At 42.9% G+C, this 288358-nt stretch overlaps 1 protein-coding gene and 1 pseudogene across 1 annotated transcript; both read right to left on the bottom strand.

The window, feature by feature from the left end:
* Window positions 1–17016: 17016 nt before the first annotated feature.
* Window positions 17017–232755, bottom strand: LDA (limit dextrinase). The gene is made up of 30 exons (XM_087370761.1): window positions 232455–232755; window positions 221308–221482; window positions 221051–221155; window positions 209321–209459; window positions 209071–209123; window positions 208815–208923; window positions 208046–208182; window positions 192101–192300; window positions 191843–191992; window positions 190751–190811; window positions 190362–190482; window positions 188062–188152; window positions 187867–187960; window positions 187689–187784; window positions 187366–187506; window positions 187022–187072; window positions 183553–183623; window positions 183216–183308; window positions 175236–175326; window positions 157564–157635; window positions 128312–128368; window positions 116174–116242; window positions 104342–104398; window positions 74824–74898; window positions 64326–64414; window positions 64108–64185; window positions 51813–51951; window positions 45281–45390; window positions 17619–17718; window positions 17017–17414 (listed from the first exon to the last, which is right to left on the bottom strand). Exons 1-30 carry the CDS (start codon window positions 232724–232726, stop codon window positions 17304–17306), a joined length of 3207 nt encoding a protein of 1068 aa, XP_087226887.1. The 5' UTR covers window positions 232727–232755; the 3' UTR covers window positions 17017–17303.
* Window positions 232756–260537: 27782 nt separating this feature from the next.
* On the bottom strand, window positions 260538–262716 carry LOC147880724 (3-ketoacyl-CoA synthase 13 pseudogene; annotated as a pseudogene).
* Window positions 262717–288358: the final 25642 nt, after the last annotated feature.

Below are 288358 nucleotides of genomic sequence, written 5' to 3' on the forward strand. Positions count from 1 at the left end.
CTCTGCAGAGATTATGGCATTGGCCATGCCTGTATGGATTTTCCCATGAAAAATAAGGTTCCACAACAAATGAGGCTAAGCCTGATGTCCCAATCATCATTATTGGGGTGGACCATCAAATTCTAGGGCCGACAAGTATAATATCACAACCTGTGACTATAATTACACACCAACAAAAAGAGGCCACCAAGGGCCCTAATATTCCAATTTAATCAAGAAGACCTCTTCAAAAGAAATCACAAGTGCCTATACCTCCGCCAAGCAATGAGCAACCAAGCTCATCCACATCAGCTTCTGATCCTCAAATAAAAGAAGCTCCATACCCTAATGTTGAAGTGGAGAGGGCTTGATTTGAGGGACTTCAAAAATGGGTGCAAAAGGAACAAGCTCAATTTGAGGCTGAGAATCAAGCACAAGATCCAATCCTTGACTTATCCCCATAGAGTATTGACATTGTACTTGAGCCTCTATTCCAGCAACAAAATCCACAACATAATGTACCGCCATGCCAACTTGAAGTTGCCGCACTCTCTAGCATTCTAAGTTGCCTTGTGTCGATTCCCATTGGAATCCTCTTACAGAATTGTCCCAATCTCTAGGAGAGTTTCAAATGATGGATTGAAATTGCAAATGATGAATGGGGTCTCCCACCAATGCAAAAGACTAATTTTAACATATGCCTTGCAGATGATTCATGCATAAAGACCTTGAGAATAGCGAATGGTGTGTCAACAAAAGTCGCAGGAGTCCGATTTTTTCTTCAATTCACAATCTTGGATCTCCCTAAGAAATCATATGAAATCTTGCCTGGACATCCTTGGTTGTGTGAAGCATTAGTCCTCCATGATTAGGGAGCTGATAGACTAACAATCCAAAATCGTGGCACTGTGGTAAGAGTTAATGTGGGGACTAGAGCAATCAAACCAATTGTGCCTAGAGAGTTGGATGAAACCTATTCAACAACGATCTCAAGCAAATCGGACCCCCTACAATAGCATGCCAATCGGTGACCATTGACAACTGCCATTCACTAGATCCCATCTTCTCTCAAATTGATGCTAAGGTCATACAGGTAAATCCTCCACTCACACATGAAGATCTGAGGTGCCATTCTTTATGGTTGACCTTGACTGGAATGGTGAACCTGAACAAGTTATCGATGATAATAAGGACTCAGATTTTCCTTGGGACCTTGAAATAGAAGCTGAAAATGCTCAATTTCAAGATCATGTCTTTGACAATGACTTAGTCATTCTGCATGCCCTAATGGCAGTCAAGCTTCCCAAATTTGAAACTCCAAAGTTGAATAATAGCAGAAGATCCCATAAGAAAGCTAGAGGATATGGATGTCGCAAATCCAAGGCTGAACACTTCAACGAGTTTGAATGAGTCCAAACTAGGATCGTTGAATTGTATCTTACCAACCCAACTCCCCCAAAATCTGAGCCACCTCCTCTTGAATGGTCCCCTAATGGACTTGAAGGAGTATGCACAGCAAATGAACCCTTACTTGGGAATACTTTGACAGTGGAAAAGCTACGCCACAGTTCCCAATGTAGGAATTTTCAAAAGTATAAACCACATGTGGTGCGGATTAAGAGCTTGATAATGAGAGTTCAAAAAAAGAAAGTCACAAGAGCCTTAATGATACTATGCCACCCAATAGCCATAGCACATGTCAGGGTAGTTCTACATCAAAGGCTGATCTTCGAGAAGTGCCAGAGTACTTTAAGAACTACACAAGTGGTAGTGTCCCCATAGCAATGCAAAAACCACTAAGAGAATCTAAAGTTCAAGAAACTGATAGCATTGGAGAGACTCCAATCTATGAGGGACCCACCAAAAGTCGCACAATAAACCTTGCCCTTGAAGGGGAGGAAGAAAAATTGGTATTCATTGGGAAAAAGCATACACGAGAAGATGAAACAAAGCTCAAAGCTTTCCTAATGGAATACCGAGATTGCCTAGCATGGTATACAAGGAAATGAAAGGAATTTTAGCAGAAGTGGCAGTACACACGATATCTATAAGGGAAGTTGCCCACCCTAAGGTATGTGGACCTTATCGAACAAATAAAAAATATGGCACCATGTTTTATGACGAACTGGAAAAACTCTTAGATCTCGGATTCATCTATGAGATCGAGGACATTGATTGGGTTTCAAGGGAAATATTCTATAAGAATACCTAAGGCATAGTCTTGCCTCAAGTTTCTCGCCTCTAAGGAGAATCTCACTACAATCATTAATTCCCCAATTCAAATTCTGTGTAAGCATGGTCAATCACAATTCTTCAAGAACTTTTGGATGGTTGCCAGGGTGGTCCAATCCATATCTTGTCTCATGACCATGGGTAAAAGGACTTCCATTACTCATTAGTCCATAGATATATTTTTATGCTAATTGCATAATTTCCAAGGTCATGTTGACCTCCCACAACCCCACAGTCCCATCTTGGAGATCCCATAAAAGGGATCCACCAATGGAAACCTCCAAAAACTAAATACTCCACAATCCAATGACTAATAACATGTGGCACACATGCACATGGCCCTTCTCGACTCTTCCACACATGCGACTGCCTTAGTGTACAAAACCGTAATTTAATTAAACACACATCCCTTAGGCTAACCTCCACCCACAATCACCATAAACAAATACCAATACAAGATTTTTTCTCATATCGAGGGGACCTACTAGTGGGTGGGTTAACATTCCATAGTGATAATATTTTTCTCGATGCATAATTCTCATGGTTCGATGAATCACCATGGCTCTACTTTTTAAGCAATATATTTCCCAATAGTAGATTTGAAAATGATAGCTTTGCATGAGCCATCGCTTACTATCTCTGGTGGTTATGAGGGCCATTCCTTCAGCTTCCATCTCTTCATTTAGATAAGGAAACCAAAGAGTACCAATCGTTGGGAAGTTTTAGCTATGAGCAAAGATATGGGCCAAAAGAAGAACACACTCTCCCTCCAAAATGAACTAGGGACATTCAAAAATGGCTTATTGACATGCTTCAACCTTGCAACAAAGTCATTCTTTATGTCTTCACTAAAGGACCCTCAACTAGAGAAGGTATCCTTAGGTATATGAGGAATATAACTTAACCCTCACATTCCTCCTTGAGAGGCCATGCGAGAACCCATAGTGGAGAAGAGAATGTACATAGAGAAGCATGCTCCAAACAAGGGTGAAGGGAATGTCTATATCAATGTTGATTTCATGAAGGAAGGCTTTGTTTTAACACAACTCCAAGACACCTCTAATGCTCCCCTCAATGATCAAGTGTACATAGAGAAGCATGATCCAAACAAGGGTGAAGGGAATGTCTACATCAACATTGCTTGCATTGAGGAAGGCTATGCTTTTAAAGCATATGTCTATACCACCTCCAATGTTCAAGTGAATCCCACTTGATTCGTATGCATGAGATCCTTTTCAATTCAATGTGCATCATGGGGGCATGACCATCATGATAGGGTTCTAGTAGTCTCCATCAGATTGAACAATGCTTATGGTATTCTAAAATAGATGTAACTTTGCTACTTAATGTTATACTTCAATCCCATTCTTTGAGACTTATGCTTCTAGTCTACCTTGAGGATGTAAGGATGTTTTATCGGCCACCTTCTAACTGTCAAAACAATTTACTATGTTGTATGGGGATTGTGACCCAAGGTGCATGTGGACACACCATTCTCCAATCTATTTTAGTTTAACTACACCGTTGCATAGCAAGAGGTGTTGTTATATGGTACCTGGACCCCCACATGGACAAAAAAAATGAAGACCAAGCACTGTTAATGATGCTCCCTTTAGCAATTTCTAGTATCTATAGCCAAAACATAGAGAAAAATGTGGACTTGCTTATTTTGAATTATCTTCAATAGGACATCTAGCTCTCCATGCTCTTCAAAGATCCTTGGGCCACATGGACTATCCTATGGCTAAGATCAAATTCTTGGAAGAGAATAGAGCTCACACTCTACACAGATAGTGAAGCAAAAGAGACACAACCACCTTGGCTATACAAAATGTACAATATTGGTTACATTACAATACAACATGCTAAATATCTGTAAACTCCTAGAAGGGTTGTCCTAGGATCATAAGGACTATTCCATAACTTAGGTCCCATAAAGGCCCCATAACCCACCTATGACCCATGTACAACATGGGTGATGTAAATGTCCTAATTTTAATTATATGTACATAATCTCTAACCATACCAATGCTCAGGCATGAATTATCGAGCATGAATGATGCAAGCTAAAAGTTCTCTATAGCATGTGGTTTAATTCGATACAATGTGCAAAACCTTACCAACTTGTAGCCTTTGTGGTCACTTCATCAATGTTGAGTAGCTGATAGCATTCAATATGTAAAACCCCCTATATGATGTACATTCAATAGAAGGGTTTGAAGTATCCCTTTACCCCTTATGCGTGTATATTTTATGTAACTCTCTAAGAAAATAAAACCCCTTCTATTGAACTAACGTGCTATCTTGCATATTGTTAATAAGTAAACTACCTAGGTACCAATGACTATACCTCCATCAATGTTGAGTAGCCGATAGCATTCAATATCTAAAACCCCCTATATGATGTACATTCAATAGAAGGGTTTGAAGTATCCCTTTACCCCTTCTGCATGTATAGTTTATGTAACTCTCTAAGAAAATAAAACCCCTTCTATTGAACAGACATGCTATCGTGCATATTGTTAATAAGTAAACTCCCTAGGTACCAATGACTATACCTCAACAATCCCTTGTCATTTGTGAATGGTCTTTCGATCATAGAAAGGAAGATGATAGTCAAATTTTTGAAACTTGTCATAAGATAGTGCTTTGATGAGCCTGTCTATCACCTAATCCTTATTAGAGAATTGTTGAGATATCTAGGGAAACCCTTCCTTCATTTGAGCTTCTTTTGATGTCCTATGAGGTGATAGAAAATGTTGATGTGCTTGAACAAGATCTTATTGGGATTTTTGGCCAATACAATGGCACTCTATTTTCCACAAAATAAATTATGTAGTTGTCCTTGTGAGCCTTTTATGGGGAGATTGTGTGTTCATCATTGGAATGGTGTGAAGAACTTCTTCAAATATCTCAATGGGACAACAAACCATAAGCTATCATATCTTGAGGATACCTAGTACATTAAACCACAATTAGTAGTGTTCTATGATGCAGACTAGAGGGGTGTCCCAAAGAATATATCTATCATAGGATACAAATTTCCCAATGTGTATCTATCTTATGATAAACAAGCCTACATGAAGTAGTCTAGATGATGGCTTTTCAATGAGAATTAGGGTGGCACTGTCCATGTTAAAGTTATCAAGCACTAATCATTTGTCAACAACAGTGTGGGATTCGCAAATGGAGCAGTATATTTTTTGCCTATTATATCTAGCCTCAATAAGTGTACTTGTAGATACCTAGTCATGTTTAGCTATTCTTGCTTATCTCCATCAAGAGAGTGGACTTGTTGATGCAAGTGTAATACCATACTACATTGCAAGAGTGTAAATTAGGGTGATGGTGTTCATCCTTATTATTGGTGCAAATGGCTCATCAAATTCAATGTCCTGTACTACACTACAAGAGAGAGTATTAGATGAATGGTCTTCATCCTTGTGGCCTTTGCAAATGTCTTCTCAAAGCATATGCTTGTGGCCTTTTCAAATGTCTCCTCAAATTCAATTCCCTCTTGTTAATAAGCATACCTTCTACAACCAATATTGCCTCTCGGAGAATAATAAACATGCAAACCTTTAGGTTTGCTACCATATTGATAGTCTATTCCCCTATATTCATGCTGTCTGCTCTTTGTTTGATTAACTTACCAATTAACTGATCACAAAAACACCGGAACTAAATTCATAATTTGATCTAAAGTCATATGCAATTGTGGTTTGAGCAAGGCTTCAAGGCTTGAAACAAGTCATCGAGCTGACTAACACATGCTATCTTTTGATTTTTTATTGCAAACACATCCTTTCTAATTTTTAAAAATAATGTATAATTCATGAATTCCCCATACCTAAATAAAGGATTATAGAACTTCCCTTTTCTTGATTGTTGTGAATTTCATGAATGACTCTTGTTCAGGTAAGTTTCTAATGCACCCTCTGAATTGGATGACCCTTACATGCTCCTATGGAGTTATAGCTTTATCCTTTTATTTTGGTAACCACCATTAGTTGAGAAATTTGATCGTACATCTTCTATTTGCATACATGGAGTTGTATATTTACCCTTTTTTTTAAATAACCATAAGTTGATAAATTTGCTCCTACATCTTTGATTTGCATACATGTAAAGACATTCTATATGTATGATAGAAATATTTTGTCAAGTGTTCCAATCATTGAGATTACCTACATATTGCTACAATACTATAGTAATACCTAGTACCTAATTTGGAAATACCTTATTTCTATCGGATTTTTGAGTTGGAGGAGATCTGTTGTTGTATCTTATGATGGGTATACCCCTTTCTATTCTTTGTTTGCACCACAATTCACAATTAGATACTTGATTGTGTCCTTCTACACTTTAATGATTGTGTTTGCACCACAATACACAATCAAATACTTGTTTGTGTCCTTCTACACCACAATAATCAAAATTCAACTTTTTTTTTAAATTCCCACTATTGTTGTTCTAACTGGAAATTTTCCTCGTTGAACCATTGAATTGTTGGTTCTATTGTCCCTGAACTACGACCTGATTGGCTCTTGTTGGTGAAGCTTGTGCATTTTTATTTTCCAAATGAGGAGGTAATCTTCTCATGGTTGTGATTATGCCCGAAATTTTCAATTGTATGATCACCAAGTTTGTTGTAGATCTCACAATTTATTATTTGCTTCAATTGCCAGCAATGCCAAGAGTCTTTAACTATTTGGCAATGGTTTTGGCCAAACATAATGTTTTGGTAGAATCTCTTTCTTTTTTGTCTTCTTCTTTGACTTCTATGGTTTCTTTTTTTCCTTTTTCTGTCGTTCCCACCATTTGAATCCTCATTTTTTATCTCTTCATTAATAGAAACAATTGTCGAAATCAAAATCCTGATCATTGAATCTTAAATCTTCCATAACAATAATCAGGCAATCCGCTAAATTACCACTAACTCTCCACTAAATTAATTATTTGCAACCATAAAACTAATCCAAAACAAAACTAACACAAGAAATTACACACAACTCATGTGCAAAAACTATCAAGAATAGATTTTATATTTCCATTAGATCAAGATTTACAAACACCAGCTAAACTGATGCACCAGCCACCACCAATAAAAATACATTATACTAGCCATCCACCAAAATGCTGACCATCCACAAAAATCCAAGCAATAGAAAAAATTGCTAGCAAACCAAACTAATCTTTCTCAACAAATCGCTCAACACTGTTATTAAATATTACCCTGTGATGAATAGTAGCAAGAGCCTTACAACCACCACTTATGTTGAATCCAAAAGTCAGAGTAGCCAAGTTCAATACAAAATCCAAAGAGGACACAAATAGCCATATAGGTCAATTTAAGACCAGATGGCAAAGCCTAGCAACTTTGATGTTTTGTATAATGATGATGTGAAAAAATATCAATTTACTACCATACTTGTGGGCAAGGAAATGAGTTGGTTTACTCAATATGATATTTCTCATTTTTCTAGTTGTAATGCTTTGAGATTAGCATTCTTGGGGTGATTTTCGAAAGAAAAAACACATGAGGTAGTATTATAGAAAGAAAAAACAAATAGGAAGTATTGAAAGAAATTAAGAATCATGAAACAAGGAAATCTTTGGTAGAGGATTATGCCCAAAAATTAAAAAATCTAAATCAAAGGCTGACTTGTGCACAAAGATGAACTTAAGAATAGTTAGGAGACTATTTGTGTAAAGTATAAAACAAGTCTTGTTACCTACACAATATATGTTGGTTGGTGTCAATTGACTTCAATGATATTGTGGAAGCAACAACCAAACCAAAAAGACTCCTTAACAACCAAAAAATACAAGAAATCAAAGAAAGAACATACCTTGGACATGGAGTTTGATTCAAATGAAGATAGTGATGTAAACATGGAGTCAAATGCAAATGAAGATAATGGTGTAGATTTTGACTCTAAATATGAGCAAGAATATTCAAATGATACAGATTTTAACTCTAAAGATGAGCAAGAATATTCAAATCATGACAACAAGTAAAAGGAAAATCACAAGGCAAAGAAAGTTTTTTAAAAAAAAGGCAAGAATAAGTCTTCTGAAAAGTATTGAGAATTATGGTGCCATGGAGCACTAGAATGATAGTGAATAATAAAAGAGTGGTATGAAGAAGAGAGCATGTGAACAAAAGTCTAGAGAGGTGAGAAAAATAAGAAGATAAAGATGAGATGAGATAAGAAAGACACATTGTATGATGATATGTAAAGGTGACCTTAAGGCTATATGAAGCCTCCCATTGTATGATTGACACACATTGGAATATAATTGATTCAGTGTTCCCATATTGTCTCTCTCTCTCTCTTTTGGAGTTTCTTACGTAATTTGGGCCCAAAAGTTTCTTACGTAATTTGGGCCCCCTTAGATTCTACTCTTTGTGTGTACTAGGCTTAGCACAATCCCACATTCTTGACATGTTATCAAAGCAAGTTTAGCTAAGCCTAGATTAGTTTAGGTTGTTTAGAGATTTTTGTCCTTACATTTTTTTTCATTCCCTTGCAAGATTTGTGAAATAGTTTCTTTAAAGATCTATTGACATGGAGAGAGATATTTGTCATAATTCTCCAAATTTTTGAAAAGAGAGAAACATACTCTCTACAAAAGACTTCTTAGAGGTCTAGTACCTAATAAGCCTATAGCAAGCAATAGAAAGCATGAAAGACAATGACCTAATAACCAGAAAGGAAATCCATGAAAACATTTACAATACAAGCCTTCAGCAAGTAGCACAAAGAAGTAAAACATAGTCAGGGACAGGAGATGGCAAAACAACAATGCGGGCAACTCTAAATGACTGCAACAAATCAAGCTGCTGCAAACAACCCTCGACTCAGCAGAAGGATATGAAGGCAGGTGGTAGATGGCACAAGCAAACAAATCAAGAATCAAGGGCCCACAAAGGCAGCAGATAGAGAAACATCAAAGCAACAAGCTCTGGCTGAACTCCACTTTGAGCGACCCTGTGTCACAAAGAACCAACTCTATAGTCCAGCATCGATGTTGGACTTCTACATCTAGCACACAAGCCTATCTCCAACGTAGGCAACATGACCTCAATGGTAGCACCGACAAACTACCTATGGGTGCGATGACTAATAGCGCACTAAACCAAGTGAAGCACGTGCAAGTGGTTAGCCAATAGCAATACATAGCAAGCATACACAATGGAGACCTCCATCAAAATAGTCTCTAACACGAATCTTCAGCATAGCAAACTTCAACAATGCAAATCAGCACACATCTACACAAGAATAGATGCAACAAGCAAGCAAAAGGAGATGTCACCAACAGATACTCAAGCAAAGCTGCTAGCATTAGTGTTCAATGCAACCACCACATAGACAACATGCGCCTAGCGGGCTACAATGAAGGATGACCACATAGCAAGAATGGAAGCAGACGGCTACAGAAACATTCATAGGTGATAAAATGTCTAAGTTCCAAGAAGAACATATGAAAGGAAGAAAGATGCTATTATATATGTCACCCCTTTCATCTCTACAAAAAGTGTAATTACCACCCTCTAAGACCATATGATGCACTCAAGGTAAAGAGACAAAGTAGATGTAAGGCCAAAGTTGCCTAGGAGAGAAAGGAAGAGTGACGATGAAATTTTTAATCTCACATTTGACCACCTTGCAGTAGCCTGTTGGAACCAAGGCGAGGTGTTGAGAATTGTGGTCCCGTGGAGCACTAGCATGATAGTGAGTGATAACAGAGTGGTATGAAGAAGAGAACATGTGAACAAAAGTTAGAGAGGTGAAAAAGATCTAGAAGATAAGGATAAGTTGAGATAAGGAAGACACATGGCATGATGAAGTGTAAAGGTGATCTTGACGTTATCTATATATGAAGCCTCCCATTGTATGATTGACACACATTGGAATAGAGTCGATAGAGTGTGCCCATCTTGTCTCTCTCTCCCTTATGGAGTTTCTTGGGTGGTTTGATTCCCCTTAGATTCATACACTCATTGTGTGTACTAGGCTTAACACGATCCAACGTTCTTGACAAAAAGGACTCTTCAAAAAGATGAGATCTAACCAAAAGAATGTTGGAGCATTCAAAGGTACTTCTAGGAACTCAAGTAAAGAACAAAATAATTTATCAAATTTCTAACAAGCATGGACACAGTGGACAAATGTTAGTATAATTCCAATTATCAAGGAAGACTACCAACTCATTCAACAATTGCAATGCACAAGCTTCACTGTCAGGTGTGAATCAGGTGGTAGTTCAAGAAAAATACAATAGAAGATTTAACAACTCATGGAGAATCTTTCCCAATCAGGAAAATTGGAGGAACCAAAAAAGAAATTTGATTTGTGATTACCATGGTGTAGGAGGACATAGGCAAGGACCTAATTGTGAGCTATGCTGCAAACACAAAAAAGAAAGAGGTATATCGATCATTAGATACAACACTAGAGCTCCTACAAGTCAGCAACTACAGTAGCACAAGTTTTCCAAATAATGCATTAATATTCAAGAAATTGAAAAATCTTAGTTTTGAGCCGATGAAGATTTGAGCCCAAAAAACGGGCAAAGCATGGAGCATACCCGACACAAGCTAGGTGATATTGCAACATTTCAATAGTTACAAAGTAGTTTGAATTATTAGAATACTAAAAAAAGTTCTTCTATCACACACACACAACGAGAAGGAAAATTCTGATATTCCCTCTATTCAATATGGGGAATCCTTGAATTTTTTTTCATTTCACAAAATAAAAAAGTATGTACATCAAGTAAAAAGCTAGAAAGAAGCATGTAGAGGTTCTTAGATGAAATATTTTAGGTCTTGCTCAAATCTCAAGTGCATATGATTTTAGATCAAATTTTGAATTTAGTTTTGGCTTTTTGAGAGTAGTTAATTGCTAAATTAATGGCACAAAGGCCAAGCCAAATAAAAAAGGAGGAAAAAACACTGAATGTAGTACCCAACATCTAAAGATTTGCGTACCCACTATTGATGTTTAGTTCAAAGATTAGCATATCAAAGGAGTCCTCCTTGATGGAGGACCAAGAACCTATACCATATCATGGAGGATGAACTTCACAAACTAAATTGAGGATCTAATCAAACACCCCAAATGGTGATGATTAGTATGCATAGTGAAGGAAATTTTAAGGAGAATTGTAGGAAACTGAACATTTTAGAACAATAAGGAGAAGAAAAGATTTTGATAATCCTTGTATCGATATGGGGAAACCTTGAATTCTTAGCCGCTTCCTAGAATCAGAAAGGATGCACATCAACCAATAAATCAGAAAGAAGCATGCATAGGTCTATCATATGAATTATTTTAGGCCTTGCTCAAAGCTTAATTGCATATGACTTTAGATAAAAGTTTGACTTTGGATAAAAGTTTGACTTTAGATAAAAGTTTGACTTTGGTTCCAACTTTTAGAGATTAGCTGAATTCCTAAATTGATGGCACACAAAGTAGTCTACATAGAAAAGTAGAAACAAACAATAATTGTGGTACCAACATCTGAAGATCTGCATGCATATTAGTCTCAAGTTAAAGTTATGGATTACACTACTATTGATGTTCACCCCAAATATTAGTATATCAGAGCAGTCCTTAATGGAGGATCATTGCTAAAGATCCTACTTGAGTCTTTGCAAAATTACATAATTCGTCTAGTGTGGAACCTACACCATTACTCATAAACATAGCGGATTAGAGGAGAGCTTAACCCTTCAGAGTTGTAAGAGGTTTACATGTTACTATTTTTTGTCTTACTTTTCCAATCCATTGGGATTCTCCAACTTGAAGGGTGAAGTCCCTATATAATGCTATTTAGATATACCATCATTTCATACTACCAAACTCAAGCAAGCTTGGGTGTGAAAAGTTCACTATTAAAAAACGCGTCAGAACATCAGAGAGAGATGCACCATTTTCGACTCGTTTTTCCTTTATTTATCCTTCTTTTGTGGACCAAATGCGCTCAAACTTGAACAAAAACAATCACAATCATCTCCTTGATTATCTCAATCAATCACCTCCTATGATCACTCACTCATCACACCAACCTGACACACCTAACTAAAGAAGGTGAAGTTAGATATGATTTTTAGGAAATTACCCAAATTTATCGTATTCTTGAGTGTAGAAGGGATAGATATGGTAGCTGAGGTAGGAAAGGATGAAGAAGATACGGTGTCTCGATGGCGATCCATCCATATTATTTTCTTTGAAATATATGTAGAATAGATTATGCAAAATTATCAAAAGGATGACAGCAAAGGTGCAAAATTCAATTACAAAAAAAGTCAAACATCACATACAATATTTAGACAAGGAGAAAGAATTCTTTGATAGAAAATACTAATTTCAGGCAATCATTCGGACTTAAAAATATTTTGAAGGACATATCAAATAGAGTTGCAGTCAAGGAGGAAGAACTCCAAAACTTGAATTTGGGATCATATCAAGCACCTCAAATAGTGAATATTATTGTGCATATTGAAGACAATTTCAAGGAGTAATGCAGGACATTGGAAATTCAAAACAACAAGGAGAAGGAAAGCTCAGATATTTACTCTCTAAGTTATGGGGAATCCTTGAATTTTAAGCCATTTTCCTAAATCAAAAGGAAGTACATCAATCAAAAAATTAGAAAGAAGCATATGTATATGTCTCTCAAATGAACTATTTCAAGCCTTGCTCAAGCTCACTTGCATATAACTTAATATCAAATTTTGAATTTTGTTCCATCTTTTAGAGATCAACTAACTGCTAAATTGATGGCACAAAAGGCATGCTACTTAAAAAAGGAGGAACAAACAATAAAAACTAAAAATCTACATGACATCAAATCTTGAGTCAACTCATATCTAACACAAGAATGACTATCAATGTCTGCATACATTACCAAAATGACTATCAATCTTTACATACACTACCAAAATGTACTTGAAAGTTGTAAAGGTTCAGAAAGAAACACTATGTATTAATGCATCTTGGCTTTTGAACCTACTAATGGTCTCTGAGTTCATGATGCACATTCAACCCAAGAGTTATTTTTCTCGAGAAAGTTAAGGGATTATAGCTCCTCCACCCCCCTCCATAGTACATTTGTTCTTGCTTCTCAATACAGGTCATTCACTTCTATTTTGTGATAACTTGCTTTAATAATGTTGGAATCTCCACCTTAGTAGAAGCTCAACGTTTATTTTCTATGACCATGACCGTGTTTTACTATAAGGTATACAATTTTGAAATGTTTTTCTAATATACCCTTCTTGCCTTCACCAATATTTGTACGATTTAAGGCAGTGTCTACGTAGTTAGTCTCTTTCCAATCAATTGCTTCAAGTTGTTTGAGATGTCAAGCATTGGATCTTACTTATGATTGCTATGCTTAAAAGAGGGAAATTATAAAAACTATTGTAAGAACTTGGTACTTCATCTTGTAGAAAGTAAGTCAAGCTCCATACCTAGTAGGCATGAGCGACATGCACACAAGCTTTTGGTCAATGAGAATAGGTTACAAAGAATTTTTTCACTTACTCTGTTTTCTAATACATCCTTCTACTCTTTCTACCTTCTCAATATTTGTACAATTTAAGGTAGTGTCTATGCTTTTCTGTAACTAGTCTCCATCCAATCAATTGCTTCAAGTTGTTTGAGATGTCAAGCATTGGATCTTACTTATGATTTTCCATGTTTAAAAGAAGGACATTATGTAAGAATCTAGTACTTCATCTTGTAAAAAGTAAGTAAAGCTCCAAACATAGTGGGCATGAGAGACGTGCACACAAGTTTTTGGTCGATGAGAATAGGTTGGCAAAGATTCCTTCACTTAAGTTCTATGTATGGTATTTAGAGTTTATAAAGTTTCGTGTGCATATTGACAAGGTTGACTCAAGTACATTGTTTTAGAGTGTGCTTTTATTTTTTAATTGTCATTTGATTTGTGACAAGAATTGATGTTTAAAGGCTTTTATGCATACGTAGTTCAAAAGTTTTATGGCTAGTTGTGCATTTGTATTCTAAATTAAGATTGACATTTGTGAGTTCTAAGGATGTTAAAATAGTTTGGTTTTTCACACATGAAAAAATGACGAACACAATATCATTTGCATTCTCTTTTTGGGTTTGTTCATTCTCTTTGGGTTGGTTCTTAACTACTTCATTCTTTTGTTTGGTAAACTTCTTTTATGTGCAATATTAAAGGTTCAATGCCCATGTGGAGCATTATTTATGCATTTTCAAATTTCCTTTGGTATATGGTTTAAGTTTTAACATTCTTATGCATGTACCAGGCAACCTTAAACTGTATGGCTTTGGATAAGTCTTGTCGCGAGTGGGGCCTAGTTTCAAAGTGCAATAGTAAGTTTGCTCATTTGGTTATATGAGGTGTACCATTGTCTCTCCCTCTCTCTTAGTGGGGTTTTGGATGAAAAAGCAAGGCTTAACCAAATGATATTCATGCCAAGATAAGATTTGGGGGTCTGTAGGAAATTTTAATCATTGGTGACATGTGTATGTTATATCCTTACATTCCAGAGTCTAGTTATTGAAGCCCCATATCAACAAATTTATTTTTGAAAATCTGAGAGCAACTTCAGGAATTTGCAAACCCAATCTTGTCCTTTGACCACGAACCTTCCACTTTGCAGCAATTCCACGATGACATGAAAAAGAAATGCGGGTGGGGGGACTCAAGGGAGCAGGGGGGAGGCAGTGCAGGGACCTTCTCGCACACGTCAAGGTCTCTTATGGATGTTTCAGAATGGGGTACAAGTAACTGTTGAGTCATAGGTACTCTGAAGTCGGGCAATTACAACAAGAGGCACCGCCTTAGAGATCCTAAACAAACAAGTCGGGCACGCCCCAAGTTCCGTTCTTCCATAGAGATGCCGAGAACAAACGGATCTGATAATTAGCGAACTTACGATGGCTATGCCTTAAAATTCGTTCTTTATAGCATGAAACATTCACATTTCAGCGTGTGCACTAGGACATAATCCGCAAGCTCCATTCGGAACCCAGAAAATTGGGAATGCTAAGCGGACCAAAGCAGTTGCACGTAGCTGGAAGATCAACCAAACCAAAACTTAATGTCACGCTAAAAGAACCGAAACATGTCACATTGACAATGTCATACTCAAGCAGGCAATGATAGTACTAATCGGACCTAACGGGAGCCCTATATTCTGATCCCTAGTAAATCTTCTACAACGGAAAATCCATATCAAGAGGCTTCAATTAAATTTGAAGCCGATCTACTTGGTTCATATGAGGATCGTAACCCTTCCGTCTCTTCAAATTAAGCCAGAAGCTCAAACGTTGTCCCGCAAAGTAACGGCTGGATTCCTTTCAAACGGAATTGTTGGCTTGGCGGTACATCGTCATACACGACGGTTGGTAAGGGAAATTGCTGGACTAGTTAATGTAAGACACTAAACGAACAAGAATGCCAATTTGTGTTTGCTTCGCGCAAACAAGGCAGTTAGTATTTGAATCGCTCAATTTAACTTACTAGTATTTGGGATAAAGATCAGCTGTCCAACAACGTGCAAAATCTCTTAAGATCCTAGATCATTTAAATGTAGTAGCTCTGAGAAAATCAATAAGAGTGACAACAGATAGTCATGCTTATTGCTCATCAACAGCATCAGGGCTTGCAGAGCCGCGGACTCAAAGGCATGCATAAGAATATGTAAGCACATACTTTGAATAGGTCAATACTGATAAAAGAAAAGAGGAATGGAATCCCTCGAGCTCCTCGGTTCTCCGGCCGTCAGCTACAGCGAAATGGTGCGAGCTTTTGTGCAAGTATGCTAGCTAACTGAAAAATGGTGAGAGAGCGAGTGAGCAGAGAACTTATCTTCTTTTTTTGGAAACTCTCCTTTCCAATGTAAAAAATCCACCTTAGTTAGTCCGCTTTAGATCGGCCCTCAAAGGGCAACTTTCTGGTTGCTATAGCCTGCCCCTAGCGGGGCAGTGCTAACAAAGGTTCGGGGGATGCCGAAAAACTGGTCTATATGGGTGTAAAGACATTCTCTCTCTAGAGATCAAGGCAAAAGTTCAAAAGTGCTGACTGGAACACATAAATGCACTATGGACATGTGTAGAAGGAATAGACCCATAGAAGTGTAACTGAGCGAGAAAGACAGGCCAGTGGCAGTGCTGGTGCTGCAGTCACTAGTTTGGCCACGTCCTCTGTCCACGCAGAGTAGTTTTTTCCTGCAAAAACTGTCTTCCATTTCTTCTTGCTCCCTTCTTTGGGAGGAAACAGAATGCACTATGGACATGTGTAGAAGGAAGACCCATAGAAGTGTAACTGAGCGAGAAAGACAGGCCAGTGGCAGTGCTGGTGCTGCAGTCACTAGTTTGGCCACGTCCTCTGTCCACGCAGAGAGTAGTTTTTTCCTGCAAAAACTGTCTTCCATTTCTTCTTGCTCCCTTCTTTGGAAGGAAACAGAATGCACTATGGACATGTGTAGAGGGAATAGACCCATAGAAGTGTAACTGAGCGAGAAAGACAGGCCAGTGGCAGTGCTGGTGCTGCAGTCACTAGTTTGGCCACGTCCTCTGTCTACGCAGAGAGTAGTTTTTTCCTGCAAAAACTGTCTTCCATTTCTTCTTGCTCCCTTCTTTGGGAGGAAACAGAATGCACTATGGACATGTGTAGAAGGAAGACCCATAGAAGTGTAACTGAGCGAGAAAGGCAGGCCAGTGGCAGTGCTGGTGCTGCAGTCACTAGTTTGGCCACGTCCTCTGTCCACGCAGAGAGTACTTTTTTCCTGCAAAAACTGTTTTCCATTTCTTCTTGCTCCCTTCTTTGGGAGGGAACAGTGCCCGGGGATGTTGATCAACGTTGATTTTAACACCATGACACAATCGCACCTTTTAATCATTTATATATGAAGATATTCAAAATATATACAAAATTGACGCATGACAACTGTTGTAGCTCTGATCAGGGTGGTAACAACAAAGCAACACAAATAAGCTATGGAATCATAGCTTCAGTTTTGACAGAAAAGATGTTGCTACTGATCCTGCGACTGTCGTAAAATTTTGCGGTCCCGAGTTTCAAGGAACCCGAGGCTCTACAAAGACTGCAGTTGTCCTAGCTGGGATGTCAAAGGCTCCATACATCCTTTTGAACGAAGCTTGTCTTACCACCTTGTCCGATGACGTAATCTGTATTTGCATGATTTACATAAAAATACTCAAAGAGGTTGCGACAATACATAGACACTCAAAATTTTCAAAACCCAACAACAGATGCAGAAAATGTATTGAAATCAGCAATTCACAAAAAGATTGTATAGATATTCTACCGATTCACGATAGTGGGCTTGTGGTGTCTTGTTAGTCAGCAAAATGGGAAAGTTTAGGGTGTACCTGGAAAGGATGCAGACATAGTTTCCTTGATTTCATTGAAGGGACATCGATGGTAATTTCAGTCGGGCAAGCATTGAAAATTACTACCACTGACTGATATCTGCAGTATAGACAGCACGAGCATGTCAGAGATTTCTTCTTAAACTCATAAAAATGAACAAAGGCATGGAGGCAAACACCTGTAGTATTTCACCTGCCAGCATCCACAGGCCCACCTGCCATTTCAAACACATGCATGGGCACCCATATGCACGTGCCCACATGAACACGTGTATGCGTGCATGCACACACATTTTGGTAAAATCCATCTGTCAATATATTACAAAAAATAGTCCCAAAGAAAGGGACTAAGAACTACAAACATAATACAAGACACACTTTTTTTGTTTCTTTTTGGGGTGAAATCCATGTATCCTTATGTTACAAAGAGTCGTCCCCAATGAGAGGACCTACTATTACAATATCAAAAAATATCATTGTAAGACAAGTAAACAAAGTAATCTATCTGAGAGGCATCATAAAGGGTTTGCCTGAGCGACATCCAAAAATATTCAACATGGAATAAGAAGAATCTCCAAATAGTCACGGGCAGCCGGGAAGTCCAGAGCAGATGCTCCTTGGGATGTGAAGGTTTGTCTCTGCTGTATTTGGAACAGCAAGGTTCCTCTTAGATAGAGGCTTTTCTTATGGTGTTGTTTGGTGGGCGCACTTGAGGTGTTGGCTGCTAAGTGTATAGCTTCCTGGGCTTGCTCATCTTGCGCGAGTGCGGACGCACACACATTGGTTTTCAAAAAAAGCTCTCTCTCTCTCTCTCTCTCTCACACACACACACACACACACACACACACACTATTTTTTTCTAGTGAAAACTTTTGATTGATTATATTACAAGAGTAGCAACCTCAAAACGAGGCAACCAAAAGTACATCAACTGAAAATCTCACTGTATGCTAAATATACATCATGATCTATGCAGTGCGTCTACAAGCAATCAAAGAAGGATTGATGCAGAGAACGCTTTAAAAAACCAAACAAAGAAAATATGGGATCACCAAAGACTTTACAGCTCCTGTCTGTCCATAAAGTCTAGAGTGCCCAATAGCGAACCCAAACAAAGAAAAGATGAAACTCTGGTCTGGGTGGATGAAAACCAAAGAGCTAGAAAGACTTCCCAAAAAGACTAGTCGGAATCTCGCTCGTAGGCACTGGCAAAGAAGATCGATGAACTCACGAGAACATGGACAAAACCAGAATAAATGAGGCATAGTCTCCTGAGGACTCAAGCATCTGTGGCAACGAGCAGGAGCAATGTCTCCAGATGGAAAAATGGCCAGAAGCACTCGCCAGAAGAAAACCTGTTGTCGAAGAGGAGTTTTGTCAGCCCAAAGCTTCTTTAATCTCTTTCTCCACCACAGATGCATTCGCCAAATAGAATTGTCTTTCTCTGAAACCCAAGGTTAAGGCAAAAGGATTTTATACAATGCAGGCACCGTAATCTCAGATAGCCTCAAAGGGCGAGAAGAGGACCCTAGTGAAGTCAAAGTCCAATCCAGAGTTCCAGAGGAGGAATCGGAACAAACGGCGAAAGTATATAAGAGATTTGTTGCCACAAAGCACAATAATGAGAGCCCAAGCCATACAGTGTAGCTGCCAGAGAGAAAGGCATCATCCTGAATAACATCACCAACAAACTTGTCCTGAAGTTCCAAAGGAGGAATTGGAACAAACGGCGAAAGTATATAAGCAATTTGTTGCCACAAAGCACGATAATGACCCAAGCCATACCGTGTAGCTGCTAGAGAGAAAGGTAGCACATAGCCATCATCCTGAATAACATCAGCAACAAAAGTGATGCCCTTAAAAGAAACAAAATAGGAACGATGAGGTTCCTGTAAAGCCAGTGAAGACTGAAAAACTGTCAAACAATGACTGCTTTCAGCTCGCAAAGAATTACCCAGCAAAGACTGTCGACCATTCCATTTCAGATGAGAAAGGACGTGCTTCCAATCAAGAAGCAAACTGGAGACCAAAGGGCAGCCATGCAAAGTGCCATCAATGTGACCAAATAAGAAATCCCAGTGATGGATTTGCCCATGACCAAAGGCAGAAATACTGATATGTGTAATTAGAGTCTAATCATAAGAGCCCAAGGCTGATCACCTTGTAGGAAATGCAGCAACATTTTTTCCCTGTGAGCAAGGATGTGCACCTGGAATATTCGTGATGTTCAAACCACCATGCATCTTAGGAGAACAAAGTTGATGCACTGAAAGCAATCTAATACTTTTTCTGCCATGTTTGGAACGCCAAAATATTTCCATAATGGCAGACATAAAGAAGCAAGATCTGCCTTAGTGAACATGATCAAAGGCAAATGCAATTGAATATATGCCACAAGGATGGACTGTACTATCCGAAGCTGAACATGCGAAGGCCACGTTGCCAGTTTCCAATATTCTGGCTTTTTTTGAAGCTTGACCATCACTCAATTAGTTTGTTGACGACAAGCAAGACCCCACCCCAAAGGATAACCAAGATGACGAACAATCTGAGTGGGTGGAATGATTTCCCTGGGCCACAAAAGACTATGCCAACCTTTAGAATGCAATGGGAGCAGCTTGGACTTTTGAAAATTTACATGAAGACGCTGCCAAACCATAAACAGATAGAGCCTGCATGTTAAGCTCTCTCTACTAGTCTAGCCCCTACTGCAGATCACGGGAGCAGCACCATGATTCACCTCCCAGCCAATTCTTGCTAAGGCTTACGAGCCAGACAGAGATCTACGTTGAAATTCACTTGAATCCCATTTTCCTCTTCTCTCTCTAGCCTTAGCAAGCCCCAAATCCCTAGATAGATCTAGATGCCACATGTCATCTATATAGGGCCTTCCTAATGCAACATTTCACCCCTCTCTTGGGATGCATTTAATTCCTTGCCCCTAGGCAATATCTCAGCACTAGGCCCTTGGTCTTAGATCTATCTAGTCTGGTGCTATCAGCCCTCACCTAGGACCTTGACATTAAATCCCTCCCGATCATTTACATGAAGCGCAAACACATATATTACAGAGATAGATCCTTTAAGGGAAATGTCGACTGATTCTTCCAAGATCATGCTACCTCGGCTAGAGCGTAACATTCCTTCCCTCTTCAGACATCAGCGTCCTCGATGATAAAGTCTGGGAACACTCTCCGCAACTGATATACGGATTCCCAGGTAGCTTCGGATAGAGGCTGACCATGCCATGCAACCAACACCGTGGGTATCTTTCGATTTCGTATTTACATTGTTCCTCGGTCCAAGATTCTTGTTGGTTTGCGCCTTGCAATATCCTCTATCTCCTGAAACAAAACCACACCTTCGATTAGTGAGTCACCTGTATGTAAAAATTTCTTTAAGCGCGAAACATGAAAAACCGGGTGCACCTTACACCCCTGTGGCAATTCTAATTTATAGGCTACACTGCCTATTCTCTTTAGAATTAACCACAGCCCACAGTATCGAGGTGATAACTTAGCACACTCTCCTGAAGTCAACGACTTCGAGTGCGAAGGAATTCTGAGAAAAACTTTTTCTCCTTCTTCAAATACTCTTATAGACCGATTTTCATCCGCATACACCTTGGCTCTATCCATAGCCTGGCGGATATTAGCTCTCGCAAGTGCTAGCATCTCCCGCATCTGAACTACAAAGTTCGCAGCACTAGGCACTTTCTGAGGTACTCCAACTATAGTTGGATTGGCTGGTCTATAACCATAGTTCAGTTCAAACGGACTGAACCCAGTAGATGAATGTTTCCTATCATTGTAGGCAAACTCCAACAATGGCAACCACTTGTCCCATGTATGTTGCCTCAATGACACATATGCTCTCAGCATATCCTCTAAAGTCTGGTTGACTCTCTCCGTCTGACCATCCGTCTCAGGATGATCCCCACTACTCATTCCCAACTCAGTCCTTAGTGTCTCAAATACCGCTGTCCAAAAATGACCGGTAAATCTGACATCTCGGTCTGACACTATGGATCTAGGCAATCCATGCAGACGAAATATATGTCTAATGAACAAATCCGCCACTTGTGGGGCACTAACAGACTCTCTAGTTGGAATGAAGTGAGCCATCTTGGTTAGACGATCAACCACCATAAGGATAGAATTATACCCTCCTTGTGTTGCAGGTAGCCCTACAATAAAATCCATGGAAATGCTCTCCCACTTACTTAGTGGTATCTCCAAGGGCTGTAACAGTCCGGGGGGCTTCACCCGCTCGGCCTTACTTACCTGACACGAAAAACATCGTGTCACATATTCATGAATATGCTTTTTCATCTTTGGCCAAAAGAAATCTCGCTTCACGAGATCACATGTCTTTTCGACTCCTGGATGTCCCGCACACGGGCTATCATGGCATTGTCGAATGACTCTCTGCCTGAGATCATTCTGACCAGGTACTACAACCTTGCCATTTCTAACTAGCATACCATTCCTTATGGTATATCTTGCATAAGTTTGGCCTTTTCTGGATGCCAGGTCATCCTTTTCACTTTCCTCGGGTTTTAACACATGAGCCTTAGGCCATAAGCTCTGGACAAACTCGTCCACTTTTTGAGTTTCTCTTATCTCGGTCATTAGAGCACTCTCTAATACCGTGAAACTCAGGTTGTGCATAATGCGAGACAACGCATCAGCTACCTTATTGTCTTTTCCTCTTCGGTACCGAATCGTTAGATTAAACTCTTGCATGAGCTCTGCCCACCTAGCTTGGCGGCCCCTCAAGTCAGGCTGTTTACAAAAATGTTTCAGAGTATCATGATCTACATCCACATAAAACTCTGAACCATACAGATAATGCCTCCATGTTTTCAAAGCATGGATAACTGCATACAACTCCAATTCATGAGTTAGCCAATTCCTTTGAGAGGGAGAAAGCTTCTTGCTTTCAAAGGCTACTGGCCTTCCCTCTTGAAGGAGGACTGCTCCTACCGCAATGCCACTTGCATCGGTTTCTAGGAACAACGGTTTCTGGGGATCAACTATTTTTAACACCGGTCCTCAGACCACAGCTTGTTTTATGGTGTTAAAACTTTCCTGTTGATTCTGTCCCCAAACAAAAGGTACTTTATCTGAGGTCAGATCAGTCAATGGCGATACTATTCCGGAATATCCTTTGATATGCCTTCTATAAAACTGGACAAATCCCAAGAATGATCGCAACGCGGTCAGACTCTGAGAGATTGGCCAAGTTAGTATCGCAGCCACTTTCTTCGGATCCATTTCTACCCCCTGTGGAATAATTATGAACCCTAAATACTCAAGCCTAACCATACACAGTATAGTTTTCTTTTTATTCACATAAAGACTGGCTTTCCTCAAAGTACTGAACACTACCCTTAAGTGTTCATGATGCTCAGTAACACTTTTACTGAATATTAGGATATCGTCAATAAAATGTACTACGAACTTTCCGATATACGGACGTAGTAAATCATTCATAAGCATGACGAAGGTCGCTGGAGCATTGGTTAGTCCGAAGGGCATTACCAAAAACTCATAATGACCAAACCTGCTTCTAAAAGCGGTTTTATGCACATCCTCGGCTCTAATCCGGATCTGATGGTAGCCACACTTAAGATCTATCTTACTGAAAATCACGGCTCCATGTAATGCATCTAGCAAATCATCAATCCGAGCCATCGGATACCTGTGCTTAACAGTGATATTATTTAATGCTCTGTAATCTATACAGAGGCGAAACGTATCATCCTTTTTCTTCTTTAATATCACTGGCGAAGCAAAAGGTGAGAAACTTGGTTGAATCTGCCCCAACTTGAGGTATTCTTCCAGTTGTCTACGCACCTCCGCCTCTTCAGTAAAACTCATTCTATAGGGAGGTCTATTTACAGGTTCTGCCCCTGGGATCAGTTCAATCTTATGCTGAACTTTCCGCTCTGGAGGTAACCCATAAGGTAGTTCATCCCTAAAACATTCAGAGAACTCCTCTGTTATAAGATTAGCCAGCTTGGCCATCTCACCACTTTGCGTAACATCAGTGCTAGTCGAAGAATCATCCACCGACTCTACCGATGCTATGCAAAGGTACAAAAACTCAACTTGAGCCTTTCTGATTTCCATCACGGAAACCAACGGTCCCTGAGGTATATCTCTTTCACCTCGCAAGACATAAAGCACATCATTCATCTTGAATTGATATACGTGCTTTTTCCAATCAATGGCCGGATTCTTCCTAGAATGCCACGCCATTCCCAGGGCTATATCTGCATGAGCAAGCTTGGTCATTTCAAAATCAAGCTTCTCAGCATAGTCCTGAATCCGAAGCTCCAACTGGGTAACCCTTTGGTCCCATACTTCAGTTGAACTTCCATCTGCCATCCTGACTGTGTACGCATAGTCAGATGGACTTGTCTTTAATTTCAGCCTCTTCACGAGCTTGGAGTTAATCACATTGTGAGTTGACGCCGAGTCAAACAACACAATGACATCATGACTGGCCACTTGCCCTTTCATTTTGATTAACTCCGTATCATTGAAGGCTGTATACCCGTTGCTGCGGGCTTAGATAGGATGTTATCAGTTGCACTCGTCACTAACTTAGCAACAGACACACAGAACAAACAAGGTACTAACCTCTGAGAAGATCCCGCTAGCTGAATCTGCATCTCTTCCGCTCTGGGACTTCCCTGCATCTCCACGTCGCACTCTGAGATCACCATCTCAGCCATCCGACGATCTTTATTACGTGGACAATCTCTCCACTGATGAGGTTGAAGGCAACCAAAGCATAAGCCTTCTCTCCTCGCTTTTTCCCACTGTTCTGGGTTCAAGGGAGATTTAGACCAAGCCCGGGCTGCCATTGGAGTTACTTTCCTCTTCACTCCAATGGTGGTACTTGGTTTAGGAGTTTCAGCCGGTCTCGCCTGCTTGGCTTGACCACTCGGCTGCGAACCACTCCCTCTACTAGCCCACTTCTTCTTAAACCCAGACTTCTTCGGATACCCATACTGGGTTCCGACCTGTGCAAACCCACTTGGCTTGCTGCCCTTGGCATCCTCGTAGTTCAGGGCTATAGCTATTGCATCATCTAGTGTGTTCGCGTACTTAGCCCGAACTTCCATTTTTATTCGATCATTCAATCCAAATATGAAATCTTTCACTTGGATTGATTGAGGCAGGGGTTCATCAACCTTCATTACACTCTCTCGAAACTTATCAGTGTATTCTGCCACTGATAAATTTCTCTGACGAAGGTTCCTATATTGATCCCAAGCTCGGGATGCTTCGTCAGGAGGTAAGAAGTGTTTCCTGAACTCTCTTTTAAACCCCTCCCAGGTAGTGGATGCTATGCCATCTTTTTGTTGTTTAATCCACCACCGATCCGCTGCCTCACTAAACATATGGGTGGCCTCGCGGATCTTTTTGATGTCATTTCTGATCTCACAAATGGCGAACGCCTCGTCCCATTTGTGTAGCCAGGTCTCAATGACATCGGAGCTACGGTCGTTCATCCGACCAGAATACTTTTCCGCTCTGTAATTGGCAATATTTGGCACTTTAGCCTTCCTAGGCTCGACCGTATGGACACTAGACTCCAGTTCCATTGGAGCCTTACCCTTCTCTTCTCGAGAAGCTCTGGCAGACATACTCTGTAACGCTCTCCTAAGTTCAGATAGCCCTGCGTTGGCTTGTAATTGCTGCGCTAACAACTGTTGCAAGGCATCCTCCAGCAATGCAATCCTGCCAGATAAAGTGTGAGCTACTGGGCGCGATCCCTGCTGGGTCGGCCGGACTCCTAATTCACCAGGGTCCCTCCTGGAAGCCCCTTCTTCTGCTTCCATTCAAGTCAATGGGTGTTTTGCTCTTTTTTTTTTTTTTTTTTTAAAATAACACCGCTAGAACACTGTATTTACAAACTGACACAATTCAGTGTGCTAACACTCTGACACAATTCCCTATACTAGGGAATTCCTGCAATCCCACATTCACACTAATTAAGCATTTAATGCAGGCATATATCACAGATGGCACTTTTCCCTATACTAGGGAAATTCCTGCAAATTCACTCAAACTGAAGTATACAGGCATAGTCTCAAGCATAATCTGTCCCTGCTACAGCATCAAACCTTCATGCAGACTTATCACTTACGAGATCCTATTCATGTAAGCGGAGCATCAACGAAACTAATCAGGAAAAAAAAACACAGAGTTGGCGGAAGCTCCCTGGTTGATCGCTCCTGCCTAGTGAACCAGACTTTCTCTATTTTCGAGCAGCGCTCCACCATGCGTCACGCCAGGCTGCACCTTGGAGATACCAGTAATCACATGTCACGTTGCAAGCCTTCCCGTTCACGAGCCACTTGCGTACGTCAGTCTACCAAATGAATCGGTCCTTTCTCTGTGGTTCGTCAGGTCAGCCCGTCGCGTGGAGGTCACGAGCCCACGAGCTGTCTGCGTAGAAAGACCACATAGTCATCCGTAATCTCCGATTGCATATGCGCCAGGGAAGCAGTCGACAACCGTATTTATGGCGTAGACCGACGTCGAACGAACAGTCCACGTATCACGTCACGTTCGAATTCGCCGTTTGCTCTTCAGGTCTTCCGTTTGATCGTAGACCACGAATCCCTTCTCTTCTCCACGCCAATCGTTCGTCGTCAGCACAGCTCCACGTGAGCGCCAATCATCACGCACACCGTCAGCAGCGTTGGATCTCCCTCGACGCTGGTCTATAATCGTGCGGCCTTTTCGCTTGCCTAGCCTGTTCGTCTTCACCGTCGGGTGATTCACCACCAACGCTCCACCTTTCCCCTTTCGTAACTTGCTCTGATACCAATTGTTAAGCTCTCTCTACTAGTCTAGCCCCTACTGCAGATCACGGGAGCAGCACCATGATTCACCTCCCAGCCAATTCTTGCTAAGGCTTATGAGCCAGACAGAGATCTACGTTGAAATTCACTTGAATCCCATTCTTCTCTTCTCTCTCTAGCCTTAGCAAGCCCCAAATCCCTAGATAGATCTAGATGCCACATGTCATCTATATAGGGCCTTCCTAATGCAACATTTCACCCCTCTCTTGGGATGCATTTAATTCCTTGCCCCTAGGCAATATCTCAGCACTAGGCCCTTGGTCTTAGATCTATCTAGTCTGGTGCTATCAGCCCTCACCTAGGACCTTGACATTAAATCCCTCCCGATCATTTACATGAAGCGCAAACACATATATTACAGAGATAGATCCTTTAAGGGAAATGTCGACTGATTCTTCCGAGATCATGCTACCTCGGCTAGAGCGTAACACTGCATCAAAGTAGAAAGATCATTTTGCGTATTCTTCGGGGTAAAGAAAGAATCATCAGCATAGGCTTGAGCAACCACGCTACGATTTGCATCCAATTCCAAACCATGAAGGGAGCCTGTAGCCATGAGATGATCGATATATTGCAGCATGGGATGGGTAGCAATGGCATATAATAAAGCACTAAGGGGACATCCCTGGACTGAACAACGAAAAGTCCACTCATCAGAGAGATCTCCAGAAAGAATGCAGGCTGCATTGCTGTCCTTGTAACCTATAAATAATCTGCTGCATTTTTGTTCCAAACCCCAAAGCTTGCATTGTTTGCGAGATGAATTCCCATTGAGCTGTATCAAATGCTTTTGCAATATCCACTTGTAAGAGCACAACATCTTGATGTGTGTATTTGGCATATTCAATCCCAATATAAGCGTTAGCAATATTATCTGTGATATGCCTATGGGGAACGAAGCCATATTGCGAAGGATGCAGCCCATCATGCAAATAACCTTTAATATGATCAACAACCATTTTGGCTATGATCTTGTAAATAATTGGCATGAGCGTTATTGGTCTCCAATCAGTGAGAAAATCACATAACTGCTGTTTTGGAAGGAGCTTGACAAGTCCTTTTTTCCATGACATAGGCATTTGCTGATTTTCCCAGGCTGAATTGACCATTTGCAGCAAAGTTTGCTTGAGGATATCCCAGAAAGCAAAAAAAAATTCCACAGTGAGACCATCCCATCCGGGAGATTTCCATTTGCCACAGGATTTAACAGCATCTGACAATTCTCTTTCAGTGAAAGGAATTTCCAATTCCAAAGCCTGAGCATCAGAGAGGATGGGATGGAAATGCTCCAAAAGAAGTTGGCGGGTAGACACAACTTGAGAAGAAAGAATGTCCACATGCCCGAAATGAGATGAAAAGTGCTGCACACAAAAAGCAGCAAGCTCTGAGCGAGATGAGGACCAAGAACCGGATCCAACAAATATTAGCAGCTTGCCTTTTGTTATGCAAACTTTTAAAGAATTGCTTGGAACAGCAACCTTTGTCCAAAAAAGCCCTTTGCCTAGATCGGGTCTCCCATTTAGCAAGATTTCTTCGATCATTCGATTCGAGACAAAATTTAGCCTGGCATAATAGCATGCTTTCTTTCGAAGACAAAGGGCAATGATGACTGAGGTCTGTCAAACTCTGGCAAGTGTATTTGGCATGCTTCACAGTCTCTCGTGTGGCTTGCATGTAAGATTTACCATAATCCTGAGTAACAGCTTGCATTCTTGCAACAAAAGCCTGCCATGCATAATCCAGATCAATGTGCATCTGATAAGAAAGAGGTTGAATGGCATCAGAAACCATGGCTTTAAAATCAGCATGGTCGAGGTAACCATTATTTATCAGCAAAAGGCGTCTGCAAGCCAATCTGTCATCTGGAAAGTCATGCAAAGAGAGCCTCAGCCAAAGAGGAGCATGATCAGAGTATATGAAAGCATGGTCTATCCAAAGCTGACAAGTGAAGGCATTAGAATGCTACGGATCAACCCGATACCATTTGTCCAACTGTGCGTGAAATGAAGATTGAGAATTATGCTGAAAGGTATAGCCTGGAAGCATGGGCTGCAATTCCTTCCAAAGTTCAACGAGAGACAACTGAAGCAAAAAATCAGATTATTCATGCTTTTCAGAAGCAAACATGTAAGTGTGGCCTGAGGTATTATCTCCCGGTTGTGGGGCATTATTGAAATCACCACAGATAAAAGCATAATGCCGCCAGGGATATTTATGCATGGCATCCCAAACCAAAGCTCGATTCCCGGAAGATTGAGGAGCATATACTGATGCAAATTCAAAGATGTCGCCTTGAATGAGGCATTGTATGATCATCCATTGACCATGGTGATCATTGAAGGCCACAATAGGGTGAAGATCATGCTTAACCAAAAAAGCTACCCCAGAGAAAGAGTGCTCTCCAGCATAAAAAATGTCATAACCAGCAAAATGTCCAGATTTTCCAGCAATTCATATGCTGATTATGCTCTTGCAAAACCACTATATCAGGCTGCAATTGGCGTATATACAACCAGACCAGTTTCCATTTTCGAGCATCACACAAACCCTGTACATTCAAAGTGACACATTTGAGATGATCAAGCATATTTACAGATATAGGACAGGTATGTACAACAGCAAAAATGCCTTCTATGTCTGCATTTCCACCTCAGTATCTAGGCCTCGGCCCTGAGAAGAAAACTCAGCCTGAGGAGAAGGTAATAATGTAGCAACTTCCTCTTATAGAAAGAGGGTACGATTGGATGTCACCTCAGCCCAAGTCAAACCAATACCAGAATTCTCAGCCGATGTTTTGCCCTGAGATGAAGCACCATTCCAAGTCCAGGAGGGTGAAACCGGCCTTCGATAAACAAAAGGGCAGTGATCTTCTTCTACTTAGTCATAAACTTCATAAGTGGCCATCAGTCACTTCAATCACTTAGCACAACTTAGAAACAAGCTTCAACAACAACAAAGGTGAGGCTAGAATGCCCCTGCTCAATGAAAATAGTACACAGTGCACCTACTGGCCCCAAATGCCTTGGTGACCCTTACGGTATTTATTTAATGCTTCTGAATGGAAATGTTTTACAACAAGGGTTCAACCCTGCACTGTTCCTCTCTGCAAATCCTCTACTTGTCTTCAATGCATCTAATCCAAGTGCACCACTAGAATTCCCACTGGCAAGGCATACTCAGGCATTCAATTCTGATCTGACACAACTTAGAAGCCTTCAGGCATCCAAACCATTGGCAAACTGAGCTCAAGGCAGCCTCAAGGCTATCACATGCATCCACACTATCCTTAGGCCTTTCACAAGATCACCCTTGCCTTTGGGTGCTTGCTAGAACCTGTAGGAGTCCTGAAAGGATTGCAAACAACACGTATGCACTGCAAAAAGCTGCAAAGCAAGAAAGAACAAGGAAAAACAAAACCTGGAACCACCTCCCGCTGTCTGTGGCAGAGGGGCGAGCTCCTTCCTCGCACCTATCCTCTGTCCAGGCTCCCCGCAGGGTGCAGGTGTCTTCTAGCAATCAGGAGAAGAGAGAAATGAAGGTAGAGAGTGGAGGGTGAACAAGAAAGAGCTATAGAGGAAAGATGGTTCACAGATCTGCCCTAAAATGATTGCCTCGGGATATGTGCCTGAGTCCTCCTAAGAGAAGGTGCCAAAAGCAGCAGGGAAAGTTCCTCTTGCAGCTTGCACTAGTCCAAAACAGCTCCAGAAGCCACCACACAGCCAGAAACATGTGCACATAGGTCCCGCACAGCAAAAGACCCCGTGCACCTACTGGAGGCAGCTGAACACGTCTGTACGGATTCCGTACAGTCGTCCGGACGTCCATACAGTCTGTACGAAAATTTTCAGAAAGTTCAAAAATGACTTCTGGCACTTCCTAGAAGTGTGTACTAGCCTTGGAACAGTCAAAACAGGCTGAAAACGGCTGAAAACAGGCTTGAAACAGGTTAAACAGCTCAAACAGCTCAAAAACTGCACCAGAACAACTGAAAACGTCCAACACCTCTGGGAGAGTTTGGGGAGAGAGATGGAAGGTGGGGGAAGGGCATGCATACACATGCATGACAAATGGCACCTCCTCCTTGCCATTTGCCCCTTCATTAAAGTCCTAACCCCCATACCAAGGACAACGTTGGTTGTTCTTGGGCCCAATCTTTAGACCCCTCTTTTAAAGCCTTTGCCTTACCCCTAGGACCTAGTGGTGCACCTAGACTTTGCCCTTAGGAACTTCTAGGAAGTGTGCACTTCCTCTAGCCAGTCCCTCACGGCCAAACCATTACAACACTTAACCATGGTTAACCTTGGATTAAGCGTAGGTTGAGTTACGAAGATACTTTACATCACTTTTCACGTCCTCGTGATAGAGGGCGATGGTCTCCTAGGTGAAAAGACTTTTCTTGGGGTTTGCCAAGCATCATTCAAAGTTTTTTCCTTTACCTGAGGATGAGAGGCCGAAGGCCATTTGAAGCAACTGGTGCTTTCCCTTTGTCCTGGACAACAAAAAACTGTTTCACCCCCTTAGTCTTCATCAAAGAGGGGGCAGTAGAAGTCTTGCTCGGAGGTGGAGATAAATAAGCCTGCATTGGCATTTTTGGAGTATGTTAAGGACATTGCGAAGCCATATGCCCAAACTTCTTGCATTCAAAGCAAGCACCTGCAAAGAGACCTCAGTTTATAGAAGGCACTGCACATCGAAACATTATTCACTGTAGCCGAATAAGAGTCTGGGGTTGGATTATCTGTGTCCCACAAAATACAAAATACAAAATCTGTTTGAATTGCCATTAGGCTGTGGTGGACAAACCACTTTGCCAAGAGATGCTGCAATTTTTGGCAAAAGAGAAGCCAGACATTGAGGGAAGTCCACAACTTCCACCCAGACAGGGCATCTGTGTCGGATCAACGCATGATAGTCTCTGGTGGGAGACCAGGGCAACACATGAACCATCTGCTGCCCATTGAAAAGAGGAGAGTGCTCCAATAAAATCTGCCTATGCTCTTCATCTGCCATGATCACTTAAAAAAAACCCCTTGCTGCATAATGAACTTTTTTGACATAGCAACTACCCAAGGTTTTAGTCAACCAGTTACCAACATCTGTAGCACCAGGCATACGTCCTGGAAAAAAGATAATGATGGCATGCTTGGCATATTCTTTGACTGGATCAAAAATATCATCCACTTCCACCATAATGCCTGTGGTGGGAACTGAATCCTTCCAACTTTTTCGGGTATCTTCAAAACCCTCATGCATCACCTCGTATATGAGTTGAGCCTCTGCAAAGGCATGAAAGGGGTCATCCTGACCCATGACCTGCTTTTGCTTTTTGCTTTGGACTAAACTTTCTTTTTGAAAAGTCTTTGCATATGGACAGTCTGCCATTTTCTGAAGAAGAGGAAAGGTAAAGAAAGTGAAATATATATAGAGCACCAAAGGAGAAAGTATAAAGGACTGGACAGGAAAAATAAATCTCTGCAAGAGGTCACAGAAAGGGCAAAGACAGCTAGGGAAAAAAGGAGGGAGGAAGGAGTAAACTCAGGGATAGACAGCTAGGAAACCGAGAGGGCTGATAGCAGCAGCAGGAAGAAGCAGCGTACGGAAGTAGGACTGTATGGAAACAGCAAATGAGCACGGAGCTCTAGATGGGGCCTGGCCGGAACCTGTACAGAGGCCGTACAGAACTGCAAATGGAACTGTACGGAGGCAGCGTGGCCAAATCTGTACGAAACTGCAAACCGGGTCTTGTAAGGACGTACGGACGCTGTACGGGGGCCGTACAGATGTACGGACGGAAGGGAGGACTGTACAGAGGCCTTGACGGGGCCGTACGGGCAGAGGTCGCTCCTCTGTGGCTCCCTTGAATAAGTATAATGTTCTTCATCCCCACTTCTTAAGCATATTCTTCCTAAGTATGAAGGCATGATACAATTAATATTAACATAGGATTTATAGCCCACATGCATTGCTCCACAACAATAAATATAAGCAGTTATAAGCTCCACATAATAATAGCATAATCAGTCTCATAAGATCCACAATAATCAGTCATAAGCTCCACAACGATAAATATAAGTGCTCATAAGCTCTATAATAATAAATGCAATGAGTCATAACCTCCACATACATTGCACCACAATAAATGTCAGCAGTCAAAAGCTCTATTGACTACAAGAGTTCCAAAAAACAAAGCTCCCTTCATAGTCTCAATCCCTCTTTTTGGCATTTTTGCCTGTGCCTGCAAATGTGTCACATCCCCCTCTCTCGTGAAGGTGTGCAACATAAAAATGTAATGAAGAAAGCTTCTTAACCAACCATTAATGGCTTTGGTTGCAAGAAAGACGAGGCACCAAAACCGGTTACAATCACCTGCTCAAGTCAATAGTTGCTACACCACCCCATAGAATCTTGCGCCCATCCCTTGTGACTTTGAAGTTGTCAAATGGACACTCCCTTAGCTAGTTTCACTCACCCATGCAAATCACATCCCCAAGTTTGATCTCTACTAATCTTTGATTGTAGTACTTAGGCACTTTGCTTCCTTGGTGCTTGAGCATGGCTAAAACAAGCCACTTGATCTGTCCCCATCAATACATGACATGGTAAGTATTATTGTCAATTCTTTCAAATAACATTTGTGCTTAAATGATTTTCTCTACCTTCTCCTTAGGGTCGTCCTGCACATATCTTTACTCTATGGACACCATCATGGTGCAATATAGTGTGAATCCATTGTCCACTCTCCCAGCTACACAAAATACATATGGTCCGGTAAGCATGTCGTATTCAGTCACTCTCACACCTCACACCACAGACTCACCACACAACCTGTGCGCACACCACATAGAGACACTTTTTTTTAAGTGAAATCTTTTATTTCTGTGTGGGAAACCCCTAAAAAGAGGTAAAAACCCACGAATAAGTACAAAGAAAATATTTACAGGTAAAGCCTCAGAGCAAAAGTCATGAGGCAGCCAAGTAAAAAGTTACAAGATCAAACTGGAGGAGGATCAAACACAACATCCTCCAGTTTCAGATTGTTGCTTTGTAAAAATTGATGCAATGAAGAAACTACAAATCTTCAGTTTCATATGTTGACAAGAAAGAGCACTATGATTGCTGATTTTTTTCAGCAAAAACAGCCATGGGCTATTATGTTAGCAGCTATGTGTGGAAACATGACGTCCCACGCATATGGGCATTGGATTACAGATCACTCGGAAGCAGTCATGACCACATTTCAGGGGAAAATTCCTGGTTGTCCTGTTTCTACTGCTTTTATTCATAATTGGAAGAGAATTCTCTCTTATGCTAAATGGTCAGGTGCTTCTTCCCATCATGGTAATTCTCTTCGCTTGGAAAGCATCCATTGAAGCAAGGTGTTTGAATCGCCTCTTGCTTTACAGGCACCTATTAAAGCATATAATCTTATGAAATTGGGCATAAGATTTGTCGGAGATGTTGTGGATCAACACGGTTATGTGCTTTCATTTCCACAAGCTTGCAGGACATTCCCCTTGGGTCTGCATCATAGGCCCATTTGGAGAATACTTACAACTATGTTGCAGCCATTTGTTCCTGTTCCTCCACTGTTCGTACAGGACAGATTACTAGACTAGAATCTGACTTCCTTATCTCCCGCTACCTGTTCACTTTCAATGCATAATCTGGCCTCCTCGATGGTCTACAGATTTCTTCTTCCACCGCCATGGATTGATAAGCATGCCAACACTCTTTGGAATTTGTATAGGCCTTTATCTTGGTGGCAATCACAACTCAAGAAAATTTGGAAAGCTAAATTGCCATTGAAACAGAGGCTTTTCTTTTGGAGATGTATAGTGGGAGATTTTTCCATTGGGGTGAAATTGGCAGCACGTCGTATTGCTTCCTCTTCCTGCCCCCGTTGCTCTCATCACCGTGAGAGAGTTCCCCATTTGTTATGGTCTTGCCCGCACTCTCGGATATTGATCACTCATGTCTCTCATTTGCTGCGGCTTCGGTTTCCCTCTATCAGATTCAGGAAACTCTTCTGGATGTTTGGATGCTTCTCATCTCAGATGTCTCCATTCCTCCTTTTCTTTCACTGGGCTCGTTTTTGGGTACTATGGACTATTTGGACACAGAGATTGCATTTTAGGATGGGACAACAGTTCACACATATCTACACACACACACACACACACACACACTTTTTTGTGGAATCTTTGAGTCATTATATTACAAAAAAAGCTATCCCAGAAAGGGAGAGCTATAATACATATAGAGAAAATCTCACTATAGGACAAATATGCATCATGATCAAAGACACGAGATTGAAAGCAATCAAAAAGCGATTGCTGCAAAGAGTGTCTGAAGAAAGAGAAAGTGGAAAAAACAGGATCACCAAAGACCCTATAATTACGCTCCTACACACACACACCTTTTTTTTTTTTGAAAGTGAAATCTTATATTTTTATGTGGGAAATCTCAAAAAGAGGTAAAAACCCACCAAATAAGTACAAGAAAAAAATTTACAAGTAAAGCCTCAGAGCAAAAGTCATAAGGCAGCCAAGTAAAAAGTCATGAGGCAGCCAAGTAAAAAGTTACATATCAAGCTGGAGGAGGATCAAACACAGCATCCTCTAGCTTCAAATTATTGCTCTATAAAAACTGATGCAGTGATGAAACCACGCCATCAATAAAAACCAGCTGTTTTTTGCCCTTGTGATTCTTCTTGATATAGGCTGGTACCCGAAATTTCTGAATCACAGGGTCAAAAACCTGTTGTAACATGGGATGAAAAGATTCCAGTAAAAGAGGCACTTCTGCATCCCGAACAAAAGAAGACTCTGGCACAGGCATCAGAGGCAAAGAAGCTAGATCGACATATGTATCCTCTGGCGAAAGAGCTGCATCTGATAAAGCAGGACTCGGCATTTCAGCTTCACTTCGAGGATCAACCTGAGAAAGAGCATGTGCAGCATCCTCTATGATCCCCTCTGCAAGGGGCACATCCATATCTAGAGGAGAAGGAGGCTGATGATGCTCAACGGGAGTCGGATCCTGAACTTCTTTAGCAAGAGAAAGATTAACCTGTGATTTTTCTACCTTCCTCCAGTATTGCTTCGGAGCAGTAAAAGAAGACTTATCCAGTAAAGCCTTAGCAAAAACCGGACGAGAAGGAAGAGTAAACTTTACTATTGAAGAAGGAGCATGAGGAGTGGTCATGAAAGCCAAAGGGCAAGCACGTGCAAAATGACTAACCTGCCGGCACCGATAACATGCTATAGGAAAAGAGGCAAAATGCAGCCTGATGCACATCAAATAAGCAAATCCCAAATCAAGATCCAGAGTAGAGGGCACGGGCTGTATCATATCCCATAAAATACAAAGATGAACATCCCGAGTAGCCTACAAAAACTCCCATCTCGGAACATGTAGAGGCCTCCCCAAAAAAGCTGCAAGAGTAGGAAGATGCTGAAGAAGAGGTAGAGGCAACGCTTTGAGGGTAATCTAGACCGGACAGTGAGTCAGAAGAGAGGCAGATGGATCAAATAGTGGATCCCAAGGCATCACATAAGCAAAGAAACCAGCCCCATGAATACCAGCACGACTGACAAGTCGCTCCACCACATCAGTCGAAGAGCAGTGGGCATAATAAAAACCTTTGCCTAGAAAGACAAAGGAGGAAAGACAATCCTGACCCACTGCAACTTCAGCCCAACGACGAAGTTGAGCTGCAGATAAAACCCTGCCCATAAAGTAGAGACAAACTCCAAACTGCTGAGCATGTCGAAGATAGGGCAGAGTCCAAAGAACAAACAAGCTGTGAACCCGATGAAGGAATGTTACGCTCTAGCCGAGGTAGCATGACCTCGGAAGAATCAGTTGACATTTCCCTTAAAGGATCTATGTTTGTAATTATTTGTTTGCGCTTCATGTAAATGATCGGGAGGGAATTAATGTCAAGGTCCTAGGTGAGGGTTGATAGCACTAGACTAGGTGGATCTAAGGCTAAGGGCCTAATACAAGGAATGTGCCTAGGGGCAAAGGATTTTAATGCATCCCAAGAGAGGGGTGAAATGTTGCATTAGGAAGGCCCTATGATGATGACATGTGGCATCTAGATCCATCTAGGGAGATGGGGCTTGTTGAAGCTAGAGAGAGAAGAGAATGTGTGATTTTCACGTATGGTTTTGATTCGTAATTCTCTGTTAGCTCGGTATGCTTCAGCAAGGTTGGCTGGGAGGAAACTAATGGTGCTGCTCCCGTGATCTGCAGTAGGAATAGTTGTATTGTGTAACATTTGGTATTAGAGCCCAAGGCTAGGAGTTAGAGAGGGGACAGATTTCGAGCGGTGGTCATCCCGCACTGCCACCACGAAGCTGGACAAACGGGGAGAAGTGCAGCGTGATAATCAAGTTGCAGGCCTGGACCGCCTGGTGGCTAATGACGTACGGCTAATTCCCTGACGGGATCGACGCTGATCTACGACGAAATTGGAGGGGGCTGTACGTGACGACGGACAGCAGGTGTGGAGCGGAAGGTAGGCACTGCCGTGATCTACGACGGAAGGTTGGCGCTGCCCGTAGTCTACGATGGAAGCAAAGGATATGAGGGAGGCCTTCGTAGATTCGGCGAAGGTGACGCAGATAGCCCGTGACTGACGCCAGATCAACGGAGAGCCCAAGGGAAGGTACTAGGAGCGTAGAGCGATTCGGCTACTGCTGACGCTGCGACGTGACGACCAAATCGCTGGCGCTGCCCGTGATCTGGAGCAGACGACAGGCTAGGAGCGCAGAGGTGATGCAGGACAGCGTGGTGGCTCGTGTGCATCTTCGAGAAGATTTGTGGATGGGCAACCCCTAGCCGGAGAACATCTCGATCAGGCAGCTACACCTTGGCAGACAACGGAAGAGGCCACGAAATCCAAGAAGGCTGTGACGAAATCGTTGATGACCAGGGAGCTCTTTTTGACCTCCATCAGTTTCGTGTTTTTTTTTTTTCTTCTTGATTTAGTCGGTTGATGCTCTACTTTCATAGACAGGATCTCGTAAGTGATCAGTCTGCATGAGGCGTTGATGCTGTAGCAGGGACAGATTATGCTTGAGGTTATGCCTATGTGCTACAGTTAGAGTTAGTTTGCAGGAGCTTCTCTAGAATAGGGAAAAGCGCTGTTTGAGATATATGCCTGTATCAAATGCTTAATTAGTGTGAATCTGGGATTGCAGGAATTCCCTAGTATAGGGAATTGTGTCAGAGTGTCAGTACACTGAATTGCGTCAGTTTGTAAATACAATTTTCTAGCGGTGTTTTAAAAAAAACAAAAACAAAAACAAAACAAAACAAAACGAAACAAAACACCCATTGGACTGAATGGAAGCAGAAGAAGGGGCTTCCAGGAGGGACCCTGCTAAAGGCTTTCTCTCTCTAGCCTACAGGCTGTTTTTCTGAGCTGTTCTCATTCCAGCCCCATTTCCGCACTCTCCTCACCCAAGGGAGCTTCAGAGGCATCAAGGACTTCATCTACAAAAGGGTCAAGTCACGAAGGGAGTCTATATTTTCAAGTTTATCTCATTTACAGCACTATTTCATGTTGTTTCTGCTATCTTTCTAGAAACCAGTGCCTGTCTCTAATGTTGGATGCAAGTGGTGATTGTTGCAGGCTTCTTCCTTGTGAATTGGGCAAGCCAAGAGTTGAAACCTGAGCTTGGAGTCCTCCTTTCTCTTGTCTAACTTGTACATATGCTCTTGAGTCTTGTATCTAGGTCCTAGGCTTTCACTAAGTTCATCAGTTTGGAAGGTGCATTGCACCTTGGTCTTGTATCTCCATTTTCAAGAATAAAGTGAGCTTGGATAAGGGGGGGGCGTCTTGGCCCCTCAATCATATTGTAATTTCCAATGATGTCACTTTGTGTTTAAGGTGTATAAGTCTTAATTCCAGCTTAATTGCAATCTCTTAAGTTCAAGTATATGTGTTTGGCAACTCGCAGTCATTTCATTCAAACCCTCTACAAAATCCATTGTTTGAATTGATAGAAAGCACCGAGTAGTTTACATTGGTATCAGAGCTTAGGCAGTGGTCCTGTACTCAGAGCTTTTTCTTGTTGAGTCTCTCCTTCATTGAGTCATCAAGTCATCATGGCGGCCAATGGACCTGACCCTCCTAACCTGCATGAGTTGAGTACTCTCTTGTCAAACATTGCTCAACAGGTTCAAGTGCTAGAAAGCAACCAAGCAGAAACTCATGACACAAGGCCCCAATCCCAAGGAAGAGGCTGTGCAAACAACACCAACTCCAACAAGGAGGGAAGATCATCCTCTTCTTCCCCTCCTCGAGGTAGACGGCATCATCAGAGTCCATCTCCTTCGAGACGTCCACAGAGATGAAGATATGCAAAGCATAAGGTACCTCTTGGAGACAAGCTCTTCAAGTTTACTAAGTACAAGGGAGAGGACAAGCCCAAGGTCTTGCTGGCCTGGATCCGAGACCGAGTATTTCTTTGAGGGGGAGGAGTACGAAGACAAGGCGAAGATCTGGTTTGCCGTCCTGCACATGCAAGACAGTGCTTCACTCTGGTGGGCAGCTATGTTCAACACTGGACAACAAGCCCACACCTGGAAGCGCTTCAAGAAGAACTTGATGAGGCACTTCCTGCCTAAGGAGTTTAAGAGAGATGCAATGGTGCAGTGGGATATCCTCCGCCAACGCCAAGAAGAGAAAGTCAATGAGTATGTTTATCGTTTTTGGGATACTTTGCTAAAAGTTCAAGCATTCAGTAGGAAGGATAAAAAAGAGCAGCAAAGGAAGTTCTTTGCTGGCCTACGGTATGTCGTTCAACATGAGGTGGACATTGCCACTCCTACTTCTCTCGAAGACACCATCAACATCGCCTTGAAGGTGGAGAAGAAACAATCTTTCTCCAACAAGCGGAACGGCAGCAGCAACAAGCGTTAAGTCCCAAGGAACCTCTTCCAAGAAACAAAAGGGTAAGGAGACAGCAAAGGATGCACCAAAGGAGCAAAAGTCAGCCAGTCAGCCTCCTCCGAAGAAAGCAGCCCGCACTTTCAGCTCATTGTCTCCACAACAAAAGCAAAAGTATTACTCCAAAGGGCGATGTTTCAAGTGTGGCGAGCGAGGCCACAACTTCTACGAATGCCCTCAAGCTGCCAAGAACAGCAGCAACAAAGAAGCAGCCCCCAAAAAGCCAGCTTTGGTGGTTAACAAGGTGGAAGCACCTCCAGAAAAGGGAGCTGCAAACGACACCTATGGTTTGTTGAAAACATGGGGTCAGGTAAAGGATCAATCCGCTTTGTTTTTGTTAGATAGTAGAGCTACTCACAACTTTATTTCTCATGAGATGGCACAGAACTTGGGGATAGCCCCAAAGGATAAAGGAGAAGCCTTGGAGGCAACTGCAGCCTTCAAGAACCAAGAAGAGAAGGTGTATCCCATCATCGGCAAGCTTCGGGTACACATCCAGGGGTACTTGGATCATCTACCCTTCATGGTGGCACCACTTCAAGGATCGGATGTAATTCTCGGCATGCCCTGGCATAAGCAAGTCAACCCCCGAATTGATTATGTAAAGAATATTCTAACCCTCCAACATAAGGGTAGAGATGTGAGCATTACAGCGGGAGTTTCAGGTTCCTATGGTAAGTCATGCACGATCTCCCAATTTGCTTAAGAAAGGAGTATGTTATTTTCTAGTGTTTGTACGCGATAAGAAACCAAGTGAAGAAAAGTCAAATCCTCTTACAAAAGAAAGATTAGATTTCCTTCAGGAATTCTCTAGTTGCTTCTCTCAAGAACTTCCTAGTCACTCCCTCCTGAGAGACCAGAAGATTACAAAATTGATATAGTTCCAGGGTCTTCACCTCCAAATAGACCCCCATAGAGAGTTAGTCAATCCCAGCAGAATGAAATCTTCAAGCAAGTCCAAGAACTCTTGGACAAGGGCCTGATCCAACCCAATAGTTCTCCCTTCTGATCTCTTGTCTTACTAGTCCAAAAGAAGAATAAAACCTTCAGGATGTGCACAGACTATAGAGCCTTAAACAAACAGACGGTCAAGAACTGTTTCCCGATTCCTCGTATAAACGATATCTTTGATCGTTTAGGAGGATTTCAAATTTTCAGCCGCATAGATCTTAAGAGTGGCCACCATCAGGTATGAGTTGTAGCTGAGGACATTCATAAAACAGCCTTCCGAACCACATTTGGGCTGTATGAATATATGGTGATGCCATTTGGCCTTACCAATGCCCCAGCCACATTCAATCAGCTGATGGAACGGTTGTTCAGGTACTATAGACAGTTCATTGCCGTCTTCTTTGATGGCATCCTCATTTTCAGCAAGAATGAGGAAGAGCATAAGGAGCATCTAAAGATTGTATTTCAAATCTTAGCTGAAAATGCTCTTCACATCAATGAGAAGAAAAGTGAGTTCTTTCTTCCTGAGATTCACTATCTTGGTCACATTATCTCATGAGAAGGTGTCTGTATGGACCCAGCCAAGATACAGATAATTGTAGAGTGGCCTGACCTGAAGAATGCCCATGAGGTAAGGTCTTTTCTAGGCCTATGCTCATATTACCGAAGGTTTATTTGGCATTTTGCTGAACTTGCAGCCCCTCTACATGATCTCACTAAGAAAAATCTGAAGTTCAGATGGACCCAAAAAGAAAAGGACTCTTTTAATGCTCTAAAGTATGCTCTTACTACAGCTCCTGTACTTATCATTCCTAACTTAAGGAAACTATTCCTAGTAGGAGTTGATGCCAGTGGCAATTGCCTTGGGGCTTCTCTTACCCAAGATGGTCATGCTGTGGCCTTTGAAAGCCGACGGCTAAGAGATGCTGAACTTCAATATGATATCTATGAAAAAGAACTCTTAGCTGTAATTCATGCTCTCAAACTTTGGAAACATTATCTTTTAAGGATAGATATTCTTGTTAAAACTGATCATGAAAGTCTTAAATATTTTCTAACTCAACCTCTGATCAGAGAGAGACATATGAAATGGTCTACCTTTCTGCAATCATTTCATTTTCAGATACAATATACTCCTGGAAAAGAGAATGTAGTGGTTGATGCCCTTTCTCCAAGACCACGGCTTAACCATATTTCAATTCCCTATCATAATGAGCTAACAGCCCTCAAAGAATTCTATTAGCCATGGACACATATGAAAGATGGAGGCACCCATCATGCCTACCACATCAGGGATGGCTATTTATTCATGGAGAACAAACTATGTTTCCCAAAGCAGCTTAGATCTAAAGTGATGGAGGAAAGCCATAACCCACCCTATGCTGGTCATAGGGGTATTGTGGCCACTTTTTCAGCCATGGATAAATTTTTCTACTAGCCTGACATGAAAAAGGACACTGCTGCCTACATTTCAGCTTGTCTCGCAGGTCAAAAAGCTAAGTATGAGAGAGGAAAACCCAAGGGTTTACTTCAACCCCTACCCATTCCTGAGAGACCATGGGAACACATCACCATGGACTTCATTACAGGAATTCCTAGGACCAATCAAAATCATGACATGATTTGGGTGATAGTAGATTGATTCAGCAAGCAAGCCCACTTCATTCCTTGCAGAAAGAATCTCAAGGCACCTGAAGCTACCCATTTATTTATTAGACACATCTTTAGGCACCATGGCGTTCACTAGTAACTTCTGGCAAGCTTTGTTTGAGAACATTGGAACTCTTCTGAGTTTCTCCTCAGCTTTTCATCCTCAAACGGATGGCCAAACTGAAGTTACGAATAGTACACTCTTGGATTTGCAGAAATTTAATGTGCATATGAATGACCAACAAACCTTTTGGGAGAAATTCCTTCCTCTTGTGGAGTTTGCTTATAATAACACAATTCATTCCTCCACTGGAAAAGCTCCTTTCGAAATTGTATATGGTAGATCTTTACTAACTCCACTAACAAAAGAGAAAATCTTTGCCGCTAATCAATTCGTGGAGGATTATGACTCTGCTTATGCCACGGTTCGAGCAGCTATTCAAAAGGCACATGAGAAACAAAGAGCAGCTGCAAATAAAAGACGGAGGGTGTTTGCAGTGAAAGAAGGCCAATGGGTATTATTGACATTTGAGAAAGCTCGGTTAAAAACCAAAGTGGGCAAAAAGCGCATCTACTACAAGCTATCCTTTCGATATTATGGTCCTTTTCAGGTGTTGCACAGAGAATTGGAAGATCCACGATGTCTTCCACGTAAGCTTGGTAAAACCCTTCATTGGGGAACCACCTCAAGAGCCCACACTAGACGATGCACCTGAAGTAGAGGACACTCAGATCTTGTTGATCCCAGAGCAGATTATTCTGCATAACTTCACTACGGGACGTCGAGGCACGACTCGCAAGATGTACCTTTTGAAGTTCAAAGGGCTCCCATCCATTGATGTCCAATGGGTGGACAGAGTACATTTCAAGAGTGTCCTGAAATCCTGGATGCTTATGAGGAAGCATTTCAGTTGAGGACAACCAAATGAAAGACGGAGGGAATGTCATCCTGCTTCCACAACATGTATCCACTTGCTTGGTAATATTTCTTTTTGTTTTTCAATAGTATGCTTATTAAGAAATGAAATGTTTTCCTATTGTTCAGTTACGGTCAATGGGGACTAGGTCTAGCATTTGAGGGTGGACCCACTTGCTTGGGGTATGGGCATTAGTGACCCACAAGAGTGATGGCCTCTCTTTGAGAGGGACATCTGGAAACCACACCCCACCTGAGTACCCAAACATGGGACCAATCAAATGCACAGATTGCATACTGACCTAGGAACCATTCAAGAGAATGTTCCCTAAGCTTTGGGTGTGGGCTTGGCAGCACGCCAAGAGTAATGGAGATACAAGATAAGACGATAAACAAATGAGCTCAGTATGGCTCAATTATGACCTTAGAGTACGTCAATAGATAGTCCAAGCTGTTAGGAACCCGTGGGTACAATCAGAATTGAATTCTGACAACTTTCAAATTTTAGGGTTTTTGGGAGTGACACGTGGCAGCTGACACGTGGCAGACTGCCACATTAATCTGAGCTGGCAGGTTAGTCCACCTGTCCCACACATGTGGGAGCATGCATGGCAGGTGGCAGGGCATGCAGGCCAAGTGTTTGGCCCCAAATCTGCTAGATTTGGGGCAGGTTGTGGGCTGTCCTCTTTGGGACTGCAGCCCACCAAACCTTCCACTCTGGGCCGCCGGGGGGGGGGGGGGGGGGGGAGGGGAGGGGCTGAGCCTATTAAAGAAGGCCTCTCCCCTTCATTCCCTACATGAAAATTCATCACTTTTCTTCTCCCTCGTTTTGGTTGATGCAGCAGAACCTCTCCAGCTCCTTGGGTGCAGCCAGCTTCTTCCCAGGCCATTCTCTCACCTCAGCAGCACTTTCTCTCTCTACAACAGCACACTCTCTCTCTATAGTTCCAGGCCCTCCTCTCCAAAAATCTGCCCCCCCTAAGCTCTTCTGGAAGAGCAGCAACATTCTCTCTCCTTCTCCTAGCCTAGAGCAGCCACAGCCCCTTTCTCTCTCTACTGTTCCAGCCCCTTGCCCTTGCAGAAATCTTCCTTTCTCTGCACCGCTGGAACAGCAGCAGCTCCTCTCTTACATCCCCTCCCTTGGGATCAGCACTTTTCTTCTCCCTCCTTTTGGTTGATGCAGCAAAACCTCTCCAGCTCCTTGGGTGCAACCAGCTTCTTCCCAGGCCATTCTCTCACCTCAGCAGCACTTTCTCTCTCTACAGCAGCACACTCTCTCTCTACAGTTCCAGCCCCTCCTCTCCAAAAATCTGCCCCCTCTAAGCTCTTCTGGAAGAGCAGCAACATTCTCTCTCCTTCTCCTAGCCTGGAGCAGCCACAGCCCCTTTCTCTCTCTACTGCAGAATTTTCTCTCTCTACTGTTCCAGCCCCTAAGCTCTTCCAGAAGAGCAGCAGCATTCTCTCTCCTTCTCCTAGCTTGGAGCAGCCACAGTCCCTTTCTCTCTCTACTGCAGAATTTTCTCTCTCTACTGTTCCAACCCCTTCCCCTTGCAGAAAATCTTCCTTTCTCTTCACCACTAGAACAGCAGCAGCTTCTCTCTTACATCCCCTCCCTTGGGATCAGCATTGGCACTCTCTCTCTATAGCTATCACTCCATAAAGGCTTTCTCTCTCTAGCCTATAAGCTGTTTTTCTGAGCTGTTCTCATTCCAGCCCCATTTCCACACTCTCCTCACCCAAGGGAGCTTCTGAGGCATCAAGGACTTCATCTACAAAAGGGTCAAGTCACGAAGGGAGTTTGTATTTTCAAGTTTATCTCATTTACAGCACTATTTCATGTTGTTTCTACTATCTTTCTAGAAACCAGTGCGTGCCTCTAATGTTGGATGTAAGTGGTGATTGTTGCAGGCTTCTTCCTTATGGATTGGGCAAGCCAAGAGTTGAAACCTGAGCTTGAAAACAAGCAGCCCTTTTGTTGCCTAAATTGCTGCTTTCACTGTATTTCCCACACTCTCTCTATAATTCTTCTTGTTTGGTTTTGATATATTTCCGTGACCTTAGTGGTCGAGAGTTGCACAACTATGAGTTTTTACACGGTTTCATCTATCATTATGTTCATTGATGCCCAAATTGTGCAGCCTATGGGAAGTCTCATGTTTTTTTTCACTCCATACAAAAATATCTTTTTCGCACAAAAAAGAAGAGCTTTAGGGTATTCAAGGAATACAAGTGGATATTGCTGTAGGCACCTGCATAATTATGTAAAAGCAAGGTGCTCAACTTTATGACAAATAACTTACAATGGGTCTAGTTGATCAAGCCCACCATGTCCCTCGTTTCCATCTGCAATACTCATTACAATGACTCCAAGAACAGCCGCTGGTCCTGTATTGTGAAAGCGGACTCTTGCCTGCATTTCGTGATATCATCCAGCATGTAACAATAAATTAAGAAATCTTCACTTTGTATTCATAAATCAAGCCACACTTTAGACAAAAAAACATGATTTCCTGATTGAAAGTTTTGCAAAATAACTTAGGGCACTATCAGCATCAACCTTGGTTATTTTCCAGCTCTGTACAAGAGCTTGATTTTGCCCCTATTTCGGTTTCTTTTTGCATACCTACCATGACAGATGTCTACCTTGAGCCTTGCTCTCGAGTGTCGGTGTGCCATACGTACTAGACTCTTTTTTTTTTTTTGACATGAATATATGCCTTCAAGTACATACACAATATGTGGACAAGAAAGTTCAGCAATGCAAGAAGCTAGGACCGTCTCTCTTTGGCTGCTCCGTACTCTCCAGGAGAGTAACCTATCTGCACCATTTCCTGGCCACACATGTTGTGACACTATAGACATTGAGGATGCCAACTGTTTTGATTCAGCTTGGGCCAGTAATATGCTTGAAAGGGATGAACCTGATTGTTTTGAGGATGCACGTGATAATGTCCATTGGATGCAAGTTATTCAAACAGAGATAACTCCATTTTAAAAGACCACACTTGGGACTTGGTGAACTCGCATGTGAGCCAAAAAGCAATGCACAAAGTGCCTATATAAGCTGAAATGCAGATCAGATGGATCAATTGATAGGTAGCCCACCTTGCTGCAAAGGGCTATGCCCAGAAGGGCATGGTTTAGGATAAGACCTTTGCTCCCGCTTCTCGTATGACTATCATTAAGTGTGTGGTTGCCATGGCTGCATTTTATGGATGGAGTATCCATCAAGTTGGATATCAAGATTGCATTTTTGAATGGGGACTCTTGGAAGAGGTTTATTTGTGTCATAACGACATTGGTTTTGTTGTACCTCGCAAGGAAGACAAAGTTTTAAGGTTAAAGAAAGCTTTGTATGGCTTGCAGAAGACTCCTAGAGCCTGGTATGCAAAGATTGATGCTTTTTTACCAGCCAAGGTATGCAGAACAGTCCAAATGAAAGCAACCCTCATGTCAAGAAAGAAGGGGGTGATTCACTCATCATCTGAAGGACATATGCTAATGCCTTTATTCTGCTCTCCTAACAAGTGAGCCTTCACTCTCACTGAACTGCCAGTCTTTGGCTGGCCACAATAGCGGCATGTCCATTTTCGTGAACCTCCTGCAAGCACCTCCTCGGGATTTAGAAGGTCCACTTCCTTCCACCAAGGCGATTGGACGTGGAGGAGCCATGAGAATTCAAACTTCAAAGTTGATTGTTGTAACTTGTTTGCTGCTCTCACAGTTCACTGTTAAAGCACCAAATTGAAGTCCCATCAATATCAACTTGGTACATTGCACAATAGGCAAATATATGATGCATTGACACATTATACATGCAATTCATTATGACCAAACCGTGCAACTTGCACACAGCATTGGCACTGTGCATATGTATATAATTTTTGTAGTAATGTACCTGCAGGCTGCTTCACTGAGGCTTGAGCACCTCTTCAGTCTTAACTCCTCATTCCTCTGCTCAGCTTCTGGAATCTGAATGTATAGTCAACGTAGAGTCCACAGTCAATGCTTCAGCCTTCTCTAGCTCAAGCCTCAATGCCAAGAAGCCTCAACGCCAAGTTCTAATTGGTCGTTGAGCACAACAGTCTATTGCCAACTGTTCGTAGAAGCTAGTGTAGCTGCCAAGGCCCAGCCTCTAGCGACAAGCTAGAACTCTTCTTTTGTGTAGCCTTCACCTATGTATGCAGTCGGAAGATGGGCGTTAGCATAGCTGTATGTCTTGTGCCGTCGCTTGTGTGTGTTGGAACGCTTGCATGCAGTAGGCTAGCATAGGCTAGCTATGCGTAGGCTAGCTGTAGCATAGGCTGTAGCGTAGGCTAGCGTAGCTTGATAGGCTATAGCGTTAGCAAGCTGCTAGGCATAGGCTAGGCGTTGCATGCAGCCTTGCAGGTCGAAGCAAGCTTGCAAGCTGCGAACACGCAAAGCATGGAGGTCGACTGCAAGCGGGGAACACACAGAGCAGTGAATTGCGCCGATTAGATTAGGATTAGATAATTTGCCCCAAATCTTTACATGCATGAAGGGAACGGCTTAGGGAACGTTCCCTAGACGTTCCACAAGGGATATGGAGCGTTCCATAGCCGTTCCAGAGGCCAGACGTTCCATAGACGTTCTCTTCAAGCTGAGTGAAGAGAACGTCGTTCCAACATTCCATAGCTATGGAACGGCGTTCCTTGGCAAGTCGTCGCCAACGCCAACCCTCGCCAACCCTAACCAGCTGCTGCCACCAGCCCTAGCCAACCCTAGCCGCCGGGGTTACACAGTCCCTAGGGGGAGGAAAACTCCAGGCTGGGATGAACCCCTGGCCCACAGCCTGGGGGTTAATATCAGCAAAGGGGCTTCTCAACTTACATAGGCCAGCAACATGGAGTTCCCCAAGACGACCCCAAGTAAGCCCTCCTATTCTCATATTGCAACTTCATCTCCCCTCCCGTACATCTTCTCAAAGATGCCCCCTCCATATGGAAAGACATATCTGTAGCACAGAAAGCTTGTAAGCATGACAGACCCAGTTGTGGAAGAGTATGTGGAAGGCTTGGGAAGCAGCAAGACCTTTCGTCACTTGGAAGGGCTTTTATGGAAAGACTGACACTTTATGTGGCCAAGAATCAATTTGGTTCTCAATCATATGGCCAGAATCTCAGATATGATATGAGTCCTTGAAAGGGGCACTCCACCTAAACAAGAAAGGAATCAGAGTGTGAGGGACTTGTGGAACCACGCCCAGGGCAGGTGGATAAATAGTGAGACTTTGATAACTAGATTTCAACTTAACAGATTTGATATTCTGCTCATCCAAGAAAGACAAAGCCTGTGGTCAAGCGACTCTCTACCTTGGATGCCAGGTCGCTTGCTTCCTTCTCTCAAAGTATTTTGGTGGGTAGGGCAGCCCTAGATTTTTCCTATCCCTATCCTCACGGAAGGGTACGAAGAGCTCATCATGCACATTAACCAGAAATGGCACAGAAGAGATATGGACAAAATATGGATGAAGAGATTTGAAAGGGTTCGGGATAAAGATGTGCCGGAAAAACAGTCTTGCCTTCTTTGCCTAATTCTCCACACGGGTGTCTGGACAGCCAGCCGGGCGAGAAAGATAGGCCTAGGGGATAGCTCATGCAAGCATTGCCACAAGGCTCGGGAAGATATTCCTCATCTTTTCCTTAATTGCAGCTTTTCTAAATCTCTTTGGGACACAGTGAGCAGACACATAGCCTTGGTTCCTTTTAGCTACGCTTATATCTTGTTGAGGGATGCACCCAAGAGATCGCCTTCAAATTGGAATGTTATCCACAGCTCCGCGATATGGACCATTTGGTATCATAGGTGCTCTAAGGTGTTCAATGATGTTGAGATTGATACTAATAATTATTTTTTAAACTTAACAAGAACACGGAGATAACTTCCAAAAGCTTAGCCAAAACTCCACGCTCAGTTTCAAGAATGCTGCAAAGAAGAAGACAAAGAAGAAATTTCTCCGTTGGTCCAAATTCAAACACTGGTGGAGAGCCTGGGGAAAGAGAAACATGAAAGCCCGGGGCATACACATGAACCTGTCGGATCTTCTTTGACCATTCATGTTGATGCCCCCCCTTTAGTGTCAGTTCCTACTCAGATGGCTGACCGGACCCTCCTCCATCCCCCTCTCACTGCTTCAATGTTTCTCGTGTTCAACAATTGCCTCCCTCCCACATATACCTCTATTTAAAAGACCCATGTGCCGCTCTAATCATGCAAGTGCTTCCTTCCGAATTCGAAATGAAAATTTATCAAAAGAAAACTTTTTGGGACCTCTACAAAGGGCGGTGGGGACTGCTACACAGCCAGCCCAGAGTACCATTAAGCGCAGAGGAAGAAAAAACTATTGCCCCTACCCTGTCGTGCCGCGCATGGTTATTATTAAAGTTATCACCCACGTGGTCCTGAAAGAAGAGACATAGGATACCGAGCATTGAGCTCTACCGTTGTACAACTACTACTTTTCTTGAAAGCCACTTCTCCCCTATTTCGTAGCTCTCCAGGAGAGAGAACTTATCATGACATAAAAATTTTATCTTAACTTTTAACTATAAACCCTCATTTTTTGGGGGGGGAAAAAGAAAAAGAAAAGAAAAGAAAAGAAAAGTGAGCGAAGATACGGTGTGTCTTTACTAATGATGCCTTGGCAATAATTTAGGTCCAACTCTCTCATGGACTTTTGAAGAACTCTCGCTTTGTTTCGTTCACTCACTTTTCCTCACTCGCTTTTTGGTAATCCTTGGTGAAAACCTTGCCCTAGTACACTAAGGTCTACTAATGAGGTCTACATTGTTATATTTTGCAAGCTAGAACACTTTTCAAAACTTGTGACATTAATTTATAGTTGTCTCTTTTTCCAAAAGATAGAACTTCTATTAAGTATTACCAAAATACATAAATCCTTGATCAACGACTGTGAAAAGCTCATACAAAATCATGTGAAAAAGAAATGACGTTTTCTCTACCATCTAGAGAGTGGAAATTCCAGGAAGATGCTCTTGTGGTATATGTGAAAAACAAATCATGGTCCCACTCCCTCATAAAATACCCTCCCAGTGGCCATGATGATGTGAATGATGTCTTGACAGATAATTACAAAGTGACTAAAAGGCAAATGCTTGAGTCCCATCTATTGCCTCTATACATCTTGAGCACCATATCTGCCATGCCATAAGGTAAGCTACAATCTCCTAGGCTGAACCTACACAGGGAGAATGATGGTTGAACATGGTAATTGGTACTGCAAACAATATAGGAAGACATAAATCCCTGTCTGAATCTGCTCCCTCATAAACACCTGAAGTCTCAACTGTGTGAGCCAAAGTGATGGATCTCTATGTGATGTAGTAAGTACATCTCCTTATATTGCCAATCAGGTTTTCCATGCATTGCATGATTCCACAAGTTTTGGTTTAAATATAATGTAAAGTAGTTGGCTCAATAAGAAAGCAAGCTATTCCTTGCATTGAGACATTAGCCACTCTTGATGCTGCTTGAAAATCCATTAAGAACACACCAATTCATAGTGCACATAAAAACTAGCCGAACTAAGAGTCGACTTGACTTGGTGGTTGGAATCTCTTTTACGCTCTCTTTGCGGATTCATAGGATCAATTCATATACAATTAGCTAATCCATTTACTATAGTGCTTCAAAAACCTATAAGACTCCTTTATAGAATTCAATTTGAAAAGTTTAATGAGATCCTTCAATTTAAACCCCTTTTTTGATGAATGCATGTACTATCTTACATATTCCTTACTAAAAGATCTTTGAGCATTGCTTTTCATTCGATTTGAGAAAGGTATTTTATGATCCCGTGTGATCCTACTATCTACAATTTGATATAAGGGACATTGTGTCATTAGCAAGTTTGCAATCGGCAGGCCATCATACCTAGCCATTTTCTAGGACCTACAACTCCACTTGGTTGTAGAGCTCCACACCGCAAGCAACCCTATCGTTTCCAAGGTCCTACAAAGAACTTATGCTCTCACCTGAGGCTGGCCCAACAAATGTTTACTAAGAGAGCATTAAGAAGAAAAATGGGTTATGGGTCATGAAGAACTGGTAACAAGCTATAGGACAAGACTGCTCACCCATCATGAATATGCTAGAATATGCTGGGAAATGTTTTCAAATATGATAAGCACACCTTTGATAAGCGATGAGAGGCATCACGGTCAATAATTCTTTCAAGATAGACAATAAAGGTCTCCTTCCCCTTCATCTCCAAGTCTACGAAATTGGACCTCAAGCTTTGTGACATGGTTCTTACAACCCTTCACAGCGGGTGAGAGAAGAGCTTGACACATGTCCTTATACATACCAAAACACAAGATGCCATCCCACTATTTACTTAATGCCCTCGGACCACAATATTTCAATCACATTGGGAACCTCATAGTTTTTTAAAACAATGAGGCACATGCACTTCCATCCACATTGCATTATAGATCCATATATGGAAAGTACAAACAAAATGTTTTCCCAGTATTTGAAAAACAAAACTGTTTTATACTTAGTGTTTTATTCTTAAGTTGAAAGTGGTTGAGCATGCAAAGTTTCATTTGGCCTAAGATTGTGATAAATTGTTTATTGCTTCTAGGACACCTATCATGTTCAAGAAAATTATTGCATTGCAAAAAGATATTCCTCATCTACCACTGTTCTATGAGTGCTCTACCTCATCCTTCATCATGAATGAGCAAACAATATTCAAATTTATCAATAAGTACCTTAGCATACATTGCACCATATTTACACATGAAAGGTCGCATGACAAAAACAATTGGGAAGAATCAAAGACATTACTTGCACTTCTTGTGATGTAGTCAAGCGGAAGAGAGGGGAAGAAAACCGGATCCTGAGAAAAGATTTGAAGTTTTCCCTCGCCAAAAGGATGTCTGCCCTACACGGTTTCAGGGAGATGTTTGACAAAAGTCTGCGCATGCTGTAGATTTGCATACAATGGTCAAAATGAAGGATTAGTTACTGGACATTTTCTTTTTATTTTAAAGAAAAAATCTTGATCAAACTCACAAAAAGTCACTAGATCTGACATTTATGAACACAAAAAGAACATGAATAAGATTTTGTCTCAGTTTACACCCCATCACAAATCAGCGAGTGACTAGCTTCTATGCTTAATTTCGATTTTCATGTCCTCCTCAATATAGCATTTAAAACTACTTTCAAAGAATAGGTTCTACCTCAAAAGATTTTCTCTGGCTAGTTTGTAGTGCATAACACATTTCCCTTAAGGTTTTCTTTCAATAGCATGCAAGGTATGTCTAAATATATGCCGCACGCAAAAGAGTATGTGTGTGCACACGTGCACGCGGGAACTTGACTATCCTGCCTTCTTGTTATATAATGAGATCTTTTAATGTTTGTACTTGGATGTCCCTTTCTTTGGGACAGCTTTTTGTAATATAATGACAAATAGCTTTCACACAAAGAAAGTGTGTGTGCACGCACGCATACCGGGTTATTCTACTTTCTCCTTTGCAGATCTCACTGCAAAGCAAGCTTATCATCTTCTTCTACCACATCCATGAACTCATGAGCGGGGCCTTTCTATATGACATCTTGACAAACCACTTGCTTGATGGAAGACATCTTGACAAACCACTTGCTTGATGGAAGGTCTGTCTTAGCCATATTTGGAGCAATAAGCTCCCGCTTAGACAATGGCTTTTCTTTTGGTGGTATAGCATCCACTACCTGGGAGGGGTTTAAGAGAGTTCAGGAAACACTTCTTACCTCCTGACAAAGCATCCCGAGCTTGGGATCAATATAGGAACCTTCGTCAGAGAAATTTATCAGTGGCAGAATACACTGATAAGTTTCGAGAGAGTGTAATGAAGGTTGACGAACCCCTGCCTCAATCAATCCAAGTGAAAGATTTCATATTTGGATTGAATGATCGAATAAAAATGGAAATTCGGGCTAAGTACGCGAACACGTTAGATGATGCAATAGCCATAGCCCTGAACTATGAAGATGCCAAGGGCAGCAGGCCAAGTGGGTTTGCACAGGTTGGAACCCAGTATGGGTATCCGAAGAAATCTGGGTTTAAGAAGAAATGGACTAGTAGAGGGAGTGGTTCTCAGCCGAGTGGTCAAGCCAAGTAGGCGAAACCAGCTGAAACTCCTAAACCAAGTACCACCATTGGAGTGAAAAGGAAAGTAACCCCAATGGCAGCCCGGGCTTGGTCTAAGTCTCCCTTAAACCCAGAACAAAGGGAAAAAGCGAGGAGAGAAGGCTTATGTTTTGGTTGCCTTCAGCCTCATCAGTGGAAGGATTGTCCACGTAACAAAGATCGTCGGATGGCTGAGATGGTGATCTCAGAGTGCGACGTGGAGATGGAGGGAAGTCCCAGAGCGGAAGAGATGCAGATTCAGCTAGGGGGATCTTCTCAGAGGTTAGTACCTTGTTTGTTATGTGTGTCTGTTGCTAAGCTAGTGACGAGTGCAACTGATAACATCCTATCTAAGCCCGCAGCAACGGGGTATACAGCCTTTAATGAAAGGGCAAGTGGCCAATCATGATGTCATTGTGTTGTTTGACTCGGCGTCAACTCACAATGTGATTAACTCCAAGCTCGTGAAGAGGCTGAAATTAAAAACAAGTCCATCTGACTATGCGTGTACAGTCAGGATGGCAGATGGAAGTTCAATGGGACCAAAGGGTTACCCAGTTGGAGCTTCGGATTCAGGACTATGCTGAGAAGCTTGATTTTGAAATGACCAAGCTTGCTCATGCAGATATAGCCCTGGGTATGGCGTGGCATTCTAGGAAGAATCCAGCCATTGATTGGAAAAAGCACGTACATCAATTCAAGATGAATGATGTGCTTTATGTCTTGCGAGGTGAGAAAGATATACCTCAGGGACCGTTGGTTTCCGTGATGGAAATCCGAAAAGCTCAAGAAGAGTTTTTATTCCTTTGCACAGCATCGGTAGAGCCGGTTGATGATTCTTCGGCTAGCACTGATGTTACGCAAAGTGGTGAGATGGCCAAGCTGGCTAATCTTATAACAGAGGAGTTCTCTGAATGTTTTAGGGATGAACTACCTTATGGGTTACCTCCAGAGCGGAAAGTTCAGCATAAGATTGAACTGATCCCGGGGGCAGAACCTGTAAATAGACCTCCCTATAGAATGAGTTTTACTGAGGAGGCGGAGGTGCGTAGACAACTGGAAGAATACCTCAAGTTGGGGCAGATTCAGCCAAGTTTCTCACCTCTGTATAGATTGCAGAGCATTGAATAATATCACTGTTAAGCACAGGTATCCGATGGCTCGGATTGATGATTTGCTAGATGCATTACATGGAGCCGTGATTTTTAGTAAAATAGATCTTAAGTGTGGCTACCATCAGATCCAGATTAGAGCCGAGGATGTGCATAAAACCGCTTTCAGAAGCAGGTTTGGTCATTATGAGTTTTTGGTAATGTCCTTCGGACTTACCAATGCTCCAGCGACATTCATCATGCTTATGAACGATTTACTACGTCCGTATATCGGAAAGTTCGTAGTATATTTTATTGACGATATCCTGATATTCAGTAAAAGTATTACTGAGCATCATGAACACTTAAGAGTAGTGTTCAGTACTTTGAGGAAAGCCAGTCTTTATGTAAATAAAAAGAAAACTATACTGTGTATGGTTAGGCTTGAATATTTAGGATTCATAATTACTCCAGAGGGGGTAGAAATGGATCCAAAGAAAGTGGCTGCGATACTAACTTGGCCAATCCCTCAGAGTCTGACCGCGTTGCGATCATTCTTGGGATTTGTCCAGTTTTATAGAAGGCATATCAAAGGATATTCCGAAATAGTATCGCCATTGACTGATCTGACCTCAGATAAAGTACCTTTTATATGGGGACAGAATCAACAAGAAAGTTTTAACACCATAAAACAAGCTGTGGTCACGGGACCGGTGTTAAAAATAGTTGATCCCCGAAAACCGTTGTTCCTGGAAACCGATGCAAGTGGCATTGCGGTAGGAGCAGTTCTCCTTCAAGAGGGAAGGCCAGTAGCCTTTGAAAGCAAGAAGCTTTCTCCTTCTCAAAGGAATTGGCCAACTCATGAATTAGAGTTGTATGCAGTTATCCATGCTTTGAAAACATGGAGGCGTTATTTGTATGGTTCAGAGTTTTATGTGGATGTGGATCATGATACTCTGAAACATTTTAGTAAACAGCCTGACTTGAGGGGCCGCCAAGCTAGGTGGGCAGAGCTCATGCAGGAGTTTAATTTAACGATTCGGTACCGAAGAGGAAAAGACAATAAGGTTGCTGATGCGTTGTCTCGCATTATGCACCACCTGAGTTTCACGGTATTAGAGAGTGCTCTAATGACCGAGATTAGAGAAACTCAAAAAGTGGACGAGTTTGTCCAGAGCTTATGGCCTAAGGCTCATGTGTTAAAACCCGGGGAAAATGAAAAGGATGACCTGGCATCCAGAAAAGGCCAAACTTATGCAAGATATACCATAAGGGATGGTATGCTAGAAAGAAATGGCAAGGTTGTAGTACCTAGTCAGAATGATCTCAGGCAGAGAGTCATCCGACAGTGCCATGATAGCCCGTGTGCGGGACATCCAGGGATCGAGAAGACGTATGATCTCGTGAAGCGAGATTTCTTTTGGCCAAAGATGAAAAAGCATATTCATGAATATGTGACACGGTGTTTCTCGTGTCAGGTAAGCAAGGCCGAGCGGGTGAAGCCACCCGGACTTTTACAGCCCTTGGAAATACCACTGAGTAAGTGGGAGAGCATTTCCATGGACTTTATTGTAGGGCTGCCTACGACCCAAGGAGGGTATGATTCTATCCTTGTGGTGGTTGATCGTCTAACCAAGATGGCTCACTTCATTCCGACTAGAGAGTCTGTTAGTGCCCCGCAAGTGGCGGATTTGTTCATTAGACATATATTTCGTCTGCATGGATTGCCTAGATCCATAGTGTCAGACAGAGATGTCAGATTTACCGGTCATTTTTGGATAGCGGTATTTGAGACACTAAGGACTGAGTTGGGAATGAGTAGTGGGGATCATCCTGAGACGGATGGTCAGACGGAGAGAGTCAACCAGACTTTAGAGAATATGCTGAGAGCATATGTGTCATTGAGGCAACATACATGGGACAAGTGGTTGCCATTGTTGGAGTTTGCCTACAATGATAGGAAACATTCATCTACCGGGTTCAGTCCGTTTGAGCTGAACTATGGTTATAGACAAGCGAATCCAACTATAGTTGCAGTACCTCAGAAAGTGCCTAGTGCCACGAATTTTGTAGTTCAGATGCGGGAGATGCTAGCACTTGCGAGAGCTAATATCCGCCAGGCTATGAATAGAGCCAAGGTGTATGCGGATGAAAACCGGTCTATAAGAGTATTTAAGGAAGGAGAAAAAGTTTTTCTCAGAGTTCCTTCGCACTCGAAGTCGTTGACTTCAGGAGAGTGTGCTAAGTTATCACCTCGATACTGTGGGCCGTGGTTAATTCAAAAGAGAATAGGCAAGGTAGCCTATAAATTAGAATTGCCACAGGGGTGTAAGGTGCACCCGGTTTTTCATGTTTCGCGCTTAAAGAAATTTTTACATACAGCTGACTCACTAATCGAAGGTGTGGTTTTGTTTCAGGAGATAGAGGATATTGCGAGGCGCAAACCAACAAGAATCCTGGACCGAGGAACAATGCAAATACGAAATCAGAAGATACCCATGGTGTTGGTTGCATGGCATGGTCAGCCTCTATCCGAAGCTACCTGGGAATCCGTATACCAGTTGCGGAGAGTGTTCCCAGATTTTATCATCGAGGACGCTGATGTCTAAAGAGGGAAGGAATGTTACGCTCTAGCCGAGGTAGCATGACCTCGTAAGAATCAGTCGACATTTCCCTTAAAGGATCTAGCTTTGTAATATATTTGTTTGCGCTTCATGTAGATGATCAGGAGGGAATTAATGTCAAGGTCCTAGGTAAGGGTTGATAGCACCAGACTAGGTAGATCTAAGGCTAAGGGCCTAATGCAAAGATTGTGCCTAGGGGCAAAGGATTTAATGCATCCCAAGAGAGGGGTGAAATGTTGCATTAGGAAGGCCCTATATGGATGACATGTGGCATCTAGATCTATCTAGGGAGATGGGGCTTGTTGAGGCTAGAGGGAGAAGAGAAGGATTGGCACGTATGGTTTTGTGATCGAAAATTCTCTGTCTGCTCGTTAGCTTCAGCAGGATTTGGCTGGGAGTATATTCATGGTGATGCTCCCGTGATCTGCAGTAGGAATAGATAGTTGTAGATCTGTAACACTCTTTTTGCCAAAAAAAAAAATCTTAGAACATGCATCTGCAGTGGAAGGTCTAGAGGCAAACTAAAGGCACAAAACAGTACTTTGAAGCTACAACTCAAATTTTCGAGGCGGACTACATGAGAAAGCTTGCTGGGGTTTCCACTTCATACCACTTTCTTGTTGTGCTGGTTATCTCAGAGCCTCACTTGACAGGCCTGTCTGCCAGCATCAGGATTCCGGATGCCTTGTATATGAGGAGGACCTTACAAAGGCAGCCTTGCAGATATGGGTTTCTCATGTCCAGGGTGGGTAGCCTCCCATCTCCATCACATGTAGCTGCTGCCCTTTCTGGTATTAGCAACTTTTACCACTCGGTTGCTAGTACGAGGAAACGTAAGATTGGTATTCGCTAGCAGTTGGCAGCTTTGCAGAACGAAGAACAAAAACGGCCTTCAAATGCTTGGATTCAGGAGCGCCTTGCTGCAGCAAGGGCTCATCAGCAAACATTGCTTGATCAGAGAGCAGAGTATGCCTTTCATACACGGGAGTCCTTCTAGATACAGATGGGTGGCTGAGTCAATAAACACTTTTTCTCTACTCTTGGCCCTAGGCATAGTAGAGAGAATGTATCCCAGCTTATTGACTCACACTGGGTTTTACAGACAGATCCAAATGATGTCATGCGTATAGCTTCAGATTTCTATGCCGCCCTTCTTACTGCAGATCCTGACACACAGGATAGAAAGGATGCTAGACAGGTTATTTGGCAGAGCATCCCTAAGTTGGTTAAACCCGATATGCATGTTTTGCTTGATGCACCTTTCACAACTACAGAGTTCAAGATTGCACTTTCAGCCCTTGGCAAGTGCCCAGGTTCGGATGGCCTCACCCCTTCTTTCTTCATTGCATTTTGGGATATGATTGGAGACTATTTTATATCAGCCCTGCAGAGCATTTGGAACTCTAGCGAGATGCCCAGGTCGCTCACAGAGGGTCTCATCCACCTTATCCTGAAAGGGGGTTGTAAAATTTTAGTGTCCCAGTGGAGGCCTATCACACTTTTGGAGACATGTTACAAGATTCTAGCCAAGGCAATCAGCCTTCAATTGCAGTCCCTTCTCCTAGATCTTATTCATGACACTCAAACGGGATTTGTGCATGGCAGAAGCATTTTTTATAACATCTTCTCCTTTTGGGAAGCTTCAGAGTGAGCCATGCAGAGCGGCCAGAATTTAGCCATTCTACTCTTGGATTTTGAGAAAGCTTATGACAGAGTAGATTGGGGTTTTTTGGAGGGCACCCTTCTACGTTTTAGCTTTACAGATGCTTGGATCAGAGGTGTTTCCTCTTTGTATAGATCAGCCCACAGTCAAGTGCTTATTGGTGGGCTAAGGGGTGAAAGATTTCAGGTTTCCAGATCAATCCGTCAGGGATGCCCCCTTGCTCCTTTTCTTTTTTTGTTTCTTTTGGCTTTCTATCCATGGTAGGATTGCAGTGAACCTTTGGAGATCCAGATTCGGAGCCGACCCTACTTGCCCTCGTTGCCTCTCTGCTTTAGAGACGATTCAGCATTGCTTATGGGATTGCCGACAGGCAAGGATGATTTGGATGGGGGTAGCCAGGATTTTCAGTCACTTTGTCCACTCCCCATTCTTTATGACTTGCTGCTCAGTGGCTTGGCTTTCTCTTACTGGGCCTCACGTCTTTTATGAGAGACGTGACTCTTTTTGGGCTATTTCGATTCGACGTCATCAAGTTGAGTCATGTTCTTTGGATGTGGTACCACACCTTCCTTTTGCAGCAGTATATGCCTCTATGGATACCTCTTGGGAGATACTGGCGAGCATAGCAGCCTGGCATATCTGGAGAGCCAGATGCATAGAGGCATTGGAGGGAATTCAGGTTCATCCCTCGCACACATTGGCTAGTATCTGGACAGACATCATACATACTTTGATGGCTGTATGGACGAGCATCCAGGGACACTCCCGTGTAGCCTCAGCTAGAAGGGCTTCTTTCTTCAGGGAATGGAAGGATTCTCCTTTCTTCTATGAGACTCTTACACGGTTGAGGTGGCACTTTCAGCCTCAGCCTTGGTTGTTTTCCACCTCATTTTGAGGCGGTTTATTTATCCTCATGGATACATGATGTATTCCACTTTGAGCTTGCTCTCACGGGTTTTTTCTCTTACTTAACAGAAGTCTCTTTCTTGAAAAAAAAAATCCTTCAGAGGGAAACCAGTCATGATTCCCCTGATAGGGCCATGAAAATTCACAGCAGGAAGCCTGGATGAAGACTGAAAAGCAGGGGGGGGAAAGCTTGACAAGCTTTAAGATTATCCAAAATCAAAGTGATTTTGGAGCTTTTGGAAGCCTGCTTTCCAAAAAAACAAAGAGCCTAGACCACCATAGATACCATGTTGAAATTTTGGTACAGCCATAAGGTACTGATCCGTGAATTAAGTGCTGCCCCTCTCTATCATCAAGAAGCGATTGCAAATATGAGAACCAGGCCCTCAAGGCCAGCAAACCTTTGGCAAGTGAATCGAAGCAGATCGGGTAGCTATTTGGACTTTTGTTGGACAGCAAATTGTTCCTGCAACCTTCGTCAAAGCTACAGTAGAGATTCAGACCTGTTTGCTCTCTCACTCTCTCTCTCTCTCTCTCTCTCTCTCTCTCTCTCCTCCAACTCCCCCTCAACTCCTCAACATCCATCAAGGCTCGATACTCTACAGTTGCAGCCATGACACCCTCTCCATATGCACGGAATTACCAAGAAGAAGGCTCAAAACGACCCATCCTCACGCAACAGGATCAGAATTTTTATCTGCAGCAGGCACTGAGAGAGCTACGATTGGAGCTGGCAAAAGTAAAGGCCCAACTTCACATTCTGGAAGGGCCTGGTAAGCAGGCAATGATTGATGAGGCTGTAAAATCTTGTAAGGATTTCCCCCCTACCCCACAGCTAGTCTCTACAGTCAAAGATCTTGTTCACACTGAAGTACAAACTGCTAAGAAGGAAGTGATTGTGGAAGTGGACAACAAAGCAAGTAAGTCTGATATTCAAGCAAAGATTAAAGAACACAAAGCTAGATGTGATAATGCGCTGAAGATTAGAATAAGGGGACTCCAAGAAGATTGGTACGAAGAGGAGGACACATATAGCGAAATATTGACAAAGATCAAAGCAAGCTTGCCCAACATCGAATGGGTGATGATATAGAGGTCATGCAATCCTTACTCTGAAGTCAAAAGATATGTGGCTCAAGCTTCTTCGACAATCTTACAAGTTGAAGGGCACCAAAGTATGGATAGCAGAGGAGCTTACACAAGCTCAACTCAAGATTAAGGCAACTGAATTAGCTAAAGTAAGGGCCGCCAGAAAGGATTGAAAATGGTCAGTCTACCGTGAAGGCGTAGCACTAATCACAGAGTTTAAATCAAAACCAAAAGACTCTCAGTCTTAAACTGATGTATGGCTGTTTACTCTTCCAAATTATCATGTAGGTACTCTAAATAATATGGGTTGCTTTTTGCACTCCATGGGAGCTGCCATGTGCCCTCCCTAAAGCAGATGTACTAGAAGGTTTCTTGTTGTCCCATAGACCTTTTGGTCTCTAGTGGATGTTAATAGACTTTCTTTCTTTCTTTCTCTCCCCCGCGCCATGCTGCTCCCTCCCCTCACCTGGCCATGCTGCCCCCCCACGCCGCGTTGCTCCGGCTTCCTGTCATGCTCCCGCTCCCTTCCATGCTAGCTTTGCCTAGCTCCACCCTGCCCGCTCACGTCTGCTCTGCCGCTACTCCCTCCCCGCGTTGCTACTTGCTCACCCCCCCGTGCTGTCATCTGCTCATCTCCCGCTCCCCACGTTTGCTGCACCACATCTGCTACTTGATGCCCCCCCCCCCCCCCTCTGATGCTTGTTGGTTGCTTGCCGGCTCTTGGCACGGGAGCTACAAGTTGTGCCTTGCCCACCCAAAGCACCACAGGAGTGTCACCGGAGCACTCCACCAGTACAGGAGCCCTCCAAACTATCGCAGGACCCCTCTCCTCTGACACGCAATAGAGACGCCTGCTGCCGGTGCCAAGGGCACGTGTGTGATCCCTGAGGCTTCATAGCAGCCCCACGGGCTGTTCAGCTGTGCCACAAGGGGTCCCAAGGCCCATAGCAGTTGTTCGCTGCTTGTGAAGCAGCCTTGGGCTCCAAAGCACCAAGGCTGAGCTTGGTGGCCAGCCTCCTCAAGACCTCAAGGCCCACTTACCGGCTCCTCAGCCCTCGCAATCTACACCGAACCTGTACCTGCTAGAAGACTATCAGATCAAGAAAGGCTGCCATTATGGGGACAAAAGAGAGCTCACCCGACCAGAAAACAAGGGGTGATAAGGACCGGAAGTATAGCCTCATCTGGACGAAGGCAGGGAAAATAGAAGACCCGAGCGCCAAGGCTTGCATATCAACACTCAAGGAAATATGTAAGATGCAAGACACATAAATTGAATGCCTACGCAAGAAGCTGAGAGAGACTAGAAAAGATGAGCTCTCAAACCTCCGAGCCCAAATGCAAAATGAAATGAAGAAATGGCAAGAGGGGGTGCAAACCAAATGGACATGTGAAAAAGGTAAAATGCTGCAGGACATGACTCATGTTCTAGATTTAAAAACCAGTAATTTGACCTCAAAAATTGAGACATTGGGAGCCCATGTTGCTGCCCTTCAAGATGAGAATGACACACTGAAGGCAAGTGCACATTGGGAAGAAGGGCAGTTTCAGCCACCTTTTAACAAGGAGCTGAGCACCATTACAGAACAAATGCAACAGCTTAAAAATGCAAAGGGGACATCACAAGAAGGGTGCAAAATGATTGATTTGCTGAAATCAGAGAATGAACAACTCAAAAAGGAAATGGCAGCTTTGCAAACAACAGTAGAAGGGAAACATGCTCAGTTCACACAACAAATCACGAAGGGTAAAGCAGATATGCTGGCATGGAAAGATGTACTAAAGAAAGGCACAACACCAAAGAAAAGGGAGCTCATTTCTGAAACAACTGAGGAAGAAAAACGATGGGGCAACAAGATTTACAATGTGCTGGTCAGAGGCCTAATAGTAGGTGATAGTCCCATGTCAGATGCCAAAATCCTCTTTGACAAGATGGGAGTAAACCTCAATTGTGAATCAGCCTGGAGAGTGGGTAAAACAGATGCACCGACGAGGCCTTTGGTTGTAAAGTTACGAACAGCCACAGATAGATCCACGCTTATGAGTACACGGGCAGCACTGAAGGGGACCAATATCTTTCTAGATGAAGATCTCACACTCCTACAGCAGGAGCATAGAAGGGAAGGAATGGTACAGGTGATAGCTGCAAGACAAGAGGGGAAATGGGCAGTTTACAGAGATGGTAGGGTGATCATTCAAGAGAGGGCACAAAAAGAAGCATGAGATGCAGGAGAAGGGGACAGCACATGACGTTGTCTGAACGATGGGACAAGTATGCAAAACAAATTGAGGATGGCAGTGTGGAATTGTAATGGCACCCTATGGTCCGACCCAAGGGTGTTCTTGGAGACATACCATAATAGAGATGTGATCTTTTACACCGAGACACATGAGAGCCCAGAGAGAGGGCTACCCACAGTGATACGATACACATGCGAGTCTGCCCACAGGAGGGAGCTGAGGAGGGATAGTGGGGTACGAGGATCCGAAGGTGTGGCTATTCTCTTCAGATCACATCTCAGGCCACTCCTCTCTATGATACAAAGGGAGGAGCATGCAAGGCACATGTGGATTCGTGTCCAGTTACCAAACACACAGCCGACCTTCATTGATGTATGTTACTTTCTCCCAGACACATCATCTTATGCGCAAGAGGTCACCACTAACGGGCATAGTCCATATGAGACTAGTCATGATGATATCACAGAGTTCTCCCGACACGGGGACACTCTCCTCCTTGGCAACTTCAATGCACGTACAAGGAACAAACACGTGGGCCTATTGGATTTCGATGAGGATTCCCTCATAGTACCGGAGATGGATGCAACAGAGCTAGGGACCATGAGGCAATCGGCAGATGTAGATGCACCACTGATGACATATGGGAGACATTTACTAGAGCTACTTGCTAGGAATAGTATGAAGCTTTCTAGGGGAGCTTTGGGCCATCTTGGTCCACATTTTGTAAAAGCATTAAATGTAGCGTTGTTTTGTGTTGATTTTGCAACTCAAGCTAGGTTCTACAAAATTGTGTGGAGGCAAGATGTGTTGACCGGCTGAAGGGTTTGAATCTCACACACCTATGGAGTTTTTGCATAACCTAAGGAATTTTAACATAGCACTGGTATAGAACATTCCGATGGCTTACTCCATAAATATGACTTATTTTAAAATGTTCCCTCATAATGATTGCTTACTCCACAAATATAACTTATTTTAAAAGTTCATAAATGACCTTCTATATTTTAGTTTACATGAGGCACTTCACTCATGATGGCAAATTTGATATATTATCGCATACGATGCTTTGTTTTTTATAGCCACACACATGTTGCCGCACAGCAGAAAACACCCTTTGTTAAACATATTTTAGTAACCAAGGACCATTGGCATTTCAAGAATAGCTGCCTAGGATGATGAATATCATTCCAGAATTCCAAAGATGTCGAATGACTTTCCCTCGTAATTATTGATTACTCCATACACAGCTTATTTCAATATACTTGTAACCATTTTTCCTATACAATGGTTTGACAAGAGAGTCGAGACAACAACGTAGGCAAGGTAGGATATGAAGGAAAGAAGACCTTACATGTCCCATTTGCTTCCATTTTTCTCCTTTGGTGGTAATCCAACACCCCAATTGTTAGATTCATATGAGAAATCCAACCTGACATAAATAATGAGAAGGAAATCAAAATCTGATCTGACAAGGTACCGACTGCCGTTTCATTTCCTTGGTGATATTATCAATTGGAACCTATCAACATTACTCAACGGATGTATTGAATAAATCAAACACAAATTCACCTATTGAACCAATCCCCTGAATTGTAAGAGTCTCGATCCAAGGACTTGGAACGCAATAAATCATCACCAGCATGAAAAAATGGTATTCCCTGTAGGACACCAATGAAAAATGTTACTTGAACTTGATATATTTTTCTTCACATAAAGAACAATTCTTAAGGGGTCAACAAGTCAATCAACGAGTTTTAAGACATAAATCTAACAACAAAGAGAAACACAGGCAAATCATGGTTCTAGGATGCTGTGCATGTTGATGACTAAAAATTGTGATTCCACACCCTCATATGTACAATCCATTGAATCAATACAAGCATCCTAGAAAGGCAACACACTCTAATCAAACAAGGTGAAAATTGACTATGGCCCTACTAAGGTGAAAATGTCATATAAAAAGGGGGCATTTGAACCTTTGAGAGAGAGGTAGAAAATGCTAGGGACACCTCTAAACACCCCTTGACTTTTAACAAGAATACACAATGCAACATAAATCCATAGACCCCTAGCAGGGTCAGAATAAGAAAGCTCCCTAATCTCTAATAACATGGGTTAAGATTAATCTTAATGTTTCATTCCTTGAATACCACATGTCTTCCTTGACAAGCCACAAAGTCCAGTATAGCAATAGAAATTCCTCCAGTAAAATAGTTCTTAGTCTCTCTCGCATGAGAAGACAGCTGTAAATGAATCCATAGAATTTAACTCTCTCGTACTTGTAATCAGATTTAAAACTAGCACTACCTTGAACTACACTCATCAAAACTTTGGACTATTGAAAGCGAGTTAATGATGATCCATCACTCATCTCACCTCAAGCTTGCAATGTAGTTAACCCCAAGGATAGGTTAGGGCTGGTCCCATCAAGGTCTCGCTTCGTGGTCATCTATCACTATGTGAATTTTCCACTTAGGTGTTCTATCTGAAGGGGATAACCAAGTGAGGTCCTAACACTAGTATTGTTGCCTCAATTCAAACCAATTTGCTGCATCATTATTACTATTTTCTTGTGTAACCATGCCATTGGTGTAGTTTCGGCTAAGACGCGAATGATCTTATCACATTTGGTTAGAGACCATTAAACTCTGTGAACCTATGGAATAATATCTAGGTAGCTGCCATCCACCATAAAAAGAACACAAAGGTTTCTCAAGTATGGTATTGTCATATTTTCTTTCCTTTAACGATTGTAGATGGTCTATCGGTTATTTTAATTTTCTTGCAAGGACGATCAAAGTTGTAAAACGAGATCTTTGTGTCTCACTCTTAAGACAACTCTTTGCAGAGGAAAGGGAAAAACCATTTCTCTGCTTGTTTAGTATCTACAGGTATAAAACTTTATCGTGATCACCACAATGTAAGAGGAATAAGTTCTTACTTGACCCCCCGTTCCCCCACTCTTTCTCCCCATGAGTCATCTCTTGGTTGTGTCCTAATCCTATCTACTCTTCTTGGATCTCAGATGTTATAGCTCTCGCTTTAAATGCCATCAAGGTCATGTCCTCTTTTTCAATCTTGCCACTGCATATCTTATGACCTTCTCATCACATATCCTGAGCTTCATTTGTCACTTCATTCATGCCCAACCAGCTGCATTCGTCAATTCCACACACATCTTTTATCTGTACCTCACCACACCTGACCATACTCTTGACTCAACCACTTACTGTGGTTAGGGGAAAAAACCTTAGAAGCCCCAATCAACTAATACATTGGCCATTGCCTTAAATATTACAATATTTTCAACAACCCAATGTCCCGATGTACAAGAAATGACCTCAATAAACAAATGGAAGTAAGTCCAAATCTTTACAGAAAGCTTCAAACTTTTCTGTGGAGAGGGCCTTGGTGAAAATATCGACAACCTTATGATGTATAGGACAATTGATGAAAGTGATCTCTCTTGCATGTAACTTCGCTCTTGCATAATGATAATGGATCTCAATGTGTTTCGTGGACACATGAAAACACAAGATTCCACACCACCGTAGTGGCTCTCTGACAGTCAGTGAGTATAGGAGTGGATGGCTACAAACCATCAGAAAGGCCATACACATTTAACTGTAGTTGTGAAAGCTGCCCTATACTCAGCTTCACAAGATGAAGGTGCCACAGTGGATTGTTTCTTGCTCAACCAAGAAATGCATGAACTGACCATAAAGAAACAATTTCCATTGGTGGAGCGTCTAGTGTTATAATCACCAGACCAATCTGAAACATTGAAAGCAAGCAAGTTGGAGTCACCCCCTAGGCATAGAACAGACCAAGAGACTTAGTGCCCTGCATATACAACACACTTTATATCACACCAATGCTGTGTCTTTTGCTCAACTAGGATACATTGAAGCGAATATCTAGACTGATATTGCAGGGATAAATAAGGCATCCAATAGCCTGATTGTATACAACAACATCAAAAAATTCACCTGCATCATGCATGGATAGACTCAACCTTGGCTCCATGAGAGTTGAAATAGGCTTGCAGTCCTAAAATTGAACCTCTGCAACGTCTCTCAATGTATTTTGACGATTTGAGCACAATGTCTTCATCTGTTTGCATAAACTGAATGCCCAAATAATAGTGTACCAAACCCAAATCAAATGTCTCGAATGAAGCTTCAAGATTTTTTTGAATTCTGTTCACTTGTGCCTGTGAGCAGCATATCATCCACAAATAGGATGATAATAAGTAAATCCTTTTTGTCTTTCTTGAGTAGTCTCAATTGGACTATTTTGTAGACCCTGATTGGTCAAAAATGTAAAAATTTCCTCATATAACCAAGCCCATGGGGCTTGTTGCAACCCATAATGTACCAAATCGAGTCTGCATACTGTATGTTCCTTACCAGGCATCTTAACACCAACAGGCTGACTCACATACTCTTCTTCCTGCATGTCTCCATTGAGAAAGGTTACTTTTAATGTACTTTCCAGCAAAATGAGCAGCTAATGAAACAACACAACTGATGGTAGTCATCTTGGAAGTGGGGGCAAAGATTTGATCATAATCCCCTTCTGCTAAGAATAGCCCCTAGCAACCAATCTTGCCTTGTACGTGCCAATGGTACCATTAGATCTTCTTTTAATCTTGTACACCAGTTCCCACTTTGTCCCAAGAGCTTTCTTCCCTATGGAAAAATCGACCAGTTCCCATGTACTATTCTTCATGATAGAATCCAATTCTACCTGCATGGCCCTCAACCAACGATCACCATCTTGAGCATCCTCAAAACTGCTCAGTTCTTGTGTATCATACAGTGATGAACTCATCCAAGCTGAATTGACAAGTTTGCTCACCTGTCCAATCTTGAACCAGCCCTGTCCTACTGGAGAGAGGAGCTGAAATTTCGCTATGCATCAGCATGTGCACGCTGAATATTCTAATTTTCTACCGGCTGCTCTGAATAGACTGATCTGATTTTTCTGCAAAAATCTTGGAGTGGAATATGAGATAGAAGGAACCTCTTAGCAGACGAAGTAATGAGTGACAAAGCTTGGGCGTCTTTGACATCCCATCTCCTTTGGTCTTAGTAGAAGCAACAGGTGCAATGGGTACAACAAGCCTCATTGGGGGCTTACATCCTTGCTGAGATGTACCAGGAGCAATGGCTGCATCTCTTGGACGGGCATCTTCACTTGTAACAAAACCCCTTCGACTCTTTGCAGCCAAAAGATTCTTTACCATAAAGATCTAGAAGGAATAATTTATCCAGACCGAAACTCCAAAAACATCTGATTCTGACTTTGCACAAAAAGTCCCAAAATTCACGTGCTGTGAATTATACTGCATCAACAAAGAGAACACTGTTCCACAAGCCAATACTTAGCTAGGCAAATGCAGATTGAATATATCAGTTCTGAACTGATAAATGGACCATTTGAAAAGTATCAATGAGCATCAAATCTGCCCCAAACAACCCACTGCTTAGCTATTAAAAAACACACTGCAATGTCCCTGATTTTCAATTAGAAATCTCTGTTTTAAGGGTGCACTACTGCCAAGGCAAGGCTATACTTGAAATTTTTTAGTTGTTTTTTTTTTCTCTCAAAAAGATTAGCTCATTAAGTATGAATGAAAGCTGCAAGAGCAAGCTCAAATGCGGGAGTACATCATGTCATACAGAGAAAAAAAACAGCTCAAAAGGAGCTAACAAAAATCCAAGGTGGAGGCTGAAAATGCCACCTCAACCCTGAAGCATAGTTGGGCCCGTACCCGTATGGTTGGCTGAACCATACGTGTATGAAATAATTATTCCGTATGCGCATGGTACGGCCAATCATACTTGGCTTTTTTCGGAAGGGAAACGGGATTCCCAGACCTTTACGAAAAGGTTTTTTAATCAGTTTTTTGAAGTCGAAAGTTTTGTAGCTCTCTGTCAATTAAATGTGTACAATGTATATTTTCCTGTTTTATTTTTCTTTAAAGTTAGAGTCACGTATGATTCAGCCCCAGGGGCTGATCAATACTCCAATCATACTTCCATACCCGTATGCCGTATATGTATGGTAAGGTATGGAAAAAACTATGCCCTGAAGAAGACTTAGAGAAGAACGGAGATACCCTCCAAACTCTGAAAAAAGTATCCCTCCTGGCTATAGCTGCTGTGGAGGATTCCTGCATGCTCACCCAGATGGCCATCAATGTGTGTATAGTATCAGTCCATATAGTATCAGCCTAATGGCCATAGTGTGTGTATAGTATCAGTCCATATACTGGCCATAGACTGGGAAGGGTGAACCTGTGAACCCTTCATCGCCTCCGTACGTCTAGCCCTCCAAATATGCCAAGCTGCAATACTAGCCAGAATCTCCCAAGATGTGTCTACTGATGCACAAGCAACTCTGAAAGAAATGAAGGGAACAACTTGGAGTGTCGTCATACAATGAAAACGAAGTCTGAGTCATGTCCCTCGAAATAACACCTAAGGGCCACTAAGAGATAACCATGCCACTAATCTCCAAGTCATGAAGAAGGGTGCTCTACGAAATAAGCAAAGAATCATGGCAACACCCTTACAAATCGTCCTCGTCTATCTGCACTCCCAGAGGCAATGCTCAACTGACTCAATTGTTACGTGGCATCGAGGACAAGTAGGGTCAGCCCCAAATCGATCTCCACAGGTTCACTGCAATCCCTCCATGAATAGAAAACCAAAAGAAGAGAGTGATCTTTCTATTTGTAAGGGATTTTCAGAGCCTCCTCCAAAAAAAATTATGCACCTCTGTAGAAACCTGAAAACTATCCCAATGAGTAGCTCTGGAGGGCCTCCAACCTCTACTGCTAAGCTGAAATCTCCTGGCATTTCTGACTATGTAACAAAAAAAGGGGCTGCTCTTCTCTTGGTGCCCTTCATCAATCCATTCCCACTCCCCTGAGTCCCACTACAAGAACCTGATGGGAGAACCACCACATAACCAGAGTCTCCAAGACCCAAGTGCTAGGAAAACAGGGTCAAGATCAAGATACCACTGAGTATGTGCCCCACTCCATGCAATCTCCAAAAGAACATCATATGAAAATCTGAGAAGTTTGCCTCCCGATTGAACATCAAGACAAGGGTCTCCTCATGTGCATCCCAGAAGGCAATAACCTGTAAAGGAACACCCATCCCCGTGAAAGCTCCCAACCAAGTGGACTCTGTGATCGGCATGTCATCTATATCTATCCACTCTGCTAGTATGGCTGCCTCTATCTGCTGCATCCCAACTACACTCCCTCTGAGATGGCTAAATAATAAGAGTCTATGATCCTCTCGAAGCTTTCTAAAAGCCTTCTAGGCACCTGTGGTGGAAGCAGGTCCCCTCTCCCATCTAGACCACTGCATATAATTAGTGATCTACCATGCTCATCCAATAGATTCATTCCACAGGACTGGCTGCCTGTCTATTTCTTTGGGAGAGGAGGGTGTAACCCTCTCAAGAGTGTCTCTAAAACTGTCCCAAGGTTTCAGAATGGAAGCCGTGAGAGGGGAAGAGGGAGATCTAAGATGTTCTGAAGTAAAATTCCATCCCGAGCTGTCCATCCAATCTCCCCCATGAGAAGGCAAGTTCGGATCAATAATATTGAGACCTCCTTCCCCTATGGGGAGAATGAGAGTCTCCCAAGCCACCCTGGCTACAACATCTGAGGTGCCATCTAACCCACTCCAAAGGAAGTTCCTAATAGGTCTCATGAGCTGAGAGATACAAGCTCTAGATCTGCACCAACATGAGCAAACGAACCAGGCAATAGCCAATAATACCTGGTTCGCAACCACTACTCTGGATGCAAGGTCAAGTCTGACAGAACTCCAAAAAATGAGTTTCCTCTTGATGCTCTCCAACACGGGAGTAAATTGTTGTGCTGGAGAGATGCCCGCCCCCAACGTGGCATCCTAGGTACCTGATGGAAACACTCCTCTGAATCCAAGTGAATCCTATGTCAATCCCCCGGTCTAGAGTGTCCTTATCACTAATCCAAAAGCCATTGGATTTGTTCCAATTAATATGAGCCCCTGCTGCAATGCGAAACAAATCCAAGGCTGTCCTGAACGAGGTGAGTGTCTGTGGTGTGGCATCCAAAAAACAGCCGTATCATCTGCCAGCTCACTATCCATAGCTCGTCCTCCTGCCTCAATGGAAGACTCAGACCTATAATATCAGCTTGAGCTCTAAGGTATTAGCTTTTCTCAAAAACGACCTGCGCTGAGTAGCCAGCAAGATAGCTCTCCCCCGAGGTGGGATAAGTCAAAAAATATCAGAAAACCACCTCAAACGTGAGGTGACAGATCAAACCAGCAGGTGGCCTGGTCAAAACAAAATAGACTTTGACAAGCTTGATTTAAGGACTGTACCAGCCTCGAAATACTCCCAAATACTCCCAACACAGTCCCTAGCTGTATAGAGGCTATAGATGAAGGCAACCTGTTATAGGACTCCTCCAGTGATGAGTTGACAGCTCTCGGACAGAAAATCAATGTTTCATCAGCTCAAATCACGTCAAAACGCCAGCTGTTCACTCTATTTTTGGGGCAGCCAGTGGGAGAACAGCTCCAAGAGTATGCTCCACACCAAGACTAAAAAATAGGGTGGCTGATCAGAAACGGGCTGGAGCAGCAACTCTCGTGACGAAATTCTAGTTCTTTGTGACAAAAATTGTCCCCAAGGGCACAAGAGGTGGCGGGGGGGGGGGGAGGTAAGGGGCAGCCTGCACTAATACTAAATGTGGGGTTTGGATATGAAGAAAGGAGCTGAGGTTAATTGAAGTTGCAAGAATAACATACAAGAGGGCTATCAACATGACAACACCCTAAAACCTAAGGTGAGTTAAAATTGACTATACTACTAACTCAACCACTACCCATGGTTAGGGGGGGAAACTCCTTACCCTCCTATTTAATGAAGGACCCACTTGATCTGGAAGGCATTAAAGCCACCCAGAAAGAGAGAACTCAACTTTCTTTAAAAAACACCTATTCTAGGCAAGAAAGCAAGCCCAGCTTTTAGAAAGCACATGCTTTCTAGCTGGCTGGCCATTCAAGTGATTAATATCTTAGAGACTCAAGTGTGTTATGTCTTGCGACATAAGATAAAGGATGAGAGAGCACAAGCTGCATCTCTTGATAGGAAGTTCACATGGTCAGCCATACGTCTTGTTAGAATATGAAGGTATACAAGATTTGTTTCCGATGTTAGTTGCACATTCATAGGTCTACCTTGATATCTGTGGTGCATATGTTGTTTCTTTCCTCATCCTATCATATTCTCCACATGAATTAGAGCCCTCTTTCTCTTGCAGCTTCTCTGCTTCTGAGTACACAGACACAATGCGTGTGACTGAGGGAGTGGTAGCCACAGGCTGGTCATGGCTCATTAAAGAGCTGTAAGAGTTCATACGCAGTGGCATGGTGCTCTAGAATGGGGTTGAGGCTGAAGGGAGGCCATATCAGCCAGCCAGTGATAAAAGCTCTCGACATCGGCACAGTTAAGGACTTTGGAGGCAAACTGGGATCAGCAGCTCTTGATGGCAAGCAGCTGAGTTTTTGCTTTTCACAGAACAGCAAAGGAGAAAGTGCAGACATGCTTAAAGGGTTGTGACAGCACCTTTGGCATTAGTGGCCAGCCACAGGTCTAAAGGGTGGCGATTAACTAATACATCGGCCACTGCCTTAAATATTACCATATTTCCAACATGTATCCAAATGAATATTATATCCAACAGAGTGACAGATGACGGAGTAGCAATTGTCCTCAACAAACATTAAACAACCGATAGTTTGAATATTTCAAAATCAAGTTCATGTCAAACTGACAAACTAGTGGTTACAAGAGATTCAAACAAACTCATGATTCCTTGTTCCTAACAAGCCACTGGCCAGCCAGTGTTATGTTGCTATATAGCATAGCAAACATATTAAACGTATCTTATGTCCTCTGGAGATGATTTTTCCATTTATAATATGGAATAGATGTTCAGTGGGGAGCATAGTAAGTCTTAGACACGTATCCAATAAGCTACTGCCCTAATGTCATGGATGACCTAGTGTTGATGTCATACACAAACACCAGTTTATGGACAATGCAATGACTGTAGTACCCTTAGTCTTTCACCTACACCATCGAACTTGAGATAAATGTTTAATTGCCAACCTTGGGTCTCCCGTCAATTCTATCTTAGTTAGGATTCACAATCCCTATGCTGGCTCTCCACCCCATGTTTAAATCTAAGGTTTAACTAATGCAATGAGTTTAAAGTTTCAAGCATCATTCAAACGCTATTGATTACCAAGCCACATAGAATCACACAGCTAAGGAAAAGGTCAAGACAGTGGAGCCCCAAATAAAACTACCTGGTTAAAATTTTACCTCTCCTGATGATGTGAATATGGTCATGAGAACTCTTTAAACATTTTAATCTTTGCAACAAAATATTATCCAAGAACCTTAATTCACATAAAGGCTATGCCATTTAGTAGATCCTTTTATTGAAATTCCTGGCATAGGATACCCAGTTCATAACTACAGCAAAATACATGTTCGTGTTATTAAAAATAACCGTCTCATCATTACATTTCACATTATCACATAGCTTTTCATGCAATTCAAATATGTGATGCAGGGTGCTTACTCAGGACCGACCATCAGGGAATGCTACACACAAGACAAGAGTACCTTCTTCTCTTCAACAGATTTAGGGCCTCAATGGATCAAAAGGAAAACTTAGGGTTAACGATGGCATTGATAGTCCTGCTCATCCAACATAGAACACTTTACAAGATTCTAAGTCCACAGTTTTCAATGCATATGCAGGGGAGGGGCAGGAGCAATGCAGGTGCACATGCACGGACGCTTGCATGTCACATGCATGTGCTTCCAAAAAGAAGAAGAATAAACACAAGATTCTGTAAAAGAAATAAAGTGGCCAGTGCTTTACACGGGCGTGTGTGCCTGCCAATGCATGCAGCCCTTTTCCTTTATAATAGGCCTGTTTACAATAAAATAGCAGGATCTTACATGATCCATTGAAGGCCGGTAGTTCAAAAAACATTCGTTCAAGTCAAAAGTCTTTTGCTTTCCTGTAATTTAGCGAAGATATGCTCTTTAGTTTTAATCCACTATCTTTATGAGTTTGATATTGTGGCATGCATCTTCTTCAAGAGGCATGGTCTACCTGCTTGGAAAAACAAGCAATGAAGTAGGGCAGGCATTAAGCGTAGTTGGAAAATTGGCTTTTTAAAGGTAAAAAGAAAGCCCTGTGGTGTTTCAGAGTTATCTCTAGAGACTAGTACTTCAATGATCTGCTAAATGCAAGGAGGCTGGTAATTCTTGAAAAAATGCCTCCAACTCCACCGTGCACTCCACAAGGGACAAATGTCAAATTTCCAATACATCATCACCTTTCTGTAGAAGCTCTTCAGTTGTAATCTAGTATCCTATTAGTTAGACATTGTGACATACTTCTTTTACAAGCTAACCTTCGCCAAACAAGCAATTAAGTAAGCAGGCATGAAGTGCAAGGACTACAATGAGGAAAGAGTATACCACATGCTGATGTATATTAGATGCACAGATGCACGTCACTCTTTGTATAATGAGAATATGAGGGAAAACCGAATTATGCATTCATTGCCTTATTTAGAAGGATCTTTCTGGCATTACTTGCTCATGATAATATTGCTCTAGGTGCTTTAGAATGATAACTAGGAAAGAGATTTCTTTATCGGAGGGTGCCATTGTATACACACACAGGCAGCCCAAACGGTGCAAAGACAGACTGAGGTTAAAAGAATAAGATGCTTGTGTGTAAAACATAATTTTCTCACTCAACGCACAAGAGAGAACCTTGTATCCTAAGTAGGAGCTTGTGGGCACTCTTTCTCCTATGCGCTTGTGGACATTTCCCAATACTATTAGCAAGATACAAAAAGATAACCCACATAGGATTATAAAAAGACGAGCCATGAAGCATCACTTTCACATTCATAAACTTCCACGGAGATACTTTTGCATATGTTGAGTTTCTTACCTGGGAAAGTGCAACAATACTAGAAGCCAAATAGTTGATTCTACACCTATCTTGCAAAGAAACATCACGTGCAGTCTGCACAACAAGGCAAGCATGGATGAGGAAACTCTCAATCCTAATATGATTCAGCCAACCTGGAAGGAGGAAAAGAGGAAGAACTAAGACAAGTAGCTTACAGATGAAAACAGGAAATAGTGCAAAAAGTGACTGCGATTCAAGACTTTAATACTTTCATCTGTTAACTCCAAGAATTTGTCATGTAACTTTTGTGGTCATTTGAGATATACAATTTTACTTTTTCCAAAGTCTCCATTTTCTTGTGCATCAGTGTAAATTCTTTCAATACAAGGACATGTAAAAGTTATTACAAATAGAGCCTACTCTTTTATTTGAAAAAAAGCTTGTGGTGTGCACAAACAAGAATTTTAACAACTTTACTTTTTCTCCCGCTTTTGACATATATCAAAGAACTTAGCCTCCTACCCTGAAATAAAAGACCCTAACAGAAACATGTAAAGTAAAAAGGACCACAAATCACAAATCTTGACAAGCTGGCTAATACAAAAGGTTGATCTAATTGTGAAATCATTGCACACAACAGCTTACATGGATAGCTGCACAAGATGAATGGAAAGCATACAATATTGATGAGATGAAAGCATCTAGAGCCTGTCAGCACCCTCCTTTAAAATTAGAAACCCCTCAAGTACTTACATCCAGAGAATTCATTCTAGTCCAACAATGACGTAGATGGATGTCTCATTCATTTAGGAAGAAGCTATTGTACTACCACAAAATGACACTGGCATAGCAGTAGACATACATGAGGGGCCAAAGTCATACAATATGGAAAATATTTATTGGATATGTGCAATGCACATGAGCAAATCGTGTGCAATAGGTTGCAGAGATGGTCTAGATTTCAGGGATGCACACACCAATCACATGGCAGATCATGAACTACATGTTGGGGTCTCCTACTTTCACTTCACAGATGTCCACGTCAGAGTGCTCGTTCTTATGCCAGTAACCAATCATTCATGTTGGAACTCAAGATGCATATTTATCTCTTAAGAACAAGAGGATGCTCAAACTATAAACCAAGATGAACTCAAGCCAAAACAAGATAGGGCGAATGTATTAATAACTCCAAGACAGACACATCCACGCATCCCTACCGGGCTTGTGCAGGTTTACAAGCATATATAAGACCAGCTACAAAGCCACAAAGGCTCCCAAAAAGTCACTGCAGCTGAGCTTCATAAAATGACGAGAAAAAGACTCCGACTGACACACAGTCGTAGAGATGTCGCCACACAGGCTTGTAAGATTTACTGCTACACACGCAGTATGCTCCCGAGAAGCTGCTCTCACACAAGAGCTCTAAAAGCCTCCATGCATAGAGTAGTCCGATTAGAAAATCCTGCCAGCTCACTAATGTCTCATAGATGCCATCAAAGAATGCTCCTACCGACTCTCATGGAGTCACCAAAACGCACGGAGTGATAAGAGAGATGCTATGAGAGAACCGACTAGAACTAGCATTATATGGGCTACTGCATCTATTTCTGACGAGTGGCCACCATCCTTTGTCTTTAGGGAAAGACTCCTCCCCACGAGATTTACCAACATTACCAAGAAATCCAACAGCCCCCCTTAACCCGAGTGGGAAAAAAATAGGAATGAAAATACTCAGCCATTCCCACAGATTTGGCTGAAATACTCAATAAGAAACTTACCCACAAAGGGCCCAAAATTTGTCGCCATCTACAAAAGGCTAAAAGAAAATACTTAGAAAGAAACGGCAATCCATCCACACAGGATCACAGAAAGGCTTTTACGACTTCAAATTTGAACTAAAAAGCATAGTTGTCTTCAAGTTTGATCACCAAAAAGTCTACGTCCACCAATCCAACACAAACTTCAGCGTTGATGTAGCTACAAATCTCCATCGCTAGCAAATAAAAGTTACCTTCAAATTGTCAAGGCAAGAAATTCTTGCCAATGAACGTGGATTCCAATGAAATAACTTGCCATTCCAATAAAGTAACTTTTCTGTCGATGGGAAATCTTGGTTTGCCCAATGTCAATAGACTAGTAGATTTTAGTCCAAGTACCCATCACACTCAATCTCTGACAACGGCAGGAGGCTCTTGACAAATTCTCACATGCCCTCATAAAGACCATAATGATGCTTTGGTACCAATGCATCGCTTATACAAAACACCTTCAAATATATTTTTCGGATGTCGCTTGAAAGCCAAGTTACAAAATCTACTCCATGCATGATGCTGATGCAAGATAAGACTCTTAACTTTTGGACTAACTGTCTTCTCAACCTTTTGAAGCTCCAAAACTCACGCTCAGACTCTGACCAACTACAAGACCTCACAGTTCTCTCAGACTCAATCTTGGTGGAGAATCCTGAAATGAGATGACCTCTAAAGAGTTCACTTGACACTTCACAGATCCTCAGAGATTTCTGATCTGATACCAATTGTTGGAGCTCAAGATGCAGATTTATCTCACAAGCACAAGAGAACGCTCACACAATAAACTGAGATGAACATCACACCAAAACAAGACAGGGTGAATGTATCAATGACTCAAAGACAAACACCTCCACGCATCCCTAGGGGCTTGTTGTTCAAGCTTACAAGCATATATAAGACCAGCTACAAAGTCCAATGGCTCCCAACAAGTCAATGCAGCTGAGCTGGTACTACATTACTTTGTGTAGTTGATGCCTCTACCCTTGTCTTGAGTATCACTAAGGAATGGATTTATGGGTATATTCGGCATGCCATTGACGAGGTTCGGCCACAATATGACTCCATGTGCTTCTCACACTCTTGGGACTTGATGATGGAGGACATTGCAAAGTTGGATTGGGTAGAATCTACGCCTAATAAAGCAACCCAAATCATCAAGGTCATAACAATGCATTAGCTCTTCTTAGAGTTGTATGCAAATATGATCTTGTCAAGCCATCCAAGACAAGATTTGGTTATCTCTTTCTTATTCTTCAAAGGTAAGTCAAGAGCTAGCTAATACAGAGTTCATTTTCAATTTCATTTCTTAATACTTATTTTTCAAATTTTGATTCTTGAATCTTAACTTATGCTGAAATTTAGGATGACACAAACGAAAGATGCACCCACGCGTCTCGTTTGTAGTGAAGAGTAGGAAGCTTGGAGGAGAAGCCACAAAGTGGAAGCACGTACCACAACTTCCTACATGTTGGACAATACTTTTTGGGAAGAAGCCACAGCCATAAAAGCCGCCAACACACCTTTGTACTTCATTTTAAGATTATTTGACTATGAGGGAAATACAATGAGTCATCTCTACCACTACATGCAAAATCTTAAAGAGAGTATGCTTAATTGTAGATGTCTCTCAAGTGATAGGTATGCAAACTCTTTGTTATAATATCTGGACAATACTTTTTGGGAAGAAGCCACAGCCATAAAAGCCGCCAACACACCTTTGTACTTCATTTTAAGATTATTTGACTATGAGGGAAGTACAATGAGTCATCTCTACCACTACATGCAAAATCTTAAAGAGAGTATGCTTAACTGTAGATGTCTCTCAAGTGATAGGTATGCAAACTCTTTGTTATAATATCAAAGATGTTACATAATACATTGAATTTAGAGAGTGTTGTCACACAATATTAAAATTTCATACATTGCAATTTACAGGATGGATCATCTTTGTCAAATATGGACAAAAAGATGGAATTGATTTCATAAACCAATTCATATTATTTCCTATATGTTGCATCTCTTATACAAGGAGAAAAGTCACTGGTCCAATATTGTTCTTATGGCTGGCTGGATATCCCATGTGGATAGAGTTTGACCTCTGAAGAGCAAGGAATTTAAGTACTTACTACAAAGCATCTTGATTGGAATTCTTGGTCTTAGTATACCATATGATCAATTGCTAAGAGCTTATGCTTGCAAGGTCCAACCTCTCTTGAGTCTTTGAGTTATGTGGCATCAATGATCATGCATGCCATTCGACTAATCTAGATCCATTATCCTATCTAGATTCTAACACTAAAGCATTTCCCATGACTCATCTTATAGGATTGAGAGGGAGTCTGCGCTCTGTGTTCTTGACTATAGCCAGTTCAAGTGAGATGTGGCTATGAGTCTAGAGCAAAGAAGATATGATGTTTCATGGTGGGAAGATAAAATGGACGGCTTACTCCCACTTTACAAAGACTAGCTCTTCGAGTATTGTCCTAGGACTGCACTATGGCATAGCTAAGCGCATATCGAGCATATGCACATACATTCATACTAAACAGAGAAATAGGTAATCCAACTTATTGCTTGGATGTATTTTCAATTCTCTCGAATCTTGAGCCTTATCCGATTTATGAATCACGACTAGAATCTAGATGCATTTTCAATCTTATTTTATCTAGAAATATTTACGTTTTATGTTATTATCATGTTACAGGTTGAGGCTAGGTTGGTCTATGTAAATGCCAATGTTCGGCTCTTGGAGCGTTTCAAAGACATAGACAGTACATATGTGCTAAATTGGAAGGTCAAAGAGCTCGATCCAGAAGTTCTAAGAAGCTTGAGCAAGGCATGGCTTAAGGGGAGAATATTCATATATCATTCAGCAGTGATGAGGATATAGCTTATGATTTTCTTCAAGAGGATGAGGCACGCTTTCGGCGTGTAACGCGTGCACAATCAAGGGTTATTGCACAAACATCTACTAGTACAACACCCATGATTGCAAACACTGGCCCTTCATCTTCACTTTGATGGTATACATGACGGCGAGGTCGTGGTCGTACCCTTACTACTAGTGGTCATACTAGTGATTCCTTTTTAGGAGATGGCAACAAGGGTAGAGGAGCAAGAGAGTTCCCATGGCAAAGAATCCACAGATTCAGATCCAGATAGTGATAGTGATAGAGAGAAAGAAAGTTTATTAAAGTATTCGGAAGACCGATGGATCTATGAGACTGTGAAAATCCTGATACAACAAGCTATGGTAGTGGAGCTACTAAACGAGCATCCATACCAATGCAAAATGCAAAAATGCAGAATGGCAGTACTAAGTCCTAAGTACAACATAGTCATGTTGATGGTCGACTATATCTCAATCTCAGCATCATCATCAATATCATCATCATCCTCGGCAACAGCAAGATATTAGGATGGATGAGGCAGTGGAGGCATAAAGTCGGCAATAGAGTATTGTCGGTCACTCAAAAGTGTGGTCCTGGCACGTCTCCTAGTCGTAGCTCTGCGTCTAACTAGGGCTACTGTGACCCCCGTCGGTCGGGCTCCGACTCTAAACAAGGAGGGGATGTCTCCAAGTGTGATCTGTGTGTCGACCCTTTGTCTGAGCTGTCGGGTCACGGGCTCTGGGTCATGGTCATGTCGAGGCCTCATCTCGTTGGAGTCCATGTGATCTAGCTCAGAGAACTCCGTGATAGAGCTTTGAGAGGGATCAACCAAGGAAGAAGTCTGCTCCTGTGTCTCCGTGCTCGGAGTATCCTGTATCTAAGTGCCTCATGAATGAAACCTGCCAAACACCACTGGTCTGGGTAGGAGACGAAACGGGCTATAATCCCATAACTATCCCTGAAGAATCTAGCTCAAAGAACTCCGTGATAGAGCTTTGAGAGGGATCAACCAAGGAAGAAGTCTGCTCCTGTGTCTCCGTGCTCGGAGTATCCTGTATCTAAGTGCCTCATGAATGAAACCTGCCAAACACCACTGGTTTGGGTAGGAGACGAAACGGGCTATAATCCCATAACTATCCCTGAAGAGGCAGTGGAAATATCCTCGGATCTCATAGTACACAGGACACCTGAAGATAAAATGATCCTCTGTCTCAACCTCCTGTATGTCACATAGTGTGCATATGCGCCGCTCCATGGGTAGTTGCTCTGCTCTGCCGCTCTCGATGCGAAGTCTGTGTAAAGAGACCCGGAATTGCCCAAGAGAGATCCTCAGCGAGTGGGGTAGGTGAATCTGTGTGTATCATGGTGGGTCAATGAAACCCTCCGCTGTGATATGTAAGAAGTGATCTCTGTAGAAGCTAAGCTTCACTGGGAGTTCACTCACTAAGCAAAATGGCAGTACTAAGTCCTAAGTCCTAAGTACAACATAGTCATGTCGATGGTCGACTATATATCAATCTCAGCATCATCATCAATATCATCATCATCCCCAGCAACAGCAAGATATTAGGATGGATGAGGCAGCGGAGGCATGAAATCGGCAATAGAGTGTTGTCGGCCACTCAGAGGTGCGGTCCTAGCACATCTCCTGGTCGTAGCTCTGCGTCTAACCAAGGCTACTGTGACCCCCGTCGGTCGGGCTCCGACTCTAAACAAGGAGGGGATGTCTCCAAGTGTGATCTGTGTGTCGACCCTCTGTCTGAGCTATCAGGTCACAGGCTCCGGGTAACAATCATGTCGAGGCCTCGTCTCATTGGGGTCCATGTGATCTAGCTGAAAGAACTCCGTGATAGAGCTCTGAGAGGGATCAACCGAGGAAGAAGTCTGCTCCTGTCTCCGTGCTCGGAGTATCCTCTCGCGGTGTCTAAGTGCCTCATGAATGAAACCTGCCAAACACCGCTGGTCTGGGTAGGAGAGGAAATGGGCTAAAATCCCATAACTATCTCTGAAGAGGCAGTGGAAACGTCCTCGGATCTCATAGTACACATGATACCTAGAGCTATCCATGGTAGCCTACTACGCCCCGAGGTATAATCCCCATATTCCCTAACTCGGTTCACATATGTGATGACCTGAAATGCAGCATCTAGCTGTAAAGGGGGTGACCCAAACTCAGCCTGAATGATCTGGTGAGGAACGAATGACTTACCATGAATCATCCGTGATAACATGAGAACCTGTAGCTGCTCAACACGGGCCCACTCTATATCCAACAAGTCTGGCCCCCAACAAGGGCTGCTGTACATCCCCGCTGGGCGAGCCAAGGAGTCAAAAAGCAACCCCTTGGTGCGTGGATCCTGAAAGTGCGAGCGGAAGCACTGCCTCTCTAGTCTGGCCAATGAGGCATACCCTCTACTCAAGCGTGCCTGCATTACGGGTCTCATAGTGACGCGTCAAAATCCCAAAACAACAAAACGGACGCAACGTTTCTTGTGAGTATGTCAATAACATGATCATCAAGTGGCTGCAAATCAGGCTCAACATTGGCATCATGACGAGACTGTGAACTGCTAGAAGCATTGGATGTGCAACCAGCAAAATCTCATCTGAATCTGTATTTAACTGAAAAGGGGCCGCAAGGAATCAAACACCTCAGAGGCTCTATAGATAGCTGTTTCTTACAGTCCAGCCAAGTTAAAGCTGCATTCTCAGAAAAAACCATGTCTCTACTAACAATAACCTTGCCTGTGCTAGGCTAATACAACCTCTATCCTTTGCTCTGTGAGTTGTAGCCAATGAAAAGGCATTTGACAGCCTTATCTTCTAACTTATGCCTGAGCTGAGACGGAACATTTACATATGCCGAGGACCCAAACACCAGCATGTATAAGATCACAGGCCTCCGTCCTGTCCATGCTTCATAAGGAGTGATGGCCTTCAATGCCCCATGTTGGTGCTTGCTTGAGCACACAATTGGCACACCTAATCACATCCAACCAAAACTTATTGGGCAACCTTGTTCTTCGGCTCTGCAACTCCATTCTATGGCACTATGCACTGATGTATTATGCCTCAAGCTGCTAAGAATATCTGCAAATTTCACTGGACATATATGCAATCATCTGTAAATGTGGAGGGTCAAGAGCTTGTTTCCACTCTTGTTTTCTGATAGCAAGCATGGATGGAATCTGCAAGGCTAGCTTCGAGGGCAAGCAACACAAGGAACCATTTCCAAAGTAGGCCACATCAAGGGAGAAAGCTCCATTGGAGTTGTATACTCCAACATATGCGGATCCATGTCAACACATTTATTCACAAATTCTCGCTACTTTTTGACTTCGTAGCCACACGGTTTGGGTTTTCTGTCTAGGGAAGAAGTCTCAAGCCTTTGATAAATCCAGACAGTGGAAGGCCAAGATAGAGTAGTAAAGAGATTCCACACTAAACAATGGAGGAGAATCTACTTGAGAAGCTTTTGACGCTTTTTGTAAGAATAATGGAATCAAAAGACAACTCACTACAACTTGCACATCCCATCAGAACGAGGTCACGGAGCAATTGTGCACATCCTGAAGGACAAAGACACAGGCAATTTCGAATATCAATGGGACTTCATCTCTCAAACCATGCAGTGCTTCGGTTTTTTGAGTAAAATGCAGCATGTTATATATTGGTTATACTCTGACAATAAAGCTGCCTGCATCATATCTGGGGACATTTCTGATCAGTGGATTTTGTATCGATCAATGAGACAAGGATGCCCACTAAGTGCACTGCTATATGCAATAGCTACTCTTCTGATGCTTCGGTATATAGATCACATTGTGGATATTGATGTCTTGTATGGTTTAGAGATATATGGCAGAAAGCCCATGTTTGCACAAGCTTATGTGGATGATTCCTTCTTCACCCCAAAAAATAGAGCAGGATCTTTCACAACTTATATGTGCCCTATCCTTCCAGGTAAATTTTCAAAAAAGCTTCTGCCTTTACATGCTAAAGATTGGCATTCCTCTCTATGGCCCGGGCAAATTGTGTTGCCCAACCAACTTGGCGATTTCGAATATCAATGGGACTTCATCTCTCAAACCATGCAGTGCTTTGGTTTTTTGAGTAAAATGCAGCATGTTATATATTGGTTATACTCTGACAATAAAGCTGCATGCATCATATCTGGGGACATTTCTGATCAGTGGATTTTGTATCGATCAACGAGACAAGGATGCCCACTAAGTGCACTGCTATATGCAATAGCTACTCTTCCGATGCTTCGGTATATAGATTACATTGTGGATATTGATGTCTTGTATGGTTTAGAGATATATGGCAGAAAGCCCATGTTTGCACAAGCTTATGTGGATGATTCCTTCTTCACCCCAAAAAATAATGAGCAGGATCTTTCACAACTTATATTTGCCCTATCCTTCCAGGTAAATTTTCAAAAAAGCTTCTGCCTTTACATGCTAAAGATTGGCATTCCTCTCTATGGCCCAGGCAAATTGTATTGCCCAACCAACTTGTTATCCATCAGGCTGGATGGTCACTCATCGGCAACAAATAGATTGGGTGCTTGCCAAGCTTAAAAAGAAGCTGGAATATTGGAAGTTAGCCACCTAGCCACTGCATGTTTGTTTCCATATCGTGCAATCCATTTTGGTTGCTTACATACAATTCTTCTTGCCTCTATGATGTTTGCTAGGAAGGATATTCCATCTTTTATGTCCACTCTTATGGGACCTTTTGGTGCTCAAGGCATGGCCATAAGACCTCAGATTACTGTCTATGGAGCGTCTCTGCTCGCCAAAAATGAATGGTGGTCTAAATATTTTAAATACTCACATTCACATTTTGGCATATAAGGGAAAAAAGATGGTGGAATTTCTGTAGGGTATTCAGCCTTGGGCTTCTAGGATGCGTCATTTGATTTCACAATTGATTGCTTCTGATTTTTGGCACTGGCATCCAAATCAATGGAATTTTATTTTGGGACACATTGATGGCAAAGTTAAGGGTTGTTCATTTGCCTCTACAATGCTTTCAGATTAGAAAGAAATTCTTCCTCATCTCAAATGGCAAGGCCACACCTCCCTAGAGGGCAATTCTTTGCGGGTGGAAAGTCTGATCCTCCCCTTGATTTGCAAGAACCCAGGCACTCTTGCTTCATATCATCCAAAGGAATACAGTTGGTGGGTGATGTGATACATCCGGATGGTACATTGCTCTCTTTTCCATTGGCAGTCAAAGTATGCTTTGGAGTTACAAAATAAACAGTTTTGGCTTCTCTTTCTTAGATGCTTCAATCTTTCCTAGCAGTGCCGCAGTTAGAGCTCTCTTATCATCTTACGGATTGGGCATTGCATTGACAGGATCAAGGAACTCATTGTCTGCCATTGCCTAATTTAACAGTGGCCAGTTTGTATAAAGTTTTGATGCCTCCACCTTGGATTTCAGATCCGGGAAATCAGATTTGGTCTATGAATCATAGTGCCAAGTGGTGGCACAAAAGATTGTGACTGCTTAAGAGCTGTAAATTGCCTCTTCGCCAATAGGTGTTTCTATGGCAGGTGATGTTAGGGATTATTCCATTTGGTGAACTCTTAGCCCAATGACATATTGCTCCTGCTATCTGTCACAGATGTTTGGCTCCTAGGGAATCGTTGATCCATCTCTCTTGGCACTGCCTTGACACTCATGGCTTTCTACTTCTTTTAAATCAGCGTCTCCGAGATAGATTCCCTACTGCTTCCTTTGGCGAGCTCTTCTAGATATTCGGCATCTATCCCCTCAGGCCGGATTTTCATCTTTTCTTCGCATGGGTTGGGGCCTCTGGACTATATGGAAGGACGGAAATCATAGTGTCTTTGGAGACTCACTTTTTCCAAGTTTTCCTATTTCCGGATGTCACTAAGGCAATCTTTTATTGATTGCCTCAGTGCTCCTCAAATAGATTCTTCTATCTACTTGTCTTATATTGAAATCTTCTAATGTTTTGTATTGGCAAGTTCTCTCTTTGAAAATTGCTTCTTATAATATTAACAAATATGGATTTCACCCCCAAAAAAAAAAAAAAAGTGTGCGCGTGTACACACTTTTTTTTTAGTGAAATCTTATATTTCTGTGTGGGAAACCTCAAAAAGAGGTAAAAACCCACCAAATAAGTACAAGAAAAAAATTTACAAGTAAAGCCTCAGAGCAAAAGTCATGAGGCAGCCAAGTAAAAAGTTACATATCAAGCTGGAGGAGGATCAAACACAGCATCCTCCAGCTTCAAATTATTGCTCTGTAAACACTAATGCTATGATGAAACCACACCATCAATAAAAACAGCTGTTTTTTGCCCTTGTGATTCTTCTTGATATAGGCTGGTACCCGAAATTTCTGAATCACAGGGTCAAAAACCTGTTGTAACATGGGATGAAAAGATTCGAGTAAAAAAGGCACTTCTGCATCCCAAACAGAAGAAGACTCTGGCACAAGCATCAGAGGCAAAGGAGCTAGATCAACATCTGTATCCTCCGACGAAAGAGCTGCATCCGATAAGGCAAGACTCGGCATTTCAGCTTCACTTCAAGGATCAACTTGAGAAAGAGCATATGCAACATCCTGTATGATCCCCTCTGCAAGGGGCACATCCATATCTAGAGAAGGAGGCTGATGATGCTCAACGGGAGTCCGATCCTGAACTTCTTCAGCAAGAGAAAAATTAACATGTGATTTTTCTACCTTCCTCCAATAATACTTCGGAGGAGTAAAAGAAGGCTTATCCAGTAAAGCCTTAGCAGAAACCGGACGAGAAGGAAGAGTAAACTTTACTGCTGAAGAAGGAGTAGGAGGAGTGGTCATGGAAGCCGAAGGGCAAGCACGTGCAAAATGACCAACCTGCCGGCATCGATAACATGCTATAGGAAAAGAAGCAATATGCAGCCTGATGCACATCAGATGAGCAAATCCCAAATCAAGATCCAGAGTAGAGGGCACAGGCTGCATCATATCCCATAAAATACAAAGGCGAACATCCCGAGTAGCCTACAAAAACTCCTGTCTCGGAACATGTAGAGGCCTCTCCAAAAAAGCTACAAGAGTAGGAAGATGCTCAAGAAGAGGCAAAGGCAACACTTTGAGGGTAATCCAGACCGGACAGTGAATCAGAAGAGAGTGTGTGTGTACACACACACACACACACACACAACACCAGACATACACATTTTTTCGGGGTAAAAAAACTGTTCATTAAGAGTACATTCATAGCTATCTTAGAGTGGAACAACTACGGTTTAAAACTAGAAACAACAATAAAAGACTTCCAACCTGGCTTGAGGAAGGTTTCCAATGGAATGAGCATCCATATATGTCTTCCGGATGTCACTCAAGCAATCTTTTTATGATTTTCTCTATTTACTCGGCTTACAATGAGATCTTTTGATATTTTAATTGCATGTGAAAGATTCTTCCCATTATCCTTTCAGTCCTGAAAGACCCTGTTTGTTCCCAGTACCCGTACGTATTTCTTGAGGCGGATTTAGCAAAACTGATTTGCTTCAACAACGCCTGCAAGCGAGATTCCCATCTGTTCCATTTGGGAAGTTCTTCTTGCTATTTGGGTTTTTCATTCATTCAGACCGGAGTTTCATCTTTTCTTCATTTGGGTTCGCTACTGGGCACTATGGACTTTATGGACATATAGAAATTGTAAAATCTTTGGTGATCCAGGTGGCGGGTCTCACAGGGTTGAGGCTCCCAATCACGCAAGAGGAGGAGCTCCTTGACTCGGAGTTTGCAGATGACACAGCCTTGTATGTTAAGGGCACCACAACGAGTCTAGAGAGAGTCAGAGGTGCCTTGGCTATCTATTGTAAGGCCTCGGGGGCACAGATCAACTACACGAAATCCAAAGGCTTCTTCACGGGCTTTGAGGAGACATAGGAGATCCGTGAGTGGGAGAGTGACTTTGGTTTCAGTTGGATACCGCGGGCCCAGACAACGAGACATGGCACTAGACTAGGTGGATCTAAGGCTACGGGACTTTAATGCATTAAATGTGCCTAGGGCCAAATGTTTTAAAGATATCCCAAGAGAGGGGTAAATAATGCATTAAGGAAGGACCCTACAATTGTGACATGTGGCATACTAGATTTATCTAGGGAGTTTTGGGGCTCATTGGGAATAAGCAAGCATGAGCTTTTACGTAATTAGATCTATCCGTGAGCTTGCTACCAACGAGGTTGGCTGGGAGGAGAAACCAAGTGCCGGTGCCCGTGATTCCACGAAAGGAAGGCAGAAATCAGTTCGTAATGTTTCATTTGGTATCAGAGCGCAGAATATCTGGGTAGCGTGGATGAACGAGTTGCGTACGAAAGGGTAACAAGCGGAATTGCCAGGAGTTGGAAATCTGGCCCTTCAGATTTGCGTTACATATTAGGAGCAGTGCAGCTACTACAGGTGATGGAGCAACTGTGGGGTCTCGAACGTCATCACCGTTGCAGGAGAGCAGGAGCGCGTACAGCTGCAGGCTTATAATCTGGCATCATGCAAGGATAACGGGTGGTTACCTTCAGGACTCCATGACATCGCAGGAAGGGACGAGCTGTCGCAGGAGCGTAGGGTTCACGTAGCCAGGTGACGAAAGGCAGACGAAAGTTTTAGACACCCGCTGGTTTACGGTTAGCTTAGGGCTAGGGAACTGTGGCTCGTGATACTTACATTACGTGGAGGTCCTTCGACGCGATAAGCGATGCTGGGTTAAAGACCTGCGAACGTGGTAAACGGTCACGTTAATTTTTGAGGTGGTTATGAGGCACGGGATTTCTTGGCTGAAGTTGAGAGACGAAATTCATATTAAACCCAATAGAGAGGTCACCTAGTCGGTGGTTACAAAGAGAGTTGGTTCTTCTGGTTTGTTGTTCCTTGGTTGGTCACGGCTGGCTACGGAGGTCGTACCTTGGCGTGAGGACCTGGCTTCTTGTTAGGATCCATCTATTGTTCGAAGTTCCTGCAGGGAGATCTCCGTTGACTGAAATTGAAAGAGCAATCTGATCAGGGGGCTCTCTATCGAGTTTTTTAAAGTTCTGAAAATTTGAGGTTTTTTTCAGGTTACAGTTTTTGATATTTGCAGTCAGTTTAAAATTTGCAGTTATTTCCCTAGCATAGGGAAAAGAATTCGTGGTTTGCAGCTTGGTATATGTTAGGATAGCTGTTGTCTTGAGTATTTGAAGTTTACAGCTGTAAAGTTGGAAGTTGGATTTTCAATTTGTAATTACAATTTCAAGTAGTGTTTTATTATTTAAAATAAAATTTAAAAAAAAAACCACCCATTGACCTGAATGGAAGTAGAAGAAGCAGCTTCCAGGATGGATCTCGTAGAGTCGGGAGTCCGGCCGAACCCGCAGGTGTCGCGCCCAACAGGCCATACATTGTCTGGTAGAATTGCAATGTTAGAGGATGCCTTGCAACAGATTCTAGCGCAGCAGTTACAAACGAATGTGGGGCAGTCTGAACTCAGAAAAATGGTGCATAGTATGTCTGCCAGACCATCTCGTGAGGAGAAAGGTAAATCTCCGATGGAACCGGAGTCCAGTGTTCGTACGGTCGAGCCTAGGAGGGCTAAGGTGCCTAATATTGCCAATTATAGGCCAGAAAAGTATTCTGGTCGGATGTCTGACCGTAGTTCCGATATCATTGACACCTGGTTACACAAATGGGACGAGGCATTCGCCATTTATGAAATCAGGAATAATATGAAGAAAATCCGCGAGGCCACCCATATGTTTAATGAGGCAGCGGATAGGTGGTGGATAAAACAGCAGAAAGATGGAGTAGCATCCACTACCTGGGAGGGGTTTAAAAAGGAATTTAGAAAATACTTCCTACCTCCTGACGAAGCATCCCGAGCTTGGGATCAATATCGAAATATTCGTCACAGAAATTTATCAGTGGCAGAATACACTCATAAGTTTAGAGAAAGTGTAATGAAGGTTGATGAACCCCTACCTCAGTCAATCCAAGTAAAAGATTTTATCTTTGGATTGAATGATCGGATAAAGATGGAAGTTCGGGCTAAGTATGCGAACACGCTAGATGAATCAATTGCCATAGCCCTGAACTATGAAGATGCAAAAGGGAACAGACCAAGTGGGTTTGTGCAAGTTGTGGGACTCAGTATGGGTACCCGAAGAAAACTGGGTTTAAGAAGAAGTGGATTAGCAAAGGAAGTGCCTCACAGTCTAGTGGTCAAGCCAAGCAGGCGAAACCAGTTGAGACTCCTAAATCAAGTACCACCATTGGAATGAAAAAAAAAGTAACACCAATGGCAGCTCGGGCTTGGTCGAAGTCCTCTTTAAACCCAGAGCAAAGGAAAAAAGCGAGGAGAGAAGACTTATGTTTTGGTTGCCTTCAGCCTCATCAGTGGAAAGATTGTCCATGCAGATTCAACTAGCGGGATATTCTCACAGGTCAGTACTTTTTTTGTTATGTGTGTCTGTTGCTAAGTTAGTAACTAGTGCACCTGATAACATCCTGTCAAAGCCCGCATCAACGGGGTATACAGCCTTTAGTGATACGGAGTTAATTAAGATGAAAGGGCAAGTAGCTAATCATCAGGTCATTGTATTGTTTGACTCAGCGTCAACGCACAATGTAATTAACTCCAAGCTCGTAAAGAGGCTGAAACTAAAGACTAGCCCATTTGACTATCCATATACACTCAGGATGGCAGACGGAAGTTCAACTGAAGTATGGGACCAAAGGGTTACCCAGTTGGAGCTTCGAATTCAGGACTATGCTGAGAAGCTTGATTTTGAAATGACTAAGCTTGCTCATGCAGACATAGCCCTGGGTAAGGCTTGGCATTCTAGGAAGAATCCAGTCATAGATTGGAAAAAGCACATTTATCAATTCAAGATGAATGATGTGCTGTATGTCTTACGAGGTCAAAAGGATATACCTCAAGGACCGTTGGTTTCCGTGATGGAAATTCGAAAAGCTCAAGAAGAGTTTTTGTTTCTTTGTACAGCATCGGTAGAGCCGGTTGATGATTCTTCGGCTAGCACTGATGTTGCTCAAAATGGGGAGATGGCCAAGCTGGCTGATCAAATAACAGAGGAGTTCTCTGATTGTTTTAGGGATGAGCTACCTTATGGGTTACCTCCAGAGCGGAATGTTCAACATAAGATTGAATGAATCCCCGGGGCAGAACGTGTAAATAGACCTCCCTATAGGTTGAGTTTTACTGAAGAGGCGGAGGTGCGAAGATAACTGGAACAATACCTCAAGTTGGGGCAGATTCAACCAAGTTTTTCACCTTTTGCTTTGCCAGTGATATTAAAGAAGAAGAAAGATGATACTTTTCGCCTCTGTATAGATTACAAAGCATTGAATAATATCACTATTAAGCACAGGTATCCGATGGCTCGAATCAACGATTTGCTAGATGCATTACATGGGGCCGTAATTTTCAGTAAGATAGATCTTAAGTGTGGCTACCATCAGATCTGTATTAGAGCCAAGGATGTGCATAAAACCGCTTTTAGAAGCAGGTTTGGACATTATGAGTTTTTGGTAATCCCTAGAAACCGTTTTTCCTTGAAACCGATGCAAGTGGCATTGCGGTAGGAGCAGTTCTCCTCCAAAAGGGAAGGCCAGTAGCCTTTGAAAGCAAGAAGCTTTCTCCCTCTCAACGAAATTGGCCAACTCATGAATTAGAGTTGTATGTTGTTGTCCATGCTTTGAAAACATGGAGACATTATTCATATGGATCAGAGTTTTATGTGGATGTTGATCATGATACTCTAAAACATTTTTGTAAACAACTTGACTTGAGAGGCCGCCAAGCTAGGTGGGCAGAACTCATGCACGAGTTTAATTTCACGATCCGGTACCGAAGAGGGAAGGATAATAAAGTTGTTGATGCGTTGTCACGCATTATGCATAACATGAGTTTCACGGTGTTAGAGAGTGCTCTAATGACCGAGATTAGAGAAACTCAAAAGGTGGACGAGTTCGTTCAGAGCCTTTGGCCTAAGGCTCATGTGTTCAAACCCGGGGAAAAGGATGACCTGGCATCCAGAAAAGGCCAAACTTATGCAAGATATGCCATAAGGGATGGTATGCTGAAAAGAAATGGCAAGGTAGTAGTACCTAATCAAAATGATCTCAGGTAAAGAGTCATTCGACAATGCCATGATAGCCCATGTGCGGGACATCCAAGAGTCGAGAAGACATATGATCTCCTGAAGCGAGATTTCTTTTGGCCAAAGATGAAAAAGAATATTCATGAATATGTGACACGTTGTTTTTCGTGTCAAGTAAGTAAGGCAGAACGGGTGAAGCCACCCAGACTTTTGCAGCCCTTGGAGATACCACTAAGTAAGTAGGAGAGCATTTCCATGGACTTTATTGTAGGTCTGCCTACGACACAAGGTGGATATGATTCTATCCTTGTGGTGGTTGATCGTCTTACCAAGATGGCTCACTTCATTCCAACTAGAGAGTCTGTTAGTGCTCCACAAGTGGCGGATTTGTTTATTAGACATATATTTCGTTTGCATGGATTACCCAAATCCATAGTGTCAGACAGAGATGTCAAATTTTTGGACTGCGGTATTTGAGACACTAAGGACTGAGTTGGGAATTAGTAGTGGGTATCATCCAGAAACAGATGGTCAGACGGAAAGAATCAACCAAATTTTAGAGGATATGCTTAGAGCATATGTGTCATTGAGGCAACATACATGGGACAAGTGGTTGCCATTGTTAGAGTTTGCCTACAATGATAGAAAACATTCCTCTACAGGGTTCAGTCCGTTTGAGCTGAACTATGGTTATAGACCAGCAAATCCAACTATAGTTGGAATACCACAGAAAGTGCGAGAGATGCTAGCACTTGCGAGAGCTAACATCCGCCAAGCTATGGATAGAGCTAAGGTGTATGCGGATGAAAATCGATCCGTTAGAGAATTTAAGGAAGGAGAAAAAGTTTTTCTCAAAGTTCCTTCGCACTCTAAGTCTTTGACTGCAGGAGAGTGTGCTAAGTTATCACCTCGATATTGTGGGCCATGGTTAATTCTAAAAAGAATAGGCAGCAGAATCTTGCAGGAGCTCCGTCTGCTGCTGCCCCCCGCCACCGTCCGTCGCCATCACCCACCCCTGGCAGCGCCCTGCCCCTTGGCCGCGACCTGCTCCCTTGGCAGCGCCCTGCTGCCTTGGCCGCGCAAGCTTCCCTTGGCAGCGCCCCCTGCTCAGGTCGCCCCCCTTGCCCGCTCGTGTTGCGCCTCCCTTCAGCCCGTCTAACTGCTGTAGGTGCGGCCTGGTGGTCGAGCCCCCCCTTTAGCCCGCTCGCGTTGCGCCCCTCCCCCTTCAGCCCGACTGGCTGTTGCAGGTCACGCCTTGCTGGTCGAGCTCCCCTTGCCCCTTCAAGTCGCCCTTTCAGGCTGCCATCTAGGCCGCCCTTCAAGCCGCCAGTGGTTGCCGTCTGCCCCCTCCCTTGCGCTTCAGGTTGGGCTTCAGGGCCCTCTTCCGGGACTGTTCTGCGTGTGTTCCGGGGAGCTGTGTTCCTGGGCTGCTTCCACGCATTGGCGGAGCTTTCTGCTTCTGCATTGAGCGGTCTGTTGTCATTCCACGCAGGCTGAAGTTTGGGGCATTCTTTAACCACAGGTTTTTTGGGGATTCTAGTGGTTGGTTGCGAGTTCTTGGTGGGTATTTTCAGCAGAGGTAGCTCCTCCCCTCACGACAACGCAAGCCGAGACAATGGAGGACACTAATGCCACTCCCGTCGCCGAACCTGAGGAGATCGAAGTCACAGTTTCTTTTCCTCCTGACATTGTGCAGATGATTGAGGTAGCAGAGGGGGGTTTTCGTTTGACGCACATCATTGGCTTTCTCCCCGGTAGAGGCCAACAGTTACCTGATTGGGTGTACACCAGCATGGCCTCATTGGGTGTCTCAGTTACAGTTTTTCGATTGCTTGGCAGAGGGTACTTTTCTTTTGGCCTTCAGTCTGCAGAGCAGGCTCAAAGAGTACTTATGAGCTCACCGATTCAGTTTCAGAGCAGAGTCATCCATTTGTGGCCTTGGCAGAAGCACTTCAGTACTACGTCCCCGGGACCGCGTCAGGTCTCTTTTTGGATGCTTTTCCCTGGACTTCCTCATGAGGTCAGCTCTTGTCGCAGAGCTGTGGAGCATATGGCTAGCGTGGCAGGTACAGTCATCCCATCAAGTGCTAGACTTTCCTATGCTCAGTCACTTGCTGGTACAGGTGTTACGAGGGTCAGACTCGCTTCAGAGTTCCCCCCTCCTCGACCTTTGCCTACTTTGATTTCGTACTCCACGGGAGATGGGGTCCAGATGCAGCAGAGGGTTTTGTACGATGGGCTTCCTGATCAGTGTCTTTTTTGTCGGAAGAGAGGTCACTTTATTGGGTTGCCCCAGCCGTCGGCCTCAATCAGAGACTCCAGATCCTTCTCATCCTACGAGTGACCGAGAGCCTTCAGTTCAGCCTCCAGGGGTCTCTGTCGACTCATTCACCAGAATGAGAGGTGACTCCTCTGGGGGAGTCTCTAGTGGAATCAGAGGACCTGGAGGTGCCTCCAGTGGAACAGCTTTCACGGAGAGCTCGGAGGAGACGGAGACAAAGGGAGAGCCAGCAGTACGAGCAGCCCCAGGTACGAGCTCACAGATGGCAGAGAGTTGAGACTTATGTGCAGGAGACCTCGGAAAGGGGAGATGCAGAGGACCATCCGCAGGCAGGTCTTGACACTGTGCAAGAGACGGTCGCTCAGGGAGTCGAGTCACATGTGCAGGAGACCCCAGAAAGGGGAGATGTAGAGGACCATCCGCAAGCAGGTCTTGACACTGTGTAGGAGACTGTAGCTCAGGGAGTCGAGATACATGTGTAGGAGACCCCGGAAAGGGGAGATGCGGAGGACCATCCACAGGCAGGTCTTCTCACTGTGCAGGAGACAGTAGCTCAGGATTTGATGACTCTAGACACCACTACCCCGGAGGTTTAGATATTGGTTACGGAGACAGTTATTCAGCAGGAGACTGCTCAGGCTGCAGTTACTGTGATGGATGCCTCTCCCCAGCAGTCCGTTGAGAGAGTGGTATTTTACGACACAAGTCAGAGTCAGAGCCCGTCCTAGGATCTCATGCGCTTGTACCAGGTTCCCTCGAGACCCCTTTCATAGCCCCGTTGCACAGTACCTTCCTTTGTTGCTATGCGGAGCATCCTTTTAGACACCCCTCCCAGCACAGCCTCGTCCTCGCAGCTTTTCACTCCTGGTTTATCCAGATCTTTTGCAAGTGCGGTCACAGATTTTGCTCAGTACCCAGACAGGCGTGAGGATTGGGAGATCCTAGCAGATGAGATCGAACGAGAGTATCAATCACCCTTGCGGACAGGCACCTCGTCGCAGATTCTTCCTCTCCCTCTCACCTATTCCAGGAGCAGAGTCAGGACGGCTCAGCCCTTTTCAGTTTTTCTGATTCCTAGACCTGACCCTAAGATGGTTGACAGAGATCTGCCCGTTGAGTTTTGGCCCTTTTTGGCTCGAGGGGTTATCACAGACTCCCTCACTCAATTCGAACTTCTACCGGTGTTTTGCCGACGGTCAGAGGAGATAGAGGAGTACTTGGGATCAGCTACTCTCTCCAGAGAGGGGCATGTTCTTCGTTTCTCTGCAAAGCTGGTCAGCTGAGTTACTTGACAGCGAGATTGTTAGACAGCTTATGAGCATGACTCAGTTTTCATCGGTTCACCGTTTTGTCGGCTCGCAGATTCATTCTTGCCCTAGGACTCTTTGACCTAGCTTCGATGGCAGGGCCTTTCTGTTTCTATTCTTTGAGATTCAGGGAGACTTTGATTTGCCCAGGAGTGCTGGTTGGTTTGACTTTCAGCTCCTTGGTTCGCGCCAGAGTACTATTCCCTTGGATGGAGCCATTTTACATGAGTTGGGGCAGATTTGGAGTTTGATCAGAGACCGACTTTGGATTGCGCCGTCAGAGAGAGAGTTTTGTGCCGTTGCCACTGGCACACCCTCACTTCCATCCGATGTCTAGGTTGTCCATCATTTCTTGGAATGTGAGAGGACTGAACGGCCGCAGATTTACCTCAGATGCAGATGGTCGTAGATTGGGACTTCCTAGATTGCAGTTGCTTAGGGACTCCCTTCGGTTTATTTCCTCAGGGTCCCCTCCAGACATTGTGCTTATCCAGGAGCATAAGCTCTCCCAGGACAGGATTGACAGATGCAGATCCTTACTCAGAGGACAGAGCCGGACTTATTGGAGCCCAGCGGATGGCACGAGGGGAGGAGTTTGCATTTCAGTTTCAGCTAGGTGGGCCTCAGAGATCACCCAAGAGGGTACACTAGTGTTGAATTCACTCAAGACAAGTGGGGTCAGACAGAGGGTGGCCTTTCCGATAGGGAGAGAGTGGAGTGGGATAGTTTTTTTTTGCATGCTGGACTTCATGATACTACTCGATTGGACAACTTTCGTCAATTGGCAGACAGTCTTCAGTTCTCCTGGTCCGGGGTTTTCCATGGCTCTCTTTCTTTGGTCAGACTTGACAGGTTTTATATTGGCCAATGGGGTCACGCCAGAGGAGGATAGATTGGGATCCGCCCGGGTTATGTTTTATCTGACCATGCTCCAGTCCTATTACAGATTCTTCCTACCTCTCAATTGGAGAGCACAGGCTCTGTCAGAGTTCCGGACTTTGTTTTTCACGATACAGAGTTCGTGGAACGGTTGAGAGAGACTTGGTTGTCAGTGGACACTCCTGTGGATCAGGGCTGGGTGATGTGGGTAGAGGGGGCTTTGGCTAGAGTCAGCATCGCCTGCCAGTTGAGGGCAAAAGAGGAGAAGGAAAAGCTCAGAATCAGAGATCGGAATGCAAGAGCGGAGGTATCCAGACTTCAGAGATTGATTGAGAGTTTTCCTCATTCTCTTTTCATCAGAGGGCAGCTTTCGGAGGCTCAGGAGAGACTAGAGGCGATTTAGGGCAGGACGGCCCAGTTCAGGTTTTACTCTCAGCGGACTTTCTGGATTCAGAAGGGGGATAGATGCTCTAGAGAGTTCTTCAGGGCAGTGGGTCAGAGATACTCTTCGGACAGTCTTTGTAGACTTGTGGATGAGGCCGGGTCTCTTCAGACGGACCCTCACCGTCTTCTTGAGATCACTTCTGATTTCTATTCCACTCTTTACACCGCCGATCCAGTCACCGAGGAGATGATCAGAGCCAAAGAGGATATTTGGAGCCATGTCCCCCTGATGGTCTCAGACAGGATGAGTCATGTTTTGGATAGCCCACTATCACTGCTGGAGATCATGGACGCGTTACATGAGCTGCCCAGAGACAGATGCCCGGGGGAGGACGGTTTGTCACCTCTTCTTTTTAGAGCTCTTTGGGATACGATTGGGCCTCATCTCAAGACAGTCCTACGTAATTGGAGACCCATTACACTTCTAGGGACAGCCTACAAGATCCTAGCGAAGACCTTGGCTCTTCGCCTAAAGCCTATGCTGCCAGATATCATCAGAGCTACTCAGACAGGATTTGTCCAAGATCGGAGTATCTTGGATAACATTTTCACTTTTTGGGAGCCCACTCACTGGGCGAAGGAGAGTCAACAGGAGATTGCAGTTCTTCTCCTCGATTTTGAGAAGGCTTATGATAGGGTGGACTGGGGTTTCTTGGAGGGCACTATGAGGAGGCTAGGCTTCAGTGATAGATGGATTTCTTGGGTCTCCTCACTTTACTCCCACTCTTCTAGCAGGATGGTGGTCTGTGGAGGCAGATGACCGGCTTTTCAGCTATCCAGATCGGTACGACAGGGATGCCCGCTTGCACCTTACCTTTTCCTTTTCGTAGCGGAGGCTATGGAATACTTTATGCACGCTACCAGTCATGGCACTTTGGGCCTCCATCTGCCTATCCGGTAGGAGCAGGAGCTTTTGGACACTGAGTTTGCTGACGACACGGCATTGACAGTCAGAGGAGATGCATATAGTCTCGCTACTGCTGCGGATTCAATTGAAAAGTTCTGCCTAGCCTCAGGGGGACTTGTCAATTGGAACAAATCAAAAGGCATCTGGACAGGAGCTCAACAGGATACCCCAGCATGGGGAGGAGACAGAGGCTTTGTATGGATTCTCAGAGGCACCTCCACGAGATATCTAGGCTTCTAGGTTGGCATTGAGGTGTCCCCGACGCAATAGTTTGCCCCAGTTCTTGAGAGCATCCGGAAAGCTAGCCTACTAGAGCACGGCTAGACTTTCTTTGGCCGAAAGGGCGTTGGTACTCAACCAGGTTCTACTAGCGACTATGTGGTACGTTGCGTCATGTTGGTGCTTTCATGTTGACTCGATCCGTCAGGTGAGGAGATTGCTCTGAAACTTCTTGTGGAGTGGTGGCGACGGTTCTGAGGACACTAGGGCCAGGGTTGCATGGGATACTATCACTTTACCCTCCTCGCAGGGAGGACTTGGGGTTCTTGATCCTGAGATGCAGAGCAGAGCCCTTTTAGTCAAACTTCTTGTTAGAGGTTTGACTCCAGGAGATCAGCCGTGGAAGCAGTTACTATTGCATGGGATTCACCAGTGCACCCCCAAAGCAGCAGGCCAGTGGGCAGGTAGAGTCAGTTGGATCTTCCTGACGGACCAGCATTCTCAGCCTTCCTCACCACTTGTGAAAAGGCTTATTCAGATATGGGATCATTTTCGACAACACCTCATCAGAGCAGTTCCCTCCTCCAGAGAGGAAATTGTCCGACAGCCACTATATCATAACCCCCTGGTCAGGGATCTTCCCCTGGTACAGAACTTAGGACTCCCTTGGCCAGATGGCATGCTCAGGGGGTTGTGACAGTTGGAGATTGGTTCAGGGGAGGTGTGGAGATGTCAGAGGAGGAGATCAGAGATAGACACGGGCCACTTGGACAGATTGCTGACACCTGACTACTGAGCATGAGCTATTCCTCAGGGGTGGAGGGATATGCTTACACATCCGGCCTATGTTCATCCCATCTCTACTTGGTTAGGTTGTTTTAGTGAGGTTGGGCTATGCAATGGAGTTCGTTTAGGACCGCCACCGTTTACTTATTTTGAGACGGACTCCTCTCACAGATTGTATCCCACTCAGCCCCTGGATCGACAAGAGCTCCTTTGGCAGAGAGTCAGGGTCATTGGTTGACTGGGTAAGGAATGGGCCACAGATCCTTCTAGGTTGACCTTTGCAAAGGATCCTAGATGGAGACTTTGGATCTTTCAGGATCGACCTCTTGCGGAGCTCGACTGGGACCCAGGTGAGTGGGCGTGGCCTACTCCGGTGCCAGGCGCTCGTCCTCTTTCTTTTTTCCAGTACTCGACGAGGGCAGGTTACAGGCTTCAGCAGAGAGACTCTCATCACCTACCATCTGCCTCACAGCATTGGCATGCACAGGGACTTACTACAGAGCTCTTACTGAGCTACTGGACTCTTTTTTGGGGCATCAGTAGAGCCAGGAAAGTCTCCTACTTTCTTTGGCTCACTATTCATAGGGGTATACCTGTGGGTACTTGGCTTCAGCAGATGGGTAGACCCTCCTTGTGTATGCGTTGTCAGCTTGCAAAGGAATCTAGTAAGCATTGTTTATGGAGCTGCCCCAGCTCTAGAGTGGTATGGACAGGTATCTTCAGGTTGTTCTCATATGTTACATCAGAGTCCTTTCTGATGACATGGGGCGCTGCCCTTTGGGGGAGAGGATCTGGAGCCTTTGCCCTCTATGAGTCAGAACCAGGAGACCACGGTTTCTTCATGCAGCGTCGCCAGAGATGGGGTCCCATAGATGTTAGCATCATGGAGCCGCAGGATTTACTTTTGGTACCTGTACCAACTTAGGATTCCAGGCCTACTTCACCTGCAGGGTCAGCCGGGAGGTGATTTCTAGCATTACCCTATGGCGGATATGGTGTTCGCGATGTTCTTTTGTCCTTGGAGGCCATTTATGCACGGAGGCTGACACTCTCGCTTCCATTTGGGCGGAGATTATCTTTACTCTCAGGAGTCAGTGGGAGCGGTGTACAGGCACCTCTTTGGCAGCTCGTGGGAGACTTTTATCCTTCATGAGGACATGGGACTGCTCATTTTTTTTTCATTTGACCCCTTTTGGGATGTCGTGGCATTTTAGACCACCACCATGGCTTTTTTGCCACATTGTTGAGGCTAGGGATAGAGTACTTTCTCTCCCACCTGTTGTATGATTCGTTTTGAATGGAATATATCACTTTTTCTTGTTAAAAAAAAGAATAGGCAAGGTAGCCTATAAATTAGAATTGCCACAGGGTTGTAAGGTGCACCTAGTGTTTCATGTTTCTCATTTAAAGAAATTTTTGCATACAGGTGACTCACTAATCAAAGGTGTTGTTTTGTTTCAGGAGATAGAGGATAATGCAAGACGCAAACCAACAGGAATCTTGCACCGAGGAACAATGCAAGTGTGCAATCGGAAGATACCCACGGTGTTGGTTGCATGGCATGGTCTACCTCTATCAGAAGCTACCTGGGAATCCGTATACCAGTTACGGAGACTGTTCCCAGACTTTATCATCGAGGACGCTGATGTTAAAGAGGGAAGGAATGTTACGCTCAAGTCGAGGTAACATGACCTCAGAAGGGTCAGTCGACATTTTCCTTTAAAGGATCAATGTTTGTATTGTATCTGTTTGGGCTTCATGTAAATGATCAAAAAGGAATAAAGGTCAAGGTCCTTGGTGAGGGTGACATGGCACTAGACTAGGTGGATCTAAGGCTACGGGACTTTAATGCATTAAATGTGCCTAGGGGCAATTGTTTTAAAGATATCCCAAGAGAGGGGTAAATAATGCATTAAGGAAGGACCCTACAATTGTGACATGTGGCATACTAGATTCATCTAGGGATTTTTGGGGCTCGTTGGGAATAAGCAAGCATGAGCTTTTACATAATTAGATCTATCCGTGACCTTGCTACCAACGAGGTTGGCTGGGAGGAGAAACCAAGTGCCAGTGCCCGTGATTCCACGAAAGGAAGGCAGAAATCAGTTCGTAATGTTTCATATTGCCTCCTATTGGTGCTTTCCCAGAGGATGCATTGGGCAGCTCCGACGGTTGGTATGGAACTTCCTCTGGGCAAGTTCAGACGGCACGAGGAACACTAGGGCCCGAGTAGCTTGGTAGACGGTGATCATGCCGCAGCTAGGAGGCTTGGGTATCATTGATCCGGAGATGCAGAACAGGGCCCTTCTAGGCAAGCTGGTGGTTCGTGGCCTCACCCCAGGAACCGAGGATTGGAAGCTCCTCTTACAGAGAGGGCTTCTGAGGAACACCCCACGCACTGGGGGACAGTGGCAGCCTTCACATAGATGGATCTTCTCAGAGGCCCCCTTATGGTGAAGGGCTCCCCCCTGATGAGGAGTCTTCACAGGGTTTGGCAGAGACTAGCAAGGGGTCTCATCCGTGCTCCGTCCAGATGCAGAGAGGAGTTCGAGCGTCAGCCCCTTATGTGGCACCCAGAGGTCAGAGATCAGGAGGGACGTATGCTTGGGCAGTGGACTCACATTGGTTGGGCACAGTGGGACAATGGTCCAACAGGGTATTTTGGTCGCTGGAGCTGACTACCTATGGAGGCAGAGGCGAGGCTTGATGCCCTAGTGCATCTGAGAGGGACAGGACAGTGGATGAGATCGACTTAGCCATTCCTGAGTCCTGGTGGGAAGGACTTCACATTTGGAGAGACAGCAGATGGCTGGGGCAGTTTTCCCGTACTGGTGTTCCCTTGAGAATTTTAATGCAACGCGACAGCACGTACCCCGGCTTCTTCCGTGTAGGACCTGGAGGCCTACTACAGCCCCTCACTAGGAGTGACCCTGAGACGGATGGAAGTCTTGATGGGATACACTAGCAGATGATCAGAGTGGTAGGACGCTTGGGGAAGGAGTGGCACATCGAGCTATGGGAGGGTAGACCCCTGAGGGAGGTCCAATGGGACCCGGGGGAGTGGTTCTGACCCTCTAGGGGCGGCCTAGCTGAGACGATAGATGAGGTGCCTTTCTTTTCCTACACCACATGGATTCGCAGGAGACTTCAGGTGGACTCGTCGAGATGGACTCCCTCGAGGGAGAGACACTGGGAGACCTAGAGAGTGCCCCGAGATGTTCGCTCCAGGTTTTGGATGCGGTTGTGGTCCAACTTGCGGCTAAGGAGGATTTCTGCCTTCTTCGGGGGCACTCTCGGTCCGTTGGCAGGTGATAGAGCCCTGCTCTCTACAGGATGTACCACTTACTCCCTTCAGAGCTTCTCATGTTTCAGTGGACACCTCTTGGGAGATTTTGGCTAGCATTTCCTCTTGGCACATTTGGAGAGCCAGATGTACTGAGGCCTTGGATGGCACCCAGATACACCCATTACAGGTGTTCACGGGTATTTGGTCTGACACGGTTCACACTTTGATAGCCATATGGGCTAGCATCCAGGGCCCTTCACGGGCAGCCTCTTCTAGAAGGACTATATTTCTTCGAGTTTGGAGAGGTTCTCCCTTTTTCTCAGAGGTTTCTACCGGATTGAGATGGCACCCAGATACACCCATTACAGGTGTTCACGGGTATTTGGTCTGACACGGTTCACACTTTGATAACCAGATGTACTGAGGCCTTGGATGGCACCCAGATACACCCATTACAGGTGTTCACGGGTATTTGGTCTGACACGGTTCACACTTTGATAGCCATATGGGCTAGCATCCAGGGCCCTTCACGGGCAGCCTCTTCTAGAAGGACTATATTTCTTCGAGTTTGGAGAGGTTCTCCCTTTTTCTCAGAGGTTTCTACCGGATTGAGATGGCACTATCAGCCTCAATCCTTTCTTTTTGGCTCTTGAGCTTTTCGTGCATTGCATGATGTATCCCGTATGGAGCTTGCTCTAACAGTTTTTCTTTAATACTTAATAGAAGTCTCTTTTTGCAAAAAAAAAAAAAACTTGCGGCTGAGGAGGATTTCTTACTTCTTCTGGCTGGCAACCCACGGAGGCTTGCCCATCGGCCCGTGGTTGGAGCAGATGTGAGTGGAGGGGCACTGCCATTGCTGCTCAGATGGTGTCCCGGAGACTATCCCACACTGCCTATGGAGCTGTTGTAGCACAGCGAGGATTTGGATGAGAGCCCTCAGGATCATGACAGACATGCACAGTCTTCACAGAGACTACACCTGGGGGATGGTGGCTTGGTTGACAGAGGGAGGACACACGTTCCAGATTGATGAGATTTCCCCATCCTACCGTGGTTGGAGCAAATGCGAGTGGAGGGGCAGTGCCATTGCTGCTCAGATGGTGTCTTGGAGACTATCCCACACTGCCTATGGAGTTGTCATAGCGCAGCGAGGATCTAGATGAGAACCCTCAGGATCATGACACACAGCTTGGTTGACAGAGGGAGGACACGCATTCCATATTGATGAGACTTCCCCAGCCTACCGGATACAAGGTCACAGCATTCAGAGGATTGTACTCCACGAGGCAGCCCCCCTTGATGCCCTAGCTCCTCCTTCCCCTAGGGAAGACAGTGTTTGGGAGGTGGTAGCCAACATCACGGCTTGGAACATTTGGGTGGCTCGCTGCAGTCTTGTGATGGGAGAGCACCCGGTTCCGTGGGGTCCTGGCGTGGAGCATCTAGACGAATAAGGGGAGCAAGAAAGGAAAAGAGAGGAGATGGAGAGATTATAAAACTCAATGGAACTATGCAAAGCGAAATGGCTGGTTTGCATGTTCCAATATGCACAAAGATTAGATGGAGGTTACTCACCCAAGAGCCTTTTGATATTGGCATTGGCACTAGCCTAGTAATCATCATTTTCATTTTGCTCAAGGGAGTGACCAAATGTCCATAGGGCTCATTGCTACTATATAGTTAGAGATACTAAGATCATTTTCATTCTTCAGCTTGCTTAGCAACAGAGAGAAGATGGACAGATCCACACAGTTAGTCACTAGGGGCAGAAACTGCCCATGGTCTTGCACTCAGCCTAAACCATTAGAGGAGGGACAAGCAGACTGCTTGCACATCCTCTTGACATCTGATAACTTTTGCAAGGGGTAGACTTGTATGGTGATCAAATGCTCTGCACAGACCTTTGTTTATGAGGCTAAACCAGAAAATTGGACTTTTTGATTGGATGCTAACAGCTGCCAGCAGTTAGCTTTATCTCAACATTTTGATAACATCAAGTCTTCTCCCTCGAATGCAAGAACAGATGGTATAAATCCTCCCCCTACCCTGGTCTCTTAAAAAAGGACCCTTCTGTCCCCTGCCCCCTCCCTCATCCTGCCATCCATGCTCACACCCCGCCCGCCATGCGCACACCCCCAACCCCCCCCCTCCCTCAGTTTTTGAAACAACCTTTTTCAACGTTTAAAATCGTAGAGCAAAGAGTATCTCGGAATTTAAATTTTGAATTTTGAAGCGACCTTTTAAAAATTTTAAAATCATCTCACTTTTATAATTTTTAGTTTATATATATTTTAATCATACCTAAGTAAGAATCGTAAGAACCGAGTATTATTAAAAATAAAATGAAATGAATTTAAAATTTAAATTTAGAAATAATTTTTAAAAAAGTTTTATGTTTATTTTATTTAAAATTTGAATTTAGTAGTTAGATAATTGTTAAATTAGTAACAATAAAAAATTTTAAGTTTCCCATACTTTTACCCCCAAAAAAAAAAAAGTTTTTATTTACATTTGATCTAAGTATGACATCATAGCAACACAATGATAAACAAAATAGCAAAGGCACACAGAAAGCCCTGGTCAACCATGTAGAGACAAGAAAAATGCAGATCAGACTTTCTCACCTTCAACATAATGACGTCAAACAGTGTTTCATTGTCATGAGCTGAGACATAATTTATCTGGAGAAACAAACTTTTAGTTAGAAAAATAGACAAAAGCTGGCCAAACTGCCAAGATTAGCAGCTGAAGCTCACAACACAATTACTAATACATAAAAAACATAACAAAAATAGGAAACTTGTGCACATTTTGTTGAAATCATTGTCGTAAACATGACTTCAATATGACAAGATTCTATTTCTTACTAGGTATGGCATAGTTAGCTTGTCATCGAACTCAACCAATAACCACAAATGAACTCTTATTAAAAATATGAGCAGTCCCAACCATAAAATTAATGATCATTATAAGTTTGCAGACGACTGAAGTTACCTTCTTGACTCTTCCACCTAACAAGTAATATTGAATAAGTTTTTCTCAGGATTTGATACTTCTGGGTTGCTAGTTATATTACTTGAAAACGAGAGTACAAGAGGGCCTAAAGGCCAGTGGGCTGCAATCACAAAATGGATACAGCCCGAGGAACCAAAATACTAATTACAAGCCTCTCAGGGCATAATCATCGGAGAGTGGACAAACAGCCACGGTGGGGGGGAGTAATGCCACTGAAGACTCTGAGCAGAGTGCTGGAAGAACAGCTCTCGGTGGTCCCAGTCGCGAAGGAAGCGCCGTCTCTTCTCCTTCCCTACCCGGGACTCCCCCTGAATCTGATCCCACTGACCCTTGAGCGTGTGAATGATCGTGCTCCAAATGTCTGCTAGGGTCTGGGTAGCAGAAGAAGCCTGATCTCCTAAGGTCTGCGCGCATCTAGAAGTCCAGATATGCCAGCCTGCAATGCTCCCTATGATCTCCCAAACTGGGTGCCGAGTCATCGCTCTTGCATCTGTCTCTGTCAGATGCCAAGGGAAGCTGTCCATGTATGCCCAAGTGGCCTGCGTGATGAAGAAAACTGGATCCTGCCTAGAGAACTCATAAGCCAAGTGATGTCCCATCTCAGTGCTGCACCAGCAAACGGCTCCCCAAGTGACCGGTCCTAGCTCGGGTGCAGCCCTCGCTAAGATCCCCATGACTCCCTTCCAAACTGTCTGAGCATGCGAGCAGCTCCAAAGGCAGTGCTTCAGGGACGACTCCTCCTGAAAACACATCTGGCAGTGCCCCTCCTGCCCCATCTGCCTCAGCCAGCTGCCAACTGGTAGCCCCTTGTGGGCCACCATCCAAAGAAAGTAAGAGATCTTCCTAGGCCGCCAGCTTGCCCAAAGAGTCTTCCAGAATGTGCGAAGAAAGACCAGAGATATCCCTTGGGCATACCAACTATGTGCCTATGTGGGTAGCCCGCGCTGGAGAGCCCCAAGAGCACGCCTACCAGTACGCGCACTATAAGAGAAGAAGGGGGCAGGGTTCTCTGAGGTCTCCAATGGTGGCCAGCGCCACTCCCCTGGGTCCCACTCCACCTCTGTCAAGGAACGGCCCTCCCAGATCCAGAGTCTCCAGTCCTGGTCCTGCATAATCAGGGGGTCTATATGCCACGTTTTCCTTTGTAGCCCTATGATGCGAAGGCGCTGCCAGGGAAGCTGGGGGTCGATCACGACCTCTCTACTCTGGAAACGGCTATCATCGGCGACGGAGAAGAAGTGGATCGAGGAGTCCGAGAAAAGGCCTGCAACCACCAAAGGAATGCCACGGGGTGTGAACTGCCCTAGCCACCTCTCATCTCCCGGGAAGAGCTGTCTGGTGATCATGGGAATCCTCCAACCTACCGGAATGGCAACATCGATCTCCGCTCGCCGAGCCTGGATCCCACGTGTCGTACCTACTGCTACTGCCAGCTCGCCTGGGCTCAGCTGGCTGTAGACGTCCCTCCAAACCCAGAGCGAGCGCGCGCGTCCACGCGCCCAGAGCGCCCAAGGGATATGGGATCTCTCTCCAAGCTGGCGACCTGTATCATCTGTCACCTGGCTGCTCCAGATCAGGGGCTGTCTGTCTATCTCCTCTTGGCAGCTAGGGGGAACCTGGGAGAGGCTGTGTCGTAACTTCCTCCAGACCGAGACGAGGCTACGGAGGAAGGGGGAACGGGGCTGAGTCAATGGGGCAGAAGTGAAGATCCACCGGATACATGGCTGCCAATCACCCCCTCTCTGAGGGGTACACTCGCTGAGACCATGTTGAAGCAAAGCCGCCCTCTGTCTGGGGGAGAATGACCGTCTGTCAGGAAACCCGGGCTCTGGTGGTCGGAACCATCTGAGCCAGACCAAAGGAAGTTCCGCACTAGTCTCCTCAGCTGGGCTACACACGATCTCGAGAAATACCAGCAAGAGGCCACGTACCAAGCGGTGGCAAGAAGGACCTGGTTGACCACAAGGGCCCTGCCTGCCAAGGATAGCCGAGCCGTGCTCCAGAAGGCTAGCTTCCGTCGTATGGAGGCTAGGACCGATAAGAACTGCTACACTGGCGTGATGTCCAGGCCTCCCTGGAACCCCAGGTAACGTGTCGTATGTCCTCTAGGGATCCAGCGAAACCCCACGAAAGAACCCCACTGTGAGCTGGCTCCCGGATCCGTAAGAAAACCAACTCACTTATGCGAATTGATTTTCGCCCCAGCGGCTAGGCCAAAAACCTCTAAGGACAGTCTCACTCGCTCTGGTGTCTCGATATCATCCTGCACATAAAGGGCTGTGTCGTCTGCATACTCGAAGTCCAGAAGTTCTGCATCGTCTCGAATAGGGAGGCGCATCCTGCGAAGACCAATGGTACGGGCTCGTAGGAAGTGAGTCATGGCCTCCGCAAAAAACAGGAAGAGGTAGGGCGCAAGCGGGCAGCCCTGACGCACCGAGCGCTCAAGGGTGAAACTCTCCCCCATCCTGCCGCTGATGATAACCCGCCTGGAGGCTGACCTGTACAGGCTAGCAATACCTCTCATCCACTCGTCCGGAAAACCGAACCGAGAGAGTGTACCTTCCAAGAAGGACCAGTCTACCCTGTCGTACGCCTTCTCAAAGTCAAGAAGGAGTATGGCAAGGTGCTGGCCACTGTGTTGGGCCCACTCCGTCGCCGCCTCTGAGAAAGTGAAAATGTTGTCCAAAATGCTACGATCTTGGACAAAACTAGTCTGGGTGTCATGGATCAAGTCATGTAGCAGAGGGCGGATGCGGCTACTGATCATCTTGGCGAGGATTTTGTAGGCAATCGGGAGGAGGGTGATAGGGCACCACTGTCTGATCTCCTGACGGTCCCCCCCTTTGGGGATGAGGCAAATCAAGCCTGTCGCAAGGCTCTTTGGCATCTGTCCGCTGGAGAAGATATGCTAGAAGGTTGCGAGCAGGGGCTGGTGGACCTGCTTCCAGAAGGTGGTGAAGAAAGCTCTAGAGAGCCCATCCTCACCTGGGCATTTCAGCCTGGGCATTTCTGCCCATCAATAGCGCTCACCGCATCCTGCATCTCTGCCACGGTGAAAGGGGCGAGAAGGGAATCACTCATGCTAGGCTGCACGAGCAACGGTGTATACCTCCACACCTCCTCCCTGCAACGGCGGCCACGAGGGTCTGGGGGCTCCTGCTGGAACAGGAATCTGTAGAAATCTGTCGCCAAGTCCCGGACCTCGTCTGGATCTGTCCTAACACTACCATCCTGTGCTCTAAGAGATCCGAGCTGTTCCCCTGCTGACCTCTGGCCATGAGTCCTGAAGAACTCTCTGCACATCCTGTCGCCTTTCCTAGCCCAGAAGGACTTGGAAGCATGAAACGAGAACTCTGAGCATCGCTGGGTGATCTCCTCTAGTATGGCTCGGGCTCTAACTCCCTGTCGTTTGAGCTTCTCGGAGCCTGGAGAAGACTGTTGCATCCGCTGTATCGAGGCGAGATCTCGTCTGAGACCCCTCTCCTTCGCCCACCACTGCTGCCTGACCTGAATCGCCTCCTGCTGACATATGAGACTAGACTCGGCAAGCGCCTGAGCTACCTGTGCTGCCATATCCCCCATGGGGTCCCAATCCTGCTCCCACAGGTCCACTATCCTGCTACGAACCGTTGTTCTGGAGTAGATGGAGTCTGGGATCCGGCATGAGCGTGGAAGTGAGGAGTGAGAGGCTGAGTCCAGGACTAGGATGACTGGGGCATGGTCAGAGAGTGTCGTCCCTGGAACCACTCTTGACTCTCCACCTCTGCCAAGCGCCCAATCGCTGACATAGAAACGGTCCAACCGCTCCAGAAGTCTGCCTCCCTCCCTCCTGTAACCCCAAGAGAAGTCCAGACTCCCTGTCCATCTGCAAAAAGAAGGCTCCCTCCAGCTGTCCCGACCTCCCACTGCGAATGGGAAGGAGTCCCAATCTGCCTGCTCCGCCTGAGCTATACCGAGGAACTCTGGGCCCCGTCCCTGCTGATCCTCTAAGGTCTCAAGGTTATTGAAGTCCCCTCCTACAATCCAAGAATCCATCTCTGGCAATAAGTCTGTCAAAGAGCTCCAAAAAGCGGCTCTCCGTCTGAGGTCGGTCGGGGCATAGATATTGAGGATGCCGATACGGGATCCCTCAATATTCAAGCCCACCCAAAGCGCTCGTCCTGGGATCAGGGTGCCAAAACCACACACATGCTGAACTAGAGAAGCGTCGATGGAGGTACAGACACCCCCGCTCCTCCCCTGCTCGCCAATTGAAGGTTCCCAGTAGCTGTGGGAGCGTCTTGCGAGGACCTTCCCACAATTATTGGTCTGAGAAGCCGAAAGCTTGTGTTCCTGCAATAGGAGCACATCTACCCTTCCCACCAAGGCTGGCTGGAGCTCCTGTCTGAGCACCATCTTCCTAGGGCCGCGGATTCCTGATGAGTGGAACCCGTTGACGTTCCAAGAGATAATGCGTATACTCATGAAGAGGGGAGATGGGCCACAAACAGCTGTCTGCTTGCGGTCGATGTCGAGGTGGTCGGAGGATGTCCTGTGTGCAAACGAAGGCGCTTCTGTAAGGGTTTCGACAGAGAGGCCAGATCATCAGACCCATCCGCTAAAACCTTCAACAGAGGGGAGAGGCCCTTCGTCCCATGGTGGTAAGCTCTCTCTAACCAACTCGACGCCTCTGCCAGGGAAATACTGTAGAAGCCCGCTACCTCTGAGGTCCTCCACGGGCGGAGCCCTTTCGCGTAGACCCACTCCAAAGGTGGCCGAATAATGACCAAAAGGCGTAATCGTTTGGCGCTGTGGCGCCATCTCAAACGAACGTCAACCTCCTTCCACTACTGCTGAAGAAGCTCCGCTGCTCTCCTACCGATCCAGTCCTGCACCTGCTCCTGGGACTGATCTCGAATTGTCTCCCAAACATTTTCATTCGTCCATTGCTCATTCCCGTCACTGGTGATAGTGAAGGAATAGCTAGGACCATCGTGGGGGGCAAGGACGGACACCTTACCCTCCGCCCCCTTACGGAGGAAGAAGATGCTGATGCAGGGAAGGAGCCAATACCCGCTGCATCCAAATAATCCCAAGGTCCTGCTCGGTAAAACTCCAAAGGTAGAGCTCTAGGAGCAGCCCTTGGGTGTGGGGACAAGGATGAGGAGCCTGAACCAAAGAGAGGGGTGCTGGCTGTCGAACAAGCTGGAGTGGTGCTGGCCATCTGTGGGGAAGGGCCTCTCCCCTCCGCCGGGCCAGGAGGGATAGGCGGGGGGGAGGTCTGTGCTGGCTTCGGGGCCGCAGGTGGCGCAGGCGGAGAAGGGGGTTCCCTCTAGTTCATGCTCGAGGGAGAGAGGGGAGCAGAAATCACCGGTGCTGAGGGGGATCCTGGAGGGGGTGGAGGTAGGGGGACCGAGGAGGAGGGGGGAGGGGAGGGAGGGCAGGGTGAAGGATGAGGGGGAGGCTAGCTGATCTTCTCCTTCCCTTTCTCCTTCCCCTTACCGGGCTGCTGCTGATTGATGACCACAGGGGGGGGCTCTTGCTGTAGATGGGAAGGCTTTTTTGGTCCTGCTTTGTTTCCTTTCTGTTTTCTTTTGACATCAGTCCAGCCTTCCCCTTCGGGAGGGGGTGTCGATGCCTGGTGGGGGGGATCCTGAGTTGCCTGGATGGGGGCCTTCTGAGGTTCTGTCCTCGTGAAGCAAGGACAGGAGCGCGCTTGGTGCCCGAAGCCGTGGCATCTCAGACACTGATTTGGGTGACCAGTGACCATAATGCACTGCGTCACCACACCTGTGTCTGTCTCAATCTCGAACTCCGAGGGGATACTCTGCGGATCTAGGACTGCCACTTTGACATGCGGCACCCCTTGGGCTGCCACCGCATCAACGAAGGTGTCCTGCATGGGCCAGCCAAAGTGCGCCCCCAGGTCCTTGATGATCGGGCAAAGCTCGGTTGCGAGGCCTGGGAAAATGAGGGTAACTAGATGGCGAGGAATGCGGAAGTGGGCATCGAAGTCCGCTACACTGAAACCCCTATACCATGGGACCATAAGGATGATCTTCCCACCCACACAAGTAGGGGATCGTCTGACCATATCGCTCGCAGCCTGTGCTGAGGAGAGCTTGAGCCAGAAGATACCACGTCCCATGAGTGCAACCTCCTCAATGTGGTTGTCCTCAAGGTATAGGGTGGACTGCAACCAGTCCCTGATGTCTCCTCGTGAAGGGGCGTAGCCAATGACTCTCCCATAAACGGATGTCTGGGAGAAGTCCATGGCGGCCTGCTTCACCAACGAGACCTGATGCTCTGTCAGTGTTACGCGGTAGGCTGATGGAGGGAGGGGGGTCCGTCTGGGCCACCGGTTCCGGGCTCTTGGCTTCCATACCGCACCGACAAACTGCGAACGCTCCAAAGGCGGGGGAATGAGAAGGAAACGCCAGAGGTGAAGGAGGGGGGGAATGGTACGGAGGCGGGGGAGGAGGGAGGGAGGGATGGAGAGGTACGAGGAAGCGGGGGGGGGAGAGGTGGTAAGGAGGGAGCGGGTGGCGGAGGGGGAAGGAAGGAGGAGAGAGGGGGGGGGCAGTGCAGCGCAGGGCGGGGAAGGGGAGGAGGGAAAGGGAGGGGGTGTGGCAGCGCAGCACGAGAGGGGGCGGGGAGGAGAGGCGAGGAATGAGGGGGAGGGGGGGGCAGCGTTGCGCCGCAGCGGGGGGGGAGGAGGGGGCGGGGGGGGTGGTAGCGCAACGCGAGGGGGGGGAGGCGGGGAGAGGACGGAGAGCGGAAGGAGGAGCGAAGCGGGGGGGGGGGGGGGGGCAGCGGGCGGAGAGGGAGGAGAGGGGGACGGAGGGGCGCGGCGGGAGGCGATGGCGAAGGAGGAGGGGGAGGGGAGGGGGGGCCGCGCAACGCGAGGGGGAGGCTGGAGCGGGGGAGGGGGGGCGTTCGCAGGAGCGTTACCCTTGATAATGTTTCCAGGTGCCTAGTTAAAGATAATTAGTAGCCATAAAATCCCAAATGAGTATTGATAAATATGGCTGCAAGGGATAGATAAATGGTATTGAATTTATAAAGCTTGGTAACCATTAGAGTTTGAGAGATATGAGGAAACTATAGGACAAATCTAGTTTGGAAAACCACCGCCTTCTTTAAATGCACATCGCGTGGAGAATATGCTCACTATTGGTAAGTGGTGCCTGTGATATCCTTTAATGATTCCAATGCCCTAGCCTATATAATAGTGCATAATCCTCCCATAATCACATACCTCCTGCCCGGATATCCTTCTGCCTGCGTATATGCCTCATTTTGTGGCCTCAGCCTCCTTGTGAGCCATCTGTTGGTTACTCCCTCATGTTCATGGGGAATCGCTCGCTATCTCTCTGTTGGTTTAATCAACTAGTTCCTAGTAGTGTCCTGTGTTATCATGGATGCCCATTCCCTTCTTGGATACCCGTATATCAAGAGGACATCTTCACAAGGAGCGATGCTTTCCCTATTCACAACGTGTTTGGTGGGTTATTTATATGTTGTTGGTTCTCCCACTTGCATACAGAGACTCGTCAAAGAAAGTGTCCTGTAATTCAGTCGTCAGCCAACTTTATGGCATTTTTGTACATGTAGGTGTGCTTGCAGCAGCTGCCTGTTTGCTTTGCTGCATTGCTATCCATCTAGGTATATAAAAGTTTCTATTTGCACCTTCTCGCCTATGTCCTTCACATTGTGATGGCTTTTGCGTGTGATATACTGAGCCCACATTGGTGAAATTTCTATGAGCTTTCTTGCATCGTGAAGACTTCCATGTATACTATGTGAATGCACTTGTTTGTGTGTTATGATTGTTGTGAGTATTGCATAAGGTTTGCTTGATTGCCTCTGTATGTGCTGCATGCGGGATTTGATTGTATATTGCGATGATGAGTGGTTATGGGATGCTCTGCTGTATGCATGGCCTACTGTAGGTGATAAATATTTGCTTGCATGCGGGTGACTATGATCTCTAGACAAGCAACCTCTTGCCCAAGCCATAGGTCTACGCTGAGATGCAAATGGGGATGCCTTGGTCTTAGATGTATCCTCTAAGGGCAAGTTATTCAGGTCCATGGATGAGGATATCCTTGTGGATCGGATTGTGGGACACATAGAAAGAAAGAAAAAAAGTCTATTAACGTCCACGGGAGACCAAGAGGTCTATGGGACAACATGAAAGCCATCTAGTACATCAGCTTAGGGAGGGCGCAGGGCAGCTCCCAAGGAGTGCAAAAGCAGCTCCATTTATTTAGAGAGTACCTGTATTGTAGCCTAGATAAAACATACACACATATATATAGTTGGCCTTACATCAGTTTAAGACTGAGAGTCTTTTGGTTTAGATTAAACTCTCTAATGAGTGCTATCCCATCCCGGTAGACTGCCCATTTACCATCCTTCCTAGCAGCCCGAACCTTTGCTAATTCCTTTGCCTTATCCTTCAGTTGAGCCTTGGTGAGTTCCTCGGCTATCCATATCTTCGTCCCTTTCAACTTGTGAGATTGTCGCAGAACTTTTATATGTGTGTCTCGTGAGTTGAACGTAATGATAGCAATGATAACATGGCCATTACGTTGACCGATATGAACTACTCGAGCTTCACCGTCATCATCTGGGTTGTCAGGATTGTCATCGGCATCTGCTGTCCGGTCAACAGTAGGCATGGCTGTTTGGACATGTGCTAAGGTATCACTAAAAGATTCATTTTCCTTATACCATCCATCTGGAAGCCCCCCAATTCTGATTTTCAAAGCATTATCCTTTCTAGCTGCATGTTCTTTAATCTCTTCCTGAATATCAGCTTTGTTGGCCTTTGCATCAAACTCCACAGTCACTTCTTGCTTGGCTGTCTGCATTTCAGTATGAACTAGATTCTTGACTGTAGAGACTAGTTGGGGGGTAGGGTCAAAAAGACCACTATGAACTAGATTCTTGACTGTAGAGACTAGTTGGGGGGTAGGGTCAAAAAGACCACCTCGTTCATATATATGTGCATACGGGGAAGGCAACCTGGCTGCCACTGTGGAGTATCTGGCTTTGTTACTGGAGGCTGCTGGAGTGGAAGGGGTTTTTGTAGAGGAGGAAGGTAGGCTAGGCCATGCTTTGCTGGCCATATCTCTTGTTACCCCCTGGCTGAGCTAACCCCCTAGTTGGGTTGGGGGTTCAGCCCAGCTAGGAGAGGCTACGGGGGGAGGGGCGGAGAGGCTACGAGAGGGGGGGGAGAGGAGAGGCTACGAGGGGGGGAGCGGAGAGGTTACGGGAGGGGGGGGAGCGGAGGGGGGGCACACAGGCTACGGGAGGGGGGGAGCGGAGAGGCTACGAGGGGGGGCGGAGAGGCTACGGGAGTGGGGGAGCGGAGAGGCTATGAGGGAGGGAGCGGAGAGGCTACGGGAGGGAGGGAGCGGAGAGGCTACGGGGAAGGGGGAGCGGAGAGGTTACGGAGAGAGAAGAGCAACCTGGTGCTCTGATACCATGTAAATAATTCGAGGTGCAAGGAGAGAGAGAGCTCAAACGTGGATATGGAGAGAGGATTATCCAACTTCAATCTTGAACTTCATTCTCTATTCTTGTCTTTTAGGGATGCCTTGGTCTTTGATGCGCCCTCTAAGGATAGGTTATTCAGGTCCATGGATGAGGATATCCTTGTGGATCCTTGCTTTCAGGATTGTGGGACACGTAGAGTAGCATTTTTTGTCTTTTAGGGATGCCTTGGTCTTTGATGTGCCCTCTAAGGACAGGTTATTTAGGTCCATGGATGAGGATATCCTTGTGGATCCTTGCTTTCAGGGTGTGTTGTCAGGATTGAGCCATTTGAGTCGAAACCTCCTCGCATGTGCCCTCCGCCTTCTCCCTCCATAGGATAGCTTATGGGAGAAAGTGTCCAACATTGCTGCTTGGAACATTTGGGTTGCCACACGTGCAGTTTTATGATGGGAGACGATTTGTATTGTCTTTGGGACAGTCTTTGGGGCTTCCCGGCAACACAAAGGATTTGGATCGCATTCTGGCCAGCATACAAATGATGCAGTGAGACTTCGCTTGGGGGATGGTTGCATGACTGGTAGAGGGAGGCCATGTCTTCTCCATCGATGCATCCTCTCCAACTTAGAAGATTCATGGCCAACGTGTTCTTAGGTTTGAGTGATTTGAGGCGAACCCTCCTCGCCTGTGCCCTCCGGTTTCTCCCTCCAAAGGATAGCTTATGGGAGAAAGTGTCCAACATGGCTGCTTGGAACGTTTGGGTTGCCACATGCAGTTTTGTGATGGGAGAATCGAGTTCCCAGCAGCCACCTAGTCGCCATCTGGTAGGATATTATCTACACCCTGCGCACCATATGGGAGCATGGGACTCCGGTTCTAGAGCGACCGCCAAAAGGTGGGAGCATTTCTGTAAGGCTTGGCCTGCAGGCATCTTTTAAGTCATTACTCCGAGAGGTATTCACTGGTTATATAGACCCCCACCTTGGCTGTTAGCCCCTGTTCTTCCGGAGATTCCCTAGGCAGTGAGCTGGGTTCTCTAAAAACAGGGCTGCTGTACCAGCTGATTGTTTTCCTTTCCCCATGAGCAGCACCTTTTCATTTGGTGATTTGTAAGGTTGATTTTCAAGTTTAATAGAAGGTTCTTTTCTTGGGGGGAGGGGGAATCATGCCTACATACAAAGCTTGATATTGCAACAAGCACCAAACTACAGCATTGGAAAAGAGCATTTGAAATTCATGGCTACACATTATGCTGAAAGACAACAAACCAACAGCTTCTAGGCCACTGATCGCCTATCACCTTTCTTGTATGATTAAAAATTGCCCACCGTCTATATGCTGGAAAATTTGTGGTAGTCTGAACCAGCACCCTTCTTCAACAAATATCTAAAGACCATAAGGGCATGACACAAATACCAGTATCACCGGCTCGGCTACATTCCCAGGTTTTTCATTCGTTCAATACAGTGTCAGTTTGTCGAGGCATAAATGAGTCATTGAGTTTGATTAGCCCAAGAAAACAGGATGTCCACTAGCATCATCCCTAGCCTTTTGCAGCTGAGGCCTTCATGCTGCAAAGGAGCTACTGAGCTCAAAATGTGCAAAAAAGCAATCTTCTTAGGGGACATGAAGCCTGACGGTTTATCTAAAGTCAGAGAGACGATGCAGTCACCCTAATTCATCTTAGTGTCAAAGACAAATCAATTCAACTTTGTTGGAGACTGGTCTAAACGACAACATTACATTCTCACTTGCAGGAATTATCCCACTTCTAAGAAGTATCGAAGCTCACAGGACATTTAAAAGCTTCTATCATTTTTTAGTGCTGTGATGATCAGCACAACAGAGGTGACAGAACTATTAAATTAAACACATCAATACCATTGTAGAACACTTTCATGATAGCTCTACAACCTACCATGGACATTTGAAAATCAGTAGTTGAAAGTCACAACTCTTACCGTCTCTTCTGGATTTGCAGCATAAGCCACTGGCCTTCCATCATGCGTTAGGACCTCCATTCCTTTTACCTGGAATTTAAAAAACACTCACACTCAACAAGCCATACCTCCATCTTACAGGATTTTAAAGGCATGTCAGTCCTTTCTCATGGCATCATCTTAGGCACAAATGACTGACAAGCCTAGCGTCTTCCAGCACTACATCATCAACAACAAAAAAACACGAGCAGTCTCCATATGCTACGGTATTTTGACATATTCATCAACGCCTAAATTGGTGGAGATCGCATTGCATAGCCACGTACCCATGAAAATTAGACTACTGCATATCAAACTGATCAAAATGTCATGTTTACATCAGATTCTTCACAGGTGAAGAGAGTCAATCACGGGTTAGATCAGTACTAGAGAGCGAAGCTGATCCATGCAGTCCTTGAAAAATCCTTAACCACAACCCTTGGTGTGAAGATGTATTTTAATCATTTTAGTATGCTCACTTGAAAACAAACAAGAAATACTAAGAGAAGAAAGATGATCATGCACATGCATCATCAAGAATAGAAACAAGTACCAAAATAGCAGCTGCAACTTGGTGAACATTTTTTGGAGAGATTTGAGTGCCTCCTAATACCAGAAAATGTGCAAATAAAACAGCTACATCGTTCCCAAACTTTGGCATCATAAAGATGCATTCCCTCAATTCCATCTCATGTCTAGATTATCCATCATTTCATGGAACGTGAGGGGCCTCAATGGACGCAGATACATCATAGGCCCGGATGGTCATTGGACTGACTATAGATTCTCAAAGACTCGCTTGGGTTCATTTCTCTTGGTCTGTACTTATTAAGGAATACAAGCTGTTGCAGGCTAGGATTGACAGATGCAGATCACTTATTAGGGGGATAGAGCAGGACTATTTTGATTCTGGCAGAGGCACCAAAGGTGGGCCTTGCATTTCTATTTCCACCGGATGGAATGCGCATATCATCCGGGAGCACACACTAGTGGAGAGCAGATCGTTTTACATCATTATCTAGTTTGAGAATACTACCGTCGGTCTTTTCAATTTATACTCTCCCATTATACCCTGTCTTAGACAAGTCTTTTGGAGGCAGCTTAGGGAGACACTTCAACAGACACTTGCTAGAGGATTTCAACATGGTATAACTCTTGAAGACAAGATCAATCAAAGGGAGGAACGGTTGACAAACAGAGAGAGGACAAAGTGGCACTGCTTCATGCTTGGACTTCACCATTCATCTTAGCTAGATGATTTCACGCATCTAGTACAGAAAGTCTACAGTTCTCTTGGTCGGGGTCTCCACGGCTCACTCTCCTTAGCTAGATTAGACAGCTTTTATGTCCGTTGATGCAGCCAAGATAGAGAAGGGTAGGCGGGTATTATGTCAGGATTTGTTCTCTGACCATGACCCAGTGTTGCTTTAGGTTTTGTCGAGACTAGGTGGAGCTGGTGCAGTCAAAGTTACGGATTTTCTTCTGAGCAAATTGCATTTGTGCATGAGTTCAAGACATCTTGCTCTTAGAGGACAGACCAATGGTAAAAGGATGGCTAGGCGGGGTGGAGCTAACTGTAACGAGGGCCACTGTTGCTTGCTAGTTGAAAGCAAAATACGAGGAGCACAAGCTTTTAGATAAAATGTTTGCAAATGATACATCAGTGTTAGTTAGGGGAGATCAGCATAGCTTGACTACTACTGCCACATTCATTGACATGTTCTACCTGGCCTAAAGGGGACTTGTCAATTGGGACAAATTAAAATGTCTGTGGACTAGTGCCAAGCAAGATACTCTGAATTGGGGAGTTGACAAAGGTTTTGTTTGGCTTCCCAAAGGTACTTCGACCAGGTACTTAGGCTTTCTAGTAGTTGTGGATGTGTCTCCAGCCCAACAGTTTGCATCTCTTTTGGAGAGTATTTGAACGTAACTAGCATATTGCAACACAGCTAGACTTTCCTTCACTGGTAGAGCATTGGTTCTCAATCAATTACTTTTGGCCACCAGGTGATATGTGGCCTCTTGTTGGTGTTTCCATGTTGATAGTATCAGACATGTGAGGATGCGGCTTAGGAACTTCGTGTGGAGTAGAGGGATGGTTTAGTGGATACCAGCGCCACAGTATCATGGGACACTATCACTCTTCCTACGTCACAGGAAGGACTTGGGATTATTGATTCAAAGCTTTAAAGCAGGGCACTCTTAGTTAAGCTTCTTGCTAGAGGTTGACTCCAAGAGAGAAGCAATTGCTGCTTCATTCTACAGTGCACACCGTCAATAGCAAGATAGTGGTTGGATAGTGTTAGCTTGATTTCCAAGTGGATCATCACAAAAACCCAATATTCCGATGGTGAGAAGACTTGTTTAGATATGGTTTTCATCCAGCTCTCATCACAACAGTACCGCCCACCAGGGAGGAGTTAGCAAGGCAACCACTTTTCCATAACCTCTTGGTGTGAAACCAAGGTACTACCCTTGGCAGTGAGCAGAGATCTAGATTGACATAGTGACATTCACACAGGTTGTCTAGGATTGATCATTGGTTCAGTGGAGGACGTGAGCTTATGGATGATACATATTCACAGATACAGACGAGACCATCATTTGCAAATATGGACCTCTATCGCAGGTTGCTCGTACAAGACTTCAGATTATGAGAGCCATTTTACAGGATTGGAATGGACCTTCATTGTACTCAGACTGAGTTCAAACGGTCTGAAAGCTTCAATGAGCAAGGTACTTATTTAGGTGTAAGAGGGGTGACTCCACATACAATGCTTGCAGAATTCCTCTCCATGATGCTGATGCCTCATGCAAAAGGAAGTTGCCCATTTGCTGAAGCCAAGAGCCAACTGGGGTGCCTCTATGACAGATGAGCCAAAGAAAGTTTGGGATACGTCAATTTTACGAGCAAAAACCTATGAGCAGGTTTATTCGAGCGCGTTTTTCAATAGATTTTAAAAAAAAGTATTTCATTAGGAAACCTGGTTTTCACACTTTTATTTTCACTAGAAGTAGATCCCTTTATCATAAAAATATATAGACTAGTCACTCATTCATTTTTACACAACATAATTTGCTTATTTATAGACATCCCTTTGTACCCCTGTTATTACCTTAAAAATGTGTTGAAAAATAAGTCCTTCAAGAAATATCCGTCATAATCACTCTCAATGTAATAATACTATACATATTTAATTACTTATGAACACATTTATATCATATGGCAATATCTTTCTAGTGTTTTTATAGCATAAATAACAAGATATTTATGAACATGTTTCTAAAGAAGTTTAAATTACTATAAATAAGTATTAACTTGGTCTTATATATCACTCTCATAAAATACATGTAATATTTAATACTATATATGCAAGATTTTCCAAAATATAACCCCATAAATGTGCTCAAATGGGGTGTTCCGATCAATTTGAGTGGTTGAATGACTATATTTGGACATTGGATGTGAAAGTTATGTCACTTTTAAAAGTATTGTCCAAGGTAGTTTCGCTGGCTATCTTGGAAGACCTACTTCAAAGGGGTTTCGCTTGCGAAACTACCTAGATGGCTTGCTTCAGTGAGTTTTCTTTGAAGAAACCTAGGTTGAGAGAGGTTTTTCAATGTCACCCCCTATTAAGTAAAAGTTATAAGAAGGATCATAAGGAAATTTTTATAGAGAAGCCTACTGTACATGTGGGTTTCTTCAAAAGCCATCCCATTATGTTCTCACCATTCCTAAAGATTCACGTAAAGATTTTTTTATAAAATACGCATTGATATAATACTTTGCATATTTCTAAGTGAAACTATGTTTTCTTCTAATCCATTTTTGCCATATTTTTGCATAGTTGGAAGCTTTCTTTTTCCTTCGCTCGGACACTCGGAAGACTTTGCTCGGAAAATGCTCGTCCCCGAAAGTTTGAGACCTTCCTTACCATGCTGATCCCCCAAAAGTGAGACTGAAATCTCCCTAGATGGTGCTCTGAGATCAGCTGTGCCTGCCAATGGTGAACAATTGGGAGTAGGCAGTGCACTGCCAATATTCGTGGAATACTGAAAGAACGGAGCTGGACAATTTGAAGTCATAGAGGCCGTCCAAGACCACTCCCTCCTTGGATTGGAGGCCTACTTGTTGAGAGGTTTCCCCTGAAAGATCCATAGCGTCCACCTAGGGTGGTTTGGACAGGAGTCTTCACATTATTTCACACATCACCGCTAAGTCCTTCACTCTGACTTTGGGAGCAGCTCTTTTGGGGAAGAGGATCTGGCATTTTTTCTCTGCACGAGCAGAGGCAGGCGACCGTGCCTTCTTCATTCAATGATGTCACAAACGTGGTCTTGCAAACCACTGGGAATTGGTATCCATTATCACTTTATGGAGGACATGGTGCTCGAGATATGCTCATGTCATTGGCAGACAGACATCCAGATCGGCTGATATACTAGCTTCCTCCATGTGGGAAGATATATCATTGCTACTACTCAATGTCAGTGGGAGAGATGCACCGGGAGATCTGCAGCCGCTCATGAGCGACTAGTTGCATTCATGAGGACTTGGGGACTGTTCCTTATTCTTTTGAGTTACTCCATATGGGATGACATGGCATCAAATACACACCACCCGCATGGATCTTTGTTCAAATTATAGAGGCCATCAATAGTTCTCACCCTCCCACCTATTGTATAGTTTGTTTTGAATGGAACAGATTGCTTTTACTATTTAAAAAATAACAGTATGCAACCTTCGCTTTGCAAAGTCTTGACTGACAAAGATTTAGACAGTAGACTTTGACTGCTTCGTTATCAGCCCTTAAAACATGTACACATCACACATATTGTTCCAAGTTTAAAGGTACAAAGTTTTTTCATTCCCGAAGCTATTCAACTGTTGTAAAGCATACTTACTTCTACTACTCCAATGGCAAAGGCTGACTCACCATCTAGCAGAACAAATTTCCCCAAACAAAGTCCTCACGATGCCATTCAGCCTTAGAAACAATTTTCATCAATTCAGCATGCTGTTAACAAAAGCTCCAGGTCAAAGACGGGCCGATGCAATTCAGAAAATAGAATGCAGGGGATGTTGCCGGCACAACAAAAAATACATGGACCATGATTGAAACCGTAACTAAACCAAAGAACAGCCCTCAAACCAATCGCAAATTCCTCCTAGGCTCCCAGGCACGGCTTGCAGGCATTTACGGGCTTCAATCCACGCATAGAAACCAAAATCCCAACAAAGGGAACACTCTGGCACAGAATCACAGCAAAGGAAACACTCTCAGGCTCAAGAACCTGGCACGTAATCCAAGACCGGCTTTGTAGAAGAAATCGCAATTTGCTCCTGCACTAGAATCTGTAACCAGAACTTGAACAAAGCGTGGGAACTTTGAAGAGCTTGTTGAAGCTCGAGTCGACTAATGTGGCATATCCTCTGCTCAAACAATCCTGCATGGCTGGTTGCATTGTGAAGATCCGGCCCAAGCAGAGAACCCTCAGATATGTATAGGATGCAACAATATCCATGGGTGCTCTGTCAAAGTTAAACTGCTCACGATGTGTGACTGCCTGAGATGTGTGTTGAAGATCATAACCTTGGCTTTTCCCAAGTTGACCTTCAAATCATGTCACGCAAAAGCAGGACTAGAGTGCATCCAAACGCAGCTGAAGACTGTCATCTAGTAAGGAGAATAGAAGGACATGCTTTGCATATAGTAGAATCGGCATAAGGAAATCAACTAAATGGGGCTCGTTGATGTATAAGACTTTCCCCAATCGTGCCCATGATCTTCTCGAAGCACCCAGTCGAAGTCCTGACTCAGCCTATGCCCACTCATTTAGTGTTCTAACTACCCAAATGATGTCTTATCCTAGATCCAGTAGTCATCGGAATGGTCTGGGGCTTGTGGGCTTGTGGACTCTGTCAAAGGCTTTGCGAAAATCCACAAGGCAACAAGACACTCGTCGCTGATTCCGTGCATGGGCCTCCTCAATGAAAGCTCTCAGTGCAAAAATGAGATCCAATGTAGCATGATCTACTCAGAAACTTGTATGTCCCACAGGAGGCTTGATGTAGGTTGTGGGAGATGTCATAAAGGGTGTGTGTATAAGTTTGCTAAATGATTGGTTCTATGAGAGGGGATGTGGACCTCCACTTGAGAAATTTCAATCAAAAGTCCTTGGAGTTATTACTAAACAGAAAGCTAAGTAATTCTTCCTCATTTTGATAGATAAAGTCTCTTTCTTCCCACGATGCAGAGGGTGATACTCTCGTTTGGTCTCTACCTCGGACACAAGAAGTTGCTTGGTTTCGAGTCTGAGTTAACAACTAGGCTCATCATCGTACCTACTATTGTCGGGGATCGATTCAACAGATAGTGGGGGGGTAGATCCGGTGGTGTGAGGGAAAAACTAGAGAGCGGCATCATGTAAAAAAACGGGCATAAGAGCAGCTATATTCTCTAGTAGTAGAGGGATATCGTTGAGATCGTCAACGGTAGTGGAAAGATGGGTGGTATAAGCGGGGGCTAGTCTATGATCAAAGTGGCTTTCATGGAAAATGGTGGAACTGGGATGGGGTGAGCTCAGGGGTGTGAGTGGGATGGATAGGCTGGCTGAAAAATGGATATGTATGGTCATCTCCAGGTGAGGGTCGGGGGATAGAGAAATCTGTGATGTGGGAGGCAAAGGCACATCCCATGAGATAGTCAACTATGTTGGATTCTCCATGTGGAAAACATGGTAAGCCCATCGAGAGGGTCATGGGTCTTCTCTCTAGACCATTGTAGATTATCAATTCATGCATCCTATCCATCTCTATGGAAATGTGCCCATATGAAGTGAAAGAAAGAAAGAAAGAAAGATATATTAACGTCCTCGGAAGACCTTGCGGGTCTATGGGACAGAGTGATACAACATCAAAAAAGTTCTCATATAAGCCTCTATGGGCTGGGGCAAGGGGGTGAGCTAAAGCCCCTACCAAGTACTAATCTAATGTCTAAATAGAATAGAATAGAGACAAAATCAGAATCTGAATCAAGAGTCAGGAGTGTCCAGATCAAGTCAGGTCAGGTCTCTCCACTGGGCCATGAAATGTCGCGTATCTGTAACTGTCGGGCTGTCTCGCATCTAGGTGGTGGCTGCAGTCGCCTCGATCTCAGTACGCGTCGGGCTACGTCGATCGTGATCCCTCATGTCTGGCTCTGGTGGTCCCCTACAAGTAGTGTTGTGATGGGACGAACCTCAATGGTGTGCGCTCTGGTGGTATGCACTCTAGAAGTCCGAAGAGTCCGGTGTGACCGACTGCTGATCCAGGCTGCTCTCATGTCGACAATCTCCTCATCCTCAACTCCACTGTGTCCAGGAGCCCTCTCGAAGGCATAGAAGTCTGTAACCTGTCTCTAAGCTGGGTCCGGCTCTATATCCTATCGTCTGTCCGGTGCTGATAGTACTCTGGCCTGTCTCAGTAGTGCCTCTCGGTGTCGGTGCATCTCCATCAAGTACAACCCTACACAGACCTGGTCCTCGAAGTGTATCAACCGAGAAAGCGGGCCAAAGCCGATCCTCTCCTGATAAAGGCAATGATATCGCCCTCGTATCTCATAGTAAACCGGGCAGCTACATAGGAAGTGCTCCTTAGTCTCAACGGTATCCATGTCGCATACTGTGCAAATCCTGTGTTCTCTGGGTAGACCTGCAGCTTGGCCTGCCTCAATCCTAAGCTGATGGGAGGAAACTCGCATCTGGCCAATGGAAATCCGGAGTGCATGTGAGACTCCTCTGTCCTCTAGATAAGGAGGTCGGATAATGAAACCGTCATCAAAGACTCTGAGGAAGTGATCACGATAGAACTGCATCTTGGTGGGGAGCGGTTGGTCCCTCAACCAAGTCTGGGATGTGGTGAGCTGGAGGACGTCTAACCGTATGATACGGTTAATCTCATCGCGCGGAAGTCGCTCAGGAGGGGCATCCATGCTATACTGAAATGGGGGTAGTCTGTCTATCTGAATCTCCAATGAGGCAGAGCCCATACCCTGTGAATGAAAGTCACTGTTTGGAAGATAGCATCGACATATAGTGGCATCATGGCAAACTCTGCCTGTATGATCTCATGTGGAACTGAGGGCTTACTCCGTATCATCCTGGATCCCATTGAGACCTATAGCCTCTCAAACTTCCTCCAATCTACAGCTGGAATGTCACTCGCCCAGAAGGGCGCTGCATACATGGCGGTCGGCCGTACTAGAGTGACTGGGGATGATCAGTCTGTGGAGACTCGAGAGATACATGCCGCATGTAAATAAATGTCACGCAATGTAATTAAGTAATGCAACGTGGCTATTTCACATTTACCCCACGTTTCTTTTTAGCTCAACGCCTGTCCCAATCATTCTTAGCCCTCCTTCTAATGCGTATTTTGAAATTGCATTTGATGAATCCAAATATAGGAGAGAACTATAAGAAAAAGTGAAATCAACCTTCAATCCCTAATCTAGGATGCCTTCCTCTTACTCCTGTGTAGAAAGCCTTACCATTTTTCCATTTGACCTTTCTCTTAAAGGTTGAATGATAGATGTCCACTGCATTCTTACCGCCATATGTGTTTAGAACTTCATTAAAAATACACCCATGTGACGTGCAAAGTCTAATTTATGATTGCTCTTCATGGACAAGGCGTTTTGCACTCTTGCAAGAGTCTAGGTCATGACAAAAAAAAACTAAGGGCAAACAAGGAGGCCCTATTTCATTGAATCATGCCAACACAAATTTGGAGCAAATCCCCCTTGTCCTCTGTGTTCTTCGGCTCTTGAGTTCATTTCAGCACTGCCTTTGGAATTGTAGAAATGCCAAGATCAATTGGATTGGAATACTAGAACCACTATGCTTTGTGTGCAGGTTTTTCTCCTACCCTTTCTTCATTACTTGCGGTTCCATGGACTGTCATGGACTGTCTCTCACTTATCAGGCCTTGGGAATCATATTGGGCTATATCTGGTGCATCATCCAGGTGTGTAGTTTTGCAAACTTCATTGTTACCAATATAGGACACTCTCCCCCCCCCCAAATAGAAAAGAACATTCCATTAGTAAACTCTTTAGTGACAAGGACAAGGAAAATAAAACTCTCGAATGAAGGATACAATATAAAAAACATGAGGATATCCCCCTAGCTGGCCGCTCCATGGGGGATTACCTTGTACAAAGGGCTGAACAAATAGCCACTCCAAAGGTTTATATTGCACATCAGTGGACACTTGTTGGGAGATAGTAGAGCGAGCATCACTACTTGGCACTTTTGATTATGCATAGAGGTTATTGATGGCACCTAGGTCCACTCATCTCATACCTTGGCCAACATTTGGAAAGATACTGAGTATTTGGGCTGGGATGCAAGGCCCTTCTCGGTCTACTTCAACCAAGAGGACGATTTTTCTTAGAGAGAGGAGAGGATGTCTTTTCTTTTTGAGACCATCACAGGCATGACCTGGCATTTCCAGCCACAATCCTGGTTCTTATCTAGTTTTTAATTCATTCAAACTCTTTGAGTGGTATTTTCCCACCGGACTTTCATACTTTGCATGATGTATTTCTGCCTTGAGTTTCTTCTCTTGCTTGTTTCTGTCCTTACTTAATAGAAGTTTATTTCACGTGATATAGAAGTATATTTCACGTGAAAAAAATAAGTCACAAAAGCCCCTCTAACAAAATCTATCAAACATGGCCAAGGACCAAATGTCAACAAACAATCAAAGACAAACCACCCCTCATGGTTTCCAACAAACAGTAGCAAAAAATCCTATGCATCCTTAAGGGTAGACGGTATGAAGAACTACGAACGTCCTAATAGGCCATCACCACCCAAGAACTTTTGATCCATCCAAGAGATGACTTATACGTGCCTTTATGATACATTGATTTTGTCAAGGTCTTCCTCTTTGCCATCTCATTTGAGATTACAAAGCGGAGGTGGCCATCATTAAAGTCTAGGAGGCGCTTGAATTCTCTAATTCAAACCCTCCTCCACACATCTTAGCCTTTGATCTTAATTTAGATCAAGGGCACACATTGGCAGTCACCTAAGCCCTCTTAAGCACAGCATTGTGCAATAGGCAAGAAGAGAATTGTGCAATAGGCAAGAAGAGAAAGAGCAAACCATGGTTACCTAGTACAGCATTTGATGCATGTTGCTCATTGCCTCCGAGTGCTATAATCAATTAGGATGGGGCTCTATGAATCTTTAGTAGAAGGCAGGCCCTACCTCATGAGTCTCGACTGCACAGTTTTCTTAATCTGGACATCAATCATTGCCAGTAGGCCTGTCTGTCCTTCAAAGATATTCTTCATGCACTGATTCCCACAACATCTACCATTCTTGGTTCATCGTGCGAGTTCATTTCTAGCATTTAGATTTTTGGGAGATTTTGTGCACTTTTGTAGCAGTACAATAGGATGTAAGCAGCCACATGATAAAGACATTTTGTTTATTAGGCAAGAGATCATAGAGACTCTAAAGAACAAATCAAGAGCTTTCAAGGTGAAGCATATAAGAAAAACTATGATTGAAAAAGAATGCTACTTTTTGTACTGTACATGACCATGAGATGAAGGTAGTCCGTGCACTCACTTGCGAGAGCACATTAGGACTGTGTAAAGAATTTGGCATGGGTTACGAGTTTTAGAGAGAGAATGCTTTCCACAGACTGCTCTTGACAAGCAATCAAGTTTCTTTTGCATTGCTCTTATCCATGGGGATTTGGCCAAGCCTTTGGCCATGACTAATGGTTGTGTTGGGTAGTTTGAAGTTCCTCCCATTACCTCGCTATGACTAAAGGCATGATAAAAAGAATACACTCAAGGTCCATAATTGCCACGATTCTCTGAACAAATGGGCCAATGATGGCCCCTGTTTGACATACCATTGGCTATAGAAGGTAACTCTCTTGGCTTATGCGGCTTCAGCAAATGTTAGTTGGACCTTTGACTAGTTATATGCAACCTTGGAACAAGACAAGGGGCTCCATTGTTCCGGCACACAGACACTGCCCAGTCCACGATAGCTCAACCTGCTAGAAAGTGACAACCCTCCACCCTTAGTGTTGTGGGTCAGTCCTTAATTTCTCAATTGATAAAATCCCATATGAGGAGAAGCCAATGAACAGGAACCAGCCATGTGCCAAGCTAGGCCATGCGAATAGATGGCGCAGATCTAGATGATTAATACAGAGGACACCTTGCATGGCTTCCATGCATCAGCCATTTGCAGCTGGTTGCAGTATGGCTATGTAAGCAATAAGCAACCTAGAGAGTTGCTTTAGTAAGACCCCCTGTTCGTGAAGGTATAATGCTCTGAACTGAGAAATGATGCTTAAATTGACAAATAAAGTCATGGTTTCAAAGCATTCTAGAGATAAAAGGAGCTATTTTCTGGGATAATTTAGAATAGATCCTCTGACAATGAACAGCTTTACCCTTGACGAATTTTGCTTCTACAAGATCTATTTTGATACAACCACACAGAACAACAGTATGGCAACTACAGATGCGATAAGCCTTCTGTCTAGTAAAAGTAAAAAAGATGTCTTATTATCACATGCATCAAGGGAAAATTAGCTTAAAGTACAAGCCAACATTACAACATTTGCATGTCCATGAGGAGGGAAAACAAGGAAATCAGCTTCTTGAGCCTATATAATTGCATGCATCAATAGGGAAACCCACCACTGGTACAACACTAATATTACCTCATTTTGCATGTCCATGAGGACCCTTCCGGTCCCCCCCCCCCCCCCCCCCCGGCCCAAAAAAAAAAAAAAATCATCAAGAGTGAAAGCACTTCACTTATTCATAGGGCTGCATGCATGAGAAGGGAAAAACAAGGAACTGGGGCCTGTATAATTGCATGCATCAACAGGGAAACCAACTACTGGTACAGTACCAATATTTCCTCATTCTGCATGTCCATGAGGACGCACCTCCAAGGGAATAGTATTATCCTCAAGATTGAAAGCACTTCAGTTATTCATAGGGCTGCATGCACAGCTAATGCAAACAAAATGGTGTTTAATCGTTCCAAAACAGTGACTGGATATAAAACATACATTTTTCAATTTGACTCGCATACCTCATTTCCTTTGTAATTGATGAAAACAAAGTCCTTCAAGTTGCCAGCAAGTCCGACCTGGTGGAAAAGGATTGAGCATCAGACAAGACCTACCATGCAATTTAGCCACATGGACACAGAAAAGATCGACTTGTTGAGTGATTTTTATCAATGTATGTATCAAAAACTTATTGTAGATAGAAATCTAGGAAATAGGAGACCAACATCTCAACAAGTTAAACATGGCTGAAGAGAGAACACGAGTACTTGCATATAAAAATCCATTTTAAATGTCCATAGAGAAGAAGAAACAGTTATTTCTGTTTTTTCATGGAAAGACTTCTATTAAGTATGAATGAAACTGGCAAGAGCAAGCTCAAGGCTGAAATACATCATGAGCACCCTAAACGAACCAATGACAAACTCCTCATAGATAGTGAAGTAGAAAAAGTCCAAGTTTGAGGCTGAAAGTGCCACTCTTAACCCTACTCTGGTTTCCGAGAAAAAGGGGGAGCCACTCCATTCCCGAAGGAAAACAGCCCTCCTAGCGGAAGCTGCCCGGGAGGACTCCTACATGGTCACTCAAATGGCCATGAGTGTATGTACTATATCTGACCAAATATTGGCCGTAGTGTGAGAAGGGTGGACCTGAGATCCATCCAAGGCCTTTGTAAATTTGGCTCTCCAAACGTACCACACTGAAATGCCCCCCAATATCTCCCAAGAAGAGTCATAGAGGCGCCATAGGCATGAAGGGGAAAAAGGGAACATCATCCAAAGAGCAAGACTCCACGACTTGTTGACGAATTGAAAGAGCCCAAGAGGAGTCGTGTCACTCAAGCCAAGCCACTGAGGGTCCTCGCCTATCTGCAATCCCATAGGTAATGTTGAATAGACTCTACAGCATAAACGCATCAAGGACAGTAGAATCAGCCCCGAAGCTGGAACTCCATAAGTTCACTGCAATCCCTTCGTGAATAGAAAGCCACAATAAAAAAAGACTGATTTCTCTATTCCTAAAGGATTTCCAAAGCCTCTTCCAATATATCTTTTGCAGTAGAAATCTGAAAACTCTCCCACTGAGGAGCTTTGGATACCCTCCAATCTCTACAACTAAGCTAAAATCTCCTAGCATTACTAACTCGGTGCCCTGCATCAATCCCCTCCCAATCTTCCTGGGTCCCACTGCAAAATACTTTATGGGGACACCTCCAAGAGCCCAATCCTCCATGAGGACCCCCATCCAAGTAGAGCAAGAAGTATATAGTCATCTCTATCAACCCAATCCACAAATATGGCTGCCTCAATTTGCTGAATCTTCCTTGCAATTTCTCTTAGGTGACTTACTAATCGTAATTTACGATCCTCTTGAAATTTTTAAAAAACATATCTCAGATCCCACAGAAGAACTAGGGCCTCTCCCCAATCTAGACTACTGCATATAATGAGAATTGCCAAGTGGCCCGCCAAGTTCATCAAGTATGCTATCATTCCACATGACAGGCTGTCTATCAATCTCTTCCACAGAGGAAAGGGGAATTCTCCGAAGAGTACTCATGAAGCTGTCCCAAGTCTTCAGGATAGCAACCATAAAAGGGAAGGAAGGAGACCTGAGATGGGCTGAAGTAAAGATCCACCTGGTACTACCCATCCCACATGACAGGCTGTCTATCAATCTCTTCCATAGAGGAAAGGGGAATTCTCTGAAGAGTACTCATGAAGCTATCCCAAGTTTTCAGGATAGCAACCATAAGAGGGAAGGAAGGAGACCTGAGATGGGCCGAAGTAAAGATCCACCTGGTACTACCCATCCAGCCTCCGCTCGAACGCTGCTCCTGCGAGCTTCCCCTCCCCCCATCGTACTCCTACCTCCCCTAGCCTTCCCCTCCGCCCTCACCGCCCCCCTCGCCCTCTCCGCCCTCACCGACCCCCTCACCCGCCGCTGCCCGCGCCCTCCCTCGCCATCCCCGCCTCACCGCCGCTCCACCCCCCTCCGACCTCACCCCCCCCCTCTCGCACCTCCGCTCACCCTCCTCGCAACCTCGCCTCACCCCCCCTCGCTACGCTCCGCCCCCCTCGCTACGCTCACCCCCTCCCCGATCTGCCCCCCCCCTCGCTACGCTCACCCCCTCCCTTCCCCGCTCCGTACCCCCCCCCTCCTTGCCTTCCGCTCCACCCACCCCGCTTCCACCTCGCTCACCCCCGCCTCCCGTCCCCTCACCCCTCGCCTCCCGCCCCCGCCCCTCTCGCCTCTCCGCCCTTCCGCTCCACCCCCGCCTCCCCCTCCCGCCCTCCGCTTCCGCCCCCCCCCCGCCCCCTCGCTCCGAAAAAAAAAAAAAAAAACCTTCCTCCGCCTTCCGCCCGCCCTCTCATCCCACTCCGCCTTCCCCCCGCCCCCGCTTTCGTTCCACCTCGCCCGCTCCCCGCCCACAAATCTTCACCCCGCGCCACCTCCGCTTCCTGCCCTCCCTTCCCGCTTCCTCCGCCTCCGCCCTCCATCCTTCCCGCCACACCCAGGCTCCACCCTTCCGCTTCTATCCCCCCCTTTTTTGGGTGGCAGCCTCTTCCCCACCGGAAGCCTCGCAGTTTGTCTTGGCGGTATGGCGGCTCCCTGCCCGGAACCGGAGGCCCAGACGGACCCTCCCTCTCCAGATGCCTACTGCGTCATCCTGACAGAGCGACAATCATCTCGGGTTCAGGAGGTTGCCAATGACTTTGCCCTTACCTCTATGTATGCCAGAGTCATTGGACATTCCCCCTCCAGATCAGCCATCAGGGACAGGCTTCAGTCCACTCTCAGGCTAGAGGACGGCCATATTGAGGAGGTGGCCCTTATGGGTAGGGGCATCTTCTGGCTCAAACTCTCCACCGCGAAAGCGGCGAGCAACCTGATTGCTGGCTCCCCCACGTCAGTGGACGGAAAGATTATCATGATAGTCCCGTGGTACCGTGGATTCAGCGCAGCAGATTTTGATGCTCGATTTCGTATACCTCGTCATCCAGTGACGCTTGTTTTTCCAGGTCTTGCTGCTGAGTTGCTGAAAAGGACTGAAGGGGGGAAGAAGAGCAAGAACAAGAGAGTGAGAGAGAGAGAAGACTCAAGTTGTGCGGGTGTGAAGTGATGAGCCACACTACAAACTCATTTGTTTTTATTAGGATTAGGTTTACCCTATGACTGTCTTAAGACAGTCATAGGTGTCCTATCTTTAATGAAGGGTTGGCAATGTGCCTTTACCCCAACAACCTCCCACCTAAAGGCCAATGTGCCTAAAGGGGAGAAAAGAATAAAAATTACAGCAATATATAGTTACTGTATACAAGACCATAAAATAAGAATGGTCTCATCCTAATCCCATGATGTGGCGACAATGTGCAAACCGCTCTGTAGGCAAGCTCTTAGTGAGCAAATCTGCAGGATTATCATCAGTATGCACTTTCACAAGCTCAAGTCGCTTGTCTTCCAGTACCTCCCTGATGAAATGATATTTCACTTCAATGTGCTTGGTCTTCTGATGAAAGACCGGATTCTTTGCCAACATGATAGCACTCTGACTATCACAATGCAAAACTGGCATATCTCCTGTAATGCCCAAATCTCCCACCAGCCGAGTAAGCCATATTGCTTCCTTGCAAGCCTCAGTGGCTGCAACATATTCAGCTTCAGTGGTTGACAGTGCAACACATTTCTGCAACCGAGACACCCATGATATAGCACCTCCTGCAAATGTGAAAATATAACCGGTAGTAGACTTCCGGTTATCTGCATTCCCTGCATAGTCTGAATCTGTAAAACCATGCACCAATGCATCCTGCCTACCATAGCATATGCACAAGTCTTTGGTACCCTTGAGATACCTCAAGACACCTTTCACTGCTTCCCAGTGCCGCTTGCCTGGATTTGCCATATACCTGCTGATGACTCCCACCGCAAAAGCAATATCCGGACGAGTGGCAACCATGGCATACATCAAAGATCCAACTGCAGATGCATACGGAACCTTGGCCATTTCAGCCTTATCATCATCTGATCTGGGGCTGTCCTTACTGCTGAGTTTTAAATGTGGAGGCAACGGGGTACTAATAGACTTCCCCCCCTCCATTTTAAAGCGCTGCAGTACTTTGTCAATGTACTCTTTCTGTGACAGAAACAAAAGTCCCTTGGACCTGTCACGAGTAATCCGCATGCCAAGAATATGATTTGCATCACCCAAGTCTTTCATGTCAAAAGACTTATGCAGTTGTTTCTTCAAAGCACTAATCTCATGCTGAGATTTACTGGCAATAAGCATGTCATTCACATATAGAATGAGTAGCATCAAACTGCCATCCTTTGCCCGTTTGGTGTACAAGCAATGATCGGTTTCACACCTATGATACCCTTGGGACTGCATGAAGGCATCAAACTTCTTGTACCATTCTCTTGGCGCCTATTTGAGTCCATACAAGCTCCTCTTGAGCTTACATACAAGCTGCTCTTTCCCTTTAACAGCATATCCCTCTGGCTGACTCATATAGATCTCATCATGGAGATCTCCGTGAAGAAAGGCTGTCTTCACATCCATCTGACATAAATCCATGTCGTCATGAGCAACAAGAGCTAACACTGCTCTCAAAGTAGTCATCTTGACTACAGGGGAAAAAATCTCATCAAAGTCAATGCCCTTCTCCTGCTTAAATCCCTTGGCAACCAATCTGGCCTTATACCTTGGTAAAGCATTTGAATCCACTTTGACTTTGTAAACCCACTTGCATGGCAAAACCTTTCTGCCTGCAGGTAGCTGCACCAAGTCCCATGTATCATTCTGAAGTAGGGAGTCCATTTCTGACTGCATGGCTTTCTCCCACTTCTTTTTGTCTGTTCTTCCCATAGCTTCCTTGAAGCTGGAAGGCTCACCACAATCTGTCAGCATGATAAAATCAGCCACATTATTGCCTCCTGGAACAAACCTGGCAGGAGGCCGTTGTGCACGGGTGCTCCTCCTAACAAAATGTTCCGGATTAGGCTGCTGTCCAGCCTGTTCTTCATGCATGACGGGTGGCTGTACCACCATATCTGGCTGTTCTACAGCCCCATCTACTGGCATATCGAGGCATCTAGGCTACCCCATTGGCTGGAATATCACTCCACAACACAAGCTCAAATGGGTGCTTCGAAAGATCAACAAGAAGCTGGAATACTGGCATTTGTCCACTTGGCCTCTACATGTTCGACTTCGGATAGTACAGTCCATCATTATGGCATATGTGCAATTCTATTTGCCTCTTCTTCCCTGGTCTATTAAGCAGTTGGCTTCCTATATGTCACAGGCTATGGAGATATTTTGGAAAAGCAAATCTCACAAAAAGACTTTGCGGCTACTCCCAATGCAGTCTATTTGTTCACCCAAGACTCATGGGGGGCTGAATATTCTCAATCTCCAGGTTCATATGTTGGCAAGAACGAGCACTATGATTGCTGATTTCTTTCAGCAAAAACAGCCATGGGCTATTATGTTAGCAGCTATGTGTGGAAACATGACTTCCCATGCATATGGGCATTGGATTACAGATCACTGGGAAGCAGTCATGACCACATTTCAGGGGAAAATTCCTGGTTGCCCTGTTTCTACTGCTTTTATTCATGATTGGAAGAGAATTCTTTCATATGCTAAATGGACAGGTGCTTCCTCTCATCATGGTAATTCTTTTCGCTTGGAAAGCATCCATTGGAGCAAGGTGTTTGAATCGCCTCTCGCTCTACAAGCACCTATTAAAGCATACAATCTCATGAAATTGGGCATAAGACTTGTTGGCGATGTTGTGGATCAACAAGGATGTATGCTTTCATTTCCACAAGCTTGCAGGACATTCTCCTTGGGACTGCATCATAGGTCCATTTGGAAAACACTCTCAACTACGTTGCAGCCATTTATTCCGGTTCCTCCACTGTTTGTACAGGACAGATTACTGGACTGGAATTTGACTTCCTTACCTCCTGCTACGCATACGCTTTCAATGCATAATCTGACCTCCTCGAAGGTCTACAGATTTCTTCTTCCACCGCCATGGATTGACAAGCATGCCAACACTCTTTGGAACTTGGATAGGCCTTTATCTTGGTGGCAATCACGACTCATGAAAATCTAGAAAGCCAAATTGCCATTAAAACAAAGGCTTTTCTTTTGGAGATGTATAGTGGGAGCTTTTTCCATTGGGGTGAAATTGGCAGCACGTCGCATTGCTCCCTCTTCCTGCCCCCGTTGCTCTCATCACCGCGAGACAGTTCCTCACCTCTTATGGTCTTGCCCACACTCTCGCATATTGATCACTCATGTTTCCCATTTGCTGCGGCTTCGGTTTCCCTCTATCCGATTTGGGAAACTCTTCTGGATGTTTGGATGCTTCTCATCTCAGATGTCTCCATTCCTCCTCTTCTTTCACTGGACTCGCTTTTGGGTACTATGGACCATTTGGACACAGAGACTGCATTCCAGGATGGGTCAACAGTTTTCTCAGACATATATTTTCTTCAAAATGTCTCTCAAGCAATCCTTATATGATAGTCTTGCTGCAAGAGACTTGGATGCTACTAGCCTTGAAGTGTTTTCTCACTGTTTTTGAGTTCTTTCATTGGGCTCTCCTTTGGAGTCTAATGTCATGTACATTGATTTTATGTTAATATAGTCATCTTCTTTCACCAAAAAAAAAAAAAGTGTGTGTGTGTGTGGATGTAGAGACCTTCTAGACAAGATCTCCTAGTTCTTATCTCTCAGATTTCCTGCACACAGGTTCTACAGGTTTTTCTGGATGTTTGGCAAACTATCAGCTTCTTTGTCGCAATATTCTCTTTTCTTTCAATGGATCAGATAGTGGGCCTTATGGACCCTCTGGCTGCAGCGAAATCAAGCATATCTGAATTCTCCCCTTCAGCATCCTTATGAGTTCTTCCGAGCCTCATTGTGGCAGTCTTTATATGATGCAGTACATGAGGAAGATTTGGATGTTTCTTGTATTCAGCTTTTCTTTTAACGCTTCGGATGGATAGGGCTATGGCTCTTTTCTTGAGCATTGCCCTGATGTAAATGAATGTTTCATAATATATTGGTTTCACCAAAAAAAAAAAAAAGTGTGTGTGTGGATGTAGACATGGGAAGCGCTTTTTATAAACTGAAATGGGAATTATTTGCAGGGGCTTGTTTTGACTGCAAAAAATTTGGACACATGGCTTCACAGTGTCCAATGAATCAGCATAAAATGCCTCCTTCTACTTTGCCTGTTCAAATGCCTACTAAAGATGCTCCTACCTCCATTGCAAATAAAAACAAAGGTAATAGACAGTTTTCTGGAATTCAGGATAAAGGCAAATCTCCAGTGGTTTCAAATGGAAATGTTTCTTCACATTCACCTCCTGCTATTCAACCCTCAATAAAAGGACAGAAACCTCCAGCTGATGGATGGCAAAGTCCAAGAAAAGTTATTTCTGCTCGAAGACTTCCACCCCCTCGCACTTGGAATGATGCGTCTTCTAGTGGAAACACCCCAGAGGTCAATACAGGAATTGGGATTACATGGGCTGCAGTGACAGCTAGCAGAACACTCTTCCCGAAGAAGAGGTTGTTGCTTTGCTGTCTACTCCTCAGGTGGATCTTTCTTCTCAGGGAAGAGGCCTTGACCCTGAGATAGAAATGCAGGGCTGACATCATGAAGTTTGCTGTTGTACATAGTTGTTATTTTACTATAAATATCTGTAAATATGATTGCTCATATCAAATGTTTTACACTCAATGTCCAGGTAATGTGTGACAGTAGGAAATGGAAATCTGTGTGGCTGTATATCAATAGATTTCAGCCTGACATAGTGGCATTACAAGAACACAACCAACATGTCTATGCAGGAAAGACACGTCACTACTGTGGCTATGATATTTTCTATGCTAGGGAGCACTCTTTCTCAGGGTAGTCTTTCTGATCAAACATGAGCTTCAGCCAGTTATTGCTTTAAATGACAATAAAGAAAGATGGCTTATTCTTCAATGCATCATTCGAGGAGAGGTGTTTGAATTTGCTTCTGTCTATGCACCTCAATCCTCTAGAGAAAGAACTGCAATTTGGGATGCCATGCAACAATATCCATGGAGATACCATGCCTTTATGTGGGGATTTCAATAATGCTCCACAACAGGGTGACAATACCTCCAGACATACTCATATGTTAACCCCTGAAAGGCATGCATGGTCTCAATTACTTATGCATAGACCTCTGGAAGAAATTGCAGCCTTTGTCACCTGGATACACCTTCCAACATAATGCCCTTTCTTCTTATCAGGCACGTCTGGATCAATGGTATAGTGTAGCTCCGCAACAAAATGGTGATGTTACATGCAAAATGTGGATTGACTATGCCTTTGTGCATTCAGATCATGCACCTCTATGGTTGCGGTTACCCTTTCATGATATGCCAGATGATAGATTGCCACAAAGGCAACATCTGATCGTGAACAATAGCTATTTGCAACATGCTGCTTTCAAGGCCATGGTTACTGAAGCATCTCATTCTCTGTCTTTTCGCAGCCATATTGATATTGATAATGCATGGGATTCTTTTGTTTCCAAAATGCAAGTTGTGATTAGAGGTTATGGCAAGTCTTACATGAAGACTCTGAGGGAAACTATTGCTCACGCCAAATTCACTTGTCAGGACCTCACTGAACTCAGCCATCTTCGTTCGTTGTCCCTGCATGAGCAAACAACACTATGCCAAGCTAGACATTGTCTTAAACTCAATGATCACAGGAAACTGGCTAAATGGGAGACTAGAGCAAGACAAAGAGCCTTTACAAATAAAGGCTGCTCTTCCAAACAATTTTTCAAAAGCTTGCATCAGAGGAGATTAAAAACAGAAATTTGCAGGGTGCTTATGCCTGATGGTTCATGGACCACCTCACGGTCACAGCTTGCTTCTATTTGTATGCATCATTTCTCTCAGCAGTTTGGTTCTGCAGTTCCTCCCTCGCAGCAGGTTTTGGTTGCACGAAATTTACTGTTACAGCATGTTTCTCCTATTATTTCCACTACTCAAGCTTTGGAATTGGAGGAACCTTTTACTGAGAGGGAATTGTCAGATGCAATCAAATCCTGTGGCAGATGGAAATCTCCAGGATGGGATGGTCTTACAGTTGAGTTTTTTCTAGAATATTGGCCTCTTTTCAAGCATACATTGCTGCATATGGCGAACGCTGCGTGGCAAAATCAGAAAATGCCAGACACATGGAAGAGAGGTCTTGTTAAACTCCTTCCAAAAAAGCAAATTTGTGAATCTTTGGCCGACTGGAGACCTATCACCCTTATGCCAGTCATTTACAAAGTTACTACCAAAATGATTGTCGATCGGCTAAAGGGGTTTTTACATGATGGGTTGCATCCTGCGCAATATGGTTTTGTCCCGCGTAAGCATATCACAGATAACATTGCTAATGCCTATGTTGGAATTGAATATGCCAAATACACGCAGCAGGATGTTTTGTTAAGTTGATATTACCAAAGCCTTTGATACTATTAAGTGGGATTTTATTTCATCGACTATGCAGGCATTGGGATTTGGCACAAAAATGCAGCAAAAAATTACTTGGCTATATCAAGATAGTAAAGCTGCCTACATACTTTCAGGGGATATTTCTACAACCTGGACTCTTGGTTGATCTGTTAGGCAAGGATGTCCCCTAAGTGCTTTACTTTTTGCTATAGCCACTCATCCAATGCTTCAATATCTGGACCACCTTTTGGACATTGACCAGTTGCACGGTTTGGAGATTCCTGGCAGTCATAGCATGATCGCTCAAGCATATGCTGATGATTCTTTCTATACCCCAAAACCCCAAAAAATACTCGGAGTGATCTATCCATGATTATGCAAGCTCTTTCTACATATGGATTGGTTGCTGGTCTTCGGGTCAATTTTCAGAAATCAAAATTGTTGCCAATGCATGCTCATGAATGGCACAATCTTTTGTGGCCTGGGGAAATTGTTCCCGCTTCTCAATTGATTCGGCATCTTGGCTATCCTCTAGGTTGGGGACTCACCCGTTCTCAACAAACTGATTGGGTGCTCACAAAGTTGAGGGCAAAACTTGAATATTGGAAGCTTGCAACTTGGCCATTACATGTTCGTTTGCGAATCACACGATCCATTTTGATAGCATACATACAATTATATCTGCCTCTCATTATGTTCACTAAGGCAGATCTGGTTTCCTTTATGTCAGCTATCATGGAAATTTTCTGGTGTTCAAAAAATGGCAAGAAAAGTCTCAGATTACTCTCTATGCATCGTCTCTGTTCTCCAAAGATGCACGGGGGTCTGAACATTCTCAATATTCAAATGCATTTACTTGCTCACAGAGGGAAAATGATGTTGCAGTTTATGCAAGGAGATCAGCCTTGGGCCTTCATGATCCGCTCTCTTTTATTACATATTCATACTTCTGCCTTTGGGCATTGGCAGCCTACTCAATGGCATTTCCTACTTGGCTCTATCCAAGGCAAGATCAGAGGCTGCCCTTTTGTCTCTCGCCTGCTTCTTGATTGGAAACATATTCTATCCCACTTGGAATGGAATGGCCGAGATTCTCTGTCGGGAATTCTTTGAGGGCTGAGAATATTTATTGGTCTAAAGTATTCCACCCTTCTTTGGCCATACAAGAACCCAAACATTCTTATTTTCTCTCTTTCAAAGGCATTTCTTCTGTGGCGGATGTACTTCAGGATGATGGCACTCTTTTATCCTTTTCTATGGCTGCTAGCAAATACAGTTTGGGAGCTCATTATCGTCCTTTATTTTCTCTTTTTCAAAGGCATTTCTTCTGTGGCGGATGTACTTCAGGATGATGGCACTCTTTTATCCTTTTCTATGGCTGCTAGCAAATATGGTTTGGGAGCTCATTATCGTCCTTTATGGCATAGGATCTCAGCAATGCTTCAACCGTTCTTGCCGGTACCTCGTTTGGAACTTCAGAATAGGCTTGAGGATTGGATTTTACATTCTTCTTCCTCTTCAGCCCGTCCTTTGAAGCTCTCACAGATCACAGTGTCATCTCTATATATAGTGTTATTATTTCCGCCTTGGATTTCTAACAGAGCAAATACTGTTTGGCATATGGATTGCCCACTAAAGTGGTGGAGAAAACAACTGCGTCTCCTTTGGCATTATAAAGTCCCTCTTCGGTAACAGCTTTTCCTTTGGCGAGTCCTGCTTGGCATTTTTCCATCTGGTCAGTTACTCGCATGTAGACATATTGCTCCAGCTGTTTGCCACAGATGCCTACACTCTTTTGAATCTATGCTTCACATCTTTTGGTTCTATCCACACACTTGTGACTTCATCGCTCTCATTCGACAGAGGCTTCGAGCCAGATTTCCTACTGTTACTTTTGGCAGATTTTTCTAGTTGTTTGGTTTTCATCCAGCTAGATAGGGTTTTGACTTATTTTTTGTATGGGTACGCTACTGGGCACTATGGACTTTATGGATGGACAGAAATCATAGAGTCTTTAGTGATCCCCTATTGTCATCTTTTATTTTTTTCAAACGATCTCTGCAGCAATCATTCTATGATTGCGTTCAGACTCGTTTGATTGATCAGGATGTATATACAGCTTATACTGAGATCTTCAGTTGAGTAGTAGTTACTCCATTTTCGAAGTAACTATGAATGTAATTATTTTACAGCAATAAAAGATTTCTTCCCACAAAAAAAAAGTGTGTGTGTGTGTGTGGACAAAAAAGTCTGTATGTATGTGTGTGTGTGGTGACATGTGTATTTGTGTCACATATCACAGTGTCATCACTATATAAAGTGTTATTACCTCCACCTTGGATTTCCCACAGAGCAAATACTGTTTGGCATATGGATCGTCCAATGAAATGGTGGAGAAAAAGGCTGCGTCTCCTTTGGCATTACAAAGTCCCTCTTCGACAACAGCTTTTCCTATGGCGAGTTCTCCTTGGCATTTTTCCATCCGGACAGTTACTCACACATAGACATATTGCTTCAGCTGTTTGTCACAGATGCCAGCACTCTACTGAATCAGTTTTTCACATCTTTTGGTCCTGTCCAAATACTTTCGATCTCATTGCTCTCATCAGACAGAGGCTTCGACAGCGATTTCCTACTGTTACTTTTGGCAGATTTTTTTGGTTGTTTGGCTTTTATCCACAGAGACAGGGTTTTGATTTATTTTTTGTATGGGTGCGCTATTGGTCCCTATGGACTTTATGGATGGATAGAAATCATAGAGTCTTTGGTGATCCACTCTTTTCATCCTTTCTTTTTTTCAAACGATCTCTACAACAATCATTCTACGATTGCTTTCAGACTCGTTTGATTGATCAGGATGTGTATACAGCTTATACTGAGATCTTTAGTTGAGTAGTAGCTACTTCGTTTTTGAAGTAACTATGAATGTAATTATTGTATTGAAATAAAAGATTTCTTCCCACAAAAAAAGTGTGTGTGTGTGTGGTGTGGTGTGGCAAACTATCAGCTTCTTTATCACAGTATTCTCTTTTCTTCCACTGGATCAGATACTGGGCCTTATGGACCCTCTGGTTACAGCGCAATCAAGCATATCTGAATTCTCCACTTCAGCAGCCATATGAGTTCTTCCGAGCCTCATTGCGGCAGTCTTTATATGATGCCTTACATGAGGAAGATTTAGATGTTTCTTGTATTCAGCTTTTCTTTTACTGCTTTTGATGGATAGGGCTTTGGCTCTCTTTTGAGCTCTGCCTAGATGTAAATTAATGTATCTTAATATAAGTATCTTAGTTTCACAAAAAAAAAAAAAGTGTGTGAGTGTGTGGTGTGGTGTGTGGTGTGTGTATGTGAGGGATGGTGTTTCCGTACAGGTCCTAGCTTGCCTCAGCTATCCCGTACAGGCCCGCATCCTCTGCTGCTCTTCCGTACCGTTTGTACAATCCCCTAGGTGTGTGTGCGTTGCTTACGGTGTGTAACTGCGATCTCGGTGAGGTGTACGTCGATTTGTGTTTTGTCCTCGCCAGGAAACCTACGTAGCCCTGTCCGTACATCTGTACGGTCGCCGTACGACGTCCGTACATCCGTACGTTTTTCGTCTTTCAATACGCCAGTTCGTCGTTCGTACAAGCCAGCCTTCCCGTACCACGTCTGTACCACCGTACAGTCAGGCTTTTCTCTGTGCAGACCGTATATCTCTCCGTACAGCTCAGCATCGTCCGTACAATCTCGTACTTCCTGCCGTACAGGTTTGGGGCTTTTTGCTCTGGTGTTTTCCCTAACAGTCCTGTGCCAAAATCTTACCTTTCCTTCTGCTATCTCCTCACCAACTATACTCTTCTTCTCCTCTCTTGTGGGCTCCCTGTGGATATCTCTTTGGGACTGTTTTTTTGGCTTCCACTACCCTTTTACAGGTCTTTCATTTCTGAGCTCCCTTTCTTACAAAGTCATGGCAGAATATTCATATGAAAAAACGTTTCAAAAGGAGCGCTCCGCTCCCTGCAAGAAGCAAAAGCAGATTGAGGGTCCGCATGACCCGATGCATGATACTCTTGAGGCTCAACTAGTATATGATGTAATGCATGAAGGCTTTGCAGATACAAGGAAAGAGTGGAAAGACTCGGTTCCTTCAGTTGGCCTCATGGTTGAGGTCGATGAAATTGTGGATCCAGTCAGAGAATATGCCAAGAATGCAGTCATATTATTTTTTCCAGGCCGGATGCCACTTGCTGCAGAGATAGGCAACTGGCTGACACGCACATTGGTTGGCTCTTTTGTTCGTAAAGTACACTATGCAGCCAGGGGCTTTTTTGAAGTTATCATGGTGGATGAGATCCACAGACAAATGCTTTTGGAACATTCACCTCTTTTTTTTGGGCAGCAAATGGTGCATGTTTTGCCATGGTCTCCCACAAGGGACTTTCAGGCTTTAATCCGACACAGATGCCCAGTTTGGGTTGAAGTTGTTGATTTCCCACAATGTATGGCCTCACTTCTGCCTAAAATTGCAGCATCTTTAGGTAAAGTGGTCTGCCCACCACGGCCAAATGGCAACTCAAACAGATTTTGCATTCTCTGGGATACTGATAATCCCACACCGAACTCTTATTCAGTCACGGTGAATAATGTGAACATGGGAAGTGCTTTTTTTAAACTCAAATGGGGTTTATTTGCGGGGGCCTGTTTTGAGTGCAAAAAGTTTGGAAACATGGCCTCACAGTGTCCAATGAATCAACATAAAATGCCTCGTGCCACTTTGTCAGTTCACATGCCTACCAAAGATGCTCCTGCTCCAATTGCCAACAAAGATAAAAGCAGTAGACAGCCTTCTGGGAGTCAGGATAAAGGCAAAGCTCCAATGGCTCCCAATGGGAATCTCACTTCACATTCACCCCCTGCAATTCAATCCTCGACCAAAGGACAGCAACCTTCAACTGATGGCTGGCAAAGTCCAAGAAAAGTTATTTCTGCTCGAAGAATTCCACCCCCCCGCACTTGGAATGGTGCATCTTCTAGCGGAAATACCCCAGAGATAAATACAGGGATTGGGATTACATGGGCTGCAGTAACAGCCAGCAGAACACTCTTCCCTGAAGAAGAGGTTGCTGCTTTGCTGTCTACTTCTCAGGCGGCCACTTCTTCTCAGGGGCGAGGCCTCGACCCTGAGATAGAATGCAAGGCTGACCTCATAAATTTGGCTGCTGTACATAGTTGTTACATTACTATAAATATCTGTATATATGACTGCTTACATCAAATGTTTTACACTCAATGTCCAGGGCATGTGTGACAGTAGGAAATGGAAATCTGTGTGGCTGTACATCAACAGATTTCAGCCTGACATAGTGGCATTACAAGAACACAACCAACATATTTATGCAGGCAAGACAGGACACTACTGTGGATACGATATTCCTCATACATTTTGCTGCTGTACATAGTTGTTACATTACTATAAATATCTGTATATATGACTGCTCACATCACCTGTTTTACACTCAACGTCCAGGGCATGTGTGACAGTAGGAAATGGAAATCTGTGTGGCTGTACATCAACAGATTTCAGCCTGACATAGTGGCATTACAAGAGCACAACCAACATATTTATGCAGGCAAGACAGGACACTACTGTGGGTATGACATTTTCTATGCTGGGGAGCACTCTTTCTCAGGGGTTGTCCTTCTGATCAAACATGAGCTTCAACCAGTCATTGCATTAAATGACAACAAAGGCAGATGGCTTGTTCTCCAATGCATTATAAGAGGAGAGGTGTTTGAATTTGCTTCAGTTTACGCACCTCAGTCATCTCGAGACAGAACTGTAATTTGGGATGCTATGCAACAATACCCGTGGAGATCTCATGCCTACATATGTGGGTATTTCAATAATGCTCCACAACAGGGAGACAACACTTCCAGCCACGATCATATGTTATCTCCTGAAAGGCATGCCTGGTCTCAACTACTTTTGCATTTGGATCTAGTTGACCTTTGGAAGGAATTGCAGCCTCTGTCACCGGGCTACACTTTTCAACATAATGCTCTTTCCGCTTATAAGGCACGACTGGATCGTTGGTATAGTGTTGCTCCACAACAAAATGGGGATTTCGCATGCAAAATGTGGATTGACTATGCCTTTGTGCATTCAGACCATGCACCACTATGGCTGCGGTTATCTTTTCATAAGATGCCAGATGATAGATTGCCACAAAGGCGACATCTAATCATCAACAACAGTTATTTGCAACATGCTGAATTCAAGGCAATGGTCACTGAAGCAGCTCATTGTCTTTCATCTAACAGCCATCTTCATGCTGATGATGCCTGGGCTTCTTTTATTTCTAAAATGCAAATGGTGATTAGAGCTTATGGCAAGTCTTACATGAAGACTCTGAGGCAAACCATTGCTCAGGCCAAGTCTACTTGTCAAGACCTCACTGAACTCAGTCATCATCGTTCATTGTCCATGCATGAGCAAACCACATTATGTCAGGCCAGACATTGTCTTAAACTAAATGATCACAGGAAACTGGCAAAATGGGAGACTAGAGTAAGACAAAGAGCCTTCACAGATAAAGGTTGCTCTTCCAAAGAATTTTTGAAGAGTTTGCATCAGAGGAGAATCAAAACAAAAATTTGCAGAGTGCTTATGCCTGATGGATTATGGACTACTTCACGGTCACAGCTTGCCTCTGTTTGTGTGCATCACTTCTCTCAGCAATTTGGCTCTACAGCTCCTCCCTCGCAACAGGTTTTGCTTGCACGAAATTTACTGTTGCAAAATGTTTCTCCAATCATTTCCCCTACTCAAGCTCTGAAATTGGAGGAACCCTTTACTGAGAGGGAACTGTCAGATGCCATCAAATCATGTGGCAGATGGAAATCCCCTGGATGGGATGGCTTGACAGTCGAGTTTTTTCTAGCATACTGGCCTATTTTGAAGCATCCATTACTATCTATGGCGAATGCTGCATGGCAACATCAGAAAATGCCAGACACATGGAAGAGAGGTCTTGTTAAACTCCTTCCTAAAAAACAAATTTGTGAGTCTTTGGCAGACTGGAGACCTATCACTCTTATGCCCGTAATTTACAAAGTCACTTCCAAAATGATTGTTGCTCGGCTAAAGGGGTTTTTACATGATGGGTTGCATCCTGCGCAATATGGCTTTGTCCCGCGTAGGCATATCACCGATAACATTGCTAATGCCTACATTGAAATTGAATATGCCAAATACACATAGCAGGATGTTTTGTTATTGCAAGTTGATATTGCCAAAGCTTTTGATACAGTTAAGTGGGATTTCATTTCATCGACTATGCAGGCTTTGGGTTTTGGCACAAAAATGCAGCAACTCATCAATTGGCTATATCAAGATAGTGAAGTTGCCTGCATACTTTCAGGAGATATTTCTCCATCCTGGACTCTTGCTTGCTCTGTCAGACAAGGATGTCAACTGAGTGCTTTACTTTTTGCCATAGCCACTCATCCACTGCTTCAATATCTGGATCACCTCTTGGACACTGACCAGCTGCACGGTTTGGAGATCCTTGGCAGTCGCAGCATGATTGCTCAAGCATATGCTGATGATTCATTCTTTACTCCAAAAATTACTCGGGCTGATCTGTCCATGATTATGCATGCTCTTTCTACATATGGATTGGCTGCTGGCCTTCGGGTAAATTTTCAAAAATCAAAATTGTTGCCTTTACATGCACAGGATTGGCACAACCTTTTGATTTTGCTTGGATCAGTCTTGCTCATCACTTGCAGGCTGTTATTCAAGATTATGGACGGAGTTACATGGGAGACCTCTGGCTCAAGCTGAAATGGGCTCAATCTCACAAGCAACAAATGGATGTAATCAGCTCTTATAGGCAGCTCACCCCCTCTGAACAGGATTCTTGTGCTTATGCGGTTCATATCATCCATCAAAATGATCTTCGCAAATTAAAGAAGTGGCAAATCCGAGCTCGCATAAAACCCCTTTTAAATAAGGGCTGCTCCTCCAAAGCCTTCTTTAAAAGCCTACATGCGGACAGGCGAAAGGAGGATATTTGCAGGATCAGGAAAGATGATGGCACCTGGACTACCTCCAAATCAGAATTGGAATCGCAATGTTCTAGTCATTTCCAGCATCTCTTTTCTCCTCAGCTTGATCATTCGATGCAAGCGAATGCAGCCAGGTCTCAATTTCTTACGCATGTTCAGCCCATAATGTCTCGGGAACAGGCTCATGCATTGGAGCAGCCCTTTAAGCTTAATGAATTGGATGATGCTTTGAGTCATTTACGTAAAGGCAGCTCTCCTGGTTGGGATGGATTGACTGTTAAATTTTTCTGTGCATTTTGGGGTGATCTCAAACACACTCTTCTTCTTATGATCAATCATGCTTGGGCAGAACAATCTCTTCCTCCTTCTTGGAAACATGGCCTTATCAAATTGATCCCCAAAAAAAGAATGTCTAAGACAATGGCTGATTGGCGGCCCATATCTCTTATGCCAGTCATTTACAAACTCATTGCCAAAATGATTGTCCTCAGGGTTCGATTCATTTTGCATGCAGGACTTCATCCCAGGCAGTATGGGTTTGTTCCCAGAAGGCAGATTACTAACAATATCTCCAATGCTTTGCTTGCAATTGAGTATGCCAAATATTCCAAACAAGATGTTCTCATTCTGCAAGTAGACATTGCAAAAGCATTTGATACTGTCCATTGGGATTTTATCTCTCAGACTATGCATAAATTGGGATTTGGCCCTCGGCTGGTTCATATTATTTACTGGCTCTATTCTCATGCCACTACGCAATGTTTGCTTGGTGGTGGCTTGTCAAGAACCTGGACTATGACCCGCTCAGTGAGACAGGGTTGCCCTCTTAGTTCGCTACTCTATGCCATTGCTACCCACCCGTTATTGTTGCATATGGACCATCTTGCAGATACAGGGCAGCTTCATGGCTTGCAAATTCCAGGGGCACAGTCATTTCTTGCACAGGCATATGCTGATGATTCATATTTCATGCCCAGGAATTCTCAAAGTGACCTCTCTCATTTGATGCATACTCTGAATAATTTTGGCATAGCTGTTGGACTGCATATCAACTTTCAGAAATCAAATCTTCTAGCATTGAAAGAAGCTGATTGGCATGCACTTCTCTGGCCAGGCCACATTATTTCTTCCCATACTATTGTGAGGCATTTAGGGTATCCCATTGGCTGGAATATTACCCCGCAACAACAGCTCAAATGGGTGCTTCAAAAGATCAACAAGAAGCTGGAATACTGGCATCTATCCACTTGGCCTCTATATGTTCGACTTCGGATAGTACAGTCCATCATTATGGCATATGTGCAATTTTATTTGCCTCTTCTTTCCTGGTCTCTTAAGCATTTGGCTTCCTATATGTCCCAGGCCATGGAGATATTTTGGAAAAGCAAATCTCACAAAAAGGCTTTGCGACTACTTCCCATGCAGTCTGTTTGTTCACCTAAGACTCATGGGAGGCTGAATATTCTCAATCTTCAGTTTCATATGTTGGCAACAAAGAGCACTATGATTGCTGATTTTTTTCAGCAAAAACAGCCATGGGCCATTATGTTAGCAGCTATGTGTGCAAACATGACGTCCCATGCATATGGGCATTGGATTACAGATCACTGGGAAGCAGTCATGACCACATTTCAGGGGAAAATTCTTGGTTGTCCTCTTTCTACTGCTTTTATTCATGATTGGAAGAGAATGCTCTCTTATGCTAAATAGACAGGTGCTTCTTCTCATCATGGTAATTCTTTTCGCTTCGAAAGCATCCATTGGAGCAAGGTGTTTGAATCTCCTCTCGCTTTACAGGCACCTATTAAAGTGTATAATCTTATGAAATTGGGCATAAGATTTGTTGGAGATGTTGTGGATCAACAAGGTTATATGCTTTCATTCCCACAAGCTTGCAGGACATTCCCCTTGGGTCTGCATCATAGGTCCATTTGGAGAACACTTACAACTATGTTGCAGCCATTTGTTCCTGTTTCTCCACTGTTTGTACAGGACAGATTACTGAACTGGAATCTGATTTCTTTATCTCCTGCTATCTATTCGCTTTCAATGCACAATCTGACCTCCTCGATGGTCTACAGATTTCTCCTTCCACCGCCATGGATTGATAAGCATGCCAACACTCTTCGGAATTTGGATAGGCCTTTATCCTGGTGGCAATCACGACTCAAGAAAATTTGGAAAACCAAATTGCCATTGAAACAGAGGCTTTTCTTTTAAAGATGTATAGCGGGAGCTTTTTCCATTGGGGTGAAATTGGCAGCACGTCGCATTGCTTCCCCATCCTGCCCCCGTTGCTCTCATCACCGTGAGACAGTTCCCCATCTATTATGGTCTTGCCCGTATTCTCGGATATTGATCACTCATGTCTCTCATTTGCTGCGGCTTCGGTTTCTCTCCATCAGACTCGGGAAACTCTTCTGGATGTTTGGATGCTTCTCATCTCAGATGTCTCCATTCCTCCTTTTCTTTCACTGGACTCGTTTTTGGGTACTATGGACCATTTGGACACAGAGATTGCATTCTAGGATGGGACAACAGTTTCCTCAGGCATATGCTTTCTTCAGAATGTCCCTCAAGCAATCTTTATATGATAGTTATGCTGCGAGGGACTTGGATGCTACTAGCCTTGAAGTGTTTTCTGACTGTTTTTGAGTTCTTCCATTAGGCTCTCTTTTGGAGTCTAATGTCATGTACATTGATCTCATGTTAATAATATAGTTACTGGTTTCACAAAAAAAAAAAGCGTGTGTGTGTGTGTGTGTAGATATGTCCCCCTCGTCCCACAGGTAATAAAAATCGTTTTTGCATCTTATGGGATACTGATAGACCCACCCCCTCCTCTATTATTGCAGTTGAGATTGAGGGTGTTAATTTGGGAAAGAAATATTTCACTTTAAAATGGGGCATTTTTGCTGGAGCTTGTTTTTATCGTCACAAGTTTGGGCATCTTGCTTCGCAGTGTCCCTCTATCCTTCATCCACCTCCTCCAGCAGCTATTCCTCTACCATCTAATTAAGGAGGTCAGAAGACATATGTGAAAAATATTGAAGCTAAAGGAGCAAAGCCTTCAGTTCATACAGGGAGCCAGGCCAATTCAGCTCAAAATAAGGATAAAGGAAAAAGCAAGTTAGGAGAAAATAACTCATCTTCTCATGAGGGATGGCAGACTGCAAAGAAGACGGTGCCTCTCAAACAAAGACCTCTCCAATCTCGTAATTGGGATGCCTCTGCTCCTTCTCCAAGACAATCTTCTACCTCTCCAAGCAACCCCATCTCAAAGGCATGGGTTAATGCAGTCAAGAAGGGTCTTCCCCTTTGTGAAGAAGATGATATTATCAGGGAATTGGATGCTGAGGGTCAGCAAGACCCTGTGGCAATGGCAGAGGCTTGAGGCCTCCCGTTCTTTTGGAGGACCGATCATCTCTTGTATATATTTTCATGCGTGCTTCTCTTAAATGTTTTTCCTATAATATACAGAGCCTCTGCAACCAGAATAAATGGAGGCTTCTATGCCATTATATAAATACAACTCATTCGGATGTTGTGTGTCTGCAAGAGCATAATCAGCATTTTTTTGCTGGCCAGCATGGGTTTTTTTCTGGATATGATATATTTTATTCAGGATCTGAACAATTCTCTGGGCTATGCATTTTAGCCAGACATGATCTGCAACCCTGGATAGCATATAATGATCTTGGTGGACGATGGACGATTATCCAATGTATGATTAATGGAGAGATTTTTGAAATAGCATCTTTGTATGCCTCTCAAAATTCAGCTTCCAGAGCTCAAATGTGGAACTCCATCAAGCAATATCCTTGGTCTTCAAATGCACTACTTTGTAGTGATTTCAACAATTCTCCTCACTGGAAGGACAATACCACACATAAATCCCATATGCTGCCCTCTGAAATCCAGCAATGGGAACATATGACATCATCACTTCAATTTGCATATTTATGGACAGCAACTCACCCATCAGTTATGGGATTTACATATCATCATAATGCTTTTACAGAATATTGGGCCAGGCTTGATAGATATTATCTCATTCATGCTCAGCAATATGATGAATATACATGTCAAATGTGGACTGATTATTCACAACAATTATCTGATCATACTCCACTTTGGCTCACCATTTCTTTTGCTATGCCTCTCGATGACTTGCAGCTCTCTTAAGTCAGAAATTTACAGGTCAATCAATTATATCTCTCTCATGAAAAATTCCAGCATATGATCAGACTGGCTTGCAGGCCATTGCTATCCCATGCTCAGGAGGATCTGGACTTTGCTTGGACCTCTTTCATACATCGTATTCAAAATGTCATTAAGGAATATGGAAGATGGTACATGGCAGAAACCAGACAGCATATCCAGTGGGCAAAATCATACAAGCAGTATTTGGTATAGATTAGTCATCAAAGATCTCTATCTGCTTCTGAGCAGCATTTATTGTCTTGTGCTTCCTCCATAATTGATGCCAATGATAAACGCAAGCTGTCCAAATGGCAGATCAGGGCCAGAGCTAAACCTATGCTAGATAAGGGCTGTTCCTCGAAATCTTTTTTTCGGAACTTACATGCACATAGACAAAGCCAATCTATCATGAGGGTCAGGAAACCAGACGGCCTTTGGACCCAGACTCTATCTCAGCTAGAAAAACAATGTTTGGATCATTTTCAGCTTCTTTTTTCTCAGCCATCTTCTTCTACACCTCAGGTTGTTTCAGCTCGTAACAGATTTACTGAGCTTGTTTCTCCTATTGTCTCCTTGCAAAAAGCCTCAATGCTGGAAATGTCTTTTTCAGATGTTGAACTGGATGAAGCTCTTAGGCATTTGGGTAAACATAAATCCCCTGGCTGGGATGGTCTGACAGTTGAATTTTTTGAAGCCTTTTGGCCTGAATTGAAGGGTCCGATTCTGCAGTTTATAAACGTAGCCTGGCAGCATCAACATCTTCCCTCAGCTTGGAAGCATGGTTTGGTTAAGCTTGTGCCCAAAAAACCTCTATGTGAGACTATGGATGACTGGAGGCCCATCACTTTGATGCCGGTTATATACAAACTGATTGCCAAAATGTTGGTACATCGGATAAAGGATATCCTTCATGATGGACTTCATCCCAGGCAATATGGTTTTGTTCCAAGACGGCACATACATGACAATATCTCTAACACTATCATCGCAATGGAATATGCAAAATATTTAGATCAAGATGTGTTGGTCATGCAGGTGGATGTGGCAAAGGCATTTGATACAGTACAGTGGGATTATGTTTCTCAAATCATGTTAAAACTTGGTTTTGGGCCAAAGCTAGTTAATGTCATATATTGGCTTTACTCAGATTCCACTGCACAATGCTTTATAGGGAATCATTTGTCTGAGTCTTGGACTCTCGAACGTTCAGTTCGACAGGGATGCCCTCTCAGTGCTTTGCTTTATGCCATCGCTTCACATCCTTTGCTTCTTTATATGGATCACATGGTTGATATTGGACAGCTAGAGGGGCTTCAGATTTCTGGTTCACGACCCTTCATTGCACAGGCCTATGCAGATGATTCATTCTTCATGCCAAAGAATAGTCCTTTGGAGATTTGCCTCTAGATGGATACCCTTTCAGATTTTGGGTTAGCAGCTGGTCTTAAAATTAATTTTCAGAAATCAAAACTCTTGCCTCTCAAGCATTGTGACTGGCATGCTATCCTGTGGCCAGGCCAGATTATTTATCCGGAAAACATAGTAAGACATTTGGGCTATCCCATTGGTTGGAAAATCAGCAATAAGCAACAAATGTCGTGGGTGGCAAACAAAATTCAGGACAAATTAGAATATTGGAAAATCTCCACTTGGCCTCTGCATGTACGGCTTTGAATTGTCCAGTCTATTGTTCTAGCTTATGTCCAGTTCTACCTTCCTCTATTACATTGGTCATCTCGAGATCTCACTTCCTTTATGTCTCAAGCCATGGAGATTTTTTGGAAAACTAAGCTTCATAAAAAAGCTTTACGGCTGCTCAAAATGGACTTGCTTTGCTCACCAAGAATGCATGGTTGTTTGAATATAATAAACATCAAATTTCATGTGTTGGCAAGAAAGATCACTATGCTCAAGACATTTTTTCAACAAGAGCAGCCTTGGTCTATCATGTTGGCAATTTTGTGTGGATAGATTGTTGGCAAGAAAGATCACTATGCTCAAGACATTTTTTCAACAAGAGCAGCCTTGGTCTATCATGTTGGCAATTTTGTGTGGACAGATGAGCACAAATGCTTATGGACATTGGCTAGTTGATCCATCGGAAGTAGTTGTAGGAATATAAAAGCAAGAGCTAGAAACTAGAAGACTAGAAGTGAAATAAGAACAAGATTGAAGGACAAAGAGTTACCTTGAGATGAGTGTAGACAAGACACAAGCTAGATAGATTGCAATGATGTGACCCATGAATATATGGGCCAAAGTACAAGACATAGAGCAAGAGTGCTTATGGGATAATTGTAGAGGTGCCACATGGCACACACTCAAGACACAAAGACTAAACTGAGACTAGACAAATGTAGACTAGGGAAATAGTACACCTAGTGTGCACTTATCTCCAACACCCTCCTTAAGTGGACACTAGGAGGAAGACAGAAAGACAAGACTAGAAGACAGACATAAAGACCGATAGACTGAGAGACAAGACAGAAGACATGACAGACAAAGATCCTGAGACACCCCTCCTCAAGTGATATCCTCATATGGGTCCACAAGGGTAGGGACAAGATGGATCTAAAACAAAACACAGTCAGATTGATAGATAAATAGACAGACTGACAAGACTAGATAGACAGAAGACTGACTGTAGACAAACAGATAGACCTTGGAGACATTCCCTTCTCAGGTCCAAAAGCAGAATGAGTAAGACACTAGAACCCCTTGACCTACATCATCGGTGGTCAAAGTGGTAGACAAGAAATATGAAGTAATCAGAAAGCCCACTTCTCATCATATGAGGAAGGAACAGCAAGATCTGCTGATGGAGATGTTGCAGCAACATGGGCTGAGGTAGATGCAGGGGCTGATGTAGAGGGTTTGGAGTAGCAGTCCTTCTCCCGGTGATTATCACGGCCACAAATGGTGCATGGATGAGCCTTGAAGCAGTCCTTCTCCATATGATTAGTTTTGCCACAATGGGTGCAAGGCTTTCTTACCTTAGAACTTCCTTTCTTTGCTAAAAATGCAGTGTCAGTTACCTTTCGTTGTTGAGTTCTTTCTTCTTCTTGGAGAGCATTGATGATACCTTCAAGAGTAGGATTATTGTGATACTTGAAGGTAGTGACAAGAGTAGCATAGGTGTTAAGTAAGCTTTTGAGAAGCACAGCAATAGCAATATCTTCGGAGATGGGGGACTTCACTGATGCAAGCTGAACCATAAGACTGCGAAGATAATTGACATGAGAGGCTATAGTAGCTCCCTCCTGCATATGTAGATCAAAGAATGAGATCATAAGTGCAATCTTAGAGTTTTTAGATCGGGGTCCAAAAAGGGTATCCATGCTGCTCCCGAAGATTCCGACATTGAGCAAGTTGTCACTTATGTTTCCATTGCCAAGAACGACAAAGCCTATGCTATCATCTTGCTCGGTCTTGGAGATGATTACATTCATCAAATCACCGACATACAGTCTGCTTCTCATGCATCTTGCCTACCATAGCATATGCACAAGTCTTTGGTACCCTTGAGATACCTCAAGACACCTTTCACTGCTTCCCAATGCCGCTTGCCTGGATTTGCCATATACCTGCTGATGACTCCCCCCACAAAAGCAATATCCGGACGAGTGGCAACCATGGCATTCATCAAAGATCCAACTGCAGATGCATACGGAACCTTGGCCATTTCAGCCTTATCATCATCTGATCTGGGGCTGTCCTTACTGCTGAGTTTTAAATGTGGAGGCAACGGGGTACTAATAGACTTCCCCCCCTCCATTTTAAACCTCTGCAGTACTTTGTCAATGTACTCTTTCTGTGACAGAAACAAAAGTCCCTTGGACCTGTCACGAGTAATACGCATGCCAAGAATATGATTTGCATCACCCAAGTCTTTCATGTCAAAAGACTTATGCAGTTGTTTCTTCAAAGCACTAATCTCGTGCTGAGATTTACTGGCAATAAGCATGTCATCCACATATAGAATGAGTAGCATCAAACCAAGTGCTATCAAACAAAGTCTGGGCAAAAGCCCCTTGATCTGACACCTGAATCAAGTGGAGAACACCTCAACACTGAGGTAGCATGCAATATGAAAATCTCTCTGACACTTTTACCTGACAATGTGCAATGCATAGACTGCCCCTGTGTACTCAGTAACAACACAAATCACAAAGTACAAACACCAAGAAGAAAATCTTTTGAGCACTGTCAACGATGGGCAGTTAGGGACCGAGTAAACTCGATGCGCCCTGACCAAGCGTGGCTCAACTGAGATTTTCAAAGTGCGTACAAAGAATGTGACCTGCAACAAATGTCACCAAATGCACTGCCGAAACAAAGCAAATGTGTGCTCCCCGGCTACACACTGCCTCAAGGCATATACTACAAACACATCCAGGCAAAAGCATATACTACAAACACATCCAGGCAAAAGCCCTTTGAAATGGTCACCCAAAACTGAGAATTGCACTCAGTAAATGCATAGAAGCTTCTGCAAAACAAGCATCTGACCTTCCTGAAAAACAAGTAACGGCGCAAACACCACCACTGTGGCACAAGTCACCTCAAGCGTGAGTGACACGAGAGTACCTGCTGTACTTCAACAAATGCACAGTATACAGCTGAAATGCTTCAGGAATGCATCAGGAATGCTTCATGTACTGCGCGTACATGCACAAAACAGAGTGCTTCAGCACTATTCCTCTTCCAAAAAAAAATGTGTGCCTGCTGTACTTTTCTGTACCTGCAGAGTTTCGGTGTACTTTATGTACCTGCAGTAGGCACGCTTCCCCAAAAAAAAACTGTCGAGTCCTTGCCTGGCTCCCTACGCACACACACGCACGTCAAGGGAGATCCAGCTGCGCAATGCCTTGAGAGGAGCTTAGCAGCTAGTAGCAGCTGCTATGCGGCTGCTGGCTGCTTGCTAGATGCGGCGCCTTGAGCTGCAGCTGCTGTGCAAGGAGGCCCGCGTCGCCGCCCGTGACCACGCCCCAGCACGCACCCGCGACCACGCACCAGCCCGCGCCCGCGACCACGCCCTAGCCCGCGCCTGCGCTGTCGCCCTGATCTGCTGCGCCGCCGCAGTCCGTCCGTACGACTGTACGGACGACGTACGGTCGTACGGCGCTGTCCGTACGTCCGTACGGAAGGAGTAGAGGGGAGTTCAGGGAATGGGTAGACTAGGGAGTTGAAGGGAAATGGCTCTGATACCAGTTGAAGGGGGAGTGAAAGAGGAAGAAGAGCAAGAGAGTGAGAGTGAGAGAGAGACACTCAAGTGTGGGTGTGTAGAATGATGAGCCATACCACAAACTCACTTGTGTTTTATTAGGATTAGGTTTACCCTATGACTGTCTTAAGACAGTCATAGGTGTCCTATCTTTTAATGAAGGGTTGGCAATGTGCCTTTACCCCAACATGAGGAACATTTGGATGTTTCTTGTATTCAGCTTTTCTTTTACTGCTTCTGATGGATAGGGCTTTGGCTCTCTTTTGAGCACTGCCCAGAAATGGGAAAGCATGCTTTTTTCTGTGCAGGCTGAAGATCTATGGCTGCTTCTACAAGGGTCAGCGCCCGGATATACTTTTCATCATAATGCATATACTTCATACTGGGCTAGGCTTGACAGATGGTATTTGCTCTATCCACAACAATATGCAGATTTTAGCCTTCATCTCCACATCGATTTCTCTTTGGGCTTGTCAGATCATGCCCCATTATGGTTAAATCTGCAATTTGGTATGCCACTGGATGATTTGCCGACTTTCTCCAGCAGATTATTGCATGTTAATCAGGCGTACCTTCGACATCAACATTTCCAGCAAATGATTAGACTTGCAATTCATCCCTTGCTTTTGCATGCTCAGGAGGACATGAATTATGCTTGGGACAGCTTTGTCTCTCGTATACAGAATGTCATTAGTGAGTATGGAAACTGGCACATGGCTACATGGAGGAACGAGGTCAAATGGGCAAAAAGGACAGCACAACAGTTGACTGAATTTTCACAGTTAAGGCCTCTTTCTGAATCAGAAAATGATTCCCTCTCACAAGCCCGGATCAAACTGGCTGATAATGATCAGAGGAAATTGCACAAATGGCAGATTAGAGCAAGAATGAAGCCCCTTATGGATAGGGCTGTTCATCCAAAGCCTTCTTCAAGGGACTGCATGCCACTCGAAAGAAAAACTCATGTCTAAGGGTCAGGAAGCTAGATGGCTCTTGGACGCACTCCTTTTCTGATCTCCAAGATGAATGCCAAAATTACTTCCACACACTGTTCTCTGCCCCTGGCCCCCCATCAAATCAAATGACTGATGCGCGGATTGAATTTCTTCAATATGTTTCTGGGATAGTGGAAATGGATGATGCTCTTTTACTTGAGAGACCTTTTACTGACACAGAACTGGATAATGCATTGTCCCATCTTGGCAAATACAAGTCTCCGGGCTGGGATGGTCTTACAGTGGAATTTTACATTTCTTTTTGGGACGATTTGAAAGATGTTCTTTTACAAATGATCAATGTTGCCTGGCAAGAAAATCAATTGCCGCACCTTTGGAAGCATGGAATAATTAAACTTGTGCCCAAAAAAAATCTCTGTGATCGTATGTCAGATTGGAGGCCTATTACTTTGATGCCTGTAGTTTACAAACTCATTGCCAAAATGATAGTGTATAGGCTTCATGGGATACTGAATGCGGGCCTTCATCCTCATCAGTATGGGTTTGTGCCGCGAAGACAAATTTATGACAATATCTCCAATGCATTGACTGCAATTGAATATGCTAAGTACTCGAATCAAGATGTGCTCATATTGCAGGTAGATATTACTAAGGCATTTGACACTGTACAATGGGATTTTATCTCTCAAACCATGACAAAGTTGGGGTTTGGTCCCAAGATAGCAAATGCAATTGCCATTGAAACAAAGACTTTTTCTTTGGAGATGTATGACAGGTACATTGTCAGTGGGGGTCACACTTGCTAAACGTTGCATTGCACCATCCACATGATTAAGATGTCAGGCTCCTTCAGAGACTGTTATTCATTTGCTTTGGCACTGCCCGTGTACTAAGATCCTCCTCAAGAGAATTTCAGATTATCTTCGGATCCGTTTCCCGAGTCACAGATTTGGGAAACATTTCTGGCTCTTTGGCAAATTTATGAAGTCTTTGCCTCAATACTCACTATTTCTCTCTTGGGTGCGATATTGGGCTCTTTGGACAATCTGGAGTGAGCATAATTTGGCATACTTAGGTCGGCAGATTCACAAGTCATATAAATCTTTCCGAGCCTCATTACGGGAATCCTTATATGATGCCTGCCATGAGGGTGATATGGATGCTTCTTGCATAGAGCTTTTCTTTTTATGTTTCTGATCTTTGGGATACTCTCCATTTCGGAGACCTCCCATCATGTAAATTTGTGATCATATAAATATATGCACTCGATATTACCCACAAAAAAAAAAGTGTGTGTGTGTGTTTGAGAGAGAGAGAGAGAGTACACACACGAATCCAATCAGTTGTGGCAGCCAATGTGTTTCGCATCGCATCTTCATCACCTTGATCCAGATCGTTTGGCTACAACACAGTTCCAACCGATTACAAATCCTCATAAAAGTGTACCTTAGACGAATCATCTACATCAATAACTTTTATTTGAGATGAGACAAACGGAGTATACCCTTTCTTAAGGATAAAAACATATAATCTTACTGCAAAAAACAAACTAAACGTAACGCGAGAGAGAGAGAGAGAGAGAGAGAGAGAGAGAGAGAGAGAGAGAGAGATGAAATGAAATGCTTGTATTAAATTCCACAGATCAATGGCACTGGAAAAAAAGGCAAGCACAAAATACAAGGTCCTGATAGTTACGTCTACTAAACTTAAAGAGAGAGAGAGAGAGAGAGAGAGATATGAAATGGAAATGCTTGTATTAAATTCCACAGATTTATAGCACTGGAAAAAAAGGCAAGCACACAATACAAGGTCCTGAGAGTTCTAGATATAACTCCACTGGACAAGAAAAACAACAACAATCTGCACGAGTAAGTGACCCACCCAACTCGGTCTAAATTTATTGAGACAATGAAACAAAAGTACAAATGGTACAACTAAAATGGAGAAAATTAGTAACAAAGAGGATGGACATATATGGTCTTGAAGAGGGCTCCATATCCCTACAAGCCACCAAGTCTCCGGTGAAGGACTGTAGAGGATCATTAAGATCTTCTGGAGGTCCTAGATGAGAGGAGCTAGATGCTGCCTTGTCATTTGGATCAATGTAGCTAAAACCTATCCTGATATTAGATCCTATGGTACCACCATCTACATATTTTGTGCTGATACGATTGCCGAGTATACATGGTATCCATGACACTACAATATAAATTGATGCTTGTCCTCTGTCAAACTATGCTCATAGATTTTACAGAGTCTCTCCTGCTTCAGCAGGCTGTCTGCCCATGTACCGATCTCTACCTCCAAGAGCTGACTCTAAATCGGCAAATAACTTGTCTCTTTTACATGGACATATTATATACCTAGATGAATCCAGGAACATTCCCAAACTCATCCTCTAAAAACACGACATAGTGCAGTTTCAATCTCATGATAGTCACTCACAAGGTTGAAAACCATAAACTCCATCATGCATAGCAGGGACTAGCTACTATGACATCCCCACTGACGTCATCAGCGCCCAACAGTGGGTGTAGACCATAGTATAAAAATATGCTCTCACACATACAAATCCACACACCCACACATACTTGAGCATCCATTTATACAAAGTCTTCGTACTGAGTTTCTGTCGGCACTCCGGAGGTGAAGGGCAAACTCAGCCATGATGAAGGCTAGCACTAAAGGAGAAGGCTAATCAAAAGGTAGTCCAAAATCTCTTCATTCAAGCTACAACTGCTTGTGAAGTCTAAACATTTTCATTTTAGTCTCTCCCCAACGAGCATCTAAATCTAAATCTAGCTGATAGGGCAATGCACCATTTAAGATAGAAAGAATTATCACGATACCAGCAGGCCGCAACATGGACATATATACTATTGTTAAGGATACTATAAATTGCACCATAGATATAGTGCATAGGGTCAAATCCTAATCCTAACCCTAGGGGTTCATGTATATATTCATGTTTATGATCATTAAAACATAGTGTGAAATTAGCTATCCTGTGCATTGCACTCTCTCCCCCGATCCTCCAACATGGTATCAAAGCCACTCACGCTCTATCCATTGTGAGGGAGTGCAAGCGCTTGCTTTCATCAAGGCAACAAGCCCTCTCCCTCTCCATTTTGCTTCAAAAGCTTCCTATTCTGACATTCAAAGCTCTACTTATCTCTTCTTGAATGTTGAGGTTCATTTCATGACGAGTTGAGAGGAATTTTGGTTGTAAGGTGTTGTTTTTGTTTTCAGTGAAAAGACTTCTATTAAGTATTTAGAACTTCTGGTTGTAAGGTTTTGAGATGATGAAGTGATGGTTTATTTCTTTCTTAAGTTCATTGTAAGGTCTTGAGAGAGATTTCTGTATGAATTTTTAAGAGAGAAAAGGTCAGATTGTTGCTTCTAATTTTCCCTTCGTATACTCTCTCTCTTGATGACTTGCACCACATTATCGGTAATGACTTGCACCACATTGTCCTCACCAACCTCCTTGATGGCTTCCTCAATATGACCCCATATCCACTCTCCGGTGATGTGAAGGCCGGCATGTGAGGCATCAACCACCCTCAAGAATATGCTTCCCACACAAGTAGTGACCAAGATATTTATCATGTGTCTCCTCTTCGTGTCACTCCATCCATCGGAGACTATGGTGCATCCATACCGACTCCAAGCTTCCTTGAGTCCCTCCATGTCTTTCTTGATTAATCCCACCTGCTTCTTCAAACGTGTGGTGCGGAGAGTCTCAGAACTAGCAGGTGTAAGGGATGATGCTCCTGCTCTACCAGCAGCTACTAGTGCATGGTAAAACTTCTTGTAGGCAGGAGTCCTTGCAACATTGAAGGGAATATTGCAAGCGTAGAAAAATTGCTCCTCTGCAATTGCAGCCTCTTGCTTCAGGCGTGGTGCCCAAGCAACTTGTATAGGAGTAACTCTCGGAGTGAGAGCTGCTGGACCACACGGCCTCTTGGCAGGAGGCCATGGAGGAGCTGATGGCATAGCGAACAGCCCAACTGATACGGATGCCAATGGAGTGGTGCCATGTAGAGGCTGAGTAGAGGCACTCCCATGAACTTGTGATGTCGATGTAGATGGAGTAGAGTAGAGTAGAGTAGAGTAGAGTAGAGAGTAGAGGAGAGTAAAAGGTGGAGTAGAGAGTAGAGTAGATGGTAGGCACTAGGAGCAAGGCAAGCAATGGAGCGGCGCGGCAGAGGAGCGAAAAAACGAAAACGGCCGCCAAAATCAGAAAGAAACCCATCGTGGCGGATTTTTGGACAGGCAGACGTTTCGCCCTAACTGCGCGGTTCGGGCGTTTCTAAGAAACGTTTCGTCTAGAAACGTTTCTTCGCGTTTCGGGGCACCGAAACGCGTTTTTTGGTGACACTGGTGTGTATGGTGGATCACCGATTCACCATGCGTCTACTAAAGGCTAAAGCTTACAAGGTTTACTACATCTTTACAATCCAAAAATGCCAACATGCCCATACTTTTGAGCTTCCTTGCTTCAGTCTCTGCAAGATGCTTTTTTCTTTGAAGACCTTCCTCATTGTGTATCATATTGCAAGCTTTGGCTGGTAACATGTTCCATGTGGGAATATGTTTTTGGTTTCTCTAGGAGATGGGTCACATGCAGGAATGGGTTGCTAGGCAGACGGCACATCTTTGATCCTCATTGTTGCTGAGTAGGCACGGGTCGGGAATCCATGCTTGGAATGGGAAGTATCCCTGGAACCCTGAGAGGGATGGTACAAGTGTGACTGCCATAGTGTTTGTTGTATTGTGATGCTAGATCTCTTTAGGGAAACAAGTTATAGAATCAGGATATGATGGTTCCATGTGTGAATTTGTGGTTCAATCTGGGTCCAATTCGGGTCGGGTTCAAAACGGGCGAGATATGGAGGGTTAAATTAGCAGATGGATGACTAATTGGGCACTAGTGACAGCTGTGGGGAACTGAGTAGCTGGGTGGACTGCTAGTAACAGTTCTGGGCTGTGTGCAAGCTTCTTGGACTAGGCATGGAGACCTACTGCCAAGAAAGGTGAGAGCAGTGAACAGTAAAGGCTATGCAGGGTATGTGGATGCCCAATGGGATGCGGAATGCCCCAGTTGTAAGAAGGAATGTATCCTTCATGTAACCTGGATTTCAAGGCCTGTAGAGCTAGAAAAAATCCAAGGTTGAGGCTGAAAATGCCACCTTAATTCTGCGGAGGACTCCGAAGAAAAAGGGGAGCCACTCCCTTCCCTAAGGAAAATAGACCCCCTAGCAAAAGTTGCCATTTGGACTGATCTCATTTTTACTTTGCAGACTCAGTGGGAGAGATGCGCTCAGACATCTGCAGCCGCTTGAGAGATTGATAGCATTTATGAAGACCTACCATTGCTACTTGTTTTTTCATGTTACTATGACGTGAAATTATAGAACTACCCCCATGGTTGTCTATTCATATTGTAGAGGCCAGGGTAGGATAGAGTTCTCACTCTCCCACCTCTGGTTTAATTTGTTTTGAATGGAATAAAGTACTTCTTACTAGGGCAAAAAAAATCGAATAGAACATATTTGCCCGATATTCTCAATGTATGTAGAAGAGCTCATCAGAGCTTTAAAAATGCCAAAGACCAACATACAAAATAAGACGTCTTTTTCAAAGGTTGTATAAAAATAAATTTAGCAGTCCACTACAGACTGCCACTTTCATTTCTATATGTGAGCGCAAGAATGCATGCATGCTTAGTCTCCAAATCTCTCATTGTACCAAGAGAACTTCTCAAGCCCCCCCCTCTTCCGGCTATCACAAAATATAGGGATGGAAAACGCCTCCCCCCCCCGGCCCGGCCCCCTCCCCTCTACACCCTCACAACCTTGAACTCATTCTTGCACCCTACTCCCCTCATGGCAATATATTGTCTCACCTCAACCTTGGCATACCTTGCCTTGACGCATCCGCTTGCCACCCTATACACTTGCTAGCAAGTTCTCATCCCTATTCCCATTTTCACCCCTTAAACCCAACATTCCACACAAACTCCTACTCTAGCCTTGCAAACAAACACTCATTCATAGACAATCCATAGACAAATCTCTCAAATAGGGCCAAATGGCATAGATCCACCAACCATCCTAGGCTAATTATCTTGTAACCTCCTACGTGCATCTATACAAGCATTACTCTCTTTCTTGCCATTGTGCCCACGCGATGGTGCCATTTTTTTAATTGGAAAGATGTGTGAAAGCACATTTTTGTATATGCATGTGCCAATATGTAGAAATCAAGTATTTGTGTGTGTGGTGTGTGTGCTCGAGAGCGTGAGAGAGAGCAGGTCGCGAGACAGAGGAGGTCCCGTACAGCTCCCCCATCTGTCCGTACACCTGTACGATCGCCGTACGGCCGTACGAACAAGCCCGCTCCTTCCTGCGCAATCCCGTGCGATCCCGTTCCAATTGTGTGTGTGTGCATCGCCATCGATGTTCCCTTCTGAAGCCCCCTCCGTGCGTCCGTACACCCCCGCCATTCTCCGTACAGTCTAGCCCCCCTGCCCTCCGTCAACATCTCTGTCCAACTCGTTTTCTTCCGTACAGCCTCTGTGTGCCCTGTCAGCACTCCGTACAGTCCGTACGGTCCTGTCTATCCGTACTGTCCGTACTGTTTCTTCTTGTCCGTACTGTTTTTCCTATTTCTCCCGTGCTTGCTCTATACAAACCCTGCTGTACAGCTCTGGTTCTTTCTGCCTCTTCATCGATCTTGCCCTGCTTAACTCCATGGAGGACCACCTCAAAAGCTATTCCCGGAAGGACCTGTCCCGGGACTCCAAAAGACAGCAAGTTGATTTTTCTACTTCAGCCTCTATAGATGCTCACTATGTTTTCGACATGCTCAAGGATGAATTTCATCACAGCCGGAAGCAGTGGGCCAAACATCCCCCGGCCCTTAAATATAAGCTGAAGCTGCCCTCATTGGTCGCTCCTCCCCGAAAGTTTTCTCAGCAAGCAATCATCATTTTCTTTCCAGGGAAGCTACCTTCAGCAAATGATATAGCTCAGTGGGTTCAGGCTTTGTTGGGAGGTTGCTTTGTTGAAGGAGTATATTTTGCTTCTCGAGGTTTTTATAAAGTGCACTTTTTGGATGCCTCATATCGTCAGCAGATATTGGAGATGTCCCCTCTATTCTATGGCAGACAAATGGTCCATGTCATGCCATGGTCGCCAAATAAGGATTATCACGGTCTCATTCGACATCACTGCCCTGTATGGGTTGAGGTCGTGGATTTTTCGGACTATATGAGGGCTGAGTTACCAAGTCTGGCAGCTACTTTGGGGCAAGTTGTATGCCCACCCCGTCCTTCGGGTAATTGAAATCGGTTTTGTGTTCTTTGGGATACAGATCACCCAACCCCTCCTTCTATTGCGGTAGAGGTGGAGGATGTCCCCTTGGGCGAAAATATTTTGACTTGAAATGGGGAGTATTTGCAGGTGCTTGTTTCACATGTCATAAGTTTGGCCACCTAGCTTCACATATCCTCCTGTAGTCCTGCATCAGCTCCCATCTACAGCTATTGCTCCAGAAAATATTTCCCCTCCAACTTATGGTCCGGGGCCTAAGGCTATGCCTAGCAAGTCGGGGGATATGGCATCTAAATCTGCCCCACCCAAAGAAAATGTGGTTCAGGTTCCAGCCAAGCAAAAGGATAAGGGAAAGGGCAAAATTTCAGAATCTCATGCCTCTCCCCAGGGTGCCTGGCAGCAACCCCAAAAGGTATTTGCGCTCAAGCCATGACCGTTACAATCTCGCCATTGGGATACCTCTACTTCCACCCCTGGTCAGGCCTCTACCCCTGCTGATAGCCTCACTTCTCAACTGTGGGTTGATGTGCTCAAGAGGGGCATCCCTGTATGTGACAATGATGAGGATTATAGAGCTACTGATCCAGGAGGCCAGGTGGATGTTGATGTCATGGCTGAGGCCTGACAACTTACACCTTCACTATGCTTTTTGGTTCGGCTGTACATATCTTCTATGTCTACTTCAATTACTTGCATTACATACAATGTTCAAGGTCTTTGCAATGTCAATAAGTGGAGACTTTTTTGGCACTATGTACATAGAATGCACCCCGATGTAATTTCCTTACAAGAACATAACCAACACTTCTTGGCTGGCCAGCAAGGCCACTTTGCTGGTTATGACATCTTTTATGCTGGTACGATGCACTTTTCCGGGGTATGCATGCTGGTAAAACATGATATGCAGCCCACGGTTGCTTACAACGACCCCCAGGGTCGATGGATGGTAATCAGATGCATCTGTCATGCTGATCTTTATGAAATAGCATCAGTTTATGCCTCTCAAACTTCTGCGACAAGAGCTCGAATGTGGGACTCCCTCAAGCAATATCCATGGCTGTCTAATGCTTTTTTGTGTGGAGACTTTAATAACTCGCCTGCCATGCAAGACAACACCACTCATCGTTCTCACATGATCCCCACTGAGCTTCGACATTGGGAGGATATGCTTTCTTTTCTGCATGCAGAAGATTTATGGCTCTCAACAAGGGATAGAGATATGGGTTATACATACAGTCACAATGCTTTTACTCATTACTGGGCTCGACTTGACAGATGGTATTTGTTGCAGGCTCAGCAGTACACTAGTTTCACGTGTGCATTATGGGTTGATCATTCCCTCTTGTTATCTGATCACTTTCCAGTATGCCTGACATTATCTATAGCACATTTGACAGATGATATGCCTTTTTTTAGTCGTCGCCTACTCCATGTTAATAGTGCTTATTTGCTGCATCAACAATTTCAGAACATGGTGAGAGTGGCTGTCCGCCCCCTCCTCTCACATGCTCAGGAGGACATGGATTTCGCCTGGATCAGTCTTGCCCATCGTTTGCAGGCTGTCATTCAAGATTATGGACGGAGTTACATGGGTGTTGGAGATAAGTGCACACTAAGTGTACTATTTCCTAGTCTAAGTCTAAGTCTAGTCTTTATGTCTTGAGTGTGTGCCATGTGGCACTTCTACAATTATCCCATAAACACTCTTGCATTATGTCTTGTACTTTGGCCCATATATTCAATGGGTCACATCATTCTAATCTATCAGTCTAGCTTATGTCTTGTCTACACTCTTCTCAAGGTATTTCTTGTCTTTTAGTCTTGTCATTTCATTTCCATTTCCAGTTTCTAGTTCTAGTTCTTTTTCCATATTCCAACATGGTATCAGAGCTAGATTGACTCCTCTTCTCCCTCTTCTCTCTTCTCAAATCCGCCTCCCCCCCCTCAGATCTGCCTCTTCTCTCTCCTCTCTCCCCTGCTGCAGATCTGCCCTGCCACGCTCCAGATCTGCGTGACTCTGCTGCATTTTTTTTCTTTTCCTGCTCTACATTTCTGCGCCCACTCCAAAGATCTGCGCCAGATCTGCGCTTCAGACCTGCGCAGCTCAGCCAGATCTGAGCGCCAGATCTGCTGTCACCGACAAATCTGCGCAGCATCCATCTCTGCTCTTCCGTACGCCGTCGTACTTCGTCCGTCCGTACGTCGTCGTACCTCGTCCGTACTCCGCCGTCAGTACTCTGCGCCATCGTCCGTACATCCGTACAGTCCGTACGACTGTACGGAATCCGTACCTGCACAGGCTGAAGACTTCTTCGACTTCATCTGCACGAAGATCTATCTCTGCCCGGGATTGAGGTACTAAGCTTTGCCTCTTTCAGTTTGCTGAACAGTCTCCTTTTTTGCTGGTTCCTCCTACTTCGATGGGCTGTCATATGCTATGGCCCTGACCAAGTGGTGAGAGAACCGGCTTCTGGGATTTCTTCCTCTCATTTATTTTCTGCAATATTGTAAGGGAATAGACACTGCCCTTGCATCCTAGCAAGAGGTAAGACCTTCCCACATGGCATCTTCCTCTCATTCTCTCATATCTATCGACAAATTAAATGGGTCCAACTTTCATACTTGGCAGATCAAAATCAAGTGCCATCTTATGAAAGAAGGCCTTTGGGACATTGTTCACCGTGATGCTCCCGAAGGTCCATCTGAGCAAGTTGTTGCTGCCAAGAACGACAAAGCCTATGCTATCATATTGCTCGGCCTTGGAGATGATTACATTCATCACATCTCCGACATACAGTCTGCTCCTCAAGCATGGATCACTTTGGACACTCTTTTTGGAGCCCGATCTAAAAACTCTAAGATTGCACTTATGATCTCATTCTTTGATCTACATATGCAGGAAGGAGCTACTATAGCCTCTCATGTCAATTATCTTCGCAGTCTTATGGTTCAGCTTGCGTCAGTCAAGTCTCCCATCTCCGAAGATATTGCTATTGCTGTGCTTCTCAAAAGCTTACCTGACTCCTATGCTACTCTTGTCACTACCTTCAAGTATCATAATAATCCTTCTCTTGAGGGTATCATCAATGCTCTCCAAGAGGAAGAAAGAACTCAACAACGCAAGGTATCTGACACTGCATTTTTAGCAAAGAAAGGCAGTTCTAAGGTAAGAAAGCCTTGCACCCATTGTGGCAAGACTAATCATGTGGAGAAGGACTGTTTCAAGGCTCATCCATGCACCATTTGTGGCCGTGATAATCACCGGGAGAGGGACTGCTACTCCAAAACCTCTACATCAGCTCCTGCATCTACCTCAGCCCATGTTGCTGCAACATCTCCATCAGCTGATCCTGCTATTCCTTCCTTACATGATGAAAAGTGGGCTTTCTAATTACTTCTATGTTTTGTCTACCACCTTGACCACCGATGATGTAGGTCAAGGGGTTCTAGTGTCTTGGTCTTTCTATTTGTCTACAGTCAATCTTCTGTCTATCTAGTCTTGTCTGTCTGTCTATTTGTCTATCAATCTGACTATGTTTTAGATCCATCTTGTCCCTACCCTTGTGGACCCATATGAGGATATCACTTGAGGAGGGGTGTCTCAGGATCTTTTGTCTGTCATGTCTTCTATCTTGTCTCTCAGTCTATCAGTCTTTATGTCTGTCCTCTAGTCTTGTCTTTCTGTCTTACTCCTAGTGTCCACTTAAGGAGGGTGTTGGAGATAAGTGCACACTAAGTGTACTATTTCCTAGTCTAAGTCTAAGTCTAGTCTTTATGTCTTGAGTCTGTGCCATGTGGCACTTCTACAATTATCCCATAAACACTCTTGCATTATGTCTTGTACTTTGGCCCATATATTCAATGGGTCACATCATTCTAATCTATCAGTCTAGCTTGGGGACGAGCATTTTCTGAGCGAAATCTTCCGAGTGTCCGAGCGAAGGAAAAAAAAAGCTTCCAACTATGCATAAATATGGCAAAAATCGATCAGAAGAAAACATAGTTTCACTTAGAAATATGCAAAGTATTATAGCAATGCCTATTTTATACAAAAATCTTTAGGTGAATCTGTAGGAATGGTGAGAGCATAATGGGATGGCTTTTGAAGAAACCCACATGTAGAGTAGACTTCTCTATGAAAATTCCCTTATGATCCTTCTTACAACTTTTACTTAATAGGGGGTGACATTGAAGACCCTCTCTCAACCTATCTTCATGAAAGAGTTTCTTCAAAGAAAACTCATTGAAGCAAGCCATCCAGGTAGTTTCGCCAGCGAAACCCCTTTGAAGCAAGTCTCCCAAGGTAGTTTCGCTGGCGAAACTACCTTGGACAGCACTTTTAAAAGTGACATAACTTTCATATCCAATGTCCAAATATAGTCATTCAACCACTCAAATTGATCGGAACACCCCATTTGAGCACATCTATGGAGTTATATTTTGGAAAATCTTTCATATATAGTATTAAATATTATATGTATTTTATGAGAGTGATATATAAGCCCAAGTTAATACTTATTTATAGTAATTTAAACTTCTTTAGAAACATGTCCATAAATATGCTATAAAAACACTAAAAAGATATTGCCATATGATATAAATGTGTTAATAAGTAATTATATATGCATAGTATTATTACATTGAGAGTGATTATGACGAATGTTTCTTAAAGGAATCAACACTTTTTTAAGGTAATAACAGGGGTACAAAGGGATGTCTCTAAATAAGAAAATTATGTTATGTAAAAATGAATGAGTGACTAGTCTGTATATTTTTATGATAAAGGGATCTAGTTCTAGTGAAAATAAAAGTGTAAAAACCATGTTTCCTAAAGAAAAACATTTTTAAAAATCTCTTGAAAAACACGCTCGGATAAACCTGCTCATAGGTTTTTGCTCGTAAAATTGACGCATCCGTCTAGCTTATGTCTTGTCTACACTCTTCTCAAGGTATTTCTTGTCTTTTAGTCTTGTCATTTCATTTCCATTTCCAGTTTCTAGTTCTAGTTCTTTTTCCATATTCCAACAATGGGAAACCTCAGCCTTAAGCTAAAATGGGCTCAATCTCATAAGCAACAAATGGATTTAATCAGCTCTCATAGGCAGCTCACCTCCTCTGAACAGGATTCTTGTGCTTATGCGGTTCACATCATCCATCAAAATGATCCTCGCAAATTAAAGAAGTGGCAAATCCGAGCTCGCATGAAACCCCTTTTGGATAAGGGCTGCTCCTCTAAAGCCTTCTTTAAAAGCTTGCATGCGAATAGGCGAAAGGAGGATATTTGCAGAATCAGGCAAGATGATGGCACCTGGACTAACTCCAAATCAGAATTGGAATCGCAATGCTCTAGTCATTTCTAGCATCACTTTTCTCCTCAGCCTGATCATTCAATGCAAGTGAATGCAGCTAGGTCTCAATTTCTGATGCATGTTCAGCCCATATTGTCCCCGGAATGGGCTCGTGCACTGGAGCAGCCCTTTATGCTTAATGAACTGGATGATGCTTTGAGTCATTTACGTAAAGGCAGCTCTCCTGGTTGGGTTGGATTGACTGTAGAATTTTTCCGTGCATTTTGGGGTGATCTCAAGAACACTCTGCTTCTTATGGTCAATCATGCTTGGGCAGAACAATCTCTTCCTCCTCCTTGGAAACATGGCCTTGTCAAATTGATCCCCAAAAAAAGGTTGTGTGAGACAATGGCTGATTGGCGGCCCATATCTCTTATGCCAGTCATTTACAAACTCATTGCCAAAATGATTGTCCTCAGGGTTCGATTTATCTTGCAAGGACTTCATCCTAGGCAGTATGGGTTTGTTCCCAGAAGGCAGATTATTGACAATATCTCCAATGCTTTGCTTGCAATTGAGTATGCCAAATATTCTAAACAAGATGTTCTCATTCTGCAAGTGGACATTGCCAAAGCATTTGATACTGTCCATTGGAATTTCATTTCTCACACTATGCATAAATTGGGATTTGGCCCTCGGCTGGTTCATATTATTTACTGGCTCTATTCTCATGCCACTACGCAGTGTTTGCTTGGTGGTGGGTTGTCAAGAGCATGGACTATGACCCGCTCAGTGAGACAGGGTTGCCCTCTTAGTTCGCTACTATATGCCATTGCTACTCATATGTTATTGTTGCATATGGACCATCTTGCAGATACAGGGCAGCTTCATGGCTAGCAAATTCCAGGGGCACAGCCATTTCTTGCACAGGCATATGCTGATGATTCATATTTCATGCCCAGGAATTCTCAAAGTGACCTCTCTCACTTGATGCATACTCTGAATGATTTTGGCATAGCTGCTGGACTGCATATTAACTTTCAGAAATCAAATCTTCTAGCATTGAAAGAAGCTGATTGGCATGCACTTCTCTGGCCAAACCACATCCTCCCTTCCCATACTCTTGTGAGGCATCTAGGGTATCCCATTGGCTGGAATATTACCCCTCAACAACAGCTCAAATGGGTGCTTCAAAAGATCAACAAGAAGCTGGAATACTGGCATTTGTCCACTTGGCCTCTACATGTTCGACTTCGGATAGTACAGTCTTTCATTATGGCATACGTGCAATTTTATTTGCCTCTTCTTCCCTGGTCTTTTAAGCGTTTGGCTTCTTCCCATCATGGTAATTCTTTTCGCTTGGAAAGCATCCATTGGAGCAAGGTGTTTGAATCGCCTCTCGCTTTACAGGCACCTATTAAAGCATATAATCTTATGAAACTGGGCATAAGATTTGTCGGAGATGTTGTGGATCAACATGGTTATGTGCTTTCATTCCCACAAGCTTGCAGGACATTCCCCTTGGGTCTGCATCATCGGCCCATTTGGAGAATACTTACAACTATGTTGCAGCCATTTGTTCCTGTTCCTCCACTGTTTGTACAGGACAGGTTGCTGGACTGGAATCTGACTTCCTTATACCCTGCTACCTGTTCACTTTCAATGCATAATCTGGCCTCCTTGATGGTCTACAGATTTCTTCTTCCACCGCCATGGATTGATAAGCATGCCAACACTCTTTGGAATTTGGATAGGCCTTTATCTTGGTGGCAATCACGACTCAAGAAAATTTGGAAAGCCAAATTGCCATTGAAACAGAGGCTTTTCTTTTGGAGATGTATAGTGGGAGCTTTTTCCATTGGGGTGAAATCGGCAGCACGTCGCATTGCTTCCCCATCCTGCCCCCGTTGCTCTCATCACCGTGAGACAGTTCCCCATTTGTTATGGTCTTGCCCGCACTCTTGGTTATTGATCACTCATGTTTCTCATTTGCTGCGGCTTCGGTTTCCCTCTATCAGATTTGGGAAACTCTTCTGGATGTTTGGATGCTTCTCATCTCAGATGTCTCCATTCCTCCTTTTCTTTCACTGGACTCGTTTTTGGGTACTATGGACTATTTGGACACAGAGATTGCATTCTAGGATGGGACAACAGTTTCCTCAGGCATATGCTTTCTTCAGAACGTCCCTCAAGCAATCTTTATATGATAGTTATGCTGCGAGGGACTTGGATGCTACTAGCCTTGAAGTGTTTTCTGACTGTTTTTTAGTTCTTCCATTAGGCTCTCTTTTGGAGTCTAATGTCATGTACATTGATCTCATGTTAATAATATAGTTACTGGTTTCACCAAAAAAAAAAAGTGTGTGTGTGTGTGTGTATGCGTGCGTGCATGCGTGCGTGCGTACACGTGTAAGTGTGTTGGTGCGCGCATGGGCATGCATTCCGTAGATTCCTTGAGAATGCCTTCTTGCACCAATGTGCATGGCATGTGCTGAAGGGGGAAGGACACAACAATTTAACAATTTTGGCTGCACGCAAATACTATACTTGTTGAACATAAAGTTGACTGAGTGTTGTAAGGACATCTCCAAGAGTATGTTGTGTGGGAACCAATGACCAAATGCTCTCATGACACATTTAGCAGAAAAAGAAAGAGACTCCATACCTTAAGACATCCATCCCATCCTAACCTCTACCTCTTCAGAGAGAAGGAGGCAAGACCATGATCATTATCCTTAAATTTCCTCGAAGCAAGGCATGTGGGAGCCTAGAAGGAGGCAAGAACATGATCATTATCCTTAAAGTTCCTCGGAGCAAGGCATGTGGGAGCTGTTTATCTTCCCCGTCAGGGGGTGCACCCTTAGCAAGCGGATGAGTTCTCTAGGGTTCCAAGGAGTCTCAGCTTCTCTTTCACACAGCACGGGCATGATGGCTCCTAGAGAGATTGGATAGGTTTTAGCTCAGCGATAGGGGATGCCACTCCTCTAACTCTCATTTCTTAAATCTGATGAATTAGTGTGCTTGGGAGCTGCTGCTTCTCCCCGACCCTTGCTTCCTCTTCATTACATGGATCCAACAAGAAACGACAGCATTGCTATATTGCACAGCATGGATCCTTCAATGTGTTGAATGGGTACTGCAGGACATCAAACTATCAACACCTTCAAAAAGAAACCATGGGGAGTGTGTGGTTGCAATACAAGAACAACACAATGTCTACAAATGTTCTACACTTGGCTGCCTAGAATGTAAGTCATGTGCCAAGATTTCTTCTTGTTCTTGCCTCCCTTGTTAGAAAAGTCCTCACGCTCATCAGACTTTCTCCGCCATTTTTCTTTTTTCTGGACTTGCCTTTGCCAGCTTTGCCCTTTATTTTGCTCTTATCCTTGCTTTGAGCAATAAAGGCCTTATCCTTGCTGTCCTCTATGTAGTAAATCTTTGCCCGAGCCTCCTCCACCAACATAGCCCCTAGCTCTGTCAAAAGTGAGAAACTTTAACCTTTCTGAAATCATAATGCAGTTATGAAAGATCTAAAGCTCCTTGGCAACAAATTTAACAAGAGCATTGGCAACTGGATTGGATCCCCCTTGTGACCAACCATTGCCAGCTGATCCCCTGACAATGTGTAAGGATACCATGACAATTTCTCCCTGCATCCTCATGGTGAACAGCTGATTCTAGAGATTGAGGATCCTCGTAAAGTTATTTGTGTCGCATAAGTCATTCAAGACATCCCATGTTTCCTTTGCAGTTTTCGCCAACTGGATGTGCAGAATCACTACATTTGTTGTTGCCCCAATGACTATTCGCAGCACCTCAGCACAGCATCCTTGTCCCACCACTCTTCCACCTTATCTGGATCTGCAGGTGCTACCGTCTTCCTGTCACATCCACTATGGGCTGAGATTTCAGCTCCCTGTTGAAATCTAAAGGGGGGTATCCACACCTCCCCCTTCCTAGGATGTCACCCATCCGAGTTTGTTCATGCCTGAGTGTGCTTAACCAAAGATTTCCATGATGGGTCTAGTCATCCAAACACCAATACCTTAAGGTGATAGATGTCCTCAATCTATCCAATTTATGGAAATGTTTCTTATGAAGGCTAGAATTCAAACACACTACAGGTTCTCTCTAGAAGTGTGGATTGTATTTCCAATGCTCCCCCTCAAGCCACACTTCAGTTGAGGTCCTAGCTCTCAAATCCACAACCATGGCTATGATACCATGTTGAAATCTCGATGGGGTAAGCCACACTCCCCCTTCCCAGGAGGTCACCCATCTAAGTTTGTTCATGTCTGAGTGTGCTTAGTTAGAAATTTCCAAAAATTGGGGCACGCGAATCAGTGCTCCCCCAACTCCCTGAGAATAAGAATCTCTTGGTAAAGCAAGCCATTCTATATACAAAATTTCCATTACCGGCACAGAAAGAAAGAAAAAGCGTGTGAGGGAGGGGAGGGGAGGGAGACTTTGTGCCAATAAGCAGCCACAGCACGATACGGTCATGGTCGCAAGCCCCTTCAGATCCATTGCCTTAGATTGGGTCTAGACCCCCATCAATGCCACACAAACAGGTACACTGTTAACACATACATTGAAGTTTTGCATGCATCAGCTTGACATAGAATCTGACAGCTATATGCAGGTTATGACTATTTAGCTGATCACTCTCCGACATACTTACAGGCAAGGACAAATCCCTTTTGTATAATTTGTGGCTCTTGCCGGGGCAGAGATACAGCAGTTATCACAAAGTTAGAGGATCCCGCTTCAACTTCAAGGACAATGAGGACAAACCAACAATGCAGGGTTGCATGAGGGATAGTGCCTACAAATGGTAGAGACATCACAGTGTCCTCATATTTGACTTCGGAGATATTTAAAACTCCAATGATCATGCCTCATAACCTTTGCAGCATCACTCATCCTTGATGACTATTGGCCCTTGTGGATAGGAACAAACCAGGCAAATAAGAGACTATACTAACAGTTTTAAAGTCTCTCATTGTTTGTGCATAATGTTACAGAAAGGAAGGCATTATTATATGCAAGGGGTTCCAAGCTCTTCCAGCCTGATTTTACATCCAATATAAGTGCAGAGAATCCCCACAACTTGGAGGAAGCCAGCAGATTGGATGAGCTCTATGAATAAAGACTCAGCAGCCATGATGGAGGAGGAATTCGTGCTGAAATGTTGGCAGCAGGGGAAATATTTTTCAAGCATTGCAAAGTTACCATATGAAACTGTAAAAACTTTTCTATAGCAACTATCATTCCTACTTAGCCCATTCTTGGGCAGCAAGGAGGAATGAACCTTAAAAAGCTATCCAGGCCAGCTATGCATTAATCTCATGAAAAAGATAGACAAAACTAGAATGGAAAGAAAGAAAATTCTAGTGACTAAAAAGTTCACAGATGCCCCCAAAAAAAATTCACTGCTTTAGGTGTAATGTGTATGAGGTCAGTTAGAAGCACATAAAAAAAGAGTGGCACAAGAACATGGAGCAGAGACAAAGGACGGATGACTTCCAAGAGAATCATCATGTAGCCTCAGTTCTCCAAAAAGGATTTTTTCCCGTGTGGTTCAATGTAGAAGAGCTTTTCCCTGAGGTCTTCCCATCAGTGTGCAAGCAGTCCATAACCAAAACCCCAGTCGAGGAGCTTTAATCATCAAAAAATCAAGCGGAGTATCCCTATCCTTCCAACTCTAATCCCCCTTTACATTCAAGAGCTTGAAATTGGAATCACATGGTAAATTTCCCACCACTGACCTTCTAGTGTAGTAATCCTGAGAAAAGCACCCCAAAATTCCCAAGCACCGAACTTGGCAAAACCAACTCCAGGAAGAAACGACATGGAGGCATTACACGTTTTTCTGAGCTTCTCTTCCCAATAACAAAACACAAAAGATGTGTCACTAAAACAGAGGCATTCAACAAAATTGTATTGTTTAGGGTGTATTATCCTTTTCAATATGAATTTGACTCTGTTAGCCATCGCTTTGGCTAATAAAATTATACCCTATGTAAAGTGGATTCTATCGAGCCTACCGCTTGCCAAGTGGAATCTGAGTGCTCTTTAACTGTAACTTTAACACCTCAGAGGTATCCATGGTGGCCTCATTCCACTTTCCTGACCTCAACATAATACGTCACCAAAAAACTGCACCCGGATTGTAGCAGATAAATTTCCAAATATGGCCACAGTGCAAGCAAGATACTACTAATTTAAAAACCAAAATTCAATGCGACCAAACTCTCCTATACAGCACACCTCTTTACTTTGTGCAGATTTGACACACTTCCATCCTCACGACACTTTTTTGCAACGAGAGGACAAAGACATCATCGTTTGGCAGTGAAGTACCAAAGAAAGTTACCTTGAGATATAGGCCTGTCAAAAAGCCCTGCTGAAGAGGATCAGCGAATGGGGAACCACCAATTGCACTATCACGAATACGGTCATTGAAACTGCATTAAGAAATCTGCATTTGCTGAGAAAAAAATTCTTCACAAGTTCAACAGACGATAGAACTCAGCAGAAAACAATATATTCGTCCAACAAAAATCAAGTTAGGCCATGTATCCCGTTACACAACCACTTTGACCAACTCTAAGAATGTTACACAGACTTGAATGCTAACAGATACTCTTGCTTGAAATTATATGTCTGCTCCAACTAACATAGTAGCTGGGTCTTGTGATCTTAAAATAAAATGTTTTTCACATCCCGTAAAACTGGAAGAGATTGTTGCTGTGAAATTTTCTACTATTGGTTAGCCGCTTGGCAACAAAAAGGTGCATATAAGATATACATGTATAACAAACTCAATGCTGGCCTTGGAGGGCAATTGGCTCTATTAAATATAAAAGGAGTTCAAGTTACTATGTAGCCAAAAGTTTTAAAGAGAAGAAACAATCAGCTTTCGTGAGCAAATCAACTATTCAATTAAAGCATAGTGTACTAATTCCGTAATCGCAATGTCTACAAGTTCACCATATAGGATCTTCATGCCATATTTCCATTGGGTTTTCATGCCATATTTCAATGGAGGGATATCATACAAGTTTTTCCCAAAAACCAAAACAAAATTCATGCCCTACATGTTTTGGCTTAGATGCAAAGGAAAATCCTTCAACCAAAATAGAAGAAGTGTGACTCTAGTACCAGAGCTTTGTTTTGCTCTCGTTTTGCTCTTTGACTTGGCCTTTGAATTTTGCTTGGACAAGGTTGGATCCATAATGATTTGCACAAAGAAAATGTTATATTAGACTAGTGAGACATGTGTGAGTGCCACGTGTCACTCTAGGAGTTATCCCATATACACTTGGTACATGTGTGTGTGTGCTTAGCCTATATAAGGCTTGTACTTCACTTATCATGTCATACTTGATGAATGAATGAAAGCCTTCATTATGTCTACATTTGAGTATCACTTCTTCACTCCCTAGCCTCTCTCTCTCTCTCCCCCTCACACCATGTTTCTAACATAGATCCCATGTGTCATTCTTCCACATAGATCTCATTTCTAATTCCATTGCATCCATTCATAATGCATTACTCATAGCATCTTTGAAACATGTAAGCTCACTTTGAGCTTGCATCACTATGCTCATTAATGCAAAGTTGACCTAATTTAGCCTTTTGGTGGCTGCCCGTGTTCTGCCAAGTGAAGGTTGGTCGTTGGAATCTTGAACAATGCCTTTTTGCTCTACCCAGATGAGTAGAAAATTTCATCATTTTAAAAAATCTAACAGAGGACACAAGGGTTAACATTTTCTTGGGTGTAGCAAATTGCAGAAAAATATTTCCGGGGCCATTTTGGGGCCGTGATGCGACACACTCTTGCATAAATTTGGGAATTTGAGACAATCCAAGTATGCTTTGAGTATATAATGAAGGACAGCACTACCGGTGTCCACTCCTATGGAGAAGGGGCTCAAACTCAGCAAAAATGATGATGCAGAAAAGTTTGATGGCACTCTTTACAGGCAGTTGGTGGGCAATCTCATGTATATATGCTCTACGATGCTTGACATTGCATTTGCCACCAAGTTGCTTTCTTCATGTATTGTCCCATTGCTACGCATTAAAACAAAAGGGTTGGTCTCCACACAAAAGTACTTATAGGACTTAAAGTTGGCTTTGCTAAAAGTACACCTACATGCATGCGTGCATGTAGCCACTTGTCAACTTTAGAATTGTGTGGCAATTGCACAAAGTACACCTACATGCAAGCATGCATGGAGCCTGCATGTGGCCACTTTTCAACTTTAGAACTCGTCTGGCAGTCCCAAATAGTTTGCATGGCAAGCAAGCACGCATGCACCCACAATGCTTGCATGAAGCCTACTGACACACAATTTAAAGCGTAAAGTAGAGGCTTTTAGCAGTTCCAACTGCTAAAGTAACTTTTTAAGGCATGCAACCTAGAAAAGTAATTGCATGTCACACATGCACCCTCTCTTTACTCCAAAAGCAGGACTGGGCAGAAAGTAGCAACTTTCTATCGAGTCACCCCCAAACAAGCCACACCCAGCCTTATAGACCTCACACACAAAGCCGAAGCCACCAGGCAGCCCAGAGACCTCAATTGCTATCTGTTTCTGCATGGCACAGCCCTAGAACAGATTCACGACTATCCAAGACTGCTGCATCTGCTGTAGACAGCAAAATCACTGCGAAACTTGCATACATTTTCCATTTTTTATGGATCATCTCCAATTAACAGTCCCAGCTGCTTCTGTGAACTAATTTCCTGCCCAAAAATTTGTTGCAAGCTTCTATGGTTTACCAGCCATAGTAGAATTGACCATGATTTCTGAAATCAAGGATGCATGAAATTGAATTCCAGCTTGCATGAACGAATTCCACACAGCTACTCTAGCTGCGTTTTCTTCCTGCATGTTGTTGTTTTTACCCAAATCTCAATCCTGGATCCCAAGTTAGTCTAGCCTTGGCTTTGGTTCAGCCTAGGCCCTAGTTAGTCCAGTCATGGGCATAACATATTACACTCCACCTCTGCAAAGGGAACCAATGATCTGATACCAAATGTAAGTGCAGGAGTGAGAGATGAGTGCAACACGTACGTAGGAGAGCAAAGAATTCAGCTGTACTTAGTTAGAAATGAAAGTACAAGTATACCTAGGCACTAGTACATAGAAAAATAATGAAAACTATTCTAGTACAAGTACACCCATGAACTAGTACATAGAAAATATTTAAAAGTGTTCCACAAAGACTTGCTTTTCGTAGATTCATCCGACAAAGGTATTATTGTATGAACTCGTCACTGATTATGGCCTTCCATGAGTTGAGAGCGTTAAACAACGAGGCCCTCTAGTACTTATACAAAGAACCAAGGTTGCATGCCTATGGTAAGGCTATTGGGACCATAAATTAATGAGGGGGTCGACCAAGTTAAGTTCAATGAACATTTGGTTTTTCTCGTCTTTAAGCATGTACCTCTATTTCTTGAATCACTTTATTATATCCAACAGCTTGTTTGGTTGGAGGGTCCTTGTTCTACATTGACTTTGTAAACTGCAGTTTGCCCGTGGTACTTCCACACTAGCTTCACCGCATTTTTTGCATCTTGGCACTGATCCAAGCTTGCATTTCTTTTGGAAATTGTTGGTATCTCCCTTTTACTTCCTCCATCTTGCTCCTTCTTCATAAGTACAAGGGTTTCTTTGTCATGCCTGTAAACTCCACCCTATGGTCTTCTGTCATTGGCACATCTAGCACAAACCTTCTTGCGCACAATCGCAAATAATGTTGACTGAAAAGTGCTTATGAGACCACCTACTTGCATAAGAGGGCCTAGGATGGCAATAGTACTTCCACAAGTGTCTCAACCCTTCGGCTGAACATCTTGTGAGCAAGCAAAGGCACGCTTTTGAAGTATTTCTATTGTAACGTAATTTGCTTACTCAAGCCGTAGAAATTTGGGTATATTTGCTAGGCTCTCCCATTCACCTGTTCCTTGAGGGACGAAATTGAAGCTATTTCTTCATGGTTTTTGGAAATGGTTGAGGAAGGCTACTGGGCAACAATTGGCACCAATCCTTGATTGACATTAGTAAAGATGCGCTCGGCTGTCGGATTCCTTGCAATTTGGGCAGCTTTTCATATTGGCTTGACATTAACATCACTATGTCCATGGCTGCTGGTTTTAAAGGAGACACACATAGATGTAAGGAGAAAGAGAGGAGAGATTGAGCATAGATCTTAAGTCTCAAATATGGAATAGTTTGAATTTAACTTGAAACAACTAGCCATGTATATTTGCTACAAGCATGTGAGGTTGAGGTCAATGAAGGTCGGGTTAAGGTACTCACACGTTGTGTCCCACATTCATCCTTTTCGATCCAATCCAACAAACTGTGGTCTCCTCTCTAAGGTATAGACAGTCAAGAATGGAGTTGTTTTCTTCTCATTGAAGGTTAGTAAAAGTCTTGAGCTGCTTGAAGCACTAGCTTACTTCATAGTTTGATACCTCAAGAAACATACATGGAAGGCTTATTATAATCCCAGCATCTTTTTGTTATCATATCAGCCAAAGGGCTGTGAGGAAGGCCCACACAGACTAGAGAGCACATAACTGGATGTTTTGCCTGGTTTGAAAGCCTACATCATTCAAAAAAAATCCAAGGTCTTGTAGTGAAACCTTGGGATTTGTTTGAATGACTTTATATTTTGTTCTTTCATGCATTGCATGATGTACTTCTCCCTTGAGCTTTGCTCTTGGAAATTCATTCATACTTAATAGAAGTCTCTTTTTGGAAAAAAAAAGGTTTCAAGGTCACATCACTATAGGTTCTACTTCACATATGGCAACTGAAGGAAAGGAACTAATACTAGAAGACCAATGTGATCAGAAGGTTTGGGTGGAGACTCTGATGGTTCAGCCACGATAGTGGTAGACTCAGTTATACCTCAATCCAACAAGATTTGCAGGAATGTGAGAAAGGTTCACACAAATCAAACAACAAAAAGTTGGATGATTTTTCGCATGTTTAAGAGCCTACATCATTCAAATAAAATTCCAAGATCACGTATCACGAGAGGGTCTAATTCACGTAACTTGCCCCTTCTAACTTTAGAGAGGTTGGGACATTGAAAAGTGACAATTACTCAATGTCAAGGATCAGGTCAATAGCCAATGGGAAGGGAGAACTATTAACGGGAACACATTGATACTAGGAAGATCAATTTGATCAAAGAATTAGATAATTCGGCTATCACCACCATGGAAGCGGCAGACCCCATTATACCTCCACATCCATGATGTTAAGGAATCCAACAAGGCTTGCATGGCCTTTCGAGACATGTATGAATTACTGAATCAAACAGTGGTCCTTTATCTTGAAAATTCATCATACGCAATTCATATTGGCTGGGGAGATTTCTTAAGCATTTGATGGAACTCAAGAACATCCTTGGCAAACCAACTTCAATGGGGAAAGAACAAGATTCAAGGCTCCACTCGTGCTTTTCTAAGTGAATTGTCGAATTCCTTTGATAGTTTTCCCATATCAGTCACACGACTAAAGAAAGGACAAAGGCTCACAATTAATGAGGTGAAAATTTTCACTGGGTTTGCCAAGGGGAATCTTATTGCCAACTGTATCTATCCAAAGCAAAAGAAAGAACTCTTACTGTTGCAACCACCTCAAGACACAGACACCCTTAAACACTTGGAAGAGGAGATCCATAGAGAGAGATGAGCTCCACAGGCACCAAGGGCTTCACATGATACAACGCTTTCTCTCGTCAACTAACACTACTTACAATCAACATGACCACTCTCACTTCGCATTGCAATAAGTGCGGGTCTCTCGTCTGGGAGCATCGTGGTGGAGACTCCCACTGCTAGTCCATGATGCTCTCATCTCATCAAGCTCCTCTCCCTTAGCCTTGCCGGCAACTGACTCAGATGCATAGAAATCTGTAACAAGTGTATGTGCTATGTCGATCTCGGTGACCTATGGTCTCAATCCCTGCTCTGTGGTCTCTTGCATCAGTATGTCTCTCTGTCGTCGCATCTCAATCAGATAGAGCCCAACACAGACCTAATCCGAAAAATGGATCAACCATGTGACTGGACCAAAGCCATGCCCCTCCTGGAAGAGGTAGTGATATCGTCCTCAGATCTCATAATAGACTGGGCAGACACATAGAAAGTGCTCCTTTGATTCGATCTCCGCCATCTGGCATAATGTGCAAGTCCTCTTTTGTCTAGGTATGCCCGCAGCTCTCCCTGCCTCAATCCTCAGCTGATGTGACGAGACTCGCAACTGCCCGATGGCGATCCTCAATGCAAAGAGAGAGAGAGAGAGAGAGAGAGAGAGAGAGAGAGAGAGAGTCTATTAACGTCCACAGGAGACAAAGAGGTCTATGGGACAACGTGAAAACCAACTAGTACATCAGCTTAGGGAGGGTGTGCAGGGCAGCTACCAAGGAGTGCAAAGGCAGCTCCATTTTATTTACAATACCTACGTGATGACCTTAACGATAGACTGTCCATTCTATTTAAGAATGAGAGTCTTTTGGTTTTGATTTAATCTCTTTAATGAGTGCTACTCCTTCACGATAGACTGCCCATTTACTGTCCTTCATCGCAGCCGAAACCTTTGCTAATTCCTTTGCCTTATCCTTCAGTTGAGCTCTTGTGAATTCTTCGGCTATCCATATCTTAGTCCCTTTCATCTTATGAGATTGTCGTAGTACTTTTGTACGTAGGTCTCGTGAGTTGAATGTAATGATGGCATGACCATTATGCCTACCTATCTGGACAGCTCGAGCTTCACCATCATCACCAAGATTGTCAGGATTGTCATCTGTGTTAGCTTTCCAATCAATAGTCTACGCATGGCTGCTTTGACATGTGCAAAGGTATCACTGAATGATTCCTCTTCCATATACCATTCATATGGAATCCCCCCAATTTTGATTTTCAAAGCAGTATCCTTTCTAGCTGCATGTTCTTTAATCTCTTCCTGAATATCAGCTTTGTTGGCGTTTGCATCAAACTCCACAATCACTTCTTGCTTGGTTGTCTACGCTTCTGTTTGAACTAGATTCTTGACTGTAGAGACTAGTTGGGGGGTAGGGGGGGAAGCATTACATGACTTTACAACCTCGTCAATGACTTCCTTCTTACTAGGTCCTTCCAAAACTTGAATTCTAGTTATGGCATCCGTCAGTTGCATCTTCAGCTCTCTCACTTGATCCTGTAGGAAGAAAATCTGTTCATGATGCCCAATAATGGGTCGGTCAAAAAGACCACCTCGTTCATAGATATGCACATACGGGGAAGGCGCCTTGGCTGCAACTATGGCGTATCGGGCTCTGCTATTGGAGGTTGTTGGAGTAGAGGGTGCTTTTGAAGAGGGGGGTAGGTCGGGCCATTCTTTGCTGGCCATATCTCCTGTTACCCCCTGGCTAAGCTAACCCCCTACTTGAGCTGGGGACTCATCCAACTAGGGGTTCCTAGTTGGTGAGGCTAGGCGGAGGGCTGGCAAGGTAGGCTGAGGGCACGCGGGGCTAAGCGAGCAGGGGCAGAGGCGGAGCAAGGGTTGAGGAGCTGCAGCGGGGCGGAGTAGAAGGAGGGAGGCAGGAGGAGCCGAGGTGTGCAAGTAGAGTCGGCAAGCAGGAGGAGCAGAGGCGGGAGGCGGAGGAGCAGAAGCGGTCAGGGCAAAGGCAGGCGGAGAGAGAGAGAGAGAGATGTGGGGGGGTTCGTATGGAGCTTCCCCCTTCCCTTCCTCCAGTTGAAACGTGAACATTGGAGTATTCAGTACTTTCTGTACTTAAGTTTCATAATTGCAGCAGTTGGCATCTTTTAGGGATGTCATATATACATTAGCTTTCAGTACATCTCTCTTGAGTTTTCTTGTGCACATATGGTCTTCAAAGTGACATAGCACAAATCCATATAAGAAGCAAAGGAGAAGAACGCTCAATATGGTAGTGACAACATGTAAGGCTCAAGCGCTCCATAAGAGCATATTGCAAACATGCATGATAACTCTACAGCCACATTCTCTGTAATCTGAAACCTCTTATTTCTAAAACTAGCTGCAACTTTTAATAGAAAAGACTCTTGACTTAACACTCCATTATTATGCAAATACATTCACAAGTCAAACTGCACAATTACAATAATTAAAAGAACAATTTAAACAAGTAAATAAATAGTTTGTGGTATTATAGCATACAACAAACCAGTGCACCCAAGTCTTCAGCTTTCCTATGGACTAGTTCCAGGGTCATTGCCCTGCCTTACAATGTGAAATGATGTAGGTTTGGTTTGACAACATGTACCATCAGGAAACAAACAGTTTAGACAACTTCATACCTGCCGATTCCTGTTCCAGCTAGGTTGCATTGTGCAGCATTTTCACCTCGACCATTACATGCAACTTCTCCAAAGTCCCAGCCCTCGCCATACCTGGCACAAGCAAGCCAATCAGCATAAGAATCTGCCAAAACAATCCACTGCAATCATAGCAGGATAGATTGCAGTGGATTGTTGAAAATAAATGATTATGACTCTACGGAGCATATTAGAATACCTTAAAACTTCAAAATTAGCAAATGCAACGAGTCCATTTCAGGCATTATCAAGAAGTCATACACATTCATGTAAGCAAAATAAGCTTGCAGAATCAAGTTAGCTATGCCGATGTACTCACAGATAAATCTTTGACCCATCTACGCCATCATGTTCCTTTGTCAAACTTCGAAGCACTTTCTTTGCACGAACCTGCACTAGCAGAGATTTGCAATTTGTAATGTAATCCTTTTTGTTTCACTGACAAAACTTAACACCTAAGGCCATGCAACGGTCACACCTTATAATGCACTTCAAAATTATAATTATCCACTAGTAAAGCAAATCATGAATGATAACCTGTCCTCTAACATATCCACAATCTTCAAGAAGAGTTTAGAAAAGAAAACTTAAATATGAAGAACACTGTTTCCTAACGATGTACTATGTACATCTGTTTTGAACCTAGATTTAATTTTCAGTTGGTTTGTTGGTTCCCGCTGTAAGAAACTCACATTCCATCACAGCACGCTTCACAAGGCTAATCAAAAGCACATTATTACATTGCATTTCCTGGTTTTTCAAAGCCTGCACCCATTTTGAGGCAACAAATAGGTGCAAGAAATTATACAGACAGCCAAATGGCCTGAAGGAAGAAAATGCATTGACGCTTCTAAATCTTGTTTCTCTTTATACTACAAAATTGGACATAACTTGATGAAAAATCTGCTTTTAAGTGGAGGGACGCACCCCAAGGTGGCTATTGGCCATGTTTTGTGCACTTTTAACAGATTCCAGCCTACACAGTTGGGCAACTCTATTCCTTGCAAATGGCACTCATTCTGAGAGGTGGCAGCCATCTCTAAGCATTTGAGATTTAGAGCACTAGCTCTATTTTGTATTTGCACACCAGTGTGACTTATTTACAATCTCGCATTCCATTTTTGATCACTTTACAAGTTCCTGACAACAGCCGACAGTGCAATATTGTAGACTTTTTCTGATAATTTGTGACAGCAGTTACTTTTGCATTCTTAGGCTTCAGTTGAGCCTCTGGAGTATTTTTGCTTTGTGCTAAATTATTCAATTGCCTTTGACAAATACTTGCGAGCCTACCAATCATCCTCTTTGGCTTTTTATGGTGGTAAAACAAATTTTGATTGCCAAAGGATCATGGGACATTGAAATCGGTGATGAAGAAAGACCACCAAATTTCTATGCTTCCACCACAGGTAAGGACACTCCACAAAAAAGGGGACACAACTCCTCATATGTGAGTAGCACGGTTCCCATAGATGACCTAGCACCAGGTACAAGGTCTTTCTGTTACACTTTGTCATTCAAGAGATAAATAATAAAAAGCACAAATGCCAAAGACGCGAACCCAAGTATGGGATACACTTGCTACCATGACCCCAATAACCCCAATGAAAAATGAGTATGCTTTGAGAAATCAGTGAATCAACTCAGTGAAGTTTAAAGACACAATGCAAGAGAATATCTCAAGCATATGAGATCACTTGGACAGCAGTGATGAGGATAACAAAGGAAAGCAGACACTCCTCTCTTGTTCTTTGTTATGGTAGTTCTTTTACCTTATTGAGTACTAGAGTCAGGGAATAGTCCAGCTCATTCCAGAAGATAGCTTGGTTGTTATATTGGAAGAGCACAGGGTTTTCAACTTTACCAATGCAGATTTGTACATGGAACAAAAAAGGTTTGGGAGGGGCACATGATTTTGAATTTAACAATGCAGGTTCATCCATGGACAAAAAGTCCTCCATGTGGTTCACACAAAAGCGAGACTACAGTGAAACAGGAAGGTAAGTTTTAAAGAAATGCAATTACTGTCACAAGTATGACCATTGATAGAAGATTGCACAAGTATGACCATTTCATAGAAGATAATTGCATATGGTAAAACTGTCCGGTCGTAGTAGGCACTCATGCTGCTGAAAAAGAGTCCAGCATGACAAAGGGGTGAAATACATTTTAATATCATACATCAGTGAGAGCAAGAATTCCACGTTCTACAACCCAAACATCCATAATATAGTGACCAATAGAGAGACAGTTTTTGCAGAGGATTATGCAGGCAGTCCACTCATCCTTCAAAAAAACTGATTTGCAGAAAATCTTTTGGGCAGTTTCGAGAAGTTTTGGGACTGTTTTACTGTGCTGCATCCGCGCAGGACAGTGAGACTTAAAATTCAGGAGATCGGAACATTCCCCCCTTGGGTTCATGCCTTCAAACAGTACAGCAAAGCCTGAAAAAGTGAGACACTAAGTAGCATAATGAAAAGCAGCAACCTATGTGTACTTCATGTAGGATCAAGGCAGGCAACAGGCGAGTCAGCCTTGATATGCTAGTGACAGCATTTCCGTCTTACAAGGATGCAAAAGGCAATGTTGAATGACAAAAAGCATTGCAAAATGAGTAAAGCTCGACTAAAAATAATGTGTTGTCTTATCTATCTCCAGGTTGATGTCATGTGACCATAAAGATGGTCCATAAAATTAAATATAATTCTTTAACTTAAGTTTCGTATTTGAGAGATGTAACAAGAATATGAAGGGAAGTAGTAAAGTGAACTTTTTATTTGCAGCTCTCATAGCTTGTTAGATCCTTTGTAGGATGAACATGTACATCCAAACACCATAGGTACTCTTTGGACTCTTCTTTTGAGTACTGAGGTCTAAGAGGGCCTCGAGCATAACTTCCAAGGGAAATGTACCATGTAGATCAGATTTCAATGTAGCCCTAAGCACATAGATTAGTCGTTTGCACTTTATGTCATCAGCTAAGCTTAATTATTATGCCTAGGCTACTGATGATTTTTTAAGTGCCCTGTCTTCAATTAGCTTAGCATTCACACTCTAGTTCAATTGAATTCATTCTCGGTCGGCTTCTCTTAAGTTTCTTGCTTCTTTCTTCCAGAGTATCATTCGCTCCCAGTTCTGCCATATTGGCTTTTTCCTATAGCAGATACAGGCGGCTTTTCATGTGATTCCACAAATACTTGGCCTCTCCACTATAGTTCATTTGAGATTGTTGAGATTCGTTCACATATCCATCATGTGGTCAATTACATCACTTGCTATACATTGAATTGACTAGCCAGTTGAAGCAGACACACTTCTTTGGAAAGATTTTCCGCTTTATTTCCCACTCAAATAATGAAATCCGCAAACAGCAAGCTTTCCTGATCCCCCATTGTTTACATAGAAAAAAGCCTTCGCTTTTATACTACATACACATAAAGACAATAGGACACCTGTTTTGTTTAACAGAGATACAATAGGACACCTGTTATCGGCAATATAGTTATTGAAGGACAGTAAGAGGTGATAGAAGTCAGAAATTCTTACGAGAAAGAAGGGAAAGACTTCTCGTCATCGATGAAAGAAGATAGGAACAGTCACGGATAGAAGGAAAGCACTCCTCAACGTCCTGATTTAACTCCCTACATTTACCTTTGTATACTCTCTCTTTCTGAACTAATTAAGCTATACTGCTTTGACCTTCAATGTAGCACAATATCTTGCACCAGAAAAGAATTCTCCACAACTTGCACCCAATTTTGGTGAAGATGCTTTTGAGATCATCTTACCAATGTACTTTTCATGAGATGCCCCATAAGATCAAACCTGAACCCATCAACCTGCAAAAGGACAAATCTTTCAGGGGGTGAAGTTCTATATATGATCAGGGGGGGCAAGTTATATATATATATGATCACGGTAAAACATAATCTTTATCCAGACCGAAATACGAAACTAGAGAGCAGATTTATGCTTAACCTTTAAACCTATAAAAGAATCCATGTCCAATATTCCTTTCCACTGGCAATAGCTAGAGCCATGGGAGCATTACACTAATGTAGCTTTAAATTGAACCAATTCTAGCCCTTGAAGCTGTGATATAACACTTTTTCTAAGACTTCCCTTGAGAGACCTTATAGTCTACAGCCCAATGTCGGAGATCATCAACAATAAGCCGATCCACCATATAATGCTCACTTGCAGTATTATTCACGCAAGTGCTGTTTTCGACCTCCCCATTGGTGTTCCGTCGCAGATAATAGCCTGGAACAACCTGCATTGATAGCACCACATACTTTGATTTCAGGAACACCACTTTCCTCAAATCATATGCAATCATTAACAACAGACTTAATAAGAAATTTATCTTGAGAAGCAAAGAGGATATGATTAACACATTCTGTTGCTTTCAACATTATGATGTATCACTTGATGTTAAAAGTAAATTTGACAAACCTTATCCAGAACAGAGTATTGGCTATTCGGACCACTGCCATGCAAGTGATTGTAAACAACATCCAAAACCACTCGTAGTCCAAGACGATTGAGTGCCTGTTGATCAGAAGCAAAATGACTCATATTGACAAACACCAGAGAAATTATATTGATATTGAGACGGCATAAGACAGATTACTTGAATCATTGCACGGAACTCTAGATAACGCTCTAACCCATTTGGATCCATTGTGTAACTACCTTCTGGAACACCCCAATTCACTGGGTCATACCTGCATCATCACTCCTTAAGACATAATGTTTATAATGCATAAGGTTTGGCTGACAAGGAAAAGTTTAGGAAAGCGAGGATGCATCACATTCCTTTGCTTACCCCCAATTATATCCATCTTCATCTTGAATTTCCACAACTGCAGCTTGCTGTTGATCTGAGTCGGATGGCAAGGTAGCTAGCTTACTTTCATCTGGAATTTTCAATACACGCAAGATTACATTACTTAATGTGGCTCTACTCTCTGTTTCCATAACAACCATTTCCCATCCATTTCGACAACCAGAAATAACCCATTGTATCATCGTGCTTCCAATTATATACAACTGATACTTTTGGAAAAATGTTCTCTTGACATCGAATTCCCAAGGTGACCATGACCAAATACTATTAACAAGGACAGTCATGGTTTAGGACCATGAGATTTGAAGTCACCATGCAAACAAAAAACCTATCAATTTGAAGCAGCTTTGGGATTTTAAGTGCCTTTCCCTGCTGTGAGGTCAGATGGTGGAAGTCAATAAGGATGGTGAAAGTGACCAAGCATACGCCATTTATTGAAAGCAAAAGATTTCAGATTATATTAGCATTCCGATCGTTTCTTTTATATAGCAGTCAGATCATGTGAGTTTTCAATACTAAAACCTTTTCTAGAACCTCATTTCCATCTTATAAGGAGTTCTCTAAGGGAAGGAAGGGCTCTTCACTCTCCTTAGCTGGTCCCTGCTCCATACCCAACCCTCTAGCTTGGTCGGCCCAGTGCGTACTTGTGCAATTTGCTTAGCATTTTGTGCAAGTAATGGGATTATATTAAAATATTTTATAGAACTCCATTGCCATCATATGAGGTGTGTTTTGAGGGGAGGAAGGGATCTCTCAAATCCTATTTGCCCCCTGCTCCACAACCAACCCTGTTGCTTGTTCTGCCTCATAAGTCAATTAGGCCCGGTGCACTTTGGTTAGCATTCTGTGCAAGTACATGGGATTATGTGCATTGAGGACTCCAATCCTGGCTATTACTGGAAAACAGAGAGAAAGGGGTCACTCCAACCCATTGTACACATCACATAGATTATGTAATTGGAAAAGAAACCCATCCACATGCATAGAGTCTCAAAGATCCATAAAAACCTTTAATGCTGGTATTCATTCCACATACTCATGATATCATCAATTACACATAATTTCCTGTCCTTCCTTTCCAACAGTACAAGCTTCAACTCAAAATTGTGCGCCTCTTGAAGATAATAATAAAAACAACCCTCGTTTGGAAGCATGGGTAATTCCTGGCATTTCTACTTCGTTTCGTATATTTCGCATTCTAACAACTTTCCCTTTTGTCTCTATTTTCCCCCTGAGGATTAAACATGGAGTCTTTGGTCCCAAAGAATTACTTTTGTTCTGAAAGACCATCTTGCACGACTCTGAAAAAGGTTTCAGACAAGTAGTGCTGCAGTGGACAAGTTCATATCTCCATCAGACTTCACACGAAACAGCATCCATCCAACCACACGGCACTACAGGAGCCTCAAAACTACCACATTGATCACAAGAAATGGGAAACACTGTTAGATATGCTCAATGCCCCACCCTCCTAGTAACCACTAGTGGTCCAAGGTGCTCAAGTTGTAAGGCCCCCATATGAGGAGAAGCCATGTGTGAGCCCGAGACACTGGATGGATCCTGACTTACATGTTAGATGAGGTCTATCAATGAGACCGTTGATGGTAGAAAGGTGATTGTGTGGGAGCTCCTTATTCTTACAACGGTATAGGGAATATTCCTTGAATATTCCATGGACGACTAGTCGGTTCCACCGACTAGGTTGACTGGTTGGCTTCACCGACTAGGTTGACTGGTCGGTTCCACCGGCTACGTTGATCCGACTACCACCCTCATAGCTATAAAGAGACAACCTCCTCATTCCATTGTACCACATCAGATCTTCCAGCAGAGATCTTCCAACTAGTAGCTCTTCACCTTGAATCTGTCTAGATCGCTATCTAAGCTCCACTGTGGGAGCGCACGGGTGGATGGAGCCATCATCTGTACTACATCAGTATTGAAGGAAATTTTTGTTCATCTCCAGTTTGTTGTGTACTCTCTATTCTTTGTTCAGTTTCTGTTCTGTTGCGCCGTGTAATTTAACAAACACCGACGTCATTCAATTGAAAGTTGAAACTATAAACTCTAGAAATCAAAATCACACATAGTTCCACAAGTCTAATGGAGCCACATATTCATTTTTTCACAAGGCCTTCAGTCTACTTGAAAACCAAACTTTCAATGGTTTTTGTAGTTAGCACCATCGTATGTCAGCAAACATTCCCTTTGAGAATACACAAAAAAAACCCAGAATATTGTTTCTGATATAATCTGAAGCCAAAGAACCAGTTCCTTACCTACAGACTTCCAGTTCTGCTTTCCCTCATTCACACTTGCAAAGTCAAAGCTGGGGAGCAAATGCACATGTGTCAAGCCAGCTTCTGCTAGCTCTTTCAAGTGCCTTACTCCTGCAGAGTTCTAGTCCATAATATTCATTTCAGAGAATAATTGATAGATAAATTGTGTGACATCAACTAGAACCAAGTTTGAAATACTAGAGCATGAAAACTACAGGCGGCCTTGTTTATCTTAGGAGACAAAGGGGCTGCAACTTGGAAACAAACATTTCAGTTGATAAATAGTCTACAAATAGCCCACCGCATAGCTGTAAGGTCTTATATTTCCCTTAAGAAAATTGCTTACATTCAAATAAATATGGATTTCTATTGCTGGTTTATGCAACCACCTGAGAAGTGAAGGCAAGATATGTTCCTCGAAAGGATGGATCAAGACTTTTGTCAGCGATGCTGCACACCAAAAGAAAAGCATTAGAAAAAGAAAAAAGATCATTAATACCCCAAAAAGGGGGAGAAAAAGAATAAATCAGAAAAATACCATTAAATTCTTTGTTAATTTCTATCAACAATCACCGAAAGTTAAAGGTTCCCACAGAGCAAATTTATTACTTTGGACTTGGCAAAGCTATGGTCACACCAAAGAGACCATCCAGCATTGTTTTTGGACATTAATGATGCCTACAAGGCCAATACATTACCTAATGTGCAGTTCAATGCCTTGGCTAAGCACAGGATGGCCCTACCTTGCATTTATGTGTGCTTTTGATTCTTTTGTGTGACAAGGCTATTCCACAGACCGAGTCAAAACATCAGAGGTCAATTACTCTCTGGTGTTCAATTCTTCTTAGGATCTCTGTAGCTGGATGGCATGGTTTGTCGATGATTCTATTCATGAATGGACTATTGACAAAGTGGAAGACTTCATTAACAGTTTTTGGAGAACTTTATCCAGAGTCATCTGGCTGATGCACTGGTTCATCCCAGGCTCCACATAAGTGTAGGCTAGCTTTTCTTTCATACCCTATGTGAGCATCTCTTACCAACCAGAAAACTCCATGAATACATCATCCACAAGCTTGAGGGGTGATCCATTATTTCGACTCTGTGCTGCTTTGTCCAGTAATCACCTCAAGAGTTGCAAAACGCCTTTACACTAAAGTACACTCCAGTAGCATATACTTTTTACTTTTTGGGGTTCTCATCCATGCTTGTATTTCAAAAAGGGTTTAAGGCAAGGGAAACAAAGACTGGTGTCACTCAGCTAACAAAAATGCATCGCTATAGTGAACTTCAGGGGAGGAAAATCCCACTATAATGGGCCAAACGTATCATTACTGGTGATAATATTCATCGACAGGACATAAACAAAATTCTACAGCATCTGATACATACAGACCAAGCGGTATAAGGGAAATGCTGTCAAAATAGACTCAATTATCCCTCCAATAGAAGCCTTAAATATTGGACATCTGAGAGAATACCTAAAGTCTCTAATATGCAGCTCATATATTGAAATGTCTGTAAATTCTTTTAGCTCTGGCTTTTCAAAGGCTAGCTTTGTCCATTCCCTTGGTTGTGTCGTCAAGTCATTGAGATCTACAATCAGGGACCGCTCACCATTTGCAGAAAGTCTTTCTTCAAAAAAGGATGTCACAAGCAGGTAGTTAGATTGTTCAATTTCTTCACATAAGAGAACATCCCACAGATTTTATGAAAATAGCTGACAAACACACTCATACCCTCGTGAGTAGGGATCATTTGCATAGGATGTCTCAATCTTCTGAGTTAATGGATGAAACACTGTAATTTCAAAGAGATAAAACTTTCCAATCCAATCCCTTGGTCCATGAACAGTCCAAGTGCCGTTCTTTTCTTGAAGCTCGACAATCCCTTGAGGCTCGCCACCTGAAGGAGAGGAGTAGAGCAATACATTGACCCTCTGCATTCATAAATATAGAGGTTGAGTATGTATGCACATGAACTACTGGAAAGAAAGTATATCAATTGAAATTGAATCCATTAGAAAGCCACATATGTTGTAGAAACAGACCAAAGATTGATGAACCAAGTAAATCAACTGAAATGTAATCTACTAGAAAAGCAGACAGCTTGTGTTTAAACAAACTGAAGATTGATGAACTGAGTATATCAATTGAAATGTAATCTACTAGAAAACCACACATCTTGTGTAGAAACACGCTAAAAATGGATGAATCGAGATTTGGAAGGGTGTTGCTAAGATTCTTTGCATTTTTCATAGAGCACCCTTCTTCCCGACCTAGGGATCAGTTGCTTGGTTGTCACTCACTAGTCCACAGGCTTTCTTCGAGGGACATGACACGGACACAGCTTTCTTTGTTCGACGACACCTTGTGGAGTCATGCTCCCTCCGGGATGTTCCGTTTACTCCATTCATAGCTCCCCACGCTTCTGTAAACACATCTTGGGAGATTCTAGCTAGTATTACAACATGGCATATTTGGAGAGCCAGATGTACAGAGGCTTTGGAGGACTCCCAGGTTCACTCTTCTCAGACTATGGCCAGTATCGGGGCAGATACTATACACACTTTAATGGCCATTTGGGCGAACATACAGGGAACCTCCAGGACTGCTACTGCTAGGAGGGTTGCTTTTCTCAGAGTCTGGAAGGGTTCTCCTTTCTTCTCTGACTCTCCTTCAAGGATGAGGTGGCATTTTCAGCCACCACCTGGGATTTTTGTTTGCTCATTCTGAGCTTTTTTTTCTCATGCTTGACATGATGTACTCCCGCACTTGAGCTTGCTCTGCAGTTTTAATCATACTTTAAAAAGTACTTTTCTTTTTTTTTTTAATGGATGAATAGAGATTGATTGGCAATTTGCTAAAATGTTATAGTTAGAATCATGAAAGCAGAAAACTTTTAATTGTGTGTATACCTTCATAAGACTAAAATATATCCAGTCTTACAAAAAGAGTAAAAGGACTTTAGAAGGTAAGAAACAACACATGAATGCACCACCGCACCCCCCCACACACGTGAGAGCACACAGACTGTGCACCTGCGTGTGCTGACATGTGTCAAGCACACATGCACGTGCACATGTGCACGCACAGCAATAGGATTGTATATTTTATTGCCCTCTGAAACAAAGGACGATCTATGGAACAAATACAAGATACATGATCATCAGAAGAAAGTGTTGTATCTGATCTTATGTTGAGCAATGTGTGTGCGATGAGATGTACACACAAGTGTGAACCAAACTGCAAGAAATGGCTCCATATATGCATATGCCGGTGCCTGTCTCTGACCTGCTGAAGAGTTGGGCAAGGTTAATTGCTTAGGTTATATGTTAGGAACCAACTGCAAGTGAGCAAAAATCATCAATGCTAGACCAAAACTTTCATTGCGAGGCTTTCTCTGCTACAAATCCCAGGCATTTATCCATTTCTACTTTGAGGATAATCTGAGGCATTGAATGAGGCTTGTTGAACATCTTTATAAAAGCATTTGCTGCTAAAGTTGGTTGTACCTCTTTGTCACTACTAACTTGTTGCAGGTGACAATGGTTGTTGTGCTTGTTGTTCTTTGACGAAAGCTTGTACGAGCTGGTAGTATCTTGCTTGGAGCTGAACTGTGACTAGCAGAGCATCGAGCTGAACTACTCTTGGCTTGGCTATTGGCATCGGCACCAAACACTTCTAGCTTGGGCTGGCCAAGACTATGGAGTTGTGGTAGTCGACTGCTTCATTGTAGTAGACAACTGCTCAGCTTGTATCAAGCACCTTAAGTGCTGATCATGTATGAGTTGTAACAATGACATTCTATATCTTGATGGCCACAAGCTAGGCGTACAAAGCTGGCCAAAGGACAGTAGAGACAGATCTTGGACATGCTTAGAGGCATCAGAATGCGAGTTCGACCCTAGCCATGCTCATTCACAGCTCCAATCTCTCACATTAGATCCTGCTGCTGAGATCACATGCCTCACATCGTCATTTTCTTAATAGCAAACTTTGGCACATTGCTCACAAGCGAGATTTATGGAGCAGACTAGTGGATGATAGCTGCAGATTTAGACAAGCTTCAAAGATACCATAGGGATTTCAGGCACTACTCCTAGACATACTCCAACCGAGATATAGATCTATGTATTAATTTTCATTTGTTTCATTTCCATCGTATTGTGAGGGGGGCGTATTTGACGCCTCTAGTTCCGCTTCCGGCTTCTCCTCATACAAAGGCCATACAAGTGAGCATCTAGGTCTAGGTGGATGTCTAAAGCGTAGAGAAAGGCCTACATCTCCATTTTCTAAGGAAATTCCTTCCTTTTCCATATAGCCATCAATGTATGCACAAGAAGGTGGCAGCATGCATGAGTAGTAGTGCAAACAAGATGTTCTCATTCTGCAAGTAGACATTGCGAAAGCATTTGATACAGTCCATTGGGATTTTATCTCTCAGACTATGCATAAATTGGGATTTGGCCCTCGGCTTGTCCACATCATCTACTGGCTCTATTCTCAGGCCACGGCGCAATGCTTGCTTGGTGGTGGGTTGTCAAGAACCTGGACTATGACCCGCTCAGTGAGACAGGGTTGCCCTCTCAGTTCCTTACTGTATGCCATTTCTACCCATCCGTTACTGTTGCATATGGACTATCTTGCAGACACAGGACAGCTTCATGGCTTGCAAATCCCAGGGGCACAGTCATTTCTTGCACAGGCATATGCTGATGATTCATACTTTATGCCCAGGAATTCTCAAAGTGATCTTTCTCTTTTAATGCACACGCTGAACGACTTTGGCATAGCTGCTGGACTGCACATCAATTTCCAGAAATCAAAACTTCTAGCTTTGAAAGAAGCTGATTGGCATGCACTTCTCTGGCCAGGCCACATTATCTCTTCCCATACTATTGTCAGGCATCTAGGTTACCCCATTGGCTGGAATATTACCCCGCATCAACAGCTCAAATGGGTGCTTCAAAAGATTAACAAGAAGCTGGAATACTGGCATTTGTCCACCTGGCCTCTACATGTTCGACTTCGGATAGTACAGTCCATCATTATGGCATATGTGCAATTTTATTTGCCTCTTCTTCCCTGGTCTTTCAAGCATTTGGCTTCCTATATGTCCCAGGCTATGGAGATATTTTGGAAAAGCAAATCTCATAAAAAGGCCTTGCGACTACTACCTATGCAGTCCATTTGTTCACCTAAGACTCATGGGGGGCTGAATATTCTCAATCTCCAGGTTCATATGTTGGCACGAAAGAGCACCATGATTGCTGATTTTCTTCAGCAAAAACAGCCATGGGCTATTATGTTAGCAGCTATGTGTGGAAACATGGCGACTCATGCATATGGGCATTGGATTACAGATCACTGGGAAGCAGTCATGTCCACATTTCAAGGGAAAATTCCTGGTTGCCCTGTTTCTTCTGCTTTTATTCATGATTGGAAGAGAATTCTCTCATATGCAAAATGGACAGGTGCTTCTTCTCATCATGGTAATTCTTTTCGATTGGAAAGCATCCATTGGAGTAAGGTGTTTGAATTGCCTCTCGCTCTACAGGCACCTATTAAAGCATACAATCTCATGAAATTGGGCGTCAGATTTGTTGGTGATGTTGTGGATCAACAAGGTTGTATGCTTTCATTTCCACAAGCTTGCAGGACATTCTCCTTGGGCCTGCATCATAGGTCCATTTGGAGAACACTTTCAGCTATGTTGCAGCCTTTTGTTCCAGTTCCTCCACTGTTTGCACAAGACAGATTAATGGACTGGAATTTGACTTCTTTACCCCCTTCTACCCATACGCTCTCAATGCACAATCTGACCTCTTCGAAGGTCTACAGATTTCTTCTTCCACCGCCATGGATTGACAAGCATGCCAACACTCTTTGGAATTTGGATAGGCCTTTATCTTGGTGGCAATCACGACTCATGAAAATCTGGAAAGCCAAATTGCCATTGAAACAGAGGCTTTTCTTTTGGAGATGTATTGTGGGAGCCTTTTCCATTGGGGTTAAATTGGCAGCACGCCGCATTGCTTCCCCTTCCTGTCCCCGTTGCTCTCAACAGTACGAGACAGTTCCTCACCTATTATGGTCTTGCCCACAATCCCGCATACTGATCACTCATGTTTCTCATTTGCTGCAGCTTCGGTTTCCCTCTATCAGATTTGGGAAACTCTTCTGGATGTTTGGATGCCTCTCATCTCAGATGTCTCCATTCCTCCTCTTCTTTTACTGGACTCGCTTTTGGGTACTATGGACCATTTGGACGCAGAGACTGCATTCTAGGATGGGTCAACAGTTTCCTCAGGCATATATTTTCTTCAGAATGTCCCTCAAGCAATCCTTATATGACAGTTTTGCTGCAAGGGACTTGGATGCCACTAGCCTTGAAGTGTTCTCTACCTGTTTTTGAGTTTCTCCATTGGGCTCTTTTTTTGAGTCTCATGTCAGTGAGTGCGAGACTTTCCATCTTGTAAATTTATGATAATATAAATACTGGATTTTACCAAAAAAAAGCATGTACTGTATGGAAAAAAATTAGATATGCCAAGAACATCGCCTTCGTAAATTAATATTATTCTTTTAAGACGAAGGGAGAGAACGTGAGGTAGAGAGAGGCAGAGGGAAAGAGACAACATACTAGTGGCTATTTGTCCATTGAATGCAATGATCAATCACCGACAACAATCTCATAGAATTTTCTATAGTTGAGTATTGAATTACATGCAGCACATGCAACTAAACAATACGCAAAGAGTTTCAACTTGCAAAGCCACGAATCACAAGCCTACACTCTACAATCTACAGGGTTTTGTGGACCATGGGAGCGACTACAGCTTGGAAGAGAGCTGCAATTAGAAGGAGACAAGAATGTCGATGGGCAGTAAGGAGGAGTAACAAGAAAGCAAAATACGGGGTAGGAAACTAAGAAGGGACAGCATGGACTGCAACAGCCATAAAAAGGACTGCGGCTGAACAAAGGGGTGGCAACCAGCCTTGAGATGGGCTAAGAAGTAAGCGCAAGGGCAGAGTACATGGAGGTGGGAGAGGCTTGTGCAGGATTTAATAGAATGAGGCAGTAAACGCAAGCATCAAATCAGCTCTATTTAAAGCGGTGACAAGATTTTTAGGTACAGCTGATAATTACAAGTATATATATAAATGGAGGGGGATACATTGGCCACCTTAAATAAACAAAAGGAAAAAGACCCACAAAAAACAAAACAAAAAAAAACTCACACAAAAAAAAGGAACAAAGAGAAAGAAAAAATCCATATACCAGAACTACCCTGATGCACAATATCTGTCCAGAGGCAACACAAGGTTTGACAAGGATTCAATTTGGTCTCATTTTGGAAGGTGTTAATAAGATTTACCTCAACACCTTAGTCTTGTATCTCATTGTAGTGAAGAGCCTGGAAAAGGGGGGCGGGAGCAGCAGAGGGGGAGGATGTAGACGGGCCTTCTTGGCCCTAGTCATATTTTCATCTTTTCTCAAGCGATATTGTACATTTTAGTTTCTATTCTTTCAAAAAATCTCTGAAGTAAAGCAATATTCCACAAAGTTATGCAAAGCAATCTTTCCCTTCCCCATCAAGAGAGCACTTAAAGGTTTCATTGGTATCAGAGCGTAAGTGATCCTCAAATTGTTGTACTCCTTATTGAGACCATCCCTATTTCTTTTGATTGAGTCAACCAGCGATCATGACTAGTCATTGTCTCCATCTCCCTCCTAGTCTCAAGGAGTTGAGTAACCTCCTAATTAGTTTAGCCAAGATCAGATTTGCAACCTTACATTGCAAGACTGTGCTTCTCTACGTTGGGCTACTATGGCTGGCATGAGACAACAAGCCCACACTTGGAGAAGTGTAAGAAGCAATTGCAAGATCAATTCTTGCCAAAAGAGTTCAAAAGAGACATGATGGTGCAATAGGATATCCTTTGACAACGACAAGATGAAAAAGTTTGTGAGTTTTACTCAAATTTCAAGCTTTTGATAAAAAAGATTTGCTGGAGCAACAAAGGAAGTTTTATGCGGGGTTGAGATACACCATTCAAAACAATGTCGACATCATCAGTCCCGTGACTTTGGAGGACACTATTGATGTGGCACAAGAAATTGAGAAGAAGCTGCTCTTCTTCGGTAAGCGCAACCCAAAGAACAAGAGTTTCCAACAAGAATTCAAGAAAAATCAGGGAGCATCCAATGGACCACCTCGAAAGCATGTCCATCAAGAGAAATCTTCAAATAGGTTGTCTCATCAATATAAGAAAAGGTATTACTCCAACGGTCAATGCTCCAAATGTGGAGAGTGTCACCACAAGTTCTATGAGTACCCCCAAAAGAAAATTGCCTAAGCCAACAAGAAGGCGGCTTTGAAGAAGACACCCGCAGCCCACAACATGGAGACTCTCCTTGTAGAAAATGGATAGGGACAGATTTGGAGAAGGGGGATAGAGGAGCAGAAGGGAAAGAGAGATAGGGGAAAGGGGAAAGAGGAGAGGCACGAGTGAGAGAATGAGGTAGGAGAGAGAGAGAGAGAGAGAGAGAGAGAGAGAGAGGCAATGTGTAAGCTGTGATGAAATCCATTGCTATGTGCGTCCATTTTCCCTCTGGAATGGGTAATGGCTGCAAGAGACCTGCAGGTAATTTGCTGTCCACTTTATTATGTTGGCAAGGCAAGCATTCAGCCTCGCATTTAATCACATCTCTCCACATGCCTTCCCAGGTAAAGCTCTGCTTAATTCTTTTATATATTTTAGTGATACCCGCATGTCCAAGCATGGGAAAGGAGTGCATTTCGTGCAAAACCAACTGGCAGTATTTTGAGTCTGGCACTAAATAAATCCTATCTTAGCACCACAACAGCCCATTATGCAATTTGAAATCCAGATGACCCTGACTAGAAGCCTTCTGCAAATCTGAAAATATTGGAGCTGCCTTAGAATTCTGCATATACTCTTCATGAATGCCATGAATCCACTCATGATATATGGTAGAGATAGCAGACAAATTGCACGCCCACATCCTAGACAAGGCATCTGCAACCACATTTTCCTTCCCTTTTCTGTACTTAATGTCAAAATCATAGGATTGGACTGCAACCAACCACCTCTTCTGCTTATATGATAAATTTGGCAGATGAGGAAGAATTTGAGTGTCCCATGATCTATTTTCACCTTAATTTTACTTCCGTACAGATAGTGGTGCCATTTCTTGAAAGCATGCAAGATAGCTAGCATCTCCTAATCATAAACATGGTAATTGAGATCTTTGGCATGCATGCAAGAAGAGCCTAGGAATCCGATTGGAAGTCCAGAAATAATAAAGGCTTATGCAGAGAGAGAGCCGGTGTCTGTTCCTATGCAGGATGACTCCCTGAAGGACTTGCATGATGCTGTAGAGCTTATGAAATCACTCAGTCTAAATTGGATGGAGACTGCAGGAAGAGGAAGAGGCCGAGGTGTGCAAAACAACAGGAGAGATGTACAGGCTGGGAGTGAAGGAAATACAGTTGGAACAGGTAGAGGACGGGGATACGTGAGTAATGTGAAGTGCTGGAATTGTGGAGAGTGGGGACATATCAGCCCTCACTGTGATAAGCCAGCAAGAGTAGGTGGAGAAGTTTATCCTGTGATGCAGAAGACAAATGATAGGTCAGGAGACTTCAATGTGGAAGTGAAGGATTTGAATATGCCCTCTACCAGTGGAGTCAAATGGGATGATAAAGGAAAAGGGAACGCAATCAGCCTGATTAGAGTGGAGACTATTCCGGAGATCATGCGAGTAGCAAAGAGAACAAGGAGTGCAATAGGAGAGAATGGACCTTCTGCAAAAAAAGGGGCAAACCCTGGCTTTCTCAACCACAACAAAACTGGAAGGCAACAAAACAAACACACTACTGAAGAAGCTCACTCTGCATCCGAAGAGCATTCTTTTTCCTGCGGGCAAGCACTTTCAGAGCTCTCTGCACTCTGGCTCGGAGTTGGATCACACGTAGCTGGACTTCAATGCATCTATCCTTCCTGTGACCACATTCTCCACACCACTCACACTGTATTACTCTCATGTGTGGATTTCTCCCCATTGCTTGCAACACATCTCAGAACATCTGCTCCTCCAATCTTGTAAACTGAAGTGAACTTCCTCCGTGGAGGCACCAAAACGTGGATGGACAAAATGATAGAGCAGCAATGGCCTTTATAGCTACCTACATCCACCTCACCATACCCAGAACTACACAAAAAGTATCAACACAAGATCTTTATACACACAACATGCCACTCTTGCAGTCACTAGGCATCTCCCTCTTCATAGAATTCAATATGCGTTATGCTTTCAGGGATATCTTAGGGAATGGCTACTCCTTCCCATCTTCATCATCTAACTTCAGTTTAACTGACCAATAAGATTCATGTTCCACTGACAACACTATTTCTGCATTAAAGCCTTCATATGAGAAACTCTCTACCTCTGGACCAAACTAAATTGACAAATACATTTCAACGTATTGACCCTTCTTAGAATCTGAAGCTCAAGATCTCCGAAGGATCAGTAGCTGTGTGGGCTTCTGATGAATGTTTTTACACCGGCACCCAAAGCATATGTCCAACACAAGAAAACATCAGACATTTACATGTGAGTCATCATTCCCAACATGCAAGCTGTAATCAGCCATCCTAAACCAGCCATCAACACACAGAAAAAACCCAGACATAAGGATCCCAAGATAATAAACAAGTGCTCAACATAGAAGCCTCAGGTCTTCAGTTTGCCATCATCTTTGCACCTGTAGTTTATCTCCATATTCTCATCAAATGCATTTCAACACTCTCAGCCAAGTCATTCTATGGTCAGCCAAGCACTCTATTTCTGCCCCGAAAGTATCCCAACATAAGAGAGCATTCTTCAGTGATCAAAAGGAATGAACAGCAACCCGATTGGTTCAGTAAGTTCAGCCACAAACTGTCAGCTTCTTCCTTAGGTTTTTCTTCTTTCCTTTCCAGACAGGTTCCAAATGTAAGCTTTGCTACAGCAAACTGTTCAGCTCTTCTGCCAAGTCCACACCAAAATCTCCGAAACAGTTCTGATTTTTGCTATTTCCAGCAAGTTTATAGGCACCCAACACCTCTACAGACTCCCACAAACATAAACACAGCATCAGCCCTCAACCTACTGATAAAATCCATCTACTGGGCCACTTTTCTGGCAAAAAAACAGCTCCAAACCTCTATATATGAAATCACCTATTTCAAGATAGCAAAACCAGCTTGCCAATGCTCAAGATTGGAACAGTCCATCCTCTATGCACTGCCAGATCATCAAATTTCCAACTAGACATCTCTATGGCACATTCTCTCTGCTTCCCACACTGAAAGCAGTCAAAATTCAGCTCCAAATCTCACCCAAAACAGGTCGCCTACCTCCAAGTTACCTCTTGGGCACATCTTGGGCACATAATTCAGCCATAAATGAAATCACCCATCCCAGAGTCTTTTCAGTCATCAGATTCAGCCTCCTATGAAGTTGCCCACCTCCTCTGCACACAAAGACATAAAAAAACAGCAACTTCCCGTGATGGAAATGCATCAGCTGATCAGAACTCATTGCTCACAGCCTCCATTCAGCAAATTCAGCAACCTCTACTCGGAATCTGCTCTCCAGGAAACTATTTTCAGAAGCCACAGACAGTCTGAAATTACGCAAGCCTTTCTTGGTACAGCTTCCAAACAACAAGGTTTCCCTTCACAAACAGTCGCTCTTCTTGGAGGTTACAGTTGAAGACGTTCAGCTGCTACTTGTCGCCAAGAATTAGCTCAGAAAACTTCTGAGAACAAGTCGACTAGGTTCTCCATTATCTCGATTTCTGACACGCCCTCCCTCTTCTACAGCTCACGCTGTTCACATATCCTCTCCCACAAGCAGCTACGGCTCCTGAGTCTCTGATCTCCAGTCTCTTATGAGCTTCCTCTCGTTTTTTTTCTCCCCCCCTCCAACAGCTCCAAACAGCTCCCCTCCTTTTTCATTCTCCCTCCATCTCCTCCTTGTCTGCGGTCCTCCCATACTCCATAGTCGTCCTCTCCTTCAGCATAGCAAACACAAAATCCCCAGACTCCCGTGAGGCAACGGCTCCTCTTCCAGACTCCTTCAGCTCTCAACAAGGAACTCTTGCTGCGGGATGCTAGCAAGGTGCTCCTACGGTCTCTCCGTTCCTCACAGAGCTCATCCCTCCTCACACATCACCCCCTGCAGCTCCCCGTTCTTCTCCCTTCCTCCTCTCCGTAGTTACGTGTGTCCCCCTTCCCCTCTCTTCCAAGACGATCTTCCAGCCGCCTTCTCCACGTACTTTGCCACTACTCCCTCCAGAAGATTCAACCCGCCATCACGTAGCCTACTATTGCATGCATGGATTATCTTACTTCAAAAGAAGTCACGTCATCCATGCTTTTTAATCCTCTCAAAGGTTTTCTTGAACCTTAGGTCCATTAATCCCCAACCTTAGGCTTTAAGCACACCCTTGTACACAACCTAAACCTTCAGTGCTTGACTGCCACATATAACCAAAGCCCTTAAACTAGGATATGAATGCTCACATGACTTACAAATCAGGAACCACTCATGACAAGATAACATAACACAGGATAACCATAAAAGACATGTCATCCCTCACCAATTACTCTGAAGTGCCTGATGCCCCCCCACTGCTTTCCATCATCTCCCAGATGTCTTTGTAGAAGTATCTACCATCTGTACATCTATGTAGAGTCTTTATGAGAGTATCCATAGCTCATTCCCTCCATCAACTAGCTATGTACATAGCTATGCACCTATCCATCAGCATGCAATAAGTGGAAAAGATATTTACATTTTTTATCCACACAACGGTTTCTGGAGATCAACTATTTTTAACACCGGTCCTGAGACCACAGCTTGTTTTATGGTGTTAAAACTTTCCTGTTGATTCTGTCCCCATATATAAGGTACTTTATCTGAGGTCAGATCAGTCAATGGCGATACTATTTCGGAATATCCTTTGATATGCCTTCGATAAAATTGAACATATCCCAAGAATGATCGCAAAGCGGTCAAACTCTGAGGGATTGGCCAAGTCAGTATCGCAGCCACTTTCTTTGGATCCATTTCTATCCCCTCGGGAGTAATTATGAATCCTAAATATTCAAGTCTTACCATGCACAGTATAGTTTTCTTTTTATTTACATAAAGACTGGCTTTCCTCAAAGTACTGAACACTATTCTTAAGTGTTCATGATGCTCAGTATTACTTTTACTGAATACCACAATATCGTCAATAAAGTGTACTATAAACTTTCCGATATACGGACGTAGTAGATCGTTCATAAGCATAACGAATGTAGCTGGAGCATTGGTAAGTCCAAAGGGCATTACCAAAAACTCATAATGTCCAAACTTGCTTCTAAAAGCGGTCTTATGCACATCCTCGGCTCTAATACGGATCTGATGGTAGCCACATTTAAGATCTATCTTACTGAAAATTACTGCCCCATGTAATGCATCTAGCAAATCATCGATCCGAGCCATCGGATACCTATGCTTAGTAGTGATATTATTCAATGCTCTGTAATCTATACAGAGGCGAAAAGTATCATCTTTCTTCTTCTTTAATATCACTAGCGAAGCAAAAGGTGAGAAACTTGGTTGAATCTGCCCCAACTTGAGGTATTCTTCCAAGTGTCTTCGCACCTACGCCTCTTCAATAAAACTCAACCTATAGGGAGGTCTATTTACAGGTTCTGCTCCCGGGATTAGTTCAATCTTATGCTGAACATTCCGCTCTGGAGGTAACCCATAAGGTAGCTCATCCCTAAAACAATCAGAGAACTCCTCTATTATTTGATCAGCCAGCTTGGCCATCTCTGCATTTTGAGCAACATCAGTGCTAGCCGAAGAATCATCAATCGGCTCTACCGATGCTGTACAAAGAAACAAAAACTCTTCTTAAGCTTTTCGAATTTCCATCACGGAAACCAACGGTCCTTGAGGTATATCCTTTTCACCTCGTAAGACATACAGCACATCATTCATCTTGAATTGATAAATGTGCTTTTTCCAATCTATGGCTGAATTCTTCCTAGAATGCCAAGCCTTACCCAGGGCTATGTCTGCATGAGCAAGCTTAGTCATTTCAAAATCAAGCTTCTCAGCATAGTCCTGAATTCGAAGCTCCAACTGGGTAACCCTTTGGTCCCATACTTCAGTTCAACTTCCGTCTGCTGTCCTGACTGTATATGCATAGTCAGATGGGCTAGTCTTTAGTTTCAGCCTCTTTACAAGCTTGGAGTTAATTAATTGTGCCTTGACGCTGAGTCAAACAACACAATGACCTCATGATTAGCTACTTGCCCTTTCATCTTAATTAGCTCCGTATCATTAAAGGCTGTATATCCCGTTGCTGCGGGCTTTAACAGGATATTATCAAGTGCACTAGTTACTAACTTAGCAACAGACACACATAACAAAAAAGGTACTAACCTTTGAGAAGATCCCGCTAGCTGAATCTACATCTGTTCTGCTATGGGACTTCCCTCCATTTCCACGTTGCATTCTGAGACCACCATCTCAGCCATCCAACGATCTTTGTTTCGTGGACAATCTTTCCACTGATGAGGCTGAAGGCATCCAAAACACAAGCCTTCTCTCCTCGCTTTTTCCCTTTGCTCTGGGTTCAAAGAAGACTTCGACCAAGCCCGGGCTGCCATTGATGTTACTTTTCTTTTCATTCCAATGGTGGTACTTGATTTTGGAGTCTCAACCGTTTTCGCCTGCTTGGCTTGACCACTATGCTGTGAGGCACTCCCTTTGCTAATCCACTTCTTCTTAAACCCAGTTTTCTTCGTGTACCCACACTGAGTCCCAACCTGCACAAACCCACTTGGTCTGTTCCCTTTTGCATCCTCATAGTTCAGGGCTATGGCAATTGCTTCATCTAGCGTGTTCGCATACTTAGCCCGAACTTCCATCTTTATCCAATCATTCAATCCAAAGATAAAATCTTTTACTTGGATTGACTGAGGTAGGGGTTCATCAACCTTCATTACACTTTCTCTGAACTTATCAGTGTATTCCACCACTGATAAATTTCTTTGACGAAGGTTTCGATACTTATCCCAAGCTCGGGATGCTTCGTCAGGAGGTAAGAAGCGTTTTCTAAATTCCTTTTTAAACCCCTCCCAAGTAGTGGATGCTACTCCATCTTTCTGCCATCTTATCCACCACCTATCCGCTGCCTCATTAAACATATGGGTGGCCTCGCGGATTTTCTTCATATCATTCTTGATTTCACAAATGGCGAATGCCTCGTCCCATTTGTGTAACCAGGTCTCAATGATATCGGAACTACGGTCAGACATCTGACCAGAATACTATTCTGGCCTATAATTGGCAATATTCGGCACCTTAGCCCTCCTAGGCTCGACCGTGCGAACACTAGACTTCGGTTCCATCGGAGATTTACCTTTCTCCTCACGAGATGGTCTGGCAAACATACTATGCACCATTTTCCTGGGCTCAGATTGCCCTACATTTGTTTGTAAGCGCTGTGCTAAAATCTGTTGCAAGGCATCCTCTAACATTGCAATTCTGCCAGATAGTGTATGACCTGCTATGCGCGACACCTGCGGGGTCAACCGGACTCTCGACTCTACGGGATCCATCCTAGAAGCTTCTTCTTCTACTTCCATTTAGGTCAATGGGTGTTTTTTTTTTATTTAATAAATAACAATAAACACCGCTTGAAACTGTAATTACAATTCGAAAGTCCAACTTCCAAATTTACAGCTAACCAAAACCACTTTTCCCTGTACTAGGGAAAACTCCTGCAATCCAAATTGACTCAAACACAGAGGCAAATAAACAAGCATATGCTCCAACAAAGCTTAGAAGGCATAGAGAGCTCCCTAGTTATAATTCTTGCTGCATGAAGAGATCAACTCGTCCCTGTGGTCCACTCCAAATCTGCATTTACGACCTGCCTTGTGACCACAAGCATACTGTAGTATCTACCCCTTCACACGAGCTCACAATCAAGCGTAACCAACGAAAGCCTAGCTCTGCGAGCTACAAAGTCGAATAGTTGAGTCCATGACTAAACAAACCATATATACTGTTGCAAGCCCAAATTTTGCAAAGCAACCGTTACGCTCCAGCTTTTTCTTTTTTAAATCAAAACTCCGCCAACCAATTACTAGTAGGCTTGAAAATCGTCGAATCTGAACTGTGACTCCCTTTCGACAGTATACTCAACGCGATCAACAATGGTCCTTTAAATAGACAAGACGTCGTTCTTTAATTACTGATCATAAATTGATAGAGAAGATCTGTCCGCCTTCTAAATTATGATGATCGCTATGCTTTATCTCGCTTGAAGTCACCGTTTCAACGCTCACGTTTACTTCGTCAACAGCTTTACGTGAACTTGGCCTCTTAAACACATACCCATGTGGGTGACGGGATATCTCAAGGCAACCTGTAAGCGATACATGCACGTAGCAATACCAACGCTCAGACGGTTGCCCCGCTCCCGGATACTTTCATGACCTCAGCCCAGAGCCGAATCGCCTTCCTTACCAAATCCTGCAACAACTAGTTCCGTGACCACACATTAGCCCTTGTCGTGTGCTGCTCATCAACACTACCCAGACTAACAAACTGCCAAATTATGATCAGTGTAGAATTTGGGCCCCGTATTGTCCGTCGTCAAACGCCCAGCTAGTCCCAGACCTCTCGCAATATAATCTGCGCTCTGATACCAAATGAAACGCGAAAATCTGCTTACTCTCAGCTGGTTACGTCGAATCACGGGCACAGGCACTTGCATTTTCCTCCCAACCAACCTCGGTGGTAGCAAGCTTCTCTGAAAAAAAAAATCAGATTACATGAAAGCTTTTTCTTGCTTATTCCCAACGAGCCCCAAAATTCCCTAGATGGATCTAGTATGCCACATGTCTTCATTTTAGGGTCCTTCCTTATGCATCATTTACCCCTCTCTTGGGATATCATTAAAACTATTTGCCCCTTGGCACATTTCATGCATTTAGGTCCCTTAGCCTTAGATCCACCTAGTCTAGTGCCATGTCACCCTCACCAAGGACCTTGACCTTTATTCCTTTTTGATCATTTACATGAAGCCCAAACAAATATAATACAAGCATTGATCCTTTAAAGAAAAATGTCGACTGACCCTTCCAAGGTCATGTTACCTCAACTTGAGCGTAACAGAGAGAGAGAGAGAGAGAGAGAGAGAGAGACTTTAAAAATAGGAGGATACATGAGAAAAATATTAATATTGGCATCAACGCAATATATGATTTAAGACCACATCAACATTCTAAACAGCAATGAGCACACATCTAAAGACTAGACATTGGGCCTTGGAGCTCCCCACTTTGATTTTTACTTGTCCAAAGATGTAAGCCGTGCAATGCAGGACAAAGAGATCCAATGAAATTGAAAATCTATCACTCCATATATAGCCATGTCAACAAATGCAATTCGTTCAACGTGAGCCATTCTTATAATAAAAGAAGCATATTCAATTTGTATCTGCTAAAAGTTATAACTGCACAACATTTGAGGCTAGAATATTAATGCACCAGGTGACAATGTCTCCATGGTATATCCTGCAAAATGTTGAGGAATACCTGAGCTGTAGGGGCCCATACGTGAAGGGAAACACTTTCCTTCATGAAGACCACACCCAATGGTCCATCATAAGCAAAAAGATCATCCAAGACACCAGGAAGTTGGATTCCAGATGCATCTAAAGGAACTCCATCCGCTGGAAAACAAAGTAGTACATCTTAACGACCAAGCTTTACATTATATCAAGAGACATCACCAAATCCGCTGGAAAACAAAGTAGTACATCTTAAAGACCAAGCTTTACATTATATCAAGAGACATCACCAATGAAAAACTCTAGTACACTGTAAAATTTTTTTGTCATCATGCCTTACATGTACATGAACAGTCCTTACATTCATTAATATGGATCTTGTAACTACAAAAGTCAATGCAGATTCTAATGGTAGTGATTTCTTCTTCTATACTTCTGTAAACCGCAATAGCACACCCATACTAAAGTAAATCAAAAGGAGTGTTCTATTGTCTTAACGGCTCCGATGATCTGATTTGACCTAGTTACTAAACCCTTCTGTTTTGGCCGGCAATATCTTAAGTCGAGATTAACTATACTGCTCTCATGCACAGCATTGCTCCCCAGGTAGCTTGTGGTGTTTTATGAAATAATTGGAGAGAAGTTTGAGCATTTGAACCCGTCCTATGGCTTTTTAGTATCGACGAAGTAAGAAAAACAATTTTTGTGATGTCCATCTACAATCCATGCCAACAATTCAGACAATATTTGGACGAATAGAAGTCCTGCACCTATGCAACAAAATTTATGCTTACCACTTAACAACGCCATGGCAAGCTGACACTTCACAAGCTCCCTTGAATCACAACCAGGGGGAACTTTCAAAGCCACATAACCTTGGATATGTGGGAATTTTTTTAGGACCTACAACATGCTCATTCCTTGAATCAATACTATAACCCAGATGAGACAGAATATACACCACTTTGTTAAAAAATAGAGGGCTCAGCAAACTGTTATTCCTTCGTTGAAGAGTAGAAGGCTTGGCAATCTATTGTTTCTGTTACTTACCTCCAACGGAAGTTCTTGTGAATCCTTCTCAAGTTTGATGACAGTATCTGCCCCTGCATTAGGAACTTCAATTCTAAACAGACTTTCCAGCTTCATTATCAAGAATTGCACAGTCCCAGAACCAGAGATAACACAAAATACTTCCATAATTGTAGCAATGTTGAGAAAAGAGCTCTCATAAGAACTCTCAATCCTAAAATTATAAACATGAGAAGAAATTAATAATTTCCTCAAACGATGAACAACTTGCCTTCCACTCCTTTGCTGGAAAGAACTAAATTTGCATTCCTGCTAGCATAGAGATAGAATTGAGCACCACCACCAACATCCGATGGCCAAGCCAATAGATCTTCATTTACCCAGTAAGCTCGTGCTAGGCTTAGACTGCCCTGGATTTGCATTGTAAAATTAGATAAAATAACAATCACATATATGGTGGCATCAATTTTGCTTTCATAGCCCATTTGTGGCTAATTTTCCCATTTCTAAGGGGCATAATCTTGACGGCCTACTCAAGTTTTCCAGCAAGTTGTGATGTGTGAAGAATCACTACCCAAACAATAGAAAATGCCATTTCAAGTGCATGAACTCTATATTAGAAATTTTCAGAAACATGTTCTTCAGTTTCCTATACGTAGTAGATAGTCCATCACATGTATTTTTACAGAGATGGTAGCTCATATTTTGAATGAGAGATGAGTCTTTCAATAATTCTGAAATTTTTCCACATAGAAGCAAACCTTTGCTAATACTAATGCCCTCCAAACAAAGAAATCATATTTGCAAAACTCCTTGCGAAGTGATGGACTCAATGTTCTGATCCAGCCTAGAGGTAAGTCAGACAATGAGGATAATGATTGGAATAGACCAAAATTGGTCGATGGATTGAAAACCATACAAAATTAAACAAGAAGCCTCCCATTCCTTTCAATATTTGTGCAATCAGATGTCACTGATGGTCTTCTGATTGACAAGGCATCTTACCCTTAAGGAAAATGTAAGCAATCAAACCAATAAACTTATGGTCTATGCTAGGTGGGTGTGGACAATATGCAAACAGACTACTATTCTTCCTCTTCCATAGCTGGGATGTCAAGTGCTTCGTAGCACCATTGTTAACGTACCCTATCATGAATCCCCACCATGGATCGCATGCATGGTGTAATTCCAAACTGGAAATATATCTACACTAATGGTATCTAAAGCATCATTGAATGCGGTTCTTATGCTGTCACACATAGAGATTGGTGGAGTGTCATCAACAGAGTTATTTTTTCGAAGAACCCCCTTGAAAAAGGAGCACCTAAGTGGCTACCATCCCCACCCTTAAGAAATGATAGCCTAAAATGGGCAACCAAGCTCTAAAATTAGCCACACTTCAAAAGTCTATTATTTTGATGCATGTACCTAAATTGTGAAAAACACATGATAAATATCGAAATCACATCTTGGCATTTGATTTGATATGCAAAATGATCTGATTTGCATTTTTCAATCAAAAGATATAGGTTGTCAAAAAGCTAAGTAGTACTAACTCTCCTAGGTCTCCAAGGCCATAACAGGGTCTAGGTCTAAAAAACCTCTGGAAACATCTCAGAGATACCTGGAAGTTATGCCATGGTTGTACACATTCATCCAAAAGGATATAAAGACCTATGGAAGTATAGGGACAATAGTATCATGTAAAAAATGGAATCACATGTAAAGCTTGTCAAAAAGCTTCAAACTCAGGTCGTTGTAGTGCTTTGGTGAAGATATCTCCCAAATGTCTTGTGTCAAAACATTAGACAATTGAATCTCCTACTAACAATCATTCTCTTACATGATGATAATGAACCTCAATGTGCTTAGTTTTGCATGAAACCCTGGATTGTACGCAATGGCTAAAGCATTTGACTGTTAGTTAGATAGTGGAGGGAGATGTCTAACCAACATCAAGATCTGCAAGTCCTTTCCATAACCAGATACATCCCATCGTAGCTGTAAAAGACAGGTCGTTGTAGCGCTTTGTGTTGGGATAAGTATGATCAAGGGCTTGCTCTATGGTGCATGTGTGCATCTAGGGGAGTCACATGTGTGTTTGTGTGTGTTGTAAAGGCACATCAAGTGCTATGATGTATCTAGTGTGTGACCTAAGTGATGATGTAAGACAAAGGCAATCCCACTAATGTAGGGATGTGTGACCTAAGTGATGATGTAAGACAAAGGCAATCCCACTAATGTAGGGATTGATTCCCACTGATGTAGGGGCTGATTGCCACTATGTAGGGAAGGTATTACCTTCTCCCCCTTTCTATAAGAGAGAGTCCTCTCTCTCACAATCATAATAGAGATCTCCCATCTTTCTTTCATTGTGCTCTCACACCTCTTGCAAGATGCATCTATTCTATCCTACGGGATCCTACAAGTGGTATCAGAGCTTTAGGTTCTAGATCTAGCCTAGCCTAGCATTAGATGCTATCTCTAGCATAAACTACTAGTTTCTCATCTTCTCCATTTTCCTTCTTCTTCCCCAAATCTTTAAGAGCTCTGTTCTCTGCCTACAAATGACCATTGCCCAAACCCTTTGACCTGCAAACTCCTCACGTATGGGCGAACTTCCAGCTGCAAGCAATCATAGAAATTTCGACTGTACGCGCAATGCCAACACTCACACTCTCTGACGAAATTTCACAAAATGCCACCTCTGTACTTACCTATCTACAAATTCCTCTGAGCCCGTGCTGGACGACACTGAGGGCAAGCTGCTGCTGAAATCTGAGCTCATTTGGACAAGAGATGGAGGAGAAAACGACGAAAAACCAGTCTGTGTTCTCAAGCCTGGCTATGGCGACCTGGCGCAACATTGCGCCCCTCCTTGCTGGTAGCTCTTCTCTGGTATAAGGCCTTTCTTCCTGCATAAAAATCCCCTTGAATAGAGCTATGAGTTGTGAGAATTGCACCCTCCAAGTTCTGGTCTCTGTTTTGGACAGTTTTGACAAGGTTGTGAGTTTGATGCTACATTAGATGCTACTTTAGCATTTCTGATGTTTTAAAGTGTTGAATAGCTTCAGTACAACTATGGCTACAGCTTTGCTTTAAGTTGCTACACCTGGATTTGCTCGGAATACTTTCATTTAGCCACCTCTATGAAGCATGCAAGTGGAAGCATCATTTCCATTATGTTTTGTAGTATGGAATTTGGTTACAAGTCTTTGCTACTCTAAATGCTTGTATTTTGAAGCTCTTCACCTCTTTCTAGCCTTGTAAGAGAGTAGACACTGCCCATTTTGGGTTAGACCCTCTCATGGCTACCATCTTGAATATGGATAAGTTCAATGGTAAAGGCTTTCACACATGGCAGATGAAGACTAAGTTTGCATTGATGAGGGAAAACCTCTGGGGGCTTGTCAAACCTGCTTCAACTTCTTCTTTAACAGCCTCTAATGCTGGAGAATCCTCAACTCCGACACGCCCGGCAAGAGATCCTGCCAGAGAGGAGAAAGCCTATGGCATCATTGCTCTTGGCTTAGGAGATGACTATATCCATCATATCTCTGATTTAGAATCTCCTTCTGAAGCTTGGCAGAAGCTTGACATTATTTTTGGTGCTAGCTCTCACATCTCAAAATTGTCACTTAAAATTGCTTTCTTTGAATTGAAGATGGCTAGTGACACTCCCTTGGCTGCCCATGTCAATTACATGCGGAGTCTCATGACTCAACTTGCTTCTATCAACTCTCCAATCACTACAGATGATGCAATGGCAGTATTGCTCAAAAGTATGCCAGAAGATTATGATCATGTTGTTACCACTCTGAAAAATCTTCCTAATCCTACTCTTGAAGGTCTTATTACTGCTCTTCAAGAAGAAGAAAGGCACATGGAACTCCGCAGAGGCAATGACACAGCCTATGCCATAAAAATTCAGAAAGGCAAGTTTTCACCTTGCAAACATTGTGGAAAGACTAATCACCTCTCAAAAGATTGCTTCAAGATCAATCCATGCAAACATTGTGGCAAAAACAATCACCATGAAAAGTATTATAAAGCCAAAAAGGAAGAAACTACAAAGTCAGAAACTGCCAATCTACTTTCATTTGATGAGTCTCCACATGATGAAGACTATGCTTTTTAGGCACTTTGCCTTTTTTGTTTATCATCACTTGGTCATATGTGTTTTGACTATCCCATTTCTGTGAACCTCACATCCTTGGGAACCCTTGCTAGCATGAGATCCTAGCCATAGATTAATCCTTGACCACCATGAGATGGCATGAGAAACTATGACACTAGATGTATCCTTGACAATGCAAGAGGCAACCCCTTGAGGGAGGGTTTGTTGGGGTAAGTATGATCAAGGGCTTGCTCTATGGTGCATGTGTGCATCTAGGGGAGTCACATGTATTTCACCAAAAAAAAAAGTGTGTGTGTGTTGTAAAGGCACATCAAGTGCTATGATGTGCCTAGTGTGTGACCTAAGTGATGATGTAAGACAAAGGCAATCCCACTAATGTAGGGATTGATTCCCACTAATGTAGGAGCTGATTGCTACTATGTAGGGAAGGTATTACCTTCTCCCCCTTTCTATAAGAGAGAGTCCTCTCTCTCACAATCATAATAGAGATCTACCATCTTTCTTTCATAGTGCTCTCCTCTCATCCCTCTCAGACCTCACAACCCCTCTCAGCCTATCTTCCTTTCAACCTATCTTCCTCTCAACCTCTCCCTATCAGCCCTCACTCTTAGCGTCTCAGCCCTCACAACCCCTCTTGAATCTCCCTAAGCCCTCATCCTCTTCTCTCAACCTCTCCCCCTCACCCCTCCTTCCCTTACTCACCTTTCCTTCTAGCTCTATCCTCTTTCTCTCCATCATCAACAGACAGTGATTTTTAACGGTTTGAATCGGCCTTTCACCACTCTATTGCAGTTACAAAAGAATGTGGAGCATGAGAGTTCCACCACACTCTTCACACGCATCCATGAATCGGCCTTTCACCACTCTATTGCAGTTACAAAAGGATGTGGAGCGTGAGAGTTCCACCACACTCTTCACACGCATCCATGAATCCGATCCTTCTAGATCTTAGGCCATAGACTAGATGCCCGTGTCTTTACCCTCGGACCTCACCCCGCACGTTACTGAAGTTTGCCTTGAAATCTAATAAAAAGAGACGTTGTCTTCCTGTCCTCCTCTACTAGGTCAAATCCAAGCGAGAAGGACTTAAGGAAAATCTTCCTGAAGCTCAAACTAAGGGCTAGCATTGAGCATAGTGCTCGCAGCTCTAGGAGTGTCAAAGGCCACTTGAAAAATCCCCCAGGTGTATCATCAGCTCCTTGCCACCATAGGCGCTACTTTTGGAGTGGTTACTGAGATCCCCCCTCCCTAGTCTGCGCTCGTCAGTTGCAGAGGCAATCAGATCCGATGGGGTACCTAGAGTAAAGGCCCTTTTCTCTAACCCTAACATTTTTTATTACCTCATCATGCTTCAACACCCAGATGGCTCTCTTTTTTAACAAAGAGTAGAGAGCGAGGGTAGGCAGGACCAGTGTCGAAATTTGCAAGATTTTTGGGCATTATGCGAGAGATTGCCAAAGAAGAAGAAAAGACATAAGAAAGCTTCAAGTGCAACCCCTTCTCATACCCGATCTTCGGCACCAACTTCTAGACTAGCACCAGTCGTGCATTCTTCTCCTACTGCCCCTCGTTGGGTCCTACTTAGAGTGAGAGGGGCTCACAACCATCTATAGATCAAGGAGAACCCATCTCACAACTTGGAACCTATTGGGGCTTGAGACATTCTGTCTTGGTCGCGACTAGTGATGTTCTTGGATCCTCTCATGTTGCGGATCTGGACCCCGTCCTTATTGAGGCTTCATAAATTCCAGTTCTGGTGATGTTCCTGCCTCTTCTCAGGTTGTCGCCAAAGTCTCTCCAGATCCAGCCTTGCATAGGACCAACGTTGGCATTCTTGCATAGCAAATCTTGGTCCTGATCCGTCATCCATGCAGCCCCCTCCCTTGTTAGCTTTCAGTCCCCACTCATTAATCAAGGGAAGGGGGGGAGCTTGCCTCTTAACCCTTTTTGAGTGCAGGCGATCCTACGCACCCCTGCGCCAGTTTTGTTTCATAGGAACTCTTTTTCAACCTTGGAGGACTTTGGTGATGAGGAGTTTGTGCCATGTGCGAGGCCTCTACCTTTGGTGAGTCAGTTATTAGTATTCCTTTCAATACGTTATCTCCAATGGACTTTTCTCCTCTCTCTAGATCTTATGGAAGGAGGTCTCTTTCCCAAGAGATGGTTTCCGCTACTAGGTCAGGTAAGGTGTTCCATTTGCCTTCATCCTGTCGATGAGGATAGTTAGCTGGAACATACAGGGCCTTGGTGGTATGCCTTATCCGTCGCCATCGTAGACAGTTAATTCGTAATCAGCTCCATCTAGGTGGTATTGGGAGTGTTATTGACATTCTTCTTATTTAGGAACACAAACGCAATGCTAGAGATTGCTCAAATCCAGGTAAACTGCTTCTAGTCACACCTTTTGGTCACTTGCTTTGGGCACTAGGGGAGACACATGTATTTCGGTTTCAGATTCCTTTCTTCTCCTGGTGGTTGGACATGGTATCCTTATACCCTCTAGGGCACAGTGGATTATTCTTTTGATTGATGGACGCAAGGTTGGTTTCCTTAAACTATATGCTCCCAACAATAAAGGGGATCGTGTCCTTTTGTGATAGGAACTTCTTTCTTGGTATCATTCGATCACTAGTACTAGGAGACGTGAGATTCTCAGACAGAAAGTTGGTCTTCGCAAGCAGTTAGCAGCCCCTTAGAGGGAGGAGTAGAAGCGGCCTACTGATGCTTGGATTTAAGAGCACCTTGCTGCAAGGATTCATCAACAAATACTGTTGCAAGGGTTCATCAACAAATATTGTTAGATCGGAGAGCAAAGTATGCCTTTCATGCACGTGAGGCATTTTAGACTCAGATGGGAGGTAGAATCAATACACACTTTTTCTCTACTCTGGGCCCAAGACATAGTATAGAGAGTGTTTCTTGGTTGATTGACTCAAACGGGGTACTGTAGTCAGATCCTGACCCCATCTTGCATATAGCAACTGATTTGTATGCCTCCCTTTTCTCTTAGCAGATCCTCACACAGAGGCCAGAGATGATGCTAGACATGATATATGGCAGTGTATTCCCGTGTTGGTGAATCCACATATGGGATGCACCCTTCGCCAACAAGTAATTCAGGACAGCACTTTTTGCCCTTCATAAGGGCAAGTGCGTAAGTGCAGATGGCTTTCACCTTGCTTTTTTTATTGCAATCTTGGAATATGATTGGGGACCATGTTACCTCTGCCCTACAGGGCGTTTGGGGCTCTGGAGTTATGCCTCATTCACTTGTAGAGGGTCTCATTCCCAAAGGGAGGTTGCTGCAATTTGGTGTCACAATGGAGGCCAATTATCCTTTTGGGGGCTAGTTACAAATTTTTGGCTAAAGCAACTAGTTTACGTTTGTAGCCCTTTCTTCCAGCTCTTACTTATGAAACGTAAACACGCTTTATGCATGGCAGAAGCATTTTTTATAATATCATATCATTCTGGGAAGCTTCGGATTGGGCCATGCACAATAACCAAAGGCAAGCCATTCTACTCCTCGACTTTGAGAAATCATAAGACAGAATGGACTGGGATTACCTAGAAAGCACCCTTCTTTGTTTTGGATTTTCAGACCACAGCCAGGTGCTCGTCAGAGGAGTAACGGCAGAGAGATTTCAGATTTCCAAATCGGTTCATCAGGGATGCCCTCCAGCTCCCTTTCTTTTTTTTTTGGTGGCTAAAACTATGAGTACCTTTCTTATATCTCAAGCTCATATTTTTGGGCTGAGACTTCCCCTGAGATAAGAGGAAGAGCTATTAGACAGCGAGCTGCGGATGACATTGCATTTTATTGGATGCCACTCCTCATGCTCACTTCTTTCAAGGCAGCATTGGATTTGTTTTGTAATGTAGCAAGTGCATCTATTAATTAAAATAAGTCCAAATGGCTTTTGGATTATTGAAAGAACACTCTGGATTGGGGGATGATATTGTTTTCACTTGGATTCAGAGGAGTGTCTCTGTTAGATACTTGGGATGCTAGGTTGCTATGGGTATCTCTCCATCACAACAATTTGCTCCCGTGTTGGAGAGTATCAGGAGGAAGCTTCTTTTTTAGAGCTAAGCCAAACGTGACCTCGCTTCCGAGGGGTGGTGGTTAACCATGTTCTGTTGGCCACAGCATGGTTTGTCTGCTCTTGTTGGTGCCACTCTAGGGACTGCAATCACTCAGCTCAAGGTGCCCATAAGGAACTTTTTATGGAGTGGACTAGATGGTACAGCAAATTCTTTAGCCAGGGTGGCTTGGGAGACCTTGATTCTTGAGATACTAGCGAGTATTTCAGTGTGGCATATCCAAAGAGTCAGGTGCACAGAGACCTTGAGTGAGTCACAGGTCCATCCTTCTCACACATTGGCCATTGTTTGGATAGATACTCTACATACACTAACGGCCCATTGTATGAGCATGCAAGGCACTTCACAGGAAGCCTCTACCAAGAGGGTTATTTTTCTAAGGGAGTGCAAGGGCTCGCCCTTTTTCTCCATATATGTACATAGTTAAATCTATGTACACACACATATATGTACATAGTTAAATCTATGTATAAATCAGGTCTTGAATAAGCGTGGATGCGGCAATGAACGGCCCATGGAGCATGATGGATCCTCTCACAGCCAAATCACTTCTAATTCTGATGAAAATGAGGAGGTTTTGAGTGAGCAACCACCCCAAATACGACTATTGACATTCAAGTAATATGCAAGTATCTTATCCCATTCACGAGACTTATTCTTGGCGCTAATATTCTTGGCACTTATATTCACGGTGCACGGGGAAGGTACCATTCCCTCTAATTATAACTCTTTGGGGAGGGAAGCACGCCGCCTCCTCGCGCACACTATGTGTGGTTATAATAATTATATATTCTATATGATCATACAAATATTTTGAATTTCTCATCTATTTAAAATTGCTTGTTTTCAATCTGAATTCTTCATGTTCTCAATGCCAAGGAGCAAGGAGATCCAAGCTGGATGCAAGATCAAAAGATATAGACACTTTTATTTATATGCTTGTAGTCCATGAGGCAATTTTGTATAGACTGCAATGAGGATCAGTTATGAGCTCTTGTGAGTATCTCCTTATTCATGCGTTTGTTGGGCTTCAACTCCCAAAGCGCACAAACAGTATGCCCAAGTCAATAACGTATCACTACCCCTAACATTTGCAGGGAGGATCGAGTCCTAACAGACCTGTGTCGTGTCTCATGTCCACATTTTTACTCATTCACCTTTTTCCTTTGAAATTTTGATGAAATGCTAGGATTCAGGTTCCATTCTGAGTTAGTAGGTACGTGCTCGACGACGGAAAGGCTGCCTACCACAACCTCGTTTTCATGCGATGCGCATTGCTCTTGGGAGTCGTTCCATATTCAATAGAAGTCTTCTCATTGTCAAAAAAACTGCCATATAAGATGTCCAAACGCTCATGAATTAGTGACTCTCTGCAATTACTCAATCCTCTACTACAAGCGCTTCTATCACTGTCTCTCTGTCATAGGCATCAAGTGTGTAAAGACATCTAAACAATGTTCCAATGAGGACAAATGGTGGTGCCGTTTCTAAAATCATAAATGGCACAACGAAACCATTAAAAATAGCTCTATTGCTACTGATGTAGCAATAGCTGAAATAGATATGAGATTCTTTTTATTCTTGGAACATATGAAACATTCTGAAGAGAGCTAGATGTCCAAAATGCTCGTGAATTAGTGACTCTGCAATTATTGAATCCTCTACTGCAAGTGCTTCTATCACTGTCTCTCTGTCATAGGCATCAAGTGCGTAAAGACCTCTAAACACTTCAAGTATGCAACTCTTGCTTCATTGCGGATCTAATCTAAAGAGGCCAACTTATCCCAAGCATCCTTTGATGTTTTGCATTACCTGTTGTGACGGATTATAACTCTTTTAATTGACAAAGCAATTAAAAGAATGGGCATGTGCATCTTTGCCATCCCATTTGTCATGTTCCTGAGTGGGAGGCAAGAGAGCAGTAGTGTTAAAAGATGAAGAATCAATAGCATTGCTACCACCCATATTGACAAGTGCAGTGGCAGGTACGTGTCATGGAGGGCAATAATATTCCACAAGTTTTTGGCTACCAATACATGATGCATCATGTAGGACACATGGGGTAGTTGGTGCCGTCTAACTTATCTTCAAATGCAAGCACTCTAAAAAGATATATACCTTTGTAAGACTAGAATAAGTCCAATCATACAAATTTAGAATTTTTGTTGTTCTAAAGATCAAAAATCTACAAAGAAAATAAAAGAGAAAATGAAAGAGAAGAAAAAAGAGGTAAACAAAAACTTTTATGAAAAACAAAAGGAAGACATACTTAGCAAGCAAAGCAACACTTATGTCGTCATCAGTGCCCAAGCATAAGCAGCTATACTGGGTTTCTAAAGACCCACAGAGTCTCTTGGGCACTCTAAAAAGATCACTGTTTCTCATTGCAACTGCACTGAACAAATCCCAAACTCTTGACTGAACTCAGTGACAAAAAATCCTCCATGATAATGCAGTGAAATCTGGTCAAGTGTACTCAATACTGAACTATAAAAGATCATCGTTTCCATTGCAACTGCACTGAAATGCAAACAAATCCCAAACTCTTAACTGAATTGAGTGACAGAAAATCCTCAGTGATAATCTAAGGTACTCAGAAGTTAACCGTAAAGTCTTCTTTGACTAAGCAAAAAAACTCAGATCTGAATATATACTGGAAATCCTAACAAAATCTCTCTAATCTTAACAAAAAATGGTCAAAGTCGACTCAGATTTGTGGGCAACTAACTCCAGAAGCAGGGCAGCACCAAGATCTGAACAAAATCAACCAAAAAACAGCAAATCTGAGGCAGAAACAGAAACTTCGTGCCCAATATGGTGTCCAACTAGCTGCCTAGACTGTAATGCAGGTTGAAATCAGCCTCGGGGCGAGTGAAACCTGTCAAAAACGTGGTGGTACACTGAATTTCATGCAAATCTGCCTGCAGCAGTGAACAAACAGTAAGATGGCGGCTTCTTTCGCTGGAAATGGGCGCAATTTCTGCTGTAGATGGTGGCACAGCAGCAAGTCTCGAGCTCATTCTGGTCATGTGCCTCTCTAGAGCAAGGCGGTGCAGCAACGGGTTCGGACTAGTCCTGAGTAGAGGCGGCAGCCAGAACAGCAGAAGGGCAGCGGCAGCACAGCAGGAAAGGACAGTAATAGGCCTGATAGAAGGTGACCCAGCAAGTTTCGAGTGTGGCCTAAATCTGAACAGGGTCGACCAGTAGCAGAGGCGGTGGCAGTGGCAAATGGTCGAATCAACCAGGCTGAGGATGTCGGGGGCAGATGCAGAGTTGAACCTGCTGTGATAGCACTGTTGGGATGCAAGGAGTAGGAGACAACATCAGATACGGACAGTACATACATTGCAGGAATTGTCAAAATGAAAGTACAAGGCAGACAATAGCTAGCCTAAGTGTAAGACTAGGTTAGGACTAAAAGTCCTAAAAGGACTGAAGCCTAACAAGGACTAACTGTCCTAGGCCTACAAGGCCATACCAGGGTCTAGGTCTAACAGATATATGTCAAGCAATTTCATGAGAACGTACATAAACATCAATGAACTTTACCCCCTAAGACAATATTATCAGCAAGCATACTTAGCAGTGAACATGACTCTGTGTGGCTCAACCTAGATCTTTAAGAATTAGAAATTTGAACTTATCGCCCCCCTCTCCTAAAAAATTAAGCAATGGTCTTCTCTATGATATTAGATGTTCCCTGTATTCAAATGTGTATTGTGGAATGAGAAATGAAAATTAAATGGGTCTGTTTTACACCTTCAGCATGCAGGTCAGGTCTGGACTCTCTGTGAAAAGTTCATTGTTTTCTGAGACCACCCATAATTCTCGAGGTGTTGAGCTTGATATGGAGTTAGCACAATCCTGCAAGTGAAAAACCAGGCATAATCCAACCACTTTAGAGATGCATCTTCTAGATACGCAGAAAACGCATCAAATATCTGTGCCTCCCTTTTTTTGAAAAAGACGACTCCTTAACATTGGAAAAAAAATAAAACAGAGATCAGCACTTTGACCTTGATGTCGCCATTGTGTATGACAAAGCCCACAATGCCATTGCACTTTACACTGACATCCCAACACATACCAAAATCGTCTGACCCAGTTGGAAGAAGAGGACTTTGCCATGACGTTGAAACTTCCGTATCTCCCCAAATATGCAATCCCCAATATTCATATTTTCCATCCCTTCTGTTAAAGGACAAATAGCACTGAGTTAAGCCCTTGCAGCGAGAGATAGAAAACATACTTTTTAATTTTTCTCTACAAGGTCCTCTAATATTCCCGTTTGAAAACAGATGCAACCAAAGAAAATAGGAAAACACAGTATAAGTAAAAGGCTGAGGGAAATTAAAAAAGATGGACATTGAAAAAGGGAATTGGGTTATGGCGTTAGCTGTACAGTGTATTCTATGACTGAACAGACAGACTCTTTTGAGCATTCTGATCTGTTCGACACCTTGGACCTATGAAACATGTAAATACCCTGATCCTACCAAAACAACCTCAATCATTACCTGCAAAACTACGCTTCTGTTTGCTTGATGAGTCTTGTACAGCTCCAAATCCTACTTGAACTTGGCCTTCTATATATCTCTAGAAAGAAAGACAATACATGTACATGCCTGCTACCCACTTATACTTGGTTATCCCTAAGCACCTTGGACTCTCTTGCTGATGCTATTCAATCCTTCTGATCAATCTGTGCTCTGCCAATGCACTCCAAGAATGACACATTCAGCCCCTAGAGTAGTCCATTTCTCTGTCATTCCACCAAGGTCTCTGTCATTCCACCAAGGCAGAGCTCAATATCTCAAAGTCTCCCCTGGATATGGGCTGGTTGCTGAGCGTGACCTCATGCGCCAAGCAACTTGATTCCTCTTCTGTGAGTCATGTGTCGGTTTGACTACTAAATGGTCAAAGATCAAATCCTGTGTGCAACCCGCATCAAAGAGAAACAAACTTTGCATTCTCCACACAGTGCATGGCACAGAGACCAATTCGACTACACAGTGCATGGCACAGAGACCAATTCAACTGGAGCTAGTCGCGCATATTGAATTGGTTCTACTGACTTCACAGGGGCAGACAAACCAAACAAAACTGGTTGCACAAACCAATGGTGAAGTTGACTGAAACTCTTTAGTTGAGATTTAGCCACTCCCATTATCGTGGGCAGTGGCCTCTTGTTGTGGTCTACTTTGGGCAGTGGTAACAAAGACAATCTTTGACCTGCCTCTGTTTCCTTTAGATTAAAGAGTCTTCCAAAATGTCCATCACCTCTTCCAGGCTTGTTGTTGTCACCGGTGTGAGTCCTTCCAGGCTTGTTATGGTCCTCAGCTCCTCCACCCTTGTGCATCAACTCAAAATTTTGGGTGACCTCAAATGTGACCTTGTACATACCATTCATGTCACTCCAACTCGTGAACAAACTTGTCTGAGGCCTAGATTCCCCTTTTCGGGTTGGATAACCAGCTACATGAACTGTCTCGCATAGTGATTACTTGAATCTGCTTGACCGTGCTGCTCAGAAAAATTGTCTCTAAGGCTGATATATCTTGTGGTAGCTCAGGGCAGAGATTGCCCCTAAGCTACCATCCCTCCAATAAGAAGGTCACAAAATTGTCTATGAGATTAACAACAAAACAAACTTACTAGTTATTTCATTAGCCCAACCTGCAAGCAGTTCTGGATGCGTACGTCAAGGTAGTTGAGTGCTACCTTGACCCACGGTTAACCCACCATCTTGGATCCGCAAATTTCCAGTATGAGTAAAAAGGAAAAAGGATTGAGTAGGGCACAAAAATGATGGGGCTTGAATGCAGAAAAATAGAGTCAAAAATTTAATGGACGATTTCATAACCAAAAACATCAAACGGTAAATAAACGTTGATAGGAATTTTTTGGAGACAGCAATGGGGAAACACAAGGACTAGGCCTGCAGGGACATCGGGGTAGGCCCGTGGCCATCTGTCCACAACAGCCTGAAGACCTACGGCAGCATTCCATACTGCGAAGAGGCAGATCAGCCACAGCCACATGTAAATCTTAATCATGCACAAAAGAACTAGAGCACCAACAGGTAGATCTGGGACAGCAGTACCACAGTCGGCATTGCAGAAGCAGCAAACGACAAAACAGGACAGAAATGCAGAGTCAACCTTGTCATAAAAAAGACAACACATTGAATTTTGGCTGGGCTGCTCAATGCCAGCATTGACCAAGCCAACTAGGCCACCTTGTGGAGGCTTCAACTTGTAAAAGCAGCTACATTCCCTCCTTATATGCATTGGCAGTCTTCAGGCTCTTCAGCAGCACCCCTCTCCTAGCCTCCGTGGCTTTTGCAGCCAGGCAGCCATGAGGGCTTCAGCCCTCCCTACTTCCACAGCCAGCCATCTTCAGCCTCTTCATTAAGGGACAGCCATGTGTTGTATGTACACTCTTCATTGAGGATCAGTCACAGTTCTTAGTGATTGCCAAGGCCACAAGTAATAGAGTAGGAGTTAGCTTACTTTTTGCACCCTGTGAGTCATTTGGGAGCAAGACATAAAGGATTCTAGGAAGAGGGATGATTCATGAAAGGTGAGAGTCTGAAAAAATATGGCCTGCAGGTTTCTTCTACGTTTTCACAGATTGAGACATCTGTTGGCTGTATAATCCTCCACACTGGTTGTTGGAACCAGCTCCAGGGTGTTAAAATTATTATTATAATTCAGCAGTGACCAATGTAATGTAATAAGTAGGTTAGGGGCACTTTTCCCTCCCCCTAACCACAGTTAGTTCACTAACTATGGTTAGTGAAGGATAAGGTTTTGTCACTTAGACAAAACCCATCCCACTTCTTGTATCAGTCACTTCTTCTATTGCAAGCACTACGTTCAGCTCACTTGCTTCTTGCTCTCTCACTCTCTTGGTTTACACCTCAACAGAATGGCAAAGCTGAGCGGAAGAATCGCACCACCATGGAAATGGATAGATGCATGCTCACAAGTAAGAAGTTGCCTCACAGGTTTTGGCTGGAAGGCCTCATGTGTGCCAACTATATTTTAAATCGGGCTCCTACAAAGGCTTTGAAGACAATCACTCCCTATGAGGCATGGCATGGGAGAAAGCCTTCAGTGGACCACTTCAGAGTTTTTGGTTGTGTCGCATATGCCCACGTGCCTGTGGAGTTCAGACACAAGTTGTCAGATAAGGCACTAAAATGTATTTTTGTGGGATATAGTTCACAAAGCAAAGGCTATCGTCTCTACAATCCTGCTACACGCAAGATTTTTGTCAGTAGAGATGTCATATTCTCTGAAAATTCTGCATATACAAATGCTGAATTTCAGATTCCGGCCTCTTCAGATGATGTGTTTGAGGGAATTCTTCCTATAGCATTTCGTTCCCCCGCTGAAAATCAGAATTTACAGCAACCTCCGCCAGCTCCACAAGTACAGATTCAGCCCCCAGCTGAATTGGTACAACCTCAGGGTGTGGATGAAGTTGTCAGGCAAGAAATTCAAGAGATACACGCAGCCAAAACAGTCCCGCATTGGTTGCTTCAGACTCTCAGGGAGAGTAGGCTTGAAGCTCCATTGCCTGGCAGAACTCGTAGTGCAGTAAGGCACATGGAGGGAGCTCATTCAGTTGAATCAGCTTATGCAAGTACTCTTCTTGATGAGGAGGAGCCTGAGACATTTGAAGAAGCAAAAGATAATGTGCATTGGATGAATGCCATGCACGATGAGTTGCAGTCCATTCATAAAAATCAGACTTGGGATGTTGTGGATTTGCCACCAGGTAAGAATGCCATAGCTACACGGTGGGTTTTCAAAGTCAAAAGAAAACCAAATGGGTCCATTGATCGGTACAAGGCAAGGCTGGTTGCAAAAGGATATGCTCAGAAAAAGGGCATAGATTATGAGGAGACTTTTGCTCCTACATCTAGGATGACAACCATCAGGTCAGTTATAGCCATGGCTACAAATTTTGAATGGAATGTTCATCAGTTGGACATTAAAACAGCTTTCCTTAATGGAGACTTGTTGGAAGAGGTTTATGTCAAACAACCTCCGGGCTTTGAAATTTCAGAAAATGCACTTCAGGTATGCAAGCTGAATAAAGCTTTGTATGGGCTGAAACAAGCCCCACATGCATGGTATGCCAAAATTAATGCCTTTCTAACCAGCAAGGGGCTGCACAATAGTCCAACTGAGAGCACCCTCTACATCAAGAAGGATGGGGGGGATATTCTGGTCATGATTATTGATGTAGATGACATGCTGCTCACCAGATCAAATGAGGAAGCAATTGCAGATTTCAAGGCCCAATTGAAAGCTACATTTGATATGTCAGACTTGGGCTTGTTACATTTCTTTTAGGGATCCAATTTATTCAAGAGAAACGTGGCATTGTTATGTCTCAGTCCAAGTATGTTCAAAAGCTCTTGGACAGATTCAACATGCATGATTGCAAGCCTATGTCCACTCCCATGGAGCCGGGGCTGAAGCTTACAATGCATGATGCGGGTGAATCAATTGATGTCACAGTCTATACTCAAGCTGTTGGATGCCTCATTTATCTCTGCAATACACGACCTGATATTCAGTTTTCAGTTTCTCAGGTGAACAGGTATATGCACAGCCCAAAGATTATGCATTGGCAGGCTGTAAAACGCATCTTCTGTTACTTGCAAGGTACAAAGTCTTTTGGCTTGATGTTTCCAAGGGGGGGTGACTTGCATATGCATGCTTACAGTGACTCAGATTGGGCTGGAGACTATGATACTAGGCAGTCTACCAGTGGGAATTGTTTCTTTCTAGGACATGCTTGCATTTCTTGGTTGAGCAAGAAACAATCTACAATGGCTACCTCCTCATGTGAAGCTGAGTACAGGACAGCTTTCACAGTGACAGTTGAATGTGTTTGGCTGCGTCGTTTATTTGCTGATCTTCATCTTTCATTGGAGGGTCCTTCTCCGATTCTCACTGATAGTCAGAGTGCTATAGCAGTGGCAAAGAATTCTGTGTTTCATGCTCGCACGAAGCACATTGAGGTTCACTATCATTATGTCAGAGAGAAGTTGCATGCGAGCAAACTGGATCCTGAGGTCTATGGGCCATCTACATCGTCTCTTACAAAAGAGCATCTGGAAAACAACCTAGATGGCCTGACGGTAGAGGAGGTATCGTGGTCACATACTTGGATTGATGAAAATTCAAAGCTACTGTTCACTTAAGAAATAGAAGTGTCCCTCTAGATGTCTATGAGAGATCAGTATGATCTATGTGTCAACACATGACAATGTTGCAGACATCTTCACCAAAGAAAGCACTTTCACGTAAAAAGTTTGAGGCATTTCGCAGTGCCCTGAACTTATCTCCTTTTGGTGATTGATCATTTCCTTGTACATGGCATTGGCACTGCAGGGGGGTGTTAGAATTATTATTATAATTCAGCAGTGACCAATGTAATGTAATAAGTAGGTTCGGGGCACTTTTCCCTCATTTAGAGGTTTTTTCCCCTAACCACGGTTAGTTCACTAACTATGGTTAGTGAAGGATAAGGTTTTGTCACTTAAACAAAACCCATCCCACTTCTTGTATCAGTCACTTCTTCTATTGCAAGCACTACGTTCAGCTCACTTGCTTCCTGCTCTCTCACTCTCTTGGTTTCTAACACAGGGCACCCTAGGCAATGAGCAAGGCCCACTGCAGGATAGACAGCACTTTTTGTCAGCACCTCATGGATTGTTGAATACCTTTGTATTGTTTCCAAATCTTTTAATAGATATCCACAACAGTGGTTTTAATGTATGCATATGGGATTCTCTTTTGTTTCAGTTAGCATCCGTGCTCCCACACTCACTTATATAGTATTGTCAAAAGCTTAAAAGAAAAAGCCTTAGTTCTCATGCCCTTTACATTGGTATCAAAGTATCAAAACTCTTATGCCCTGCTGAGATTGTGAGGAGTAGCATTGGAAGTGGGAAGTGGCAGCACAACAACACCTTGGGTGTCTTCTACCACATGTACCATCTTTATGGCTCCCCTCCTTTCAGGCTCAGTAGGAGATTCAGTAGAACCCAAGATAGTGCACGGTGATGACACACTTCAGAAAGATCACTATGCCATCACTCCAACAAAAACTTCAAATGGCAGCATCATGCAAAAGGAGACACCTTCCCTCATAAGAGGGTCAGGCCAAAGAAGAAAGATGGGCATTACTAGGGAAGCCAAAGAAGCTAAGGAGTGAGAGTTGCTTCTATTCCTAATCAAAACCAAGGTATCAGAGATGATTGCACCAATCCAACCTTTGACTTAAGTCTTCATTCATTTTGAAAGGCATGCTAGGAAGACTGATCTTTTAGTTCTCAGCTCTTGGCTCAATTAGTTTGAGAGCCATTTTCTTGCCATCCATACAAAAGATGACAAGAAGCTCATTCTAGTTTCAATGCACTAGCAGTCAGCCGATGGCACAATGACGTACTAATCATTATGATGTAGACCTCGAGATTGCTAGATATGAAGCAGAGGACTTCATCAGCGACAACCATGCGCAATGCTTGCCACCACAATAATGAACCAACTATAGACTCAATTCCTTGAGATGACTTGGAGCCCCTATGAGTCAGACACCACTATGTGAGCCACTCCATGCAAGTGGCAATGCAATTGTGAGGACGTAGAAAGGGAAGTCAACAAATTTCTCTATGGCATCAAATCAAATATTCAATAAATGTCCAAAGCTCAAGCCAAAGGACCTATGCGATGACAGGATGTGCACATTTTCCGAGTAAAAACCTACGAGCAGAAAAGTCCGAGCGATAATGTTTGACACCAACCATGCTATTATATTTCTCAAAGGAATATACAATTCTTTCTTAATTTCTCATTTATGGAACCATATACTTACTTGTTTATCATTATAACCCTCATTTTAGAGAGCATCATTTAGATATGAAAAAATAGTGAACACTTTAGAAACTCCTATAAATCCCTCCCTACCATACTCTCTTTTGAGGATTATGGTAATTAATTCCCTTAGCTTTAGCAATCCCATATTTGAAGTATTGAGAAGCTCTCATGTAACAATGTATACCATATTCCTTGGATGAGTAGGAAAAGGATATTGAAAATCTCATAATTGAAGCCATTATTATCGATCATAAATTAATCTCTAATACATTATCAAATATGAAAAGTCAAGGGAGGTATTTTCAAAATATTTCCAATTCTTCAAACCTGGTACTTTTAAGGAAATGTAGTCTCTACTGAACTCCTTCCTACCATAATATGAATTAGGAAAAAGTTGTAACTCTCATATGCATCTTGAAATTTCCAATTTATCTCTTCTACACCTATACAAATTATAATTTTAGGCCTATCATTGCATAGATCATGAAATTTTGAATATTTTTCCTTTTTACAGCTCCTCAATCTGAGCTAAGGAGCAAAAGTTATGATGCATTCTTTGTAGGCTCTCCAAGGGTATTCCGCCGGCGGAATAGTGTTGGGGCAAGCTCTTCAAGCCATATTCTTCTAGCAAAATATACTCAGAGGGTCTATTTAAAAGACGTTACATATTTTTCTTAGCTCATCCCGAGGAGCTGTAAAGAGGATATTTGCTCAAAATTTCATGATCCAACCAATGGTGAAAGGAAAAAAAAGGATATTTGAAAGTCATAAAATAAGTGGCCATTTGGACATTATATATGTAAATTATATAAAGGCATATTTATATCTATCTCTGTTCATCAATATTTCATATTTAGTTACATATTCCTTGAAATAATTGGGAATTTTTTGCTCCCCAAAAATGACTTGAGCCCATATATTTTGACCCCTCCCACCTTTTCTCCACTCGTCACTCGGTGGTTTTTGCTCGGAAAATGGAAACCCCCTGCGATGACATATGAGGTCACTCAGAAGCTCGTGAGCTAAGGTCAAGGACCTAAATCCACTCTCAGTAAGAAGTATTAGGACTCCACAGGCACAAGGGCTACACAGTCCAGCAACACTTCAAAAAGAAGAGGGGCAGCAAATAGAAAGTATGGCACTTTCCTCAATGCTGACAGAAAGTAGAGACACAACAAGAGTGTCTCTGTAACCATTGCCAGTCATACGGCCACAACAAGAGGCATTGTCTTGACCTGCATCTGCCAAAATAGCAAAGCTTTGCCACCTACAAGATTTTCTTCAGATCCAAGCATAGTTTGCACCTCATGATGACCTCAAAAACTTAGCAACAGGGGAGGCAACGAAGGCATCCAGTGAGAAAGAATGCAAGCAACTAGCATTAATGGGAATCGACGGCATGGGAGGGGCTCCCACGATTGGTGATGGAGATGGTGCTGATTTTGGTGAGGGGAAGAAAGGCAGCTAAGGTTTCTCCATGAGTCTGGTTATGTTGCGACTTGCAGTTTGCATGGCGCACAGTCACAGTAGAAGGAAAAGGTGAGCATTATCCTATTCAATGATGGAGAGTTCTGGATGAAGGAGAAGGGGAAGGAGTGGAGCACTGGAGTCCTGCCACTCCTGCCAAAGGCAGACCTCAAGTCCCAATCCCATGCAAGCTGTCAAATGCCACCATTCCGACATCCATCGCTGATGGTCAGTTTGAGGTTCCAAAGTCGGTTTAACAGGTCTTGGAATGTGGTTCACTTCAGTAAAAGGGGATGTCACAGGAATCTATAGGCTCATTGACATCTATCTAAAACAGCCTGCAGACCAAAGCACCACTAAGGCCGCCATACAGGTCAACCAGTCACATGTAGATTCGAATCATGTACATCCAGACATAGAGCAGTCGAGAGAGTCGAGAGAGAGAGATCTAGGACAGCAGCAGCAGCAGAAGACAAAACAGGTAGAAAATGTAGACTTGACATTTTTGTTGACTTTTGGCCGACCTGATTGACACCAGCCATTCACCAAGCTGACCAAGATGACTTGTGGAGAGTTTCAGTCTAACATTCAGCCTCACCGCAGCTTAATCTTCAGCAGCAACCTCTCTTCCAACCTTAGCAGCCTCCACTTGGTAGTTGTCAAGGCCACAATTAATAAAGTAGTAGTTAGCACTGTTGTGAGCAGGAGCTTATATGAATGTATAGTGGATCCCATGGATGCACATGGGGTTTTTCTTCTAATTCCAATCAGCACCGACCCTCCTGCACTTAGTTAATAAGCATGTGCAAGCGTGTGAGAAGAACTCGCCGTTCTCATGCCCATGGGCCATTACAAGGCCCAATCCAAATGAAGAGAGTGCAACAATGTATTGCATAATACAAAGAATAATAATGAATAGTAATAAAAGAGTGCAAAAAACAAAGGAAAACGTATGCATGCTATGGCAACCAACTAGAGGGAACCCACTAAGAATGATATCTTGATCTGTTGCGAAGTAGAAATACAATAAACCACTCTCAAAAGGGAAGCACTGCCCAGACATCAGCTTATCCTCTTAGCTGGATAGAGGTGTGGACTGCCAGTGTCCATTCTTTTCAAATCACTGCTTTTCAAGCTGCTGTTTACCCCTCTTTCTTTCTTTTTTTAAGCTGCTGTTTACTAACAAATCATGATAGACGAAAGATCAATGTCTAAAGATTGTTCATGCTGGTCTTGAAAAAGCAGACTGTAGGCAGATTTATGTGCAAAGAAAACGAGTAGTGTCTACGGGTCAAGGGCAGCAAGTACGTTGCTGTAGTAGTATAGGTAAAGAAGACATGTTTTGCGGCAAGAGAGACTTACAGAGGAGTATGAACAGCAAGGTCTATGGGCAATAGAGCCTGGAAGATGTGGAACTAGTTGAAACCCTTAGGTGGAGATCGGGCATCCAAAGGACCAATACAGCATGTGTATACCCACAGGTGTTTTCCGTATCAGTTTACAGATGGCGCATTTTATAGATGGGTTGAAACAGACCTTGGAGACTTGGTGCTTTGTAGGATTCTGAGTGTTATTTTATGCTTGGCACTATGCAAAGTTCCAACTTAAGGGGTCAAGATGAGTCCTACTTTGTGGTCAACCACCATGAAGGGAAAAAGGAAGTACATCTCACACACGTGCTGACTCCATAGTTAGACACTATTGACCTTATCTAATCCAACAACTTTCCCAAGTCGTGGAAAGGTTCTCAGAAAATGTGGACTGATTCCAGACTGTCATACTGAAAATTGGGATCTTCAAGCACACATCAAGGAGCCGGGGCAAGCTGGGAAATTTTTTTGGGGAGGCACTAATGTTTCAACCCACCGAGACCTATATTGAGAGGTTTGTTATTGCGGATGTAAGCTGTAACCAAATAAAAAGATGAGAAGCTAGACTCAGGAAACAAAGAGATCATCCAGGAAAAGCAAATTATGGACACATAGCCCCCACAAAAACCAATCCAACCCCTCTTAGGATGCTATCCTCATGAAAGTGCATCGATAAACTATTGAGGCACCATGGATGAAACACAGCTTACTGACCTTAGCATGGGTAATATTAGCAGATGCGAAAGATGAGCTAGCAACACATGTTGCTGAGTTTCACAAATATCGTGGTTTCCTAATCAGCCCCATTGATGGAGAAGATATATAATTAGTTGCTTGGCATTGCCAAACCAAGCTCATGCTGCATTCATATATTTGCGGAAGATAAAAAAGGATTTAATGAAAACTTACTAACATAAGAAAATTAAACTAATGAACGTCCCAAAGATGTAACTTCACAGATAATGAAGATTACAATTTAAGTTATCCAAACAGCTAAAGCGATCATTCCTCGTCCTTCCATATTGAGACGTTAAGGCACAATAGATAAGTGGCCGCCGGTAGGAAGGCCTTCTAAACAAACTTGACATCCATAACTACTTGCCATTTGCCTTAAGTACTTCCTTAAGTGTCATTTATAGAATGAGTGCCTTGATCAACAAAATACATACCAGCCCATCTGAGCTCCTAACGAATCGGAAAGAGTCTTGCCTCAAAATAAAGGCGGATTAAAGCCTCCCAATGTTGTATTGTTTAATTAGAATGTAAGGAAGTGTAATGCTACTATCAAATGGTTTAATTATAATGTAAGAAAGTATAATGCTATTACAAGAAAGTCGAAGCGCCTCTACCCCGTTATTAGGACGTTTAGGATATCACAAGACAGTAAACAGAGACGAGCTAGCAGCCAATGAAAATACTAGATACCGGTGATAATGAATGCGCACTGTCTGGCTATCCTGCCATTGCTCCTTCGATGCATTCTGGACGTCAACGGACGTGCAAAAAGGCAGGCGTCTTGTACGAGTTCGTTCCTCCATGGGCAAGATCATCCGTCCAGTGTCAAGTGGTGAATGTTGCAAAGCACTGCTGGCAAGGAGGAATCCATTGAGAATGGGAGGGGAAGAAGGTGAGCTATAGCAGAAGGGAAGAGCGAGAGGCAATGCGAGGTGGTGGAGGGTGACGAGGGGGGAGGCCATGGTTCTACTAGCTCTCTCTCCTCTGCAGCTCCTCCTAAGAATAATAAATTGCTCAAGGTAATGGTAGGCAAGAAGAGCAAAGGATCCACGTGGATCCTTACATCACCTCTCAACGTCTCGCTTGCCACTTGTCACCTTTTCCCATCCTCTCACGTGAATCCCCTCGCACCCATGGAAGACTTTCTCTGCTTCCTGGATTCACACTCACCCACCCTTGGCCCACCACTGGGGACATGTCTGCTCGGGGCCTGCGCTGTGTAGCAGCCACGCTATCGCTTGAGCTCGCTGTGTCTTTTGATGTTTGTATATGAAGAAATGAGTTGAGATTAATTATGTTGACGATCCATCAATTGATTCTCACTAACACAAATCGATGGCTTGAGTATAGATTTTTGAATTGGATACCCAGGTGAAGACATACTGATTGAGGAGAATATCAAATGGTTGAAAATGGCCATGGGTCAATATTGTAAATTATGCATAGTAAGCCGTGGGGCTAATTCATTTAATTTCATTTTAGATGAGGGTATGGATTATTTCAAACTTGTGGACTTGTATTGAATCCCTCTAATTGTGGTCAAGGGATGTCTTTAGATGTACTATTATTAGCTCCTTGCTTTTTAATAAATTATTCAAGATGGGCAGTTGAAGCCACATCTAGGGGAATTGCCTACACCCCTACTCACTCCAATAATCCTTCTCCCTCCACCCATGTCAAAGTTTCCCAACCTAAGTTCTTGGCTATGTCTGTACGCAAGGATAAAATTCTTGAAGATGATGTCCTTTCAAATTTCTCCATCCATTGGGACAAATATTGATTCCTTTAACATATAGTTTTGCCTATGCATTGTTCGCAACCGTTGGAGGTACGTACTATTTAGCTTCTTAAGAATGGTTTATTTCATTTTCAATCTTCTAATAAACACAAATCACCCAAAAAAAAGAAACATGTCCCTTTTGTCAATAAAATCTCCTCTTAATCTCTTTTTAGAGATACACTTCCTAGGTAGTTCGAATATCATCCTACATTTTGATTCCTGCACTTGCGAATGCAAATATACTTCTTTCTTACTTCTATAATCAAGCCACCACCTCCATGAATCTCTCAATCACACACCACACACCTAAATTCACTCAATCACACATACTGACACGTAACCATGCACACACTGTGTTCACACACTCACAACTATAGACCTTAGGACCCTAGGTATGATGCCATTACATCAGTTTGTCCTTCAAAGAAGGGAGAAGGAGGAGGGAGGAGAGGGTGGAGGGGGGAGGAGGAGGAGGAGGAGGAGAAGGAGGGGGATTAGGAGAGGGAGAGGATGGGTTGCAAGGTTGGAGGAGAGGGGAGGAGGAGTTGCAAGGTTAGGACATGCTTTTGGACGTGGAGTGCAAGGAAGCATGGACACTTAGAGACAATTGCTTGGAATATCAAAGTAGAACTCAACACAATGCCCCAAAGAGTGTGGGCTTCATTCCATTATGGGGTATTTATACAAGTTGGAGAGCTTCTCTCGCTGCATGTAGGAATTGTAAAACATTCTCTCTCTGCATGTAGAACTTGCATCTAGAAGTTGCATATAGGAGTTGCAAGTTGCATGTAGGAGTTGCATGTTGCATGTTGGAGTTGCAAGTTGAGGATTCCTAAGAGAGATTATTCCTAGCCTTATGCAAGTACAAGCGGAGCTTTGCCGCTACTCTACACACACATTCTGTTCTACCTAAGTCCATGTTGACACAGAGACAACAACTGCTTGCATTTTAAAATACCTTCTATTGAACACATGTTCTAGCCTTACATATTTAGATGTGACCCCCCCAGGAGTTCAGTGAAAAGAAGATGGATTAGCATTGTATTGACTAAGCAAAGTAAGTGCAAATGCTATGTTACCATACTACACATCATCGCATACCATATAATCCTAAAATAATGAGACTTTTGAATAGATGGCTTTGCATATTCCTTTTATTGCATTCAGTCATCGTCGGGCATAAAACCGAAACTCATTAAAATTGCGATTGGGTTGCATTCTACCATCCAAAACATGTGCAACATATTCATGACATACTTTTGTTGACACACATGAAGGCATTCTTGTATCTATCACTGAACTTCCATTGTGAGACAATAATAGACTTATATCCTAGGTCAATCAATTTCTTGATAGTTGGTATTGCTTCAAGTCATTTACTAGCCAAATGCATGTCATCGACATATAGAGATTAAATCAGAATGGAAAATAGTTTACTTTGAGTTTAGAGATTATTGTTGACTTTAGACAAATAGGAACAAATTTATTGAAGCAATGAACATTGCATCTCTTTTTGAAAACCCATTTTTAGTCTTGCTTTTGGCAATCATATTAACTCCCACACATTATTGCCAGCTAGAGATTTGCATTCATCAAAGCATGGATCTTGCCATTTCTCAGCATTTCCCTCTAGTGCTTCATGTTATCTGGTACAAATTTCATCAATTTCTTAAACATGTGCATATTCATAAGATATATTTCGATATTCTCATTTATTTGGTACAAAATTTATCAATTTCATTGAACATGTGCATATTCATAAGACGTAGATCTACATTCTCATTTAACTTGCCCCTCTTGGTTGTTGTCTATCTCTACTTCCTGGCCTTAATTTCACATCCTCATTTTGTTCATATGTAGTGTTTCCACTTTGTATATCTTCATACAGGCCCTGATCAATATTTCCATATGGCTGATATATCTTATCTAGGTTGAGCATGACCTCTAGCTGTGCTTCTTCTTTGACCACATCCTCACTATTTTTGTGTTGATCCTTGTAATTATCTCCATATTCAAGCTTATAGTTTATATTTTAATCTCAATCTTTTCATTGTTGTTCATTCAAAAACTTAAAAACTTGGTTGTCTACCCCACAACCTATTGCTTACTTAAAACATGTGTTGTGGAGGATCCCATAACTCATACATACATATATATACCTTTGTAGCACTATAATATATCCAATTGTACAATTCATATTTTTTTGTTCTAAAGACCAAAATTCTTCAGTGAAAAAAAAGGAGAGAACAAAAGAGAAGAAAAATGAGCTAACAAAACTTTTGCATATCAAAAGGTAGACATACCTAGCATATACCCTTGATTAAAACTTATTAGGAATATATCCCATAAATATAGTTTGAATACCTTGCTCATTCATCTTAGTGTGTTTCTATTTTGGAATGTGCATAATAAGATCTATATCCAAATGCTTTCAAGTGAGATACATTTGTATTTGGGCTACTATAGAGCTCATATAGAGTTTGTTCTTCCAAAACTGAACTTGTGTCAACCGATTATGTAGATAGTTTGCAAACCCAATTCTTCTACCCAAAACTGTTTGTTTATCCTCTTGTATCAACAAGTTGCTAGAATGTAAATGCAATAGAATATAACTACACCAAATCATTCAAGGGTGTGTTTGCATAAAGTACGGGAGACTGTGCATCTTGTTCGTTGATAAATATATGGTCCAATGAAAACATATTATAGTACTTTCATAGATGATGCCTTGAGGTGAACAGTAGTATATTTTATTAAGAACAATAGTGATTCTTTGCAATGATTTAAAGATTTGAAAAACTATGTGAAAAGAAAAGCTAAAAAATGTATCCGAATATTGTATACATAAAAGGGGATATCTTAAATGCCTTTGGTGGATCTTGTAGACATGAGGCTATAAGAAGGCAATTGAGCTTGCTTTTATAGCATCACTAGGTGGGAAAAGTAATTAAATGATGCAACTAGGATTAGCATTAGTCGTATACATTTGCTTCATAGCATTACATGCACACATCTATATATGATACAAATGCTATGAAGCAAATGTAGATGTGACTAATGCTAATCCTAGCTGCATCATTTAATGTCCTCTTCTAATTTTTTCCCAGCCAACGATACTTGGGTATTTTAAGGAAATATCAATTGCCTTCTTATAGCCTCATGTCTACAAGATCCACCAAAGGAATTTATGTTTTCCTCTTATTAGTATGCAATATCTGTATGCATTTTCTATTTCTCTTTTTTGCATGGACTTTGAAATCTTTAAAGCATTGCAAAGCATCACCATTATTCTTGATAAAATATACTACTATCCACCTAGAGGCATCATTTATGAAAGTAATGTGATATGTATTCATTGGACCACACATATACAAATGAAAAAGCTGCAAGTTTCTATACTCTATGCAAATGCATTCTTGAATAATTTTTTTGGTGTAGTTAGATTTTATTTCATTTACATCCCAGCAACTTGTTGATATGGGATGGGCTGATGACCCAGGTGTGGATGCCAAAGATCCATACTGCTTTCAGAGGTTGTGACTATTAGCACCTTTTTATCATTTATTTGTTCAAGAAAGTTGTGCAATAATCTCTTTGTGTTTCCTTTACAAAACTTTCTCCAAATTGGTTCTCTTTAATGATGCACTATGTTGTAGTGAATCTTACTTCCATACCCATGTCAGTTAAGCAAGTAGGTGAGATCTAATTAGTATCATATAATACTTCTAGCAACATTCTAATTTTCCCATTAGGTAACTAGTGTTCAATGTTTAGTTCACTAATACCATGAATTGAGTACTCCATATCATCATGTAATTGTATCGTATGTAGAACTCATTTGGTTACATTACTAGAAAGTGCTTACATTTGTTGATAGAATTTGAATGTCTTGTAGTTTCATTTTTTAATGGAGTAATCATTGAATTGGAATATATTCTAAAGTTTCTAATATTGGCATTCTTAAAAAGAAGGTTAGAAAAAAAATAAGAAAAATTTAGAGAGGAGACGCGACACAAGGTCCATCAAACTTGATCCTCCTTGAAAATATCAACTTGAAAATATCAAGGGTAATAAAAAGATAAAGATAAGGATCTTTGAAAATTGAATCCAAATAAATATACGAATAAGGGATTGTTGGAATAGACTTGTGAGTTCTCTCTTTGATAACATGGAAGTGATCATCATTCTGACCTTTGAGATATTATGAGTTGAACTACAATCACATGAATGATGGTGTTATTGTCTGTTGATTGTGCATGGCCCAACTCTCACTCACTATCAAGGACATGCATTAAAAAGAAATGGTTGGTTGAGTATAATCATACATTTATGTTTGAATACATTGTGAAAATAGAACTCTATATATTCAATTGATAAATAAGAAGCTCTTCTCTTGTTTAAAAAAAACTAAAATAACAAAAATTTTAAAATTACAAAAGTGAGAAAAATAAAAAACTTGCAAAATAAGAAAGATTTAAAACAAAAGCAAAAAATCCATACATGATATATGGGGAGAGGTGACACACTTCCTGTATGGTTATTAGCTTTAAGCTTTTCTTTTAGCTCTAATTTTCGCTTAGCTTTCTATTTTGCTTTACCAAGTTCAAATCTTGAAAATTTACCTATAATGGTTTGCTCATGTGCTCCTTTTATTGATAGTGCATGTTTTTGAATGAATACCTAGAGCTACAAAGAAATAGAGAGACATGAGTTCAATTATTGACAAGAGGATAGACTGATTTTCCAACATAAATTATTCACTAAAAAATATATAATTGTTTTTATTTTATTGAGTCTAGAAGAGAAAGGTGATTTTTGATCTAGGTGAGAATCATGAGCACCAATACCTGCCCAATGTTGTAGAAGATGAACATATAATTAAAGTAAATGGATTTTTCCTAGGCATGACAAATTAGTATCTACTCCCCAATGCCATTATGTACAAAGCAAATAATAAAATGACTTTTGGCCCATTAGGTAGATGTTATGCATGAGAATTCTCTTGCAAGGCTATCATGAACCTACCAGCATGCAATCGTGTGATGATATCAAGCAAAGATTATCAACGTGGTTTTGTTGGACTATGTAGTTCAGCTTTAAATATTCTCTCTTGAACCAAGATCATGTAGGCAGGTAAAAGATTACCACTGAGAAGATGATTTGAGACACCACAACCATCTATATACATCATGAAGAACATGTTAGCCTATTGATTTATCAAATTGTTGGTAGCACTCTAAAATCATCCATGTCTACTCTAGTAGAAGACAATCAATACACTCCCTTCAATTCTTTGGAATCATCTCCATTTTGAAGTTCTTGACATTAAAATCATTCTTCACCAAAAAAGCACAACAGTCCACATTTATGACATAAAGATAGTTGCTAATGAGGAAAGATGAATAGCTTTTTAAGGTGGAAATTTGCAAAAGAGAGTTATTCTAAGTAGCTTGTGTGATCAACTACTTGCACGATATAAAAAATTTTAAAGTTAAGGAAGCTCTAGTAAGGAGCCTAAAAGCAAATGATTCATATGTAGTAGTGAATGATACAATCATCCTATAATGCCAACATAGCACTATGCTAGTATGATTATCAGAAGGTGTACGAAAGGGTACATTCATTAGCCTATCATGCTAACATAATACTTATTAAGCTTTATAATAGAATGTTTTTTATTCTACCAAGTACTATATTGGTATTTTGCTATATCACACATTGTAAACATTACCTAAAAAGTGGAATTTTATGTAGAGGGAAAAGTTGAAAAAGAAGAAGAAGAAGAGAGAGAGAGAGAGAGAGAGAGAGAGAGAGAGAGAGAGAGAGAGACTCAAAAAGTCATCTTTTGGTTTAAAATCCCTCTAAGTGACATGCACTCTCTAGCCGAGGTGCGCTTCTTCTTTCTCTAGAAGAAATAAAAGCTTCAATAGTTCAACCAATTGGCCGATGTGTTGAGGTGTCAGTGATTCAATCTTGAACCAGTGAGGATGTCATAGTGAGAATGAGGTGGCTGGAGGTCACATTGAGAATGAGGTGGCTAGAGGTCACACTGAGAATGAGGTGGTTGAAAAAATTCTAAAGCTATGTGTACCCAAAAATGAAAGGTAGAACTCATAATGATTTGAAAAGATTTTTCTTTTAAATGTATCTTAAGTCTGTCTCATGAGTGTACTTGAGAATGTGTGCATGCATTAACTTGAGTTCTTTTGAAATAGTGCTAATATCTAGGACTACATTTTTGCCAATAGTACATACACTGTTGTTAACATCCACAGAGTACAACTGCCAAATGTAGGGTAATCAATGAGTAAAGGTGACCAAGCTGAATGACCTACTCCTACAGGATAAGCTCAAGGGAGTTTGATACCCAAATACACCAAGGTCAATGATTACAAGCAATGTGCACATGGAAGGAGTATGGCTCAAACTCAGGGAGTTTGATCCCCAAATACCCAAAGCCTGCTCCAAAGTCCAAGGATTCAAAGATTCTAGCCAACATGCACAGGCTCTATGTTCCAGTTGCCCCCGCCTAGAACAAGGAGGTACATACCAAGAGCAAGGAGATGCACACTTTTGGGCCACGAAGAGTGCATGCGCCTTGCATTGTTCAGCTCCACATCCACATGAAATAGCAACACCAATGAAAATAGCCATGAAAGGAGTACAGCTCAAACACAGGGAGTTTGTTCCCCAAAGATTCCAAAGAAAAGGCTTCCCAATAACATTTAGGGTTACCATTGAGTGTCATCACTCCAGGTTTTGAGCCTAGTCTATGAGGTTCGAACACCAAATAGGCGAAGGTGTGAGGGCGCTCAGGGAGTTTGAGTCCCAAATCACTCGAGCCTAGGAGTGGTGAGGCTAACACAAGCGCTATTTGGGAACCGGTTAGGACCACCTCGTAATACCAGGTTTGACTCAAGCGCTTTAATATGGTTAACACAAGCACTACTTTTTCTAGTAGGGAGAGTTAGTAAGAATAGCAATAATCCTTGGTGCCATATGAGCCCAAGAGCCCATGGCTGTAAAGTTAGGGAGAGTGCTAAAAAGGAAAAGGGTTGGCCCTCCATTCAAAAGGTGACTTGTATAAAAGGCCAAATGGCTCACTTTGGTCTGTCGGGGTTAAAGGCCACTGTACCTTAACCCCGGTTATGTACAATACAAACACACATATATATGGATGAAATAGAAGATTAGGGTGTTCTGCACCCACACCAAAACTTGTGTCTCTCAAGCTCCCTCTCTCCCTCTCAACTTCTATTGTGTCCTCACAATAGCCTAGTGCAGCCTCTAGCCCGAAGAGAGAGTGGTGCATCCCAGAGATCCTTGTTCAACAGAAGGAGCTGTAGATTTTGGAGCTACTATAGCAGTTGGAGAGAAAGGGGCAAAATCCTCTTGGGCATTTGTTTTGCTGGGTTACAAAGTTGAAGGCGCAGGATATAAGCAAATCTTCTAAGACACACATATGTAGTGGCACAAATATCTAGAGTTAGAGATAGAATTTTGACTTGAAGTCTTCAAGGAAGTTGTAGATCAGATTGAGAGCTACATTTTCACTTTTAACATCTCTATCATCTGAGTTTTCAGTGAAAAGTTACAACTCCTACAAAAAGTGACAAAATTCATTTCCTGCGAGGATTTCATGTGTTGGATCTCCATATCCAGGCCACCATTTGCAGTTCTGATAGTCCCAGTGGATCTAGAGTGGTCCAAAAATTCTACTGGAGAAGCTGCTTTCGATTCCGTGAACTTTTGAAGTTGTGGTGAATCTCTGTCTACTCCGACGTCTTCATTTTGCCATTTCTTGTGTGAGTGGGATCTCAACATCTGGGCCTCCATTTGTAGAGCTGTCTATCCCGTTGGATCTGAGATTGCCTGAAACATATGCCTACAAAGTTGCTTGCCATTCCGTGAAGAATCCAGGGAGTTGTGATTCTCTGTGTTTTTCCGTCGTCTCTTTGAAGGAAATTTCTCAAAGTTTCCAAGACCTTCTCATTGATTGCCATGTGGCATTTTGGCTAAGGTTAAGTTTCCTAAGGTTCATTTTTGCAAGTAAATACAAGGGTTGACTGGCTCTTACTCCATCCTTGGATGAGATTTTGGAGTTGTGGCAGAAGAGGGATATTTGCAGATTGTCTTGCTGAGTTCGATTATGCAATGACACCCATGTTTTGAGACATCCCAGGTTCTACTTTCACTAGCGGTCATTGCTGTAAGGCCATGATTTCTTGGATATACCTTATGCAGATCACTCTGGTTGTAGTCTGAGCCGTATGCACTCATTTGTGGTTTGCGTTGGGTTGCAGTGGATGCTTTACAGGCCATTTGGATGCATTGCGATCCTTGTTGGATGCGCTAATAGGACTAGATTGCCTTGTGGGATGCTTTATTGATGGACGTTTAGCACACATATGCTATTTTATGCTGAGGGACAGCTTTGACATATTGCAGTGGATGCACAGGTTGTGCTATGATCTTTTGGATGAGACATTATTGATGCTTATGCCCATAGACGGTGTTTATGCTTGAGGCATTTGGCTCTTATTGGCATTATATTTGCCATTGTTTTGTCATTGTGGATTGACATTTTCTTTTGGGCCAGATTTGCTCATATGGATGCATAGTATATGCACATGAGTCAGATGCATTTTGATGCTTTGAGCCTTGAGTTTTGGTGACACTATCCTTCATTAAAGTAGACATATTGGGTGCACCTAGTATTTGGTGCGATTTCTCTTTTGCAGGTACTAGCATTTGGGATTTTGTTTCATTTGCATCATGGCATCCTCTTCCATGTCTGAAAAGGAGTTTTTTAGCATTAAAAAGTTTGATGGGATAAAATTTTCTTTGTGGAAAGAACAGATAAGGGATGTGCTTATTCAAAAGAAGCAGATTAAACCCTTGGCAAGGATTGAAGTTACGCCTGCAGATATGTCTGAGGATGATTGGAATGAGTTGGATGCATTAGCAAATTCTACTATTAGACTTCATCTTGCAGAGTCAGTTTATTTCACAGTAGTAAATGAGCAGACTATGGAAAATTTGTGGAAGAAATTGTGTGCCACTTATGAGAAGGAAACTGCCTCTAATAAAGTTTACCTCATGAAGAGGTTGTTTGAGCTACAGATGAAGGAAGGGGTCTCCATTGCTTCTCACTATAAGTGCATGTAAAGATATAGGGCTTAGAATACATGGCACTCACTATAGGTGCATGTGAAGCTATATGGCTCAGAAGACTATTGTCAAAAACAGATTACTTTGATGAATCAAAGCCAACAACAATATCCTGTGATAATCAATCGACTCAAGCATTGGCCAAGAATCCAGTATATCACTCCAAGACAAAGCACATTGATATCAGAGAGCACTTCATCAGAGAAAGAGTGTTACTTGGTGACATCACACTGCACCATTGTGAGAGCAAAGAGAATGTTGTAGACATCTTTACCAAACCACTTGGCAAAGAGCTTTTTGAGCAGCACCAACAAGCTCTTGGTTTGACATGGAGGAAGGAAATTCCCATTAAAGGGGTGTGATGGAATGTAATGCTTAGTCCTTCTTTGATTCACCAGAATCATCATCTTGAGGGAAGGCCTACTTCATGTGTTGATCTTGAGAGAAGGTGTTGAGAAACCATGCTCAACATCATGTATTTGATATGTGCATAGCACTAACCCAATAGAGTGCTATAAAGGAAAGGGTTAGATGCCGTACCCTAATCCCAAAAGGGTTTGCATATATTCTACAATTTCAACTAAATCTATTGTATAGTTAGTCATTTGTGGTGTGCTCTCTAACTGTGCCCTCTCTCCTCATCTCCACTCTTCTCCTTTCCCATCTTCATATTTTGTCATCCACATCATCATTTCTTTTTTATTTTCTCAAGAATTCAAAGATTCTCTTGTACTTTCAAGATTGAATTTTGTGCTTTTATGACTTTAATTGGAACGTTTCTTGTGATCCAACTCCATCCTATGAAATTCACATGCTCACAATGGTACTCATCCTAATATATCCCTACTCTTTGTTCTAGTAGCTTTTATATTGTGCTATAGCATTATACCTTCCCCCAAAGTTTATTAAAGGCCAATACCATACTAGTACCTTCATATAATACTAGATGCCGTGTTATAATTTTCATCTCACAATCCAACACCTAGCCAAATGGGATATATATCATCACTTGCCTTGAACAAAATGAAATCATATTGTTTTATATCCACATGTGGTTTGAATTTTTCTCTTGGACTATTATATGTTCATTACATGTAGGGCTACAATAATGGTCCTTAAGGTCTTCCAATCCATAGTCTTAACATCTTCTATTGTCTATCCATCATTAACTAAGCTAATTTTCCAAAGATTCTTTTGCCAAAAGTCATGAATAGGTATCTTGTTTTTCAATGGGGGCTTCTCCATGCAAGTAATCATGTCTCCCAATATTGACTCATAGGTTCTATCCACTCTAAGTATTATCAAGGTGAGATCTCCAATATTTCACATGATTCTTGATTCCCAAAGTTATGAGATCTTTGTCATTCTTATATATGCTTATAGGAATAGCATCAACAAGTCTTGATGGTAGTGATGCTATACCTTCTCCATCAAGTTTCTACTATTGAATACCTCCCAGTGGATTTCATTGACCTAGTTTTGGATGCATCATATAGAGATCCTATGATAAACACAACTTCACCATAACAAAGTAAAAAATATTATACAATAGTATTGAATGGCCCATTAATTCTTCTTTCTCATTACATAAGTACCCCTTCGCAAGTCTCTTGAAAGAGGGAACCTAATGTATCACAAATGGAAATGGATCTAAGATAGATGAGAGCTTTTTCATTCATAGGAGGATCACATCATATGAGAGAATGTGAAAGTACAATTCACTCTTAGCTCCTAGGTGAAAGCATGTTATAGATGTAGTGGGTCTCAACGGTGACTCACATGTCGTGGGGTAGTTGAAGATATGCCGACAGAGCCTCCACTCCTAGCTACTCCTTGTGGGAGCAATGCATAGCACGAGCTGTTCACAAGTGTCACTCAAGCAGCCTCCGGATTGTTGCAATGTGGTTTCATGAGAGGAAGAGGGAAGAGAAAGAGGGGAGGGGAGAGGGAGAAGGAGGGGAGAAGGAGGGAGGAGGGAAGAAGAAGAAGGGAGTGAAAGGGGATAGAGTGACAACCACAAAGGCACTACAATGGAAACAAGAGAACACCCAAAACACTCTCTTGAAAGAGAAGAAGGAGCTTGTATTCAAACTTGTTCAAACAACAATGAAGACCATGTGAGGACACAACTGAAGCTGAGAGGGAGAGAGGGAGCTTGAGAGACACAAGTTTTGTGGGTGCAGAACACTCTAATCTTCTATTTCATCCATATATATATGTGTTTGAGTACATAGTCGGGGTTAAGGTACAGCGGCCTTTAACCTCCACAACCTCCCACTTAAAGGCCAATGTGTCTTTAAGGAAGAACAACCAATGAGCATACTATCCAATGCCCATCAATACATGACAATACTCAAATTGTTGACTAGGTAGATGCTTTGTTAGCATATCTATAGGGTTATCATCTGTATAAACCTTGACAAGCTCTATGCGCTTGTCCTTAAGTACCTCCCTGATAATGGTACCTGACCTCAATGTGTTTGGTCTTTGCATGAAAGACTGGATTTTGTGCTAACTGAATAGCACTCATGGAATCACTATGCAATGTCGGTACAATTGTATGAATCCCCAAATTTGTCACTAGCCGATCAAGCCATATAGCCTCCTTACAACCCTCTATGGCTGCAACATACTTGGCCTCTGTGGTAGACAAAGCAATGCACTTATGTGCATGAGACATCCACGACACTATACCACCTGCAAAGGTGAACACATAACCAGAAGTGGATCTCCTGCTATCCACATGCCTTGCATAGTCAGAATCTGTGTACCCAAATACATGCATCTCTCCTTTGCCAAAGCAGATACAACCTCCTTAATACCCTTCACGTACCTCATGATGCACTTAACTACCTCCCAATGCCTCTTTTTTGGATTAGCCATATACCGGCTAACAACTCCCACTGCAAATGCAATGTCCAGTCTAGTAGCTATCATAGCATACATAAGACTCCCAACCATTGACGCATAAGGAACCTTGGCCATCATGGCCCTCTCCTCATCTGATTTGGGACTATTTGCCTGACTCAGTTTCACATATGGAGGCAATGGAGTACTTACTACCTTCCCCCCCTCCATATTGAAACGCTGCAACACTTTTGTAACATACTCCTTTTGTGAAAGCCAAAGGAGTTTCCTACTCCGATCACGTGTGATGCGCATAACAAGAATATGATCTGCAGGTCCCAAATCCTTCATGTTAAAGGCCTCATGCAACTTGGCCTTCAATGCATCAAGCTAATAAGTGTTCTTGCTGGCCAATAGCATATCATCCACATAAAGTGCCAGTAGTATCAGGCTATTATCCTTAGCCCTTTTAGTGTAGAGGCAGGGATCACAATCTTCTAAAACCCTGGGACCGAATGAAAGCATCAAACTTGTGATACCATTCTCTAGGCGCTTGCTTAAGGCCATAGAGACTCTTTTTCAGCTTGTAAACCAAATGCTCTTTGCCTTTTCTTCAAAGCCTTCTAGCTGTACCATGTAAATTTCTTCATGAAAATCCCCATGTAAGAAAGCTGTCTTGACATCCATCTACATAAGCTCCATATCCTCTATTTCCACAAGTCCAAGTACACATCTAAGTGTGGTCATCTTCACAACTGGAGAGAATATCTCATCAAAGTCCACAACCTTCTCTTGCTTGAACCCTTTAGCAACCAAATGGGCCTTTTACTTAGGCACATCATCACTTGTGACCATCTTATAGACCCATTTACATGGCAATGCTTTCTTTCCATGTGGCAAAGAAACCAAGTCCCAAGTCTTATCCTTTATGAGTGAACTCATCTCTGATTGCATAGCATACTCCCACTTGCGTTGATTCTTGCACATCATAGCCTCTCTGTAGCAAGAAGGCTCCCTGCAATAAGTAAGCATCACATAATCTACCCCTGGAACAAATCTCTCAGGCGGTCTAGACACTCTAGATAATCTTCTCAAGGGCATTTCAGTTTGCTGTCCCGCCTGCATATCAGCCACATTTGGCTCATCATTGCCACCAATAGATGATCCATCATCTGCCCTTGATTGTGTACCTGTGGGAGTACTTGGTGGCACCATTTCTTGCACATTCGGTGCATGGATAGCTTGCTGTCTATCAACATATGTGGGTGGATTCACATCCTGGAAAGCGATTCTCCTCATTTCCACATCCCTCATGGGTGTCTTATGCATCTTCTTCTCATTGAAGACCACATCATGGTTTTGTATGATTTTCTTTGCTTTTGGATCCCAGAGACGATCCATTATTTGGCTGACCTTATCATCCCTCTGCTCGTAGTCTTAGCTCATCCCCACGACCGTGGGGATACCATCTATGTCTATCCTACTGACATGTGGCACTACCCATCCCTACGACCATCACCTTAGTGCTCTCCCTACGATCATCGCCTTAGCACTATCCCTATGACGTCACCATAGTCCTACCCCTACGCCTATCGGGATACCTCTGGGGTAGTCCAAAAAATATAGAATTAAAGTTACACCTAGAGTGTGCCCTTTTAGAGGTCTTATGCATGCACTTGCGCTCTGGAAGAATTTTTTCCAAGGAGCGAGGACAATGCTTCGAGCTACGCTCAGCCCACCTTTTGCTCCGGTCAAACCAGAAGCTCAGTTCCTAGCTCCCACTCCGTACTAGGACCCCGACATGAGGATCCATCTAGCTCCGACGAGATGGAGAGCTTGAATGAGGAGATGCAAGACCCTGCAGGTCCAAGGGCTTCCGAAGCCCCCTTCACTAGTGTGGCTCCCCCCAACTCTCCTACTCCTTCTATAGCATCCAGGTTAAGAGGTAAATCACCAACATGTTTGGATGCTTAGGTCGATTCGACAGACTTGGAGAACCCCTTTGCCAACATGTTTGTGGGAAGGGCTCCCAAGGAGGGGCGTCTTATGAACTCCCAACCTTCCAAGTACCCCTGACCTTCGCCGGCTATGTGGCACCACAAGTTCCACCCTATTGCCCAATGCCCCGTGACCCACCCTATGCCAATTCCTCGTGACCCACCCCCTTTAGGAGTTTGATCATTCCCACTTGCAACTGTTGCTCCAATAAATGGAGGCCTTGGTGTATTTGCCCCAATGCAGTTACTAGCAACTCAATGGATGCCATAGCCATGGCCAGAGGCTTAAGGCCACCCCAACGTCTCGTTAGGCCCACAATGGTGCCACCTCCACCAACATCCCAAATGGTGCTATCAGATGAGGCGATGCAGATCTTGGAGAATGCGCTAGGAAGGGGGGCCACATCACCCCCGCTTGCACTAGTGTTTCCAGCAAGAATCTAAATACCTCAAGGAGTTGACCCATGTCCATCTCCAAGTTGATGACCAAATTCCTTGGGGAAGGAGACCCTGTCTCCCATGTGGAGCGATTTGAGTAGATATGTGAAGCCTTCGGAGCTCCAGGAGATCTAGAAATGGCTAATGCGCTTGGTCTCAGCCTAGATGGCAAGGCATGCCAATGGTATAGGGCTCTCACCCTAGAAGAAAAAGTCAACTAGGAGACGCTGAGAAAAGCCTTCATTGTAGGGTTTGTCCCCAATGGACTTAAATGGAGCCCGATTAATAAGTTATATGAGGTAAAGTAGAATGACAAGGAATCTCTTCAAGATTACATAGCTAGAATCAAGCACCTCAATTCTCGCTAAACCATACGAGTAGATGAGCGACGAACAATGGTTGCCCCACTTCCTCGTCGGATTGGTAGACTTGAAGTTGGATGACCACCAAATGGTTATGAATCCTACCTCCTTTGAACTATGTAGCAAGGTAGCTATCCGTATAAGTGATAATATGATGGACAAGGCAAACTCGGATAAAACCCTGACCCCATTAGAAGTATCACCATCGGTCAGGTCTTCTAGTGGGGAGACAACCAAGAAGGAGATCAACGAGCCCAAGGGCTTGGATATGAGTGAGCTGGCCTCAAATTTGCTGAATCAGTTGGGCCAATAGTGGAGGTTAGGGACCTTCAAGGAGGCACAAGCAACCCCCACTTATTCCCATAAAGAGACAATGTCTGGTGAGGGATATGTAGTGGCAACCATCTGTCCAATGAGTGTCCCCACCTTAGGGCAAGGCTAGCCCTCTACTGCACACACTGTCATAGATGGGGGAACCACGATACCTCCCAATGCTAGTTTCTAAGGTCCCTGCCCCAACCTATGTATCAAGCGAGACCCCCATTAGCGCTGACGGCTCTGCCTAATCCTATAAATGCACAAGGTGCCCCTTTGGCTAGTCTAGGCCAGTATAGAGCACAAAAGGCCCTACTACTGCCACCCATACTAGGTCCTCAACCTTCCCCACCCAGCATATAGCTCCCATCAATCAAGTATTGGTAGAGGAAGTGCCCAATGATTGGGAGGAGATGGATCTGAAACACGGACCCCTCGACTACTACCCCTTACGAGGAAGGAAGTGGTACCCTAAGTTGCTACCTCCTATAAGAGGATCAGCAAATCCCCGTGTTTTAGACCGCCTCCTTGACTACAAGGGCCAGAGACATAAACTCTGTTGCTCAAAGGCCCCTGATCTAATGCTATAACTGCCAAGGCCCGCACAAGGCAAGTGAGTGCCCCTACAAGGGTACTCCAAACCCTCTAGTGTCATGCTTCAAGTGTCAGGGGCCGAATTTCTTAAAGGACTTCCCCTACAGGGATCTTACCCTAGCTGCTCCCCCCATGACAGACCCTACACCCTTGTGTGTGGGGTGCAGAATCGAGCATCTATTCTAAGATTGTCCCTTGAGAGGACTAGCAACCCTAGTCACCCCACCTAAGAGCACCAGCTTTAACTTGCTTAGTATCAAACAAGGTCATCATAAGGATGCAAGCCAAAGCCATAGGTAAGGCAATGAAGAAAGGATAAATGGCCCCTGCTGTTGCAAATCCCTAAGGTTTCTCAACCCTTGCAAATCCAGTCCAAGAAAGCCATATGGGTAGGTGATGGGGCCAACTAGGTGCTCATTCAATATGGCTCCAATGAGGAGATAGCCACCCTCGCCACCTCCTCTACCTTCGAAAGTACTTCCACCCAAGGTGACCTGAGTGTACCTCCATGCCCAGATGTAAACAAGCCAATGCAGGCCCAAGGCCTTGCACCTCCGCCTCCATATAAGGAAGCCTATCTGGACCCACCAGTCCTAGAAAAAAAATATGTAATAGAGGCTCAGGACCTGGTGTGGGACTGCTTGGAAAAGTTTGAGCATAGACTCAAGGCAAGCAGAGGGTCGGATACCATCCACCCAGCTCACCTGACTAACCACCGAGGGGCAAAGGTGCTCAAGGTGGTAGAAAGGGTAGAAGAAGGGCAACGTCTCAGCTTTAGTAAGTTAGAGGCTCCAGATTTGATGCAGCGAATGTTCCAAGAGGACCCATTATTGCAAAACCTAAAGGAGGAAGGAGACCTTTATGATTTTGAGGATCTTCTATCAGTAGGAAGGGAGACCTCACAGGAACCCTACAATAGCACTAGGTTGGCTGCCTTCCTCTTAACTGAGGTAAAAATGCTAATCGCCTCCTTGTTGAGAGGGAATCCTATCCTTTGGCAAGACCTATCCAATTGGATGAGCGGAAGATCCCTGCCCCCAGGATAAGGCCGATTGATCGCCAATGGAGGGGCAAAAATTACCCAAGGTTCCCATCAATAAATTAGGCCAATACTTCAAAGGTGCTGACACAAATGCAGCTATCCCCATAACCTGTCAGCACCAAAAGGTTGATGCCATCCTGGATGGGGGAGAGGGAGTGAGTGTTTGTACCAAGTAATGCTAGGTGAAGTGGGGAAAACCTGTGCTCAAGCAAACCCATCTAGTGGTGAAGTTAGTTGATGGTGGAACTGCAGAACACTTGGGAGTCCTCATCGGTATTAACATCAAAGTATTTGGGTTCATGTACCCCGTCAGGTTCATAGTCATGGACTTTACCAAGCAGCCGGATATGAAGCCATCCTAGGCAGGCCCTTCTTGCGAATATCCAGGCTCATATATGACTGGCATACTGATAACATCTATCTGCGACATGAGGAACAAATCATGCAAGTGGACTTGTGCACCTACAAGGCCCACCCATTGTCAGGACAACTCTTTGCCACAAAATCTGACACAACCATCCGGACAGCATCCCTGAAGCTGTTCCAACCCTGTGAGAGGGAAGAGAATGAAAAAAGGTCTGATGAATTCTAGTATACACCTCTCCCTGAGCCAGAATTTTCTCAAAATTGGATGCACATCTTGGCCAACATTGATGTTCCACAAAGAATAGCGTTCCAAGTTACAACCCCCAAACTCGAGAAAATGACCTCAGTGGTACCCCTTAGGATGTTTAACATGCTCAAACCCCACGATGTGAGCAAGGGGACAGTAATAAGGGTCAAATCAGACCTCCATTGGCTAGCATACACTGGCTATCATACATTGGCACCACTACCACCCATCATGAGTTCTCTTCCAATTGGGGAGAGGATGAGCAAGGTAACCTCCCCACTCCCCCTGAAGAAATAGAAGAGGAAAGTGGAGAGAAGGAGGATCTCTGACAAGTACCAGTCCACCTCAAGGCCTACACAATCGAGGATCACAAGATCTTATACCAACATGCCAAGAGACCTTGGGAAGATGGGTGCTCCCAAGGAAATGATGACCCAAAGGAGGTAAACCTAGCTTTGCAAGATCAAGACCCCCAACCTATATTCATCGTCGACGATCTCTCGCCCAATGAGGAGAATGCTCTAATATCTCTCCTACGAGAATATAAGGACTGTATGGCCTGGAAATACATAGATATGAAAGAGGTGCCTGCTGAAATTGTGGAGCACACAATACCCGTGCTTGATGATGCCAGGCCAATACATTAATGTCCCTATGCTATGAACCCCAAATACGCCCTCATAGTGAGGGAGGAAATCCAAAAATTCATAGATGTGGGATTCATCTATGAGATCAAACATACCGATGATGTATCACCCATCGTGATAGTCCTGAAGAAGAACAGAAAGATTCGAGTATGTGTGGACTTGAAAAAAGTTAACGCTGCCACTGGGCATGACCACTACCCCTTGCCATTCATGGAACATGTCCTGGAAAGGGTAGCTGAAAAGGAAGCCTATAGCTTCCTAGACGGATTCTTTGGATACAACCAAGTGTCCATCACTTTGCTGAATCAACACAAAACAGCCTTCGCAACTAAGTGGGGTGTGTATGTGGCTATGGACCTACCTACAATGTGGCCACAAACTGCACTCCCTTCAGCCTAGCTTGTGGAGTGGAGGAAGTTATGCCAACAGAGTATGTAGTACCTAGACTCTACCTTATGGTCAAAGAGAGGATCATTGAGAATGCCTTGGCAGAACACTTGATTGACCTTGAAAAGCTGGATGAGATGAGGTTGAGTGCAGCCTACTACCTTTAGGTGGAAAAGGCGCGATGCAAGAAATGGTTTGACCACAACCTCAAGAACAAAGACCTTATAGAGGGAGACCTTGCACTGCTCTATAGCGTCTGTAATACCAAGTGCAAGCTCAAGTACTGAGGCATGGGTCCCTACCGTGTAGTGGAGATCACTCAACAGGGGGCATGCTGGGGATAGACACCCTTGATGGAGTAGAAATGGAAGGCTACCTCAACAGGAGAAAATTGAAGAGATATTACAGATCACTCACCTTGCTTACCCTTCAAGCCATCCATAGGGAAAAAGAACTCAAGGCCGAGGTAGTCCGGATGAAACTCCAGGCCATCGAAGAAGCCAAGGCATGTAATGCCAAACTCAAACAATGTAGCCAAATGGCATTGCTTGAACACCTAGGGCTGACTGAGGAGCTAACAGTAGAACCATCTAGGTTGCATGCTCAATTGCAGGGTCCGGACTTGCGCATTCGAGCACTCGTGGATCCGGGAACAAGCCACAACTTTATCTCGCGCGATGTATGGGAGAAGCTACAGGTACCCTAAACCTCACCGTGGCTTCAGTACGTGCTATCAATGGCCAACTCTTAAGTACCATAGGATTTGTGAACTTGAGTCTAACGGTTGTTTGCCAGGCAGTAGACATCTGCTTTTATGTTCTCCCCATAGAAGTGAGTGATGTAGGTTTGGATTTCAAAGCAAAAATCCAAGTGTATTTGGTAAAGTGATTAATGAAAGTAACAAAATAGTAAAACGTAGCATCCCCCCAAGCGCTGGGTCACCATGAAGCTCTTGGAAGACCACCAAGATAGTTATAAAGGCAAGCAGGTCGTCTGGGTACTGAAGTTTAAATCCCAAGTTGTAGGGGTTCCAAAGGTAGTAACACAAGAACCTGTGTCGATCCTGGATGTAGTACCACAAGAACCTAAAGTCGAGCCCCAGAGTCTCAAACATGCCCTAGTATTCACTCCTCACTTAGTTGCCATCTTTTTTCCCTATGGACCCGGAGAACGAGTTTTTTGAGTTTGAGATGGAGCTTGCCTCCACCCCCAACCCCATATCTCACAAGACACCGGTCCCTCCAACTCGCAGAGCACACACCCTCGTCCATGATCCATATGCCCTCCAACTTCCCAGATGAAGATTTGCAAGCAGAGGAAGATGTCTCTGCACAATAGGCTACCCAAGAGATGCCTATAACAACAAGCACGCCCCCCTCAAAGACGTCAAGGAAGCGCACCCTGGCCCCCACACAAGGGGAATACAAAATTGTGCGATCACAAACACACTCGCTGCTTAGAGACATGGCTCCAACACCTCGACAGATGTGACATCCACTCCCACTATGCATACGAGGGTCATGACTACACCCTCCATTACCACAACGCAACGGCGTATCAAGCACCTAAGGATCTAATAGTTCAAGATGCACTCGCAGTGATAGCAGGTTTGGGATTCATGGCAAACCACCTTCCTTGTCACTTAGATATGAGGCTCTTGGGAGAGTTTCTCCAAGCCTATAACTCCAACATGAATGTGGGCATCCTTCAAGATGCGATGGGCACTCCCCACTTTTACCATCTCAACATGGACGTGGTGCGAGCTACCTTCGGCCTACCGGTCATCGGTGACAAATACGCAATAAAGAAGAAGATGCCCGAGGCCCTTAGTCAAATCTATTGGTATGACTGCAAAAAAGGGGTGCATCCATTTGTCAGAGAACATCATGCCAGAAATGGAAAAGCCAGCATAGGCCCTACAATGGTTGACCCAAGTCAGGCACACTGACCACCACCAGTGGATCATGCCAAACATCTTGTTGAGGCTGGCAGAACCCCAGGTCACTAACTGGGCTGATTACTTTTGTAATGAGATGTGGGAAGGCCTCAAAACACATGGTGAGGTCATCGGCAACCCAATGCTGTACATGCCCATCCTTTATCATATGCTGCAGTAGTAAAAGTCACCTATCAGCTACAAGTTGGCCGACAAGATAGCCACGGGACTCGTACCAAAAGATTAAGAGGAGGCATAAGTCACACCGAAGTGAGCATGAACAGGGTCTGACACCACTCTAGCCAGCCACCCCACACAACTTGACCAAATTCAATTGCTCGCTCAGTGTAAGGATCATCACCTATAAGCATTCCTATGCTGATAGTATCGCGTCGAGCACTCAGATCCTCAAGGAAAGGGAAAAAATGTATAGTAGGAGCCCATCACGGTGGATGACCTCCTAGTAGACAAGACAGTCACCATCAACCTCCACCCAGGAGCTCAAGCTATCCCGAAAACCCCCACTATGCCCCAAGTCTCGGCCTCAGCCACAACCCATCCACAGGAGATTACCTCCTTCATCACCAACTCCTACTCCTCTCCATGGGCAAGCCTCACAAAGGCCCTACAGTTTTGTAGTATGTCCCATTATCAGGCACAAAGTAGTTATAGCCACATATAGCTCTCCCGTGTCGACCAAATGGAGCAGCATTTATTCAAAGCAATGGCCCAACTCCCACAATTGGCATGAACAATTCTATAGAGATGGCAAGAACAGGCCTCTCAGCTCTCCTCGACTCTCCTCCAAGCATAGCTCTCCACGTGCGATAGCCACACCCTAGTGGTTGCCACCCAAGCCACAGGGCAAATAGCCCTCGATTGAGTAGAGGAGTACCACATAAAAGTAGAGGAGCTTGAGCTATCAGTCACCAAGCTCAAGGATGAGCTCGCTACCGTAAGCGAATCCCTAGTCCAAACACTCATGGACCATGTCGACAAAGTAGAGTCTCCTCACCTTCGAACTGCAAACGAACAACAGGTGCAAGCAAAGGCACAGCAAGCACAGACTCAAGAAGTCTATGACTACCAGACCCAAACCTTGTAGGATCTCTTGGCATAGGAATAGGCAGCGCTGATTGTGTCAATGCAGGAATAGAACGAGCAGCTGTGTACCCCCGGCCACACAAAAGACTCCCAGTTGGAAGATCACGAGGAGCAGGAATTTCAGGTGTACAAGAAGGTCTTCGCATAGTTAGCACCTACACACTCTCCCCACGCACTATCCCCCAAGCACTCCAAATGCACTTTGCGCACAGAATCTCATCTTCCACCTTGACCTCACTGCCCCACTCCCTCCTAACTCCCTCCAAACCATCCTTCACTACCGTAATCTCGACCATTGCCACCCCATTCTCACCATGTCTTATTTCTCCTTATACCTTCAACTATCTAGCCTCTCTCTCCTTCGCTCCTCTAACCTCCAAACCCTCGTCGCTCATCCAATTTTGCTTAACTTTTAGGCATGGTGCCACATCATCATGGGGTCCACAAATTATCCTACGAATGATGATGTGATGCAATTAGCCAAGCCCAAGGTGCTAAGCTTGTGGGTTTGCACTCGAGATAGTTTGCAAGCTGACCTTAATTGGATGCAGACTTACGGCCGTGCCTCCGTAATGCAAATGCAAGAGCATCTCACGGCTTACCAATGCACTTCCTACCATCTCCTCGGCATAATAATACTCTATAACCAGGTGCTACAAGCTCTCCAAGACTCACTTGAGTCCTTGGTTAGCAATTTTGAAACAATCCATGTAGCATACCCCGAGGAAGTTGCCAAGGAGGAGGGCCAAGAAGTTATCATAGTATTTAATTTATCTGCCCCACTTGCTGAGCTTCCACAACCATCTCCCATTGATCTCGCCCAGCACACCCATAATTCCAATAAAAACACACACAAGCAAGTTGAACGATGTGGAAGCTCGATTAATTTCTATTAGGATACCATTTGCACAAATTAGAGAATTGACTTATGAAGGGCAATATGGTCTACGTGGAAGCATTGTAAATGTTTTTGCTAATGTTGATAGAGCACAACAAGTCTTGCCAAGGTTCATGGGATAAAATGATACTGTAGGAGTGGCTATCAAGCGCAAACTATCGTATAAACATAGTTACAGGAGTGGAGCCATTCGCCCCACATTAACTATGCTAGCATTAAAAGAGTTGCTCCATACACCTTTATACGAACAAAATAATGTGAAAATCAATCTTCTTTGGGAAAACCACATACAAAAAATCCAAGAGTTAGAGAATTTGAATGAGGATATCCAGCAATACAACAAAACACAAGAGGAGAACATTGCTACAGACACTTTTGTCCATGGAATCTATGCAAGCCAACAAGTAGTGGACTTCGAAGACCAAACCATTGTTGTTGCACTATCCGAAGGACTTTCTCCCTTAAGCATTTTCAAAGATAAACATTGCGAGGAGCTAGCCTATCCAAGGCTATTCTTTGGTCAACAAAGAAACTACAATATACCCGTTCGTACATTGTATCAAGATATAGCATCTTGGGAGCTATCAAATTTCGATCGGTGATTCGCACTATCTATCGGCAATCTATTTTTTTAAACAATGAAAATATTAGTATGTCAAGTTCTTTCATCTTCTTGGGTGCATATGCGAAAGGCCCAAACAAAGGGGAAATTTTTGAAAGTTAAGGACACACTTTTGGACACAAATATAGAAAAACTCTTGCAATCAAACATAGGATTTCGAGACTTCACTCATTTGAGACCATCCATTGACTACAAATTCTACCTCAAGAAAAATTTATTTGCAAAGTTGAGACAACTAGGGCCTCCATGTTTCTTCATCACATTATCATCAGCGAAAAAACTTTTGGGAACCACTACTCCAATGTTTAAGAAAGCTACCGCCTTCAAATGGAAACACAAATGTAAACAATTGTGGTGATATACGCGAGTTGATTCGATCCGATCCCGTGACAACAACTTAATATTATGTTAACAAATTCAAAGCATTCAAAACATTGCTTAAGAAGGGCAAGTCCATTTTAGGCAAGATAAAGGACTTCTTCTTTGTAATTGAATTCCAAAATAGAGGAAGCCAACATGATCATGGCCTTCTTTGGGTTGAAGAGGCTCCAATCTTTGGAATTTCACCAAATCATGTCATAGAAACCTTTGTAGACACATATATCTCTATGGACATTGACAAATTTCCACTTTAGAAAAAAGACATACAAACTCACAGACATCGAAAAACATGCTACAAAAACAAGAAAAAGTGCAGATTTGGCTTCCCACGTCCACCAATGGGAACAACGAAAATTTTAGAACCACTTCACGATAACCCTAAAGACACATTTCTAAAAAAGACCATGAAAAACATCACTTCAATGTTATTGAAGGAATGTCACTAAACTACCCCTTATTCTTAGAAACTTTGAAAATTACAGAGCACGAGTACCTCCTAGCAATACGTTCATCTATTTCACAACCAACTCTATTTTTGAGAAGGCATCCAAAAGACATTTACACAAACAATTTCAACCCAACTATGTCCAAACTATGGGAAGCAAATACAGATGGACCGTTGAATTTATATTAAACCCACATGGGGCGGCAACATATTGTACATCGTACATAACAAAAATGGACCAGGACACCACTGAAGCAGTTAAAACAGCACTCATGCAAAGTATTTCCACTAACCCTCCAGCAAATGAGAGAATACGAAGAGTCAAGAATGCAATCTTGAACACACAATGCATAAGCTCTCAGCAAGCAGTATATATATCGCGCTATCATTGCCCCTAACATCTTCAACAAGACAATTTCAATATATCAACACAAATCCCCCCGATAAACAAACATACTTGCTCAAATGTCGAGAGCAACTACAAACACTTGATCCTAAAAGCACCGAAATCTTTTTCGATGATGTTATTGCTAAATACATAAAATGTCAAAACAACCTTCACAACATTTGTTTGGCAACTTTTGTAAGTGAATACACAATCTCGCCTTTAAAGACTCAAAAGAGGAAGAAGAACAAAATCATTCGCTGTGATAATTAGAGTGATGTTATTGATCCTGAAAATCACTACAGAGAATTGTGTACACTATTCCTTCCATATCATGAAGTTGAGCTACAACTTGAAGATAGTAATTGTACATGGCATGACATGTACACAGATAACAAAGAAATTATAGAATACCATAGAAAATAATTTAACAAAATCATTCCACAATTTCCAGCAAAATCAAAGAATAGCTCAAAAACCTCTTCCTCAAACACTAGGTCTACATTCAACAATGTCGACAAATATGACATTGCAATCGATATGCAAGGTCTTCCCAAATCAACAACAAAACAACAAACTTCATTACTACCATACAAGATGATAAGTAACCATGACTACTACTTATCCTTGAGAAAGCTTAATGACGAGAAATGTATGATTCTCGAGGACACTATGTTGAAAAAAAGTGTGATCCTACTATCCCTCACCATCTATTTTTAACACGGAATGCTGAAACAGGTAAAACATTTGTCTTGCTACTCATAGTCCGAGCACTTCTACGCCATTACTCACACAAACAAAACACAAATTTGGACTTGCTGAAAATACTTTTGCTCGCATACACATGCAAAGCTGCGTTTAACATTGGAGGGACAACAATACATACTGCTCTTCATTTACCGCTAATGGCATCTCATTAAACTAGTCTATCTTCCAAGAAGTTGCAAGAATTATCTCAGCTATATAAACACCTCGAGGTTGTTGTTTTTGATGAAGTATCGCTCATAGGGCACAACACTATGGTTGTAGCAGACATGGGTCTCCGTGAGATAAAACACAATCATCTACAACCTTTTGGAGGACTTGATGTCATTCTTTGTGGAGATTTGTGCCAAGCTAGTCCTACAAAAGACGCTTGGATTTTTATGGAGAAACCTTCTAATTCTACAACAATGTCATCATTTTGGTAAGAAAATGTCCTTCTCTATGAATTAACAACCCCCATGCGTGAATAAAACATTACATTCATAGACATACTCAATAGAATAAGGGTTGGAGAACACACTCTGGAAGATATCTCTTACCTTAACGAAAAATATCATCATCAACCACAACATAAATAACATGTCCCATACTTATTCTACACAAACAATACAAAAGACGCTCACAATGAAGAAGTTTTCAATTTACTACCAGAAGAACCACACATATTTAAAGCACTGATAAAGGAAACAAAGCATGTAGCAAAACAATAACAATTCCAACAAGCCTAAAAAACACAGTAGGATTACACCAAACCTTACACCTAAATCCAAGGATGATAGTTGAAATGTGTTCTGGTAACGTAGACATTCAAGATGGCTTAGTCAATGGAGCAGATGGAATTTATAAACATTTAACAAACAACTCTTCACAACGAGTACTGTGGATATTATTCAACAACCCAAACATAAGCAAAAGAGCATGATACAACAATGCCAACCTCTATGACAGTTATTTTCCACCTCAGCGCACACCTATATGAGCAATTACAAGGAAATTCCAAATTGGGAAAAATTACTTAAACACCGTCTCAAGATGTCAATTCCCCATACAACCAAATGTTGCTAAAACAATCCATTGTTCGAAAGGATTGTCTATGGATTCTCTTGCTTTTGACCCAACATCCATTACGTCCCATGGACTTACATACACAGCTCTATCATGCATACACAATCCAAGTAACCTTTTCCTCGTCAAACCAATCCTACTAAAGCACATAAAAGTTGACAACAATGTCCTACAAGAAATTAAAAGACTTAAGGAACATTGACAATGGCAAACAAAACAAATTCATTTCAATTCCAAGACAATAACAATAATGACAATACAATCACTTAACACAAGATCATTAACATCACACTATGAAGACATACTCCATGACAAAAGCATGCTAAATGCACAAATCTTATGTCTCCAAGAGTTGCATTCCAATGAAAACAATCAATTGACATTGCCTAGATTTACATGTTTGCAAAAAAATAACGGAGTTGGAATTGCAACATGTTATAAAAATGAACTAGTCTTGGAACTACACAAATACATCAATGAAAGAAGTTGTGAATGCTAACTCACTATATTCAAAACAACACAACAATCCTACATTTCTATAATTAAGGTCTACAAAGGACAAACAACACCACATTCAATTCTCACGTCCATAATCTACAAACTACTTATTCAAGTAAAAAATGACATTCTAATTACAATAATCAACGATTTGAACATTCACTATGACCTGACAAAAACTACCTCAACAATACTTAACTCATACTTGGCACAAAAAAAATTCTTCGGGTTGATTCAAGAACCTACAATAATTTGTGGAAATACAATTGACCACATATGGTCAAACACACAAAATAAACAAAGCAAGGCCAGCACTAATTACATTTATTGGTCTGACCACTCTCTTATTTAACAATACATTCACCTCAATAAAGGGCAAGCCTTCCGAATGGAATTCACCTTGTTTTGTTTTTCTAGCACCGAGTTACGAACTACAACAGTGGAGTTTGAAGTCGGCATTCAATGTAACGGGAGAAGCAGTGTCGACAATTAAGGCCAGCCGACAAATGGAATTAAAGCCGTTCAGGCACCTAACCAATAAATGTTGAGGCAACAGAAATTCAAAGATTGGCAGAGAAATTGAGCCGATAATGTGCTCATGCATTTAACAAGAGAAGATAGACGCAGCAGTAGGGAAGGAGGCCCGACCTCACGACTATGGAGTTAGCCATTCAGGCAACTAAACAATAAATGTAGTAAACGTAAACATAAGAGAACAAGTTCTTCTGAAGTTTACACGTTACCATCTAAGACAGATTGGCAATGCCATAATCCATTAGATGCGCCAATAATGTATTTGAACTGCTTGAAACAGGCTGTATATAACAACACACAAACTTGGATGTAGCGGACGAAGACAAAAGTTTCTCTCCATACATCAAGAGTATGTAGGAGCTCCAATGTTTGACCTGCGAAAAGATGCATGGAAATATATATTTGCCAATGGGCGCTATGAAACTTGCTGCAAGCGTTCTACTGCTCTTTGGCCTTTTCCTCCTCTACAGCCTTCTCCATGTCCTTCAGACGTTGGTAGAGAGGATGCGAAGGTTCGATGGAGTCTGGGATCTCCACCGGATAACGATCAATGCATTCCATCCATGGGTTGCATCCATTTCTTGGTCGCACATCCTTCAGCACCTTCCATACCACGCTGTTGCATTTGAACCCGGATCCCAACGCTACCTGCCATACCGTATCTCCTTTCTTCAAACGCTCCTTCGCTTCGCAGTACGCCATCGCATACCACAGCCCACTGCTAGACGTATTGCCAAACCTGTGCAGTGTCATCCTTGCAGGCTCCAAATCATAATCCGTTAGCCTCAGGTTCTTACCGATACCATCCACGACCCCCTTACCCCCTGGGTGGATGCAGAAATGGGTGAAAGCCTTCTTGAAGTCTGGCATGTATGGCTTTACATCCATCTTCAACATGGTCCTCTGCACCGCATTACTCGCAACTTTCAGCAGCTCCGTAGCGGGCATCGCTGCCGGGACGAGTTTGGTCATGCTTATGCGTAAAGCTTGAGATGCAACGTCGATGAGCTTGGCACTTAATGCCGTCCCTACGATACCGTCATCATCTTCTCGAGTCACTATGACATTGTAGGATTTATCATCAGCACCGGTTGTAGTCCGGACGGACTGTAATAGTTCGAATTTCGAACGCGCTTTGTCTGCCTTCTTGTTAGAAAGAAGTAGCGCATATGAGCCACAGCGGAACAAGCAATTGGGCACAAGCATGGACCGGTCATTCCCATCATACCAATTCAAAGTAATATTTTCTGTACCGACAATCACCACATACTTATTTCTATGAGTCCGAAGTATATCCTTAGCTAGATCGACTGCGACCATGCCTGCCGCACAACCCATGCCGGAAATGTTGTAGGTTTTGACATCCTCCCTCAGCTTATAGTGATGCACCAGATGAGATGACAAAGAAGGAACAGGATAGAACATACTGACATTGACGATAAGGAAATCTATCTTGTCAGGTTTCAGCTCCGTCTTATAGAGCAGCTCATCCAAGGCACCAAACATCATGTGATCCGTCTCACCCCGAGCGGCATCCAAAGACGCCTCGCGCTTTTCAGTGAACAACATTGGCGGCCCATAAGTCTCGTCGCCCAGGCCAGACTTGAGAAGGACTTTGAACTGGAAGAGCAGATTTTTGCTGGAGAAATTCTTCGCAGCGCGGGTGAGGCGCTCACAGTACTCGGTGGAGAGCTTGTGCTGGGCGAGGGGCTTGAAACTGGCGAAGTCGACGAGGAAGCAAGGAGGCGAGCGAAGCTTGAGGAAAGCAACGAAGGCAGAGGCAAGGAGGGCCGAGGAAGCGAAGAGGAGGGCGAAGCGGGAGTTTGGGTCGAGGAAGAGGAGGGAGAGGCGATGAAAGCCGAGGAGGGAGGAAGAAAGGAGGGAGAAGAGGAGGAGGGAGGGAGCGAGGAGGTAGGGGGAGTAAGCGATGGCGAAGGAGCGAGCGAGGTCGAGGGAGTCAAGGAACTTAGGGGAGGAGAGGAAGGAAAGGAAGGATTTATTATTGGGGTGGCGAGGCCGAGGTGGAGATGAAGAAGAAGCCATGGGAGAGTGCACACAGATGGAGAGAAGCTATGGAGGACGAGAAAGCTACACGAGAGACTGGCCTTGGCTGACCTCCATGGAAGCTCTTGAAGGTGTGTTGAGAAAGACGACGACCATGACTAATAATACAGGGTTGGTGGAAGACGATGAATGAGGGAGAACGCCTACCAGTTTTCTCGCCGCCTCTATTTTAGTGGCGGCTAATCCTTTTCTACAACTCGCATACCCTGTCTAATTTCACCAACCCACCGTCCACGGCCCAGAGGCATCCCATGCAGCATGGACAGAGTCTAGAGAGGCTAAGCAAGGTGAATGATAACAAATCATTCATAACGCCTGTCCCACATCCAAATTCGACAGACGGTGGAGATGATGAATTGATAGCGATGAGGGAGACAAAGGAAAAGAGAGAGAGGGCTAAAATAGCATGTGGATCAATAAAAAATGGAGAATTTTTGAAAATAAAAATTGGCTATTTTTGCTTCTTGTTGAATCACCTTCACGTAGGACCTACCTATGGCAGGCCAATAATATGACACTCCTAGGAGTCACCAGTGTAGCATCCTTAGAGGACATTCCCACGCTCACAACATGTCTCCCTATTTCTACGCAATGGAAGTTCAGGATTCTTGGAGGCCTCCACTAACAAAATAGGGTATTTGGCCGATGTTAGGCGGGATTCTGGGACACCCCAAAAATTCGAAGGTGATTGTGCGGCTGGGATTTTGCAGCAGAGCGTCACAACAACGAAGGAGACGGAAGTAATCCTCGAATGGTGGAATTTCACAACACAAGCAAAGACAGGGGAATGGTCGCCAGAATTTCATGTCATGAATTACGCCAAAAAACTTTGCAAGGAGCTTCCACTACATGGGACAAACAAAGAAATAGGCAGAAACGTCGCCTCCCTACTTGAGAACATCACTATAATTTTGCGAAGATAGGGAGGATGAGCTCTCGTTTGGGCTTGTTGCATTCATGATTAGTTGGCTCAAAGCTTCCGAAATCTTCTTCCAATCGATTTTCAGTGCTAACTTCACCATTTTCCATGATGTTAGCCATGAAAGTCAAGAGAGCCCTCACAACCTATCACTAAGGCGATTTCCAAGGAGCTAGTCTATTCTTTGCCTTCCCTTGAAAATAGGGACTCCAAAACTCGGATGCAGTAATGCCCTCTTAGGACCTCATCTTTCCAAACTTTCACCCGACATATGTGACTATAAACATTGATTTTTTTCTGAAAAACGTCAAGGCTCGCAATGCCTGGGTCGAGAGGGAAAATTTCCATCTCCAATGGGGCACCGACAAGGTCTCGACGAGAAATTTAGTGCTAAAATGGGGAACGGAGCAAACCTTGGCATATCTGGGCATATTTGCCATTTTGGCAAATTGTAGGAACATGCTCTAAGTACCCTAGATTGAAACTCTAGCAATGGTAGCATTGCAAAAACAATGAAGGTTTGTGGGATCCCAAATTATGATTAATGAATGTTTGTTGATGTATTATAGCACTTAGGCATCAAAATGCTAGGCTAGCAAGGCTTCAAATAGAGTCGTTGTGCTAGCATTTTAGAGCCAAGAAACAACGAGCTATAGCAGTGCAACTCCCATGGCACACATTGTAGGGTTGGGATAGCTCCACTAACAAGCATGGAGAGGTGTGCTCTGTGATGATGCCTCCTTCCCCTTTTGGCCCTCTAAGAGCTTAACATCTTTTAAGGGTCTCTTTCATAAGTTTTACCCTCTAAACTATTTATTATGCTTTTTCAAACGTTGCATAGTTTTGACTAACTTCTTGTGCTTTTTCAATCATTTCATAGAGTTTAACTATGGCCTAGTCGCATGGGTAGGACTTGGCCATCTTATTCATGAATTTAATATGGGCCATGGCAATATCTCGAGAGTAAATAGTGAGTGCCATTAAAAGTAGTCAAGAACAAGCTTCGTTTTAAACAACAATCCCCACAATCACATGAATTTGCTCATACTTTGCTTTTGCCATTATGAGGTGGAGGTTTGCAGTACATATGGCACATTACAACCCATTGAAGAGGAGAACTTGCATCAAAGTTTCTTGGCACAGACCTATTATAGCCCATGGAAGAGGAGAACTTGCATCAAAGTTTCTTGGCACATGCCTATTATAGCCCACTGAAGAGGAGAATGTGCATTGGAGTTTCCTAGTGATGTTGCAAAATTTGAGCTACCATCATACACAACAACTTGAATTTCCTTATCTCCCTATAAGGCCTTGCATAAGGAATAACCCAAAAAATATCACATAGAGCAAGCAAGCTTATCACATAGTGTTTGGGACTGGTTTACCATGTGCCAAAAAAGAGAGTCGAATTTGGTAGGCGTTGATTATAAGTATGTGTGCTTTTTGGGCTATCTACTAGTAGAGATGCATGCTATGTAGCCTTCAGGTCTAAATTTGGACTTGGCACACCTCTTGCATTTAATACAGTTAACAAAGGAGTCCACACCACTAAGAGTGTGGGAGGGGGTAGCCAAAATCCTTTAGAGTAGTCCACTTCATAAAGAGGGATGGTGAAGATGTTATGATCATATTCTATTGTTGGAACTATTAGGTAAGTCTTTAAGTAGTCCACTTCATTGAGAGGTTGGGAGGGGATACCAAGGTCTTTTAGAGTACGTGGGATGGTGAAGATATTATGACAATGTATGGTATTGTTGGCTATTGTTTTACTACTAGGCAAGCCTTTATGGAGTCCACTTTTTTAAATGAGGGTAGGGCAAAAGTGCCTTAGGATAGGTGGTATGGAGATGGTGGGTAATGAAAGAAGATGGATTTAGAGAGTTGTTCGATCAAGTAGATATGGAATTGAAGGTGTGGACAATGGGCTTGATGCAAAATTTGATTTGAAAATGCATTGCAGATATCTATTCCTACAAAGTATTATTTTCCCTGGCCAACTATCAAATGATCAGCAACCTCATGTCTTTAAGATGTCCATTGTGGGTCCAGGATTGGGACTTGACTTGGTGAACAAAATGAGACCAGGTGGAGCTTGGGTGAGCAATGTTTGCATTTTGATAATGTCCATCGAGTACTAAGAGGATGGTCCACCACGGGTGCCCATGTTTATGACCCACTCATCAGAGAGCTCCTAACGATTGCTACATGTGAATTCAAGATTGAGGACAGTGGTGCATAGATAAAGTTTTGGAAACTGCTTAATGAACAGTTAATAAAGAATGGGTTCCCTTTACCAAAATTTAAAGGTTTCATGGCCAATGGTGCGAGTGAAAATTGGCTTGTAGTTAGGACTATATACAATGGAGGGCCTTCCAATGTAATGTAAGGTAAGGAGAGAACATGTAGTTTCCATTGGGAGATGATCATGATATAGCACACAAGGAGATGCATTAGGCCGCCATCTTAGGAAGAGCACAAACAACTATGTTGAAATTGGAGGAGAGCAGCATATCTGATACCAATGCAGAGATCTGCAAGGAGGCTCTAAGGAAATGGTGGACACCTTTGCATGTGAATGATGGTGAGTTTCATGACCTTGATAATTGGCTGGTATGGTGGGATGTTTAGTTTTCCCAGGGGGGGCTTCATTTCTTAAACAACATAAGGACAATGGATTTTTCCCTGTAGTGAATTTATCAGAGACCAAGCACTCCAGTAGGCAGGCTGCTCATGCATCTATTTCATGTGCTTATAGAGAGTTCTTTCACAAAAGGCCTTACATACACAGTGACAATATCAGAGTTTCCGTGATGCTCTTGCAAGGACTTCATGCAACGAGATGCAATGAAAGGGATGTACATTCTATGCACACACATCTACTTTTTCTTCATGAGTGTTTTGGGATTGAGTGACAAAGTGCATGAGTTCATGCACCAGGCTGCACTTACAAAGGTTGAATTGTTTTAGGCCTTGACTTCTCGTTCAAACCGACCAAGTATTAGCAATGGACTTGGTTGAATTTGAAGATCACAGAGGAGACATTTATAATGAAGCAAGATAGACATAAAAATTTACAGCTATTGTGCACCAAACCACTATCCACTAATCATGAAAATGAGGTCCTTCCTGGACAGGTGTAAACACGGCTATACTTTTCGCCCAAGAGAAAAGGGTTTGACATCAATGATTGCTACTTTTGCAACATTGATAAATGAACTCAAGTGTTAAATTTGGAAGTGTATAATCACTAGAACTTTAGGCTCGCTTGAACAGATTCTGGTAATCCCTATCCTCATCCTCTAATCCAAATCCCATCAAATATCTACATCTCCAATCACATGAAGTAGATTTAACCACTCTCATCATCCTTATGTATAAATCTCAACACTCCCCCTCAATACAAAATGGGAGAGTATTGCACAATCATCAAGTGACATAAAATCGGAGAAGCGTTTATTGGTTAGAGGCTTATTACAAGGTTTTGCATTTTAATCAAACACAAGGTGTTAACTAAAAATATGCTATAAAAAGAGGTATTGGATTAATTAAGATGACTTTGTAAAGTTCCTTGATCTTCTTGAACTTTGTGTGCATTATACCTTGATTATCCTCACACAATGATCAAATAAATTACAGATGGAGATGCTCGGTATCCACAAACATGGACAAACAATTTCTCCACACAAGAAGAAAGGATAATCTTACTAATGCCATCTATTGTGAAGAAATGATGCATATGCATGTCACCTAAAGATGCCATAAAAAGTGTGGGTACACGCACAACAAAGTTAAAATATATGCCACTATGAATGCAGCTTCCCCAAAGAATTCCATGAATTGTTTGCCATTCAGACATCACCAAAATGATGGGTGAGTCTATGAGACAAAGTGAAAATGTGAACATAAATTGCATTCTTAGGATTGAAATTTTCTCCATGAATAGATGGCAGCGATGCCCTCTTGATAAAAAATTGATAAACAAATATTTGTCATATGTAAATTTGCTTGCCAAAAAAAAAAAAAGGAGCCATAAAGGCCCAAAGGATGAAAAAAATAGTCCCAGTAAGGCAAAAAATAGTGCCCCACTTTTCAAATGCTTAACCTTGAATGAGAAAAAATACCTTGATAAAACCTTCTTCACGAAGGGAATATTAAGGTCCAAGCAACAATACAAGGCACAAAATCAACAAACCCTTTCAATTGCTTGGAAAAATTATCAGTCAACTATATAGTTGACTTTGCTTTAGAACCTTAGACAAGAAATTATTCCAATTAGTACCACGTGTTAGTGTCGGCGGTAACCTAGAAGCCTTAGACCAAAGGTAAGGCAAGGTTTTGTGAAGAAAAATGGTCATTGTCACTATCACCCTGCACACTTGCATGATTCCACGTTTGATCCTATCGTCAAAGCTCTCAACATAAGAAGAAATGGAAAGAGCTATGTAAGTACTCTCTTGAAAGAACTAAAGTTGAACAATTAATGATGATGAATGATGATTGATGATTGGAGACACACCCACAGCTCAAACATTTATGAAAGTATAATAGATCATACTTCTAGGAAGGACTTTTTGAGTATAGACAAACACCAGGTTTTATGCCAATGAAACAGATCCATGATCCCCTTCAATAGCTAGATGATGTAGCAGCAAATATATATATGGTGGAGATCCTTGCAGAATGAAGAACCAAGACATAGAATCCTTCTTTGGTTGCCATGACATAAGCAACTTCTTCACATACACATTTACCTCTAAAATGACAACTTCAAAGATAATCCTTAGAAAAAATGGTGACTAATGGCTAGATAAATCTCCTGCATTGATGGAGCATTTGAATATACTCCCTTCAGCAACCTCATTTCTAAGAACTAATGAAATGGCAATATCACATAACAAAATGATTAGCAACACGAGTCTTCAACCAACGGGGGGTAGAGTCACGAGCAAAGCGAAAACAAGGCATGGTAATGGTAGATACTAGCAGCATCTCAAAAGAAAATATCTACAAAGAGTTGTGATGATAATAGTTGCTTGATGACAATAAGACATTATTTCAAAGAAGAAATTAGTGACAGTCAACAACCAGTCATTCTTTTTGGAAAAGCTTCAAGCAAAAACTAGTAATAGCAGCCTATAAAATGCCTCCTCAGTTACCAAACAAGAAAATGGTTGACTAGTAAATACTAAGGATAAGGGGCACTTAAAGATGCAACAAATGGTAAGAAATAAAAATCAAGGGAAGAGACACCGAGCTCTTGATACCATGCTATGAATGCAAGAGAGTGCTCAATGACTGAAATGCTCACAATAATGATGGAGAGAGATGGAGGACCACTTGAGATAATAGCCAACCAAATGAAATTAGCTATTACCTTCATAACACATAAGGCTACGAATGATCCATACTATGCAAGGGGGTGACTACCCGAACCAAGTCCTCATCCTCTTAGAACCCAAATCCCATCTAGTATCTACATCCTTTAATCACATAGAAGTAGATTAACTAGCCTGGTCAGTGGTCATCTTGATGTACAAATCTCAATAGATATGAACTAGAGGGAAATATTCCTTCATTGGCTCCCTTTGGAATGATCGTTGTACTACTCTTTTTCTATGCTTAGCATTTCCTATTTACAACCAAAGTCACAACATTTGAATCCTAAGTAGAATGGAGGATGAGCCATGCACAACACATGTCCTTAATCAGAGACTACAAACCAACTTGAAAACATATCAAGTTGGTAGACTTGGGTAAGAATTTGGGAGAATTTGTCATTAGAACATACACTTGAAGAGGTTTTGTAACTTTGATTTTTGTTATTTCCTTAATAAGAAGTTATCCATTTTGGTGAAGATGCAATGCTCTGATTAGTCAAAATGGGATGAATTAGAAAATCTTCTTAAATACTAATACATGAAATGCCAAATGAACCTTTCTATTTCATATGCGGGTGTATGCCATTTTCAATGGTTTTAATGCACATCAAGTTGGAGGGAGTAGCACTATACTAGGCATGGTCTTATTTGCTATAGGCTTTTGGGTATGGCAAGGCTATGAGAATTAGGTGAGAACCATGTATAAGTGTAAGATGTCTAAATCTTCTGTCATTTTGGTACATGGGCTAGTCTACATTGAATGTTTTACTAAGTTAAATTGTATGATTCAAAAGTTAGTGTCTTTATCTTTGTGCAAACAATTGCATTGCAGACTTTAGTAGGTAATATCTATAAGCAAGTTTTTGTAATTGAATGTCCTACAAAAGGTATGTGTGTTTCTTATGTGTTTGTGTGGATTTGGGTTAGATTCGCACTATGAGGTTGTGGATCAAGATCATGTTGCCGAAGCTACATTGTTGTTACTACCCATGAAGAGATAATTACAACAACTTCATAACTAGCATGGCCATTTCTTTTGCACTCATTTCTTTTCCTTTATATGTGATTACAAAAATACCATGGCTAACAAATCATTACCTATGAAATATCTTACGACTTGAATTTGCAATACTGAGCAAGGGCATTTGTGCCTTGAATTGTATCAACAATATTGGATAAAAGAGGTCCTTCAATAGTAGTTTATTATTATGTGCGTATTCATTTGATAGGGGATTCTACATAGGCATGATGCATTGCATGAGATCCGCTATAGTACTTTCTCAAAATCTTGAGCATGCCTTTATATTACATTGCGTGATGTAGATATTTGGTACTAAGTTCCATGGGGTTTTTGCTATGCTTGTGTGCTTCTAGGGTGGGTCGTGCATGCTTGTGTGGCTAATGAAGAATTGCATACCAAACATCATGTAGTCTCATGTGCACACCTCTATTAGTGAAATCCTAAAGTTATAGCCTTAGGAGGTATGATTCATTGATTGATAACCTACATGTTAGGAGAGATTGCTATAACCATTACAATCGGTGTGAGTTGACATGTTAGATGAGATGAACCAGCCTTTTGATTGTTGTAAGAAGGTCTATACACTGAGCATTGTTGTGATGACAAATTAAAAGTGAGTGATTTACCAAGGATATGAACGGCACTTGGGTTATTGTATGACTTTGGAATTGAATCATAGGAACATGCTTATGAATAGCTTGACAACATTTTGTATACACAGATTAGAGAGGCATGATATGTGCATAGTAGAACTTGTTCTCTTAATTATTTCCATACTAACAAATTCCATTATGGGGATAGATGCGAATGGGAAACAAAGTGTAAAGAATTAATTTGATAGCTCATGAAAAGATGGTTGCATGAAGAGACATGTTTGCTAGAGAGAAAGTGATGCAAAAAATGAGGATGAAAAGACTTATGTATTGCTAATTCTAAATACAAAGGACACTAGTTCTTTTACCTCTTAGTTTGATACAGAAGGACATAGAAGGGGATTTATATATATACAAAATATTAAAATTGCAAGAAGATCATTTTTAAAAAAGTTATATAATTTTGCATTTCGTGCATCATTAATACTCAATAATCAATAGCGACATGATCAATATATCAAAAAATTGTTGGTTAGGATGGCAATAGGTGAGTTAGTTAACCTTATGTAATCTTTTATATATGGTTGGGTGCTATAGACACACACTTGCTATATATGTTTAGTCTACCTTCTATAATGTTTTGATATATGGTTGGGTGTTATAGACACACACTTGCTACCCTTGAACCCTTGAAGTCTAGACTTGGAATTGTTAATACCAGATTTAAGAATCATGATCCCAAATATGAAGCAATACTTTTTAATTACAAGATTAAACTGTTTCCTATTACAATCTAATTTTCATCTATATCCAACATGTGACACTTGGGATTAGCAAGGCAGTTTGATGACCTTGGAGTATGTTTTAATAAAAAAATGCAGACTTTATAATGAAGACATTTTAAAAATTAAAGTGCAAGGTTTTCTACCCTAGAAAGGTTCTATGCAATTTTGCCTAGAACACTAGTTGCTTCATGTAAGTTTGTCAAGGATGAATACCACATAACTTTCACATGAGAATGAATTCCATTCTGGCTTGTCTACTACGTCTTCGAAGTACTTCGAAGTACACTGGCTCTTCTGTAGCCATGATGGTAGTCATAAGAGCATAGTTGGTGGTTTTCACCTGAATTGTTTGCCTTTCTGAGCATATGTCAATCTGGTTGGAGGTCTGCTTTCCCTAGAAGACCGTCTGAGCTGCTGTGGCTCTGCTTGGGGTGTTGCCGGCAATTCTTGCTCTTCTTCATCAACCTGTTTTGTAGATGACTGTGAAGTCGATGCTTCTATCTCCTGTGTAGGTGAGGTTTTCCATTCTGATTCCTCATCAAAGATTACATCTTTGGAGATAATGACTTTGCGGTTGATGGGATCATACAATTTGTAGGCTTTGCTTACTTCACTATAACCAACCATGATGCATTTGCGTGACTTCGCATCCAATTTCCTGCGATGATCATCATGTATGTGGGCATATGCTATGCAACCAAATATGTGGAGATGCCCAATGTGTGGCTTGTGTCTAGTGAATGCTTCATAAGGAGTCATACCCTGTATTGGTTCGGTAGGAAGCCGATTAAGCAAGCAGTTTGCTATAGCTATTGCTTCTGTCCAATACTGATTCGAAAGATGCTTTTCACTAAGCATTGCTCTAGCACTGTCTGCTAACATCCCATTCTTCCTTTCAGCTCTTGCATTTTGTTGAGGAGTATCTGCACATGTGAATTGTCTTCGAATGCCGTGATTTCTGCAAAAGTTTATGAATGCTGAAGACATGTATTCACCTCCTCTATCTGATCTCATGATCTTGATCTTTGTGCCTATCTGGTTTTCTACCATGGCTTTGAATTCTTGAAATTTGGAAAACACTTTAGATTTCTCTTTCAGAAAGTAGACCCAACAATATCTATTGTAGTCGTCGATGAAAGTCAAGTAGTAAAGTGAACCATTGATGCTGCGGGTCTGGGCATAACCCCATACATCTGTATGTATCAAATCAAGAATAATTCGTGCACGAGAGGTACTTGTGTCAAAGTTGGTTCGCTTTTGTTTGCCGAAGCAACATGCTTTGCAAAATTTTCCAAGAAACTGTAGCTTCGGAATCCCAATTGCCATATTCTGATTCCTGAGATCTAACAAGTACTTGAAGTTGACATGACCATATCTCTTGTGCCATTTTGCAGATAGTGGCATCTGTTGTGGTTGAGCTGACATGGCATGCTTATCTGGTACTGTAGCTAGCATTCTGTATAAGCATCCTTCCTTGACACCTTTTGCTACTTGACATCTTTTGGATTTATCTCTGATAGTGCATTCATCACCCTCAAAGATGACTTTGTAATTGTGTTCCATCATTTGACGTACTGACAAGAGGTTCTTGTTGAGCTTCGAAATATAGAGCACATCTTTTACTAATCCTTTTGTACCAGCAAAATTATTCATAGGGATAACACATGTCCCTTGAACTAGATTCGGTGTATTGTCTGCTGTGTAGATGACATTTTTATGACCTTCTAATGGTTTCATCTCTGTGAACCATTCCTGATGATTTGTCATGTGAGATGATGCACCGCTATCGACGTACCAAGGATCCTGTTCAACTTGGTCGACTTGATAGTTGAAATCCTCTTTGGGATTGAAATCAGTGTCTATGTACACTACACTGTATCAGTTTGATGCAATTTCTCGCTTGCAAGAAACATATTACCATGTTCATTTGCAAAATGATTGTGACTAGAATGTCCACCATGATGATTTCCTCTGCCTCGGGAATTCCCTCGATTACTGCTGGATTGACCGCCTTGGTCGTACTACTTCTTGTGGCAATCTCTTTCATCGTGTCCAAACTTGTGACAGTAGTTGCACTGGATGTTTGACACTTGATCATTAGAATGACCTTTACGTGCTTGAATGGCCTGAGTCCTAAGTTCTTCACCAAGTAGAACTGACTGAAGTTCTTCAGTGTTGGAATTTGCCGTTGGATGGCAATACTTTGGACTAGATTCTCGTATCCCTCTCCTAGTCCATCCAGAATGACTTGAACCATTTCTGCGGGGTTCATAGTCTCTCCTGCTGCTGCAAGTTGATTGTTGTAGTCTTTTATGCGGAGTACATAAGCATGACCAGTTTCACTGCTGTTGCGAAAACTCTGGTTGATCTGGTTTCTCAAGATGAGAATCTTGGATGTGTTCTTGGACTCGTAGAGAGCTGCAAACATATCCCATGCTTCTTTTGATGTTTTGACTGTGTTGAGATGTCCTAGCATGACATCTTGCACATTCTGCTTGATCAGGTGATAGGCATACTTGTCTTTCTTATCCCATTCTGCTTGAGCTCGAGTAATGGCAAGATTTGCTACTAGTGCGGAAACTGTTTGTGTAGATGTAGATTGCGTTGTAGATCCCGTTGCTGGTGCTATGACAACAGATGGAGTAGAGCTACTTGTGGCTAGATTGTCCAATGGTCTAGGTGTAGACTCATCGACATACTCCCATTTGTCCTGAAGTACAAGAATGATTTCCATTCGGTATTTCCATGTACCGTAACTGGAGTTGTCTAACTTAGCAGATGCCTCCAGATTGAGGTTGCTAGTCGACATGGTGCAAGAAATGTACTCAAAAGTGTCATGAAAATCTCTGTATGAATCAACTGCAAGTACACTGGCTATGCCAAGTGAAATCTCTGAACCATCGGTGAAGATAGAACTGCAATATATAAAATGTGATTTGTATTATAAGGCTTATGGCAATGCTGCCGGGAATAGCCAAGAGGCTTTACAAGGCTGAAATGATGTGCACGATGCTGTGAGATAGCTGAATAGGCTTTACAATGGTGGCATGTGTGCGTAAAATCAAATGCTATCTGCCCACTAAAATAATCTGCAATGCCTCTGAACTCTAAATTCTACTCACTGAACTGATGAACGTAAGGTTTCAGGTAATGTAATGATGTGAAACTGTATGTGAGTGTACTGCCGAGTAGGTACTAGTCGAGAATTTGGGGCATGGCTTAGATTGGCAACTTGGGAAAATTCAAAGCATCCCCTCTATGGCGATCTAGTCTACTCTGATCTAGATCTAAACCAACCGTCGATCGATGAAAGAATAGAAATAATTCATTTTCTTTTGTTCTTTTTAAGTGCTGGGTCAGATGCGTCGATGTAGAGGCAAATGTGCGTAAAGGAAGTGGTTTTGTCGACGAGGCTCAAATGTGAGTGTAACTTGCATCGAAATGTGTGCATGATGTAATGAGTGCATAGAGCACGAAAAAATGAGCGACTTTCTTTTTTGGAGCGCCCTCAAATTCTTCCTGGATCAAGAGATATGACTTGATCTAAGTGGAGGGGCAAAAAGAGTGCAAATGTGCTCAATGATGATGTGTCACTGGGTCACATGTAGTGATGATGTGGCACTATGCCTAGCAAGAGGTGTGCCAGTGGAGCCCTGTGCTGAGGTGGTAGAAGTGGTCACATGAAGTGACTATTAAGCACTGTGTGTGCCTGCAGAGGTCAGTGGACAGCTGAGGTAACACTGCTGAGGTGGCACAGATGATGATGTCAGTAAGGTGACATGGCAGTGATGATGTGGCTGATGACATGGCAACTGAGCTGGAAGGGGTGATGTGGTAGCTTCACGGGGTTGCTGACATCTCAGATAAGGAGATAAGGGTGCCATGTGGCTAAACTCTGACCACTGACCAAAACCAGGTTCCACTGACCTAACCCAAGCAAGGCCTATCTGCCACATGTCGGAACACGAGGCACCAAAATCTAAGAAGATTCGTCGGAATCTACGAACATTTTGTCAACTGGTCTTTGCACCTACTGATGATGGACGACAGAGACATTGTTGGTAGAAGCTTCAGTCACGTCGAGGGTAAGAAGGACCAGACGTCAACGACCATTGCAAGGAAAGGCAGCCCTGCTATGAAAGCGACCAAGGCGGAGGGCTCACTTCCATCTCTGTGTGTTGAGAGGCCATGTTGGAGCATCGTTTATGGTGGTCGCAAGCTATTGAGTCAAAGCTTATCGATGTTGCCTTTGGAAGCTATGGCGCTATAGAGCTTTGAAGCATCCGAGTCGAAGCTTTTCGAGAGCCTTAGAGGTGGTGTTGCTTATTGCAAGCGCGGCTGCTCTATTGGAGAGGCTTGTCATCGGGCGGCTACAAGAGAAGGAGCTAGATAGTCTGCGAAGTTGTGGGCGAATCGGTTGTTGTCGTTCAGGCTTACAGCTGGGCGTTGGAGAAGTAGGCACTGGAGGAATTGCTTGGAGGGCCAGTGTAGAGGGTCTGTTGGAGAGGCTTGCATGCAGTTGGTCACGCTAAAGGTTGTGCAAGGCGTTAGAAAATAGGCCGCCTTTATTGGAGTAGTTGTTCGAGGGTGGCGAAGCCTTTGAGGCTTGGAGCAATGCATGATGCATAGGAGAGCAGTCGTTTAGGCTATGGCAGCCGAGCGTAGGTTCGTCTCATATGCTCTTTCTTCAACTTGTGAAGGATGGCAGCCTTCTCACTCTCAGCTTTGTCCTGCTCCAACGAAGCAGCAATCCTGGTCTCTTGAGCTTCCTTGCCTCCTTTGCCAATCTTGCTACAATCACATGAGGTCATGGGCTACCGGCTCTCCAGGCGACTGCCTGAATCAGACTAAGATAGCCGAGTGAGAAGCGCATGGGGCCAAGGTGCAGTGAGCGAAAGAAGAATAGGAATATTGGGATTAGACCATTCGGTCCAAGAGGCCAAGGCAGCAGAAAAAGTAAGGCGGCTCTACTGAAGTCTCGCTCGGTGCTTGTAGAGCTTTGGAGGTGATGTTGGTAGAGCGCCTTTATAGTCTAGTTATTGTAGACTGTTGAAGAGGCAACAACTTTCAGATTGCAGTCGATAGTGGAGTCAAGGCACTCCTGTTTGAAGCGTGTGTCTTGAGATAGACTCTTCTATCTTTATGAAAACTAGCTCTCTCTCACAAACAATGAATCTCTCAATGAAGCAATGAATCAATTGGAAGGAGATTAACGAAAATCTCTCATGGACAGAAATTCCTCTCAGATGGATGGAAATTTCTCTATCACTCAATGGAAGTGAAAGAACACTCAGTCTCTCTCGATCTCTCAATCTCTCTGACAATGATCTCGATGCCTCAGTGGAAGGCAAGGGAGCTCTGATACCATGACAAAATATGAAGAGGGGAGAGGAGAAGAGTGGAGAGGAGGAGAGAGGGCACAGCTAGAGAGCACACCACAAATGACTAACTGTACACTAGATTTAGTTGAAAAAATAGAATATATACAAACCCATTTAGGGTTAGGATTAGGGGATCTAACCCTTTCCTTTATAGCACTCTATAAGGTTAGTCCCTATGCATTATGGATACTTGCTCTTGGGAGACACTCCATCCAGAGCACTGGGGCATTGGCAAGTAGCAAGGACACAAGCATTGTGGCTATTATGGCTTCAGAGGTGCTCTATTCTTTTTCAAAATGATTTCATTGACTCTTCTCTCATGTTACTAACTTGGTGGCTGAATGTAGGATCGAAGAAAAAATTGGGATGCAATTGATAGGATGACAAAGGAGGTAACCTTTCCAAATTTTGAAGTGATGTTCACATTGAATTAAAAGGCGTGGTTGACATCCCTTGATATTCTCAGTTTATGCTCATTCACAAGCTTCTCAACATATGTAATCACTCGTCATGGGATTTGGGCTCTCATGAATGAGGTGACTGCTTCAGACCCATCTTCTTGATTCTTCATCCACTTATGTTCCCATGCCTTTTCCTTAGCTGTGGATAAAGCGGCTATATGTTTCACAATATTAGGGTCAATATTACATTGACCAATAGGGATATCTTTTTCTGTGAGCAAATATCTAATCACACTATCCACTGCATCACGTTTCACCTGTATGTTGATGCACTCCTCCATGCAATGATCTTTGTCCTTCTTGCCAAAAAGCCATTCTTTCTTAAGGAGTTTCTCTATTGCCGTTGTTACATAGCTATTCGGCAAATATTTTATGGGCCTCCACATTCTTGTTGTCACCTCTTTTTTCTCAACCTTTGACTTTTATGATAGTAACAAAGGACCTTCATAAGTAACCTCACCCTCCTTGTATGCATGGCAAACTGCCACAACTTGCTCAAATACCTCATTAGGTCAAAAAATTATACTTGTGTAGTCTGCACATCTATCTCTCGCTACCTTGAAGCTTGTGAGAGATTCTTCCCATTCTCGATTTCCCCTTGTTACAATTGCACTTAAACATGTATAAAATTTGACTAATGTGTATGCACCCTCTTTTGTGGCAATTCTTTTCAAATGTGTTGGTGGAGAACCAAGTGTCATCCATAGACACCTCGCTTTCATTAGGATTTTTGATGTTGAGGTTGTCTTACGCTTTGCAAAAATATCATGATTCAATCTTTTGGACTCAATCAAATATTTTGTTGGATGCTTAAAAATACATATTGTGGCCATATAAAAGTTGAAGGGAAGAACCTTTGAAATTTGATCTACAATGAGTCTTCTGGAGTCCCTTGCTTGTCTAGCAAGTTCATTACAGGCATACGCATAATGCTGACCATCAATTGGCTCAAATTTACAATGCAGCAAGAAATTTCTCTTTGCCTCTTTCAAAAATCTCTTAGAATTTTCCTCTTCACCCTGTTCATGCGGAATTTGTTGAAGGAATTGTGTGAAGAATTTGGTGAATGTCTCCTCAAAATGGGTAGGTCCTTCAAACATAATTCCATTGTCATGGCTACCTATATTTGGACAGAAGATGATTGGACGTAAGACTACATTAGAGACCACGGGTTTCTTGCCATCCACCAAACCCTTGAATATCTGCATCGCATAAGATATATCAAGATTCCTATTACTGGTAAAAATAGTTGTTGACTCCACATCTCTAGCATTCACAAAATAGGGATTTTGTCCCCATATATATCCGACATCATCTTCTGTGATCGTCTCATTAAGATGCAGATTGAGATTCTTTATTGACATGAGCTCATCTTGATCTTCCTCAACCTCTTGAGCTGACTCTTCTTCCTCTTTATTTTCTCTGTCCTCCTCTTTATCTTGTACTTGTAGTTTTTGAGTGGAGGAACGTCGTCTTTTTTTATCTTTTACCTATATTTTTTGAACAGAGGAACATTGTATTTTTGTGAAAGTAGCCTTTGGAACTATGGCCGTTATAGTATTAATCTTTTCTATTTTGCGTCTTTCTTTTCCTTTGATAGGTTGCACTTCTATTTGATGGTGGAGGAGGTGGCAAAGATAAAATGATGGTGGAGGAGGTGGCATTGTGAACCTATTTAGACATCTTGATAAGATAAAATGATAGCCCCCAATATTAGGTTGTGAACACTTCACAAAAATATCTAAGTATGGCCTCTTTGGTTCCATCACAACCATGCTAGAAGTTATATCTTTCTTAGAGAAGCTTGCATTTGATGGCTCGTCATTTTGCTCCATATTTTTCCTCGACATCATAAGATGTAGCTCAGGTTTTCTTTGAATGAGAAACCAAACTTTTCTTCCCATGTGTATGTGAGTCCACTTCCCTTCAAAGTTATCAGGGGCATACTCTATCCCATTGAAATGTAAGGTGGTACTAGAGACCAAAGCTCTAATCTTTTGAGAGTGCTCCATAATAATTGAAAATCCTACATGAAAAATAATTCACAAGACTTTAGATACAATGCTTCAATAAAATAGCTAATAAGGCTTTAAAGTACAAACTGAAAGACAATACATTTTGCCCATCATACTGTAATATGCCCAAGCTGAAAGACAATGCATTCTGCCCATCATACTGGAATGTGCTGAAGCTGAAAGACAATGCATTTTGCCCATCATACTGTAATGTGCCCAAGTTGTAATGTGTCCACTGATTCAATTGTGTGTGTGTCCATTTAACAAAATCTTTGAATGGATGATCAAAAATAGCCTCAAAGGCTTTACAAGGCTCAATATATATACATAAACTGAAAAATAATAGCCAATAAGCCTTTACAATGATGAGATGAAAAAAATAAAACTATGATCTGTCCATGATTAACAATTACATTGTGCCCACTGAAACTCTAACTCTGCTCATTGATCTGTCATCTAAAACTTTGCTCATAGGGTTGTGTTATGAGTGTGAAACCGCATGTGAACGTAGGACTGACGCTGATTAGGAACTAGTCGGGAATTTTTGAGCATGGCTTTGATTGGTTGTTTTGTAGTTCTCTCCTCTATGGATAAACTAATCTATGCTAATCTAAGCTATATTAACCATCGAATCGAAGAAAAAGTAAGAAATAATTTCTTTTTCATATTCATTTTTTAAGGTTACTTGTGCAAGACAAGAGTTATAAACTAATTATATTCTTTTCATACATATTTAAAGTATATTTAATTTAGCACAATATATTAAACTAAATTAAATATACATTTATATTAAAATAAATTAAAAATTAAAAATATAAATACACTATTTAAAATATTTAAATTTAAATTCAATAATACAAAACAATTATATATTAAATTCATTAATTTTGATTTAAATTTAAAAAAATATACAAAGTAATAAAATATAGTTTAATTAAAAACATATATTATAAACTAAGGTAAAATAATTAAAAATAAAATTATAAACTAACATAAAATAATTAATATATAAAATTAATTAATTTAGCAAGAAATAATTTCTCAAATTATCCATATAATAGGTTAATTGCAATACAAAAGTCATAGACAAATTTTATTCATTTCATATATATTTAAAGTATATTTAATTTAGCAAAATATTTCAAAATAAATTAAATATATTTTGCTAAATTAAATATGCTTTAAATATATGTTTTATATTAAAATGAATTAAAAATTAACAATATAAATACACTATTAAAAATTTTAAATTTAAATTCAATAATACAAAACCATTATATATTAAATTCATTAATTTTGATTTAAATAAAGAAATATATACAAACTAATTAAAAATAAAATTATAAACTAGCATAAAATAATTACAATATAAATATAAATTAATTAATAATTAAATTATAAATTATAAATATATACAAACTAATTAATATATCCCTCAACCCCTCCCTCTCACCCCTTCCTTTACCCCTTGATGGCCGCGGTCGCCAGGGGGTAAGGGGAGTGGGGTCGCCCTCCTCCCCTTACCCCTTGGCAACCGCAGCCACTAGGGGTAAGGAGAGGGGGATTATGGGGATAAGCAGACAGGGGTTATGGAGAGGAGGATATATCGATCAGGAGGGGAGGAGGATACGATCAAGAGGGGAGGAGGAGACACTGATCAGGAGGAGGGAGGGGAAGAGGAGGGTCTCTACCTCTTAGGGCCAACGTCGATCAAGAGGGACTTTGATTAGGAGGAGAAGAGGAGAGGTCGATTAGGAGGGGAGGAAGAGAGGCATGCGGTGAGGGAGGAGGTAATCGAGTAAAGAGAGGATAGGGTTAAGAAGCGGGGTTCTACAACATCACTAATTTGTAGAGGGAGTTAGGGAGTTACAAACGAGAAATTAGAAGAGAGTCAGAAGCTTACCAAAAGAGAATGGAAATGAGAGAGAAGTGGAAGAAAGTGAGAATTGAAATGAGAGGGATTCTAATTTCTGAAGAGTTTGGGAGAAAATTTTCCCGAGAGATTCAAATTTGAACTTACAAAATAGAAGTGTGGGAAATTTAAATTTGAAGTGCAAACAAAAAGTGCGAGACGATTTAAATTTGAAGTGCAAACAAAACGAACACACACGACATTCTCTTTCCCAAGATCTCTCTTTTCGACAATAGTACACGGGGAAGTTTTATTCCTTACAACACTCTTTCTTGTATTTTGTAGCACTACGTCATCCCCTTCTTCACTCCCATTCCCCTTCTACACTTCCATCTACTCCTACCTCACTCACCAACCCCCATCTCCTTCCCATAGTCTCCTCTCCCTCCTCCACCATCCACTCATCGCCACCCATTTGTCAACCCTGTCGTCTGCCACTCACCCGTTATCGTCCATCGCCCGTTTGTTGTTGGTCGTCGCCCCCCATCCACAATCCTCCACTGTTACCTGCCCGTCGTCGTATGTCATCTATAATCTACAATTTCCCGCCATCCACAATCCACAATCGCCTACCCACTGTTGCTCATCCGTCATATGTCATTTGCACTTCCATCCGCCCTTTCGCCATGTGCCCATCGCCTGCCCTTTCGCCTGACCTTTCCTTCTGTGTGCCCTTTCGTTTGTCGCCCATCCTTTCGCATGCCCTTCCATCATCGCGTGCCCTTTTGTCTACTATCACAGTCCATTGCATGCTATCACATGTTGCCATAGTTTGTCGTCACCCCTGCATGCCACAATCCGTTGCCCGTCGCCCACCTATTCACCATAGTCTCGTCGCCAGCCCGCCTGCCCATAAAGGGAAGGGGGTAATCCCCAAGGAATAAGGGGTAATAGGGGAGGGGGAGGTAATCCCCCTTCTCTTATTCCCTGGCATCCGCAGCCGCCAAGGAATAAGGGGAGGGGAACACCCTCCTCCCTTCTATTGCCCTCCTCCCCTCTTTCGTCAATTTGCTCCCTTTCGTTGCCCTCCTCCCCTCCTTCACCTATTCTGTGCCATCGCCTCCCTCTTCCTTCGTCCTCCCTTCTGAACACCCTCCTTTCTTCCATCGCCTCTCTTCTCCTTTCCTCACATCCTTGCTTCTCCCGTCAGCCATGGCTGCCCTCTCCTTCCCAAAAACTTTCTCTCCTCCTCTCTCTCTCAATTTCTCTTTCTTAAATATTTAAGAAACGGAAACATGAATATAAATTCTTCATACCTGGCTAAGGTCTCTAGTTGAAGGTTTTGTAGAGAGGATGTAGACTCTCCTTGATCCTTCCTCTTCTTGGTCCTTCTTGTTTTTCTCTCCAATTGAAGGAGATAAGAATGAATGAAGGGAAGAAGGACTTTTTATAAATTTTTAGGACAAATTAAGATTTTCCTTTTGTACCCTTTTTTTTTCTTTTCCTTTTCTTTCTTTTCCTTTCCTTTCACCCTTCTCTTTCTTTTTGATTAATAAATATCCTAATAAGCACAATTGTTTTCATAATAATCATACTCAATTGTTTTTATAATAATAAACACTTTTTTTGAAACTACTGACCTCACAAATAGTTTTGTTATGTCACCCTTCTCTTTCCTTTTGATTAATAAATATCCTACTAAGCACAATTGTTTTCATAATAATTAGACTCAATTGTTTTCATAATAAACACACGTCTTTTGAAACTTCTAACCTCACAAATGGTTTTATTATGTCAATTGTTTCTCAAAATCGGCTATCCATTGAATCATTCTTTTTTGAAACTACTAACCTCTCAACCGCCTAACTACTAACCTCACATATAGTTTTCTAATGTCAATTATTACTCAAAATTAGCTATCCATTGAATCATGCCTTTTTTGAAATGGCTAACCTCACAACCACCTATGCATTGAATCACTCCTTTTTTAAAGCCATTGTAAATGACTTCTATTTTAAATACATCACTTGCAACCTTAAAGCATTTCCAAAATTTTCAAAGCCTTGGATTGGTGACAAGTATCCTTTACACCGGTCGTCTTTTAAGATTCTACGAAGCATTAGATGGGTGATAAGTGTCACTCCACTCCCCCACTTCTCAATGTGCTCAATCATCGAGTTGTGGTTGGTCATCATGTGTAGTTGTTGTTAATGGCACATGTTTTACCAATAATTAGATAAAGGGTTGCTATAAAATCATCATGAGCATGTAAAAAAGTACAATACTTATACCCTTAAATTCATTTTTAAAATTTAGGGATCTTTTGATGTCCTCGGAGTTTCTCATCTTGCTAGACCTAAATTCTTTATACTATCATGTATAATTCTAAAACGTATAATCACAAATTTAAATTAGAGATTCTATTAGCTAAATGCTAAACATGAATCCATTATTGAAAACCCATATCCTTGTATCACCATCAAAATTAAATAAAATAAAGTAAAAGTAAAATAAAAGAGTAATTTAATAAAAAGTTACAACTAATAGGAAAAATACTCAAAAGAGACTAATATTTTTTATAATTGTTCCACAAGAAGATGGCGACAGATTTCATTCCTGGGATGGAGGTGATATTATGTTGCCAAAGAGAAGTAGTTGCATTTGCTACAATCCATGTTAGTGATCCAAATTCTCTTTGTCACTTTCAAAGACTTGGCGAACATAAGGTTGCAGTTATTGTATCAAAGATTCTTAGTGCACATGTTGAGCTAAAGCATAAGTGTGGAGATATGGAAGTACTTGGAGACGTTATGCCTTGTAATGTTTTTAATAAATCATTTATTGCATGGGATAGAGATGAGACATCCAACACATATCATCGGGAATACAAAGTGCATTTCTTTGGATTTCAGTGTGGGAGATATTTTGCAAATGATATCATTTGCAAATAAGAACATAGCTAAAGGTCAAGTTTTGGGGTTTGAACATTGGGATCCATGATCATTTGCGAAGATGAGGATTGTGAAAGTTACTAATGATGGTATGGATGATAACGCAACATCATTGGATGGTCCCTATAATGAGGAAGGAAAAGATTTAAGATGGAGCATGCAATTTTGAAGATTAAAAAGGGACATCTGGTTTTCAATGATAAAGATAAGGTATACTACAATTTCAAAGGACTTAAAGAATATGCCAACAAGCCAAGCTTTTGTCCCTTCAGGCATGGATGATTTCAATGGACTCAAGTATAGAAGTGACATCGTATTGAAGGAGTGGATGAGTTCATTGATACTGAGAAAGATAAAGAATTCAAAAGTAATGCTTGCTCTGGAGTGGATGAATTCATGCATATTGAGAAAGGCAAAGACATCAAAAGTGTTGTCTCTTTTGAATTAGCTGATTTCAATGCAATCATCTATAGAAGTGATATCTTATTAAGAGTGGATGAGTTCAGTGGTACATTTTTCTGCATGTACATTGTGAATTGCCTTCATAATCAATGTTACAACTTGATTGCTATCATGTAGATGCAAGGAATATATCTGCAAAAACTTTAATTGCATGCACCAACATTCCACTTAAATGTGTCTTTAGAAAGTGCTTTCCTTGTAACTTAGGTGGAGTGGCAATAAATCAAGGCAATGTTGATCCATGCCATCTACAATAAGGCACATGTAGTCATCAAGATGTGAAATAGCTTGCTCCTTACAAAATGCATATTTTTGTCTAGAATGTTGAATAAGGTCATGATGAGATTTTTGGTTTTTTTTGTATAATTCACTTTGATTAGGACATGTTGCACTGTCAATCGTCCGCTTAAAATCATCACATACATTGCACTTTGACATTTTCTTCCCCTTTGGGATTTTAACATATCCAAAGCTCTTCTTCCAAAAAAGAGTATAAAAAGCATGAGAAGAAGCCACAGCATCCCCTTTTTGCCTTTGCTTTTGGAATAGAGTCAAATACTTCAAGTTTTATCAAGCCCATTGCAAGGTGCATTTCAGTGATCGCATCACCAATAGGGAGTTTAGTAGATATATGGGATTGAGGTAAAGCATTTTATTGTAGGAAGTCTTGCAAAATTGCTGCTGCCCTAATAGTTGAGATTCTTGATTTGGACCTTCCTTTGTTACCGTGAATGCTAAATTTTTTGCCAATATGTGCCATGGGATAATCTTACTTAGTAATATTGCGATATGCCTTATTGCAAATCTTTTGTCCATTTATGAGAGGTTTGTCCTTTTGTTTTGAAATGAGCCTTTTATTAACATTGTGAAGGAAGCAAGAGAGACTTGTGAGGAGGTATTCATTTCTTTCGCTTCCTCTTCTTTGCCACATGTGTCCTCTACATTCCCTGATGTCTGCATGATCAATGAAGTGCATACATCTTCGCTTGCAACATAGATATCCAAATGCATTTAACATATTCTCCTCTTTCATTACTCCCTTCCTCTTTGGTTTCTTTTGTGGATCTACCTAGATTTGCTTTCTCTTCATGCATTTGTATGACCGTTTTCATTACTTGTGCATGTTGTTATCTGTATTTATGCACTTCCCCTCCTCACATTTGTTTGTCACCTTGCATCCATTGGTTGTTGCATCCTTGGCCATATCACAATCAAAGTTAAATACAAAATAATCATCTATTGACATAATATTAGGGCCATTCAATGCATTAAATATTCTACGAGAGTATTGAGAACCTTGAAACTCTTCCACTCCTAAGAGAACATCACTCATTGGGACATCTTGCATGGATTTCACAATTCCACAAGTTTGATTGACACTATGCAGGAACTCATCCTCACCTGACAAGACATCACTATTGAAACCTTTGCCCTTCTCACTATGCAAGAATTCATCCACTCTAGATAAGGCATCACTTCTAAAATGTTTTTGTTTCTCCAATGAACTCATCCACTCTAGATAAGATGTCACTTCTATAATTGAGTACATAAAAATAATCCACATTTGAATTGACAGAGCTTGGCATGTGGGCATACTTTTTAGGTCTTTTGATATTGTAGTATACCTTATCTTTATCATTGAAAACCACATGCCTCTTTCTCATGTTTAAAAATTGCATGCTCCATCTCATATTCTTGCCTACCTCATAGTAGGGGTTACACAAGGATGTTGTGTTATCAACCATAATATCATCAGTGACTTTTAAAATCCTCATCTGTGCAAATGACCATTGCTCCACTTGTTCAAATCCCAATACTTCACCTTCTGCTACATTCTTATTTGCAAATGACCTCATTTGTAAAATATCCCCTACAATAAAATCCAAAGTGGTGCACTTTGTATTCTTGATGATGTTTGTTACATAAGTCTCATCTCTGTCCCATGCTATAAATGATTTGTTGGATGTATTGTAGGGCATAACATCTCCAAGTGTTTCCATGTCTCCACATTTATACTTTAGCTCAACATGTGCACTAAGAATCTTTAATATGGTAACTGCCACCTTATCTTCACCAAGTCTTTGAAATTGGCAAACTGAATTGGGATCACTATAATGGATTGTAGCATATGCAACTACTTCTCTTTTGCTACATAAAATTGCATCTTTCCTTGGAACAAAATCTATAGCCATCTCCTTTGTGAGAGTCCTTTGCAAGCAAGCTACAGCAGTAGCAATTACATAAACATTAGTCTATTTTTAATAATCTACTTATTAATTATAATTTTTAATTAGTACTTTATTTGTTGGGGGAGGGGGGAGTGGTGTATGATGGAAAAAGAGGGGTGGGTGAGGGCTTCAATTAAATAAAATATTTAGGGATAAAGGGGTGAAGGAGGGCTTCAATTAAATAAAAGGGGGGGGGAGTAGTATATGACGGCAAGATATTTATTAGGAATAAAGGAGGGAGGGGAGAGGGCTTCAATTAAATAAAGGGGGGGGGGGGAGTGGTGTATGATTGTAAAATATCTAGGAAAAAAGAAGGGAGGGGGGGGAAGGGGTTAAATTAAATAAAGCGGGGAGAGAGGAGCAAAGTGGTATACATATTTAGGGATAAATGGGGGAGGGAGGGCTTCAAATAAATAAAGGGGGGGTGGGGGGACTGGTATATGATGGCAAAATATTTAGGGATAAAGGAGGAAGCAGGAAGGGCTTCAATTAAATAAAGGGGTGAAGGGAGAGTGGTATATTAAATATTTAGGGATAAAGGGGGGAGGGGTAGGCCTTCAAGTAAGTAAAATATTTAGGGATAAAGCTAGGGGGGAGGGGCATGCAAAGTATCGTGCCCATCAGATATGTTTTGCACATGCATTGGTGTGTTATCCGAGCAAGTATTTATCGGATGGGCATACCACTTTGTACACATGTCAATCCCACCTAAATTGAGGCATGTGCAAAGTATTGTGCCCATTGAATATGCTTTTCATGGTTGATCATGCATTAAACGCCATTTTTTCTCGAGTGTGATGCACAACCATCAAAAAACACACTTGTAGGTGTGTTATCCAAATAGGTACTTATCGGATGGGCTCGACACTTTGCACATGCATCAATCCCACTTACTATGAGGCACATGAAAATTATCATGTCCATCATATATGCTTTGCATGGTCAATCACGCATTACACACTATTTTCTCTTGAGTATCAAAAAGCACGCTCCTAGGTGTGTTATCTGAACAAGTACTTATCGAATGGATGCTCCACTTTGCATGCAACTTAATACAATATAGATTTAGTTGTGTGCAAAGTATTATTCCCATAGGATATGCTTTGCATGGTCAATCACACATTAAACACCATTTTTTTCCCAATATCATGCCCAATTGTCAAAAAACACGCTCCTAGGCGTGTTATCTTGACAGGTACTGATCGGATGGGCATGCCACTTTGTGTGGGCCTCAAATTCCACCTATCTTAAGGTTCATGGAAAGTATCACGTCTATCTAATATGCTTTTCTTGGTCGATCATGCATTAAACACCATTTTCCCCTCAGTGTTATACACAATTGTAAAAACACGCTCCTAGGTGAGTTATTCAAATAAGTGCTTCTCGGATGGGTGTGCCACTTTTCACAGGTATTAATACCACCTATGTTGAGGTGCATGAAAATTATCATGTCCATTGGATATGCTTTGCATGGTCGATCACGCATGAAACACCATTTTCCCCCTAGTGTTATGCACAACCGTAAAAAAACATGCTCCCAGGCGTGTTATTCGAACAAGTACTTATTGATGGGGCATGCCAGTTTGCACACAATGCATTCCCACCTACATTGAGGCACATCCAAATTATGGTGCCCATCGGATATGCTTTGCATGACT

The sequence above is a fragment of the Dipteris shenzhenensis genome, chromosome 32 (genome assembly GCF_047967505.1).
Source record: "Dipteris shenzhenensis isolate YYH24624 ecotype China chromosome 32, Dip_SZ_1.0, whole genome shotgun sequence".
Lineage (NCBI taxonomy): Eukaryota > Viridiplantae > Streptophyta > Polypodiopsida > Gleicheniales > Dipteridaceae > Dipteris > Dipteris shenzhenensis.

What these genes read in the sequence shown, in the direction of transcription:
- LDA (XM_087370761.1), bottom strand. Translation starts at nt 232,726, where the DNA reads ATGGCCTCCCCCCTCGTCACCCTCCACCACCTCGCATTGCCTCTCGCT. An exon ending in CTGCAAATCCAGAAGAGACG is followed by an intron (nt 104,399 to 116,173) that starts GTAAGAGTTGTG and finishes TTGTTTCTCCAG; the next exon opens with ATAAATTATGTCTCAGCTCA. An exon ending in GTATTGTTGCACTTTCCCAG is followed by an intron (nt 64,415 to 74,823) that starts GTAAGAAACTCA and finishes GGTGTCCTACAG; the next exon opens with GGAATACCATTTTTTCATGC.